The following is a 288,358-nucleotide window of genomic DNA, read 5'->3' on the forward strand; positions in this document are numbered from 1 at the left end:
ATTCCTTGGCAGTTAACTTCTTCAGGCTACAGGTGGGCCAGGTACCAGAGGCTGCTATTGGGAGGACAAGTGTGATGCCAGGGGAAGTGTAGATGACAAATTTGACACTCAGGCTGGAAGCCAAATTATGTTTGAAACTGTTTCTGGCCCCTTTACAAGCATTGGTGTGGATGGGACATGAATGAAAATAGAGACAACAGGAAAATCTAACATAGCATCCAGGAAAACTATGAATAACAGGAAAGAGAGTTAAAAGCGAAATGTGTTTGTGTTCTAAGAGAACTGCAGAAGTTTTATGGGCCAACATAGCTGCTAGGACCTGCCGGCTCTAATTAAATGTGGGTGCGTGACTGGGTATTGAAACTGTACTTCAGGTACTTCTGGAGAGTCAGGGAGTTTGAAGAGTTTGGCATTTGAGGATGATTTCTTTACCCAGGACATGAGGGCCAGAGGTGGTCACAAGAAGATGAGCTGAAGGTTTACTTCTAGCTGCCAGGTGCTTCTTCACAGACAGGCTAGTGGTTGGCAAAGGGCCCATAAAGAAGATGTTGGGGTAGACAAATGAAAACCGAAGACAGCGAGACCGCCAGGGAACTCCTGCTTTTGCTTCGGGACTCAGCTCATCCGACATCCGCCCCTCACCGCCTGTGCCCTCAGCCTGTGTCCCCCCACACCAATGTGTCCCCTGAGGGCAGGCGCTATGTCTTCCTTCTCAGCATCCCCAGCCATGTCACAGTAAACGCTTGGTTTTGTGTTTCTGGAAAGAGTACGAAGAGCAGGAGGAGGAGGAGGGGAAGGAAAAGGAAACTACAGAGGAGGAAAAAAAAAGGAGAGAGATCAAGAGAAGCGTAGGGAAGCCAATCTTTCATGGTTTCAAGAACATTTTCCAAAATCCTTCAAACCCAGGCCCTAGCAAATGGCTCTGCTTTCCAATTTAGCTTAATTGCACATGTGTGGTAAAACTAAATGACGTCCAAGTCTGACTAAACTTTAGCTCTCTCCAAGGCATCAGATGTGGCCATCTGAGCTGGACTACGGGGAGAAAGACCCGCCGTCTAGTGTCTAGCTTGGTGTTGATTCCCTTTGTGTTTACAGCCAGGTGAAAGACGAAGCAGGCAGGCTCCTGCCGGGGCAGATGTTGTCCGCCTCCCACAGAGCCAAGGGGGCCTGACTGCTCAGCTGGCCACCTCCACCCACAGGGCCTGGGGTGTAGCTGACGCTGCATTCCCCAAACCTACAACAAGGAGATTGTGTTATTTCAGCCATGCTTCACTGGACGGCAAATATGTGAGCTGCTTTATGAGGAGCTGGGACGTTGCAGAATCTTCACATTCACAGCGAGCTGCCCCCACGTGAGAGTTAATCACTCACAACAGGCACTGTTTGCGGAGCTGGCTGCGGAAGTGGTTCCCAATCCCCTGTCACGCCTAGGTTATGTGAGTGTGCTGAGACAAAAAAAATCTCAGCTAAGACTACATTTCCAAAAACCCTGCGGGCTACTTTTGCCCCAAACTTCTTGCTGCGGTGACAGTTATAAAACAGTTGCACTCGGGGTTTCCTCGTCAAGCCCGCCACCACTAGCAGTGGAGAGAGGGCGTCTCTGTTCTCACTTGTTTGTAGGACCAGAAAACTAGTTTTAAATGCCACCATGCCAAAGGGAATACAAGATGTGACTTTAGCCTGAATTGTAACTTTGGGCTGGCATTTCTCTTCTTATAAAACTAAACATTGCTTGCAGACCATTTCATGTACTAGATTCCTGCATGAGTCTGTAGAGTGCTTTAAAACACTTTTGAAAATACAGACTTTTTATGTGAGTGGTGGCTTTGTTAGATGTCAACTCAGCCTCATTGAAGCCAAGTCTCCCACATTTCCCTTGCCTCTATGGTTCCCCAAGTGGGATTCGGAAGGTGAAGATGAGGCAGCAGCCTTGTTTGTGCTCACAAGGTCAATACAGGTAGTACCAGGTATCTTGGCAGCTCGTGCATGTTGTCAGGCATCTACTGGCCTCCCTGGTTGGTGGGGGGCTCCCACTCCTGCCAGCCCCCCTCCTTCAGCTCCTCCAGGTGCCGGGCTGGATCTGAGTGCATCTCTGACAAAGGGCACCTGCTGCTCCTGCCAGTCACCCAGATCCTCAAGGCAGGAGACGGTGAGACAGATGGGGGTACCACTTGTCCCCAGTTGCTCCCTCACTGCACGATCAGTTCTTCCTACCAACCTACAGTGACTTCAGGCCCAACACCGGATGCAGAGGCAACCATCTTGCATAAACTTCACCATCATGTCCCACAGTTGCTTAAGGTCTGATCCACAGTTTTAAAAAAAATCTCTTGTTCTGCATCACACATAACGATTCTGCTTTTCTCATTGAACCTTGACACAATGTATAGAGCCAGCTCACTGTCCTGGACTTGGAAGGACAATGTGAACAAATGATAGCTAAAAATGTCCAATCCTAATTTTAGTCTTTAGTTTGTTGTCTGCTCTCTCAGTGGACAGCTTCATGAAGAGTGTCATTGACCACTTGACCAAACTGGCTGCTTTTAGTACACTATCCTTTTATTTCCTCTTTCCCTTTCCCCACAGTGGCTGTTTCACATAATTTCCACTGCCCTGACTCCACTCGCAGGAGATGACCCTGCTCCTCTGAGATCAAAGGCGAGCAGATGCAAAGTCCCACATCCCTGCATCTTCACCCATACTGTTTCTTTCACATATATGAGCAATACCTTTTTTTTTAGAGACAAGGTCTCATTCTGTCACTCAGGCTGAAATGCAGTGGCATCATCATAGCTCACTGCAGCCTCGAATTCCTGGGCTCAAGCCATCCTCCTGCCTCCACCTCCCGAGTAGCTGGGACTACAGGTGTGTGCCACCATGCCCGGCCATGAGCAGTAACCATTTCCCTTACCCATGCTGACCCCTCTCCCTAGGACACTGCCCAGCTCTTCACCCTCATTCCTGCTTTCTTCATTTTTCTTTCTCTCTTGCTTGATTCTCTTGCTTTCCACAGAATCCTTCCTTCTGCCTTCAAACATATTCAGGTCACCTATTTCATTTTTAAAAGCACCTTTCTTTTAACCCTGCTACTCCCTCAGTCTACCATCACATGTTTTGCCTTCCGTCACACTGCCTGAAAAGGAAGCTGCTGCCTTCACCTCCCCGGCACCCCTCTTCTTATTTGGCACCTTCAAAGCTGACTTGAATCCCCACCTTCTATACCAGAGGTCTCAGCCTCCGCATGTAGGAAGCCTTTGGGGCCCAGGATGCACCTCTAGGTGACTCCATTTAGTTGCTGGAGGGTGTGGCCTAGGCCAGGGGAACCTGCTCTCCCACATATTTGCAAATCTGCTGCTCTTGATGGGGGAAAAGGACCACTTGCTAAGTCTAAAGCAATTTAAAAAAGCTGAGAGGAAAACATGGACATGTTTGCCTACTTAAAAATTTTAAAGCTTCCAGGTAAATAAATTATTTTGCTATTAATTTAATGAACAAATTTTACATATTAATACCTAATGCTGGTGAGAACAAGCTTCTCATTCATTGCTAACAACTGGGTAAGGAGGTATAATTTCTTGGAAAAACAGGTTAGCAAACTATCTAGGGCCATAAAAATGTACATACTATTTAACCCAGTATTTCTACTTCTGGAAATCTATCCTAAGGAAGTAATTCAAATGCTGACATTAGCTAAAGTTCTCAAAATGTTCATTGCAGTATTATTTATAATGATGAAAAATTGGAGACAAACTAACTAAAAGGGGAATGACAAAGGTATTTATGGTTCATTTAGTTGATGGGATATAAAGATATAAATTGAAGGATAATTATGAAAAGTGTAACATGAAAAAATGCTTATGACATAATGATAAGTGGGAAAAAAATGGAATTTGTAGTTTAATGTAGGGGGAATGTTAGTAAAGACAATGTACACATCAAGCCTGGTTTAAACTAACATTGTGGCTTTTCAAATGTCATAATTTTACATTTAAATAATAAATTCTAAGTGTTAACTTGGAAATCTGGGCAAATAGGCTTAAACCATTAAAAAAAAAAAAGCTCTTCCAGTGCTTTATGGATTTTTAGTTTTGACTTTCCTGGACTTTTGTAAATATATTCAAAAACAAGATTAGCAAGCTGGTTTGTCCTGATAGCATTGTCCTCCCCTAAGCTTGAATCTTGTAAACACAGCTCAAGATGATAACACAATTCTCTTCAATCTCATCCCTTTTTAGGGAAGCTGCTCTCATTTTCCCAGCTGGAAGATTTATGGAGGACATTTGACTTTAGGATCTCATTTCAGTTTCATCAACAACATGATTTCTCCAGTGGATTGTTTTTTTTTCTTGTGGCAAAAGGAAGAAATAGTCAGGCTCTCTGTTAAATGCTGATTCTAGAGAGTGATCCTAATGGAGATTGTTCTCAGTGTTTCCTGAATTCCCTGGTACAGTAATTGGTGAAAATTGCGTTTTGGGGTCCCTATTTAGGCGTGGGGGTAGAAGACAGAAATTAAAATGAAGCTATGAAACTATCTTTGAATGATATAAATACATCACACAGTGAAACAAAACACACAAGTGACTGGGAATACAAAGAAGATGGCCTCTGAGAGTTTTTTAAAATCAAGAAAGGTGGAGGAAAGGCTTGTAGCACGATCTAGACTGGACACCTCCGATTTCTGAAAGGCACACGTGGCAGTATTTCTCCCATGTGGGTTTTGCCAGCTGTGGTCACTACTTGCCACCCTTTGCTGACTGCAAGTCTTCTGGGAGCACAGGCTGCTTCCAGGTTGGTGTCTCATTTAGAGAAAATGAGGCTGTAGAACTTCGAGAATAGGGGGCAGGTGCTGTCACGGTGAAATAACAGCCCTGGCTATGCTGCTCAGGGCTCCATTCAGATCGAGGCGAATATTGTATCCTGTCGGGACAACACTTTGTTCTCTGAGGGAAAATAAAGTGACCACCACCTTCTGAACTGGCTCCTAGCTTTCTAGCGAGGATGTTTGCGAGCCTGTCTCAGCAAACGGGTGTGAGCGTGCTTTTACTAATCTGACCGAAAATGTCTTACTAGTAGGTGCTCTTTTCACAGCACTAACAGATCTATATTTTCTGTTTATTTGTAAAAGTCCTGTCCTGTCTGCAGCTTGATTCCTTTCAAGCCTGCTGTACTTTTCTTTGGAAACTTGCGGTTGTGGTAAAAGGCATCGTTCATTCCCCCAGCCCAAAGTCCAACGACATCCTGTTTAAAAAGCTCAAAGTTTGTTTGCTTGTGTGATCTTGGGTTTTTCACCTGTTGTTGTTTTTCCCTCAGAAGACTCAAGGGGAGGGGTGTGAGATATGGACTAGCCTCACAGGACTATACGGCGTTAGGAAAAGAGCAGAACAGTAGAAACACACCTGTTTGTCATGGTACAGTTCAGAAGTCTTCTGTACAAAGGACAGCAACACATTTATGTTGTATTTGGGAATAGCAAAGATAAAATCTGAGATCAGTTAATTAAAGTGATATACAATGCACAATTTTCTACTTCAAGTTGCAGAAGCATTCACATGAAATCCATTGTACACCATAAATGCAGCCTCATGAGCATCCTTTCTGTGCGCAGTTCCTTCCTGTCAGGTGTGCGCCGGAGACAGAGAGCCGTGGTGTGGCCCACGGGGCAGCCCTCATAGCCTGAGCCGATGAGGACGAACTGCCAACACACTCACGAGTCTGAGAACAGTTTTCACGGCAAAGGAAGAGGTGCACTGGATATGTTAGAAGAGACGCAGTCAACATTGACTTCTCTAGTCAGTTTGTTTACCTTTCACATTTCCTAGGGAGGGTTTCTTTTGGGCCTCATACCACACTGGGCTAAAACTCAACTTTGATACTGTGTTTACATTTACAATACAGTGAAGGGACTGACAGGAAACCCACGGAGAAACATTAACAGTGCAAAGACTGGTATTGGAAAAGGAAACTGAGGCCGCGACGGTCTGACTCCGGACGTAAGCCAAGTCAGGTTTCCAAAGCTTGTCTGTGTTCCTTCTTTCAAGTCAACAGTTGCTTTTTAGGAGGTAAATGCAAACCTGGTCGTGTGGGTGGATGGCAGCAGGATCTAGTTTGAGCACAATTCTGAGAATGCAGGTGCAGTGAGGTCCTTCCTGGTTGTGCTAAAAACTCACTACATGAGTTTGGGAAAGTTGCCGTATTTCTCTGTGCCCTACTGTACACGCCAGGGAAAGGACAAATTAGAGCATCATCAAAAGCTTACGATAATAAAAGTTTTCCTTAACTTTTTAAAGAGATTGAATCAATAAAAATACATAATTAGAGGGAAGCAAAAACAGTGATTTAGGCTTCACTTGGAAAATATAGTCCATTTAAGAAAAAATTAGCCAGTATTTCCTTTATCTTCTCAAGAAGTTTATCCTCCACATGGCTGTGAAAGAGGTTTCTATTACAGCCATCACATCATTCTGCTTCCCTCACTGGCTGCCTGTTGCCTATATGACGTGACTCCGGTTCCTTGGTTCTGCAGCCAAGGTCCTCTGTGTGCTGCCCACCCCTCTGATGTCAGCTGTCACCCCCTTCCACGCACCCCCTCTCCAGGGACTCCCGACCTGAAGGCTGTTCTCAAGGGGTGGGAGGGGCCCTACTGCTGGGGTCACAGTGCAGATGGGTCAGAAGACAGAGGTGATGAAGGACTTCAACAGACTATCCACCAAGGCCACCTGCATAGAAAGCCGGAAGACAGTCCTTGGCCACCCTGTATGATATTTCTACCAAGAGTCAGGGTTTCTCCATTGATCTGCAGACGTTTGCTCTTTATCTCTCCTCCTCTTCCCTGTTCTTGACCCCTGGTTTGCTGAACGTACTCTGATTTTGCACATTATCTGTCAGCAAGGTTTGCTGCGAGCTCCTGTCCCAGCAGCAGCAAAGGGCACAGACTCATCTGTGCAGAGCCTGACACACACAGAAGCAGGTAACCAGCTACTGAGATGTACGGAGACCCACGCTGCAGGCAGACTGCGGACCGTGGAGGTTCTGGGGATCCGTGGCTTGGGGATGACCCAGCACCCGTCCTGTTCTGCCTCCCTGCCCTTGGGGCTCGAAGTTGCCACATTTTCTAGTGTTTACTTTCTGGAGTACGGGTCATTTTGGTCACCTTTCCTCAGGGCGCCTACCTTATTTTTCTCGTGGGTTCTGCCCTTTAAGTGTCAGGTTCACTCAGCTGCCACATTGCCCTCGCCCTCCAATTGCCCACAACTTCCATTTGCCCCGATAGGGACCAGGGCACCTTACCAAGTCAACCAAAGAGCAGTCATGTCTCCTTCACGGTTAGATCAGGTGGATGAACGAATCAAGAAACCAAATGATAGTTCATGGGGGGTTGCTAAAAAAAAAAAAAAGAAAGAAAGCAAATGATTACAGCAGTCTTACTCTGGGTAGGCATCTGGCCAGCCCTTTTTTTTTTTTTTTTTTTTGGAGACAGAGTCTCACTCTGTTGCCTGGGCTAGAGTGCCATGGTGTCAGCCTAGTTCACAGCAACCTCAAACTCCTGGGCTCAAGCAATCCTCCTGCCTCAGCCTCCTGAGTAGCTGGGACTACGGGCATGCGCCACCATGCCCAACTAATTTTTTCTATATATTTTTAGTTGTCCAGCTAATTTCTTTCTACTTTTAGTAGAGACGGGGTCTCACTCTTGCTCAGGCTGGTCTCGAACTCCTGAGCTCAAACGATCCACCCACCTCAGCCTCCCAGAGTGCTAGGATTACAGGCATGAGCCACCTGGCCTAGCCTGGGCCAGCCCTTTACAATCATTCTGTTTTAAGCCTCTCCTTACCCTGTGATGAGGGTGTTATCATTCCCTCTTTTCAGATGTGGAAGCTGAAACTTAGAGAGGCTCAGTAACTTGCCCAAGGTCATAGGTAGAAGGAGATGGAGCTGGGATTCCAACCCAGTCCAACCCCGGTCTGATTCCAAAGACTGCTCTCTTCTATTACGCTAATCATCACACTGTGCTGACTATAGGTTAGATACTGTTCTAAGCACTTTACAGATGCTCCTCAACTTACTATAGGGTTATGTTACAAACCCACCATGAGTCAAATGCATTTAACATACCTACCCTACTGAACATCACAGCTTAGTCTAGCCTACCTTAAACACACTCAGAACACTTACATTAGTTTACAGTTGGGCAAAATCATGTAACCCAAAGCCTATTTTATAATAATACAGATAAAAATGTTATAAAGATTAAAATACAAATAAAAGGTCAAAATTCAAAATACAGTTTCTGTTGAATGTGTATCACTTTCACACCATCAAGACTTATAATAACTCACTTAAACCTCACAACATCTTTAGGAGGGAGGGACTATTATCTCCATCTTACAAAGGAAAAACTAAGGCCCAGAAAGTTTAAGTGACTTGCTTAATGTCAGCAAGGTAAGTGGCAGAAATGGGACTCAGCCGGCACCCCGGATCCAGAGTCCGTGCTGTCACTCTATGGGGCACAGCCTCTCCAAACTCCAGCCTCCTAAGGCACAACCAGCACTCCTGGAGTGCCTGTCTTGGGCCAGCACAGGGCGAAGGCACTGCAAGTGGGAAGTAAAGGGAATACATGTCCTTGAACAAGGAGCTTGCAAAGTCCACCTAACAGGTTGGGGGTGGGGGTCGAGGGTGGGAGGGCAGGAAGCCTTTACAAAGGCATGCTGAGAGTCATGTCTACCCTGCATCTCCAGGTTTACTTCTAAAAACCATAACAGAGTTCCTTTCTGGAAATCTTTACAATGTACAGACCTCTATGCTGTCAAGAGAGTCTGAGAAATAGCAAAGGCCTGTCTTTGGCTTTATCTCATTAGATAGAGAAGAAATCCACAGTTACATGGGATCTAAGGAGAGCCAAGCCTTTGACACTGTCCAGCTCTGCTTGCAGAGAAAGGCAGTGGTCGGAGCAGAGGCTGACCATGGAAACTTGACCTAGGGCTGCTCAGCAGCAAACAAGGCAGCCAGGTGCCCCTGGGTGATGCCTGAGCCCTTCCACAGGCAGCTGGAAGGCTTGTCTAGGCATCTGTCAATCTCTTCAGTTCCCCTGGGAAAAATTAGGGCTGGGGAAAGGACTGGGAGCTCCTTGGGCCATGAATGCTGGTTTCTGCATCTGTTCTCCCTAGGGTTCTCTTGGGCAGCCTCTGGCTCAGAGTGTCAGCTGAGCTAAGGTTGCGAACTTTGGTGCCAGACAGCCTGGCTGGGAATCTAGCTGGGAGGCCTGGGGCAAGTTCCTGCATCCCCTGATGCCCATGGTTACCTGTTCATGCAATGCACTAAAAACAGTCCCTACCCCATAGGGCTATTGTGAAAGATAAGCCAATAATATAAAATACAGGGTCTGGCACATAGACAGTACTCCATAAATGTTAGCCATTATTTAAAATCTAAGACCCAAATCAACCGTTAAATCTTTTCTGAATCTTTCTTCCCCTTTCCTATAGCCTGGGCTTGTACAGTACTGTAGATATAGATAGATAGATAGAATAAAGATGATAGAGACAGAATTAGAGATAGCGATTGATGGATAGGTAGAAATAGGTAAAAAGGGATAGATGATAGAGATAAGTAGAGATGGATAAATCTAGATGGACAGATATCTCTGCTATGAACCTTATCATACTGAATGGTAATTATGTCTGTCTGTCCCTTCAACTAGGGACAGATGTAAACTTTGATCTGAGGCTGGGCCTTATCCATGTGTCCCCAGCGCAGTGTACAGAATTCTACCCTGTTCTGCCTAAGGACCTGCAGGCCTCCCCACACTATCATCCCGCAGGTGGTAACTGGAGGCCTGAACAGATGTGTCTCCTGTTCCAGGGAATGGCTTCCTCTATAGACCCTCTTGGTTATACCTGGGCCTTCATACAGCGGTAGGACCCAGGTAAGAGAACAGATGGAACTCAGACCCTGAGCCAGGTTTCCCGACCAGGCCAGCAGATGTGCAGATTCTTACTTCCTTGGCCTTCTGACGGTTTGACATTCCTGAGTTCTCCGTATGGCAACAGCTTCCTAATTAGTCTCTCACATTTTTTCCCTGTTCTCCAATTTTTTCTGAATGCCAGTGCTTCTCAAAGTTTAACATGCATACAGCTCCCTCGGAGATCTTGCTTAAATGAAGATTCTGATTAGGTTGGACCCAGAGGAGGACAAGGTGCTGCATCACTAACAAGCTCCTGGGAGATACAGGTGCTGTTAGTCCTCTTTCAACACGAGGCTGGGCCAGGATAATCTCCCAATGCATAACTATGATCACGTCACTTTAGTGGATTTGAACAGAGCCTTCAGAAAAAGAGATATAAGGATAGCAAATGAACACCTGAAAAGAAGCTCAACATCATTAGTCATTAAGGAAATGCAAGCTAAAACCACTATACACATATTAGAATAGCTAAAATTAAAACTACAATATAGGCATACCTCGGAGATAGTGTGGGTTTAGTTACTACTGTAATAAAGTAAATATCACAATAAGGCAAGTCACATAAATTTTTTGGTTTCCCAGTGCATATGAAAGTTATGTTTACACTATACTGTAGTCTACTAAGTGTACACTAGCATTATGTCTAAAATTAATGCACATACCTTCATTTAAAAATACTTTATTGCTAAAAAATGCTAACTATCACCTGAGCCTTCAGCAAGTTTAATCTTTTTGCTGGTGGAGGGTCTTATTTTGATGTTGACAGCTGCTGACTGATCAGCATGGTGGTTGCTGAAGGTGGGGGGAGCTGTGGCGATTTCTGAAAATAAGACAACAATGAAGTTTTGCATCTATTGACTCTTCCTTTCACGAAAGATTTCTCTGTATCATGTGATGCGGTTTGATAGCATTTTACCCACAACCTTTCAAAATTGGAGTCAATCCTCTCAAGCCCTGTTACTGTTTTATCAACTAAGTTTATGGAATATTCCAAATCCTTTGTTGCCATTTCAACAATGCTCACAGCATCTTCACCAGAAGCAGTTTCCATCTTAAGAAACTACTTTCTTTGCTCATCCATAAGAAGCAACTCCTCGTGCATTCAAGTTTTATCATGAGCTTGCAGCAACTCAGTCACATTTTCAGGTTCCACTTCTAGTTCTCTTGCAGTTTCTACCATGTCTGCAGTGACTTCCTCCACTGAAGTCTTGAACTCCTCAGTCATCCAGGAGGGTTGAAATCAACTTCTTTCAAACTGTTAATGATATTTTGACCTCCTCCAATGAATCACAGATGTGCTTGATGGCATCTAGAATGGTGAACTCTTTCAGAAGTTTTTCAATTTACTTTGCCCAGATCCATCAGAGGAATCACTATCTACAGCAACTATAGCCTTACAAAATGTATTTCTTAAATAGGACTTGAAAGTTGAAATTACTTCTTGATCTCTGGGCTGCAGAATGGATGTTGTGCTAGCAGGCAAGAAAACAACATTCATTTCCTGGTACCTCTCCATCAGAGCTCTGGGGTGACTAGGTGCATTGTCAATGAGCAGTAGTGTTTTGAAAGAAATCTCTTCTTCTGAGCAATAAATCTCAACAGTTGGCTTAAAATAAACCATGCTATAAACAGATGTGCTGTCATCCAGGCTTTGTAGTTCCATTTATAGAGCACAGGCGGGTAGATTTAGCATATACCAAAGGGCTCTAGGGTTTTTGGAATGGTACATGAGCATTGGCTTCAACTTAAAGTCACAAGCTACACTAGCCCTTCACGAGAGTCTGCCTATCCTTTGAGGCTTTGAAACCAGGAATTGACTTCTCTCCTCTAGCTATGAAAATCCTTCCAACAGAAGGCTGTTTCATCTACATTGAAAATCTGTTGTTTGGTGTAGCCACTTTCATAAATTATCTTACATACATAGATCTTTTGGATTCACTTGCTACAGCTTCTACATCAGCACTTGCTGCTTCACCTTGCACATTTGTGTTAAAGAGATAGCCTCTCTCCTTAAATCTCATAAATCAACCTCTGCTAGCTTCACACTTTTCTTCTGTAGCGTCCTCACCTCTCTAAGCCTTCATGGAATTGAAGTGAGTAGTCCCTTGCTCTGGATTAGGCTTTGGTTTAAGGGAATGTTGTGGCTGATTTGATCTTCTACTCAGACCACTACAACTTTGGCTTTCTTAACATTTGTGTGTTCATGGGTGGAAGGCTGTTTTGCTTTCTTATCATTCGTGTGTTCACTGGAGTAGTACTTTTAATTTCTTTCAAGAACTTTTTCTTTGCATTCACAACTTGGCTAAGAGGCCTAGAATTTAGCCTGTCTTGGTTTTCAACATGCCTTTCTCACTAAGCTTAACCATTTCTATTAATAGCTTTTGATTTAAAGTGAGAGTCTGTGACTCTTACTTTCAATTGAACACTTAAAGTCCATTATAGGGTTATTAACTGGCCTAATTTCAATACTGTTGTGTCTCAGGGAATAGGGAGGCCTGAAGCGAGGGAGAGAGATGGGAGGACGGCTGGTTGGTGGAGCAATCAGAACACACACATTAATTGATTAAGTTTGCTGTCTTATATGGGTGTGGTTCATGGCACCCCAAATTAATTACAATAGTAATGTCAAAGATTACAATTCAAAGATCACCATAACAGGTATAATAATAATGAAAAAGTTTGAAATATTGCAAGAATTGCTAAAATGTGACACAGAGACACAAAGTGAGCACAAGCTGTTGGAAAAATGGCGCCAATAGACTTGCTCGATGCAAGGTTGCCATAAACCTTCAATTTGTAAAAACACATCTGTGAAGCACAGTAAAATGAGGTATGCCTGTACCAAGAGCTGGTGAGGATGTGGAATAATTAGAACTTTCCTATACCACTGGTGGGAACACAAAATATTACAACTACTTTGGAAAATAATTTGGCAAGTTTCTTTTTTAAATAAAGCTAAACATACACTTATGCTTACTTGGCACAGTAATCTTACTTTTATTCACTTAGGTATCTATTCAAGTGAACTGAAAATGTATATTCACACAAAAACCTTTACACGAATGTTGATAGTAGGTTTATCTATAATTGCCAAAAAATGAAAATTACCCAAATGTTACTCAACTAGTGGACGGATAAACAATGGATAAATCCACACAATAGAATATTACTGAGCAAAAAAATGAATGAACTATTGATACACGCAAAAACAAGCATGAATCTCAATGTGTTATTCTAAGTGAAAGGAACCAGACTCAAGAAGCCACTTCGTATATAATTCCATTTATAGGAGATTCTGGAAAAGGCAAAACTATAGAGAGGGGAACAGATAAGTGGTTCTGAGAGGTTAGTGTGGGGGGAAAGGGTTGACTGCAGAGAGGCATAAACAAAGTTTGTGGCATGTTGGAAATGTTCTACAGCTTGATTGTTGTGGTGTTTACACAACTATATACATTTGCTGAAACTTATACAATGCTAAAAATAAGGAATTTTACTGCATGTAAATTATACCTCAAAAATAACAATGACAATAAAACAAGCAACAAAAAGCGTTAGTGGTTTCCATTCACCCAAGGAATTCAAGTCCAAACTCTTAGACCCTCTTTCTAACCATTTCTACTATTCATTTTCTCTAAACATCAGCCTAACTTTGCGGTCACCCAAACATGCCCTGGGTTTGTTCTCAGTCTGTGCTATCTCATCTCTTGGAATACTCTCTTCTCTAGCTCTGCCAGTCAAAATACTGTCATCTGCAAAAGCCCAGAGTGATTGCCACCTCCTCCCTCACCCCACTCCCCCAACCCACACAATCTAGAAGGGCTGACAGCTCCAGAGCTTTCAGCTTCCTCACCCTTCTCAAATCTCCTCCTAGTCTTGCACTTACCATGTTCATTGATACTTCCATATGTTAGCCTTTCCCCCTTCTAGGATAAACTAGACTAAATACCTGCTTTTTCCTCTTTGCCTCCTACACACACACACACACACACAGACACTTTTACCTCCTGGGGAACTCCTACACATCTTTTAGATACAGCTAGCATGTCACTTCCCATGACAACTCCTCTGAATCTGCCCAGAGTTAGGCACCATCTTTATTTTGTGTTCTCAGCTCTTTGTGGATGCCTGGATTACAGCCTGACCAGCTGTGTTGTATTTATTTGCTGATTCTATTATTATTCTGCTGCCCTCCCTATTAAGCTATCGGTTCCAAAGGACAGAAACTGTGTCTTATTCATCTTTGAATGTTTCACAAAATAGGTAGACACGATAGAAACACTGAATGGGCCCTTTTTGCTCTCTTGCCCGTCATCCTTCCACCACGTGAGGACACAGCAACAGGAGCCATCTTGGGAGCAGAGAGCAGCCCTCACCAGATGCCAGTGCTGGCACCTTGATCTTGGACTTCCCAGCCTCCAGAACTGCAGATATCTCATACTACACCAGTTGTTAGCATCCCTGACCTCTGGAGACTCTTCCGTGAAAGGCAAGGGAGACAATGGGGAGCCACATACACCTACCTGCATTTTATCTTATTTAGACCTTTGAGATCTACTTGTCAGCTGCTGAACCAACACATGCCATTCTCATCATGATACCTTTAAAGTAAGTTTGACTATTTAACATAAGAAGTAATAACCAAAAAAAAAAAAAAAAAAGAGAGAGAGAGGAAAAAAATCTTACTAAGCTGAAGAAAAAGAAAAAAAAGACAACATTATGGCAGACAAGACAGTCTAAAATGATTTCCTACTACAAAATAATGAGATGCTGCACAAAACCAAATACTAATTACTGGGCTTCTAGGAAGTAAGGTAAACCTCTGACAGTGGGGCAAAACCTCCAACTGAAACCAGAATAGAAAGGCTAAGATCCTTGAAAGGTCAGCTTGTCCTAAAGGCATATGCTGATATCAGCTTTGCTATGAAGAGCTCAACTTTAGGTCAGCGGAGGGAGAAGCTGAACTTGAGACTTCCTAATTAAAGAAAGGAGACTAAAGCAGCTCCTAGAAAAAGCTAATTCACTCACGGTTTTAGTATACAGATTTTCCACAGGGTAAGGTTAACCAAATCGGAATGAATTACTTTAGAAAGAGAGCCAGCAGAAATCACAAACAACACATTTAGACACCCAATGACTTTAGGTATTGTAGTTAGCAGGCACAAAATATTTTAATTATGTATAAGATGTTTGAAAGAAATAAATAGGAATCACAAAGCAATAAATTGTGGAAACACAAATATGAGGAATAAAGGATTATCCAAAATAACCAGAAGATGTTATTAATAGAAGACGCCAAAGGGAATTTTTAGATGTAAAGATTAGATACAACTTAAAACAGAATTAGCAAACTGTAAGATAGCAGTGAAAAAATTACCCAGAATACAGCCCTCCCACCCTTAAATGGGTACTATGAAACAAAAGTTAAGAGATGGATGACAGAATGAGAAGGTGTGGTACATATATAATTAAAATCCCAGAAGGAGAGAATGGATAAAACCATGAAGTGGCAATATTTGAAGACATAACGGCTGAGAATTTTCCAGAAGCAATGTATGATATTGATCTACAGATGCAGAAGCAAAATGTATACCAAGGTGGACAAATACAAAGAAATCTACACTTACACATACTGCTGTGAAATACAAAGCACACACACACAAAAAAAGTCACACAGAATGTAGCTATAATGGAATGACAATCAGAGTGACAACAGACTTTTCAGCATGTTAGAAGGCGGGATACAGTTGAATAATATCTTTAAAATGCTGAGAAAAAAATCTGACAACCTGAAATTACATACTCAGAAAAACTATCTCGTTTTAGGAACTACACTGTAAAGTGTTCAAGGGTAAAGTATTTAGGAGTACAGTAAATCTGTAACTTAATCGCAAATACTTAAGAAAAGATAAATACATAAATACAGTTTTTAAATACACTGAAAGAATGGATGGAGTTTCCTATTGTTAAGTAATATTCCTTGTCCCCCCCGTTGACCAAAAATGGTACCATGGAAAGATAAACCTGAAATCCTGCCCCTTTCTCAGCTCCGTCATTTGTAAGGCTTTTGTTTTAGTCCGGCTGGATCAATTCTTTGGACACAGGCAAATGAAAGCCCACGTGCGCTGAAGAGGCAGCGGTGAGCAGGCTGCAGCCTTGGAAAGGTCCCGCCTGGCGCGCATCCCACCCGCTCCTGACGCTTCCAGATCCCACTCCTGGCCGAGGTGGGGAGAGAGGCCAGCCCGCTGACAAGAGGAGCTGTGGCGGTGTCACCGCGGGCCGGCGGTGATTGATGCCCCTGTCCTCGCCGGCCTGTGGCAGAAGGGTTCCTCACATCCCCACCGCTGCCTTCCTCCGGGGGCGGCGCCCGCTGGCTCTTTCTCCGTAGCCCTGGCGCTGACGGAGGCCGGGAGGGAAAGGCACGGGACGGGTCCTGGCAGCTGATGCCCGTGGTTGCTCACGCTGAGAGTCTGGGGGTCCCCCCCACCCCCCCGAGAACGCCAAAGCTTTGAACAAGCCCCCACGGTGAACATAAGCCTTGAGGGAGACACACTCATGTACACAGACACACACGCAAAAACACATACACATACACACGCACACATACAGGGGAAGGTTATGTTCCCGAGTGGGTCCTCGGCCCAAGCTCTCCGGTTGTCTCCTGGTGAGCTGGGAGGAGGCAGGGGTCTTTACAGGCCATAGGCGGGCCTGGAGCTCAGTGAAAATCTGGCTGAGGGTGGGCAGCACCTTCATCTGAGCCCTCTAGACATTACCAACCTTGAGGAAAAGAATAAGAAAGAAAAGAAAAGACGAGGCTGTTTGCCCAGTCAGGCTCCCTCTGACAACACAGCCTTCCCGGATCCAGTGTCTCCTCCTCATGAAGGGAAGGTGGGGAGAGGCCCCAAGCTCTCATGGAAAACACTGAAAAACCTGTACATGTACATAAACTTCCTGCCAGAACCAGCTACACAATTTGTGGGCCCAGTGCAAAATGAAAATATGGAGCCCTTCATTCAAAAAGCAGGAAAAAAGTGTCTTTAAAAGTACTAAAATATAAAGCTTTTTTATTTTATACATTTTCATGGTCTATCTCTATTTGCCGTGTATTTTTTATTTGCTATGTAATGTTCTAAGTAAAGAAAAATTAACATTTTAAATTATTAGCGTGAATTTTATCATTCATCTCCATATTGCACAATACCTGGTTTAAATGCAAATATAAGAGCATTTAACTTATCTGTAGAATCACTGAAATTATATAGTTTGTATTTCATAGATTATGCAAGCCTACATATTTCTTTCTTACCAGAACACTGGAAACATTACACAAAATTAGTGCAATTGTTTTCATTGCACATCTCGCAGTGCACACATTCTACCTGCACACTCTACCTTCAGTTTACTGAATAAGGAAGGACTGAAAGGAAAAAGAACTCTGGTTTGGCCTATCTTTTCCTTTCCTTCCACGTCATTAGTTTTCAGTGGAAGTGGCGGCTAATACAGAGAAGTAAGAAAGGGTATGCTAGGGTTCCTTGGTCATTTTTGTTTCTTAGAATGCCATTGCCTTCTTTCTGCATTCTAAGCAAGTCCTAGTTTGAATGGAAAGCGTGGCCTCTTAGTGTTGGCAGGGACCCAGCTTGCTCAGTCATAGGTGAAACACCCTCATCTTGTATGGCTTTGAGTCTGGTTGAACTCCCACACACTGTGGGTACACCCGAATTCTTTGCTCAGTGAGGCATCACGAATGCTATATGCAAATGAGGCAGCAAGGAATGGCAGGCACGCATATGCATGTCTCCTCTACCCACAAGCGTGCTCCACTGTCCTGTCAGACTTCACTTACAACACACAAAGGCAAAGTTTAAATTATTAAGAATTTCAAGATGTCTTAAATTTCAGGAAAATAAACAACTTAGGCTAATCAGGAGAGCCCCAGTACACACACACACACACACACACACAGAAACAGGATAGCCTAACTTGAATCTTAACATCATTGACAGAGGGTTCCCTCTGACTCTACTGAGAATCATAGAGTAAGAGGGACCCCCATAATGCCCACAATGCTGTCTACTGATGGCAGGAACCAAGTACCCCTGCCCATCATGCTGATATATTTTCACTATAATGTGTACCACTATAATTTAGTATTCACTACTTGTCATCTCTCTCCCATTACCCCAGAATATCAGCTCCATGAGAACATGGTCCTTTTCTGTCGTGTCCCCTGCTATAGCCCCAGTGCACGTGGTAAGCATTAGGTGGACAGAGGAGTGATATGTAAGTGCTGAGTGTCTTTTGTTGCTTTTGCTACCGTTACTTAACACTTACTGTCCATGTGCCCTCTAGAGTCTAGACCCTCAAAAACCAAACCCCATACATCACCGTAAGGGACAAACATCTCAAAGACCAAGACAATTGGGGGGACTGGGCCTCATGTTTTGTCTCTTTGATAGGGCAAAAGAGTGGTTTTCTTACTATGGCCAGCATCTGGGCAGTGGATCAGAGGCTTTCAGCTGATGTGAGAAATGCCTGGGACCCCAGGATCATAGCCAGCAGGCACCCCATATGCCCACCACCAAGGCAAAGCAGGCAACTTGCCCTCCAGTCCTTTCCACACCTTTCAGGCCATCCTGTGACTCCTTTTACCCTTCCAGCCTGTCCTTGGGTTGAGTGTTAGGTGAAGATACCCAGGACCCTCTGCCTCTAAGGGAAGTAATGTGGGGCCCCAGTGGGTGCTGGAGCTCTATGACAGGTGCAGCAGGTGTCACACTGGTGGGCCTGCTCTATGCAAGATGAGCAGCCAAGCAGAGGCAGGAGGCCCTCGCAGGCCGGAACGCCCCACGATATGGCTTAGGAATGAGTTATGCTGCCCTCAGGAACATCATGTGCTATTTTCCTTTATCAGTTGATTTGGGGACTAATCAGCTGAGGGATATAAAGTGGAAGGTTACAGCCGTGGCCCTGGTAGTCCTTGGACTGTACTCCCTGGGCCCAGCCCACGTCACCAGCACTTGATTTCCGTGCACAGTTTGCGTATGTTGGTGGAAGGTTCAGGGTCTTAGCCTATGAGTTTCCAAAATATACAATTCGTAAGTGTTCTTTTTTTAAAAAAATACTATTTTTTAAATTAAAAATTAATATACAACCACTTCAAGAAAACATAGAAAACATAAAGAGAAAATATGAATATTAGTATTTATCAGTTCAGTATTTTTCAATATTTACATACACATACACACATAGGTTTTTGTTGTTGTTTTTTTTTTTTTTTGAGACAGAGTCTCGCTCTGTTGCCCAGGCTAGAATGCTGTGGCGTCAGCCTAGCTCACAGCAACCTCAAACTCCTGGGCTCAAGCTATCCTACTGCCTCAGTCTCCCGAGTAGCTGGGACTACAGGCATGCGCCACCATGCCCAGCTAATTTTTTCTATATATTTTTAGTTGTCCAGCTAATTTTCTTTCTATTTTTAGTAGAGACAGGGTCACACTCTTGCTCAGGCTGGTCTCGAACCCCTGAGCTCAAATGATCCACCCGCCTCAGCCTTCCAGAGTGCTAGGATTACAGGCGTGAGCCACCACACCTGGCTGGTTTTGTTGTTTATGTGAGGAGAAGAGTTCAAAATTTGGTTCACATTTTACATATAAAATTTTACAGCTTGCTTTTTTTACTTAGCAAAATATCTTAAGGACTTCTCCATAATATTAGCTTGATTTTTAATGGCTATAGATGGTGCACCATAATTTACGTAATCATTCCCCTGTAGACGGACATTTAGGTTACTTATGATTTATTAATATAATAAAAATACAGCAGTAAACATGTACTGTGAGTCAAAGGTAGGCACATATATATGAAAGATGAGCAGCTTCTTAAAAGCTATGTTTGTTTCCAAGGCCTTGTGCCCTGCCGTGTCCACAAGAGGACCCGCCGAATGTATACATAGTGACATTGGCAATCATCAAACTTCCAGGGCCCTGCTGGCACTCAGCATTTGCTCTTCCACATGAGAAAGTCCCTGTAGGGAATGTCTGCGTCAGTGTCCTCTGAACAGAGAGTCTTGCCTGTGTCTGAGTAACACTATTGTTCTCGGTACATACAGCCTGTTCTCAGAGAATCTGGAAGCTTGTCTTCCCAGATGCCTGTGGCTGAGTCAGTGAGTACACTTTTGACTCAGGGCTTCAGAAGATACCCTGGTGCTAAATCACCCCCGCGTGGCGGCAGTTTCACATTCAGGAGCTGTGTCACCTGAGTGGAACAGAACTCGGCTACTCAGCTTGAAGTTGCAGAGCTCAGCTGTATCAGAGCACAGGGGATTGCGACAAGGAGGGATCCATGGACAGAGGGTTAGCTGTATGTGTGCACCCACAGTGTGTGACTGAGAGCCAAGGCCACAACGTCCTGTAGGCTGGCCTCCAGGCTATGCAGACATCCCCGGCACCCCAAATCCCATAAACATCATCTCCTCTTCTTCCCTCTACTTTGGTTAATAAATCAAAAATTGGCTAAGGGGAGGGGGTGTCAAGGACACCATGACTCACTAAGCAGTCTTCACGGAACGTGGCAATGTCACTACATTCTGGCTGGAAATGGGGTAGCAGAATGCCAGCCCCCATAGCAAACCTCAGTGAAAGTGACAGCTGGGGTGGAAAGGCCTAGAACTTGCTTCCAGCCCACAGGTGACAGAACATCTGAATGTGAAACACCTGTCCCTCGGGGGGTGATTTAGAACTGAGTTATCTTCTGAAGCCCTGAGTCACTCAACTCTGGGAATTATGGGTGTGGAGCAGACTGGAAATTCACTGGATCTTTTTCAGTGTAACTTGGACCCACCCTAAGCATCTGGGGGACCTGGAAGACACCCATGTAGTCTGGTCTAGGCCCCAGTTCCAAGCAAATAGAAAAGCTTTACTTTCTGGGATCACTCAGATCCTGAGCCCACAAGAGAATCCCAGAGGCTTTAGACGCTTCAGTGCCACCTTGGATCTGCCCCACTTTCTGATTCTGCCAAAGAGCAAAAAAATCAGGATGAATGAATGAGTGCATGAACAAATGAATTGTAGGCTTTCTTCCTCTACAAAAGCAGAACCTTGGCAATAGCCATCTGCCAGGACGTGGATGGCCTGAGGGAATTAGGGGAAAGGCGAAGCTGTGCAGGGAGTCCCGAGGCTGCCACACAGCAGGGAGAGGACAGCCTTCCATCAGCATCACACCCAGGATTCAGGGGACCCCTCCGCTCTACCCACAGGACCATGGACAAGCCACACCTCTGTTCTTTAGTCTCCCCAGCTCTAACAGGGGAAGAGTAGCCACAGCCACTGTACTTCATTTGTGAGATAATACAGGCTCAAACATTTTCACTGAGAAGTTGTCATATATACCCAAACTCCGTCCCTCCCTATTGACTCTGGGCCTGGCAAGCAGCCTTTCCCAGTGTAATTATGGTTTCAGAACTTGATTTGATCCATGTAATAAGCAAAACCATATAATGAAAAAACATATGACGTTGAAATCTCATTTTAGTATTTTTGTGCCATAGCTTAGGAAGAACTCAAGGTGGGAAGTGTGAGAAGAGGGGTATGTTGATGACAAGGAGGGAGAGAGCGAGAGGTCTTGGAATAGAGAAAGGCCCACAAGATACTAGGAAGCTAATGGATCACTCGCTTTGGCCCACTGCTGTAGGAAGGGCAGGTATTTTAGATAAAACATGGAAAGGCTTCTTAACAGAAAAGGTCTGCTGCTGCCAGTTGACCATATTGTAAGTCTTTTATTAATTTATTCACTTACTCATAAGTATTTAATATGCAGACCCCAGTACTCTTGCTTGGGTGCTGGGAGAAGAGAAGTACAAAGCAGTAGTCTGGAGGCCTTGGCCTTGGCCTTGGCCTTAAAGGCATCACATTGGAGAGGATGGCCGGGTAGGTTAAGCAGCGCACCAAGGTGCCAACCGCCTGGGCCCAGATCTCCCATGTCTGAGCTCTGCAACACTGGGCAAGGTACTTACTCACTCTGGGCTTCAGGTTCTTCTTTTAGAAAATAGAGATAACAATAGTCATTCTTTCATTAGACTATTGTGGGGAATAAATGATTTAATACATGAAAAGTACTTAGAGCCTACCACATAGTAAGTGCCCAATAATATCGGCAATTATTATTCCCTCGAAAGGGGGTTTACAAGGAGGAGAGGTGGCATCATCAGCCAACATTAGCAGATTATCCCATGATCATGAAGTCATAGTTAGCATTTTGCTTTTTTCTAATATGTATAATGACCTTATTTGCTCCACTTCTAACATTTGTCATTTTCAGCCTCCAATTTTACCTGCCCAGACCCCAGCTCTCAGCACACTGGTTTTAAGATCTTCACAAGCAAACAAATCTTTCTGGAAAAAAAAACCGGCAAGACCAAAGAATCTGACACTGTAGCAATTTCCTACTAGGCTCCAAGTTTAAGCCGATTAGAGCAAGAAGCTTTACATTCCTGTCGTATTTGGTGAAGGTGTATGGCAGGGTGCGGCGCCTGCTGCAGGATTCCAGTAGGGCCTGCCTGGCTCCCCAGGGCTTTGCAAGGAAGCTGAAGAAGTCGCCTACCTCGCTGTCACTGCACATCGCAAGACCCCACCCCTACCCCGACCTCCATATCCAGGGCACCCACAGTCTCTCCAAGGAGTGCAGTCTCGTCGCCAGATCGTGGTAGCATCTGTCTTGGATCTAAAGAGACAAAACAGATGGGCTTGGTTTCAGAGTTCCGCCCACTCTCTCAGTGTGCTGTTGTAAGTGACCACAGAAGTAAGGGCTGATTAGAGAGGCTCAAAGGACAAAGCAACCCAGGAGCTCATCAGACGCAGGGAAACAGGGGTGTGGAACAGCCAGACCCCTCTGGAGCCCGACTGTTCCACAGTGTGCGTAAAAGGGTCCAAGCAGTGTTCCTCTGGCTTGACAGCACTGGTCAGTAGCAACTAAGATGTCCCAACCTTGTGGTCTGTGGTCAATGCAGCACATTATAGAGACACCTAGGTCTACTCTTCACAGAGCCAAACCCCATCTGGTGATGGCATCCCAGACCCAGTCTGGAAATGAAGGACAGGATTGAGTAACAGGGTGCTGAGTGCTTAACACAAGCCCTGCATTGTCTAACCAGGCTCACAACTGGAGCCGTCCGGCACCAGGACACCTCACAAGTAGGGCTCAACCCTGACAGGTGTGACCTCCTTTGGTGTGTCCCCACCTCAAGCAACCCAGCCTGGAGCAAAGTCACTGGGATCATCAAGTCAAGCTTCCCTGATTTGAAAAACTCACATGCAAATATTAAGACTTAGTCTGCTCACCCTCACGTTTTAGAATAATATTAGAGTAACAATAATAGCTACCACATATCGAGGGCTTACCACCTGTCAGACACTAGCCATTTTACATGTATCACCTCATTTAAGTCTTATGAAAATTCTGTGGGGTTTTTTTCACCCATTTTTCAGATGACAAAGTTGAGGATTTGAGAAACTAAGTAACTTGGCCAAATTTAAGTATCTAGTAAATGGCAGAGAGGGGATTTTAAACCAAGTCTGTTTGATTTCCAAACTCATGCTACCTCTCCCCCAACCCCTCACGTTCTGCCCAGTGGCTGTCACTACAGTTCAGACAAGGACTGAATTCTGGCGAAACAATAAAAAGTCCCTGGGTTCCTAAGCTCTAGAATCAATAAAGGGCAACTTGCCTCTAGTCCTCTTATGGAAAACTAAAGGCCCAAGACCTGAGTCTAAAATCTGTTCTTCCAAATCCTGGGAGCCCCTGGCTGATGAGAACAAAACCACAGGCTCACCTCAGACAAGTGCAATTTAAGCTCTTTAATCCGCAAAGACCAGTTTGGAGCCATTGCTGCTCTGGGCCTGTCCCCCAGTGTGTGACCACTGCTTAGAATGCGCCATTCCTCTGGGTGTAGCTTGTCCCCTCAAATCATGGCTTATACAATGACTGCTGAAAGAAAATGTAGCCATTGCCTCAGAGGGGATCCCAACTGTCACTCTCAGATATTAGCTTCCTCTGCCTTGGAGCTTTTGACTAAGTTGAGTGAAAAAAAATTGCAAATATTTTTATAGTACTTTACATAGGCTTACTTCGGAAATTGCTGTTTTTTATAAGTCAAAAAGCAGTCAATCTTCTGCAAAGCTTGTTGACTAAATCAACCAATCAATCAATCATCAATTAATTCAGCCAGCCAGTTAACTGGGAAGACAACACTAACTTATGAAGCAATCCTAGTACTAAATTATGTGGTGATTGATGGCGTTTTACAAAGCAGTATTTACAAGTGTTATTTTGCTGAATTCTTCACATCTGCCCCATTGTGGGGGTCTGTGTCATCTCCATATTACTGAGGTCACCAAGCTTCTAAGTAGCAGAGCCAGCTGAGTGGCAATGTCCTTCTGAAGACCTCAAATCCTCCAAAGTGGCCAAGGCTGGCCCCTGACAGTCCCTGTGGGACTTAGATGGGCAGAGAAGATGGGGAGGGGACCCTGGACAGGGAACGGTATGAGCATGGAGTTGGATGACACTCAACATTACCTAGGACACGGCAGAGAGGGGCAAGCTGGGGCAGGGCATGGGGGGGTGGGGTTTGGATGACCAGGTTCAAGAGAAAGGGTGGGGTCAAATTATTGAGGGTCCTAAGAAAGTAGGCAGAGGAGTTTGCATTTTTAAAATCATCATTCCTAGAGCTGGAAGAAAACAAAAGAGAGGATCTGTCTTAGCCAACAGATTTCAGACAGGAAAGATGCTACCTTCCTAATTTTACAAAATAAACAGTGGAAGCTCAGAGATTTGGTTAGAAGTAGAGGGTAAGCTAGAATTGTGATTTCTTGCTTTCTTGTCTGTTGCTTATTATACCTAATCACACTGAACTAGACTTACTTTTCAGATTAAAAAATTACTATTTTGCCTAGCAAGCTGTCTTATTTATAGGCTGTTACTATTTAAAACTATTTCACATTTCTAAAGTGGCAACAGGGAATTATAGGTTCTTAAGGAGAATTTCTTGGCAGTGACATAATAAAAGTGTTCTAGAAAGATTAGCCTGCTAAAAAGCATTCTAAATAGGTCAGAAAAGAGGCAGAGTGGAGTCAGGAGAAGAAACGAATCAGTGAGGCCTCAGGAATACATTGGATATGGGGCCTGTAGAAAAGGGACGAATTATAGATGATGCCAGATAGGGGGTAATCCACTGACAGACCTGGGGAGGACCAGAATGGAAACCACTTCGGATGGGGAAAGACATTGAGTTTGAAGGGAGGGAGGTTGATGTTTAGGAGCCAGTTGGAGGTTTAAGACTAGATGTCAAAATGAGGTCGATCTTGGAAATGAAGATTGAGGAGTCATTAATGCTGAAGTTAAGATGGAAATTACAAGAATGCATGAGCTCACCAAGGGCCATAGTCTCATGAGAAAACTCAAGGGCTATGGCAGAGATGGCTGATTTACTACAAAATCCATTTCTCTTACCATAGAATAGAATTTTTCCTGGGTAAAGGAAGGGGCTGCCCAGCCATGAACTATATTTTCCATCTCCCCTTGCATCTAGAAGTGACCATGTGACTAGTTCTCTCCTAAGGAGAATGAGCAGAAGTGACGTATGGCACTTCCAGGGCAGGGTCTTAAAGCAGATGTGGTTTCTCTATTCTTTTTCCCCTTTGACTGGCTGGATGCAGGTAACAACAAGGCCCTAGAGTCTAGGGGGGAAGGTGGATCCACAGAATGGAAGGCACCTGGGTTCTGCCTGGGTAGAGGAAATCCACCTGCCAATGGGAAAACCACTGTGGACTAATACATGAGAAATAGACTTCTCTTGTGATTGGGCCATTGTCATTTGGGGGCCTATTTGTTACTGAAGGTTGGCCCACAACAGGGACTGTTAAGGAATGCCAGGTTGAAGGTAAACATCATGGCAGGAGGGTGGAAAAGCAAGATATTCAGCTAAGGAAAGAGGAGAGGGTGATTAGAGAAATGGAAAAAGAACTGCAAAAACACACTGTCACAGAGGTCAAGGGAGGAGCAGCCTTGAGTAGCAAAGAAGTGGTCTAAAGCATTAAATGTTGAAAGATGGGGAAGAGGATCAATAAGGAGGAAAAAACATTAGACCTACCATTAACAAGATTGTTCACAACCTCCCAGAAACAAAAGACAGATATGGGCAGGCATTTCAAAGACCCGAGGCCATGTGACCAATATTGTCTTTCTTTCCACTTGTTTTGCTGTTGGGCTTTCCTCTCCTGGCTCTGAAGGAGTCTGAACTTCAAAACATCCCCAAGGGACGACACAGCACAGTCCAAAACCAATGGAAAAGTGACGTGAACCCTGCCATTATGTAATGCAGTACAAGAGCCCCTTAGTTGGGCTGCTTTGCAGGAACCAACTTCTGACACATCTGAGACTGCAGAGTCCAATAGGACAGAGAGAAGAGGCATTTTTGTTTGTAAAAGCAAAGGGAAAAAAAAAAAAAAAAGAGTTCCAGCCTTGAACCAGACTGACTGCAGCGTCCCCGCTGGGAAGCAGCAGGTGTTCCTCCTGCCTGTGTTGCAATAAGCGGCAACACCTGCAGATTGGGGATGGGGCCAGCAAAGGGGTTGGAGCCAGCTCAGAGCAGGAGCAAAGATGGGCCAGCCTCCAAGCCAGTTTTCTGTGTTTGGGGAAGTCTTCAGGAAAATAGGCTAAATCGTGCAGTCTGCTTTCTCCTGCCTTATTTAGTTATATTAGTTTAAATGAAGTACAAAAACAAAACAAAACAAATCCCCAGTAACATTTAAAGTCTTTCTGCTCACTGAGGTCAGACTGAGCTTTGGAATCAGAACAGGGTCTAACTCTTGACTCACCCATACAATGCCAAGGAGTAGTATAGAGGGGCTCTATCCCCATCTTTATCTGACCCCCAATCCACCCCAAATTCAAAATAAAAATTGCATTTTATGTCGACAACATAAAATGTGAATAAATGCATCTTTAAAAAATACTGTGCAAATGCAGCTTTGTGGTAAGTTTCCAGGTACTCACTCCAACCTAATTGGTGTCCCCAAGCTCCTCTTATATCAAAACTCTCGAGCCTCCACTGGCTCCATGAATGAATGTCTTCTTGTTCTTGGCAAATTGTCTAGCCACCGTTAGTCTCGGGTTCTTTGACTGGAAAGCAACCCTGCCAGGCTCTCGTGAGGACTACGATGACGTGACATATAAACCACCTGTTGGCTCCCACTGCCCATTTTGCCTGACAGAAGCTTGGTCATGGTCTACTCTAAAGTAGCCTTTGCTACTGTGCGAACTGGCAACTATAGAGCACCGGAGAAAGTGGAACTGTTTTGCCTGGGGCCTCGTTTGTCTGAGTGGAGCCCAAAATTTGGAGCAGCTGAGTTCTCACAGTTCCGTGCTTTCCTTGCAGGGAAAGCGGAGTCACTCATATGACCTAAAAGCAGAAACTTCAAGGGTAAAACTCCAAAACCAGGATCATTAAGATATGGATCACAGGATTACCCAGCTTCCCACCCCTTATCAGAATTTCTCCCACAGCCTCCTTGATGGTGATTAGCCAGGATCTTCATGACCCTTCTAGAGCCCACGGTTCACTGCCTTCTTCACAAGGTATCTACCCCACTGCCCATCAACTCAGTGTTAAGCCAAATCATCTTTCTGTAACTTCCTCCAAGTGGTCCTTGTTCTGCTCTCTGGAGCAAACCTTTTCCCCATGACCACCTTTTGACTGTTTTACCACAGTTAGCAGGTCTCCCCCATTCCCTGTCCACAACATCTCTTTTTCAAGGTTAGCTACCTCCACTGACTCAACATGAGAAGCAGGCTTTTAGTATCCTCTTTACCCACCATTGAACTTGCTCTTATTCATCAAAGAAGCTTTTGAAATTTGTATTAATCATAAGGTCATAGTGGACCCAAAGCTCCTTGTAACTGAATCCAATGGATACAATAAGGATACTGCACAACTTGATCTGTATATCCAGATAGCCCTTTTTTTTTTTTTTTTTTTTTTTAGCAGTGAAATATATTATTGACTCATGTTCTGTTTGGAACAACTAAAACTATTAGTTTTCATTTCTGATTTTAAATGGGACCAGGCTAACTGCCCTGATAGAAACTTGCCTAAATTTCTTCTAACGTACCTATGAAGCCATAGAAAGATATAAACCCCATCTATCACCATAAGCTAAGACCAACAGAAAACCACTTGGCAAAATTTTGAAGGAATTGATACTTAAAATGAGAAAAGACTGAGTGGAGAATCAGCCTGTCCTTTTCCTCAAGAAACAGAGGCTCTCTGACCATTGAAAAGAAGGGAGGAAGAGGTTTTGTTCTTCCTGTCTACTCTTCCTCCCTGCTTAGAGAGCTGTAATCTACACCACAAGAAGCCTGTAGCTGTCTCTTTACCATGATGATGTTACATTTTGAGTTGACATAAATATTTTTCACCATCTCCCTCTTTCAACCTTCATTTAGACACCAATTCTAGAAGGTGTATGAGACTTGGGGTGCTGGATGCATTGCATTCTGTTATGAATAATCACCAAAAATAAAATGCTATAGTTGGGGATACAAAGAGGGGGTATCCTGGTAGCAATACATAGCGAAATGGGTACCATAAAACCCTAGAACCAGGCAGCAAGGTGGGAATTCAGAACAGCAGAGCCATACTATAGGAATGCTAGCTAAATTCTCAGAATTGGGCAGGAACTCATTTTCATCAACCTGCTCCTCAGCTGTAGCACTCAGAAGATTCAATCATTACCTAAGTATCCAATCAATAGAACCAAATAAAATCTACACACTCTCTGGGTGAATCCAAGACTGGCTCTTTCTCTTCTCATGCAAAGATTAGTAATCAAGAAAAAAAAAATGGAATTGGGAAGACAAAAAACAATTACACAGAAGATGAGATGAAAAACATTCCTCTGAAAAATGACCTTTTGCAAAGGACCCAGAAAACATTTTTAGACAACTGTGTAATATCCTCAAAAGGATGCAAGAAGACATGGCTACTATGAAAGAGGTGCATATCATCACAAAGAGAGAAAAGAATGGGTTGCAAAGAAAATAGAGTAAGATGAACAGTACTGAGAGATAGGTGAGATAAATAAAAGGATAAATAAAATATTAACTAAAATAAATTTCCTATTAAATAATATAAAGTATACATTGGAATGAATGAAGAGTAGCACTGACCCTGTGGAAAAGTAAGTTAGTATTCTGGAGATCACACTGAAAATATTCTTCTATAACGTAGAGAAAAAGAATGAGGACATTAACATGGCAAGTGAGAAGATGGGAGACACAGAGAACAGATGCAAAATGACTCACATCTAGATGCATCCTGAGCACATTTTTAAATTGAAAGAAGAGAAAAATCCTTCAGGTACTCAGGTTACAAAAGTAATAGTAACTTACTTACTAAGGAGCAGAAGGTAGTCTCATCTCTGACTTCTCTGCAATGCTAACTGCCAGAGAATAATGCAGCCATATCTACAAACTTTTGATGGAAAATGTGAATCTGAATTTTCTGCCTAACCATGTTGTCATTGATTAACGAAAGCAATGGAAAAGACATGCTCAGATAGTCAAAGACTCAGAAAATAGATTGGTCTGTGGTCTCTTTTTGAAAACATTATTTGAAGATATACACTGACCAACTGATGCAATAATCGAAATTAACAACATGCACATACATACCCCTGCACACAAAGGAGCAGGAATTCCCTTACACAGTTTGGAGCCATGTTCTGGAATTCAGTAGATTGTGTGTGATGTCTAGGACACTTTGTAGCTCAGAGACCAAGCTTAGCCCTTGTGAGAGACATTGCTGGTTGCTGTCTAACATCTTTCCTCCTTCCTTCTTTCTAACACAACCCCAATTTTGTTTAGATTCATCTCCTCACATACCCATGAGCCTTAAACCCAGTATACACAGTATGGACCGTGATTGGCCCACCCCCAGCCTGTGATTGGTTTAGGTGTGGACATGTGACATAACCCTAGCCAATAAGACATGAAGGAAGTCTGTAGAGAAGACTTAGGGGAAAACTCTCCTCTTAAATAGAGACACATAGGATGTATAGTAGGAGACAGGTTTATCTTCTCTTGTCATTACTGTGTCTGGGAACTGCAATCCTCTCACAGCCGTGAAGGGCACTGTCCTGAGGACCACACCAACATATTTAGGATGGCAAAGCCAGAAGATGAAAAGAACCTAGGTCTTTGCTGACATTGTTGATTAGCTATCTTAATCAAACCTGGACCTGCAGTGAGATAACAGATGTATTTGTTACTTAATACAAATGAGTCCCAATTTTCTGTCACAGCCAAAAGCATCCTAAGTGATACAGCCCTGAAGTGTTAACATAGCTCTTCTGCTGCTGTTTCCATTCTCTCAATACCAAGAAACATTTCTTGAGCCATATCCTTTAAGCTACAGTTCATATGGAATCTCTTGCCTTGTTTGATGGTCACATATAACAATAACTGGTGCTGTTCTTGTCCAGATTTTTCTAACAATGGCTAAGTTTATTACATAGTGAAGACCTTGTGCCAAGAATATTACTAAACAAAAGGTCTTTTCTCTCCCTCTCCACAAAAGCAGTATTACATAGAATGATATAATGAATTGTTTCATTGCTAAAGAACTTGAGAAATGGCTTTTATGCATGTTTAAGTCTCATGTTAAATGAACTAACTCACTGGAATTTTCTTTTAAATGATGAAAGACAATAAATCACCCAGGCACAGACATCATGTATCACTAAACTCCTCTTCTTAAATTGTATGACCTCTAAATATTCCTAAATTAAATGGGACATAAAAATCAGCATTTTTAATCTCAACTACGTAAATGATGCATAGGGAAAAAAAAAACTAAGAAAATACACTAAACTGTTTATGGTGATTCTTTTTGCGTGGTGGGGCATGGTGATTATTATTTTCTTCTTTAAACTTACAGACACTTGTATTCACTTTGGTCTGTCTCTTCCTTATTTTGAGAGTACATGACCTTCCTTGACCCAGGAAGTACGTGGCACCACCTCACTTCCTAAAAGGAGCAAAGTGGGCCATTCCTCCTCTCAGCTCTTAAGGGCAAGTATATTTTCTTTTTCAATTCAGATTTCCCTGAATTAGATTTACAACTTCTATTTCTAGCAGGATCTCCCACACTGAGGCTGCAGAGTTGGCAGCCTCCCTTCGGTGTTCTTGTGCATTCAGATGGTACAGATTTATTCCGCAGGGCACTGTTCTACCATAGGCACCAAGTTCTACCTATTTCCCTCTGAACTAACTTCCTCTAACAGTTTCTTGATACTCTCCGCTGGAATCCTTTTCCTGGCTTCCTTCTTGGATTATTTCTTTCATCCTGTCTAGAAACCCTGTATTCTTTGTGGTCAATTGAAGGGCAAAAGGGTGGTCCTAAAGCCTTTCATCCCTATCTAAATGGGAGATTACCTTGCATCTGTGGCACTCCAAATGTAATACCCCTCAGGCGAGAAGATTGGCCTAGCACACAAAGCCTGTAGTTCAATTTGACAATTCAGTGACCATATTTATAATACTTCTTAGATCAACATGGTCCCCTGGAAACGACCCTGGCAAACTGCTCTGAGTTCTGGCTGTTCACTGTCAAGAACTCTTAGGAAAACTGCTTTTAATCCCTTCCTAGTGCATTTGTACCTGACGGGCAGATTGAATTGGCTCTGATCACCTGAAATTCTGGTTTCCTACCAGGGTTTCTCCTAATCCTCCTCCACAGGATGCTGAGCACCATTTGAGGCCAAGGCTAGGAGAGCCACTCCACTAGGACAGATCCCGACTGCCAGAGATACAAATAATCCTTTGTTTTAAGGATGCCTATTTTGATGTGGAGGAACAGAGGCTTGACTCGAGTTAGCTCAAGAAAAGGGAAAGGTAAACATGAGGCAAAAAGGGATTGGCCACGGCACAGGAATTCAGCAAGGACAGGAACCACAATATGGCTGGGCCCCATAGGAAAAGGAGCCAGAAACTGGAAACCTACAAAGAGCTGAGGCCACTGTCTCCGGCATCTACCTAGCTCTCTGAATGATGCTCCTTTCTCCTCCCTACACTGACCAACTTCCTCTGCTTCCCATACTTTCAAATTCCTCATCATCTCAGAATGCCTATGGCTTGTCATGGCCACCTGGAACCCCACCTATTGACAACTCTTAAAAATGATATTTGGCTTTTGTCTTCACTGTTCATTGGCTTAGTTTTATAATAGCTGCAAATAAAACAATAAATGTTTTCATTAACAGAATTTTCAGCATATAACACAGTTGATAGAATAATGAAACTCCATATACCCATCATCCAGCTTCCAGTTATCAACATTTCACTTCTAAACTTCTGTCTACCTCTCCTTTGTATGTGTGTGTGTTTTAAAACAAATCCCAGAAATAATTTCATTTCTAAATACTTCTATTGAATCCCCATATTTTAAAGTCATTAGATCCTTTCTATCAGCAAGGACTGGCCTGCTTCACCATTTGAAGCCCAGACATACAAATGGTCACCGGGCTGCCCCTGGATTGGATGACTGGTGGGTCAGGTGACCATCCAGTCCAATCAAGAGTGACTGTGGAAAACTGTGGCCATTAGCACAAAATAGCTGTGATGACACCATTTCTCCACAAGGCAAGGAGTAGAACAGTTTTCTGTGTAAGGGAGATCCATCGTGGTACACGCTGCAAACCCTGATGAAATCACTCTGGATCACACAGTCTCCCACCAGGGCTGGGTGAGGCAAAGGAGGCACTTGCTTCAGGCACAAGATTTAAGGGGAGCAAAAACACTCCGTAATCAAGATGAATATTTTAGAGCCATTCTTTAAAGATTCAAAATTACTTTAGAAAATCCAGAGTGAACAAAATATCAAAATGTTAAATAAGAACAGGATCTGCCCACAAGAGTAATAAACTCGCTACATTAAATGACTGTTTTAAATATTCAGGCACTTTACAGTCACTAGAGCACTTAACAATCCCATTAGAAAGGTATGAGTAAATAATCTTATTAAAATTCTTGATGTCGAATTGTATTTTCACGTTACTTAAAAAAAGATTTATTGGTAAAATCAAATGTAAGACATCAGAAACTCAGTCAAGACACATACAAAAAAGTAACCATAGTTTTCGTTTTGCAAATGTCTTCTTTAATTTTCCTTTTCCCGACATGCCCAGTTGAATGACCTAACTTGCTTAGGAAAACAAGCCCTTTCCAAGAGAAACAACATTTAAATCAAAAAAAATCCTTACAACAACAGTGTTTTAAAATGTGATTGTTTTAAGACTCTGATATTTCCGACAGGCTGAGTTTTTGGAATTTTGAATTGGGGTGCTTCATCACTCAGGGGACTAATACTTTAGGGGAGTTTTATAGCTGCATTCTAGAATTTTCTGGGAAAGGGTATTTTGCCTTTGAACTGTGATACCTCTTCAACAAAAAGGATGTTTCCATTATTATTATTTACACTGGAACCTAGTGACAGGCAGCTATAATAATCATTCACTTAACAACTATTTATTGGGGGCCTACATGGTTTAAAGCATATGTTTGGCACAACTAAGAAATAAGACAACTAAAGTCCCCACCTTCATATGACTAATATTTGACTTTTAGTGTTATGATAGGGCTTAGTATGGCATGTCTGATTTAGGACTGATTTTCCCATATTAAAAAGAAACAGATAATGTTAATTTGTGCAATTATAAAAAAATGGGAAATACATTCAGCCTCAACTAGTTATAGTCTGAATGTACTAGAATATCCTCAAATCAGTAACAATCCTTAGACCTATATTACCATTCTCCTAAATATTCTAGCTCATTCCCAAATAATGGCTTACTAATCCCCCAGGTAAACATTTAATATTTAACAAATTTGCTTGTGTCACAGGGTTTGTGTAAATTGTGTGCATAACAGGACTTTTAGTCCTATGATTTTTTCCCTTTCTTCTATGTTGTCTTTCTGAAAACAATTCAAGAAAGCAATAAGGAGTTAGTGAACTCTGATCTTTATGATTTTATCATAGAAATGAATGAGGGCAGTTAATTTCATAACACCTTTAGCCTCCTTTTCAAATTATTTCTGCCCAAAAAAATGTTTCCAGTTGGTATCAGATAACTGCCAGCTGTTCTATGTGCCAAGACATGCTTTTTCCAGTGATGTCATGAGACTCCAGTGGTGCAATCCCAATGCACAGAGATGCTCTCCCTGACTTTCCAGGTCTACAAGACTGTTCTTAGGAGTTGGGGCCAACACTGCTGGAACAAATTGTTGTTAAGATCCTGCTGGTTCCATAATTTACATTGTTCCGTTTGAAATCTTGTTAATGTCCCCAGATACTTGTTTCTTAAATAAAAGTGTCTCAAGGCTCCATAGTCACACACTATCTTTGTATTATAATGAAATTGCTGTTAAAATCAGGTATGAAAGAGGAACATCGCTACTGATTTTAGAGAAACAAAAAGGATTATAAGGGAAGACTATGAACAACTATATGTCAACAAATTAGACAACTTAGATGAAATGGACAAATTCCTAGAAAGACATAAACTACAGAAACTGTCTCAAAAAAAAGTAGAAAATCTAAATAGACCTGTAACAAGTAAAGAGATTAAATTAGTAATTTAAAAACTTCTAAAGAAATGTCCAGGCTCAGATGACTTTAAACTGGTAAATCCTACCAACCATTTAAAGAAGAATTAAAACTTGTCTGGTCAGGCATGGTGACTCACGCTTGTAATCCTAGCACTCTGGGAGACCGAGGTGGGAGGATTGCTTGAGGCCAGGAGTTTGAGACCAGCCTGAGCAAGAATGAGACTCACAGCTAATATCATCCTTTCAATGAAAGACTGAATGCCTTCCCCCAAAGATCAAGAACAAAACAAGGATGTCTGCTCTTGCCACTTTATTCAACATTCTACGAGAAGTTCTAGCCATTGCAATTAGGCAAGAAAAAAGTATAAAAGGAATCCACACTGAAAAAGAAGAAATAAAACTATCACTATTTGTAAATGAAGTGGTCTTGCACATAGAAAACTCTAAGAAATCTACTAAAAAAAAATTATGAGAACTAATAAATGAGTTCAACAAGGTTATAAGATTAACATACAAATATCAATTGTATTTTTATACACTAGCAATGAGCAATCCAAGAAAAAGCAATTTAATTTATAATAGCATCAAAAAGAACAAAAAACTTAGGCATAAATTTAATAAAAGAAGTACAAGACATATACATTGAAACCTTCAGAACATTTCTGAAAGAAATTAAATACCTAAATAAGCATAAAAGCATGGATTGGAAAGCTTAATACAGTTAAGATGACAATACTCTCCAAATTGATCTACAGATTCAACACAATCGCTATCAAAATCCTAGTTGCCTTTTTTGCAGAAATTGATAAGCTAATCTTAAAATTCATATAAAAATGCAAGGGACCCAAAGAATAGCCAAAAATATATTGAAAAAAGTAGAACAGCTGGGTGTGGTGCTGCATGCCTGTAGTCCCAGCTACTCGGGAGTCTAAGGCGAGACAACTGCTTGAGCCTATGAGTTCAAGTCCAGCCTGGGCAACATAGTGAGACCCTGTGTCTAAAAAAAAAAATTAAAAAATTTTTCCACTAACGATACTATCAAAAAAGTGGAAAAATAATCATAGAGTAGGAGAAATGTTTGCAAAATATAGGTATAATAGGGAACTTGAATCCAGAAGATACAAAGAACTCTTACAATTCAATAGCCCAATTATAAAATGGGGCAAAGGATCTGAATAGACATTTCTCCAAAGATATATGAATAACCAATAACCACATGAAAAGATACTTCACATCATTAGCCATTAGGGAAATGTAAATAAAAACCACAATGAGATATCACTTCATACCCACCAGGGTGGCTAAAATGAAAAAGACAGGTAATAACAAGGGTTGGTGAGACTATGAAGAGCTTAAAACCCTCATACACTGAGGGTAGAAATATAAACTGGTGCAACTGGTTTGGAAACCAGTCTGGATGTCTCTCAAAAGGCTAAACAGAGAGTTACCATATGACCCAACAATTCCACTTCTAGGTATGTACCCAACAGAAATGAAAACATACATCCATAAAAAAAAACCTTGCACATAAATGTTCATAGTAGCATTATTCATAATAGACAAAAAGTGGAAACAAATGTCTATAAACTGATGAATAGATAAACGTGATATAGCCATACAATGGAATATTATACAGCCATAAAAATAAATGAAGTATTAATACATACTATAACACTGATGAACCTTGAACATTATGCTAAGTGAAAAGACCCTCACAAAAGACCACATATTGCATGATTCCATTTATATGAAATGTCCAGAATAGGCAAACCTATTGAGACAGAAAGTAGTTTAGTAGTTGCCTAGGGCTGGGGATGGGGGTGGGAGAAGGATGGGCCCTGCTGATGGGTACAGGGTTTCTTTTGGGGGTGAAGAAAATGTTCTAAAATTAGATTGTGGTGATGGTTGTACATCTGCAAATATATTAAAAACCATTGAATTGTATACTTTAAATGGGTGAATTGTATGATATGTGAATTATATCTCAATAAAGCTGTTAAAAATGTATTTGCAGGGATCTGTGTTGGATATAAAATCAATTAAAATAATGTGGATAATTCTCAACCTCCTGAATCTTGGTTTATTAAACTGTAAAACCGGGATAACTCTTATTTCAAAAGGTTATTATAATGAAATTATTGAGTCCATTTATTTATTCAACAAAAATATTTACTGATTGCTTGCTACGTGTAAGCACTAGGTATTCTAGGTACAGAGGATAGAACAGAGACTATAACGGAAACAAATCCAACCCTTGTGAAGCTAACATTCCAGAGAGGGGAGACAATAAAAAAATATATATGTTAGATGAGAATTAGTGTTACAGAAAAATATATACACACAAAATAAAAGAGGAAAGGGGAGAAGGTGAATAGAGAGGTGGATGGATGTTCCATTTTAAGTTGATCAGGAAAGGCTTCCCTCAGAAGGTGACATTTTAGGGAGGTCCTGAGGGAGCAAGTTATGTGCCTAATGAGGAAGAGGGGCAGGGAAGCACTTCAGGTAGAAAAAACAGCCTGTGCAAAGGCCCTGAGGCAGGAGTGCACTTGGGGGCGTTCTAGGAGCTGTAAGAGAGCCAGTTCAGCTCAAACTGAGTGGTAGAGAGGGAAGAGAAAAGATGATGAGGTCAGAGGATGAGGCATGTTGGGTGGGGGTGGGTGGACAAGGGAAGAGTGCAGAAGAGCAAGTGGAGCCTGGTAGATTGTTCTAAAGAATTTGGCTTTTTTCTGAGCAGGAAGAGGAGCCATCAAAGTGTTCTGAGCACATTGGTAAATTGATCTGATTTACATTTAAACACCCCAGGCTGCTCTATTGAGAAGAGACTGCAGGGGTGCAGCAGGAGGAAGACCCATGGGAGGCTGTCTCGGTGGCCCAGGTGAGAGAGAAGGCAGCTTGGCTGGTAGTGCAGGAGGTGGTAAGGAATGAGCAGCATCTCTGTGTATTTTGAAGGAGGAACCAACAGGATTTGCTGACAGATTGATTGGGAAGTGTGAGAGAAAGAGAGATGCCAATAAAAAAGAAATAAGAGTTAATATATGTAAAATGCTTAGCATAGTGCCTGTAAACAGAAACCACTGAATAAATTTCAGCTGTTATTGTCGTTACTACTCCCTGTTATGAAAGTCATGGAAGGTAACATATGGAAACTGTAAGTGGTACCTAATATAAGTTCTTCTTATTAAACCCTGAGTAGATTAGCCTCAACAGGAATTTGTGGCCTCTCCCCAAGGCTGAGTGATGGGCAGGTGAAGAAGCTTCTCTCTGTACTCAGAATCTTAGTTATCGTCTGTCTTCTTCTCTTTCTCCTCCTCCTCCTGCTCCTCTTCTCCTCCTCCTCCTCCTCCTCCTTCTCCTTCTTCTCCTTCTTCTTCATTAGAGATAGGGTCTTGCTCTGTTTCCCAGGCTAGAGTACAGTGGCATGACCATAGCTCACCACAGCTTCAAACTCCTGGGCTCAAATGATTTTCCTGCCTCAGCCTCCTGGGTAGCTGGGACTACAGGTGTGTGCCACCACACCCAGCTAATACTTTTTATTTTTTGTAGAGATGGGGTCTTGCTATGTTACTCAAGTTGGTCTCAAGCTCCTGGCCTCAAGGAGTCCTCCTGCCTTGGCCTCCCAAAGCACTGGGATTACAGGCGTGAGCTACCACGCCTGGCCCTAATTGGCTTTTACTAGTGATTCATGAATCAGGTAGCATCCCTTGTACAAAACAGAAAAGCGTTCCACTGGGTGTGGCAGAACATGTGGTTTGTGTAAGTTAGCTTGAGCAGGAGCAAGGAAACAGCACAGTGCAAAAAGCAGAATGGTTAACAGGTTACTTCAGGTTACTTTCTTTATACGGTTAAAGCAGAGAGGGCCTCCTTATGCCGGCTCAGGTTAACAGGGCCCCTTTGGATTGATTGCTATATCTCCTGATTTTTGGAAAACTGGCCTGTTTCTATTATAAACTCAGCTTGATTATGCAGCTTCTAGCACGAGTGACTCCATTCTGGCTTGGTGTGGACTGTTGGGCCTAGTGCAGGAGCTCAGTCCAAACCAATGGCCTCCCATAAATTTTATGTAACAATATCTTTGCACTGCTTGGATTAATTTCCCAGGAGAGCTCTAAAAGTGGAGCTGCTGGGTCCAAAAATATTCACAATATTTTTGATGCATGTTGCTACCAACCTAATATTGATCCATCCAGGCCACCCATTTTTACAACAGAAGACTCAGATTCCCTGGGCTTCCGCCCAGAGGAACATGGTAGGACAGAATTATAAACTATGAGGTACTTTAAGTTCTGTCGTCCTTATATCCTATTTGAACATGTGAAATAACTTCACCTCTCTATTTTTCAGTGCCTCGATTTACCAAAGGAAGCTACAATACCTTCCTCAATGCAATGAAAAAGCCTCTTGAAAAGATTATGAATCCCCAAAACACATATTGTTTAAATCAAAATAGCCTTAAAGACCAGGCCCTGTCCTTAAAATCATCCTTTCTAGAGGAGGGGGAACAAATCTCCTTTGTCTTCTATGCCTTTTTCTCCCATTTTATTTTAAGTCACATCTAGAAATGTACTGAATTGAGACTTGGGACCAAGGAACCAAAGAACTCAATAACTAATCATTGGAAACAGCAAGTGCAAGTGGGAATTTCAGCCAGGATGGGTAGGATGAGGCAAGGTGTCTTCCCTCTCAGCTGCAAGAACTTGGCCTCATACTGAATGATGGATGGGTTGAACTTTGACACGGTAGCTGGGCTGAGCCTGCTGACCCAGGGAAGATACCCGCTACAGTCACCCCAGGCAGGGGAAGCTGCTGTTGGACTGCCTCCCAGAGGGGTGCTAGGAGACAGGAGTGGTAGCTACAAAGCATGAGCTTTGGTGATCTCAGTAACCATGGCAATACCCCTTCCACAGACCTCACTCCCCAGCCACCTTTGGGCCTTAGGCCTGAGTGAGTCGATACCATGAGGCATCTGACCTTTGTGCTCCTGGCTGATGGAGCGGTCCCAGAAGAGAAAGCCACATTTACTCATCTTGGTTTGACTGAAACCATTTACTTGGATGAAACAAAATTGGAGTCCAGCAATGGACTTTTTCTGTGTCCAGGTCTAAAGACTTCTAAAGACTTGCTGGTTAGCAGCACCTTCCCAATACACTGAGAATAACCCCAGGGCTCCTAAGCCATGAACTTCACAAAACCCTGAGCAGATTATCCAAGGCACGGCAAGAATACTTCCCAACCAAAACTCAGAACCCTCCAGGAAATCTCAGTGCCCTTGGTAAATTAATTTGGATTCTCCTAGAAAACGTCCAATCTCCCCCCAGGTACGTGGCTCACAGCACCCCAAAAGGACCCACAGTTGCCTTTTTCAAATGGAGGCCACGGAGGCATCCACTTGCATGAGGCCACCTCGCCCAAGGGCCATAGCAGGGTGGCTCCTCTGACTGCACACTTTCCATCCTTCCCTGAAAAGTACCTGCCGTCCTCCCTCACGTGTTCTCACAGTGACCTCGCTCTGGATGGCGTTCCTCAAAGCACAGCCAGTGGCCCTGCATGTGACCGAGATCCCGTGGAAACCACAGCAACTGCAGAGATCCGAGGAGCCACAGCCCCGTGTGTCATCATGATCTCAGAGGTTCGCCTCTCAGGCAGGCCGGCTGGATGTCATAAAAATTAATTAAATAAGTTCAATCGACTGTTTGGGTGTTTTCTCAGAGAGGCACTGACATCCTCAGGCTTCGCAGGCCAGTGAGTGCTAATCTGAGTCACTGTGTGATGGGTCCCAGTGGAGTCTGAGAGTAAACAGGGAGGCGCAGGTCTGGCTGCCCGCACTGGGCTGAGTCAGAGCCGCCTCGCCCCAGGAGGCAGCGCTGGGCCCCTAGACCCAGGCTGCCCCTTCTCTCCTGTTGGGGGCTCACTGCCCTCAGAAGCCCCCCGAAACACACTCTCTTTTCATCTTTATTGAGCTTAGAGTTGCTAACGTCCTGGGGCAATGGTGGTGAGTTTTGAGAAGCTGTGGTTGGAGTTAGTATGAGTAGGAGGGAGACAAGCTTTCAAATGTCTGATAACTACAGTAATGTTAGCGATTGTTGGTGGATGTGAGTGGTGTCAGCTACTTGGAGAGACAGCAGTACAGGGTATGGTCAAAAGTCTTTGAGGTCACACGGGCTTCAAAACCCAGCTCTGGCATTTACATACCGGGTGATCTCAGTGAGTTGTTCAACCTCTCTGAGGATCAATCGTCTTTGTCATTTATAACATAGGTGATCCTTAGGAGTGAATGAGCTGACACGAGTAAGCCACTTGATACAATATGGTAAGTATTCAATAAATGATAGCTATTACTCTGCAAGATAAGTTTTAAAAGCAATTCTGCTATTTTTATTCTTAAGGCTTACCACATGATAATTTATGCTTCTTTTAAAACTTTTTCTTATAAATAAGCTTACTAGGGTGGATTTTTTAAAGAATACCTTTGCTTTTTAATACAGAAAGATACTCTATTAAAAGCTGGTATATAAACCAACTATTAGATTAAGAACTTAAACCTCAATTTAGGTATCATTTAATAACTTAACTCAGTTGATGAAATTCTTCCTCTCATCATGGAAACCAATTAATTAATACATCAATTTTATCTGTAATTAAAAAAGGAAAAAAGTGTAGAAAGAGTGGAAACACTTTCCTTACCTAGGCCCTTATCACTAGCAATCCAAGCTGACTTAGACCCGAAGAGGAAAGGGTGGGAAGTGAAAGGTAGCTGACCTGAGGTGAAAGAAGGGTAGGAAGCTGGGGGAAGGGCTTCCGTCTTGGAAAAGATCAAAACAAGAGCTTCCACGCAAGTAAAGATTCACACAGTAAAGGCCTGGAAGCCTGAGAGCTAAGTGGGGGGCGCCCATGGTCCTAACCCCCCAATGGCGACTGATAACCCCCACTGTGTCCAGGCCTAGTGCTTCCGGCAGGAAACCCCAGCCCCTGTGCCAGGGATAAGACGGCCTGGGAGCAGGCGCTGCGGGGGCATCTCACTGCCACTTCTCGCTCTCGAGGAGGAAGGAGGGTCGGGTTCAGGCTCCCTTTCCCAGGACCTCAGAGGTCTGAGGGGTCAGGGCCGGTGTGGGCTGGTGTGGAATTGGGCCTCTTCTGTGTGGAGGTCAGTCCGTAAAGCCAGGCCTGGGCTGGGAGTGGGGTAGTGGCTGAGGGGAGGGGTGCGAGGAGGGTGAGGGATGAGGAGTGAGGGAGAAGAAGATAAGAGTTTGAAGGTTCATAGGGTGGCTTGTGGGGGACATAGTGAGTTCAAGGATCAGGGTAGAAGGTAATCTGAGAGTTGAGGTAGGAAGAATACTCTCGTCCCTATATTTTAATTTTTGTCTGATGTTTAAAGTTATATTTTGGCTAGTTTGGTTAATAGTTTGGCTAATCAGTGAGGACAAAATAAAAATGAGTTTTCACAAAATCTGTTTACTTCAAAGACGGTGATGTTGAGCCATGGGAGTCCAGCTGGGGTGCTTCCTGGGGGCCCCTTGGCATGTCCCGGACACGCATTTGGAGAAGGAGAGTCCCAAACACATGGGTGTTAAAATGTCTGACCTAGGTTTATCTCACCTGTGCACTTTTTAAAATGGGGTGAGAATTTATGAGAGTTTTTAATGATAATGAAAATAATAATTATGGCAATAATAACAAACTCATACAACACTTATTATGTCCCAGGCACTGTTCTAAATGCTTCAGAACATTTAATTCTTACAACTCTTTGGGGTAGGAAGTAATATTATCTCCATTTCACAGATGGAGAAACTGAATCACAGAAAAGTTAAGTAACTTAACCAAGGTCACACAGCTAGTAAATGGTAGAGCTGGGGTTTGAACACTGGCAGTCTGGCTCTACCATCCCTGTTCTTACCAGCTACATTGTTTTGTCTTTCATTAAGTTGTAACTTCATACCTTAATTTTAAAATGAGGACCAAATTCTAATCATAACTGCTTTTAAAAGTCACATTATTGATTTTTTATGATTATAAAATGTATACACAGTTATTGTAGAAAATTTGAAAAAAAATTTTTTAATCACAAAGAAGAAAATTAAAACCACCTATACTCTTACCGCACAGAAATAACTCTTAGCATGTTAATGTCTTTTCTTCCGGACCTTTTCTATGCATAAGTATATGTACATTATTGGGATAATGCTCTACATATTATTTCATAACCTGCCTTTTCCCCTGGACAATGTATTAAAAATGTGTTTTTATGTCATGTGGTATTTTTATACAAAGGATTTTTAATGGCTGTTGAGTATTCCATTGTATTTCGGTAATTTATTTAACCAACCCCTTTCATTGGACATTCAGTAATTACCTTTCCCCCTCTTAAGAATAACTGTGAACTGTGATAAACAAAATAATCACCACTTCTAAATACATATTTTTATCCTACAAAAACAAAGAAGGGGTATTAATGTGACGATTATCCAAAAAGTCCTAAATTTGAATGGAAAGTTCTAAGCAGTTTGAAAGGCTATGTTCATGTAGCTTTCAGGTCTCCCTGGGTTGCAGAGCACATAGCCATCTGTGTGATTCCGTCCAAGGCAGCATGGAGCATTTATTCATTCAGTCTGGCATTTTTTGAGCCACTACTACTTCAGGAGCAGAGGTTACAATCTCCAGTGCATTCATGGAACTTGTATATAAGAGGTTAAGAGCCCAGGATTCTGCAGTCAGATTGCTTGCTCTGGTTCCGAGAAATTTACCTTATGACTTTGGGCAAGTGACTTCACCACTGTGAATCTCAGTTTCTTCATCTGTGACGAGAGGATAATGGTACCTACCTTGTGGATTCTTGTGAAGATTAAATGAGATAGTACTTGTAAGGGTGTCATACAATGTCTGGTACATACTAGATCTACCTCTTATTATTAGCTCTAACGCTGCCCTCCTGCTGCCATTGTTGAAGATTTGTTCATCTGAAGCTCTGGAGCCATCTCTCAATAATTCTAAACCTCCGTTATCTACTCTTAAAATAATTCTACTCTCCTTTTGCAGCAGATTAATTGAAGCAACTGTCTGATCTATTATCACTTGAGTGGTGCACACTGTCAAGGGAAAAGGAAACACTAAGTTAACAGATATAAAGACAGAGTTCAGCAGTTAGCCTTCCAAATCGCAGGAGATACTTGATTGGTCTTGAAACGTAGAGTCAACAAAACACAACTGCTTAAGTTTACTCTGGACAAAGAGATTTCCTTGGCCAGGGAAAATCCTGCCCACTGCCTCATGTTCCTTCAAGCTCAGTTTACATTTTGAAACTCTAAACCCTCCAGTTACCCTACTACAAATTGCTTCTGCTGGGACCCACACAATCACTGTATCGTTGATGCTAACGGGAGTACCTCCAATCCCTTCTGTGGTCAGGAGCTCCGTGAGAATCGGGATTTCAAAGCAGAGAGGTGCTGGGGCCACCATGGACAGGATTGCTTCCCCCTTTCCAGGCATTTCTTCTGCAAAAACGTCAGCAGCTTGGTTACTGCATTTCATTCTCATTCCTTGACAAGGCTACAACACTAATCTTTTTTGACTGTAACTTGTATTATTTAAATGGTCAAATGCAGCAAATACTGTGCTGGTGGGAATGGAGATTGGCAAGGTATTAATGGGAGAATGCCGAAATTACAACGTGAAGTCACAAGGGGCCTCAAGTTAGCTGAAAATCCTCTCAGCTATTTATCCCGTCTTTAAATATGCTGCAAACTGTGGGAAAATAAAGGTAGCTCTCTGCAATTCCTGAATACAGCCATTGGGCAGGAAATGTGAGTTTGGGAGGACCAGATTTAGAAGTCATGAAGAGGCAGCACAATCTAACAGGTGGAGGATCAAACTGGATTTTCTGTCCCTTCATCCACTGGGCTGGTTTGACACTTCACGTCTTGCTGCTTTAGTTTTCTTTTTTGTCCAATGAGAGTCATGCTATTCGGTAATCTCTAAAGTCCTGTACCAGGTTCTGTGAAATATTTTCTAAAATGTGTTTTTGCACAATTGTTAGATGTACTGGGATACCTGATAAATGCATTTATTAATAAATTGGGATGGGCAAGGAGCACAGGCAGACAATTCATAAGAAAAAACACAAATAAGTAATGATCATTTTCAAAGAAGTTCAACTTTACAAATACACACAACATTCTGCTTACACAAATAATATATATATTTCTTACAAACAGTTGACACTAAAGAAGTGTCTAAAAGAGTCACTCGGGGAGTGCTGAGATAATCTCGTGTGCTTAGAAGGTCGTGGAGGTACAGATAACCTCCAAGTCCAGCAGGGTCTAAGCAGGGACCTGACGTTTCACAACCTGCTCCTGCCTTTTGTGGTGGACTCTGCGGTTTTGTCTGCCTCTTCTCCGGGCCCTTTTCCCTGCTGTCAACACTCTTTGGGCAGCCACTCATCCCTGACTCTCGGGTCATTTGTTTTTCGGATGCTGGCCAACCCCTGGTCAATCCAGTGAAATTCAATCCTGGGGCTTTTGTCAGGAAAGTGTCATTTCTTTCTGCTGGCACTGATATTGGATCATTAAATATTAAATGTCCAGTTGGCCTGTCTCTATTGACCAATCTCGACTGCTTAACTGCAAGCGTCCTCATCATTTCATTCAATTGCTTGCAGTAGACATCCGCTACAATAGATTGACCAGGTTTTTTGAAGCTATAGTGGATAATACCCGTGCTGGACCACCAGACAGACACCATTAGCTTTTTTTTGATGAATATTCAGTTTCGGCACTTCATCTTTATCCAATCATTGTGCCAAATGCTTGTGATCGTCATAAAGAATCCGTTTTTTATCACATGTAACAATACAGTGTAGATATGGTTCGCCTTTATATCATGACAGCAAAGAAAGGCAAGCTTCAAGATGATTTCTCTCCTGACGCTCATTTAATTCATGCAGTACCCATCTATCCAGCTTCTTTACCTTGCCCATTTGTTTCAAATGGTCCAATATTGTTGGAATAGTAACGTCAAACCTTGCTGCTAATTCACACATAGGTTGAGATGGATTCACTTCCACTACACCTTTCAACTCACCATTATCCACCTTGGTCTCAGGTTGCTCTCTTGCACTGGCCAGTGTTCCTAGAGAAGAATTCTCCCCTCCTGTGCCAGGCTCTCTAAGCCTCACTGCTAGAGCTCTGTGAGCTGAGCAGGGAAAGGGGTGGAGGTCTCACCATTCAGAACATGGAATTGCCCCTGTTTTTGGAAGACTGTCTCCTGCTCTTCTGTTTTCAGGTGCCTGTCCTGTACCCCTTTGCCTATCTGGTGTCCTTGGGTCTGGAACCACTCTAGTTAAAGTTTGCCCCACAGTAAACCTTCAGTCCTCTGCCTGGGTTGGGGAGACATGGGTACCTCTCAGACAATGTCCCTGTTTCCAGCCCCATGTCTCCCCTTGTCCTCAGAGGTTCCTGCATCCCTCATGTCTGAGCCTTTCCAGTGTTCTGTGGTGTGAATGGGCTTGCTTCTCCTTTGAATCCCCTACAGTGAGTGTCAGGGTACACTACCCAGATAACATCTTTTTGAACAAGGCTCATTTCCCAGCTGCTAGAAGTATTGGCTGATGAAGGCTTACAACTGGGTTCCTCCTAGGAATTGGCCCTGGATGATGAGAACTGCCTCACCCAAGGTTACCTTGAGGCCTGAGTCCCTTGCTTCAATATGGGACCACTCTGAAGAGCTTCCTGTGAGGTCGCTGAGACCCTGCTGTGACTCCGTCACAGAACCACCTCTCTCCGCCCAGTCCTGCTTCTCTCACTCCTCTGCGGGGATGGGTCCAGGAGCTCCACCCGATAAACTTCCAGCATCAGATGTTCACCTCTGGGTCAGTTTCACAGGGAACCCAATCTAAGACACCTTTCAGCTCTCTAGCTCTTTCATCTGATTTTCATATTCCAAAAATCTGTTGGTTTTTCTCATCTGCCATTGTCTCCTCTCCCATATTCACTGCCTGTATGAATTTAGATCTATTTTTCCCCTCTATTCCCAGTTTATTGACATTTCTGTAAGGCATCTGGCTTAAACATAGGTGTTCAATCTGTTGTGTTTAACCAGAAGTCTGGGAACATATTAATAACACCATGGACTATATAATGAATCCTTCCAGCTTAATATAGGTCACGTGAAAGTTATTAAATTAACTCCATTTTTGGACATTATTTGAGATGAAATATTAGGGAGTGTAAAGCCATAAGATAAACATGACCTATCCAGGTTATCAATGGATAAGCTAGAGAGTATCCCCCCTGCTCTCCTGGAATACCCCCACCCCACTCCCAGCCCATGCTCCCCTCTCTTTCTTGGAGGGGCCAGAGAATCTACATCAAGCTCTGAGCCTGATCTCTTACCTCTCCAGGCCTTTACACATTCTGCTCTGCCAGTCTGGAATGTCCTTTCCTCATTTCACCTGGCTGAATTCTTTAAATATGCCAGAACTCAGCACAGAATGCTATCAAGTCCTCACACCCAGCATCGGGTCAGGTACCTCCCTTGTGCATCTAAAGCACCCCACACCTGCCTTCATACCAGCACTTAATACACCAGGATTGTCATTGCCTGTGACTTTGAGCTCCTTGAGCACAGGAACTGAATATTTTTTTCTTTAGATCTAGTATTTCTTACAGTACTTGACAGATGCTCAATAGTGGTTTGGGAATACATGAATAAATAAATGGATCAATGAATAGATGGATGGATGCTACAAACAGGCTTTCCTTGGGTCAGTCACAGTGGAACAGGGCCTCAGGCTTGGGGAGAAATGAAGAGTCTAAGTCATGTGTGGGTTTCTCCTTTCCAGCTGTCACCCAAACTTTGGTGAACCAGGGTCCAGAGATATTAGAGCAAAGGAGTTAGTCCAGCCAATTGCTACTGATCTGGGTTGGCAGAAATGGAAAAAAAGATTGACAGAGTAGCTATTTGGAGTATTGACCCTGAAAAGGGAGGCCATACCTAAAAATACCAGCCTAAGTTGCAAAAAGTTACAAAAAGAACCTCCCTAAGAGCTTATAATACCAACAACAAGAAGCACTACTACTAAGACTAATATCTTAGGGACTTCTTAAAGATCTGTACATGTCTTACTGACTTTGTCTTCACAATAGTCTTATGAGATGGGTCCTTATTCATATTTTATAGATGAAAAAACTGAGTCACAGAAAACTTGCCAAGGCCATTCAGCTAGGAAGTGGCAGTGCCAGGGTGTGAATCCAGGCAGTCTGAATCTAGTGTTTGGACACATGCTCTTAAACACAAGACAAAAGCTCCCTCCCTTCCTACTTCTTGATTTCACCAACTCACCACCTACCTCAAGTTGCTAGAAAGAAATTTGCCCTCTTGGATAGAACTGCAATATTCCTGCCTTGGCGGGATTCCCAGCTATATGCAGTCCCAGAGCCCAGGGAGAACAGAAGTCAGGAGAGGAAGAGAGCTGGGAGGGAGAAGGGCCCAATGGCTGGGATGGTTCCTTTGTCTCCTCCCCTTCACAAACAATTTTGAGAAAGAATCTGTATAGAGGAAAGGAGGGAAAAAGAACACCTGGCAGGGCAGGGCGGACTGTGCCCTCCTGGACAGCACTCCCTCCAGCCTGGTCTTGGGGCCTTGGTGGGCTGCACTCAGATGACGGGCTTTGGTTTATGGGCCCAGGAAGAAGGGACCAATATGCATCCGGGATCAAGTCAGAGCCAGTGACTCACTCCACATGAGGCCAGAGGTTCAGGAACACATCACAAGATGCTGAGACACGTCTCAAACACTTGCCAGCTGAGTCCATCTGGAACATGAGTTCCGAGCATGAAAGAGTGGGGAGACACGGGGCGGAGCCCTAAATGTGCGGGTCAGTGAGAGCTGACTCAGAAATGACTCCGAAGGCCAACCTGGGACGATCTGGCTGAGTCTCGGACCAGTCCCAAAGTGCTACGAGAGGTCATGAGAGTGGCCAGGCTACACTTGGAGACCAGTTTCCCGAGCAAGTGGAGAGAGTGGGGCTCCCGGTGCCCAGCTTCTCCCGCCCCTCCCCCTCAGGCCTTAGGCCAGGGCTGTCTTCTCCGGGTGACCCACCCCTAAATGTGGGAGGCAGAACAAGAGGACGGGCAGTCTCGCTGCGGCTCCTCTGAATCGTTTCAAAGGAAAGGAGCTTGTAAGCTAGGCCGTGAAATTGTTCCCAGTTGAATAAGCAGAATTTTCACACTTGTGACTATTGAATTCGTGATGTGGAATTATTTGTCCCATGTCTGTCTTTCCTACTGGGCAGCAAATTTCACCAGGGTAGGGACCGGGTTAGTCTTGTTCACCAGTGCCTAGGAGAGTGCCTGGTAAACAGCTGGTGCTCAGTACACGCGTGTTTGGTGATATACTGTGCACGGACTCTGGTCTTACGCTCCCTCAGTTAGGAATTAGTAAGAGCAAAACCTCTCCCCACCCTTCTTTAAGGACCAGCCTGCAGTGCTCTCATCCCCTCTCCCGCCCACCAGCGCCTGCTTTTGCATTTGCAGGGCCAGCAATTAAAACTCCCCCAGGAAATTACTCAGCGCCAGAGCCCAGGCCATGTGGCCACAGCGTGGAGCCCTGGCCCGGGCCCAGTCACAGCTCAGGTGTCAGGGGCTGGGCTGGGGGTGGGGGCTGGACTGGGAGGGCAAGATCTCTAGGAATCATTTGGGAACTGAATTATTCAACGAAGAATTTGAGAAGTTGGGGAATAGGTTCAGCTTTTGAGAGGAAATGTCAGTAATGAGGGGGAAAAGCAACTGGGATGAAGGGCTGGCTCGGGAGGGAGTGCACTGGCTCCGAGTCAGACTGGCCCCCTTCCAGATTTTTATTTCTGGTGTTTGGTGGTTAAATAAAAAAAGCTTATAAACTTAACTCCAGTTAGAAAAAAAAATACAACCATTTCAAATATTGATCCCGGATAATCCCTTCAAACCTGTCAGGGAGACCACCCGGTGTGAAGGGTTGGGGGAGGCCCAACTGGGGAAGGGCTGTGAGGGGCTCTGGGGCCATGGGATTTGGAAAAGCACCTTCCCCACCCTGGACGCCTGTCCCACTGGTCACCTACCTGCCTCCCATAGGATTTTAAGGACCAGGAGACAAAAAGTCAATTTGCAGGCTTACAAATCACTCCAAGATGGTGATTCTCAACCTTTCTGGACTGCTCATGTGCTGACATTTGCATGTGGCATTTGGTGACTCCTCCTCTCTTGGCAGAAATAATGTATAAATATTTGTTTTTAAAGTGTAAACAAATGAAAAATAATTTTATTGGATCAAAGAAAACGTGACAAATACCAAATAGAGGAATTTACAGAGCATATGAACAGACAGTTCACTGCAGGAAAACAAATGCCCAGTAAACATCTGCAAAGATGTTCTTCCCCGGCAGTTGTCAAAGAAATGCACTTGAAACATTGAGGCACCATTTGTGTCTTCTGGATGAGAAAGGATTGAAAGAAATAATGTCATTTCCCAATTTTAACTATTGAATAACCAGAGAGTCAGCTGGAAGACTATAAGAACTGAGACCTCAGTTAAGTGACTGGTCACAATATTCTTATATAAAAAACATACAATGACATTTTTATATAGATATAGATATCACCCCAAACACCCACAATAAGCTAGAAAACACAATGGGGAAAAAAAATCCCATTCACTGTACCAACAAAAACAACAAAATTTAAAATGCTCAGGAATTAATATAATAAGAAATGAGGGACCTATGTGACAAAAGCATTCTGCTTTATTGAAAGACAATAAAAACAAAAGAGCCACATATCTAAAAATATCCAGATGAATTAAAGATTTAAATGTAAAATATGAAATCACAAAAATCCTAAAATAAAAGATAGGTAATCATGGAATTCTGAGATAGGGAAGACTCTTTATGGATGACCCCAAAAGCAGAAACCGTTTATGAAAAGTTAAATATGATATTAAAATTTTTTTCAATATGTCAATAAACACTATAAACCAAACTAAAAGATAAACAACAAATTAATAACTATAAAATTAAGTAATTTTCTCAATGTTAAAAGAAAACTTATTGCTGGCATTACTTTATGGAAGCAACAATCATTAACATCTATTTTAAAGGAGCATTTTGGGGGAAAGTGGCAATAAGATGTGGTTTAAGTTCTTATTTCTCAGCAACAGATAACTGTATGGGCTTTCTTTTGACTCCTCAAAAATTACCAAGATCTTTTGGTCCTGGAATTCTTCACACTTGCTGTTGTCTTTATGTAGAAAGTAAATATTTCCTTTCTCACCCCCATGGGCAGCCATGCCTCATTCTTCAGACTTGAACATAAATGATGCCTTTTAAGAGAGGCCTCCTTTAACCAGTTTAACTCAAGACATTCCTTACATTTTATTCCACCAACATGTGCCAGCATGTGCATTTCCTTTACAGCGGTTATCAAAAACACGCCTTGTAATTATAAACATATTTGTGACTGGGCCTCCTCCGAAAAAGAGTAAAATCACAAAGGCAGCTCAGGAAGATGCCTGCCTGGTTCACGGCACCTTGTTCAACGCTTGGCACAGTGGGTGGCATTGAGGGGTGAATGAATAAGCACTCATCCCGGTGTCAGAAATGTAGGAGATGGCCGGGCGAGGTGGCTCACGCCTGTAATCCTAGCACTCTGGGAGGCCGAGGTGGGCGGATCATTTGAGCTTAGGAGTTCGAGACCAGCCTGAGCAAGAGCGAGACCCCATCTCTAAAAATAGAAAGAAATTATATGGACAGCTAAAAATATATATAGAAAAAATTAGCCGGGCATGGTGGCACATGCCTGTAGTCCCAGCTACTCGGGAGGCTGAGACAGGAGGATCGCTTGAGCTCAGGAGTTTGAGGTTGCTGTGAGCTAGGCTGACGCCACGGCACTCACTCTAGCCTGGGCAACAGAGAGAGACTCTGTCTCAAAAAAAAAAAAAAGAAATGTAGGAGAAAATGAAGCAGAGCCCCTGCCCTCCTGACTGACCTTCTTGGGATTGATTGATTGAATGAACAAATGGGTAGATGAATAAATGAATAGAGTTGGATACGCCTCTCAGGATAGTATTCTATAAGGATTGCCTACCTGGGTTTTGTCTCTTCTAAAGAACAGAACCTTGATTTAAATCAAGTATCTTTATCTAACTTAAGCTTTTTCTAACTTAAAGAAAGTACAGACACTCCTGGACTTGCAATGGGGTTATGTTCCAATAAATCCATTGTAAGTTGAAGATATCATTAAGTTGAAGATGCATTTAATACACCTAACCTACCGAACATCATAGCTTAGACTGGCCTTCCTTAAACGTGCTCAGAACACTTACATTACCCTATAGTTCGGCAAAATCATCTAATACAAAGCCTATTTTATAATAAAGTTATTATAAAGAATTTTGAAGATGGGGGTGTGAGTAGAAGAACTATGATCTGGAAATTACTGGAATCTCTTTGGTGACTTGGGTTGGGGAGAATGGGGAGAGAAAAGGCATCTCACTGGCCCTCCTCAGTAAGGTGTCACCATTGCCAGCCTCTTCTCTGACCTCTCCCTTCATAGCTTGCGCTGTCTGAGCCGAGGCTGTCCCTGACACTCAGCTGCTCGTGGGGTGGTTAGTCCTGTCTGCAGCCCATACTACAGAGCATCACTTCTCATTATGTTATAAAACCTCCAGCTCTGAAGCTCATGATATCAGGTGATACCACTGACTAGCCCTCTTCGTTATGGCCTGGTCACTCCCCCTCATCCTTTTAGCTATCTCTCTCCTTTCGCTGCTCCTCTCTCTTTCTCTCTCTCATTTTTCCTGCGATAGACCCTAGTTTCCTCATCTCCTCAGTCTTTAAATGTTGGAATGGTCTGGGGCTCAGTTTCTCTGACCCCTTCTCTATCTGTGCTTACTCCCTAGGTGATGTCATCTATACATCCATAGGCCAATAACTCCCACATTTGTATCTCTTGCCTGGACCTCTGCCCTGAACTTCAGACTCATCTATCCAACCCCTATCACATTTCTATTGGAGTGTCTAATAGACATCTCACTCTCAACAACAGAACTCTTGATATCCCCCACAAACCTTCTTTCCTTGCAGTTCTCCCCTCTCATTAAAGGCACCTCCATTCTTCCAGTTGCTCTGCCCCAAAACCTTAGAGTCATCCTTGACTCCTCTCTTTCTCTTACATTTCACACGCAACCTGTCAGCAAATCTTGTCCAGAATCCATCCACTGCTCACCCCTTCCACCACTACTTCCCTCCTCTAAGCCACAGTTTTATTGTGCCTAGATTAGTGCCACAGCTTCGGGAGCAGATACTCAGCATCCCTCTTCTTGGGGTATTCAATATCACTTGGTAAACAGAGTGTCTTCCAGGCCCTCTTGAAGAACTGAACTGGGTTTTCCAGCCTTACGTAATATGGCCATGCCTACTACTCTGAGCCTTTTGGTCCCTACTTCCACCATCTGCCCCCGAAGTTTTCATATTTCTACTTCACTTAATTTGGACCACTGCCTTCTCTGAACAGCATGTTAGTACCATTTCCCAGAGTCCTGGCCAGGGTGTCAAATCCTGCATCATAGCAGAATGCTCCCATATCGATAAACTCCATGGTGAGAGAGTCTATGGTGTCCCCAGTGATCCCATCTCCTGGTATTCTCACTCTCCTGTAATCCTCCCAAGCAAGATCTAGATACATGTGATCACATGTATGTGATTATGTTACCTAAGATTCTAACATTTGTCTTGCTAGGAGACTCCCTTCCTTGCTGGCTTTGAAGAAGCAAGCCGCCATGTTATGAGTTGCCCTAAGGGCCATGTGGCAAGGTACTGAGGGTGGCCTCTGGCAGACAGCCAGCAAGAAACTGAGGCCTTCAGTTTGACAATCTGTGAGGCTCTGAATCCTGCCAACAACCATGTAAGCTTAGAAGTGGGTCCTTCCTTAGTCGCGCTTTCAGATACGATCTCAGCCCGGGCTGACCTCTTGGTCACAGCCTTGCAGAGAATGCAATAAAACTGTGCGGAACTCCTAACCACAGAAACCGTGAGAAAATAATGTGTGTTGTTTTAAGCCAAGTCTATGGTGGTACTGTGATACAGCAATAGATAACTAACACAACTAATATACTCTCTTATCCAACCTTATGTTCTGCCCATGCCCTTGCCCTTAATGGAGCACTCTTAGAATATAGTCCCATAAACACTCTTCTAGATTCTACCAGTTCATATTGGCCAGGGCCTGCTGCTCCCTTCTCTTAGTAGGCCCAGCACTTCTCTCCCTGGGATATATTGTGACTTGATCCTAGTTACTGGTTGTAGCATTTGACTGCTGCATTTTGCCAGAGAGTATGAGTACTTCACCTACCACCAGTGATGAGGTCTTCATAGCCAGCCTGCCAGTGAGTGATTCAGTTCACTTCCTAAGACCACATCCTGTACCAACTGTCATAGCTCAGGTACATTGAGAAACAGATTGCAAGACTGAGATTTGCATGTATGAGGTTTACTGGGGATGGTTCTTGGGACAGATATCTGGAGGAGTAAGAGAAGTAGAATTGAGCTAGGGGAGAAGTTGACCTGCAATGCGGTTACAGCAAAGGTTTCAGCTGCTCCTATAGGTTGCCATGGCACCCAGATGGCCCTTCAGAGTTGTTCTGTCTTGAGGCAAAGGGGCTGGGACTTTGTACCCCCTCATCATCTATTGAATGCAGGCTGCTCCCAGGGAGGGTGGGCCATGACCTTGAACAGGCAACTCTTGGCTGGGGAAATTCCTCAAGAGGAAGTCAGCTGACAGCAGTCAGTCAGCAACACTCCCGGCAGTGGCAGGACAGTTGCCTGGATCGTGAGCAAATCCCAGGACCCACTGCAATCTCCCTGGTGGTCCTCCTTAACCCATTTACACCCTGTCTCACACTTCTTCAGCTATCCCACACAGACACCAGCCTCTCTCACCTTCAGGACAGACGTGTTGTTGAACCTGTGAAATCAGGCTTGGGGTGTTCCCAGGAGCTGGCAAAACAACAGGCTTTGTGGGCCTTGGTCTAATCCTCACCATCTCAGAGCAGCTTCAGGAATGACCCCATGTGGCCCCTTGCTCAGTGTGGAAAACAAGAGATAAGCCTTTTCTCCTCACCCTCAGTGGGCTGTACACTGCTGAGTTAGTATGTTATCTCATTTAACCATCACAATAACCATGAACTGAATATTATTATCTCTGCTTTACAGATGAAGAGTCAGGGGACCAGAGATAATCAGTAACACGGGTGCCAGCCTGCGCAGTAACTGCTCTGTCTCAGTCTTCTTTGCTGCATCCTCCTCATCCTGGCCCTAAACACTGGAGTAACTCACTTACAAGGGAGTCTCATCCCATCCTATGGCTTTAAATACCATCTTATACCGATGATTCTAAATCTGTATCTTCAGCTCAGACTGGTCCCCAGAATGCCCAACCTGGATATTCACTCGCCTTCTCAGTATCTCCTCTTGGACATCTAAGAATGAACTTGATAGTTCAAAACAGAATTCTTGATTTCTCTCTGGCAAATATCACCACCTCCATTCCTACACCTCAGTTTCCATTCCTGCCCAGAATTCTTCCAGTCGCTCAGGCCAAAAACCTGGTGTTGTTCTTGAGTTTGCTTTTTCTCTCATACCTCACATTCAATCCATTAGCACATATCATCAGATTTTCCTTTGAAGCTGAGCCTTTCTTGCCAACTCGGCTGCCACCATCCTGGCCTAAACCACCGCTGTCTCTCATCAGCACTACTGCAACAGCCACTTCATTGGCCTTCACACCTCGGTTTCTTCTCTACGTAGCAGCCAGAGTGATCCTTTCAAAATGTAAGATCATGTCCTTCTGCAGTTCAGCACTTCCCAAAGGCTTCCTATTTTATCCAGAATAAAATCCAAAGTCCTTGCCAGGGCCTATGAGACAAGCTTATCTGGCACTCCCCCACGCCTCTGTACTCGTCACTTACTTTCATCTCTTGCGCTCATGTCTCACCCTTTCTTTATTTCACTCTAACCAGTAAGGCCTCTTGCCAGTCCTCAGTACCCCCAAAGTGCTGCTCCACCAGGGCCTTTGCATTCCTTATTTCCTCATATATATTTTCATGGCTCCCCCCGCCATACTTTCTTTTGGTCTGTGTTCCAATGTGCTCTGTTTGGGCGCCTCTCTCTACATCAAAAGGCATTCATTAACAGCCTAGCTTAAAACAGATGCCACCCCCACTCCATTGTTCTCTAATGCCCTTACCCTGCTTACTCTGTTTGATAGTGTCCCCCTAGAATGTAAGCTCCATGAAGGCAAGTTCACTGATGTGTCTCCAGCACCTGGAATGGTACCTTGCACACAGTGAGTGATCAATAAGTATTTGTTACAAGAATAAATAAATGAACTAGTGAACTGCCATGGCAGAAACATAGCCTGGCAGGTTTCTTATGAGGTTCTTGGAAAGTGTTCTCTGAAAACCCAGGCAGCAGCACAAACTGGTACATTGGCTGCCCCCTTTTCTCAGCTTAGGGATTTCCTGTCCTGTATTTGCTGTTGTCTTATCATTTCATTCAAAACACAATTCTAAAACCTCATGGCATCTACCCAGACCATCAGGGTTTATGCCATGGCACAACCAAACTCCTTCTTCCTCATCCATTTCACAAACACTCATCCACACCCACACTTAGCCTTAGCAAACAAATTCATCACAGAACACATTAAGCCAACCAAATATATAAAAATCTACGTTTATAAAAAGACTTTAGGAGATGTTTATTCATTTCACAAAAGGATCCTTTGCCTTGGAAAAGGATTCACCACAGGAATCCTTTCAATAACTAGTTCACCAAATCAACTTAAAATAGGACTTGCCTTCAAGCATCTCTCCTAGAAGAAAAGAGAGAAAGCTATATTTATCAAACATCCATATGTTCCCGTCACTGGGCCTGTACCACTGGCTACTACCTTATTTAATTCTGATACTCCATGACTTAGTGAGTTATACCAGGAATCTGTCTAGTTAATACATTAGTTTAGTTGGATCTTCTGAGTTTCTTTGAACTTCACAAACCATCATATTTTATCCAAGGAAAAATATAAAAATATATAGTTCTCTGAGGTCACTTATTAATAGTTTTGAAAAAATGATTTTATGCACCTCAAAAGCACACAAGGAGGCAATTTCCATTTCTAGCCATTATGGAATAACTGGTAACAGACTAGTGTTTTTGCTGTTGACAACTCTTCAACTATAAAAATGGAGGAAATAATTGTTTTCAGACTTTAGACAGCATTGTGATTCCTGAGAAAAGGGAAACAAATGTGATGGACTTGTCAATTGCCCTGGCTTTTTGCCAGGAAGGGTTTTACCCACTGTGGTTCGGGGAGGGTGCTCAGACAGAGAATGGCCCTCTTGCTGAGCCAAGATGACAGACGTCAGATGCAGGGCTAGCGGCTGGAATTGATAAGCAAGGCACTGGAGAGAAGGGAACTCTGCAGAGAAATAACTCCAGACATCTGCCTAGAGGTCTCCATGAGTCTTTAGCTGATTATTAAGCTGTACTCATATGGGGCAGGATTCTATGAGTCTGAGCAAAAAACAACTACCAGGAGGAAAACAGCCACTGAGGTGCTGTGAACTGAACAACCACTGAAACTCACACAGGGCTGGGAGACATTGAAGTTTTGACCAGCCAGATACAGAGATCTCACTGAACACTCCAAGCAGAGACCCCAGGAAGGCCACTTCTTGGGAGGGGGCTAATCTAGCCTTAGAGTCAAGGCTACTCTAGTAAAGACCACTCTAACAAGGCTTAAAAATAACTCTTGAAAAGACAAAGTTGATACACAAGTAAATTAACTGCCTGCTAGAACAAAATTCAACACTCAATTAAAGAAGTCAATGCAATCTAGAATTCAACAACGTAGCATTGTCAATGTCCAGCGTCCAATAAAAGATTAGTAGACATTTGAAGAAGCAGGAAAATATGACCCATATTGAGAAATATGAGCCAATAGAAAATGAGGCTCCCAGTGTTGTACTTGCAAGGTGGTACAATATTTGCTTCTAGGAATGAGAACACTGATTCAATAAGGTAATCGATGTTCCAGTTATTTTGTTTAAAAGGCAGAAAAGTATATGATACTTCTTAAAAGGATTTATGTACCAAATGGAATAAATAGGAACATATAGGAGTAAGTTTCACCTCTTTGAAAATAAATCTTGAATCATATGAACAATTTGCGACTTCATAGAATTATCACACTGTAAGTGGCCATGGAGATCACCTATTCCCTCACTTGGGAGATGAGAAAATCAAAGCCCAGTGACTTTCTGTGGTAAGTAGCAGGTGGGTAATCACTGAGCTATTAGCTCCCAAGCCTATGCTTTTTTTTTTTTTTTTTTTTTTGAGACAGAGTCTTACTCTGTTGCTCGGGCTAGAGTGCTGTGGCGTCAGCCTAGCTCACAGCAACCTTAAACTCCTAGGCTCAAGCAATCCTTCTGCCTCAGCCTCCCAAGTAGCTGGGACTACAGGCATGCGCCACCATGCCCAACTAATTTTTTCTATATATTTTTAGTTGTCCAGCTAATTTCTTTCTATTTCTTTAGTAGAGACGGGGTCTCACTCTTGCTCAGGCTGGTCTTGAACTCCTGAGCTCAAACGATATTCTGTCTCGGCCTCCCAGAGTGCTGGGATTACAGGCATGAGCCACCGTGCCCGGCTACCTATGCCTTTTTATACTGCTTCTAGAGCCATCTTGTTAGTTTTTAAATTCCACAGTATTTACTGAGGATCTCCTATGGAAAATACTATTCTAGGCATTGCACATGGAGCCATGAATAAGTTGGATAAGGCCTCTTTTTCATGGAGCTTACTTTCTAGTGGGAAAGTCATACAATAAGCAAAAAACCAAATGTCTAAGAGTTCTAAACTGGGAGAAGTACTCGGAAGAAAATAAAAGCAGAAAAATGTAATAGAGAGTGATTGGAAGTGAGAGAGAGGTACCTAATCTGGTTTGTGTGGTAAAAGAAGGCTTCTCTAAGGAGGTGACATCCACCCTGAGTCCTGAATGTTGACAAACAGCTGGCCACATGAAAACCTGAAGGGAAATAATTCCAGGAAGAGGGATAGCAAGTGCAAAGGCCCTGAGGTGGGAATGAGCTTGGCATGACCATGGTAACAAGGAGGGGAGAGGGGAATAGTGATGAAGAGTCAGGGATTGCAGATTTGCATCCTGGACCTACTGCTAATTCACTATATTGCTTAGTTAAATCTAGGTGACCACTAAGGCCTTGTTAGGCTCTGACATATTATGGTTCTCTGGTCTATTGCGTGTGTTCAGTGTGACAGTAACAAGTAGGTGCCATGCAGAGATTCAAGAAATAAAATAATATCCTAGGTAGGGTGTAAGAGAATGGGCTTTGAAACATTCTAAACTCCTCTGAATCCACATGTATAAACCACATGTACTTGGGTAACTTCCTTGGGGGCTTATTAGAGTCTCAGCATCTTTATCGATAAAAATGGCAATAATGCTAACTAGCTGAGTGACCAGAAAAATTGACTGAGATGTGAATAAAACCTAGCATGGTGTTTGGCACATATTGGCAGCTCAATAAAAGTGTTGTTTTTAATCTTCTTTGTGGGGAACATGACAAGTAGCACTCACTGTGAGTCCCCGGGAAACGCCCAAGGAGAGGAGGAAAGGGCTCATTAACCACACGATCTGTATGACATGCCTGCCATGCGCCAGACACTGTTCCATGTGCTGGGGATGGAGGGACGAGCAAGAGAGAGCCTGTTTCTTTTGGAGCTTACATTCTAGATAGGGAGAGACTGACAATAAACACACTATCCGATTTCGAATCCAAAGTGTAGTTATTATATCTCAAACAAGAAGTACAATTAATCAAAGTATGTGCCTAAACTATTGACACTGTTTTGCCATCTTAACAGTAGCTCGTTCATGCCAGCAGCGAAGAAGCCTTGAGAGTGAGTGGCAATGAAATCATGAAAGGTGTTTGCCACAGCTTGTTGAGAATTGAATATTTTTCCTTGCAAGAAGTGGTCCAAAGCCTGGAAGAAGTGGTAGCCAGTTGGTGCAAAGTCTGGTGAATACGATGGATGACAGAGAGTTTCCAAGTCCAGCTTCTGTAGTTTGAGCAGCATTGTTTGTGCAACATGAGGCTGAGCCTTGTCTTGCAAGAGGCTTGGCCTGTCTCTATTGACCAATCTCAGCTGCTTAATCACAAGCATCCTCATCGTTTCATCCAATTGGGTACAGTAGACATTCACTGTAATTGATTAACCAGGTTTTATGAAGCTGTAGTGAATAATACCAGCACTGCACCACCAAACAGACACTGTCAGCATTTTTGATGAATATTCGGTTTTGGATTGTGTTTCAGCACTTCATCTTTATCTAACCATTGTGGCAAAGCTCGCAATTATCAAAAAGAATCCATTTTTCATCACACATAACAACACGGTATAGAAATGGTTCGCCTTTATGTCATGACAAAAAGAAAGGCAAGCTTCAAGACAATTTCTCTTCTGATGCTTGTTTAATTCATGCAGTACCCATCTATCTGGTTTCTTTACCTTGCCCATTTGTTTCAAATGGTCCAATATTGTTGGAATAGTAACGTAAAATCTTATTGCTAATTCATGCATAGGTTGAGATGGATTTGCTTCCACTACAGCTTTCAGCTCATCATTATCCACCTTGGCCTCAGGTCACCCACGTGGCTCATTTTCAAGATTAAAATCACCAGAACAGAACTTCTCAAACCATCAACATACTGTGAGTTCATTAGCCACATCCTTCCCAAACACTTGGTTGATATTTCGAGCTGTCTGCACTGCATTCGTTCCACAACAGAATCCATATTCAAAAATAACATGAATTTTTGACTTATCCATGGTTTAACAAAAATTGCTCCAAAAAAAGTGAAAGATAATCACAAGCCAAAGCATGCATTTGAAAGAATGAGGTTGGACCCTCACAATAAAAATAAAACAAGTGTCAAAGTGAAATGTCAAAGATATCACCTGCCAAACTTAGTACTTAAGGCAATTGGACATGCCATACTTAATAACCTAATAAAACAAGTAAGAAAAATATTAGTGAGGAACAAGTGCTATGTAAAGAATTAAATCTGAATGATACAATGGAGTGAAACTGGCTTTCTACTCTGCACTGGGTGATCAGGGAAAGCTTTTCCCATGTGATGCTTAAGCTGATATCTGAATTGTAAGGAAGAGCCAGCTGTGTGATGATGTGGGGAACAGCATTCCAGGCACAGGAATAGCAAATGTGAAGGCCTTAAGGCAACGAAGACATCACAGAACCTCATGGCTGGAGCATAACAGGGGCAGGAGAGTTGTATGAGCTGAAGTAAAAAATGAAGAGGGATCCGATCTCTCGGGGCTTTGAGTACCAAGATAATCACAGAGGACTAATCTTCTTAATATACCAGGAATTCCTAGAAATTGAAAAGGTAAAGGACCACAACCCAATAGAAAAACAGGCAAAGGATAGAAGAGACGGTTCACAGCAAGAGAACAACAAATGATCCTTATACATATACAAAGATGCACAGCTTCATTCATCATAAGAAAATGCAAATTAAAATTGCTTTGAGATACCATTTTTTAATCCATCAGATTGGCAAAAATACTAAAGTTGGATAATGCACTCGGTTGGTACAGCTGTGGGAAAACAGGCATTGTTGACAGCAGTGTAAAATGGTGCAACTTCAGTGGGATACGATTTGGTAATCTCTATTAGAAATAAAAATGCACTTACTCTTTGGCCTGGCAATTCTACTTCTGGGAATTTTTCCTTGAGATATGCCTGCACACAAACCAGAGAACCTTCCTGTGAGGCTACTCATTGCCGCATTGTTTTTAATAGCAAGAGGCAGGAACAAGCCATATGTGCATTGAAAGGGACAGTTAAATAAACGATGGTATGTCCCCAAAGTAGAATCCTATATGGCTGTAAAAGGAATGAGATACTGCTTTATATTCTGATATGGATAAACAAAACATACTAGGTGAGAAAAGGAAAATACAGAACAATATGTATAGTGTGCTACCATTGTGTAATAAGGGGGAAAATTAAGAGGAGGTTCTTATTTGCTTGCACTTTAAGAAACATGACAAATTAGTGAAAGTGATTACCTAGTGGGGAACAGAGTGGGCAGACACAGGAGTGGGCGCAAGATTTAATAAAAAGTATACTTTTATGTCATTCAAATTTTTGAATCATGTGAGTTATATTTTTATTCAAAACTTTAAAAATAAAAACGTTAAAGACAGAAATGAATAAACAAGAAAACCTATGAATTGAGCTAAGAACAAATAAAGGCCTTGATAAAGAATTTGGAATTGATTTTAAGCATGATGGGAAGCCATTGTGGAGTTTTAAACGAGGGATTGACAAAATGTAACGTATTGTATCTAGGAGCCAAGAGGGGAGTAAACTGTAGTGAAACAAGGAGGACACATAGAGTCTGTGGATGTGTTGTTGGTTGGTGTTGGGGATGCCGGTGGTGGTCATGCAGGTAGAATGTCGCAAGTCAACAGAACTTGCAGATGGATTGGCTGTGAGAGGCTGTGAAGCTTTGTGTCTCGAGCCATGCGGTGGATGATGGTGCGCCCCGAGCCCAGAAAGTGTTAGAATAACTTATAGCTGGGGCAGTTCATAAAGTTTTGTGGAAAAGGTCACCTGTCAACAGAGACGTGAAGGACGTTAGGATCTGAGGAGGTGGAGAGAAGGCCTTGCAGATGGGGAGGAGGGGATGGAGCAGGCTGGAGCCAGGCTCTGCCCTGCGGACTGCTTGGGTATCTCTCCTAGCAGTTGCTTCAGTTCTCCATTGCGGCTCAGCTCAGACCCGCTGGCATGAAGTGACTCGAAACCAAATCCTCCATTTCCCATTACATGCTTCTTTTAAATGCTTCCTACACTTCCTGTGACTGTTTTCTTGCAGTAACTAAAGAGTTTCTATCACATGCATTGGCATTCTGAGAAATATATTAAAAGGGAAAAAAATCAACCAGTCAAAATAAGTACTGTCTGGCTGGGTTAAAGATTTGTCGCTTTTTCCTTTGCTGGTACAATAATTTAATTACTTTCTCTTGGATCACTCACTGTAACGGAACAGTGAAGAATGGTGGATTTCCCCAGAGTCCAGGCTGGATGCTCCTGCAGATGCTTCTGCTTGTAAGGCCAATCGGTGAGGTGAGAAGCTTTTGATTTTCACCTCTCCCCTCCCCTTAGGAGAAAGATTTGATTACTAGACTCCTCAATGGAAAGTCTCTTCTGACGATGCTGTACTTACCTCAAAAAAGCGGTGCCCCAGAAGTTTGTGCTTTTCATGAAGATTCTTGAAGCTCTGTTTTCTACTTTGGGAGTAGGTTATTATTATCTGTGTTGAGTTTAAATAACAAAAAAATTTTTTTCTCTCTTTCTGTACCACCCATCCACCAAACAGAATCCATGTGGTTTTCCCCTTTTAAAATTCAGCATTATTTCAACACTCTTGTCAAGTACACTGTGTTCTTTGCAGAAACTACGTCATAGGCAGTTTATGAACCGGGACGAGTAACAGACTGACAAAGCTGCTCCACCCAAATCGCTTATGAGGAATTCAAGCTTTGGATCTTTGATTGGTCAAGTGGAAGGAAACAAGTTGGGTTTTAAAGTTAAGAAATTCTTGTTCTCTTTGCCCCTTCCCTCTTTTCTTTTCCAGGTGGTATGCCATGCTCTGGCCCAGAACTGCTTGGTTCTGGGGCTTCTGAGCAGAATGAAAATATTGAGAACATGTTAATGAAAAAGAAAGAGGAAAATGGCTGAGGGGGTGTGTGTGTGTGTGCATGTGCGTGTGCATGTGTGTGTTATAGCTGGGGCAGTTCATAAACACACACACTCCCAACCCTCATTTAAGTCAAGATACGGTTCACTTCAATCATGTGGTTCCACCTTTAAAATTTTTTTCTTTTTAATAAATTCTCAGAGGCAGTAAATGGATTAAGTCATTAAAAATTAATTCAAGCTGTGACCTTCTGAGGAAAGAGAGGTGATGTCATAGGACCTGAAATCAAATATACTAAAGTACAATGTTCAGTTCCTCTGAAAAAAACGGAGATGGAAATTTAGACACAAAGGTAGAAAACATGCCAAAACTCAAACTTTAGGTTATCAATTACATCCATAAAAATTAACCCATCCATTTGTCCATTTTCAAACATGCTGCATTAGAGGAGAGCAATTCTATAGGTTTGGCTTTCTTTGAAACAAAAAAGATGCCTATATTTTCTTTGAAAATGGTGTTTGGTAATATTTCTTCACTTTACAGAATTATTATACCATTCACAAGTGGCTAGAAGAAGCTATACTTTATAAATGATGTTTGCTTAGCTAATATTAATTTTTCCATAAACATTTATGGGGAGGGAGGAAAAGGAGGAGCAGCAGCCAATTATCAAGAATACTATGTTGAACCATGAAAAGTTTGGGATAGACCTAACATTGATCCACTTTTTATTTACCAGACAACATTTTCTCTAATTTTTTTGGAATAATAGGGAAAAAAATCAGATCTGTTTTTTTACAATGAAAATTAGACAACCCGCAACTCTTTATAGGTCATGAAATTGTAACATTTTTTGGGTCATGGAATCTTTTAAGAATCTAATGAAAACTATGACTTGTTGTCATATGATAAGGTCCCAGTGAATTAGATTTATTTCTGGTTGCTCTACTTATCTGTTTGACTAATCTATTTAACTATTCCCATGCTAATGCTATACTATTTTTATTACATGATTTTATACTAAATTTTAATATCTGCTAAGGCCAGACCACCCTCACTATTATTTTTTTAAATCTTAATTCAATGGGAAACAGATGAACTTTTAAATATATGCTTCTAGTAGAATTATATAATCATCTAGAAGAAAATAAAAATAGACCTTTATCCTCATATCATACATGAAAGTATGGATTAAAGATCTAAATTTTAAAAATTTAAAGTATTAGCATATATCTAGAGTTAAAGAGACCCTAAGCATGACAGGAATCCCAGAGGTCAAAAGGAAAAGATAGGCATATTCAACTATATAAAAATAAAAAATTTTGGCCAACCACAGTGGCTCACGTCTGTAATCCTAGCACTCTGGGAGGCCGAGGCGGGAGGATCTTTTGAGCTCAGGAGTTCAAGAGACCAGGCTGAGCAAGACCGAGACCCCATCTCTACTAAAAACAGAAAAAACTTAGCGGGGCAACTAAAAATAGAAAGAGAAAATTAGCCGGGCGTAGTGGGCGTGGTGGCTGGTGCCTGTAGTCCCAGCTACTCAGGGGGCTGAGGCAAAAGGAGTATGAGGTTGCTGTGAGCTAGGCTGACGCTACGGCACACTAGCCTGGGTGATGGAGTAAGACTCTATCTCAAAAAAACAAAAAAATTAAAAAAAAGAAAAATTATTTAAAAAAGAGAAAAATTTTGTCTTGGCAATATCCATTATAAACAGGATGAAAAGACAATGATAAACTAGGAAAATATTTCTCATAATGGCATGTGACACATAATTTCACTAATGTGCAACTTATTAAGAAAGAAGACAACTCATTAGAAAAATACGCAAAGGAAATGGAAATGTACAGAAGAACCTGGAATGACCAATAATTACGTAACAATTTAAAACTATCTTTTAATGTAGATAATACAAATTTAAATAATGAAATACAATTTTTCAACCACCAGATTAGCAAAACTTAAAACATGTAATCCTGGTAATGATGATAGTAGAAGGTATTTATTAAGTGATTAGCATATGCTAAAAACTATGTGGATTATCTCATTTAATACTCACAACAATGCTAAGAAGTAGATTTTTTCAAAATAAGGAAATAGCTCAGCTAGCAAATGGTAGAGCCCAGATTCAAATCTACACAATCAGATGCCTGGAGCCCACGCTCTGTTTCAACATGTCAAATATTGATGAGGAAACCAGACAACAGGCATTCTCACATGTGGCCTGTGGCAGTGTGCTTTTCGAAAATCTTTAGAGAAAGTAATGTGGCAATAAATACCAATGTTGACATTAAAAACTCATTCCCTTTGACTTCTCATCCCAGAAATTAAAGAATCACTAGAATCTTGGCATTACCTATTCTTTGAACATGGTAACTCTAATTCTTTGAGCTAGCCAAGTAATGAATGCAAAGGAAAAATTCTTGAAGGAAATTAAAAGTGCTACTCCAGTGAACACACAAAAGATAAGAAAGTGAAATAGCCTTATTGCTGATATGGAGAGAGTTTGAGTGGTCTGGATAGAAGATCAAACCAGCCACAGCATTCCCTTAAACCAAAGCCTAATCCAAAGCAAGGCCCTAGCTCTCTTCAATACTATGAAGGCTGAGAGAGGCGAGGAAGCTGCAAAATAAAATTTGGAAGGTAGCAGAGGTTGGTTCATGAGGTTTATGGAAAGAAGCCATCTTCATAATGTAAAAGTGCAAGCTGGGTGTGTGGCTCACACCAGTGCTCCAAGCACTTTGGGAGGCCAAGGTGAGAGCATCACTTGAGCCCAGGAATTTGAGGTTACGGGGAGTTAGGATTGTGCCACTGCACTCTAGCCTGGGTGACAGAGGAGACCTCATCTCTTAAAAAAAAAAAGAAGAAAAAAAAAAGTTCAAGGTGAAGCAGCAAGTGCTGATGTAGTAGAAGCTGCAGCAAGTGATCCTGAAGATCTAGCTAAGCTCATTGATGCACGTGGCTACACTAAACGACAGATTTTCAATGTAGACAAAATAGCCTTCTACTGGAAGAAAGTGCTACTTAAGACTTTCATTGCTAAAGAGGACAAGTCAATGCCTGGTTTGAAAGCCTCTTAAGACAGGCTGACTCTTGTTAGATGCTAATTCAGCTTGTGACTTTCAGTTGAAGCCAATGCTCATTTACCACTCCAAAAATCCTATGGTCCTCAAGAATTATGCTAAACCTACCCTGTGTGTGCTATAAATGGAACAAGAAAACTTGGATGACAGCACATCTGTTTATAGCAGGGTTTACTGAAAATTTTAAACCCACTATTGAGACCTATTGCTCAGAAAAAAAGATTCCTTTCAAAACACTACTGCTCCTTGACAATGCAGCTAGTCACCCAAGAGCTCTGATGGAGATGTACAAGGAGATTAATGTTGTTTTTGTGCCTGCTAGCACAACATCCATTCTGTAGCCCTCAGATCAAGAACTAATTTCAACTTTAAAGACTTATTAAGAAATATATTTCATAAGGCTATAGCTGCCGTAGATAAAGTGATTCCTCTGACAGATCTGTGCAAAGTACATTGAAAACCTTCCAGAAAGGATTCATGCCATTACGAACATTTGTGATTCATAGGAGGAGGCCAGAATACCAACATTAACAGGAGTTTGGAAGAAGTTGCTTCCAACCATCATGGGTGACTTTGAGGGGTTCAAGACTTCAGTGGAGGAAGTCACTGCAGATTCGGTGGAAGTAGCAAGAGCACTAGAATTAGAAGTGGAGCCTGAAGATAAAACTGAATTGGTACAATCTCATGATAAAACTTTAATGGATGAGGAATTGCTTCTTATAAATGAGCAAAGAAAGTGGTTTTTTGAGACAGAATCTACTCATGGTGAAGATGCTGTGAACATGGTTGAAATGACAACAAAGGATTTAGAAAATTCCATAAACTTAGTTGATAAAGCAGCAGCAAGGCTTGAGAGGGTTAATTCCAATTTTGAAAGAAGTTCTGCTATGGGTACAATGCCATCAAAGAGCATTGCGTGCTACAGAGAAGGCTTTCTTGAGAGGAAGAGTTAACTGATGTGGCAAACTTCACTGTTGTTTTAATTTTAGAAAATGCCACAGCCACCCCAACCTTTAGCAACTACTAACCCTAAGCAATCAGCAGCCGTCAACATCGAAGCAAAACCCTTCACCAGAAAAAAGATTATGACTCACTGTAGGCTCAGATGATTATCAGCATTTTTTAGCAATAAAGCATTTCTAAATTAAGGTATGTGCATTGTTTTATAGACATAATGTACTTAATAGACAGTATAGTGTACAGTATAGTGTAAACATAATTTTTTTGAGACAGGATCTAACTCTGTTGCCCAGGCTGGAGTGCAGTGGTGCAATCATAGTTCACTGCAGCTTCGAACTCCTGGGCTCAAGCAATCCTCCTGCCTCAGCCTCCCAAGCAGCTGGGACTACAGGCATGCCACCATGCTTGCTCTTTTGTTTATTTTTTGTAGAGAAAGGGGTCTCGCTTTGTTACCCAGGCTGGCCTCGAATTCCCATCCTTAAGTGATCCTCATGCCTTGGCCTCCCACAGTGCTGGGATTACAGGCGTGAGCCACCACGCCCAGCCTGTAAACATAACTTTTTTATATTCCCCGGGAAACCAAAAAATTTGTATGACTCGCTTTATTGTGATATTTGTTTTATTGCAGTGGTCTGGAACCGAACTCCCATATCTCCGTGGTATGTCTGTATTAATTTCTCTCTGTTGAAATACCCAGTGTGGTTTCTGTTTTCCCACCAGAACTCCAACCGACCCTGACACATCATTCACATATTCTAAGTTTCCTAAGTTATTTGAATAAAGTTGTTTATGGTAATCTCTTATTAAAATGTCTGCAATATGTTGTATGTTTTTTCATTCCTAATGCATGAGTTTATTTTTACTTTTTGTCTATCTCCAGAAGTCTTTTTAAGTAATAGTTAACTTACTATATTGAATACTCTTTCATTTTCAACCATTTTTTCCAATATAAGCACTTTATAGCTCTAAGTTTCTCCTAGATAACTGTTTGCTACATGTTTGAGTGTAGTATTTTTATTCTTCTTCAAGTCTCATCTTCTAATTTCCTTTGAGTTCTTCTTTTATAAGTGTTTTTAAATTGTTGTTTTCATATTAATTCCTAAACTATTTGCATTGTGGTTAAATAACCTGATCAGTATGATTAAGTTTTCTTATATTTGCTGAGAATTCCGCTGTGGCTCTAGTAGTGGTGTGCACAAAATTCTCAAATCTGGGTGCACCAGGACACTATGTACACCCACTCGATCAAGCTTAATAGCATTGTTTAAATTTTCCATAACCAAATCTTTTTGATGTCAACTTCTGAGAATGATATGTTAAAATACCCTGCTATGATGATGCATTTGTCAGTTTTTCTTTATGATTCTGTCACTTTTTTTTGCTGTAAAACACTAGAATGCAAGGACATACATATAAGGATATTAACTGCAGCAGAGTATACTGGAAAAACCTAAAAATAACACCTTTAAATGTCATTAGTAATGAATTGGCTGAATTCATTGTATAACTTATGTAGCTATCAAAAAGCATGAACTTGTTTAGTATCTAGTAAACCACCAGAAGGTCCACATTAAGTGAAAAAGGCAAGTTGCAGAGTATGTATATTGCAATCCCATTTGTAGTCAACAAAAAAACCCCTCCTCTATTCACGAACATGTTTCAATACACTTGAGTTTGAAAAAGGCTAATATCAGTTCCTCCAGGGAAGAGACTAGGTGAGGGGGAAGGATAGCATAAACAAATATTTTTGTTTTATTTCACCTCCTACAATAACCACGTTTTACTTGGGCAATTTAAGGTAAGCCTAGTAAGAAAGTGATGATGATTAGCACTCATCTTAGGAGGCCTGATAGATAAGCCATGTGAAAAAGTCACAAATGGTATAAACCATTATTTTAGTGGCATGTACATATTGATATGAATATCAGGTAGCATCTGGGAACACATACACTAAAGCAGTATCCTTAGATCCAAGTGGGAGGATTATGAAGCTTTTTTACTGCTACATGTTTGTGTTGTTTGTATTCATTTTATACACATACTGTGTGAGCAAGAGAGAATTTTTTTTAAAGAATTGGAGGATGTAACTACAAAAAGGCTACGGATACTTTCACCAAAAACAACAAAAGCCCAGACTTACCTGCACAAAATGTTCCACACAATTCCAGGCAGTTGATAGACTCTCCCAAGCCCATTTATAGATCACCTAGGTTTCTGCTCCAGTAGCTACCAGGAGAGTTTAATGGTAGAAAAATTAGTTGACCTGCCAAATTCTCCTGCATATCCTGAGATTGGAGGGGGCAATCATGGCACTGAAGAATGGCTGGACTTTCATCTGTACTGAGGACTCCAACCTTGCCCAGGTGAGGTGCAACTTAAACTATTCCTGTTCTATGGGCATCTATACCTGTGTAAGACTCAAGGGGTAGACTGCTGGCCTTGATACCAAACCATTGAAGTCATTAACTCTCAGAAGGGGAGGAGGAGATAGGGGTTGGGAGTATGGCTTGTAAACACATACTCAACGTTATCTTGTAATCTTTGATGGTGAATGAGAACTGTTTTCATAATACAGATTTGCCTAGGGGTGGAAGGGTGTATGCCAAACAGAATTGAGCTCCAGAGAGGTGAGAGAAGTAGCTGGGAAGGCAGGCAGATTATTCTCCTTTGAGACATGCTTAGAAATTTCAACTTTAGCCCGAAGGCAAATGGAGAATTACTTAAAGGCTCAAGTTGGGAAGAAACATCATTTGAGTCTTTTTAAGGATCACTTTGGATGCATGGTGGAGAAGGGATTAAGCGGAATAAGATGGGAAGTTGGCATTTTAGTTAACAGGCTGTTGCAGAAACTCAGCTCAAGAGGTAATGGTTCTTGAGCAATGGGTAACAACAGTCGGAGGAGGAATAAGTTAGTGGTTTGGAGAAAGATATTCTAGAGATAGAATAACACTTGAACTCCACTCAGGGGTTGGGGAGCCAAAGACGCTCCAGTTAGATTCCCTGTTTCTGGCTTGGGCAACTGGAAGAGGTACCATATTGAAATATGGAATGCTGGAAGCTCACTGGGGAATGTGGAAGGGATGAAAATAGTCATCTTATATACGTACAATTTTTCTTTCCTTGACTCCTGGGGTTAGGGTTAGGGTTAGGGGAGGCCCAGGAATGGGTTCCAGGGCTGGACACCCACTTCCACGTCTCCTGCCCTGTCTTTCTGAGAAGAGGGACTGCTCCTGCTGTGCTCTCCCTCTGGCCTGTCCACGCTTCCCTCACCTTCCGTGAGCCTCTTAGCCTTCCCCTCCCTCTTCCTCATCAGCATGGCTGGAGCAGACAATACATGTAGGAGAAAGTCACAGTGAAAAAAGTTATATCAGCCTGAGGGTAGAATTTAATAATGACCAAACAAGACACATATTAATAATTGATATATATCTTTTTATTATGCACAGATTAAGGACTTAAAATTGTGATTATCAAAACTATACATCTAAGCATATTCACAAAACAGCTGACACACTGAACAGAGAAAAGAATACAACAGGGGTGTTCAAACTGGCCACAGGAATTTTAAGGGTACTCTTTTTACCCTCATTGACGATGAAAAACAGCAACAAAATCAGGCTCATTCAGGAAAAACCAGAAGAGAGAAGTATTGTATTTGGAAACTGATAATAGTCCTTTTTAGAAAAACATCTGTCAGTTTCATGAACAACCCCCAGATAAAACAAACAGGAAAAAATATCACATACAGGACTCGCCCAACAAAATGTGCTCTGTTAACAGAACCAGCAGTACGATCATCATTCAGACCATGAGGTAGTTACAGTACAAAAAGACTGGCACGCATGTGCGCGCCCCACACACACTCACAATCATGCCTGCTAAGAACACGTGCAGGAAATGGGTTTACAATCTTATTACGAGACAAGGAAAAGACCATTTTTTTTTTCTGTTTAGAAAATGCTATAGAAACAGTTTAGACAGAAGAAATCTCTGGCTTTTTAAAATACAGAGTAACAGCTGGTAAACACCACATGGTGAAAGGCTATAGCTTATTACACAGACAATCTGCCTTGGAGTTTAAAGCATTTCAAACACAGCTTTATCATCAAACAAATAAAACAAAATGGCCTCTGCAAGTTAAGGGTGTAGCCTGCAGAAATAACAAAAGACTATGCAGATAGATGAGTTCAACTGAAATATAACAATAGTTTTAAAGAAACTTGCAGAACATGTTATAAAAGTAGAGCTTGTACTTTGCATTAAAACTGTGAAGTATGAAGCAATCAGAAATGCAACAAGAAGCTAGGGAGAAAACACCCTATTTTTTAATATTCTGTTCTAAGAAATATTTTAGGAATACATTCACTCTTCAATAGGGGATCAGGTTTCATTAACTTGGATTTCTTGATCTGAATAATACTTCTGACAATGAGATCCAAACAAATAAAAGGTAATTTTTTTTCTCTCTTTTAAAAAAATCTTTTGGTTTGCATCTATAAATGTATAAATTTTAAATTATTTATAAAATCATTGGCAATGTAGCATCTCTCTTAAAAATATACACTTAAATATATTACAGAAGGTTTTAACTCTGCCCATCTAAGAAATGGATCTTTTAATACCTCCTAATAGCTAATTTTCTTTTTAACAAGATGGGAAGGGTTTTTAAAAAAGCAAAGGACTGATCAAAAGAATTCACAGTAGCTGAAATTAAACATTTCTTATGGAGTAACTTAAATTTATCTAAAACACTTAAATATATCTTTATACACAAATTTTTGTAGTAAAATATAGCTATAAGTGACTTAAAGACTCTAGTCTTCTTTGAAGACATCTTTAAACTTTTTTATACATAGAATATGCTAAAACAATACATTCTGCTGAAGGTTAGGCAAAGCGCATTATTTTTAAACACAGGTAGCGTAATCTATGTCCTCCACTCTGATACCCTTACATTAAAAAAAAAATTAAAGGAAAAAAACTTCTAACCTCAAGTCTTTATTCATATGTGGATATCTGAAAAATTTTCATTATATCAATGTGGATAGACTGAAAATCTCAGCCCTACAGTCATCTTTTTTGGTTATAATTGTCCCCATTAAATGTTTACATCTATCAAATCAATCAGATTGGGAAATAATGATTATCATTCTCCACCTACTTGTTTTCTGTGTAGACACTACCTTAAGGTTTATGAGTTTCATCAACATTTCCTACTTGAGGTTCCAGTCACAGAGAACCAGGCACAACTTCCTTATTTTAAGGGGAGTGAGATTTGGTTATGAATGTTTTGGAGTAGAATCTCATTTGTTCTACTTATGAAAGTCTAAGTAATTTGGGGGAAATTTTGGAAAAAGAAAACTACATAATTTACTATGAAGCTATCTTTAGCAATAAATGATCTGGCATGGAAGTTTCCCTCATTCTTTTTTAACACAGAGGTATCATTGAGCTTATTTTAGCTGCAAAGTGGCATCATATTATTCCATTTAATGAAATTCACCTCAAATCTTTTTTGAGTTTGGGATACATTTAAGGCAAGAGAACTAAAGTGATCCAAATGAGTGCCCTTTTCCATATCTCAGCACTGTCTTGGCAGAACTGGTGACTCTATTCAGATAACCAACGGGAATCCAACATAACCTGCCGTGCATTTGGCGCCTCACAAGAGTTTGGTTTTTACAAAAGCGCCTATTTTTAAAAATATTGACATGTTTTGAGTAGAAACATTCACCTTACCAAATATACTTAAGAATAAGTTGCAACTCTGAAAACACAGGACATTTTCAAAAGGGGAATGAATTTTCTCTTCTTCAACTGAGAAAATGAATGTGCCAGATGACATATTATATGTTTGTACTTACATACACATACAAATATATCACTGTGCAAATTCTTGACAATGGAATTTTGCCTCAATTTATACATGAATTTATCAGAACAAAATGTAAGAAATGGGCACAAATCCATGGTTCCAGATTTGGCCATTTTCAATTTCTATATGCCTATAAGAAATATAAAATTTGTATGAAGACATTTTTGCAGTGTGTGTGTGGGAGTATGGGAATAAACAGGAAGCTGATAAGGTAATCAGCACTGGTTTTGGCCCAGGGCACAAGGAAGGAATGTTGCCTTCAGGATGCAGTCCCCCAGGGCGGCACCCCTGGGGACGAGTCAGACCCCACGGGGTGTGGCAGCAAGGTCAGAAGTGTGCATCCCGTGAAGGTGCATGTTAGACGTGGAGGAACGCTTACAAAGCCTTGAAGCATTTCTTTTGTTTTACATCTTGGTTCAGATATAAAGGAATCTTTGGCCACATCTCCTCACTGGTTCTACTATCTGGCTATTATCCTTTTTACAAACTCCTTGAGTCTGGGTAAAACTCAGGGCCCCCAATTATGGATGTTCTCAACTGGACAAAGCAGCATTTTAAAAACTGGCACGTGTTTCACATTGAAAACCCCCAGGCCTGTGAGGGCTGGTGGAGAAGGCCACCCCCTTAGCTTTCTCACGTGGATTCTACATTAGCCCTGGGTGGGGTGGGGGGTGAATACAACGGGTGATCTTTATATTGCAATTCACTCTTTCTTTACAAGGGAACCGAAAGCCAGCCTTCCAAGCTGGAGGCTCAGCCGTCGGGCCGGCCCTGGCAGAGGCCGGCCGGGCTAGGCGGTGCTGCTGCTGGAGCAGGGCGTGCTCTGGGTGCTGCCGATGCTGTGCGCCGCGCTGCTGTTCTCTGAGGCCGGCGGGGACGTGGGGACTTGCTGCCTTCCTGCCGTCTCCCCTGTAGTTAAAAACGAAAAGCAGGGGCAAAGAAAGTCTCCTGTTACACATGTGCATTCCCCAAAAGAACATTTCTCCTGCCTTGGCCATTTTATCTGATGTTTTTCTCAACCACAGGCAGAAGCAGCTAGCTAGACCAGGTCTTGGATGGCTGGAAGACCTTATACTATAAGGTTTTTTCTTTTTAAAACATCCTTCACGGGAAAATGAGATCAGCTTTCCAGTTGACTGACAGGCAGTTGGAGTGGCTAAGACCTCTGACAGTTGAGGACAAAGTCCCTGGATTTCGGGGCCTCCCACATTTGAAGAAACCACCATCTGGACTGTGTGAGCCAACTGACCAGCACCTGTATTCAGGAAACACCGTCCATCTTCTCTCATGAAGATACTGTAGGGTTTGGAGGGTGAGACTTTTACAATGTAATAAGAGAACCGTGGCAGTTCAGGGGCCTTTTCTGAACACACTTGTTAAAAACTAGGATGAAGTCTAGATTTTGTCCTAGCTACAGCAGAGAGAGCCTTGTGTGCCAAGCGAATAACCGACATGAGAAATGGGGGTGGGAGGAGGCTACCATCAGAAAAACCTTTTGGGGAAGAAGTTTGCCTGTGTGCACACGGGGACTGCAGCTGCCAGCAAACAGCCCCACTTCCACGCCGAGGGTCACTGTGTGGTGCAGCGTGAGTATCTCCTAACACTGTAAGCATCCCACTTTTCATTACACACCCCACTGCATTTTACTAAACCCATCCTTCGTGCCAAATGCGCAGTGCTTTGGAGAGGGAGGAAACCTCGGGTCACACACATGGTTTGCATTTAGAAGTTCAAAAAGCCCTAGAGTTAGTCTTCTCTTCAGCAAAACTGGCCTCAGTGCAACCCTCAAAAAATGGCTCTAGGTAGGGAAAAGTGATCAGGGCTCTTCGATGCAAAACATTTCATTTTCTGCATTTTCTTTGAAAAGTCAGAGCATAAACTTCATAAACTTCTTGTAAGCAGTCTCCCCCTTCCAATGTGGGAAGCCCCAGAGGGCCGGGTCTGTTTATGAACGAGCCTCCTCTTTCCTGTCATGCTGAAATACACATCTATCAGCCTGAGATAAGCAACCTCCCGGCTGCTTCATTAAAACAAAACACTGGAGCAAAGGCTCTGCCTCCAAGTACAGGAACTCACCCCATTACTAACAGTCCCTTTCTGGGGCCCCTCAAAAGCCTCTGCCAAAGAAACAGTTCTGCAAAATGTAGAACTGGCTCATGCCCCCTGGTCTGGTTACGGCTCTCCCCGTCACCCATTTCATGAACCACACAGCTACACACACTTTGCATCAACCTTGGAACATTTATGTGCTTGTTGTACATTTGGCCCTTGTTGTATTTCCTCTAATTATCTTTTCTTCTGGGATTGGTGGGAAGGAACGGGGGCAGGGGTCAATATTCCTGAGAAGCGGAGAAATACTGTATTTTTTACTCTTTTTGGAAATCTATTATTTTGGACCCTCCTTTCATGTTATTGTTATTGTTATATGTTATTAAGAATAGAGAATTTGCCTCAATATCAGTAACTTTCTGACAAAAATGTGCTTTCCCTAGAGTGGGCACTTTATTTCCAGAAGGCAATCAAATCTCTCAACTATTCTGATGTAGGAAACAAACAAACAAAAAAACCCAAAGAAAACAAAAACACCTCCAGAGACCTGAACAACTCTAGAGGTACTGTAAGAATTCAGTCCCGCTACAACCCACGTTGATACGCATCCAGCTGGGTCCTTGTGCTGTCGAAGAGAAAGACTGATGCGGCTACACACAGTCGACAGTTAAGACATATCTTTTCCCATCTAAATAAAGGATGCATCAGAAAAGTAGGCGGTAACTCAATCCTCTCTCCCTTTCTTGGCTGACCTGGGCTTCATGTGCTCGGCCTGACAGCACCTAAAGCAAGATGGCCTTGTCTCATGTAGCGACAGTGAGCAAGTTTGTCTTCTCCAGAATCTGACACGTGCTTGACTGTTCACATTCAGGAAAACTGCCCAGTACTCTGCCCTGCCCAGGAAGTCTGAATATTTGCTTTCCGATGTCTATTTGCCAAATATAATTTGTTGCCATGTCAGTTTATTTCAATCAGTGCCCATTAAAAAGGACTTTCAACTTCCTGAGTTTTGGAAACTCTTGTCCTGGTAATATAAAACACTGTTCAAAATAAAACGCAACACAAAACAAAGCAAAGAAGCCCCCTAGCACTCTAGACTGCAGGATGCATTTCACCAAAGTGGACGAGTCAAGTTAACCTAATATTCTATTGACTTTGATTCAATAATGTGCCAAAGACAATCTACTGGGAAGTACTGAAAATCTCCTCTTTAGACTATCCCTTCTACCTCTGCGGATATTTTCACATGTAAGACACAAGATTTCTCAATATAATGAAATTTTTTAAAACTTTTACCTTTTGACAAAATTAAGAAAAAATTTTTTTGTTGTCAGATAGAAGTGACACTATTGAAAAATTCACCATGAGGAAGAAAGTTTAATGTGAAGTTGCTTCTGCTTAAAAGGCCAACAGTTCCCTGGGTTTTCTGAGATGGGTCCTTCAGCTTTCTGCTCTCTGTCACAGCGACCTCTGATTTCTTGGAGCACCAGCTTTCTCTAAAATATCCCTTGGGTGACAGATAGAACCAGGCTACTTCTGGAGGAGATGAGCAAGGAGGACCTCTTGGTTAAGCAGAGAAGACCCAGTTAACAAATGTAAGAAGTTCAAGGAAGGCTCCTTACTCATAACTATCAAACTTGGCCATCAGAGGAAATGAGTTCAGTCTTCATGCTCTGCTCCTAAAATCTCAAACCGCATTGAGTGAAGAGGGAGTTGGGGAGGAGGGAGAGTGAGGAGGGAAAGAGGGATTTGGTGCCTGGAGTACTCTGGAGCAGGAGGGTATGTGGAGGATAAGGACACCAAGGATAAATTTCATCCATCTCCTATATGAGCTGTAGCTGAGCCTAGATTTTGCCAGAAATGCTATAAGAAACAGAAAAACAAAACCAGATGGTTGCCTGTAGTCCTGGCTACTGGGGAGGCTAAGGCAGGAGGATCGCTTGAGCTCAGCAGCTTGAGGCTGCAGTGAGCTATTGTCACAACTGTGAATAGCCACTGCACTCCAGGATGGGCAACAAACATAGTGAGACCCTGCCTCGAAAAAAGAAAAAAAAAATAAACAGAAAAACATATTTCTTAAGGGAGAATCTCTTTTATTTCTTTAGGTTGGCATAGATTTGTCCAGATCTGATTTTCTGCCACCTCTTTGGCATCTACTTTACAACTGGATTCTTATCCCTAAGTCTTTCACCATGGCAGGTCCTGTCTAAGGCAGATGTGAATAACACGAAAAGGCTTTAAACAGAAGTATTTAAAGGAAAGGTGAGAGGAATCTTAATTATTTAGCCCAAAGGAGACTATTTGCAAACACTGTCCTTGAGGACTACTACAGAGAGGGGCAGACAGCTGTTCTCTATCTCCCTTGAGGGCAGAACATGAGGAAATGAGTTTAAATGGCAGGAATAGGGATTTTGGTCCCATAGAAAAGAACTTGCTGATTATGGGGACTGGTTAGTTACAGAGGGAATTTATGGAATTTCTTTCTCAGGAGATATTTAAGCATAGGATTGAAAACCATATGCCTGGGGGTGATTTAGATTTAACGATCTTTGATGCTGGAAAGAAAACAAAGATATTTTCCTCAGGCCCATGCGTTATTTGTACCAATCACTGTCTTGGTTAATTGTAATTAATTCACATACTCACTCCTTAAGGAGAATGAACTAGCCTACCTTTAGTTTAGAAAAGGCTTCGATTATTTTTTTCCAAAGTCATTCATCCCCACTTTCCAAGCTGAAGGATCTTCCTTTTGCAAGCGAAACTTTCTAGGATTAGATGTTGTTATAAGTTATGGGGAAAAGGAACAATGTTCCAAGGCAGGACTCTTTCAAAATATCCTACCTACTACTTTCTTTCTATATTCCCACAGTATGGCCAGCTGCACTTTGGTTTTTTGCAGATATCTTACTTGCTTTGTGGTCCCTGAACAGTATGCACTCAAAGTCTGATAATAACTAAGAAGGTGGGGGGGGAGGAGGGAGGAGGAGGAGGAGGGAAAGAGAAGACAGGCTGGGGGAGGAGAGCCATCGTCCACATATATCTTTACAACTCCTAGGTGTGGACTGTAGTCAGAAATTGGACTTGAAGCTCTAAGTTGTTCAACTACTAGTCTTGTTACCTGAGTAGGTATATTAACCATATTTCCTTCTAGTAAACAGATGACCCCTATTTCACAGGATTATTAGGGGTGAGAGTGCTTAAAATAAGAAATGTACAGGAAAAGCTTTTTGAACTCCAAAGTCCTACAAAAATGTAAGATATTTAAGGCTGCTCTGATGTGTTAAGGAGGACAAAAAAAAAAAATCTAAGAGTGGCAGGAACACTATGTTTCAGTGTTCCTGAAAATAAAATGTGTTCCTGTTCCAGCAAAATAAAATGCTGAGGTTTTGAATGAGGTGTGTCTGTCCCAATCCCTCGGGCTTCTAATTCAGCAATCCTCAGCTGAACACACCAGGTGTTCTCAAAGCAGAAGTCAAGCACATACCCAGAAGTCCACCTGAGTCAGGTAACAGTTTTGAATTAGGAGCATCTCTGGGGGCGCCAGTGTTTTTAGAGGTCTGAGGTTTCTCCACGTTCCCAAGCCTAGCCCAGGTGTTTTCACAGCAAGCAGATAGGCTAAGGTGTGGTAACATAGGAGACAAGACACAGAGTCCCAGGAATCAGAAAGACGCAGCTGGAACAGATGGGAACCCTGGTGTGACTCTAAAGAAGGCAGGATCCACTCTCTTCTCACTCAAATGCCTGTATCATTGTTTTATAAAATAGTTAAGTGCAGAGGGTTAAGATGAATGCCTTCACTTTCCTGGTGTCTGTCAGCATGTCTTTCTCGCTCAAGAAACAAAGCACCTTCCATAGCATCTGGCCATTCATATCCTTTCTTCCTCCTTCTCAACCTTTCCTCGGTTACCATGAGAGTTCTACAGAAAACTTAATTCTTCAAATAAGAAACAACGCTTCTTCCTTCTCCAGTGAGACTTATCTTGCCAGTTCTCCATTGTTCTGACACTGTTCACTCAGTTGTTGCTTTCCCAATGGTTGACTTGGCCTGTAGTTGGGTTTCTACCTAAACCGATCTGTTTATTGTCAGTCTGTCTGGTTACTCTCTTCCTCCTAATATATGTAAGCTCCATGAGAGCAAAGACTCTTGTGTTGTTCATGGCTAATTTACCAGTGCCTGGAACAGTTTTTGGCATATTATTGTTTAATAATAGCTCAAAAAAGTTCAAATGAGTGAAAGAATAAATGAGTGAACAAACCAAACAAAATCTGACACATACTAAACAGAAGCAAAAATAACCAAAATAGATGTTAATTAATAAGTTTACTATCTGATAAGCAAAAGGAAGATAAAAGTATTGCAGCGACATGCCCTTTGAATTTGTAATAACAGAATAGGAAGGGAAGAGTAAACTCGGAATCAAGAAAGCATAGTTTGAGTCCTGACCACTGTAACTATGCAACTTGGCTAGTCACATCAGTTCTCTGGGCCTCAGTTTCCCCATTTATAAAAAGGAGATGCTGAAACAGACCAGTAATTTTCAAAGGATCCCTCTTTAAGAAATGGATAAAAAAAAGCAAGGACAAGACTTTGCATAGAGATGGTGCATTTTAAGGCACTGAGTTGCAGTCCTTCCCTTAATCTCATCAGAGTGACAGTAAATGGATTTTTAAAAACGCACAAACCCACAAGAACAAAGATAACAAAAGTGAAGAAAACAGCAGTAAAATACTGGAAGCTGGTGAGGAAATGGGTGAATGGTAACTGACTTAACAGACTCAAGAGAGCCAAAACCCAAGCTAACAGTGGGAAAAGCTGAGAAACAACAAGTTTATGTCACAGAACCCTCAACAACTGAGGAAATAGTGGCATCAGGCACCTCTGGAAGAGGGTGAACATGGGGATATAAGCAGAGGGGCTGGCTGCACTTCTGTATAAGAAGCAGTAAGATTTCTCTAAATCTCCTGCCTCACTCCACCCTACTAGGACCCCGCCCTTCCTCATCCAGGAAGACGACAGGAAGTTTACTCTCTGAAGAGGGTGAAACGGAAGGTTCCAGGAATGACGAACACCAGGCACAGCTGAGGGCAAGAGAATCACATTCAAAAGGGGTAGTTCAGTGAACATGTTTTGGCTGACCTGGGCTTCAAGTGCTTGGCCTGACAGCACCTAAAGCAAGATGGCCTTGCCTCATCTAGCGACAGTGAACAAGTTTGTCTCATCCAGAATCTGACATGTGCTTCGTTATTCACATTCAGGGAAACTGCCCAGTACTAAGCCTTCCCAGGAAGTCTGAATATTTGCTTTCTGATATCCACTTGCCAAATACAATTTGTTGCCATGTCAGTTTATTTTAATCAATGCCCATTAAAAACGTCTTTCAGGCTGGGCACGGTGGCTCACACTTCGAATCCCAACACTTTGGGAGGCTAAGGCGGAAGGACTGCTTGAGGCCAGGAGTTCAACACCAGTGTGAGCAAGAGACCTCATCTCTACAAAAAATAGAAAAATTAGCCAGGCATGGTGGTGTGTGGCTGTAGTCCCAGCTATTCAGGAGGCTGAGGCAGAAGGATCACTTGAGCCCAGGAATTAGAGGTTGCAGTGAGCTATAATGACACCACTGTACCAGGGCAACAGAGTGAGACTCTGTCTTTAAAAAAAAAAAAAAGCTAATGAGGAAAGATAATTATTAATTCTAGGGAAAATTAAAAGTCATGCAGGAGAAATACCAACATTATACTACATGACTAAATCATGATTAGCATTTAGGTAGTGATAATGCAAACAGTAAATTCTGATATAACCAAAATTTCAGTATTCTATTAGGAGGATGGTGGGGGAAGGGGACAAGAAAGGAATCAATGTACAATTGGGGCACAGAGGTGAAAGAGAGCTAAATCCTCATTTTCTGTAGCAGAAGGTCAGCAGAAAAGGTCTAAAACTAAAAAGTCGAGAGCAGCAATCTGCTCATGTTATTTAGAGGTATGGATTAACATCCAAAAGAATTAGCTGAGAGTCTAAAATGGTGCTCTTGGGAGTGAAAAGATGGAGTATGTATGTGGGGGGCAGGGGCCTGATTTTTTCATAACAAGTCTTGTAAAATTACTTCAGCCTTTAAACTATATGCAGGTACTACTATGATAAAACTGAAAAGTTTTACTAAAAATTAAAAATAAAAGCTTTTGTCCTGAATGACAGTGTCTATAAACCTTTTAGCTTCCGAATCAGCATAGTTTATTTTGCTGGAAAGCATTACAGAAAGTAAGACACGATTTTGCATATGGCTTTAGGGACCTTTATGGACCCCTGGACTAGCCAGGCTCCCAGAAGCATGAAGATTCAATGGTTCCATTCCAGCATCATTTCCACTCCCAACCACCCCTCCTCTCTGCACCATCTTAGGAGAGAATGTAATTCTACAAATGGAGTTTTCCAAACAGGATTAATATATCCTTAAGGGAGTATCTCTTATTGTGCCCAGAGTTGTCACATGACAAAGTGGGAACCCAGACTTTTTAGACTAACACACATTCCAGGTATGTAAGTAGATATGCACAATCCAAATACATGGCCTGGGTTGTGCTCTGTCTTGCAGATGGAATGGAAAGATTAATCAAAGGGAAAGTCATCCAAAATAAGACTTGTTTTTGACACAAAGGCAGATGATGTCTGAACCCCCAAATATACCATATAAGGTCTGAGTTTCACAGCTTAGATTATTGTAAAACTAAATGGACCGAGTCAGGGTTTGTATGCCCCCCTCTCCTCACTGGTCACTGCATTACAATGTTTCCTATTAATCTAAACTTGCTGCTAGCTCAGCCAGGTACAAAACTGAGGGGTCTGGACAAGAAACTACCCTTTGGTCCTGAAGTAAGCCTTCTTCAAGTTTGTATGGCACTGGTTTTCCTTACGGGAAGTTTGTAAAGTGAACCAGAGGCTACCATTTTTAATGAAAAGTAATTTTGCAGCTATATTGTAAGTGATGCTAACAGATTTTAAGCCTGAATGACAGTGTCTATAAACCTTTTAGCCTCCGAATCAGCATAGTTTATTTTGCTGGAAAGCATCACAGGAAGGGTTTTTGGTTTCATTTTCCTTAAATCTACTTACAAACCTATTTCTTTTTTGTTGTTGTTGTTTTTTGAGACAGAGTCTCACTCTGTTGCCTGGGCTAGAGTGCCGTGGTGTCAGCCTAGCTCACAGCAACCTCAAACTCCTGGGCTCGAGCAATCCTCCTGCCTCAGCCTCCCGAGTAGCCGGGACTACATGCATGTGCCACCATGCCCGGCTAATTTTTTCTATATATATATTTTTAGCTGTCCATGTAATTTCTTTCTATTTTTAGTAGAGACGGGGTCTCGCTCTTGCTCAGGCTGGTCTCCAACTCCTGAGCTCAAACAATCCACCCGCCTCGGCCTCCCAGAGTGCTAGGATTACAGGCGTGAGCCACTGCGCCCGGCCTACAAACCTATTTCTTTATTAACAATACCTAAAAACCCCTCCTGAATTATCTGGCCTGGGGGAAAAGCCATCAGTAATAACACAACTCCAAATTCAGTGAGCAGCAATATATATAACTAAACTTTGCTTTTTGTCAGGTTTGTGCACATGGCTGTGGAGAAGAGTCTGGGAGTACTGAGGGGACTTCAGTGGGGTGTGTTCCAACAGTGAGTGCCATCTGGTTGCCCTATATTCTACCTGGAGCTGCCTTCCTGGCCCAAGATTAGCTTTGAGGGTGCAGCTCTGTGACCACAGCCAGTCAGTGCCTGAGCAGGCACACGTTAAGTGTCTGTGAGCTACACAGTCTTCTTGGCATACTTTCAAGTTTATTCCCAACAGGGAACATAGGGGTGCCAGCAGCCCTAGAACCTCTCAGCCATGCAGGAGGTTGGAAAAAGTTGCAAAGAACTACTGGTTTGAGATCTGAACGTTGTCAGTATCCCTCTGACAAAATGATTTACTCTAAAACACTGCTCTGCTAAACGCTGTCCTTCTGGTCCTTTTATAAACTGTTCATGAGGAAGAATGCTCCTACCTAAACTGATTCACAGATGCTTATGTGACGCTCAGAATCATTACACTGAAGACTCTGATTCTCTTTCTCTCTCTCTCACATAAACATAGTTCACTCAACATATGTTCATTAGGAACACGAATTTGAGGACTCAAAGTCCCATTATTAATGTCCCCTAAACATTTGCCAAGAGGTCAGCTTTGGATTAGGGGAACGAGCCATTCTAGGCACAAAAGAGTTCATTCCTCTCCTGCCCAAATCTAAAATACCTCAGTTGGGTGACGCAGTATTTGAAGTAAAAATTCAGATGATAAAGAGTCTGCAGTTTTAACTACCAGAGGATCACTGTGTCATGCTTTTATTCTCAACAGTTTGAGGTTTTGTCTAGTAATCAAGAGGGTTATGTTAAGATCCCTTCAGTACTTCTCTCCTCTTTACATCAATCATCCTTCCAGCTTGGCCAGTTGAATAGTCCAAGGTGAGGCCAAAGATCACAGGATTCATTGCCTCGATGGAGAATTAATGAAATTCTAAACAGAGAATTTCTGCCACTTTTCTGTGACCAAACTAGCACAGCTGACCTAGGTTCACAGTGTAAACTGCAAGTACCCAAGAAAGAACAAGACCAACTAGCTCTCTAGACACATCTCAGAAGGAATGCATTCACATTATTTGCAAGGAAACAAATAAACAAAAGCAATAGAAACGAGCAATCCACTTGTTCTTTCCGCCTGTACTACAGGCTCCCATTGCTGGGCCGCCAATCTACAATGGGGTCAGGATAGGTTCTCTGTTCAGACTAGCATGTTTCAACACTGGGATTGGTGGAAAGTGGCACATCGAAATTTTGGAAATTGAGGGATAATAGCTTGAAAATGAGTGCTTTGCTTCACTGGTTTTCTTTTGAATTCATGAAAATATATTTTGAAAACTTTATAGAAAGACATGAGAATTTTATGTTTACCAAAGAAAACATGAAATGGGTGAAAACAAGGCCAAGAAACTCTGGTTTAAGTCATTGATTAGGGACCTGGGGGACAGTGCTCAATACCTTGGCAGACGTAGTAATAGAACCTTGGCTTCCTTTGCTGCCCATGTATATGTCTATTCTTAAGTCTTTAGCTTTGGGGGAATGGTTTATATTTACAGATTATCTACATCAACTTTCTTAAACTAAACTCTAACAACAAACTAGCTTTATTAGAAACAAAACTTCTCCAACGTCACAACTGCAATTAATGTAAATAGTTTAACATTCCTGTTCTACCACAGCTAGAAGTACATTTTTTTTTTTTTTTGCAAAACCCAATTTATGCCACATATATAAAATGAAAATAACAGGAATGAACTTTCTCTCTTTCATTCATTATTTCATACATTCGATCATCAAATGAAACACTGGTATCTATTGTGTGGCAGTCACACAAGATGTGCACCATTCAACAGTCACACTAACCTGTGTGAGAATAGATGTACCACAAGGCCCCCGTCAGGAGTGCTCCAATCACAAATGCTGCAAACGCAATGCCCATCACGGTTAGGGTGTCCAGACCATGGAAAATTGCTATAAAGGAGGGAAACCAATACACATAACTTTTAAGTTAGTCTGCACCATACATCGCTGCTTTGTGTTTGTTTCACAAGCACTGTCATAAAAGCTGAGCACAATAAAATCTGAGAATGTAATGTAGATCACAATAAAACATACTATATTTTGTAAATTGCAAATTTTTTGTCAAAGGAAAAATGAAATTATCAGGTTTCCAAGATACTCTCAGTTTACTATTTATTTTGAGCAACAAACTAAAAAATCAGATTTGTAAACTCTAAAATGTTAAGTCTGTGGTCCCACTGTCTCAATCTGAGGACCTACTATTTAAATGGAGGGTGGCTTGAAAATTCACAGGTTAAGATGCTTTGCAAAACAAGGTGAACTTCCATTATCAAAATCTGACTCATTGCTCCTTAGTGATTAAACACCTCCAACAATGAAACACTACACAGAAATCACATATATTTTCATGACCATTTGAAAGTATGAAAGATAACAGGAAGAAAGAGTGAGAAGAAAACATAGAATAAGAATATACTATTCCTGTGGATACATTTCACTGATCTCCTCGTATTAAACTCTCAATCTTAACAACTATGTATTATGTCATTTAAAACAACCTACTTTTTAACACTTTTCCAATCGTGATCTTTCTATGAGGGGAACGGAAATACTTCCCAGTGGGGAGTGATGTCAGTTTTATCGTCAGCAAAACATATAAATAGAATCAATTGTTCCTCCATTTGGCAAATATTTTTATATTTGAAATTAATTCCAGGCCACAGAAATAGAACATTTCCTTTCATTTAAGAGAACTACCTTCCTTGAGTCACTTATAAAAAGTTAAAATTGGTTTCCAAGGGAGAGGGATTTTTGGTAGAATAAAATTTCTGAGGTCTGTGTTTTTTTAACATAAATGGAAGATATAGGATCTCCCCACTATTTCAATAGTACTTCTTTCTGCTCTAGTCAGAAGCAACTCCAGCTGGTCTCTTCTATAAGTTAAATCTCTTCACCTCTTTGCCTTTCAACTCCCTCCAGTGTAACAGACTGCTGTGCACATGGGACCCTCGAAGCCCCAGTGCCCCAGAGCGCTTGGGAAAAGTACATCCTGGTGGGAAAGAGTCTGGAAGGAGAAAAACTCTCAAGTTCTGGTCCCCACTCTTCCAGCCGTGTGCCCTTTGGTGGGTTCATTCAACCTCCCAAAAACGAAGATAACACCACTTCACCTGCTGAAGGAGGGTTGTAAACAAATGAGTTTGTAAAAGGGAGGAGGGTCCACTGGAAGGAGGAAGAACTGGGAAGAGCTCTCTGGAGGTTAAGATGAACCAGGCCATCAGCCTATTTAGTTTATTCTAGTCAGTAGGGCAGACAGATGCAAAAATGGAACACGATTACTAGTTTTTAGTGAAGATATTCTAAAATTCCAAAGGTGGAGATGTTGTTTATAAAAATCAGACTTGGTAAGTATGAGAGAATGTGTCCATATGTGTCTCTCTTCTTTCTTTCTTTGTGTGTCTCTGAGTTCATAATATTGTTCCATCATCTTTTAAAAATAATCCACTTAAGAGAATGGTTTATGCAGTGCTTTGTATAAAAGAACTCTCCAGACTGATGATTATATGTATATGATGGAGTCAGCCATGGAGACCAATGCTGGGAGTCTTAGGGAAGGAAAAAAGCACAGATTCTCCTCACAAGATATCATCACCTAGAAGAGCTCTGGGTGGCCAGCCAAGAAGCCCAGGAATCTTTCTGGGTCAGAGTTTTCTTCCATAGAAAACTGGCCTAGGCAATTTCCAACTCATCATTCTGTAGTAATTGGTGTTGCTGTCTCTTTTTTTCTCACATGTCCTCCATAGCCTCCCCACCCCTTGGACTAGTGATTATCCTGAAGGTATGCCAATGAGTTCCCTTAGCACTACTTCTCTGAGCAGGTAAATGTCGTCAATAAGACTTACAGCAAACCACTCCCACAGCTGTATGCTAAGGCTTTCAGATCACATCACATATAAGCATGCAAATAATTAACTTATCTCCCTAAAACTAAGTTAAGTTACTACTTTCCTATTCAGGCCATACACGCCCATGGGCCAACAAATTAATATTTTTAAATGGCAAAGGTGGGGAGGAAAAAAGAAAGAGGAGGACAAAAGAAGGACAGAGAAAAACAAAAAAATATCAGAAAAAGGAGGAGAGGGGAAGGGAGAATCAGAGCAGAACTCTCCTTATCAAAACTCAAAGTTTGGCAAACGTTCACTAACCAACTCATTCTTACAAAGCCCAGGAGGCTTTATTTCGAAATAGTTGCATAAAGACTTACGTGGAGGAATTGGACTTGGTTCCTTAATGCTTGGACCTTTTTCTGAAACAAAAACATAAATCACAATGCATGCCACAGAGAAAACAAGATTTAAGCAAAGGGTCATCAAAATCTCAGTAGAAGCTGACACTTTTCTATTTGTTAATAAATACTTTGTGAAAGCTCTGTCATTCTCTTTTTTTTTAATTTCAGCATATTACACGGGTACAAAAGTTTAGGTTACGTATATTGCCCTTGCTCCCCACTCCCCCCACCCCTGAATCAGAGCTTCAAGCATGTCCATCCCCTAGACGGTGCTCATAGCACTCATTATGTAAGTCATCCTCTTTAGATATCAAAACTGTAACATAGGTTACTCAGGAACTTTAAGCATTGTACTTCATCGATCAAGTGTATAGGCTCCCCAATTTGAAGAAAATTCGAAGGTAAACATCTAAACTTAGAGAATTTGAGTCTGAAAATTCATATACCTACGTGTGTGCACCTTTATATTTAATCACAAAAGGATTCAATACCTTTAAATACCCTGCTCTTCCAGTGTATTCAATTATTCCATTTTCAAAATATTCTTTAACGTATACATGTTGTCAAAGCATCCTTATTCTCCCATTATTGATAGCTCAACTCCTCTTCATCACCCACCTGTGCTATCAGAGTCCTGTCTCCAACACCACCTCCCCTACAAATATTCCCTCCTCCACATCCGTCCCCAGTGTGAATATTCCAGAGCCCAGAGCTGATCGTGTTATTACCCTGACTAAACACCTTAATTATTTCCCACTATACGATTTTCCCATACAGGGAAAAAAATCCAAACTCTTTAGCGTGGTGCACAAAGTTCTCCCTCCCTCTCTTCCCACCTCTCTCCAGCCTCCTTTTCCTGATGGGGTCCTTCCCCCATGCTGGGCTCCTCATACGTAGTTATTTAAGCTCCCCAAACACTCTATGCTGCTCCGTGTCATCATGCTTTACAAGCCGTCCTCTGAAACACCCTTCTCCCCTAGACCTGCTTGTTGGCATTTCCCCTGGGCGGCATCCCCGGACTCTCCCAGGCTCCATCTCCACCCCACAGGACTGGTCTCTCCCACCTTTGCTCATCCCATCCCTCGTCTGTTCCACTTGTGCCACACCGAGTTGTAATTTCCTATGTTTTTTTCCTGCCCTGAGGGCAAGGTCTAGTTCATATTATTCTGCATATCTTCAGGGCTCAGACTGGCACAGAACAGGCCTTCCAGAAATGTTTGGTGAAGGAGGATTAAAATGTTGATGCACTCTTTGAAAATGGAGACAACAGAGGACACCAGGAATAAGATTATTAAAATGCTCATATGCTTCGATATTTCTATAATGCTTTCACGTCCGTGAAGTGCTCCACAGGCAAGATCTCATTTTAAGTTCACACCAGTGCTACGAGGGAGGCAGAAAAAGAATTTTTATCACTATTTTAGACATGAGCAGCCTGAGACTCTGACACCACGTGACTAATGCAAGGTCACAGCCGGAAAGCATCAGGGCAGGGGTTGAACCAGAATTCCAGATTCCTAGCAGGACAAATGACTGGAGAGCATGACTCCGTCCTAGCGGGGGAGGCAGTGATGCAGTAACTCCTTGTGCACAGCTACTCGCTGTCCTCAACGGTGAGACCCGCAGAGACCAGGAGTCAGGATACTACAGTCCACTTATTTTTGTATGGCCCGTCCGCTAAGAATGGGCTCCATATTTTGAAATGGTTTTTTAAAAATCAAAAGAATAACATTTCATGACATGTGCAAATCATATGAAATTCAAATTTACTCCACAAATGAAGTTTTACGTGAACACAGTGATGTTCATTCATTTATATATTTTCTAGGGCTGCTTTCACGCTACAACAGCGGCATTGAGCAGTTGACACAGGGACTGTGTGGCTCACAAACACATATTCACTATCTGGTCCTTTAGAAAAAGTGTGCTGAGCCCTGGCACTGACTCTGCCCTTACCCTTCAGAGTTTAAAAGGTGATATGTGTTTGGCACCTCTCTTTTCATCTCCATTTTCATTCAATAAAGAAGGAACACAACACCTTGTATTTCGATCTACAGGAAAGCAAAAAGAACGTGTGAAAATTTGACCAAAACAAGTAGCAACTGAGTTGATGTTTATAAAAATAAAGAAGCTAGACAGGGTAAAAGACGACAGGATTGTGAATTCTCTGTATTAACCACCTCAGCTGGGTTGATCCACATTCTTGTGGCATGAGTTACCAGTGGCCCAGCTCTAGGGGAAGGAATGCCACTGGGTGAATCAGAGCCACCATAATTGAATGGTGTCCCCTGGAACTGTGCAACCTGGTGGCCACGGGACGAGGATATATGCAAAAGTTATACTTCAATAAAATTACTAAGAAAATTTAAATGATTTTAATGTTTTTAAGAAACTCTAATTCAGTATGCCGAACACACAGTGACTATAAAATTCACTCTCTTGAGAGTTTGGTCCCATCAGCCTTACTGGCAGCAATAACAACAGTGACGCCTTACATTTGTACATTTGTATAGTGTTTTACAATTGACAAAAAGCTTTCACTTATATTATCTCATTTTAAACACCAAAGAAGCCTATGAAGTAGGGGTATCTAACCACAAAATTCTCCTACTTTCAAGAAGTAATAGCTTGATTCACTGAACTCAACCCAAAGGCATTTAAAGGTCACTATAGTGTGCATAATGTGAGACATATACACACTTCTGGGAAGAGTTCCATCCAATCAACTGCCTGTGGTTAAACATTGTCACTCAGAATCCCCAAGTGGTTTAAAAATAAGGATTCTCTCCTAAGGAGACCTCACATGTAAAATGTAAGTTTTACAAAGTAAGGCCTGTGTGATATATGGCATTGTTTTAAAATTGTTAATGTACTTATGTTATGATCTAATCCTTACCCCCACCCCAAATAGGAACCTTCGCACAGAGCTAAACAGAAACAGTTGTTGCTCATTTCCCCGGGGGTGAAATTCCTTCATGGTTTCTGTGCACAAACAATAATAAGTACAGGCTGCAGAACTGAGGTTAAAGAATTCTGTCCTCTAACTTTTTTGTTCCCAAATCCCCAATAACCCCTGAGTATAACTAAAATAGTTTGATCTCCACCGGAACCCTATAATCGAGTTGGCATGCTAAGAGGAAAAGAGTGGACGTAACAATATTTACTTTTGGTTTAAGGATAAGATTGTAAGAAAGGAATCCTAGCTATTGCTGTAAAGAGAATTCTAACAATAAAGATTTCTTTACAGAAAGAACAAACTATAATCAACATTCTGAATTAAATCTTTTCATATACTCTGAGCAAATTTTGGTCTACCTCTAGAACCAAAATTTCCCTCCTCAGATTGTCAGGCATGGTTGTCAGGAACAGGATATTTCTGGGGTTATGCATGAGTAACTGACCACAGCGTTTGGCCTCCAGTTTTCAATCCAGTTTTCCTCAACACCATAGGACTGAGCAGGCCCACAGGGAAACAAAGCGTCAAATTGGTACCCACATCTACTGGTGTTTGGGAAAGAGGGAAGGATGGGGAGAAGAAGTCTCCTCCTAGAGACTCAGGAGGGCTTCATGCAGGCCCCACTTAAGACAGAGGTTTTTTTACTAACTTTACTTCGCTGTAACTGAATCTCTTCTCTGGGTTCTTTCAATATTTATGGCACTCATTGCAACTACCTGTTCACTTACCTGCATCCTGCCACTAGACCAGTGGTTCTCAGCTGGGGGTGACTTTTGACCCCAGGAGACATTTGGAAATGTCTAGCGACATGAGACATTTGGGATTGTCACAACTGGGGGCGGGTGAGTGTTACCACTGGTATCTAGTGGGTAGAGAACAGGAATGCTGCTAAACTTCCTACAATGCACTGGACGGTACCCCCACAACGAAGAGCTATCCAGCCCCAATTTTGTTTTTTGCTGAAACAGGGTCTTGCTCTGCCACCCAGGCTGGAGTGCAGTGGCATCATCACAGCTCACTGTAACCTCAAACTCCTGGGCTCCAGTGATCCTCCCGTCTCAGCCTCGCAAGTGGCTGGGCCAACAGGTGCATGCCACTGTACTCAACTAAATTTTTTTATTTTTTGTAGAGATGAAGTCTCACTATGTTGCCCAGAATGGTTTTGATCTCTTGGCCTCAAGTGATCCTCCTGCCTTAGCCTCCCAAAGCACTAGGATTATAGGTGGGAGCTACCACACCCAACCTCAGCCCAAAATGACGATAGTGCTGAGATTAAGAAACCCTGCACTAGACTGTTAAGGCCTTAGAGACAGGATAATTTCCCTCCCACATGCCTAGCATATAGCAGGTACTCAACGTTTTGGGGAATAAATAACTATAAATATCATGTATATCTTATTATTGGTACTTCCCCAGCAACTCAATCTTCATACTTCTTTCAGAGAAGTCTTCCCAAATTATCTAATCACTAGTTCCCCATTCAAGATCTTTTCATGGCTCTTAACTTTTAGAGGTGCACACTGGAATATTTATGGATGAAATTAAATGACCGGTTTTCTTTCAAAACAATCCAGCGGGTAACGGAAAGTGATAAAACAAGATTCACCATGAATTGTTAATTATTGAAACCTATTTTTACTTTTGTATATATTTGAAATTTCCCAAAACAAAAAGTTTTAAAAATGTGAAGCACATAGAGTTTTAAAAAATCCCTATGACATCCCTCTCCCTTATCGGGTAGAAACGGAATGCCTCAGTCGGTCACTTAAGCATGTCTGCCATCGTCCTACTCAGTCTCTCCTCTTCTCTACCGCAGCTGGAGGACAAAACCTGGCTGGTCCTTTAGAATATTTTCATTCTGGAAAGATCAAATGTCTTTCAAAAAAGTAATGTCTCTCTTGGATTAACTTCCAGTTGACGTTCATAACTTTCCCTTCCACTCCTCCCTACCCCCCAAAAAGCCTTCAGTTTGGCTGAGAAATTGAGAGGAAGGAGAGGAAATTAACATTTACTGAGTGTCCAAGATATGCAGGCGCTCTTATTTTTTTTAATTCACGGTAGAAATATGGAGAAAATTCAGTATTTCGAACATTTAACTTGCTACAAATTAAATAAATATATATGTATATAAATCATAGTAAATTTGGGAATGACAATTATTGCTCTCTCATGTCCACACTTTTCTTTGTACGTGCACTAAGTTTCCTCTTGAACTTTTATGTAAGTTACTCCTCCCTTTCACCATTTTGAAAAAGTCATCACTGTCGTGTTGTAACCATTTTTACTCTGTAAGCACAAGAGTTCTTAGATGCTGTAAAAAGTGGTCACAGAATCCAAAGCAAATAGCACTAACATGCCTATACTTCAAAATATTTCAAAAAATATGGTAAGATGGCACCATCCCAACTATTTTAATCGTTTTGCCATAAACTATAATATGCATAAACTATTCATGTTTTTTGGGCTATTTTGTGAGTTATAATCTAAAATCATAGAACAACTCCTGAACCTTAATACTCTCCCAAACAGTTTATGTATTTCCCAATGTCTTAACCCTCTAGAAGAACAGACTTTTTCCCTAAAATTCTTCATCTTCCTTTCAGTTCATAATCATTAGCATATCTGGGTGTTACCTTGAATACCAATGCGATATGGTACGAAGACAGGGAAGATGGGTGGGAAGAGGTGGATGTGAAGAGATAACTGCCTATGTTGCTTGTAGGGTTTATTAAAAACTGTAATCAACCTCCATCTGGGATAAAGCATAGTGTTTAAGAGCACAGGCTCTGGAATCAAAATACTCGGACTTGAATCCCAGATCTATCATTTATATGTGAAATTAAATATGACAATCTACATAAAGCATTTTGCACAGAGCCTTGCACAAAGTAAATGCTCAATAAATGTTAGATAATCATCCACATCTCCATCATCACCACCACCAGCATCATCATCTATTGTTGAGAGTTTAGGTAGTAAAAGAACACTAACCCAATGCTGGTTCCCAAGGGACTTAGAGATCAAAGGTGGCAAAGATGTGCTCATGAAGGATCCATTAAAAACAGTGGCCCAGCAGAGGAACCCAGAATTATTTATTTAGTCTCGATGGCCTACTTCCCCTGTCCGCAGAAGGAAGAAACACCACTGGAAGTTTGTCAGTGCTACTGGCAGCAGTGGCCACAGAGCAGCTCTCTGCCTGGCTGTGAAGTTGCCAACCAGAGCCATTATCTGCTGCCCCAGAAGACCCAACTGTTGAAAATAAGATGAATCAATGAGCTGGAGCTTGGGCATGGCCTTCAAAGAGCACCTGTGTAGTAAAAGGACAGTGAAACATCCCATTGGTTGGGAAATTTTTACCCAAAAAGTTAACCCCTTGGTAAGTGATCTGCCTGCTCCCACAGATACTACAATAAATGGACACAAAGCTGTCTGGCAGGAAAAACATTCATGACCCTGTTATTATTCGAATAAACCAATGCTATTTAGGCAAACAGTCACATTCCCTTTTCAAATGACTCTTCCAATTCACTGTGAGGCAGAGAGAAAGCACAGACTCCAATGCATTGAGGAGAAATTATTTCAGAGTCAAAGGAAAATAAATATAAAAGGTGAGAGGAATCACACAGAGAGCTGAAACCTGCCAGAAAACCTACCGGATTCGGTGCAAAGTTAGAAAGCAAATTTACATACAGCCCCCAGGAAGGGAAGCTGGCCTGCAGTTTAACCTCCTCAATTTGTTTAACAAACCTAAGTAATAAACTTTCTTCACCCACATGCTCCTCCACTAAAATCTAGTCTCAATTAGCAAATCTCATAAAATTGCTTTGATATTCGGTAAAATTTTCCTCTTGAACTTTTATGTAAGAAAACATTGAACTTCCAATATAATTACGCTAAGTTTAAATAAAAGTAATTACCTAATTTACAAGAGAAATTACTTAGAAAAATACCACCAGACTCAAAAGAAGAATGAATGAATTGCTGGAAGTTATACCACTGCAGTATTAATGCCTAATTATTGTCTGGCATGGGAAAAAGCAAACTGCTGCCTTCAATTACCAGCAGAACTACCTCTCTCAAAATAGGTAAGAGTAACAGATGGAGTCCGAGGAGCCGCTGCTATTGTTCAACGACTCACTCTCATGGTACAAAACAGAGCCAGCTGTTGCCCAATTGTGATTACTTTGCAACACAATTAATTTATTCTTGTTTCTTTCCCCTGAGCCCAATAAAAAGGAACTACTTAGGCAATCCCTTTAAACAAAGACGATTGCTGTTACGACTTTCAAATGGTTGAAAACCAACCAATTAAAACAACAACAAAAACGTTGCTGAGGAACCAATAAACATCTAACATGTACATTTCACACCAACTTTAGGATGGCCGGGAAATGAATTAAAGATTATTTTGCTTCTTCAAACAGCATAGTTTAGTATTACAGCTGAAAGGGCCTCTGGAAGTCATCTGGGCCAAACTTCTTCCCAGATAAAGAAAATGAGACTCAAAAGGTGGGGGGAGTTCTCCGAGGCCCCACAGCAAGCTAGCAGAGAAAGCTGAGAGTGCCTCTGGCTCCTAGCTCTCCCCCAGCACTCTCCTGCCCTTCAGAAGGGAGCATGTTCCTAGGACGGGGCAAATTCCACCACCAGATATGACAATTAGAATGGCATTGCTATTTTCATAAAGGTCACTCAACCAAATAAGAAACTGGACAGCATCCATAGGCCTCTGTTTTGGTAGCTCCTGCCTGCTCCAGGGCCACCCTTGCTGCCTGGTCTTGCCAAATCCCAATCCAACAGTACTCAGATCAGAAATGCCATCCCAAGGCCACCTCAAACCCTAAATCTGGTATCAGCACCACCCAGCAGGTCTCCCAGCTAATGCCCAGCAACTGGAGCCAGGCAGCCCACTGGCTGCTGTTAAGGCCCTTAGTGCCCAGGCTCCTCTCTGCCCCTCAGGGTGGTAGGAGGCAGCCGGCAGCTCAAGCCATAAAATACCTAACCCTGGAGGCTTGGAATCCACTTTCACTCTCCCAGCCTTCTCTCTCAGTTTGATACTCTTAGCAATGTTTCTAGACAGTTGACAACTGTAATTGCCTAGACAGTCCATGTGACATTTAGTTCCATCCTTTAGATGTTGACAGCTGCCCAGTGTGTTCTTGCTTGTTTATGTCCTTGGGGCTGGGATGTGGGTCCCTGGCAGATGCTCTCCACATGGTCCACGGGGCCCAGCTCTGCTTCCCTGCTGGTTTTGGCTGGCCTGAGCCATGCCAGACCTGGCTCTGCCCTGCCTGTCCTCTGGGGTACTGATGCCACACTTCTCAGGGCACATCCTTCTTTTTCTCCTGGAAGATGTGGCTTGTTGAATGTGTCTGCACATGTAGGAAGAGGCACCCTTGGCTTCAAGCAACAAATGTGATTGTGCAAAATCCTGAAAACTGAATTATAAAATGCATCCGGGCAGTGGTTCCCAATCTTCTTTCTGCTATGACACCTAAGATGAATAATGTGCACATACATAACACCCTCTCTCTCAAAGGCATGTGCAGTTTTGACAAAGCAATATAATAGCCTGTAGCCAGCACCATCATTACCAGTAGGTCACAGAAAGATGAGCTGTGGAGCATTTGCAATCCCCAGCATGCCGGGAGTAACTCTAGCCCTTTCTTGTAGACTCAGGGAAACATATTTGAATGCAAGGGAGGGTGACATCATGACAGGGACAACTTTTACCCTGATCTGATTTTTTACAGAGGACATCATGTGTAGATATCACAACTCAGCCACAATGGCAGAGAACCAGTGAAAGAAAAGACTCTTCAGGCAAAACAATCCTCTTCTAAAGTTACTAATTGGCCCTTAAGTCATCTTTTGAACAAAACTGGACTTTGATTCATGGTATTGGATCTCCTTAATGAGCAGCCCCTAGGCCTCTATTGTCTGAGCCTCCCAAAGCACACCTTTCGATTCTATTTCGTGGTGGATCACAGCCAGAGGCTTGGTGAACGTCTTCTTATTCTGCATCATGGCCCAGATCATCGAGGCGTCCAGCGAGGTGCAGGCTTCATCGGGTGGCACGCACTGCAGGGGGGAGAGCAAAGCAGGGTCTGGGGTCACTCACAGGAGCCTTCACCAGCTCAGCCTGCACAGCTGTCCTGTGGTTTTTTCTCAGACAGCTCACAGCTGTTTAACACAGGAAAACAGATTTGAGTGTTTTTCAAAGAACCCCAAATAATCTGGGAGATATTGTGGCAGGCCCAGTGTACTTTTCAGCTGCACTTGAAGATTTAAATATCACTGGATGACATATAGATATTGTCCTTCCCCCTTCTTTTTCCCAACAACTAGAGCTCTTAGTGTTATTTAGTTTAAAAATAGAAAAATTATACGACTAATGTAGGCCCTTCACCAAGCTGGCTTCGTATAAATGGTTCATGTTTGTGATTTGTGATTGTGGGAAACTTCACATAGAGGTGCTCCCCAACTTATAATGAGTTATGGCCTGATAAACCATTAAGTTCAAAATATCATAAGACGAAAATGCATTTCATACATCTGACCTACAGAAAATCGTAGCTTAGCCTAGCCTCCCATAAATGTGCTCACTTATAGTAGCCTACAGTTGGACAAAATCATCTAACACAAAGCCTATTTTATAATAAAGTGTTGCATGTCTCATGTAATTTATTGAATACTACAAGTGAAAAACAGAATGGTTGTATGGGTACTCAAAGCGTATAGTTTCTACTGAATGTGTATCACTTCTGCATGATTGTAAATTCAAAAAATCCTAAGTTGAGCCATACGTCAGGGACCGTCTGTATTGCATTATGAACGTGACAGATTTTATATGTACTGTCCAAAAAGATAATCATGTTGTTGAGTTTGTCTGATTTTTAATCCTGGCATAGGCTCATGCAAAATTAAACTTTCCAGTGTCATCTGCTTTTAATGTTCCAAAATGCAGGTCCTGGGGAGTTGTGCCATGTGTAGAGGCCATGAGATCAGCTGCTTCTAGCTATTTTAAGGCCTCAAACTTATTAACAAGCAACCCTGGGCCCACTGTATCTATTTTGAAAATATATGATTACACTCCAGTACCTTTTCCTTTAAAATAACTTTGGTTTTTTTGTCTATACTCATCAATAGGTGAAATTCTGATGTAAATGACACCCATTTGCTTTTGTTGTAAGAATAAATATATCAATCACTTAAAAAGATTATAGCGGGCATCCCCAAAACTATGTAAGTTCCACCCTTCTGATCACAAAACAGCAAAGCCTTTAGTCTTGTCATTGCTGCTCTGAGCAGCACACCAGTCAGGCACATAATATGAGAAGGCTCCTCCACCCTCTAAAGAAAAGCCTTTAAAATAGCTCTCTTGCAGAGGGAAACGATGAATTTTCTGTGGAGAGGAGTGATTATTGAAAAGATTTACATTTACTTTTCTATTTTGTTTTACTCTTACTTTCCTAATAGTTCTTCAGTTAAGTAAGAGTCTAGGATTCTATGTCTAACTCAGTGGGTTACCCTGGGTGAGAAACTTCACTCTTTGGGTCTCAGTTTCAGCAGCAAGGGGCAGGGTTGCACTCAACAATCTTTGAGGCCTCTCCCCAGAAAATGCTTTGGCTCCTTTATTGTCATAGAAAGCACTCGGAAGTGACTAGAAATATGGAAACACTACATGTAAGCAGCACACAGGAAGACAGTGGTAACAGCTCATCCTAAGCCTCTGCTGAAAAAAATGCAAAGTCGTTTTATCTACTGTCTCATTTGCTCCTCTACGCAGGCGGGAAGCCAGGTATTATTATTTCAGTTTTATAGATGAGGAAGTACAGGCTCGGAGGGGCCTGGGGACTGACGTAAAGCCGCATTAGGAAGCAGCAGGCCTTCCTTCTCAGTCCCAGGCTCTCCCCACTGTACCCTACCTTGGGGGTAAATGGCGACTTGGGGTTTAGGGTCATGCATATCCCATCATGTCATCCCCTGGGACTTAGAACTCTCCTTAAGAGTGTTCTGGAAGGAAATGTTAGGATTAATTTTCACAGAATACACCGTGAAGCTGGGCTGTTCCAAGCCAGGATTGGAGAGAGGTAACAGCCAAAGCCACCAGCAAAGATCCCTAGTAACTTCCAGGCCTCCCCTCCCAGGTTCCTCACTCCTAAAAGATATCCCCTTCTGCCTACAGGCAGCAGCTGGGTCCACAGCCAAGCATTAAGTTCTCTCTACCACTGTCCACTACACCCCAACCTTGATGGCCACTGGAAGGTGAATGTCCACAAGGCTAAGGCATCAGTGTTTCCAGAAATAAGCTAATGAACACAGTCTAAATCACCTCGTATGTGCTCCCTAATGACTGTGAACTGTATTTGCTGAATTTGCATATATAAACAAAACTCTATTTGGCCTTATCGGAGAAATGGATGCCCAGAGGAATATAATGGTGCAAGGGACACAGACCAACGTGTCCAATAATAGAGACACCTAAAACTAACAGCTGTATATTAAATGAGAGAATTCCATACACACATTATTAATTATATAGCTTGATTCTTAGCCTTTTAGGCATGGATTGAAATGTGACTACAAAAGGATGAGAAGTCAGTTTACATTGTGTGAGACAGCTACAGAATAAATGCACATGTGAAATTATACGTAATTTTGGCAGATCACAGGAACACAACTACAGCAGAAGATATCTTTCATACAGAAGGCCAGCCTATGCGGTGATCATAATTAACCTTGCAGATCTCCCCCATCGTAGCCACTTCTCCGGGGTCAAACGGTTCTGATTTTTGTTATGGCAACAGAATATGGGGAGAGACAGAAGGCAAACACAATGAATTGATATGAAGCTGAGAAAAACTAAAATATTTGTTAGTTTCCCTTAGAAGTCCTCCTGAGACAAGTCAACCTTATAATTCACAGAGAGAAAGTTAAAAAACAATTACAATACAAGTCTCAGCGGGACCTGGAAAAATTAATCCTCACACTGAACTTGTCCTTTCAGCTCGTTGTACTTTTGGCACCACACACTATCTGAAAAGCAAAGATAAAGCCAGACCTCCCCCTCAATGGAAAACAGTCTTGATTTATCACTTGTAAGGTATTACGCTAAGTAGCACGCATGGAAAAAAAAAATCATACTGTCAGGATTTATTCTCTAAGACTCCATAAAACTCACTGTTCCCTGCTAACACTGATTTTATTACTTCAATTGGGCAGTTCCAAAACCAAAAGCTTCAACCTGTACGACCTTGGAATTAAGCTTTTCCAGTAGATCACTGCCTTATCTGAAAATGCCAAATTAACAGTCCAAATGGAGGAAGGCCCACTAACCTTAGGCAACTTCTGGGGGTCCTTCTTCTTGGTACACAGTGTCAGCTCACACTGTAGAAAGAGGAGTGAGGTGTTGAAGACGGGCTTGAAGATGAAGCTGAATCGCTTCTTATCCATCTCGGCTTGTGGGATAGGAAAGCGCACTCTCTTGGGACTGTAGAATTTCACAGATTCATCTTTAGGACAAATGTTCTCAATGATGGTATAATCAGACATCCTATCGGGGTTTGAATACGGAGAGATAAAGCATGTTTGGATAGCGAACCCCAGTTCCTGGTCAGCCTTAGTAACAGATACCTACAAAAGAACAGAAAGATGAATTCAGAAATGAGTTATTAATAGCTTTATAATTAACTTTATGCACAAGGACAATATACCAACATAGCCCTTCAGATGAGACATTGCTTTATTTTCTTAACATATATATACCCTTCTTTCTAATTACAGAAGTAACATTCATTCTTTGAAGAAAGACTGTTTTCCATTTAAACCTGATATGGATGATGACAATTATTTAGTTCCAATATCCGTCTGGCAGATTCAAATACAAGATGAGTAAGTCTCTTCAGTCTCCCATAAGTTCTCTGAGAGACGAAAGCAAAAAGCACACCATGCACCTAAAGTGAATTTTCCAAAATAAATAAAACACCAATAGGCAAAGCCCCTAACGTCATAACAATGTAATACTGGAAAGTCAAGCTCTTTTTAAAAATGGCTCATAAAACAGAGTACAGAGGCAGAATCTATTTAACCTAGGCAGGAAGACTGAGCTTTTAAACTGCAACAAGTCAGAGTAAGCCTGGAACATGGCAGTAAAGCTACTGGTTCCTCTTAGTCCTGCTTCATCAGCAAGACGGCAGAGCTGGCCTCTGGTACTGATGTCAGGGACGGTGCAATTTGGTGGCCATCACAGGCCTGGCAAAGTGTCCCAGCTGCTCATAGGTCCAAACCAGCCTTGCCAAGTACTTTCCCTTCAGTCTTTAAGTCCAGGGGTAGTTTAAGGGAAATCTAATCTGGAAGTGTTTCCAACTCATTTACACGTCCCTCTTACAAAACATTTGTATGGGCTATGTCCAAATCTTGTTAAGGTCCTTTTCTTTAGAAACAAGAAGTAGTGTTCAGCCAAGTGTAAACAGAATTCAAACTTCAACTATCCTGAACTCAGCTAAAATCCCCGGACCAGCTTGGATTCTCCAATTGGTGACACAGGGATCACTGTGTGAACTGCCCCCCTGCCTCACTCCTTGACTAAACTTAGGATCAAAACAAACTTAAATACTTTAGAAATAAATTTAGTCTGATTACCCATAGGCCAACAGGCCCAGAATCATTTCAAAGGACACGGTGATAGAAACAGACTTTCCACATTGAGACACGCAGGGGAAAACCCTGACATCGCGTGGGGCTTAGGATCCACAGCACCACGGATTCAAAGCAGATCCCTCCATGGTTAACTACAGGACACTCAACAATGGAGACCACGAGACGCAGGAGGATGCGGAAGAAGAGGATTATGATAATGTCACCTTGTGGTCACCTTCTGTAAATACTGACACTTCATTATTTTTGCAATATTTTTGAAAAAGATATTCTACCTTGGAAAGATGGCAGATTACTTACATGCTATTACTAAAAAGTACCCTTTAACATGAATTCAGAACCCACATTACAAAAATGTGTAACAGAGTGACTTCAAATCTTTTCTCTAATCTCAAAGTATATAATGGCAAAATGTCTAGGGTATCCCAAAAAGTTGTATTGGAGGGGAGAAAATATCATCAGCAGTATCTTTAATCTAAAATAGACTGGAAATGAATAGTAGAAAGATCACAGGTTTTGGAGAGAGACAAGTCCAGTGAAATCAAATGCTTTGCCAGTCATGTGCTGTGCACTCTGAGACTCAGTTTCCTCACCTGCAGGACGAGGACACTAGTACTTATGAGACACAGTTGTGGTGAGAATTGGTAAAGGAAAAGTTCTATGCAAACAACACGGTTTCCAGACAGTCAACAAATGCCACCTATTATAGTAGTACTGTTCTAGATTTAAAATTTTTATGGTAATTAACAGTTGTTTATAGTTGTTATAGTTGTTTATATAAGTTTTACTTAACCTAAGTAAAAAATTTTCCTATCAGCAGTGGAGTCCAAACTGGGAAACAAAGATTAGGCATGGCTGCTATCCTAATTAGCAAAACATTTATAGATTCTATCTTGTATTTTTCGTAGTTTAAAACAACTTTAAAATAGAGTAATTTATAACATTTTCCCTCTCCCCAAAGTCTCCTTAATGTACTTGATATTTAAAGTGGTCCATTTCTTTTTAATCACTTGACAATGTCTTTTTCATAGTTACCAAATTTAACTACAAAAAACATAGATGAAATATGAAGATATAAACGGGAAAACATGAAAAAAAAAAAAAAACCCTACCAAAAACATATTTCAAGTAAGCCAGCACTGCAGGCATGGTGGGCGGTGGGGGCGGGGGTGAACTCAAACCATCCAGGGTAAGATACACAAGGAAGATTGGCCACTGATTAGCATAACCCAGCAAAGCCATGAATTAGCAAAGCCAGACACACATTTGGAGAAGAACAAACTGCACTTGAGCAGCACCCCTAAAATCCACAGCACAAGAGGGAGTCACTGACCAACTGCATATGCGGACTGTGCAGCCAAAAAGGCAAAGGAAAACAGCGGTCTTGGATTAGGAGAGATCTATGATTAGGAACAGCATATAGAGGCAATATACTTTTCACAATGGAGAAAAAAGTTGTACTCAAACAAACAGAAGAACTCTCAGAACACCGACTCAAAAAGAGGATGGGCAGAATCCATATGATCAAGGAAAACAATACCTAGAGCCAGCAAGCTCCATCCCAGAGTCAGCGCAAATGTGAGAGTTCCTTGTCTTTCCCAAATAGAAATATGTGCACTTTTAACATGTGGAAATATCCTATTTCGACCTTATAAGCTTCTCAGCCCTCCCGCTGTGAAGGAGAACACCAGCTTGCAGCTCAGCGCCAAACACCTGCTCATCAGATAATGTTCCCGTAAGGCCAGCAGACAATATGCCCAGCGGAAACACAAAACATTGTATCCAGGGCACAAGAAACAGCAGACATCCTGGTGCCATAAGATTCATCTCCTCTAGAATCCAATCTGTGAACCTGGATATCTGCATTGATAAGAGGTTATGTTTTCTCCCCTTTCAAATGGCACTTTGAGGATAAATGATAGTAGCATCCAGCGGAGTAATAGTGTGAGCTCTGCAGACGGAAGGCCTGAGTAAGAGCTCTGAATCTGAACTCCACTAGGCACTAGCTGTGTGACCTCAGACAAGTTAGTGCCTCAGTTTTCTCATTCATAAAATGGAGATATTAGTCCTGTCACATGAGATTTCCCTGGAGAGTTAATTAATTGCTACAATACTTATAACCGTGTTTGGCACATAAATCTGCAGTAAATGTTAGCTGTCATTTCATTATCACCACCACTACCTACAATTTTGTAGTCATTCCAGATTTATGCTATCCTTAAATTATTGTTACTATATATAAGAAATAGTTTTAATAAACTTATACAGATATTTAGATGATCTAGAAAAAAAATTTTTATGAGACAAGGTAGCACACAGCATTTCACTTAGAAGTGAGTACAATTTAAAAGACAACATACGAGGTGGTTTGCAATATTCCATGGTTAACCCTGACACTGCAACGACTGAAATATTAATACTATTTCACAAATGCTAAGGACAAGGCAAGGACGGGGCTTTATTAGTAGAATTTACAGTCTTGTTGATTTTTTTTAAACAAAATACACTCTCCATTTAGCATAATGCATTAAATCCTGAAATTTCCTGCTTTGATCGGAAATCAACCTGGAAATGTTTTCTGAGCCAAGCCCTCAGCACAGCTGATTGAGGTCTGTGAGGAGGAGCAGGAAGAGGTCTGCACGGAGTGCTTTAGCTACTGCCAGGGAGCTATAACTCAGCACTAACCTAAAAGCCAAGGTTCGGGTCTCACCTCAACATAAACCTGTCCATTCTCTGACACAGAGAAGACTCCCTGGGAGGGCACCAGAAAGAGGTCAGTGTTGTAGAGCTCCATGTTGAAGGTGATGTTTCCGTGAAGCTGGTCCTGGAAGCTACTGGGATTCCTCAACTGCCGCAGGCTGCAATTAAACTGGAAAAAAAAACCCAAATGAATGAAGATAAATCATAGTCACAAGAAGTATGAAGGCCCTGTAGCTTTATGAGCTTTGGCCTTTAACATCTGATTTCATTTTCTGATTGTCCTTACCTAAAGCCAACAAAATAGACAACAGTTCTCTACAAACTATCTATTGACAACAAACACTTACCACAATTTCAGGTCGGCTGAATAAGGAAATGTCTCCTTCATCTATATCTCCTGGAAATCCATTATCACCTGACTCCAAATCTTCATAACCATCTGGCCAACCACTACTGTCCCCAGGGGATGGAACTTGTATTACAACCTAAAAGGCAAAGAGAGCACAGCCAATGTTATAAAAACACCAAACCACAAGCATTTGGTTCTATCTCACATGAACACCCATGTAATAAATTCAGATGCAAATTGAAAATCTGACTTTAAAACAAAAAACAAAAAAACTCCAAGCCTTTTAGGATTTTACCCTCAAAGCAATAAAGAATAAGGAGAAGTTCAATGCAGGTTCAAGTTAAGGTCTGAACTAAAATTTGTATTTTCCATTATGAAAAATATTGATTTATTTGGTAACTATATTGAATAATTATAAATTATTTAAATGGTGGGAAAACACTAGACACTGAAATGGAGTTGAATGGACTTGTCAATAGGTTCACCTATACTGCAAGAAGTGAGTTCTCCTTAAGGGTCTTTATATTAAAAACTCTAAGAAATACTAAGAGTTGGCCATTGCCAGGAGCTTTTGTTATTTGTATCCCTTAAGGTTTGTAGAAAATTTGGTTAGAGGGTTAGGCATGGTGGCTCACAATTCTAATCCCAACACTTTAGCGGGCCAAAGCAGTAGGATCGCTTGAGCCCAGGAGTTGGGAAACCAGCCTGGGCAACATAGCCAGACCCCATCTCTACAAAAAAAAAAAAAAATTAGCCAGGTATGGTGGCCACACCTATAGTCTCAGCTACTTGGGGAGCTGAGGCAGGAGGATCACTTGAGCCCAGGAGTTCAAGGCTGCAGTGAGTTATGATGATACCATAACACTCTAGCCTAGGCAACACTGTCTCTAAAAATATTTTTAAAAAAAAAAGAAAGAAAGAAAAAGGAAAAAGAAATTTGGCTTGAGTTAGAAGCAAAGGACCTCATCGTTGCTCTTACACTCCTCTATCTTTTGCTCATTTCTTCCCCAATATCTTTCTGTATGGTGTATGGATGCAGGAAAGAACATTATGTTTTATTCCAGGACAATCTATCTTAACATTGGTTGAAATTATTGTTCCTTGATTAGTTCAAAATAAAATGGAAAAACTCACCCAAGGATGATGACCCCATAAACAAAACCCTAATTTCTTGAGAATGAAGAAAAACCACCTGTCTCTTCCTTATCAGGTCCTCAAAAGAAAGTATTGATACAAGAAATGTAGGGTCATAATAAATATATGAATGAATGAATGAAAGTACTGACGCAACTGAAGCAAGTATCTAGGATATTGCTAAGCCTGAACATCATAATAAAGAAAGAGCCGAACGGCACAAGCCTGTAGCCTCAGCTACTCGGGAGGCTGAGGCGGGAGGATCACTTAAGCCCAGGAGTTCGAGACCAGCCTGGGCAACGTAGCAAGACCTTGTCTCTTCAAAAAAAAAAAAAAAAAAAAAGAAGAAGAAGAAGAAGAAAAAGAAAAAAAGAAAACAAAAATATATGAGAAAAAAGGGACTTTCAGGGGTCATAATATGCCTTTCTCTCCTGAAGCAACCAACACGTTTTACTCAACAGGCATATTACCGTAGCCTCTTAGTATTAACTTACATACCAGTTTTAAAATGCCAAAATCAAGTTTATCAGTAATATATGACATTCATTATCTATGGAAAAACTGGATAAATGCAGGAAAATTAGTGTTGTAATTAGTAGGACATCATGGGTTCATGAATTAATTATTTGAGTAAAAAAAGGAGATTAGCTGGGCCAGTCTGGTGTCAGGGAAAGATGAGTGGATGAGAGGTCAGGAAGCTGGATTCAATCCTGGCTCTGCCATTAACTAGACCCTCACCTCAAATCTAAGCAAGTCTTTCAACTCCACGGAGTTCAATTTCCTCACCTGCGAAATGAGGAAGTTGAATGAGCTCATCTCAGGGTTCTTTCCAGCTCCAACATTCTAAGATTCTCCGAGGAACAATAAACTTGGGCTCACAGGAGAGCCCCTGCTCGCCAGCCTCTCTGCTCTGATTGCCAAGCATATCGGCTGATTGGCAGTAGGAAGAACTCGTAGCCACGGCCCACCCACCCAACCCAACGTCACAGCTGGAGTGAGCCCTAAGAACACACACACACCCACCTCGTGTCAAAAGTGGGCACAGGAATCTCTCAGCCTCTTTTTTTTTTTTTACCATCAAAAGGACAACCCAAACTTCAAAATTAACACCTTTAAAGTTCTTTTGAGATTTCATGTTTCAAGTTCTTTCAATATCCACTGCCTAGTTTCCATTTCTAAGAGAATGAGTTTAATCTGAAAAGATGCAGATGAACTGACAAGGAGGGTTTCTGGAAAGTGAAGGTTAGCTATTGCAATGGATTATCGTTGGGCGGACTCTGTGGAATCTTTCTCCAGGTAACTTCAAAAGTAGGAGATTTTCCTCAATTTAGGGTCTTTGTTAGAGGTGGAGGGAGAGACTTAATACTTTCTTAAAAACCCTTTTCAGATTTTAAATTCTCTTTTTGGATCTTTATTCATGAGGGAGAGAGAAGTCCTCCTACTTCTGGGCAAGACTCAAATAAGGCCAGAGAGACCACACATCTGGTTGGCTCGGTTGTGTAGAGGCGCTTACTCACACAGCTCAAGGCCTTGGCCCTTATCCCCATAAGGACCAGGGCAGTTTGGCTACAGAGAGAAGTCATAATCACCTTGCCAGTGAACCTTTTGCCATCAGGGGATGAAAGGAAGGGGTGGGTGAGATCACCCCAACTCCAGCTGAGAAAACAGGGCCTCCCAACTCCTTTCAAAGACTCACCAATAAAGCAAATAGAACAAAAGAGTTCCAGGTCAAAGTACACCCTATTTGTTCAGAAGTGACACTTGGCTTTGTTCAGGCCTGGGGTATATGCCCTTCCTCATTTTCATAGAAATGTTAAGACTAATTCTAAGGTAACATGCAGCAAGGCTCTGGCAAATGGCAAAGATTTGTTCTAGAGAACACTCACGGAGTTATAGTAAACCACACCATCGGGGGCTGACCGCCGGTGCCGAGTACCGCAGCCATTTAGGGGAGACTCCAAAACGAAGTGGGTGCCATTCATCCTGGCCTTGCAGGCAGGATCCAACAAGGTGAGCTCCATCCCTGGGTAGCCATTGGCCTGAAACAACAACCACGAAAGACATAAAGGAGGGCCCACAGGCAGGTCTCCTGCACACAGCGAACACGTGCTGCCTGGTCTCCCAAGTCAAGGCCACTAGAGGCCTGCAGCACACCCCTCCCCCACTCACCTCTTCCCAGCCGCCCACCTCTCAGCAGCCCAAGTACTACGTTTGTTAGCCTTGGAAATTCAACAGCAAAATATTGACACACACGGATCTGGAACCTCCCCTCACTGAAAACAACAGGAACTGGTGAGAATCGAAGCCAAAGGGAAGTAGAACCATCCAACTGAGAAAACAGTATTAAGTCTCTGGAGTTCAAAAGTGAAAGAGACAAGAGGAAATAATGGACACAGACTGGGGCGAGGCCGCAAAGGAGCCAGCCTCTCCTCTCTCCTGTAAGTGACTGCACTGACCTGAAAAGAATCTTTTTCTACAGCCACGATCATCTTCTCGTTGTCACATTTGACTGACAGGGCAACATCCATGCTTCCGTGCACCTCTTCTGGCTCTCTAGGGCCAGGAAACAGCTGTATGCTGGGGATGGCAGGGTCCCTCGGCCGGGGGATCCCATCTTCTCCCCCTTCCTTCCAGGCTCTCCTGGAGATATCAGGGAAAGGAAAGGGAAGGCCTCCACTTCGGCCTCCCCCGCCCCGGATGGGTGGGTTCTGCAGTGCAGGCAGGGTGCCAGGGTCCAGTAGGATCCTCAGCTCAGGTGGGATGGTATGGACTTCCTCATCTCTCATCTCCTCTGGTGGTGACAAAGAAGGCAAAACTTCATCAGTGTTTGATGCCAGGCCACAATCATCATCATTAAAGGCAGAACAGGAGGAATTAGCACACACTGGGCAGGTGTAAAATTACTTTCAACAAGCAATGTATAAAAGCGATTAGGAGTCTGGAAGGCTGAATTCTAGTCCTGATGTTCTAACTAGCTGAGTGGCTTTGGGCAAGAGGCTTACTTCTCTGTGCCACAGTTTCCCCATTTTTAAAACGAAGGGGCTGGAATTGATCAGTGGTTCTCAACCTTGGTTGTACATTAAAATCATTTGGTATACACAAAGGAATATTATATGGTCACAAAAAGGAATGAAATCCTGCCATTTGCAACAACATGGATGGAACTGGAGAACATCATGTTAAGTGAAATAAGAGCTAAGCACAGAAAGATAAATCTTGCATGTTCTCACTCATACGTGGGAGCTAAATATTAAAAACAACTGATCTTTGGCCAACTAAAATACATATATAGAAAAAATTAGCTGGGCATGGTGGCACATGCCTGTAGTCCCAGCTACTCGGGAGGCTGAGGCAGTAGGATCGCTTATGCCCAGGAGTTTGAGGTTGCTGTGAGCTAGGCTGACGCCACGGCACTCACTCTAGCCCGGGCAACAAAGCGAGACTCTGTCTCAAAAAAAAAAAAGACCTAATCTCATGGAGACAGAGAGTAGAATGACAATTACCAGAGGCTGCAAGGGGTATTGGGGAAGGGGAGACAAGGTGGGGATGGTCAATGGGTGCAAAAATATAGTTAGATAGAATGAACAATATTTGATAGCACAATGTGACTATAATCAACAATATGCTTTAAAATAACTGAAAGAGTGAAATTAGAATGTTCCTAACACAAAGGAATGATAAATGCCTGAGGGGATGGATACCCCAATTACCCTGAGTTGATTAATTCACACTGTATGCCTGTATCAAAACATCACACGTGGGCCGGGCGCGGTGGCTCACGCCTGTAATCCTAGCACTCTGGGAGGCCGAGGTGGGCGGATCGTTTGAGCTCAGGAGTTCGAGACCAGCCTGAGCAAGAGCGAGACCCCATCTCTACTAAAAATAGAAAGAAATTATATGGACAGCTAAAAAATATATATAGAAAAAATTAGCCGGGCATGGTGGCGCATGCCTGTAGTCCCAGCTACTCGGGAGGCTGAGACAGGAGGATCGCTCAAGCTCAGGAGTTTGAGGTTGCTGTGAGCTAGGCTGACGCCACGGCACTCACGCTAGCCTGGGCAACAGAGTGAGACTCTGTCTCAAAAAAAAAAAAAAAAAAAAAAAAAAAAAAATCACACGTACCCTATAAAGATACACACAATTATTATGTACTCATAATAATTAAAAACTTTAAAAAATCACTTTGGGAGCTTAAAAAATATCCCTATGCCTAGATTACACCCCAAGCCAATTAAAACTCAGACTTTCTGGGGTGGGACCCAATCTTTACTATGTTTTAAGCTCCCTGTATAATTGTAATGTGTAGCCAAGGTTGAAAACCATTGAGGTAGATGATTTCTAGGGCTCTACAAGCTATAAAAATCCGTGATTCCAGTAAGTTATATGGGACAATATTATTCTATTCAAATGTCACTGAAATACTTTCCTTGAATCTAGAGATTCTTTTAGTTTCTCTAAAGATGTTTTGAAACAACATTGGTGTTTTAGAATTATTATTTTGCCACCTCCTTTTTGACTGCTAAATTCTAACAGGTATCTGGGCAACCTGGCCTTTTAGAACCTAGTCCCTAAGGAGAAAAGAAAGAGCTATTTAGGCACACTTACTCCTTCAAAGGGAGAGACATTTCCATACAAGCAATACTCAGTACTTTGTCATATTTTCAATAATTTAAAAGAAATAATATTTCTGCAGTATTCTTTAAATCCACTATCTAAAGCCAACAGATGTATGCCTCAGGTCAAATCCATCTCAGTGCAAGCTGCAAGTGAAGGTGACAGGTGGACATTCTCTCTCTTTCAATATTACCCTTTTGAAAAAGATGCTACAAACGTATGGGTCCAAAAGAAGTCAGACCTCTGGAGGATTTTTAATTTGTATTTTAACAAAAACCTTCACAACAACCCTGTTAAGGTAGGTCCTATTATTTTTCCCCTATTACTAGAGAGGAATCTGAGGCTCAGTGGTTAAGTGACTCCTCCCCAAATAGTGAATAAACGGCAGAGCAAGGACGTTCTTGAACCTGTTACTCCCAATCTTCATTCTATTGGCATCACACTCAGTAGCGGCGCCATGGGGTGAGGACCAGGTCTGGAGATCAGAAAACTTGGAGTTTGAGTCTTACTAGCTGTAAGACTCTGGAAAACTTCAAGAACTTGTTGAGCCTCTGGTTTCTGCTCCATCAAACTGTGGTAGTAACTCCTGCCTACATTCTGGGAAGCCCAAGTATGAGTCCTCATGACTATTTTCCTGTAAGATTCAGCCTCTGACCATGGCCTTCTTTCTTGAGATCTTAACCCTCTGTATTCTCAGCCATAGTGGTTGTTGGGTGCCTCTGAGAGAAGAACCTAACGTAATCACGCTGGAGATGGTCTATAGCCAAGTTCTCTGATGTGCAACCAACTCTATGTTACTGAAAAACCTGTATTAAAGACAGTTTCCCTAAAATAATCTATCATCATTTTAGATAATTTTAAGCCTTCTGGTAAAATGTAGTCAAACAAATTATTAAAATGCACAACAAAGAAACAGCACCATATAAACTGAAATGAGAGTTTCCCACTAGAAAGCCTCATTTGGGGGATATTTTTTTATACAATTAAAAAAAAATGCATACTTACCATTGTTTTCAAGCCGAAGGTGAAATCTATTAGCCACAGGAGCCATTGTGTACGATGTTACTGGACTATAGCCATTGTCCAAAGCCCACTTCATCAGATTCCCTTGGGTTGAAGGAATGTCATCTCTTATTGATTTGGTCATTGTCATGGATCTTTCACTCTCTTTCCCAAAGCCAATACTGTTAGGAGCCTGAAGATAATAGCAAAATTTCATTCATGAGTCTAAAATTAAACTGTGTTTTAAATAACAATAAAAATTAATATCTGAAACAAAAATAGATTCTATACTGTATGTGGGGGAATTATTTATTCTTTTCATCCCTATTTTCCTTGGGCTAAGAAAACTGAGGTGAAAACCTTTAACAGCAGATTAAGAGACATCAATGCATGCTGTTTGAACATACCATTTGGATCTTATATTGATAAAAATAATCAAGTAACATGTAAGTAGCTATAGTCTAAGTATACCTAGTCTGTAACCCTATAGTCTAATGTTTAAATTATTAACAGATACACCAAATATGTATAACAAACTTTCCCTTAATTTTATTTAAAATTACATATAAAGTATAATATACAAATGTACATACTACATTGCTTAAAAATGCCCATGCTTCTACTTCCGGTACCCCTATATTTAAATGAAAGATGACACAATCTAGTTCCGGGTCATGTATCACTTAAGGACAGGGATATGTTCTGAGAAATGCGTCTTCACGTCATTTCATCATGTGAACACCATAGAGTGTCCTTCCACAAACCTGGATGGTATAGCCTGCCACACACCTAGGCTATACGGTACAGCCTATTGCTCCTAGGTTACAAACCTGTACAGCACGTCATTGTACCGAATACTGTTGGCAACTGTAACACAATGGTAAGTATTTGTGTAACCAGACATACCTAACCACAGAAAAGGTATAATAAAAATACAGTAGGATAATCTTTTGGGACCACAGTCATACATGTGGTTCATTGTCGACCGAAACATTGTTATGTGGCAAGTGACTGTACAACAGAGTGGAGATTATGCCATCTTTATAAACTATTAAATTCTACATCATGATGAAACAACCAATGTTTATATTTCATCTATAATTTATGATCAATTTAGCAATCTTGTAATTGTATTCATTTGCCAATTCTATAATTGAATATGCTTACATTCTATGTTATAAAAATTAATTTAGGTTACTGTTCCTCTAAATATCAGTATTTTATCCAGTAATACAAGTTGCTCATAAGATTAGCTTTCACTAGATAACTAGTTACAAAATCAAAATGATAGAAATATTTTTGGCAAAGTATATAAATAGACCCTGAGTAACCAGGACACGGAAGGTAAATTTCTACGCCACCTGCTGACTCCTGCAGCAGGGGTGATCCTGTCAGAGGGTGAGGGAGCTCAATGCTGCAGTGGGGACCCCAAAGGGAAGGCACCAAATTTTCAACAACTGTTCCAATGGGGTTGGAAAGCCCGTCCAGCACGCAGATTGTGCCATTTTCATGCTGTATGAAAATCACTTTAATTTCCATGCCCAGTGATTTTCTCCTGCATACATGCAGCATTTTTCCTAAATTCCTCATTTGTTTCCCATTCTCTTTGCCCCTAACATGACTAAATATTAATCCTTTCCCACTGTAAAACCATAAAGGATTCACAGGCTCTAAGTTCTCTCGGCCTGTTTGGTTGTGGGATATTGGCTGAGGACACATACTTCAATTCAAAGCTTAAAGGATCTCACCTCGTGCATTTTCCTATTACCCAAAGTGCTTATCTGTGGGAAAACTGCCAGACTCACCAGTCACAACAACTGCGCGCAAAGGAACCAGACAGAGCTTTAACCAGGTTCTGCAGCCATTTGTAAACTCAGCTCTACAGACTCAGAATATTTTAGTTCTAACTCCAATTCAAAGAAAACTCCTTGGGGGAAGGAAGGGTTAAAAGAAAGGAGGAAGTGAGGGAAGAAAGGAAAGTAAAATGAGGTAAGGAAGGATCCAATTTGTTCTTAGAACTTTTTTTTCCTCTTGAAGCTAAGAAAAACCTGGTTGAGAACTTTTTATTCATTTAGTCAACAGGAGTTTCTTAGGCACAGCTTCTTCCAGACTTTCAAAGCGGCGTGTCGTTTGCATTGGCTGGAATCACACCACTGGCCTAAACAATACGGCTTGGCCTCATCTGCCCTCGTTTTTCATGTTGCTGGACAGCTGAGAAAATATCTTATTTCCAGAATACTATCATCATAACTGCCACCTGTCCTTTTGTACCAATATGGAATGATCTGTTTATACCTTTCCACATTAAATCTAGGTGCTATGCATCCTATATTGATTTTGCCTCAGAAGTTAAAAGGCTAGACATCCATCTTCACATCTGTAAAGCAGCAATGCTTGGGACAGCAGCAAGCAGGTGGTTCCCAGCACTGTACAAACTTCACCCTGTATTTCTGGGAGTCTCTAGGCTTTTTCCAATTTTAGTGGAGCTACTCCAAATGAGGGTGTTCAAGGAGGTCTCCAAACACTACCACTATCTTTCCCAGCCATATCCTTCACGAAATATGATGAGCTAGGTAAAGAGTCCAAAAGCCTACACCCTCCCTCTCCAATATTTGCATCAGAATTGATGACATAGGGGAGGGGGTATTTGGGAAAGGGGTTGGCCAGAGGGTGCAGTGCCTGTTCCCACTAGGATTTTAAAAATGTTCTTTCCTGGCCGGGCGCGGTGGCTCACGCCTGCAATCCTAGCACTCTGGGAGGCCGAGGTGGGAGGATTGCTCGAGGTCAGGAGTTCGAGATCAGCCTGAGCAAGAGCAAGACCCCATCTCTACTAAAAATAGAAAGAAATGATCTGGACAGCTAAAAATATGGGGGGAGGGGAGAGAGGATGGGTGTATACCTACATGATGAGTGCGTTGCACACTGTCTGGGGAATGGACATGCTTAAAGTTCTGACTCGGGGGGATGAGTGGGACATGGGCAATATATATAACCTGAACTTTTGTACCCCCATAATAAGCTAAAATAAAAAAAAATATATATATATATATATATATATATATATATATAGAAAAAATCAGCCGGGCATGGTGGCACATGCCTGTAATCCCAGCTACTCGGGAGGCTGAGGCAGAAGGATCACTTCAGCCCAGGAGTTTGAGGTTGCTGTGAGCTAGGGTGACGCCACGGCACTCTAGCCCAGGCAACAGAGAGAGACTCTGTCTCAAAAATAAATAAATAAATAAATATGTTCTTTCCTAAGAACAAGCTGGCCAGCACCAACCTTGAAGTCCTAAGGCCACATGAAATAATGTAAGAGTAAACCTTTAACAAGTTTACTCCATCTATTCTGTTATGTTTTAGAGGTTCTTCCTACCATAAAAGTGATTATGCATGGTCCATAGCAGACCTGAGGGACGAGCCAGAGCCGGACATGGCGATGCGGACACTTCTACCCCTGACGCACATGCACAAGCCACCCATGTTTAACGGTGCTCATCTTCAAATTTATTCCATCAAGTTCCTTGCAATTCCTTTAGCAGACATTTTTCTTTGTTTTCACCTTGTTTAGAGAAGCACTCTATTGTTCTTACAGACACACTCTGAACGGGTTGCTTACAGAAGGCTGCCTATGCCCCCTTTTTACGCCAGGCGCTGTGCTAGCAGCTTTACATATATCATCTTATTTAATTCTCCTCCAGAATATAAGGAGAAAGACATTACTATTCCTTTTCTAGAGAAGGAGAAACTGAGACTCACAGAAGTTAAGCAGCACGTGGAACTGCGAACTCACCATGTGCAGGCCATGTGCCCAGTGTGTCCAGTGCTTTAGATGAAAAACCCCGTTAGGCCCTTAACAAATAAATAGTTGTCAAATAAATGAATGAATGAATGAGTGAACGAATTCAGCTAAACTTCACAATAACTCTCAAGGTGAGTTACTGTCTAAAGGTGAGTTAACCCAATGTCTACTGGGAGTAATGACAATTGGAGATGGGATTTAAACCTAGTCCTATCTGGCAGGAAGCCAAGATTCTTTCCAGTCCATCATGCCATCTCTAAGGCAATAACAGAAGCAAGGTCTCTATAAACCATTTCCCCCTTTCTAAGCACTAATTTATACCTTTGTAGTAGCAGGTACCTCTCCCTCACAGCACAGTCAGAACTCACATCTGAAACAGGGAGTTGAGAAATCACAAAGCGTAAAAAAGAACATCGTGAAACATTACCTAATTGTTAAGTAATGTTGTCATGCATTGTCCAAAATTGGGCTGGAACAGGAGTACAGCCAAGGAGAGGAATATAAACAGACCTTGCATTGGGATGAGCGATCTCATTTCTAGCCATTCTGATTCAGATGAGAGATGGGGACATTCAGAGCAAACGCCAGGACTGCCACAGACCAGGCACACACACTCAGGGAGGGAAAGAGCCACCGAAGGGTCAGAGCGAAAGAATATTTACACAAGAACTCCAGCAGGGAATTAAAACGCACCGTATGTTTTTGCCTTTCAAAGCATGATTCCCTTTCCTGTTTTTGTTATTCTGAAATTAAAAACATTTGGTCAGTGTGCCAGGCAGCAAAGGCAGCAGACATCCCAGGTCACCAACACGCCCCATGCCAGGCCAGGGAAGGCAATCAAAACAGCTCTGACTTTAGACAATCACGGCTGGGTTTGGGGCTTGACACAAAATTAATGTATCACTGTTACGCATGATGGCACATTGGGATCCTCTCAAAGTCTGAAGGAAAAAAACCCACAGGAACCAGAAATGATTACTTTAAAATTAAGATGTGTGTGCTCGTGGCTTTGCCTGCTGCCTCTGGTTGAGTGCTTTTACATGATGTTGCCTAGGAAACTGTTGGCTTTGCTCACTGTGGTATCACATGGAAGGTGCCCTGAATAAATGAATGAATAATACCAAAACCAAAGGCATCCCTGTCCCAAAATAGTGAAAACATAAAACCCACTCCGATTGATTCAATTCAGGTACTGAAAGAGAAATTGGCCATTTTTTTTTTTAAAAAAAGACAATACATAAAAATTTGAACCTACAAGAGATGCTAAATTATCTTCTTTAAAAATGGGGAGGAGGATTTTTTTTTTTTTTAACTTTCAACATAATTCATCCCACTATTCTGCCAAATAGTTATTCCCTAAACATATTTGAGATAAGATTTTACCAAATTTCAACATTCAACTTTTCAGGAAACCAGCTGCTGTTCACCTACCATGCCAACCAGCTAAGCCTCATTAGCACATTGCCTTCATTAAATAGAAGGCTTAAGGAATAGGCTGGACTATACTTTTCCACTATCATCTCACTAACCTTGCAGTCACTGTGGTTTCTCTATCAGTGTTTCACCTTTAGAAGTTAGAAGCAAGCAAAAAGATATGCCAATATCATATATTTAACTCAAAATGAAAAATCTATGATATGAGCTGGGGTCACCATAATTTCCCATACCTTCCCTAAGTACCTAAATCCTAAAGTAAGAGCTGATATTCAGGACCATGACACTGAGGCCTTAGTTTGCAAACTCCTCAACCACTCCTCAACTAAGACCCGGAAAGCACACTAATACATTTTAGGAATTTCACAGATGAGACAGCTGGGGTTCAGAGAGGTTAAGGGACTTGCAGTGGAAAAGCCTGGACTTAAACCTGGGTCTGTCCTAACCCCAGAGGCCATGTTTTAACCACCATACCTATTTTATAGGTGTGGCCTATACAGGAGCAGCCTATTTGGCAAAGTGAAACATCACTGAGAAAGCTTAGAAAGTCCAGAGAAGCAGAAAGTTCACAAACTAACACATATAAACATAGCTTATATGACTGCTAGTCATCAAAACAAAGAAATGCTTGACCAACTTACAATAACTTTCAGGTTTCCTTTAACATCAAAAGATTTGATCACCCAGTTGACAGATTTTTTGCACTTCAAGATCAGGATGAGATTTTTGACCACCTCAGGATCCTCTTGAGAAGGTCTTATATCAATTATTATATCCACCTGGAAAGCACTGCAAATGGAAAACAAAGGCAAAGTTAAGACCTAAATGCCAGAAAGTTGCAACTATCTCCCCTCTTCCAAGTCTTCATGTTTCCAGTGTCTGGCCAGTTGATTAAAAAGCTGGAGTTGATCCCAGGCCAATGACATGTGCAAAACAGATTGTTATTGCTCACATAACAAAATAGTTTTACATAACAATAGAAACATACGCCTGCTCATAATTAGCCACTAAAGTTTTTCTCTTCTTGGGGGGAAAAAAAGGTGGTTACTTCATGCAGCCACTGTTTGAGATGGACTTGAACAAACCAGAAGAGTTTACTTTTTGAAGGAGGATGGTTGCTTTTTCAACCTTCAACACCTCCGATGTGTAACTTCCCAACTTGGCTGTATATGCTCAAATTCCTTCAAAACAGAAGGGGGTGGCAGTTTGGGGAGTGGGGGATGGCAGGTAGAAGGGAGGCATGGTGGTTAAAAAAAAAAAGGAAACTTGAGAATAAAATAAGAGGCAAAAGGCTGAAGAATTTCTTGATTTATATAAGGTTTGCTTAAGCCATTAACAACTGCTACAGAATCATATCTGCATTTACTTTTCCAAACTTCTGGATATATAGTTATTAAAATAAAGAAAACAGATGGTCAACCAAGTGATTACTGGAAAATTGATGAACACAACCCAAACTTCTAAGAACTCAGTATAAAAGAGAATTTTTTACTAAACAATAACATCTCTGTCATTCTGAATTAAGGGAAAAGTCTTTATTTCCATCTTGGTTTTACACACTTGTAAAGCATAAAAGATGTGGTATACTCCAATGAGGCCTTAGGTTTAATATCTAAGCACATTTGTCACGTTGCTTCTATTCTTGTTCTCTTTTAACTTTCCACAAAATTCTTTGTGCAGACAGGACAGAATCTTACACCAAAACTGATCTGTAGTTTATTCATTTTTAAAATCAAAACTTGATTAGACTTTTTATTTTGAAATCCCTCTACAATATAAATTTAAATTAAGTCACCATTCTACCTGAAATGCAGGCTAAACTGGAAGAAGGACCTAACTTTTCCTTCTTTTTCTTCCTTTTTAAAAATTCTCTAATTATTCTTGACAGAGAGGGCCAAATTTCCATTCCAGGGCTAGGAAGAGAACAGGGAGAAGACCACACAAGGAAGAGGCAAGTTGCACCTAACAGCTATATGGTACGTCAGGAATAGGCTGGACTATAGTTTTCCACTATCATCTCACTAACCTCTCCCCCGAGGGCCTCTCCCCCGACACACACACAGCTTTAAAGTGAACAGTTCTGCGTACATAAGTGCTCTAAGGACACTATGAACAGAACTTTATTAAAAACAGAATGTTACTAAAATGATAATTATGTTAATAAGGCACATTTTGTACTTTTCTTATCAGGGATAACCTTTGTCAAAGGGGATAATGATGGAATGACTGTGTCCTTTAATTAATATCTAGAAGTTCAGAACAGGCTTCAGGAACTCATCTGGAACATATGGGATCTAGAGACAGATGTGGAATATCAAATGTACCACTGGTGCCTTTACTCTCTTCTTCAAGGCTTCTGTGAGCCACACTTGACATCGATGGCTCCCTTCCCTTTCCTGACCTCAAGTCAAGGAAGGTGTTTACTTCTATCTCTTCTCAGGTTAGAAGACATACACTCACATACGCTTACCTGTAGGGGTTGGAGTTGGGCGTGATTAACTCGATGATGTGTACTTCCTTATCCTGGGGCTGGCTGGACAGCACACACCCTTCTGCTGCTTTGGGTTGAAGGTACTCAGCAAGGTAATTGAGCGAGAGAAAATTCTTCCCTATGTTGCACGTGGGAGGGAACACTTGATCTGAAAGTAAAGCAGCACAGGGCAATCTTTCAAACCACGGAGCCATGTGATAACCAGATTCAGAGGAAAGAGGGTGATGGCGACACTGAGCAAGGACACAGGGAACCATAAGCCCAAGGGAAGGGCCTTAGTCTGCAAACCCCTCAACCACTGCCCTGAAATGCCTCCCATTATGGTCACCAGTAACCTCCTCTTGACCAATTCTAGTGGCCTCTGTTTGTCTAAATCCTCTCCGTTCTCATTCTCTGTGATACTTCCTGTCCTCATCCGTTTCCCCTGACCCATCTTTCACATCTCTTTCATTGTTCCTCCTCCTCTGAGCAGTCCTCAATCTTTGGTGCATGTCAGAATCCACCTGCTTGGACCCCAACTCAGAGAATCTGATTCAGAACATCCAGGCGGGGCCCAGGCAGCTTTCCTTTGTAAAAAGCTCCATAGTTGATCCCAATATAAACCAAGGCTAAGAACCTCAGCTCCTTCCTCAATCTTCTTTTTGTCTCACATTTTTCCTAGATGATCTCCATCACTCCCACGGCTTCAGCTTGTACCTAGATCATGACTCCTTTTCTGAGCTGTAGACGTGTACTGTCATCTGTCTGCCAAGCATCTCCCACCTAAAAACCCAACAGGTAGGTATTTCATTCAGCATACTCAACACTGGGTCCGCTATCTAGCCTACCCCCAAGGGCACTCTTCCTCGGATATTTGCTGTTTCAACTAATAGGAGAACCAGCCACCTCATTAATTCTCTGGCCCACCATGTAGAATTAGTCATTCCCTTATATTTACTCCTCACAGAACTTTATTCTCTGAAGATTAAAGGTAGGAGTTTGGGGGAAGCAAGGCAGGCAGACTTTCACTCTGTCTCACAATCTTGACACAGACAACCGCTGTTTATATGGCACTTGACGGTTTACAAGCTGCCTTCACAAACATTATCTCATTGTGCTGAGGCTGGCTCGCCACCTCCACCCGGAAAAGTGATGCAAGTACCAAGAGTCTGAGGACAATCCCCCGAAGGCACATGCCATTTACACAGCACTGTGGCTGATGGGATTTCCATACGGTGGTTTAAATGTTTAAACAGAACTTGAAAGAAACTGCTGGCAGGGTGACAGCTGGGACCAGTGTCAAGGAAGTTCTAGGTGTAGCAAGCTTTTTTCAGAAGGGGTAATTAATCAGAGGCCTGGCACTATAATAAAACAGACTTCTGCCTTTTTCGTTTTAGGGACAGGACGTCAGGGTTCAAATCCACATGAAAGTCTCGCTCAGGATTAAGGAATCCGCCCAGGAGGGCACAAGATGGGGTTGGCACCACCTTCCCTGACCCCAACTTGTGCAACCCCCCTTGTGCTGAAGTCTGCAGCATACACAGGGCATCACAGCTCTGGCCACCACAGCACCCCGACACTACCCCAGAACAGAGGAGACCAAAGCAGTTCACAGGGTTCCCGTTTGTCAGGCTCACTTCAAGAGAGTGTTGGCTCTGCACTCTGCAGTCTTCTCTAAAATCCCCCGGAGAGAAAAGCCCAGGGCTGCCGACTCGGGCTGCTCAGCAGCCTCCTTCCACATCTGCTGCGGGCTTTGCCAGATGAGCAGATGAGGTATGCGCACCGTGCAGCTGCAGCCTGCGGATGCCTCCCCCAGATCACAGGATGGAAAATGATACTGAATGGCAGGGCTGAAATTTAATTACGATGTGTGCATGGGCCGGGGACAGGCCAGTCTGGAACTCAAGAGACTAGGACCCTCTTGGGACGATGGTCTGCATATTCAGTTCGTAGGTGTGCCTGGTGTATATCTGGCATGTAGTAGGCACATGGTATATGTTTCCTCAATTAACAAACAATGATGTGAGATTTGAGACAAATAACAAAACATTCACCCATGTTAAACCACTAGGAAAGGTTTAATTGTTCAGAAGTTGCTATTACTAAGGGCTCCAGTCCCAGATGCTATTGTCACTAAGCTGGATAAGCCGATCCTTTTCTGTTGTGTGTGCAGTCCCCTCCTCGTGACTTTTCTCATGCCTGGCACCAAAACTTATACCAAGTGCCAAGTAGAAAGGAAACCACAAAGGGGAATCCCTGGGTAGAAACCTGGCAAGTTTTGGGGGAAAAAGTCACATGCTTATTTGTATTTCAGGAAAAGGTTGACAAATGACTTGAGACCTGGAATGATACACTCCGAGAGCAGGAATGAACCTGGGAAGCAATGCAGACACCTGCCATGGAAACCAAGACTCTGGTGGTAAATCAGTGTTGCTTGAAGCTTCGCAGTTAGTGAGGCCAGTTGCAATAAGAACAAAACTCTTCAATTCTTCTACTCTAGGTATATAGGTTAGAGCAGTTCTCAAATGTTAGTAAGCATGGAAACCACCTGGAAGGCTTAATAAACCACCGACTGCTGGATCCCACCCCAGAGATTCGGTTGGTCTGGCTTGGGTCTGAGAACAGGCATTTCTAACAAGTCCCCAGGTGATGCCGATGCTGCTGGGGTGGGAACCATACTGAGAACGACTGGGGTTTGAGCAAGAGGGGGCTTAGGGCCTGGGAACAAGGAGGATAGAGACAGGTCAGGTTCTACGAAGTGGCTGCTGAGACTTGCTCAGTGGAGTGTGACCTGTGGTGACAAACGACATCACCTTGTGGTCCAGTGACCCAAACAAGGAATCTTACTTTCCCTAATTGCTTTCTCCATGGTGTGGCCCAGAGACTTGTACCCAATTGGTGGCTACAGTTAAGTTTCGGGGGCTCTGAAGGTGTTAGCAAGGAGTTAACCAATTTTTACTGGACTGGACACCAGGTCCTATAAGTTCACTTCCAGTTAAGTGACAACCCCTTGCTCTCAGAGCAGGTGACTGCTGCACACAGAAGCTTATGCACTGTCAAGAGAACAGAGTCCAACATTCTAAATGTTATTATAACAAATTTTCTTATTCTAACAAATTCCAAGGGGTAATCAACATTCTTTCATGCTACTAGAAATCTGCTTCAAAAATGCAGCCCACTGGCCAGGGCTTAGAACCTTTATTAAAAAAGATTTTTCATTTTGTCTCAACGGGATTTGACCTCTATTATTAACCAGCTGACTACCACGAGTATTGTAACAAACTTGGACTTTTTGAGCCTACCTCTTGTACAAAACCCCTTCTCTCTATCCCAACTAAACAAGTCTTTTCATCTAGGCAGCCCACTTTCATTTTTAGGTTTTGCTTATTTGGCTAAGATTTAACTACAGCACCAGGCAAAAAGCATTAGACTCAAGAGTCAGGAAACCTGGGTTTGAGTTCTGGCTTCACCACTTGGTAGCAATGTGAACTCGAGCAAATTCATCTAGCCCTCCACTAAGCCCTCTGTAAAATGGTAGAAATGATGTCTTCCTCCTGGGATTACGGTGGGGTTACGTGGAAGAGCGTGAAGGCCTCTGATATGGTTTCTGCACATAGCACACTCTCTGACATCAGTATCCACCTTTGCTCTACCTGTCTCACACACCATTTTGTTTTTAATGTTTTCAGAAATGAAGTCTCACTCTGTCACCCAGGCTAGAGTGCAGTGGCACGATCATAGCTCACTGTGGCCTCAATCTCCTGAGTAGCTGGGACTACAGGCACACACCACGCCACCACACCCAGCTAATTCTTTAAAGTTTATTGTAGAGATGGGGCCTTGCTTTGTTGCCCAGTCTGATCTCAAACTTCTGGGCCCAAGTGATCCTCCCACCTCATCCTCCCAAAGTGCTGGGATTATACACATGAGCCACCATGCCTGGCCTGTCTCTCATACACCTTAAAAGAGCCCAGATCCAAACAAGAGTCAGGATCATGCATTCAATAACCCACCCTTCCCTGCTATGCTGTCTGTGGGGGAGGAAATCATAGCTGAAGACTGAAACAGAAAGCAGCTGGATGCTGAAGACCTGAGATGTAGTGCTCACGTGATCGCCTGACTAAAGCAAGGACCCATTCACAAGAGAAGCTATTTCCTACTAACTTTTGGGGGCGGGGTCCCAAATATGCTCAACTAAAGATAGTTATAAACTTTTCTTAAAAAATAGCTTTCAAAATTGAGTCATTGGATATTTATAACCCTCTGCAAGGAAAGGAAATTGAAATGGGCAATCCCTTATCAAGGCCATACAGTTCCTTTCTCCAATAATTTGTCCATATAATAGGCATTAGTAATAAAAATATATTTAAGCTGGATGCCGTGGCACGTGCCTATAGTTCCAGCTACTCAGGAGGATGAGGTGGGAGGATGACTTGAGGCCAGGAGTTCAAGGCTGCAGTGTGCTCTGATAGTGCCAATGAATAGCCACTGCACTCCAGCTTGGGCAACATAGGAAGACTCAGTCTCTATGTGAAAAATAAATAAATAAGTATATTTTAAAACACTTTTCCTCTGCTATTATTCAAAATGTAACTGATGTCTCAACCTCATAAACTGACGCTGGCTTCAAACATTTGCAAGATTCATTCCATCAGTTGTCCACGCCCTCACCTTCTCATCACCACTTGCTGCTTCTGACTTCTGTGTGTGGATGTCTCCTGAATCCTACACAGAAACCTCCTCCTCTCTCAACCATGCTACCCCCATTGCTCACTTGGCTATCACCAGGCCTGTTTGCTCAGAAAGAAAAAAGGAAGGAGGGAACATGGGGGAGAGTGGGCCCCAGGAATCCCTCAGGTCCCTGCCGGCTCCAGCATTCTGTAATTCCATGATTTCTTGCCCTAACCACCTGATCTCAGAGAAAAAAACAATGGACCATCATACATCAGTCATTAACTGAAGCCACATAGAATTTACCTTCCCCCACTTTAATATAAATGTTTCTTGCTATCTTGAGTTCCGTGAATGAAGTAACTGCTCCATACTCCTTTCGGGCCCAATTCAACAGATGTTCATTTCCATGGGGGAAGTTCCTTTCTTCTGTTTCTGCTGTCAAGGAGAAGTTTCCTGATGAAAACTGGACCACAGAACCCTCAGACACCTAGAGGAAATAGAATTGCACATTTAACACGGTGCAGTCACCCACAGCTGAATTATAACTAGAGAAAACGCTTCTCAGACAACAGATATCTGTCAATCAAACCTCTCCTCTTTGTTATATAGGCAGATCAGCTTTTTTCAAATGCTCATTCAAGAATTAATCCCAAGCCTAGTCCTCCTAGATAATGGCAAAACTACCAATGTAGGATGTCCCTCTGAACTTTGAAAGAACTTTGTGATGAATGATTGCATTGTGCATTGTCAGTAATCATAAAAATTATCACTGCTATTTTCCAGATATCTAAATCTTCAGCCAACCTTCCAAGTAATATATTTCAAGTCAAGGGGGAAGCCTTGGTGAGTATTCCCAGGAGCTTATAATGGGCTTCAGGGTCAGGACAAGCGACCTCAAAGTCCTGCTAGCAACTGAACGTGACTCCCAGGTCTTCCGGAGCTGCAGCATCTGCTGACGGACTCACCATAACAGGGGCTCAGTGAGCGTGTATGTTCTCCTGAGCTCTGAGATAAGAATAGCCAAAGGTTGCCGGTCTTCTACCACATTACTCCATTTCATGGCAGTGAGATTAATGTGTATAAGTTTATTTTGTAAGACCCCCAAATTCCCACAGATAATGAAGTCAAGAGGCTACTAAACTAATCCTAATAAAACTTTCAGGATGATTTATGCAAGCACCACATTTTTGCTGGATGTATTTAGACCATCACTGATCTAGCTTATCATGGGGGGGTGTGTGTGTGTGTGTGTGTGTGTGTGTGTGTATATATATATATATATATATATAATTAACACACACTAAGGAGGAAAATCATCTTGTTGCTGTACTATGATCAAATTTAGTTGCTGGTAAAACTATGCATGCCATCTTTATTGGCTAGCATTTACATAAAATAAGTGATTTTATCAATGTCAAGGTAAAAACTCAAAATGTGGGCAAAAAGGCCCACAAATTTCCAAGTCACAAAACCGTAAACATCTTGTATTAAATTTCACATTAACTATTTATTCTTAGCAAAAAGCGAGAAGTTTTTGAAGGGGTTATAAACAGCCAGACTAAGAAGTTGCCTACAGCAGCGTATTCAACGTTAACACACACACACAAACACACACACACACGAGAGTATTTATGCAGCTATTGTGCTAGGCATTGATATTTTCTATTCAATTACACACAATTTTTTAAATGCTGGCAAAGAAGTACTTAATTGATTTCATGATGTACCTATTGCTGCAATTCCATCTTGGCTAAGGACTAGAATCACCTGAAGAGCTTCTAAGTATCCTGATGTCCAGGCCATACTCCAGACCAATCAGAATCTCTGGGGTGGGGCCCAGGCATCGGAATTTTTTTAAGCTCCCTGGGTGATTCCAAAAGCCACATTTGAGAAATCCTGCCTTAATGGGCACCCAGTGATCCACAGGCTGAAGAGCACTGTTATAAGACAGGCCCAGTATGGACACCTTACAGCCTCCTCTACCCCAGGGGTTCTTAACCAGGGTGATCTTCTCCCCCAGGAGATACGCGGCAATGTCCAGAAGCATTTCTGATTATCACAGCTGGGAGGGAGGTGCTACTAGCATCTACTGAGTAGAGGCCAGGGATGCTGCTAAACAGCCTGCGGTGCACAGGACAGCCCACAACAGAGACTCACTCACAAGGTCAACCGTGCAGAAACCGAGAAATCCTGCTCCTCCCTTTAGACTGACTGAATGTTACCAGTACTCACACATCTACTGGATCCCCAGTTTGAATCCCCCAACTGACAGCCCTTTCTGTGCTAGAAATTGTGTTGTTTAGTACTTAGGAAAGGAGAGCGCCTTGCCTTTCTGGTTTGTATGGGCCGGGGAAGCCCTGAGCTAATCATTCACAAGCTGGGCAGACGCCACAGCCGCTCGCAAGAGGTACCGCTTACTGCATCAGGCACCGTGAGGTGCTATCCAGCCTGGTAATTTCCAAATGTCCTGATGCCAGTCATGGGCAAAACCAGTGTGGAACATTTAGCTTTGACCTCATTTTGAGGTCACTTGCATAAGAAAAAGGGCCTGGACTATTCTGCCAAATGATAACCATGCCCACCTGCGTGTAACTCCGCTGCGGCTTAGCCACTCACCAGCGCTGGACTTCAGTGTTCATCTGGCTTTCTGACTGGAGCACTGTACTAAAACCTTTTCATTGAAAAGCACTTATACTAAAAAGGCATTTTTATCAAGCCTGTCTCTCACACACACACACACACAAACCACAACAATCCACAGTAGTCCAGAGTCCTCTGTCCCACCGCCAGCACGGCCTGAACGTTTAGGCAAGTGTCCCTGGATATCTACTTCTCGGTCATGTTACAACTATAAACTATAATTGGGTTTTAAATATGTTATCCATAGAGCACATTTTTTTCAGAGTGGAAAGTGAGACATATCACACGGGTGCATTCCGGAGGCAAGAAAGCAAACAGTGTAAATAAGAGAAGCAATCAGGAGCAACGTCGGAATATATCTTGAAGTAATTAAAAAGCGATGCCGTGATGTAGCTGATTCTTCCAAAAGGAATGACTCCTGCTGATGCCTCCCCACACCGTCTGTCGTCGTCTTCCGAGCCAGCAGCAATAAGGTTCATACACTCAGGGCTGAGGAATTTGGCAACGGAGTTTGCTGCCACTCCTCAGGCTCATTCCAATAAGAAAGCAAGGCTGCCAGGGGCAGTGAGGCGTCCCTGACTGCAGGTCAGTGGAAATTTTCTGCTTCAGCAAGGGGTGAGCTAGCATCCTCTCCTGACCGCCAGCTCTCCTGGCTCTGACAAAGCTAGAGCTGACAGAGGCCTCCCCGGATCCCCAAGAGCTCTAGAAGGTACTGTTCAGATGTTACTTCCATCTAATCCTCAGGACCCTGACGTAGGCTACTACGATCTCCATAGGAGCAAGGCAGAAACCCCAGAGAGGATAATGGCCTACCCAAGGTCAGAGAATCAGCCCCAGGGCCAGACCAGAACATGAGACTTCTGACTCCTGGTCACAACTGGCCTCTACTTGAACCTTTCCAGAAAGAAGACCTCGCTAGCTCCCAAGACAAGATTTCAGTTCGTTCTTTCTATCTGTAAGATTCACCTTTTATTCACTAGTCTCAGCCATGCCTACCGGACCAAAGAATTCCTTCTTCTTTCTTCCCCAAGAGGAGACTTTGTTTAATGATGTAATCTGACCTTGATCACCTGTTCACTTCTTCAAGGCAACATTCCCAGCTTCTTCAACTCCTCCCCAAACACTATGGTTGTCAGAGCTTCTCCAAAACATGGTGCTGGGACAAGATTTGGGGTCTCCAGGTGTGGACTAAACAACTAAGTTTTATATGCATGCCCTCTACATTTTTATCTAAATCCCTAAGAAATTGAACAAGACGAGGCTGAAATCTGTGATTCACAGGTACACTCCCACGCTAACCTGAGCATATTAACAGTCTTTGCTGGGGTCCCAAGTTGTTCAGCCAACTACAGAGTGACCCCACAGAACTGTCCTCATCTTTGTAAGGGCATCATGCTAGAACCTGCCAAGAGCCCTGCTGAAAGAAAGACATGATATATCTATGTCTTTCCTCCATTCTACCAGTCAATGCTGCAGACCCTGCTTTAATCTTCATGATGTAGTATCCTTCTGAGAGTCTGGCTTGTGTTAAAGTTTACGTAAGAACATAAGATACAGAGAGAATAGCAAAACACATAAGAAATAAAGGAAAAATAATTTTCTAATATGAGAGTTGCAATAATTACTGCAAGGAAAATAACTATATGAATGTATAGGAGAAAAACAGCTTATTTTTCTCTATACTCACACCACTCTTACTAGTTCACTTCTGAGAACAGATGTGTGGTGTTTTTTCCACACCAAACAATTCCCCAACTCACTGGATACCAACTAGTGTCATTTATTTCAATTCAATTCTGACACTATCTACCTAGAGATAGCACCAGATCCCATTTAAGGGCTCAGTCCCCTAAGCCTGCCCCCACCAATTGAAAATACAAGTGCTTCTAATGATTGGCTATAAATCAAAAAACCTGAGGTTCAATTATTTGCTAGCATGGCTCACAGAATTCTGGGAAATACTTTATTTACATTTACCTTTTTTCGTTTGTTTGTTTGGTTTTAGAGACAGAGTCTCACTCTGTTGCCCAGGCTGGAGCACCATGCCATACACCATCATAGTTCACTGCAGCCTTGGTCCCCTGGGCTCAAGTGATCCTCCTGCCTCAGCCTCCCAAGTAACTGGGACTACAGGTGCCCACCACCACACCCAGCTAACTTTAAAAAAAAATTTTTTTTATAGAGATGGGGGTCTCCCTATGTTGCCCAGGCTAGTCTCAAACTCATGGGCTCCAGTGATCCTCCTCCCTCAGCCTCCCAAAATGCTGGGATTACAGGTGTGAACCAATGCACTCGGCCCATTTTCCCACTTATTATAAAGGATTCAACTCAGGAACAGCAGCCAGATGGAAGAGATGCACAGGGCACGGTATGACAGGAGTGGCAAGGAGCTTCCATGCCCTCTGCAGGAACACCACCCTCCCAGCACCTCCACTGTTCACCAACCCGGGCGCTCTCCAAACCCTGCCCCGTAGATCAGGGATTCTGACAGAGGCTCCATTTCACCAGGATGATTGATTAAATCAATCTCCAGCCCCTCTCCCCTCCCCGCCTCCAGGGGGGTGGGCTGAAAGTTCCAACCCTCTCATCACAAAGTTGCTTGCCCTGGCAACCAGCCCCCATCCAGAAGCCACCCAGGAGCCCCCAGCCACCAGTCATCATTAGCATACAAAAAGGCACTTAGCACTTCAGAGGTTACCTTACAAGGGTGTTAGGAGCTGTATGCCAGAAGAGGCAGAGACCAAACATATAGTTCTTAATTGTCACAATGAGTAAATGCGAAATTGTTAAATATATATAATCTATCTATTAAAAATATATATAGGGAGGGGAGGGACAGAGAGAGAGAACGTGAGCACACACATGCAAAGATTTTATATTTGGATAAAATAGCAGAAACTTTCCCATCCTTCACCTTATTCGTGGGTCCTTGCCACAATACTACCCCATTTCTGGTCCTTAAGTCTTCTCCCAAACAGAAACAGCCACCTCCTACCCTCCTGTTTCCTCTATCCCTCCTCCATACTGTCACCTGGGCAGTCTTTCTAAAAAGTAAACATACAGTGATGCAGAATAGCATTCAAGCATCTTAAATGTGTCACATGACCGGGGAGGGCCTCCCCTCTCCAGTCCACACTACTCCCCCATGCACCGAGAACTACTGGCAGCTGCAGAACGCACCGTGTCGCTGCACCCCTGCCTGAACCGCTCTGCCCCACCCAGCTCCCAAGGAGACCTGTCCCCTCTCTCACATGAACTGCTACTGTTTATCAGCATATCTGGCACCTTCACTTGACAACGAACACCACCTTGAGGGCCAATGGAACACCGTATTCATCCTGACTCTCTTGGGTCTAGCACAGTACTGGGCACAAGACAAGGGCTCAATAATTGCTGGTTATTGTCCAAGTTCAAAAGCAAGGTGGTGGAAAAAAAATAATAATTGCTGGTTGAACGAAAGCTCGAAGTTGTTACTTACAGGAAAAGATACACTATAATTTCTTCATTCCCGTTACCTAAACTCCTTGCTTCCCTCACTGCCCAGGAAATGAGCTTTTGGCCAGGCTGTAAAGCTAATGACTTGATTTTTCACCTAATAACTCCACCTAAAAACCAATTATTAAAGCACATTTGGTTATTGCATGTCTCCCCCCACAATCCACAGAACTTTCCTCCTGCTCGCTAATTAAAACCTAATCCTCTGACATTCACTGACATGACAAATGTCTTCCTGTGGGAATGAACAGAGAGCACTCAGCTCCAAGAACTCTGATTCTTAGCAAGGGTTTGTTGAAGGGGCAGCCGTGAAGCACTTTAGGGTCTACCAGATCCCGGGATGCCAAGACAGATGCACACTGGGTCATCTCTTCTCTCTACTTGAACCTTGCACAACATTTGTATTTTAAGTTCTGGTTATGCTACTAGACTTTTTTAAAGAGCAGAACATTACTCTATCTGCCAATGCTGGGAGTTTTATTACAAGAACTTACGGCTAGGCAACCAGAGCCAAGTTTATTATTTTTTCTGGATCAGATTCAACAACCTCATCCAAAAGTTCATGAAAAAAGCAAAAGAGGCAACCAGCCCTTTTGTTTCCACACCTGTGCTTAAGCTTTAACTCTTAAAGTCCTAGGCAGATCCACGGAAGCCTCAATGTTGATCTCCCCAGACTGAGTGAAGCGCATGAGTCCCGGCTAATGGGTACAGACATCATTTTCCTGGAACTGAGCTTCTTCGTTTTAGCACTTATCTCAGCACATCAGCTGACTCAGAGGCCTGGCGGGTTGCATCACAGGCTCTCTCCGGGCCTCCCCCAAGTCGGTTTCGTCTTCAGTGGGGAGGAACAGAGGAGCTTTGCTATGGATAGTGCCACCCTGTAAGGCCTCATCTAGTCCAATCTCTATCCTCCCACCTCAAAAAGAATGCTCCCAGATGAAAGGTCCTGAGGAAAATTCAGGCCACACTAGATCACAGGTGGCAATTAAGTTTCACCTGAAGCTTCACCGTACGTCCTCCAAGTCTACTCAAATCTTATCTTCTAAGTGAGGCCTATTTGAAATTACAACCCCACCACCCAAGCCCCCACTCTAGCAATCCTGGTTCCCCCAAACCTACTTCACATTTCTATTACACTTGTTACCTTCTAAAATAGCAATATAATAGGCTTATTTATTATGCTTCTTGCCCATGTCCTTCCACTAGAACGTAAGCTCCTTCAGAGGCTGGGATCTTAGTCTGCTTTGTCCATGGGTCTACCCAAAGCACCTAGAATGGTGTTGGGTACAAAAAAGACAATCACTGAGTATTTGTTTAATGAACAGAATGAATCTTGAAGTCCAGTTAATCAGCAGTGCCCACCTAAAGTTCTGTGCAAAGAAGGACTCTGAGGTCATATTCAGGAAGAATAGAGAAATGGGAATGAGTGCCACGATCATGTGTCTGCGGGGCCCAGGGAAAGCCATCCTTGCTCTACAGCCATGTGGTCCAACACAGTAGCCACTGGCCACGTGGTTTTTATTGATTGATTACATGTTTAAGTGATATTATTTTGTAAATAAATGGGAATTAAATAAGGTAAAAAGTTTCTGCATAGCAAAAGAAATAACCAACAGAGCAAACAGACAACCTACAGAATGGGAGAAAATACTGGCAACCAACAAAGGATCAGTAGAATCTACAGGGAACTCAAACAAATCAGCAAGGAAAAACCCAAACCACCCCATCAAAAAGTGGGCAAAAGACATGAATAGACATTTTTCAAAAGAAGATATACAAATGGCCAATAAACGTATGAAAAAATGCTCTACATCACTACTCATAAGGGAAATGCAAATTAAAACCACAATGAGATACCACCTTAGCCCTGAAAGAATGGCCATTATTACAAAGTCAAAAAACAACAGATGCTGGTACGGACGCATTCAAAAGGGAATGCTTATACTCTGTTAGTGGGAATGTAAATTAGTACAACCTCTATGGAAAACAGTATGGAGATTCCTCAAAGAACTAAAAGTAGACCTACCATTCGATCCAGCAATCCCACTGCTGGGTATCTACTCAAAGGAAAAGAGGTCATTATATCAAAAAGACACCTGCACTTGTATGTTTATCACAGCACAATTCACAATTGCAAAGATGTAGACTCAACCTATGTGCCCATCAACTGATGTGTGGACAAAGAAAATGTGATACACACATACACATACACACACACCCCCCCCCCACCCATGGACTATTAGTGATAAAAAAGAATGAAATAGTGTCTTTTGTAGCAACTTGGATGGAACTGGAAGCCATCCTCCTAAGTATTTCAGGAACATAAAAACAAATACCACATGTACTCATTTATAAGTGGGAGCTAAATGATGGGCATGCATGGTCACACAGAGTGGTATGATGAACTTTGGAGACTCAGAAGTGTGGAGGGTGGGAGAGGAGTCAGGGATCCAAAACTACCTATTGGGTGCAATTTGGACTATTTAGTTAATGGGTACACTAAGAGCCCTGCCTTCACCACTACATAATACATCCATGTACCAAAAAACCATTTGTACTCTCTAAATCTATTGAAATTAAAAAAAGGATATTTTTGTCACCTAAAAGAGTGATATTATTTTGGATCTATTGGGTTAAAAATGTCATTAAAATTAATTTCACTTATTTCTCTCACTTTCTGAAGTGCACTAATAGAAGACTTAAAATTACATTTGTGGTTTGCATTATATTTCTACTAGACAGGGCTGCTCTACACCCTTCCCCAATATGAGCCTAAGGAAGGAACATGTTCATGAACTGATAATGTCCATTCATCTATCTGCTTCTTGGTCTGGGCTCAACACAAATCAATGTCAAGAAAACATCTCTTCATCCCTGCAAGGTCTGAGAAGAAAAAAAAAAAAAAGAAAGAAAGAAAGAAAGAAAAGAAAATATCTCAAGCCAAGTGCTTCCTAAACTGGGATCCTCAGACCAGTGTGTCATAGACAGAAGGTATGTTAAAATGCAGATTCCAGGACAGTGGGGGGTGGGGAATGTAAGGTCTAGGAAACTACATGATAATCCTCTATCACCTGTGATCCAATGCATACTTGAGGAACACTGTTCTAGGCCACAGATATGATATTATTTAAACTTTAAATAATCTTCATAAAGCTTGAATGGGATTGCTTGAAGAATAAGCAAGATTTCCTCCCCTGCACTGGTGAGGAAAAGCCAAGAGGAAGAGAGTAAAGCCAAGTCATGGATGGAGTCATCTCCTTGCACATCGAAGAAGAAAAAAGGGGCCTTGTGAAACAGGAGAAGCCATAGCTCCCCAGTGATAAAGAAAAGCCTGTTGAGATCTCAGAGGAAAATCTGTTTCAGGAATCTCACACGCACGCACTCATGAGCATGTACATGTACACACACACACAGCTCAGCTGTGGTCCATTTGGAACTTGAGTTATCAGTTGGGTGAGTGCCTGCAGTTCAGGTTACAGGCCCTGAGGGCTACTCTAACTCGCACACCCAACTGCCCACATGTCCATGGCTTTGGCATTGGTGGAAGTTCAACACTTGCACAATCAGGAGCAACTCCTCCCCCTCTTCTATCTTGCCCTACACTCAACTTTTAGTTTTCATCTTCCCTTTTCCTGACTCCTGTACAAACAAATCTCTTTTTGGAGTTGTCCGCTTAGGCAAATAGAAAAAGGAAAACAAATAAAGCAAAGAAAACCTGAAGCAGAAACACCTGCCACACTAAGAATTTGCTAGCTCAATTCCAGGTGGGAAAAAAACATAGTAAAGAAGATAGGTATTTCTCTAGAATCTATGTTTAGGTGTAAGTAGGAAATACAGATTGGCCCGAGAACTCCTAACAGCCCCCACATAGAAAGGCATTATGGAGCTTATGCTTTCATATATTTTGTGCACACGAAGTCCAGCAAAAACAACCTTACTGGAACATTACTGAAATATTTACCTTCCAAATGAGAATTGAACCCTGCATCCTGAAAGAGGAAAATCACACGTTCTTTCTATCTAATTCCTAGGAGGACTGTACTTGCCTATTTCCTCTGAAGCCACATGACGTGAAATGTGATTCGAAACATGTTTTCTATTAACATATATCATGACTCAATGTTGTTTTTTTAAAAAGGTTTATTTCAAAGAAATAATAACTTCCATGCCCATGAACCTACATTTATAATTTGAAAAACTACATATTCATGAGCCATGTGATTATGGTATCTGACAATCATGCATTGAAGAAACACAAATCCATGCAACCATTTAAAAATTCTTGAGTGATTTTACTTTGTATGCCAAACCAGATTGCTTTCTTCCAATAAAATGACTTAAAACATATTCAACTATTAATTTTTCTCAAAACTTTCATGATCATCCTGTTTTTAATTTTTACTGAAATATAAAAAACTAAAGGATTGAAACAGCCCTGTCTTCTTAATGCCCTACATGTTTACACATGTCCAAAAGGAAAGCTTTGAGATGCTGCTCTCCAAATACAAACATGCACTAACTTGAACATGAGCTAATACAAAAGCAATACTCTAATCTCCCATGGAAACGTTACAAGAACAACAGTATATGTGAGTATATATACACACAAAGAGGAGCAAAAGATCTCACTCCATCTGAAAAATGAACTCAGTCCCCACAGGTTACCAAATTAATGAAGTGTGAGCTGCTTTATAATTCAATTTTCCAAAGTAGAGTCCCAGGCCACACAGGGATCCTCCTCAGCTTTACAAAATAATCTCCCCAGACTCCTAACTTTACCCTTCCTCATTTTCCAATGTTAGCATGATGTTAAGAGGAGCTTGCCCCAAAATTCAAAGTGCATTTTCATCTAAAGCGCATTTCCATCTAAAGTGCATTTCCATCTACAGGGTGTTTTTTAGGAAACAATAAAATGTTGGCATCACTGATATTACTTGCCACATTCCCTGATCTATTTTTGCCCTCCATACGTGCTCCCAGGGAACCCCTCATTAGGGAGGACTTTTTTTTTTTTTTTTTTTCTCTTTTAAGTTACAACCAATCTGCCAAGCAAGGTTCAAGGTCACAAAGTGAAGTATACAGACGCCTGGCTCCAAATAGGTTCCTAGAATTCTCTTTATAGATTCTTCTTCATAAAAGCTGATAATCTCGGTTCCATTTTACAGACAAGGAAACTGAGGCTCAAGGCACAGAGCTGGAAGATAGCAAGGTTGACAACAGAACCAGACCTGTGTCTCACTCTAGAGCTCCTTCTATTCCTGCATCAAGGAGTCAGCTACCAAACTCAGAAATCAGCAGTGTAGGGTAGACAGGAGCCTCCCTAGGCCCTGTACTAAAGAACACTGGCAGATGTTAATCATAAAACCTGCACACTCACTAAGTGCACGTTTGATAGATTCTGAATCCTCACATCTGACAACTGAAAAAAACTGGGGCTCTGAGCAATTAGGTAAAGCACAAGACAACGTAGTTTTACCATGGGATGAGTGCAGATTCAAACTGTTTGCTGGACTCCGAAACTATGCTTGTTCCACTATGGGAAGGTAGACACCGAATGTGCCTGGACAGGTCATCTCCCTTTGGTGAGGGAACCAACCAGCTCGCAGGTCCGAAAGGACCCGGGTAACCTAAGCCAAGCTTTCCACCCAGCCTGAGTAGGCAAATGTGAAGGAACAGGCCCCAGGCTCTGAAGAGAGTGAAAAGGCAAGGCGGTGAGACTGCCCCTCTCCGCCTCTTGCAGAGATTCTCCCTGGTGAGTTGTTCCTCTCTGTCCGCTTTGTCCCCTCTTCCCCAGCAGCCTGAGGAGCCGTGAAGGGGAAAGTGAACAGAAGGGCACACAGAACTAGGAATGACTGGTACGGAAACAAAACAATCACTTGGCTAGAAGGCAAGTTACAGTAAACAACAACAAATTGACCAAGGATCTTAAAATGGTTGAATAGAGACTACAGCGGACACAGCATGGCAAGAATATCAAGCTGATCAACTTAAGATGTAAATACTAGGCCGGGCGCGGTGGCTCACGCCTGTAATCCTAGCACTCTGGGAGGCCGAGGCGGGCAGATCCTTTGAGCTCAGGAGTTCGAGACCAGCCTGAGCAAGAGCGAGACCCCATCTCTACTAAAAATAGAAAGAAATTATATGGACAGCTAAAAATATATATAGGAAAAATTAGCCGGGCATGGTGGCGCATGCCTGTAGTCCCAGCTACTCGGGAGGCTGAGACAGGAGGATCGCTTGAGCTCAGGAGTTTGAGGTTGCTGTGAGCTAGGCTGAAGCCACGGCACTCACTCTAGCCTGGGCAACAGAGTGAGACTCTGTCTCAAAAAAAAAAAAAAAAGATGTAAATACTTCCGTGCTGGTCGGTTGCATATGTCAGCCTGGCTGGGCTGTCATCCCCAGTTATTCAATCAAACGCCCATCTACACGCTGCTGTGAGGGCATTCGTATATGTAATTAAAGCTCGTAATCAGGTGGCTCTAAGGAAGGGAGATTGTACTAGATAACTGGGTGGGCCTGATTCAATCAGTGGAGAGACCTTAAGAGCAAGAAGAAACTCCACCTGCAGACAGCAGCTTCCAATCACGTCCAAGGGTGCCAGCTGCCCTTCCTGAAGCCCTCCCTGTGGAATTCTGACTTGCTTTGGCTGTCCTCACATGGCATAAGCCAATTATGGTTCCCTGCAGTAAATCTCTTCATATATATATCCCCCCTACTGCTTCTGTTTCTCTGTAAAACCCTGACTGATACAGCTCCTGTGAATGGCTGATACAAGCCCCAAGAGACACAGAGCTACATATTCCAGCCCAGCAACCACAAACCTAACAACAGTTTGGAAAAAAAGAGGTTCTAAAGGACATTTCCTTGGGAGGCAAGAATGGAGGGTCGGGCCTCCAGCTCAAAACAACTGGTTGGACCCCCTGGAGTTTCCTAAAATTGGCTTTCACACAAAGGCAGAGCCCTCTTAACAGACCACAATCTTGTGCGCACCCCTATTTTCCAGTCTACATTTCAAAATCTCTGAAGACAACCCAGCTGGTCTCCTATGCCAAAGCTAAGAAGGCGGAACTGAACACATTTAGCGTCGATGAAGAAATGATCCCCAGAGGGCTAAGGACAGATGCAGAGATTAAGTAAGGCATCCTGGTGGAGCAGATCCAGAGATGGTTCAACCAGGAGCCCAGAGGGAAAACGTTCTTGGGAAACAGATCAAGAAATGGTTTTAAAATCCTTATCCAAGTGAAATATTGGCATGACCTAGATCCCAGTACTGAAACAAGTCATTCACAACACACTGTGGAAACAAGACCTTTGTTCACCTGACCTGATGCCCTGATTTGGCTATAAGGGTTCAATTCTGAAGCCTTGTACTTGAGACAGTCATTAGTGGCTCCGGACCAGAGTTTCATGCCCTCTAGTCAGCAGTGTGATTCCAATGAGATCCCCATTTTCTATTCTGGAAAGTATTATTGCTAATATTTATTGAGCACTTACTATGTGCTAGACATCATGCTAAGCACTTTGTATGGGTTATGGCCACCATTTACTAACTGTATGACCATGCATGTGTTAATTTAACCTCTGTCTCTCTTTCCTCATAAAGTGAAGATAACAATAGTACCTACTTCACAGGCTTACTGTGAAGATTAAATAAGGTCCTTTATGTAAGGGTTCAGAAGGGTGCCTAGCACATGGCACATCCTATACATGTTAGCTGAATACACACACACACGTCTACGTATCCTCACAACAGGCCATGAGGGCTGTCTCACAGATCTGGAGGTTAACAGGCTGTGATTCATTCCTCATGTGGCAGGACCACAGCCTTCTTGTGCAAACTGCTAGAAAAGGATATAAACACCCTGTTTTCAAGGGTTGGGGCAGTTTGGGCTCCAAACAGCAGCTCTAAACTCACCTTGCAGCCTGTATCACACCCAGAACTATAGAATCTCAAGAATAGGCTCTCCTTGATAAAGACGAAAGGGCTGGAGATCAAATGGGCAGTGACCTCTGTGGGCTTCTGCCAAGGGGACAGATGGAGAAGCTCCTGACTTCCAGGTACACCCTGGATCCTGGTATCACGCTTTGTCATTCACCACCCAAATGCAACAGGGCAGAGACAGACCAGCGGTGACTCCCTCTCACAGTGGCATTGAGAACCCACATTTGCAACAAAGACCCCAGGCCTTCTAAGGAGAGAGTGTTAGGAATCAAGGGCAAAAGCAGATCTTGGGATACAAATTCTACCCTGGACAGAGAAATAAGACAGGCTAAAGGGGCTCCTTCTTCCCCTGAAGAAATCAGAAGCAGCTTCCAAGCCAGTGAGTCAGATTATGGGGACCTGAGGTGCGAGAACCAGGCTGCCTCAAATAAACTCAACAATCTGTGCCCAGGAAAGAGTGGGGCCATCCTGCAGTCACTTTCTGAGATGGGGAGTGTGAGCCACCCGTGGAGAACCCTTACCATGGGCATCATTGTCTGCAGCTTCTGAGAGGACTAAGGCACAGCCAGGGCTTTCAAGTCAGCCTCCCAGAGTCTCCCAGTAGACAGATTTTTCCCCCCTGCCATTACATGAACATAAAATATTCTGCAACCTCCCTTTACAAAACACTTTTTCTATCAAATAGCTCTCTGGAGGTCGTCCACGTCAGCCAAGGGCACCAGGAGGTAACATTTGATACAATTGCCCAACACTTGGGAAGGGCAGATGCATCAGATTACCAGATAAGCCTGACAATAAAGCCTTAAAGGACGTCATGGGACTCTACATGAAGAAACACCAACCTTCCCTCCTTAGTGAAAGCAAGTTTATTTGACCTCAATTTGTTGAATGAAAGCAAAGCCTTCACAGGGCTGGGGCCCATGCCTGCACACAGACATGACACAAGTCCAGCTAGAGCCAGGAAAAGTCTACACTTGCGTGAACCCTCCCGGACAGGATGTCTTGCTCAGGAAAAATACACCCAGGCAAAGCTCACAAGGGCCACGGGCCACTCACTAACAACATTCACCAGCCTTAACCCAGTGAGTTAGAATAAATCCTAGGGAGTCTTTCAAAAGCCCTTTCTGGACCAGGTTTACCAGCTGAATTTGGCCTCTTTCCAATGTCCTAATTGCCGTAGTGATGTTTAGGAAGAGCTCTCTCACCACAAAGGGGCCAGAAACTCGTTCCTAGGAACTATGGTAGTTGATTGACCCCAGTTCATGAGAGGATCAAACCCCTTATAATTAAGGCTCTTAAGGACAAGCCACAAAACCAACAGATGAGCAGCCTCTGGAATAAAAATGCATGGTACACACCACTTGGAATATCCCGCAGGACACAATGAGTCATTCCACAAGAGGCATTTAAAAAAAGAACCACCACCACCAATCTTAAAACATTTAGTTATTTACTCTGCCTTCAAGACAGAATTTATTTGGGGAAAGACCTCACTGGAAAACTCAAAATGGTGCATCCAGACCCCTAGAATACAGCGGTGACACTTCTGGTTGAGCCAAAAGCTGTGTTTGTCTCTGCAACCCTGACCCCTCTGCCACATGCTGCTCCTCAGAGTCAACCTCATGGAGGAAGCTGCCTTAATTGCATTTGGAAGAAGAGAATTCTCATTTTCTCCGATTTCCAGATCCAATCGTGGTACTTATTACAGTAAACTGCAATTGTCAATGTTTTAACCAGCTCTCCCGCATAATGGGAGGCTCCCTGAGGGCAGGTAATTCACTCCACTTCCCCCTGAATCCTCCACTGCTAGCACTGTTCCCAGCATCCCACAGGCATGAAAAACTGAGTGTTGGATGAACGAACAAGTAGATAAATAAACCATTATACCAGGTATGCTAATGTCGTGGTTTTTCTAAACACGGTGAGGGGGAACTGCCTAAGAAGGGAAAGGAAGAAATTAGAAAAGAAAAGAATTATTTCCAGATTTTTAAATGTAACACAATAGCATACAGAAGTGTTTTTTTTTTTTTTTAGTTCCCTCCTCCACAAGCAAACGTGAACGTCTGAGTTATTAGGGCATTTTTGGACACTACAACCCTTAGTTACACTTTACTTGGCTTCCTGAAAGGTAGCAACTGGACATGCGCTGTAGTACGGGCTGTGCATGTCCCTTCCTAGAGCAGCACCAAGCACACATCTGGGGCTATTTAACAACTGATTGGAAATTTAGCCTTCTGATTTCCAGTTAAATACTAGGCACAGGAAAACAAATAGCACTTGTTTTTCACTGAGCCTTGTCCGTCATCCAAACTTCAGTGCAGACCAGAGAACTGCCTGTGGTTTGGTGGCAGAGGCCCAAATATTTTGACCTTTTCCTTTTTTTTGCCTCCAGTTTAAGTAAAAGGAATAAACCAGATTTTGGCAAGCCCAGCTTCTTCCCCCACCCCTTTCCCCTTCTTAGAAATGCAAAACTGGTTTTAAATATTAAGCATGTTCCTGGTATTAATTTACATTTTTCATTAGGATTAAGTTTTGATTTGTTTTTAATCCAAAGCCAATAGCATGGAGTTTGGCTTCTCTCATTTATTTCAGCTGCCCTGCCTTGATATTTACTTGGATTTGCTGAAGAGGCAATGCTCAGATTGCCATTATTCTGTTTCCAATTAAATTGGGATATAATATCTAGCAGTTGTATTATCAAAGAATCAGAGAGTTTAAAAGCTGGAAGGAACTTATAGCTAGCACAACCCCCCATTTTAGAGATGAGGAAACTAAGGCCTGAGGAGATAAGTGATTTTTGTCCAATGACGTGTAACCAGTCAGTGGTAGAAGGAAGACCTCCTGACACCCAGGTCAGGGTGTTAACTAGAAATAAAATCCTGAGTTACCTCCGAGTTGCCAGAGAAAATACAGGACACTCAGTTAAATCTGAATTTCAGATAAACAATGAACAATTTTTAGTATAATTATGTCCCAAATACTGCATGAGCATACTAAAGAATTATTTTTTGTGTTATCTGAAATTCTGGGCATCCTGTATTTTTGCATGCCAGCTCTGGCAACCGTATCTCAGAGACCAACATCCCCTCCCACTGCCCATCCCTCACTCAAACACACACATATTTCTTCTCTGATTTTTATGATAAATGGCTTGAAAAAATAAATCACAGCACAGTAATCCCAAGGGTGAATGAGGTTGGAAGAAGCTGTTTATTTCTTGAGACTTTCCTAATCTTAGATACCTTTTTTTCCCTAAACTAAGCCTGACATAAATAGTCTGGCCACGGCCTCTGGACTAGGCACTTTATGCTATTAGAAGCCAGGCATTAGGGTCTCATCTTGAAAACTCCTGCTTTTTCAGAGCTCCAAGTATATAGACCTTGCAGGAGAGAATGCTCAGATTTGGAATGCAAATAAAGCAAGATTTAAAAAAAAAAAAATCAGATAAGTCTGTGGAATAAAGTAAAAAGATACATTTTGAAACCTAATTCACTGATTTTTTTTTTTTATTTCAGCTTATTATGGGGGATACAAAAGTTCAGGTTACATACGTTGCCCATGTACCGCCTGTCCCCTCAAGTCAAAGCTCCAGGCGTGTCCATTCCCCAGACAGTGCGCATTGCACTCATCATGTAGGTATACACCCATCCCCTCCTCGCACCTCCCCCCTCCCCCGAGTCAGCACCTTCAAGCGTGACCGTTCTCCAGACGGTGCACAACGCACTCATCATGTAGGCATACACCCACCCCTCCCCCCACCCCCCACCTCAGTCTGATATCCGATTGGTATCATTCCCAGATGTGAATTTAGGTGATGATCAGGGAAACCACTTTTCTGGTGAGTACCTGTGATGCTTGTTTTTCCATTCTTGGGATACTTCACTTAATATAATGGGTTCCAACTCTCTCCAGGAGAACCACAGAGATGTCATATCTCCGTTATTTCTTATAGCTGAGTAATAACTCCATGATATACATATACCACAGTTTACTAATCCATTCATGAATTGATGGGCATTTGGGTTGTTTCCACATCTTTGCAATTGTGAATTGTGCTGCTATAAACATTCGGGTACATGTGTCTTAATTCACTGATTTTATACCATCACTTCTTTTTTTTTTTTGAGAAAGAGTCTCACTCTGTTGCCCGGGCTAGAGTGAGTACCGTGGCGTCAGTCTAGCTCACAGCAACCTCAAACTCCTGGACTTAAGCGATCCTACTGCCTCAGCCTCCCGAGTACCTGGGACTACAGGCATGCGCCACCATGCCCGGCTAATTTTTTGTATATATATATTTTAGTTGTCCATATAATTTCTTTCTATTTTTAGTAGAGATGGGGTCTCACTCTTGCTCAGGCTGGTCTCGAACTCCTGACCTCGAGCGATCCACCCGCCTCAGCCTCCCAGAGTGCTAGGATTACAGGCGTGAGCCACCACGCCCGGCCACCATCACTTTTTTTAAAGAGTTCTGCAGCAAGGTTTTTTCCTAACAGCTTTATGAAATATAATGCACATACCATAATATTCACCCTTTTAAACTACACAATTCATTATTTTTAGTATATTCACAAAGTATGGTATACTCACCACTATGTAATTCTAGAACATTTTTATCCCTCCACCCCAAAAGAAACCCCACACCGTTAGTAGTCATTTCCCATTCTCCTCTTCCACCAACCCCTGGAAATTACTAATCTTCTCTTATAGATTTGCCTGTTCTGGTCATTTCATATAAGTGGAATCATACAATATGTAGCCTTTACTGTCTGGCTTCTTTCACTTAGCATTATGTTTTCAAGGCTCATCTATGTTGTGCTATGTATCAGAACTTCATTCCTTTTTATGGCCAAATAATGTCCATTATATGGATATAATGCTTTTTTTGATCCAATCATTAGGTGATGAACATTTAGGTTATTTCCACATTTCAGCTATTATGAATAATGCTGCCTTGAACATTTGTGGACAAGTTTTTGTGGATGTGTTTTGCCCAATTATTTCCCAAAGAACTGTTTTACATTCTCATCAGCAATGTATTAGTGCTCTAATTTACTTGTTATCTACCTTTTATATTATGGCCATCCTAATGAGTGTGAAGTGGCATCTCACTGCAGTTTTGATTAGCAATTCTCTAATGACTAACAGTATTGAGCATCTTTTCATGTGCTTTTTGGCCATTTGTGTCTTTTCTCTGGAGAAGCGTCTATTCAAATTTAAAGACAATTTAATGTTGTGGCTCTTACCAATCGTTTTTAGCAAACTCAGGTAGAAAGTTCAGACATCTATTGCCCAGTTGAGTTACCCTACTTTTTTCTTTAGTGTAGAAATGATTTTATAAGTAAAATAGGCTTATATGAACCTTCTAAGAGATTTTTATTTATATTTTCAACACAATGCACTGAGAGGGTAGGATTATTACAATATTTTTATTTCTGATTGCATCGAGAGACAACTGTAACCTACTCAATATCATCTGGGCCATACATCCTGCCAAAGGCAAATGATAAGGCTATGGCAACCTCATCATGTGTGTGCCTCACACTCACAGATCCACTACTTGAAACCCAGCCGAAACAATCACTCTTCATCCCACTCCCATTTCCTAGGTAACCACCACCACCAGATAAAGGAACTGCACCTGCACAGAAAACTAAATCATCACGCTTTCTCCCTGCCTGGCATGCTCCCTCTTGCCTGTGCTATGGAATCATGAGAAGGACACTGAAATGATCTGACAGAAAAAGACAGATGCCTTTATGAGACAGTATTAAAGTATCGTGTCTTTTAATCACCCTTGTGGGTGGCTGAGAGATGTTCTGAGTAACACAAGGGTCTCCTAACTAATTGTGAAAGTTTTCCTTTTTTAATGTGGGGAGTTACAACAAAGCAGACATATCAATTTAAATTAAAAGGTCACCCTGACAAATGAGTAGACGCAATTAAGTAAATTTTTCTCATCACTCTACGTTTTCTAAAAAAATGAACTGTTCGAGTATTATGACTCTACCTAGAAAATAAAGACAGCTTTGAGACAGTCATGCAAATCCTTCGGCAGCGTATCAGGGAAGCAGTAAGGACACATGCACCTTGGACTGAAGAGTCAGGACACCCACTCTTTCTCCTCAGCTCCTCTAAGCTCTCTGGGCAACCTTGGAGAAGATAAGCTAAGCCTCAGCTTCCAGAGATTCCACTGAAGTGTTTGATGAAATACTTTACATAAAATAATTTAGTTATTTTACACTCCTCCCTGCCAACTTTCACTCCTAACAATAAGCAGATAAACAGAACACAGTACTGGTTTTCTATGCATCTCTGGTCCCTCTGTTGCAAAGGCCGTCAAGTGGACGAGCAAACGCCGAAATCCGTTTCAGGCCACAGAGATGAAGGGAAGCGCCTGCCTGGGGAGAGCTGCCCGGCTTGTGAGAGAACTTGCATCACTCGGTGTCTACTGATGTGCGAACCTGAATGAACAACAGATGTTCCACCATCTACTCCAGGCCATGAAGAAATGTGCAGAGGGGGGAAAACCATTTTCCCTAAAGGAGGCCTGCTGGACAGCAAAGCAGAGTTCAGGTGTCCTGGAATTTAAGTCCTTGACCTCTCCCAGTGCTGCCTCCCCTCTGCTGGCAGTTTTAGGTTCATCACTTGATCGGCAACCTCCTTTCACAGGATTAATCAAAATAGGGTCAATGTTAAATTGTTTACTAAAGCTATCTCCTTTTTTCATTGTTGGTGTGTCTTAAGCTGATGGACAAGAAGCAGTTCTTACAGATCTTAAACAAAATTAAAGCAAATAAATAATAACTAGGAATAAGATACCTTCCCTTAAAAGCCGTAGAATGGCAGATTGAAGAAGGGATTCAAAAAGTGGTAAGTACAACTGTGACATATGTGGCCCACATTTTTCATCTGGACCAGAGAAACAGGAATTCCTTTCAATCTGGGGCCAACCAAGCTAGATATTTTATAATTACTAATGTAAATTCGACATCCTTCCCAAGTGCTCTTTACTATGACTAATAACAGCAGCAATGGTAACATAGTGTCTAGGATTTTATCAGTGCCAGGCACTGAACAAAACATTTTATATATAATCTCATTTATTTTTTTGTTTGTTTTTGAGATAGGGGTCTTGCTCTGTTACCCAAGCTGGGATGTGGAGGCATGATCATAGCTCACTGCCCCATCAAATTCCTGGGCTCAAGCGATCCTCCCACCTCAGCCTCCTGAGTAGCTAAGACTACAGGCCCATGTCACGACACCTGGCTAATTTCAAGAGACAGATTCTCAATATGTTGCCCAGGCCAGCCTTGAACTCCTGGGCTCAAGCGATCCTCCCCCCTCAGCCTCCTGAGTAGCTGGGATTACAGGCATGAGCCACTGCACCTGGCTGCAATATAATTTAATCAAGATAACAACCCTTTGGTGTAGGGGCTATTAGTATTACCATATTATAAGTGAGAAAAATCAGGCTTAGAGAAATTGTATTTGCCCAAGGTTACTCCTTGGATTCAAACCAGGATAGGCAAAAGCCTTTGCTCATAAGCACTCCATAACTGGTCTGTTGTGATAATCACTGGCTCCATGTAGCTACTGAGCACCTGAAATGTGGCTCAGTGTGACTGAGAAACTGAATTTTAAATTTTGGTTAATTTAAATAGTCATGCATAGCTAGTTCTTATAGTATTAGACAGTACAGCTCTACAGCATGAGGGCTAAATGTGCATGTGACCTTATGATCTGAGCCATTCATCTTACTATCACAAATAACTTTAATTAGAGGAGACTGACAATGATTATGAGTATCAAGTGAGCCAGTTTAGTGTAACAGTTATAGAGTAAGTCCTACCTGGGTTTGAGTCTCAGCTCTGCCAGTAACTAGTCCTGTGATTTGGGCCACTACTTAACCTAAGTCTTAGTTCCATACCTATAAGGAGAGGTAAACACACCATTGTCTAGGGCTATTGTGAGAATTAAAGGAGATAAAATATTAGAGCGTTTAGTGCAATACCTGGAATGTACAAGGCTAAACAAACATGTTAGTAATAACAACAACTAAATAATTACCAATTTTTGGCCTTTTTAAGGTGGAGGTATAAGAGTTTCAATTCTCAGAAAAGGCTATAATCTATTAGTAACTCCCACCTTATAAAAATGTACCTTTTGAGTTTTTAAATGTTTTATTTTGAAATTATTTCAAGTGTGCAGCAAAGTTGGCAGTACAAAGGACTCCAGTATACCCTTTAACTAGACTCATCAGTTTTTAACATCTTACCACATTTGCTTTTATTCTCTCCATACATAGTATTTTTTCCTGATTTGACACTTAACACTTCAGTGTATTTACTGTATTTCCTAAGAAGAAGGATGTTCACTTAGATAACTACAGTATAATTATCAAAGTCAAGAAATATAACATTGGTACAACACTTTAATCTACAGGCTCAGTTCTACTTTCGTCCACTTTCCCCATAGCGCCCTTTGTAGCAGCTGCCCCACCCCCTACCAAACTGGCTGCAGCTCGGGATCCCGTGTGTCTCTCAGTCTCCTTTATGCCGGAACAGCTCCCCAGCCCCTCGATGTCTTCATCGCTGACATTTTTGAAGAGTACAGGCCAGTTATTTTACAGACTGTGGCTCCTTGGTTTTGTCCAGTGTTTCCTTAGGATTCGATTCAGGTGATGTGCATTTCTGGCCAGACGACTACGTAAGTGACACTGTTTCTCACTTACAGGCATGAAACGTTCATCTGCCCCGTATTGGTAACGTGAATTTTGACCACTTGGGTATTGTTGGGTATCTCTGCTCTATATAGTTACTATTTTTTTCTTTGCTAATTAATAAGCAATTTGTGAAAAAGCTGCCTTGAGAATATCTAAATATACTGTTCCTCAAATTCCCTCCACCTCTGCTAGATTTAGCATCTGTTGATATAATTCTTGCCTGATCAACTTTTACTATGACGGTTACAAAATGATTTTCTAACTCTATCATTCCTTCCCTATTATTAATTGACATTCTACTATAAAAAGGAGATTTCCCTTTTTTATTCATTTATTTATCTACTTATTAATTGTAATGACTATAGATTCTTACTTTATTCAATGGTTACAGTTGAGCTTTTAAAACCATTCTTCAAATACAGGTGACAAGAAACTACAGATCTGGATTAAGAGTCATTAATTAGGCAAAGTTTATTTATTAGGCAAGAGGAAAACTATTAACTGAGGACTCTACTTGTTTTGGATGCTGTGGGCAAGAGAGGTTTAAATGCCCCAGGCTCTGCAGTGAGGAGGACATTACTAGCATGTAGCTCTCGCAATAGACAATATGAGTTATCGCCACCAAGTTGCAGTGTTGCTCATCATCAGACATGATATCATACCAAAAATATTCCATCCAAACAACCCATCTATTTCTCCACAACTAGCAAACTTGAATGTTCTGGCAAACTCAAAAGGACATGATTTACAAATAGTAGGTAATATTTGGATCTTTCCACAAGAGCTGGGTTCCAGCTTTTTTTAAATAAAATACAAATGATTTCATTTTGGAGTTCACTGTGTCACTTTCTCAACAAACAGATCCTCATATCAGAAATTAGGACTATGTTATATACAAATAGAATGGATTTGTGCATATTTTATTTCGTGGTCAGAGACCACCCACCCAGTGGCTATTTACAATATTTACAGAGCTCCTGATGCCACAGTCTCAGAGTTGAAACCAAAGCTCCGGCCACACAGAGTATGACTACAGGCCCTGCCCTAACATGGAAGCTAGACCTGACTCTCCACCCACAGAGGAAGACACGTGGGTGGTGTTTGTTTTCTGTGAATGCTTATCTATGCCATCCAAATATCACTGTGTGCGTACTCCAAATGGGACACTCTGTGGACACTGCTATTATTTCAATGAAAGCAAGCCTTTCCTTGCAAAGTTTCAGGGCCACTATACCTTTATGCTGAGGATCAGTTTGGGAGGGTTTTAAACGCTTACCAAGAAAAGTCTAGAGACTCCAGTGGCAAGTCTTTCCGTCTTCAGATGCCAGACCAGGGGCTGCGGGGAGTTGAGAAGGAACACGACAGGCTTGTGGTGAATGTGGACCGAGGAGATGGGGTTCAGGTGCAGAGTGACCTGGGACACAACAAAAAGGGGAGAGAAATCTTAGCGCTGGCTTTCCATGAAAATCACTCAGAGAAGTATCTAGAGTACTTTTTCATAACTATTAACAGAAACAAGCCATAAGCTAGCTCAGATTCTATAAATAAGATACATTAGGTTCAACTAGATGATTTTGCCAATATGTGACCATTTTCTACAAAATGGCTATGGTTCAAACTACACTAATCTCAACCAGAATATGATTTAGCTCCCAGTAAAAGAACACAAATAAACAGAACATATTTTCCCCTCAAATTTGCAAGTGTGGCATAAAAGTTACCTTCCCCCAGGACTGCCTTTTCCTTTAAGCCAAATGACCAAGCTTAAAATTGGAGACCAGAACCCCCTGGGAGTGGGTCATCCCTCTGAATCTCTGGAGAAATAACTTTCTTCTCCTCCAGGTAAGCTCCAGCCTCTATAAAGTTAAGTGAGTTCTGCCAAAGAAAAGTGCTGAAAGCTAAGGGAAAGGGGCTGCCAAGGGGAGCTGCCAGTGCTTTCATCATCCCAGCTATTTGCTTGAAGGGCTTTTCCAAAGAAATGAAGAAATGCACAGAATAAAAACTGTCCAAAAAAAAAACAGGGAAGAAAACTATGAGCCAGATAGGAAAACTGTGGCCACTTTTGACAGCTGATCAAGGACTACTGCAGGTTATCACTGCCTTTATTAGCATCACTGAAAGGCACCTGTGAGCAGAGATGGAAAAAGTGGACTCAACAACGTCCACTTGGAACACCAAGCCAATGTCAGTCAACATGAACATAGAAAAGCAAAAGGACACACCAAGAAACCCTACCTAGATGCTTTCCTGTAAACCTGTCCCAAGCTGGCTTTCTGTACAGAGGGGTGAGGTAAGACCCAAGAGTCATACATTTAAACAGGGTGAACTTGCCAAAGATCACCATAAGGTAATAAGGGAGGGAAGAGACAAAAGGACTTAGGCTGGAAAGATACAGACCAAGTGACACATTGGGAATAATAGCACATCTCAGCCACAATCTTTATAAGGACCAAATGGTCTAGATCAGCGGTTGCCAACCTTTTTCTCACCAGAGACTGGTTTCATGGAAGACAATTTTTCCATGGACAGGGGTGGGGTGGGATTGGGAGGTCATTGGAGGGGAGGTGCGGAGCTCAGGCGGCGATGTGTGGCCCATTTCCTAACAGGCCATGGACCAGTACTAGGCCACGGCCCGGGGGTTGGGGACCACAGGCCCAGATCTATGATCTGAGCCTACACATTCATCAAGGGTATAGCTCTACAAGCTGGGTGACTTTACTTTTCCCAGCGGCTGGCTGGTCCACTTTGATCTCAACATATTCCTACCTTTGTAGAGAGATTGCTTATGACCAATGTCACTTATTACAGTATACTCTCAGCTCATTGATAAGTAAGGCACTAAACTTTAGTTATCTTTCAAAATCCATGCTTTAGCACATGGTAGGCATTCAGTAAGCGTCAACAGAATGTTTTAATTCTCTGCTTTCCTATGCCACAAAAGTACTTTATTCTATGAATGATTTGTACTGTAGTATATAATAGCATCTTGTTCATTGCCTATTGAGTGTGCATATCTTAATTGCCAAAATAGACTGTAGACAAAGGTATGTCTTACATTTAATACTATGCTTAACATTGCACACACAAATAAATACTGACTGATTTATCATAGGAAATTCATAAATTTATATGTTACCTAAAAGGTAAAATAGGCTGAAGATGTTAGTAGGTTCAAAGAGATTTAGCTAGCCAAGTAGCAGAAAAATAACAAAAACATGAGCAATATTCAACCTGTCATGAGCTATCTCTACAAAGAGCTAGGATCATTTTTATATTTGGCATCAGCACAGTGCTAAATCAAAGGACTAAATGAACAGTGATGTCAAATACAGCTACAGCAAAATAACGTGTTCCTTGGTTGTATCGACTGTACATCACAGCACCCTTTGGAGATGCTGCGTGCATCAAGACGTACACAGGTTGATAGCCACTGAAAACAAGAGTGGCTATAGAAAGAGCGCAGAGGCACAGAGTCAAACTGGACAGAGAGATGCACGCTACGGAGAGCACACGCTATGGAGAGTGAAGAAAGGAGGATGAAATCATGACTTGTTCAAGAGTACCTGAAAACTGCAAAGCAATGCTCTTTCACTAATAGCATGTGTCAGTAAAAGGCTTCCCTATTTATTCATTCCCAAACTGTTTACTGAGAACCATCAAAGCACAAAGAATAGCAACATGTACCTGAAGAGGGTACATCAACTCATTTTCTGATGATTTTCTTTGCAGCCCTCAGGCATGCAATTCTTCTTAGAGCTCATGGATATGCAAAAGTTTTGCATATCCAATAAGTATATATCTCAAATGAACAAGAAAATTTTTTTTAAAGCTTATGAAATAAGAAAAAGATGTACGAGACAGATACTGGTGCTCATGTCCAAAATTTTCCAGATGGTCAAAAGTGTCAAGGCCTGGCTCACACAATCAAGGAATGATTTCTAGGAGCCACAGCTCTGAGCTTTCCTGGAAACGGCTCCCTCCTCAATATGTGGCAGTGTCTGGCCAAGACGAATCTCTGACTCTGGCACACAGGGTCCAGGCAAAGCCCCAAAAGCTATTTGGCAAAAAAGAATTCACACTACGATTGGGAAATTAAAAGTACTCAATACTTTTTCAAAAAGATCATTTGGCAGGAACATAGAGTCCTCTGAGCACCCGCTCACCTAATCCCTCAGCAACCTTCCTCTTCTGTTCTTCCTCCACTTGAGCAAATCTTGCTGAAGGGAAGACAAAGAACCACCAAAGAATGAAGGTATAAAAGCTCCCAGAAATGTGAAGAGAACATACCCGAAATACCTCAACGAAATCCTGGCTAAGTTGCCTAATTTCTCCCAGGCTGAAAAAAAAGAAAAGAAAGAAAAATTCTCTGTAGGATCAATCATAGCTCAGTCTAGACTATAGTTATAAACCTAAGGACATCCTGCTGAAGTTTTTCATGACTGGACTATCCAGCAAACTTGGTCTAAAAATCAGAGCTGAGGCAGACTACAGCAAAGAAATATCCCATGGAGAAATAATACAAATGGTATCCAGCAATTTCCAGCTTGGAAACCCAAAGAATAGTTTAAAGAGTTGACCCTCCATCCTAAGTCAAATTTATGCATAAAAATACACATAATAGCTTGGTGTATGGGCTTCGTAAGGAAGAAGGAACTGAATGCAGGGACCATGTGAGCTGAGAAGGCTACTAGAGCTAACGCGGACGCATCCCAAAGGAAGGAACAATGATCAGTCTCTAAATCCAGTGGCTTCCTTGTACATCCTTGGACTCATAGAGCATTTCAGAACTTAATGTGTGTATGAACCATCTCCTCTCTGTCTGTCTGTCTCTCTCTCTCTCTCTCTCTCACTCACACACACACACACCCCATCTCACACAAAACTTTATACACAGTGTCAGGAAAATACATCCATTGCAGGGCCCATGAACTCCAGGGTAAGTAGCCATTAACCTGGGTTAAGGAACTCATCGTAAAAGAGCAAGAAGAAATGAAAACAAAAATGGCTCCATTCAATAGAACTAGAAATTATACTTTTGGTCTTAAGATGTCATCCTTTCAGGGGAGAACTTAATAGATGACAACCCAGACCTAAAACAACTTTCACCTGTAGTTTCTGGCATGTCAGTGACCTCTTGAAAACTATACTTTGACAATATGCTGGTCCACGAAGCCTAGTTTAAGAATTCCTAATCATGCTTGTCTCAAACTGTGCTGAATGTGCAGTCTTCCTGGAGTTGTGAGAAAATCTAAGTAAATCCAATTTGCTGCACTTCGCATGCATGTAGACACTGCCCCTCATACATCACAGAATTCCTCCCCTAAATGGACGTAAACTAACTGGTCTACTCTATACCACATCTATTCCTACTAGGTCTTCTGAGGTTATCTGTGAACTGCAACAAACATATTAGATATAACTTTATGAAGAAATTCAAAGCAGATCTTTTCTGAGTGCTTTTCTGGAGAATCTGAACACGATGTTGACCAAAGTCAAGGCCAACTCTAAGGATCAGAAATCCTCTGAGTGGATACACAACCTTGCTACCTCCCACTTAGGAGGTGTGTCCTTGGCCACATCACCACCAGAAAATAACAAGGACAGTTCTCCCTGGACCTTGTCGTGGTGAAGGCTTCTCCATTCTCTAAGGATTATCTTTGATAGGCAAAAACTGTATATTGTCTCAAACTCTGTAACTCACTTTATGAAATGGAAAACCCTATGCTATGGAAAGGTACCACGTGAAAATTGCTTTGGATTTCCCAGGATTCACAGCATAAACACAAGACATTTCTACCATAGAGATTTCCAAAGATTTATGAGTTACAAGTCTTACTCCTGGGGTTTGTTAAACAAAAAAGCAAGGCAAGCAAAACAACTGATATGGCAGTCTAACAATTGTCCAATTTTGCTAACATGTCAGTGAAGTTCCATTTCAACATTTCTGATTCTTAGAACCCCTGTGGACCCGTGAAGCAATGAAGTCATCCAAAACACTACCAGGGAGACTCTGATTATCTAAAACCAGACCAAATAATGCTCTGAAATGGATGAGTCAATAATCAGTTTACACTAAGATAGATAAGAACTCCAACAGAGTGTCTATGATCAAGACCCATAAAGTCACAGGCTGGTCTGTACATAGCCATCGTCTGTCCCCTCTTCAGAGGTAAGGACATGCACTTAGCAACAGCCTTGGCACTAACTGAAAACATCCTGAATCGGGGTCTCCCAGCACCCACACTTCACACAGATGGACAAAGAGGCACAAACCCATTCCAGGAAACTAGGGTTCCACAGCTGAACTTGAATTTCACTTATATTTGGGCAATATGACTTTTAGGGACTCAAATCTTGCCCCAGATGGACCTGAAATGAGCAAGTGATTGCTGAGGGTAGGAACAGTAGTTAGTTAGTTGCTGCTGCGAGTTTGAAGTGGATCCCAGCCTGAGGACCCCCTGCAGCTGACATTTGATTTGCCATTGCTTGTCTTTCACCATTTGAGAATTGGTATAAAGGGATTCCCTTAAAACATTCTTGGAAGGTTGGATTTGGAGCTCTTTAAAATTTCTTTATTTTTGTATTTCTCTGAATTTCTAGAGGGATATCAATTAGTTGGTATTGAATTCAAGAAATCTCGAGCCCTTAGTGTCCCCACCCTGATTCTGGGCAGTCAACTGAACATTCTCCTTGTTCAGGTCTAGAGAAGCATTGAGGTCAAAGACTTCACCCTGCTGTGGCACATGACATCAGGCTCTCTCCCAATGGTTTTGTCTTGAAACCACTTACTGTGCCAAGAGGGACACAGTCAGTCAATTTAAAAACAAATCCCCCTTCCCCCAACAAGGACATGATTGAGGATTCCCTGGGAGCCTCTGAAAATAATCTAATATAACCATAAAAGAGAAAAAAAGCAAAAACCTAAAATGAAAGTCTGAAATGTGATGCAGAAAAAAGTCTGCCCTCTCTGCTCCATATTTTGAATGCCCTGGAAAAATACTGGGAACTAAATTTGGGTTGGGGGTTGAGGGGCAAGAGCTCACATAAACAGAAGAATATTTATGAAACTACAGGTCACGACCCTCTAAAGGGGTCCTGGGAGCGCAGCAAGGGGATTCCAGAGACCCTGGCCCTCCCTTCCCAGAGCAGCCCACAGCCCGGCACTACGGGGAAGAGAGACAGGGAAAGCTCAGACCTGGATGTGGGCGCGTGCTGGTGTGGGAAGGCTGCTGGGGCCCCAGCAGGCCACGGCTGATGGCAAGTCCGAGGACACCAGCAGGCACTTTTCTATTGTCCAGGATGAAGCACAGGCCGTGTGAATAGCGTGCTGTATACATCACTAACAGCACAGCCTTTCAGGATTCCAGCCTGAAGCATGCTACAGCGCTCCCGACGGACACAGGCATCCAACCACGCTGGATCGCCAGTGGAATTTTTCCCCAGCCCCCAGCAGAGCCAGAGCTCAGCTCTGCTCCCACAGACAACACTTGTGTCTCTACCTCCCGTGTGGCACTGTAATAGTCCGCTTAGACGCCTGTCTCCTCTGTCACACATCCTTGAGGATTCTTCAAGGGCAGAAACTGAGTTACATTCATCTCGGTGCCCTTGGGCTTACCATAGAGCTGGACACCTAGTAACAGTCAACAAGTCTTCTGAAGGAATGAATAAAAGGAAGAATCAATAAAAGTTATAATGAAATGCCACTCAAAAAATGGTTAGAGTCAGGCTGTCCTGTTTTTCTGGCCAAAAGCTGGGTGGGTGGGCTGTGCATGTAGTAAAGAGAACATTAACTTCACTATCAAGTTCAATTTGAACTTTAAAACACAGTCAAAAAAAAAAAAAAAAAAAAAGGCAAGCAGATTCCAACCACCAGAACAAAAGAGAGGGGCTGCCTGGGGGGTGCTGGGGAGGATCCCCGGGCCACACTCAGGCTCAGTGGGCACCAACACCCTGATTATCGCCCCTGTAGGACAGAGTAGAACAGCCCTGATGCCAATCCCATGGGGACCAGACTAGGCAAAAAAAGAAAATGGAAATTTTTTGTTATCTGTAATAGTTATGCAAACAAAAATATGTAAAATGTGAAAAAAACCTTTGGCAAGTGTTTTCCTCCTCAGGGATAGATAACAAAGATAAAAAATTTTTGACCAAATGCACCACTGTCTTTTAGAGGCATAGAATTTTAAATGGTTTTCATTCAGGCAATGAAGTGTGTTAGAACAGTTCGAAATCAAAATTCTACGCAAATTGAAGGAACTCAATATTTGCATATTGATTAAAGCAGGGAAAAAAAGTTTGCTTTTATTTTTTATATTCCCTGTCATGTTCATAAACAGGCCCATTCCAATCACTTTATTTTAGTTTCCAACACTAATATATAACCATATATTATAAAGCCCCACGTAGCTATGTACTCGGTAAATTTATTTCCTCTCAACTTTTACTAATGAGTGGACTTGAAATTTGTTTTTGCTACTTACCCTGTTTAGTAAACCAGTATTTTGACATGCATGCGTCTTTACCAATAGGATGTCAGAATGGCCTATGTGTCACTACTGTGTTAAATTGAACTGCATAATAAAGGAATCGTTGGGGTGATTATTAGAAGCTGATTTACAAAACAGGCATAGCAAGAACCCAATTCCCCCATGATTTAGGTACTGGAATAATCATTTCCATCTGCCAATTGCAGTCATAGATCTCAATGATGATTTCTGTTTAAGTACCATCTTAAAGTTAGTAAATTTGTAATAGCAAAAAAAAAAAAAAAAAAAACACAAAATGCAGTGGTGTTCAGGCAGTGATTTAAGATTCTTCCAGCATCAGAGGATGGCATTTGGATTCCCCTGAAGCTGATAAGGAATCTGAATAGGGGGACTGTGTTGCCTTTTTAGCAGAAAACAGAAATCTGGAGAGGAGTAATTATTAAGATATGGACATTCAAAAATGCTACACTTGGATTACTAATAAAAATAGTGGTGGCAGCAGTAGTGATAACCATCATCATTGTCTTTTAAGGAAAGACAATAGGCAGATCCATGGCTCCTTCTACTGAGTTAAGACATACTGGTCTCATCAGAAGGAACTGCTTTGCATAGTTGTCTAATTATTCCCAGTTTAAAGATAGAAATTGGTGCTCTAGCCAAACTCATATGGCTAGAAAGTGGCAATGCTGGGAGAAGAATGACTGTCTCTGTCAGTCTGTCTCTTTCTCTCTCCCTCTACCTTCCCACCCCCATCTTTAATCTTGGGTGTCAGCCTTGGGTCCTAGAGGAGAATAGGAAGCTGCTCTGCAGGAGTGGAAGGCAGGCACTATTTTACTGCTGCAAGAGAAGGAAAGATAAGGAAGAAAGGAGGAGGACTGAGTTGTAAGCAAGATGCCCTTGGGAGCTAGCATAAGCTAAGAGGCCAGTGAACGGGTCCACAAGGATGCGTCAACAAATATTTTTATAAACAGTGATGCTTTACCTGGTCTACACACCAGGTAAAGCAGCTTGATTTGCTTTGATGTAAATTCTCCTCCATCTTCTCCACAAAAGCTTTAGTAATGCTCACTGTTGTCTTGAATGAATGTGCTATGGAACTCAAGACGTTGGTTGTGTTTCAAATCCAAGTGATTTGAGTACGTCTCAGACACATCACATGTAGAATTACAAGTCCAGGAAGCCGAGAGGGCTACAAGAACATGAGGCTCAGGCAATCAGCAGAAATAGACCCTCCTCTGGATTTCCACAAGCCATGGAATCAGCAGAGGTGCAAACTAATCCATTCCTTGAATGCCAGGGGCTCCCAGTTGATATGTGGATTAAACTAAATTATTCTCTAGGGAAACTAAATTCTAGTCAGGGTATGAAAACCTTGAGACCTCTGTGAAATCTGGTTTCATTTGAAAGCTGTAACAAAACAACTCCTGAAGTTCATCGTACCAGCCCCCTTAGAGTACTCTGGTCTCATCCACCAGGTTATGATTTTAAGGAAATGTTTTTAGAGGAACTTTAGTTTCAATGTTACATGGCCTCTCTTGAGCGAGAGAAGAGAAGTCAACCCAAAAGTCAAAGGTGGGAGGACATATTATCAGTCCATGTTTGGGGAGAATTTTTCCTGAAAAAGCATTATTTTCTTTGACCAAATGTCCCACTATCTTTTAGGGGCATAGAATTTTATATGCTTTTAATTCAGACAATAAACAGTGTCAGAACAGCCTAAGGTACAACAGAGCAAAGGCAGTTTGCAGTATTCACATTAGAATTCAGTCCCTTTGCCTGTTTTCCTCCACAGAATCAGTTTTCATCGAGCCCTGCAATGAGTTTTCAGGCTGAGACCTATGATCACAGAAAGCAGGGGGAAAGTTGCCAAAATACGCACACAGAATTTGGCATGTTGTAGTTGATAAGTGTCTAAGATGGGATACCATCTTCCTAAAGCCAGTATTAAAGGGTATAAGTTTCATTATTTTCTTGAGTCAGAATTAAAAGCAATTCAACACATTTGTTCTAACTGGAAACGGACAAAGCTACAATAAAGATTAGGATACTTGGCAACAAAATTTGTTATAGTTACTCTATGCCTTACAAATCCTTTAAGTACTTATTAATAACATGAAGGAAAAAAGAAAAAGTAAAAGAAAGAAATAAGCAAAAGATCTAAATTGTGGGAAGTCTGAACAGTGATCCTATGAACATTTATTTACAGATAAATCAAAACTGAAGGTCATGGTGGGAACTAGGAGTGGATTTTACCTCAGAATGAAATAAAGTGCAGGCTGGGCGTGGTGGCTCACGCCTGTAATCCTAGCACTCTGTGAGGCCGAGGCAGGAGGATTGCTTGAGCTCAGGAGTTTGAGACCAGCCTGAGCATAAGCAAGACCCTGTCTCTACTAAAAATGGAAAAAATTATCTGGGTGTGCTGATGCATGCCTATAGTCTCAGCTACTCAGGAGGCTGAGGCAGGAGGACTGCTTGAGCCCAAGAGTTTGAGGTTGCTGTGAGCTAGGCTGACACCACAGCATTCTAGCCTGGGCAACAGAGCGAGACTCTGTCTCAAAAAAAGAAAAAAAAGAAAAGAAAAGAAAAGAAAAGAAATAAAGTGCACTCTAAAATAAACCTTTTGACTCTCATATTATATAACTAATACTAGACCAGTCGTTCAGCAATGAAGATACTGTAATCTTGTGAAAGCTATATACATAGTCAGCAAATTTAAACCCTGGTATATCAAGTCATATTAAAGGTAATTTGTGAGTGTGATAGACAACAGAAAGAAGATATGAATTATCTTCCAAGGGAATAAGTAAAATTTTGGTTCCCATATTTGACATTGGAAAATACGAGGTTCTGCTTTAACATATGAAAATCCTGTGTTCTAACTCTAATAGTCTCACCTTTTATACTTAAAATGAGCGTCTAATATCTGAATTCTACTCAGTGCCTTGAACATAGAAGGCACTCAAATATTTCACTGAGCTGCTACATGAAAGCTGAACCACCTATGTCTAAAGAGTTTGAAGGTATCGGGAGGGCTTGGTTTCCCACACAAATGGAGAAGGTCCCAGCTACTCTTTCATAAAGAATCTCTAAAGAATTTTCTAATTCTATCCAGTCTGGAAGGTCCTAAAAGATACCAAAATCATACTGCATAAGCTCTATTTTACAATTCAGTCAAGTCCTAGATGCTTATTAAGTCACTAGTCACTAGTCTACTTCTCATTTCCAGCAAAACTAATATAGTCTACAATTCTCCCTCTGCCTCACGCTTTGAAAAGACCACTAACTATTAAATGGGAAAAGTAGAAGAGGGGTGGGGGCATTGCATTACAAAGTATTCAGGCTTTGATTATAAATTTAAATGCGTATTGCAAAGTTACCAGGATCTTACAGAAGTAATTAAAATTTTTGTTGTGTAGGCACAAAGAAAGAAATTTGACTCATGATATGAAAAATCTCTTTACAAAAATGTGCTATAAATAAACAAAACATAACATTATCCATTCATTGGAATATTATTTGGCCATAAAAAGAAATGAAATACTGATGCATGATACAACATGAATGAACCTTGAAAATATTATGTGAAGTGAAAAAAGCCAAATACAAATGGCCACATGTTGTATGATTACATTTATACAAAATATCCAGAACTAGCAAATCCATGGAGACAGAAAGCAGATTAGAAATTGCAGGGGCTGGGGGTAGAGAAGAATGAGGAGTTACTGCTAATTGGCATGGAGTTTCTTTTCCGGGTAATGAAATTATTCTGGAACTAGACAGTGGTGATGGTTGCACAACATTGTGAATACACAAATATTTTTGTCACTGATCTGCATGCCTTAAAATAGCTAGAATGGTTGTATTAGTCAGGGTTCTCCAGAGAAAACTATCTTATATATCGATACATAAAAGGGGATTTATCATGGGAATTGGCTGATGAGATTATGGAGGCTGAGAAGTCCCACAATAGGCCATCTGCAAGCTGGAGAACCTAGGAAGCTGGTGGCACAGCTCAGACTGATTTTGAAGGCCTGAGAATCAAAGGCATCAATGGTATAATTCTCAGTTCCAGGACAAGGCTGAAAGCCTGAGAACCAGGGAAGCCTCCTGGTACAAGTTTCCAGAGACTGAAGGCCCAAGAATCTGGAGTTTTGATGTTCAAGGGCAGAAGGTGGGTGTTCCAGCTCCAGAAGAGAAAGCAGATTCACCTTTCCTCTGCCTTTTGTTCTATCGTGCCCTCAATGGACTGGATGGTGCCCACCCACATTGGGTGAGGGTGAAATCTTCCTTACTTGGTCCACTGGTTCCAACTTTAATCTCCTCTAGACACACCCTCACAGACACGCCCAGAATTAATGCTTTACCAGCTATCTGGGTGTCCCTTAACCCAGTTGACACCTAAAATTAATCACAGTGGTAAATTTTATGTTGTGTTTTAACACACACACAAAAATGCGATTTGAATTTTCATATGGATGGACCAGACCAACTTTGGTGTTTAAAATCTCATCTGGAAAAAACCTTCATGTGTTACTATAAGGAATTCACTTTATCTTGAAAGGCTGAAAGGTCACATCAATCCTCAGAACTTCACACCCAAGGCAGCCAAAGCTAAGCCACACACTAAGCTAGCTTCAGACAATAAATTGTGTTTCCTATGCATTTTTTTCATTTATCCAAACAGCATTAGTTAGGTAGCTATTATTAATATATACCAGGCACCATGTCAATTACTGGCAACAGAAAGATAAGTGAGATGCAGCCTATCTTTTGCCAGTTTGCTCACACACCAGAGGGAGGACAGGTATGTGAAAAGATGATTCAACACCATGACTGAGACATATCCTGATAGATGTCAGGAATAGCGGGAGGCAATAGCGGTTTGGGCTGGGATGGGTCTTGCAGGCAGGAAAAACAGGACCCAAACTTCTGTTAGGAAACAGGCAAAAATCTGTCACCATGATAAATGTTCTTGTTTTTCCCACTCCTTCCCAATTTTCGGAACTGCTTAGATAGGCTGAATGACTACTTGTCAGTGATACTTTAGAAAAAAATTCCCAAACTAAGTATAAGCTGGACAGAATGACCACAAAGACCCCTTCTGACCCTAGAGTCTAGCGATTCCATGACTTCATTACTGAATACTTTTCTTAAGACTTCTCAGAATCTCTTTACCTACTTCCTATTTCTTCTCTGAAGAAATTCCCTAAATTTGTTTTCTAAAAATCCATATATACGGTAAGCACTATAGTAAAGTCCTTGAGAGTATTTCTCAACAACAATTATGTCAAAAGAAAATGGTAGGAATCTGTTAGCGAAGTGACGACAGTTCTTATTATTTCATAAAGAGTTCAAAATACTATCTTGGTAGGTTCAGGTCACATGTGTCCATGTCTGGGAACACGTGTGTCTGTGGGAGCTTGTGGTCTCTTGCTTGTAAGCCCAGCCCCAAAATTAAAACTAGCTTCAAACAAGCCATCATTTTTTATAAAATATTAAATCTCTCTGAACCTTAAAAACGACCAACTGCATAGAATTATTGAGGTTAAATAATTTAAATTTACTATAAATATAATTCTTTCTAAAGTCCACAGTATAAGGAAAATTTTACTATTCTCTCAAAAAAATGATAAAGAGTTACATTTTCCAATCCATTACAGATGAATAATATTCTAAAATACCCTTGTTTGGAAAGAGAGAGAAACCTGAGAAATTCAAAGTTACCTACACAATGTAGCCATCAGTTTACTCATCCTTAAGCAAACAAACTTTCTAACCAGAGTTAACAAGTAGTAAAACTATATGATTTTTGTTTCCTAGTCTATTAATTTTCCACTCACCCTGGAAGGTTGCTTTGTGTCATCAGTGCCCCCAGAAGGAAGCTCTTTCTTGCAGATGCTCCTGACCTATGTCCTGTTGACCCTTCTCTTAGAGCATCTAGCATCTGCTGCCTTGTATTAGGTTAACTTTGGACATATAAACTATCTCAGAGGAGGGGTTGGGACTTGTCTTTTTATCACCTTAGAACCTAGTCCAGTATCTGGCACTTAGAGAGAACTATGTAAGTATTTAATGATGAATGAATGACTGAATGAACGAACCCACACACACATTATAAAGCATAATTTAATCTCTTCCAAGATCTACATTTCCTTCCAAGTTGGCCAGCGTCTCCTGTAACCCAATCCTTTGGGTCACTCTGCCTTCCTTTCTAAATCACAGGCAGTTTGACCTGGTCGTTAAGAACAGTGACGCAGAGCCAGCCTCTGGGTTGGAATCTCAGCTCTCCACTGAGTAGCCTTGGGGACTTGAGTATGTTAAGACTCTATGGGCACAAGTTTCATCCAACGTAACATGAGTATCTTAGTTGTGCCTGTCCCACCAGATGTCGAAGCGTTAAATCTGCCATTTGTATAAAGCACTTAGAACAGTGACTGGCACAAAGTAAGTGCTCTCTAAGTGTTAGCTATTATTACTTCTACCACAGCTATTTTTCTCCATTTCCTTGGTTCCTATTGAAAGCAGCTCTTGTCTATACTATCCTCCACTGAGTTTTAAAGTCAAAACAGCTTTCCTGATAGTCCTCCAAATGCCAAACTGCTGGCATCCTTGGACTTGGCCCACATCCTCTTCCTAAAGCAACTTCTCTCTGGGCACACACAAGCCCTGTTAAGCTTCCCCTTTGCCACCACTCTCTTTCTTCCCCACCTGGCAACTCCATAAACTTCCTCTGTCCCTCGCCCAGAGCTCTTACTCATAGCATTATCATGACCAACAACATCTCCATGCTCACTTCACTCTGGCTTTAGCCAGACTTGGAGATACTTCAAAGGCCCCACATGATTGGGGGGAAGGATAAGGGAGCTGTTTATTTTTAAATGCAACATATCCTGAATAAGATGCCCTGTTCTCATGTACTTGCTAACCCTGACACAAACCCATCATTCTCGGGCTTGAACAAGCTCGGCGAAGACCTCCACCAGATATGATACCAAAAAGGTTGAGACAGCTGCAAAGGTTTCTGTTTCCCTGGAGATGAGAGTTTCATGGAAGGGTAAGAATCACCACAGCAACCAGACTACAAAAACAGTCCGTGGGCTTCAGCACCATAACTCTGGTAAAGCAATCTGTGCTCCGTGAAAAGGCTGGGGCACAGGAGTTGAAAAATGATCAAAGTAAACACTGCTCCTCAAGCACCATTTTGTTGTGCGGATTTCAAGGCATCAAGTCACAGCATCAAAGTTCTGTTACGAAAGATGCACGTCAAGTGCCAAGGATTTGCCAGGCTGAACTGTCTGCTCTGGTGCGAAGGTCTGAGGACAAATTCATAGCACATTTTCCAAAACAACCATTTCAAATTTGCTCTAAGAGCAGACCAGGGTAAAAATGTTTGCCATTATATCGAGTTACCCTGCCCCATGCTAGAACAGCTGTTGATCTCAACCCTGAATTAAAAAAGAAGAAAAAGGGGGGCAGTGATTTTTCTGATAAAACTCTAAATAGACTTTATTCATGCTCACTTTACATGGACTAATTCCTATAAATTTAAGAAAAGAATTCTCTAAACCTTATAAAACACTAAATTAGAAAATGTCTGTTCTAGAATCTCTGATCTGCTGCCCTAAATCTGCACTATAGTTTAAATAATAAATAAGAAAGTACAGTGTACTATTTCTGCACTATATAGAAGCAATAACTATAAAATATAGCAACTTACAAACAGAAATTTCAGGCCAGGCACAGTAGTTTATGCCTGTAATCCTAGTACTTTGGGAGGCCAAAGTGGGAGGATCTCTTGAGTCCAGGAGTTCCAGACCAGCCTAGGTAATAGAACAAGACCCTGTCAGTACAAAAAATTAAAAAAAAAAAAAAAAAAAGAAAATTAGCTGGGTGTGGTGGCACACACCTACAGTCCCAGCTCTTCAGGAAACTGAAGGAGGAAGATCACTTAAGCCCAGGAGTTTGACCCTGCAGTGAGCTATGATGATGCCACTGCACTCTAGTCCAGAAACAGAGTGAAAACTTGTCTCAAGAAAACAACAACAACAACAAAAAAACCTAGAAATTTCTTCATGGATTTATAAAAGCCCTTGATTTTTATTAGCGTAATTAATTTAATTATTAACTATGTTAACTATAGCTTGAATATACAGAACTTGTTTTTTCTTTCTTAAGGAACTCAAAGTGGTCCACCTTAGTAGCCTTACAACATCCTCAAAATTTAGGTAATAAAAATATACAATTCACATTAGCAAGAATTTACATAAAAATCCCCAGTCTTAGATTATATTGGCAGTACACAATGCATTCATAAAATACTTAGCTATAGTGAGAAATACGTGATGTAAACTACCCTCAACAAGAACATTTAGAAATTCGACTATATCTGTGATGTGTACACACGCTTACTATAGTCTTTTTCTCTGGGATGCATCCCATGTATAGTGCTGCTTCCTGAATCTCTTGTGGGGAGGGGATCCATTTGCACAATTTCTGGAGTTTCAGCAAGATGTTCAGTGAATCGGCAGGGAGTCTGCTACCCACCAAATTTATTGTTCCGTGGGCCCCACTAGCCCTGCTGTTAGCAATCTAAAAGGAAGTAATTAGTAACGTCTAACACCTAAATGCTTCACAGACGGGAATGAATGGGTTAGCTTAAAGCCTTGCTCAGTCTTTCTAGCTTCTCCTTATCTTCAGGTTAATAAAGCATGAAGTTACTAAGCTAACAGGGAAAAAAGATTCTTATTTTATATGTTTTGTGCATTTACTATTCATTCCTCAGATACTGAATGGTTACTATGTGTAAGGCTCAATCTTTCCAAAGTGTGAAAATACCTAAGAATTTTTAAAACTATAGTTTATATATATTTTTTACGGGTATTAAAAACATAATTTCATGTTTAGGATGTTCAGGATGAAGTTAGTTTTTTTTTCAGTGAGTAGATTTAAAGAAAGATATTAAATAATAATATAAATAGTATATGAATACCACACAAACCATAAAGACAGCACATATAAACTCATATTTGAGGAGCACCACTAGGTAACGAAAGGGCTTTGAATGTGAATAAGACACAAAAAGTTCACAGTTTGATGGGAAAAAAAGACATACAGGGAACACATATGCAGGGCAACTTGAATCTATGCTGCCAGTACAGTCCTTAAACTTGGCCCAAATAAACTCTCTACTTATATTAAAAAAAAAAAAAAAAAGACATACAGATACAAATGCATTTCAGGGCACTTTGGCTGGGCCCTGAAGGTGGACAGGGCAGGGACAGGCAAATCTAAGAGATGGAGCAAGGAGGAGGGCAGTGGAGGCAGCATGGGTAGGTCCGAGGGATATTTAATTCAGATAGCACTGAGGAAATATTAAGAAAGAATAAAGAGAAATAAAGTTCAAAGGGTGACTGGAGCCAGAACACAATGGGCCTTGAAAGCCAACTTAATTATTGATAATTAGTGAAGACAATAGTAAGAATAGCATATAATACAATTCACTATTCAGAGGTGTGGACCATGACTTGATTCCTGATAAATAATGGGCACATTAACCTATGGCATATTAAACGTCACTTAGTTACTCACATTAGCGCATTAATTCATTGAACACAGACATGTCAATCACCTGACTGACATGCCAAAAAGAATATATATCATTAATAGACCTAAAAACAACTTAAATCTCATGTTGTTTAAGGATCCCATTCCACATCTATAGTGTCCTCTTAGATTGTTACTGAATTACCCAGGACTATCTTGCAAGGTGAGAAAATTAAACTTGAGTCCTCAACCCCAAATTACCCAGACTTGAGGAGTTTGTTCTCTGGCTTTGTTCTCAAGTCACAGGCCCTCAATAAACACTTGTTGAGTTTGGGTACATTTTAACTGCAAACAATCAATGAATCAAGCACATGAGCTAGGAGCCCTAAGTAAGCAGTTTTACAAGTAACAACGCACCGGGCCTGGTAATTCTGGTCCTGGTTATATTATTTCATGCAAAAATCTGAAAGTCCTACCCATAGTTCTCTACTGTGTAAGCAATGAGCTAGATTAAGCCTCTTATCTATTATCTATCCCTCTAATTTATCATCCCTCAAGTAAAAACCAGTCACCATTCTCCACCCTACAATGTCTTCCTGAGATGCCCTCCTAAATCTCGACAAGACCTAATAATACATTAGCATTTCTAGTACGTATCGAAAACAATTTGGGGTCATTCTTTTCAAAAAAGAAAGTAAGTAAACTATTGGTAAGCAATTTTAGAATGAAGATAGGATTGTCTGATTTCTAGATAATAATCATTTGTTTGTCCTCAGGGAGAAAAAGTTAATTATCCTTGCCTGAGAAACAGAGGAAATTAACTTTCATGTAAACCACAAACACTGGTGCTTCCCCATCTTGTCTTCTTCTAGTGTAAGATACCTGACACATCACTCATTTAAAAAAAAAAAAAAAAAAGTTTTGCTAAAGTATGTTACTTTGGGCTTCAGTTTCCCAATGAATGAAAAAGCTAGACTAATCTCTGTGGCCACCTATAACTGTAAAGCCTGTGGTTCTTTGAATACCTGATGGGGTCAGTAACAATCTCCAAGACAGACCCCTACAAATAGATGTAGCTAACAAGAAAGAATGGGCTGATGTGACTGAATCATCGGTCATACTAAATTTGTGTACTCAATTAAAAGGAACAATTGATAAAAGATTAGTTTAACCTGCCAAAGTGAATACATGAGAACAAAACAGAAGTCCTTTCTTCTTTCAACAAGTGAAAAATTCCTGAAATAAATTTATCTAATTTTTTAAACCAGTGTGAACATGTTTTTGAGAGTTTCTTTTCTTTCGTTTAATTCTGGGTCAATGTTTGCCCTCTAGTCTTTAACGTTTGGCAGAGGCAAAACAAATAATGAAATACTCAAAGCTAATCCTAAGGGTAGATCATGATTTACAGTGTCTTTTAAAATAGGTAGTGCTGACAAGATAGTAGTCTTAAGATGAGTTAATTTATTAGTTTAACTAATTTCTTTAGCTATACTTTTCGATGAGAGTTGTTTGATTCATACTGAATTTCAGGAAGATTGGCAGGTTTTTCTATTTTATGCTGAATTATAGAGCTTCCAATAAATCAAAATACGGTTTAAAAAACAAAAGACTAAAAGCAAACATTATCACACTGTCAGAATTTAAAACACCATTTTGATGGAATAAATCCTCCTTAATAAGGACAGTGGCAGATCTTGGTTAAACCCTACATCATTAGCCTGAGAATAAGTCTCAGTCATCACAATCGACTGATTTGAGGATTTGGAATTCTTTGGGGACGACAGGCAATGCTAAATGGGCACTGTCAGGCAAACTGTGCAAAATTAAGAAGTTCTCTCATTTTCCCCTCATCATTTACTTCTTCCTGACATTTTTTTTCCCCAAGTACTTCATTGGCTGCTCCAGAAGCAAAGGAATCAGGAAAAAAATGAAATTAGAACTAATGGGTGAACTTGGTTTAAGAACACTGATAAAAGTTTGAAAGAAGAGGATAAAACCCAAAATAGTATTTGTATATAATGAAATCACCAACTTTTAATAATAGAGGAGATTTTAGAGACATTCTACTCCAAATGTTTGTTGTACATAAGGAAATTGAAGCCCAAAGAGGTGACTTGTCTAAGTTCCACAGCTAGTTGTAGCAACATTGGGACTGGAACCTAAATTTCCATTCCAATAAACTAGCTGCTACTTATCATGCTAGTGGAACTATTCGCATCTCTCCTTACATAACCAATTCTGTTTTTGGAGAAGAGGGATTCCCCAAGTCTTCAGAATTCAGGACCAGCTCTTTCAATCACTGGAAGAGAACAGAGAAATCTAAGAAATGCCAAGAAACAACTTCTCCTGCAGAGCCCCACACAATCCAACCCCAGCCTGACCAATCCCACTTTCCCCCATCCTCCTCCTCCTCGCTAAACCTCCACTCCAGCCACACTGGCCACCTCTCTCGCCTCCAGCAAGCTGCTTCCAAGCTTAGGACATTGGCCTTTTCTTCCCCCAATCTCTGCATGGCTCACTCCTTATCATCATTCAGGTCTCTATTCAAGTGCACCTACTCAAAGAAGCCCATCCTGGCCAGGTGCAGTGGCTCACACCTGTAATCCTAGCACTTTGGCAGGCTGAGCTGGGAGGATCGCTTGAGGTCAAGAGTTCCAGACCAGCCTGAGCATCAAAGAAAGACCCTGTAGTGCCTGTAGTCCTAGCTAACTTGGGAGGTTAAGGCGGGAGAAGATCACTTGAGCCTAGGAGTTTGAGGTTATAGTGTTGCAGTGAGCTAGCATCACGCCACCACCCTCATGCCTGGGCAATAAAGCAAGACCCTATCTCAGGGGAAAAAAAAAAAAAAATCCTAAGCACCCTAACAGCCAATTCTTCCTGTCACTTGAATGCCCAGGCACCCTGTTCAAAACTATATAGCACTGAAAGGAAGGGCTGAAACTTTGCCTTGCTTAGCATTGTATCTCCAATCCTAGAATAGTGCACACACATTTTTAGAATGATTAAATGAACGAATGTATGAAAGACAAAGGAAAGATAAGCCAGCATATGCAGTGGCTGGGAAATCCTTTCAGTTACATTTTTATAAAATTGAAAGGAAAAGAAGACAGCCTGTTGGCTTCTATCCAAAGCACATCTCCTGGACACTTCTTATAAAAAGGTCATTGCCAATAAAACAAAAATAACCAACTTTCAGCCTACTCAAGATACGCAAGAATTCAAGATCAAGTCAGAATATAACTTCAAAGTTCACCTGATTCTGCCAGCAGGATCCCTGCAGGGCTGAATTTTTGGGCATGTGAATGATGACATTGTTTTATTGAAACATTTTCCAAGAATCGAAATTCAACTCCATGGTCTTTTTTCACCAAAGGGCAAAACACTAACCTGTTTCCAAGCTATTTAGTAATATTTTGGCACAGATAATCCAGTAAAGTGAATTGTTTGTATAGAACAGAGCTAGTGTTAATATCAGGGCGCCCCAACCTGCCCTCTCTCTAAGCTCTTAACCTATAGATGATGACCCAGCTACTCACATTTAATACTTACCAGATGGTTGTTCTATTGCAGCTCAAAGACTTACCTCCAATATGATTAAGTCAACAAGCAACACTGGGAGCAATATTTAAGCCCACATTTAAGAAAAGAGGTTGAGATCATCTAAATGGGAACAGGAGTAACTCACTATCCACTGTATTTATATTACCGTTGGCACATTCTCAAGGTTAGTGGTGTCAGGACTGCCAGTGTCTGGCACTGTGCCTGACAATGTAACAAATGCTTAGTAAATAATGATTTAATGATTGAATGAATTTCCAAACCTTGGGAAAGCCCACCTTGCCCACAGCCACTCACGCTGCTTGTCAACTCCATCTACAGGAAGTGTGCTGGGAATTCAAGCTTGGCCTCTACCAATTACTTCCTAGCTTGTGACCTTGGGTAGAATATTCAACCTCTCTCAGCCTCAATTTCCACACCTGTAAAACAGCTAACAGTATCTCCCTTGCGGGGGTGTTGAGAAAACTAAATAAAACGCTGGATTTTGCAATTCTCTGGAAAGCAGCTTACCAGTGTGTGACTTTGACTCTGATCAGTGTGGTGCCATTACCTCCTGCCTACAGGTCCCTGGATTTTGAAACAGGATGACAAATTGATGACAGCTGCATGCATGGCCCTCAGACCACTTGGCTTCCTAATGATGACCTAATGGTTTTCCACAATTTGTCAGCCTTTCCTTCACCTTTGGGATTTGGAGCTCATTAAAGAACAGGCCTGAGAGATACAGCGTGGGCAGCACAAATATGATCATCTCTCCCGAGTCTGGCTTCACCTTCCCCCGTTATTCCCGTGCAGGCACTGCTAACCTGCACAGGCTGAGGTCTTGCTCTCCAAACTTCATTGCAATTTTGGGTACTTATGAGTCCAACAAAAAAAAGGTCCTGAGAATACCACACTCATTCCACACCTGACCCCAGCACTGTATCCGCTCTGAGGAGACCCCAGATCTCTGAACAGAAACTCAATCACCTGTGCTTGCTGGGGTATGCTTTTCAGAGAAATAGGAAATGCTAAAGCAATGAACTGCTTCCAGGGCAGCTGAAGTCACTGGATTGTGAGGTAAAGCTAGAGGTTTCTCCCAATCTGTAGCTGAGAAGTGTGGGGAGAAATGTTTATCTTTAAGAGGCCTACCTAAATTGCCCCTTCCAGCGTTAAAGATTTTAGTAATTCATCCGGCTTTGGAGACCTGCAGCGGTACAGCTGAACATCCATTCTCCCGGCATAAACACCAACAGGCAAAACCATCAGACACAAGCTTTCACAGCTGCCAAGGTACTTGCTGTCTTTAACATATTTCATACCCAACTGGGCTGTATTCTGTTTACCAGTCTCCTCCCCTGGTCTTGGAAAATTCTCCTTCCAGCCCTCTGCCAAACCACATCCCTATTTCAAACCTCTCCAAATTCTCACCTCCAAAAAGCAGTGCCAGGCTAGCACACCTGGCTCCAATTACTCCACAACGTGCCTCCCCCAGCCCCAGCCCCAGCCCCCCAGCCTCCAACATGCCTGATTACTTAGCACTTGCGTGTTCATTTCAGCCCAGCTGCAGCTGGTTAAGTCTATTTGGTTGGGTTTCTATCGTGTGTGCTTAGGGCAGTGAGATGTTTCTGTGTCTCTGTCCTTTCTGTTTACAGGTGTTGCTCTTTGTCCTTGGACGCACAGTGGGTTGTGAGGGCAGCTTCCTTCCTCGCTCCCACAATGCTTTGCGCTGGTGCCCAGGCCCTGATGGCTGCTGCCTGTCCAAATGCATGGTTCTAATTTATGTGGGGAGGGGCCTTTGCTCAGCAAACTGAAATGATTAGTTCCTCTAATCTTCTATATTTCAATAAATAAAAGAAAGAGGCAGAAAGATTCTTGTGTGTATTCTGTCCTGATGAAACAGTAGAGCTCTCTGGAAAATCATGAGCTGTGCAAGGCAGTAAGATCTAAGCAGTGAAACTCAGAAGCATTTCCCAAGAATTTAGAGGCCAGACTTGCCCCCAGATCTGTAAATCCTACTTAATCCAGGTTTTAAAAAAAACACGTAAGACGACATCAGATACCCATAGTTTACATTTCGGCTATTAGGAGGTTCCTTACCCACTGTATGCTTTGGGTTTCTTATGGATATTTTCTAGTTTAACAATTCCAGAAACACTTTCAATTTTTTTTTTTTTTTTTTTTTGAGACAGTGTCTCACTCTGTCACCCAGGCTGGAACGCAGTGTTGCAACCATAGCTCACTGCAGCCTCAAACTCAGGGGCTCAAGCCATCCTCCCACCTCAGCCAACAGAGTAGCCAGGATTCCTCTACAGGCACGCACCACCACGTCTGCCTGATTTTTTGTAGAGACGGGATCTCACCAAGTTGCCCATGCTGGTCTCAACCTCCTGGCCTCAAGCAATCCTCCCGCCTCAACCTCCCAAAGTGCTGGGATTACAGATGTGAGCCACCACGTCCAGCCTGTAACTTTCAATTGGTATTTATTACTAAATGCAAATTATGCTGTTTTTCATAATGTAGGCCTGGAATAACTGCACTAAAAATATATCCTTAATTTTCAGTGTAGCCTCAAAAAACAACAGCACTGAAAGAAATATTAGAGTTCAATCTCCCCAACCTGTTTATATTGACAAAAAAGAAATTAAGATCCACATGGGTCTATACACTTGCTCAAGTCTAAACAAAGAAGATCATGATAATCCTGTATTAAGTCCTGTATTAGGACTCACAATCCAGTGCTATCTTCTATACCTTGAAACCTTGGCTTAAGAAATGTTACTTTAGCCTGAACATACCAATATCAATAATTAGATCTTCCAAAAAAATATGAGAAATTTCCAAATACGAAATTTCTAGATTTAACCTACCTGCTAAAGCTCAACTGTTAGGCTAATATATTCATTTGTTCATTCAAACATTTATTTAATGAATATTTATTGAGTGCTTACTATGTGCTGGACACTAACTGCTGGAGATATCAGTGAACAAAATAAAACATCTATCCTCATGGATATTCTAGTGGAAGAGATCGATAATAAACATGCTTGAAAATAAATGAATATCAGATGATGATGTGAATTATTTTTTATAAGTAAAACAATGTCAGCAGACAGTGTGTGGGAGTTTATGGCTATTTCACATGGTCAATGCAGGCCTCTCTGCAGAGGTAAGAGCAGAGCAGGGACTGGTGGAAGGGAGGGAAGGTGCCACATGAATAACTGGGCGAAGGGCTCCAGGCAAAACCAAGAGCCCGTGCAAAGGATGGGAGGCAGGAAGTCAGGGCCAACTACTGCAGTGAACAATGGTGAGAGTGGTAAGAGTGGCGTGAAAAATCAGTTAGGGCTCTGGCAGGGACTGGGATTTTATTCTAAACGTAATGGGAAACCACTGTATGAAGCTGAGCCGGTGAACTTCGTGACTGGACTGAGGTTTTTAAAGGATCATGCTGGCTGCTATGTCGAGAATAAATCTTATTAGCTACTAAAGATAGTAGCTGATGTTCTTTGAGTGATTATATTTCACACACTGTTCTAAGCACCGTCACATTTTAATTGTTTAATGGTCACAGCTACCTTATGAAGTAGATGCCATTATACCCACATGAGGAAAATGAGGCACAGAGAAGTTAATTAACTTGCCCAAAGTCACACAGCTCATAAACAGTGGAGCTGGGCTTCCAACACAGGCACTCTACTCCAGATCCTGCGCTCCTAAGAGAGGTGGGCTTGGGGGCCACTGTATTTCAGGCAAAAGTGTGAGGGTGGCTCAGACCAAAAGGGATGGTCAAAGGTAGGCAGATTCAGAATATATTCTTAGGGTAGAACAAACAGGGTTGGATATGACATCTGAGCAAACATAGGAAGTCAGAGATAATGCCAAAGATTTTGGTCTCGGTAACTGGGTGGCAGCGTCCTCTACAGAGATGCAGAGGAAAGCGGTACACAAACTGGGCACAGGAGGGCTGCACGGAACTCTAATATGAGACAGAGTCTGTTTCCTGTGCCACTGTGAAAAATCACCAAAAACGGAGCGGCATAAAACAACAGAAATATATTCTCCCACAGTTCTGGAGGCCAAAAGTCTAAAATCAGTATTGCTGGGCCAAAATCAAAGGTGTCAGCAGAGCCACACTCCTTCCAGAGGCTCTGGGACAGAATCTGTTCGTGGCCTCTTCCAGCTGCTCGTGGCTGCTGGCATCCCTGGGTTTGCGGCCCCATCCCTCTCATCTCTTCCCCCACGGTCACACTGTTTTCTCCTTTTTTGTCTATGCCATACAATCTCCCTCTTATAACGATACATGCAATTGCACGTAGGGGCCACTAGATAACCCAGGATAATCTCCCCATCTCATGATTCTTATTTAATCACATGTGCAGAGGCTTTTTCTATGTAAGATGACATTCACTGGCTTTAGGATATGGACATGTCTTTCAGGGCCACTATTTAGCTTATCACAGCCAGGAAAACCACAAATAAGAATAATAAAATCCACAGATGTGGATAAAGAGTTAGCAAAACCTTTTCTCTTTTATATGAGAATTTGATCTTCTGTTAACTGTCTCACTTCTGTAACCCTGGTAATCTGGTAAGATAATATGTCAACTATAATACAAGACAAATTGCTTACTGGGACTGGAAAAATTTAAAAAATACCTGATAGGAAGTGCTATTTGGGGGCTTCCCTGAAAGCATGGACTCTTGTAAACCAGGCATGTTTACAAGGGTGGGCACCATGGAAATTATTCCCATAGAGCTGCAGTCCCCAACCCCCAGGCCGCAGCCCGGTACCAATCCATGGCCTGTTAGGAAACGGGCCACACATCACTGTCTGAGCTCCATACCACCATGTCCCCACCCCAGGTCTGTGGAAGAATTGTCTTCCATGAAACTGGCCCATGGTGCCAAAAAGGTTAAGGACCACTGCAAGTATAGAGCATAGTTCCTACACGGATGTGAGGCTTTTAAACTAAGGTATTACATACACACACACACCCCTCGCCTTCTGCCATTCAGCCACCAACAGGAGAGCACTGCTGGCTATATGAACTGATGTGTAGATGGCCACAAGGCACCCAACAAAGAGGGATGCCTTGCTGCTCTGCTGCCAGTTGTCGTTTTTGTCCCACATCCTTTTAGTAGAATGAAGCCACCCATGGCCTGTGATGGTCTCTTGGGTCTGAATGTTTATTTGAACCCAAGAATCGTCCCCCCCACCCCGCATGAGTTTGTTGCCACATGTAATACAAACATAGTTTCAGTTAGTTACTTCCATTGCTTCCTCCACCAAACCCTTTACTACAGTTACCAGCAGGGAAAAGGGGGGAAGTATTTGTTTCATCTGTTCACAGTCTTGTGGTCTCACTCACAACCAGCAAAATGGCAAAAAGGGGCCAAGGCAAACCTGGAAACAGAAATTAGTAAATTCACAAAAACTGGGTTGACTGTTCCCTCAGGGAGGAGGAGTAGTACCTATAGACAAATATGTCACGCTGCCTGCGCTACGCCTTCCAGAGGCCTCTCCTGCAGAATTAAATGCAAAATCCCCAACCCACAACCCTGCTGGAAATGTGCAAGTGGGCTCATTACTCAGAGTCAAGATAAAGGATAAATCTTTACGAGTACCGTAAGTATGAGTCATAAAAAATAGGAAACACATGTAGGACGTATACCCAGTAATAGCACCAAGCCAGGGAAAGTGTTTAGGAAATGTATATAGGAACACATGGCAAAACAGGACCAAAAATTGCCCTTGTACATTGCTCCCAAACACATTAAAAAAAAAAAGTCACAGCAAGTCAAGGTTCCATATCACTCTGGTCTCCAATAAACAGAGGTCATTTCCATATTTGGAAATAGGCTGGTTTTTAAAAAAAAAAAAAATGCAAATAGGAGGAGAACTGAATCAAGAAAAAGTAACTTGGAGTAGGCTTTGAAAGATTTTATGATTTGGGAAATTTGAACGGCTTCCAACTAAAATACTGGGAATTAGATCTTAACAGTATTAAAAATGAACAAGAAAGATTCTTTCAGAAAAACACTTGTTCACAATGGTAACATTACCATTTCGTTTAGATTCTCACTATCTTAACAACCAGTGGTGATGAAGGGGAAAAAAAGAGTGAAATCTTCAAACCTTATGGAAAGCAGGAAACAAAAATAAACAGCAACACATGCACTGACAACAAACCAGCAGCAATAAAAGGCCTGCATGAAAGCCCTGGGGAGGACGTGGGGCACAGCAAGAACTCACAGCCAAGAAGAGGCACAGCCCCCTGGTCACCTGCACCAGATGAAAATCTAGGGGGTGTTCAGAACATAAGGGAGGGTGATCAGGCCCCTAAAGTCCTCTAGGGCCAGATGACTTAGGCAAAACACATCGTGACTGGACATTAAGCTCTTCAGTTGTCACTGATTTTGAAAGGCTCCAAATTTAACACTGTGCATGGCAAGCAAAGGAGACAACCTGAATGCCTGTATGCTCACATTGAAGCACACGTGTCCCCATGGGCCTTTGGCTCCCCTGGACTTCAGCCTTCTCCTCTACCTCCAGAAACTGCTGCTTCCCAAGGAAAGCACTGCTTGCCTGCCTAGCTACTTGCGGTTGAAAGGAGTAGGAGAGGCATATGTAATGCACTGGGTTTTTTGTTTTTTTTTGAGACATAGTCTCACTCTGTCACTCAGGCTAGAGTGCCGTAGCGTCAGCCTAGCTCACAGCAACCTCAAACTCCTGGGCTCAAGCAATCCTCTTGCCTCAGCCTTCCTGGTAGCTGGGACTACAGGCATGCGCCACCATGCCCGGCTAATTTCTTTCTATTTTTAGTAGAGACGAGGGTCTCACTCTTGCTAGGGCTGGTCTTGAACTCCTGAGCTCAAAACAATCCTCCCACCTCGGCCTCCCAGAGTGCTAGGATTGTTTAATGTACTGTTTTTAAATTCACTAAGTCTTAAATTTACCTAAGACTCCAAAAAAGTCAATGCTCTTTAGGAACGATTCTGAGGCAGAAATCCCAAAATAACCCCCACCTCACAAAAAAAATCCAACTCTAGTCTATTAAAAGACCCCTGCAGCATGGCCAGAGCTGAGAAGTATGATAGCTCATTTTCCCTCTACCTTTCATCTCTCAGCCCTCTTGGCAGTCAATAGACCTCTTTGCTCCTTTCGCCCAAGGTACCTGGGTACGTGCTCACATCACTGGCAGTGAGGCCACACTTACGGGGGGCTCAGCTCTTAGGAAGACATCACTGCAGCTTCCATTTACGTCAGCCTACAGGTACTGAGTACCTACCCTGTGGCAAGCCCAGTGCTACACACAGAGAACCTACAGCCACATCACCAACTTGCTGTAGCAAATTCAAAAAGAATCAGATGCATGCACACGTGTGTCAACAAATAGAAATTAAGCTTTAATGTGCACGACGTGATGCCCAGACAAGGGTTAGGCTACAGCAGTGACACTGGATCCTGAAGCTGGCTCTGTCCCTGGCTCACAGGTAGAACCAATAACATCTAATCAGGTCTCCCTTCAAAAGGAGCCAAATCATGCCTGCAATTTGCAACTCTTCCCCCAGGAGAAATAAAAATTTTAGATTCAGCTGAAAGACTCTGTGGTTCAGGTAAAAAATGCCACAAATATACAGCATTATTGTAAGGTGTCCTGGACTAAAACCCTATCTATATAACACACTGGGCCTTGATATTTTAGCCTTTAGACAAAGCCAAGGAGCTCAGGGGAAAGGACTATTTCACTTAGCCAACAGCTAGCTGAGGTGCCCTGGCGGGCTGGAAAGGAAAGAAAGAGCACACAACTGCAATGAAGCCAAGGCGGCAGGTCTTCCAAACACAGATTCAGACTCCTGTGTCTTTAAGGCCAGACCCTCATAAATGACTGCTTCTGCTGGACACCACGCTCTAAATAAACAGACTCTTCTGGCCGACACACACTTCCTGTAGGGTTCTGGTGGGTAAAGCTTAAAGGCTGCCAAATCCAATGACCAGCAACTTTTGAGCTGACTTAGAAAACAAGCTACAAAGACTTGAGTCCAGAGTAAACAAAGGAAAAAGCCACATTAAACAGGGAACAAATTACTATACAGGCAGGGATATTTTAAGTACTCACTGAGCAAGAAAACAAAATCAAAAAAATTAAGTTATAAGGTATTTAATAATGCATGATAGAGTAAAATGCCCTCGTTCAATTGGAGGAATCAAAGTTAATTAATTCCAGCAATATTAAGAATTGGCTGGGAGCCGCCCCTCCGTCATGAGGACAGATCATTCTCAACAGCCCAGCTTCAAACCCAGCTCAGGTCAAATGCGCCACCCAAGGGAGCAGCATAGAGTCGAAAACCATTTATAGCCTTTTACCCAGCTGAGGGAAAGGACTAACCAGTTTACTAAAAGATGACTAAAACCCCTAAGAGTAAAGAAGAATGTAACAAAAATTTAGAAATTGGCTAGGGGAAAACTGAAACAGAGATCTGCAGAGTTTAAAGATTAATTAAAGGAGATTTAATTAGGAAAAAAATACATCAAAACACTAATGCAAAATGGAGGACATCTGCTTTGCTCTAGTGGTTAAGAGTGACCTGGGAACCAAACACCGAGTCCACTGACAGAATGCAAATCCAATAAAGATGCACTGCGGAAAAGGAGTCATTTAAGGGACTTACAGTGATGCTTTAAGTAACATGCACACCATTCAAGCACCCAATCTGCATAGTGCAAAAGAGGCCAGGACCTAGTTCCTGCCATTAATAAATCCACTCACCAGCTGGGTGTGCAGGATGAACACGTGAGATTCAGCAGCAAATAATACAAGAAAACATAAAACTCCATACTCTGGGAGGTGCAGGCTGTGGTGGGGAGAAGAAGAGGATTCAAAGCAATGTTTAGAAAAGAGGGAAATGGAGGAGGGTAAAGGAATCAGGAAAAGGTTTGCTGAAGAATTAAAACCTAAGCATGGGCTTCTAACATGGCAAGGATTGAGAGACTTAAGAAAGTCCAGGTAAAATTAAGAATAAAGGAGGAGGGCCACAAATCCAGCAGAGAAGCCAGGGCAGGCCCAGGAACCTGCACCCAGGGATTCAGATGCAGGGCGTCACATACCACGCCCACTTTGAGAAGCACTGATGGAAGGATCAAGTCCAAATCCTCCCGCGTGTGGCCTTTCAGGTCTCATCTTCCACTCCAGGCACCAGCCCACCCCCACCATCGTCCCCATCCGCTGTTACAGCGCTTGGCAAGCTCTTGCTGCAAAGGGCCAAACAGTAAATATTTAAGGCTTTGTGGGCCACGTGGGTCTCTGTGACAGTATTTCACTTTGCCGTTGTTGTGAGAAAGCAGCCATAGACGATATTTAAACAAACTTTATTTACAAAAGCAGGCATCAGACTGATGAATGGATAAACAAAACATGATAAAGCCATACAAGGGAATACTATTCAGGAATAAAAAGGAATGAAATAACTTTTACAAGCTACAACATGGAAGAACCTCAAATGCATTACACTAAGTGAAAGAAGCCAGACACAAAAGATCCACATATCGCATAATTGTGCTTATATGAACGTCCAGAATAGATAAATCTAGAAAGCAGATTAGTGCTTGCCTTGGGTTAGTGGGTCAGGGGTGTAGGTGGGGCACCCACAAAGAATGGGAGAGTGACTATTAATGGGTACAAGGCTTCTTTTTAGAGTGATGAAAATGTTCTAAAATTAGACTGTAGCACTGGTTGCACACCTCTATAAATATGCTAAAAATCATTGGCTTGTACATTTTAAAAAGGTAAACCTAACAGTATGTAAATTGTATCTCAATAAAGCTATACTTTAAAAAACAGGCAGTGACCAGGCACATCTATAATCCCAGCACTTTGGGAGACCAAGGCAGGAGGATTGCTTGGGACCAGAAGGTCAAGACCAGCCTGAGCAACACAGCCAGACCTTATTGCCACAAAAAAATAACAAAAATTAGCCAGGCCTGGTGGCACATGCCTGTAGTCCCAGAGCCAGGATGATCATTTAAGCCTGGGAGTTTGAGGTTACAGTGAGCTGTGATCATGCCACTGCCCTCCAGCCTGGGCGACAGAGTGACACAGAGCTGGCAAGGAGAAGAGACCCCGTCTCAAAAAAAAAAACAAAACAAAAAACAAAAAAAGAAACAAAAAAACCCCCCACAGGCAGCAGGCAGGATCTGGTCTGTATACCAGCCACACCAGGTACATGGAGAACTTTCCTCCACACTTGGTTTCTGCTCTTCCCATTCCGTGGTCCCACAACATCTACTTGACTTTTAAGCTCTTTCTTCTGGAAATCCTTCCCCCACTTCCAGGTAGAATGAACACTCCCTTCATTAGTCTTCTGCAAAATTTTGTTAATATGCTATTATATATTATTTGTTATATTTCATTAAATTTATTCTCCCTCAACCCCAATAGATGCTGAAGACACAAAGATGATTAAGAATCTAGTATATAGTGTCTACCTGGCACACAGTAGGTTCTTAATAAAGAATTTACAGAATGGGTCTGTGAATGAAGAAACAAATGAATTACTGAGGTATTATCTTGGGAAGACTGGTTTTATGAAGTGGTTCCCAAGCCAGACCAAAGAATCAGAGCCTAAAGCTGAAGGCACCAGTCCCAGGAGACTGGTTAAGGAGGCTGCAGGGTAAGGCAGAGAGGAAGAGAGGAATTCAAGGGAAATTGCAGAGGAAGTCAATAAAACATGGTGATTGGCCAAATATAGGGTTTAAAGGGGAAGGGTAAATCCAAGATGGCCCAAAAGTTCCAAGACAAATGGTATTGGTGACATTGATGGGACAGGGAAGATGGGCTGAAAAACCAGCACCAGAGTCAGGAGAACTGGCTCAGGAAGCTTCTTAAATTCAATTTTAGAGATAATAAAAATTATTGCTGGCTAGCATGTGACTGTCTACTGTGTGCCAGGCATACAGGCTGGCTCTAAGTGCCACAGAAATATCTCTCAATCGTCTGTGAACCCTCTAATGAAGTGCTATTACCATCTCCATTTCACAGATGAGGAAATGAAGCTTACAGAATTAAGTAACTCACCCTGGGTCACAAATCTGGGGACTGACAGAGCTGAGATTAACCCTGTATCTGCCACCAGAGAGAATACAGTCACAGCCACTCCTCCAGGCCACCACATCTCAGGCACCCAGCAGCTGAGATGGGACCCAAGAGGCAGAGCACTTTAAGACACGTGACTGGAGCGCCACTCGAGAAGTCTGGAAAGAGTTTTGGGAGTCACTGGCAAGGAGATGAGAACCAAAATCCTAAGAACAGACAAGCGACAAGCCACTTCAGGGAGAGTAGACAGAGAACAACACAGGGCAAGGACTGGGCCTTAGTCAAGAACACCTGAGAAGGAAGAAAGAGCACCTGGGAAAGGAACAGAAAAACAGATGGAAACGTAGAAGGAGAACCAGGAATTCAAGAGAGATGCCAGAGGGGGGTGGTCCTTGACAACACTGAAGGCAGCAAACGCTGAGGAGGAGAATGAGGGGGAAATGCGACACGGAGAAAGAGCTCTACAGTAGGTGCTGGAGTCCCTGGGTGCCCGCTCAGCCTGGCACCAAATTCTTGATTGACAGCAAACACAGCACCTCTGAAGGTGGCTGGGACCAGGTGGAGACTGGGGCAACTCTGGTCCCAGCAGCCCATGAATGGGTCACAGGGGCATCTTCAGTGACTCCCCAGAGATGAGCTCAGGCCACAGAGTGGGAAGAAGGGAAAGAAGGACTCATAGACATTCATTCATTCAAGCGGAGTAGGAAAGGAAAAGAGAAATAAGATGATCTGAGAGGTGATCAGAGCAGCTAAGTCATATGCGGCCTCTTCATCATGGAAGAAAGCAAAGCAAAATGAGTAGGGCTGGGCACAGTGGCTCATGCCTGTAATCCTACCACTTTGGGAGGCCAAGGCAGGAAGATTGCTTGAGGCCAGGAGTTCAAGACCAGCCTGAGCAAGAGCGAGACTCCATCACTACAAAAAATAAAGAATTAGCCAGGCGTGGTGGTGTGCGCCTACAGTCCCAGCAACTCAGGAGGCTGAGGCAGGAGGATCACTGAGCCCAGGAGTTGCAGGCTGCAGTGAGCTATGGTGACACCACTGTATGTTAGCCCAGGCGACAGAGCAAGACCCTGTCTCAAAAAAAAAAAAAAAAAAAGTAAAATAATTAAACATGTATCTAATTTATACAGGAATATTTGGAAAACACAATGGTGGGGAATGATTGAAGGTAATACAACAAGTACTTCTGCAGAATGTGGGTACTTAGAGAGATCAGCAGTAAATTTCCTTTTATTCTCAAACAAAATGTCAAGATAGCAGATAAGCTATGGAAACCAGAAGGTACAAACTGGATAGTTAGATAATCTGCACGCACACGAACTGGACATTTGCCCAGTGGGCACATCTGGGGCTCAAATCTGTAGACCTGCTCCTTTCTTGGTTCTATTGCTTTTTTTATACTTTCTGAAAACTTCTAAGAGCAAAAAGTCACATTTTCAACTGTGGAGGGTACTCTTGTGGAAACATTTTCTACAGCATTTTCAGGAAATTATATCATTTTTTCTTAAAAGTTAAGAGCAGTTACCATAGCAACAATGGTACAGGTCAGAGTTCTAACCCTAACCTCCATAAAGTCAAAGGCCCATTGGAAAATGCTAATGCTGGACAAATTTTAAAAGGGGTCAGGGCAATCTCTTCTCCACTGGGGGAGAAGTAATAAGAGAATTTTTTTCAATCTGCCCAGCCAGCATAGAACATAACCCCGCATTGCCTCTGGCTAAAATGGCAGGATACAACTGGGCTCAATCTCTCTGGTAGGGCAGACAGCTGTGCTTTTCTAGGGCAATTTTACAGCCTCTGGACATTACTGTGGTAAGTGACAGGGTTTAAGTGATGTGGCCAGCCAGAGTCTTGGGAGGAATGTTGTAACTTCTCAGCTTGTGTCCTGGTTTGTTTGCTAAACCCTGGTGTTTACTATTATCTCTCTGATTTTCTGCTTTCACTTTTCCTGAAACTCCAAGACTGGGTTCTTGGAGAGTCCTATACTTGAGAGTTAGCTGAAGTTTCAGACTGAACATCCTGTTCCATAGTGTTAGAAATCGTCCTTCACTAGTGAAGCCAGGTCCAACCCTGGCTGGACCCGCCCCAAGCCAGGCCAGCCAGCGGGTGTGCTGCCTTGCTGCCCCCGACCCTCCCCATCCAGGCCTGCACTGGCACCTTCATGCTGCCCCACCGGGTATCACCATTTAAACTGCACTGAGGGTCTTCAAATGAAGACACAATTCTTTTTAAATGATGTGCATGTCCTATTCATTTAGGCCTTCCAATCCTACATGAGAGAGAGAGAGATTCAACTGCCTTCAAAGGTAACGAAATAATTTATACAACAATACTCAAATGAATGGAGAAAGAGGGAGGAAATGAGAGAGAGAATGGGGGAGGAGGATGGACAGAACGGAGAGATTGAGAGAGAGAGAGAAAGAGGAAGGAGGGAGAGAGAGAGAAATGCATGTAACAAGTTCTGGCCAACAACGGACCACGTATATGATGGTGGTTCAATAAGATTATAATACTGTATTTTATTGTACCTTTTCTATGTTTAGATACATAAATACTTACCACTGTGTCACAATTACCCACAGTATTCAGTACAGTAACATGCTATACAGGTTTGTAATCTAGGGGCAATAGGCTGTCCCATCTAGCCTAGGTGTGCAGCAGGCTACCCCATTTAGGTTTGTGTTAAGTATACGCTATGATATTCATGCAACAACAAAATCACCTACGACACATTTCTAAGAATGTATCCCCATTGTTAAGTGACACATGACTGAATACCTGTTGCAGGTCTGTGACAAAATGGCCAATTCAAAGGTAATCTTACCCGTCAGGCTGAGGTGATTTCCAGAAAAACCTCCTTTTAAACAAACACTAGGCATTGTTAATATGTGGAAGATAACTTTGTTTAGAAACCAGATTTCACCAATACACAGTATCTGTGTGTGAGTTTACTTTGATACTTGCTTAGTACATACTACATATAAAATATCTCAAACATAAATAGCCCTGCGTTTTTTGTTTGTTTGTTTTTTTCCTGCATATGCACAGGACTAGTATTGGGAAGTCATTCATAAATAAGAGCAGGGGAAAAAATGCCCCAGAAGGAATGTAGCTAGTTTGCTGGTGTTTATTTGGTGGTTTTGCTCTCACATATGTACTCTCCAAAAAGCCAGCCCTGAACTTCTGTATCAGTTCTTTTAGTAATGATGGGTAAAAGCAACACACACACCCATCCCCCTACCCCCATCACTGTTGTGTCTGTATTTTGATAACTGGGTGGGGGGAGTTGTCCATCTATTAATATTGCAGAAACAGGGAAAGATTACATATAGATAGGTAGGTAGGTACTTACATAGAGATCTACAAAATGGTTAATCCCTAAACCACTGAATTCCGCAAAGTAAACAAAAAGATGTCAAATCAGATGGCAAAGTCTGAATACTGAAACTCTTGCATTTCATTCTTAGCAAGAAGAGTCTCTTAATGTGTTAGTTTTCTCTAATCACACAGTTAAATCAAGTTTGGATATAAGAAGTAGTGAATTATAAGCAGAGGACAGGTGAGCTACCTTTGTGAAGGCAGCTGAAAGCCTTGGGGGTGGGGGGTTGACTACGAAAACAGACAAGAACACAAAAGGTCTCTTGGCGGTGGCATTTAGCACGGGGATTAGCACAGCCACATAGAGTGCGATGGCTCCTGAGCTCAGCCCTGCATTTTATAATTACTGACATTTGGTGTGATAATCCTAAACCATGAAAGGAAAAGAGAGACACTACCACACACAGACCAACGTTAATATTGCCCCAAAGCCTCAAAGAAGGGAATAAAAAAAGGACTCCCAAAGACTGGAAAGCACTATCACAAGACTATACACAAAACCCAAACCCTCACTAAGAAACCTGCTGGCTCATCTAACAGGTTTTGTAGCCCAGAACAAAGTAAAAGCTACAAGGAAAAGGGAGGCGGTCTGGAAGTATGGAAAAAGCTTGCACTGTAGAATCCAACAGACACAGCTCAGAGGCTGGCTCCACAACTCGCCATCTGGTTGTATAACCTCCCCAAGCCCCAGCGTCCTTTTCTGTAAAAACAGTGACCATGAAGCCTCCCTTTTGAGGCCGTTAATGGGGAATGACAGAGCCAATGCCAGTGCCTGGCAGGTGGCTGGCCCCCAGGAGATAAGCCCTCTCCACCCCTATAGTTGCTGTTACTGTTATTTGGGAGATACGGGAGCTGTTAAGAGGCAAGCGGAACAGTGAGTAGTTTAGATATGTTTCCTTCCTTCTCTTTATCCCAACTGTGGTCTTTCTTGCCCTCAAAAAGAACCAAGAAAGGGACAATGTTATGCCACAGTCCTCAGAGAAGGTACAAAGTAAAAGAGTGTGGAGCCACATGTGTGATTAACCACACATCCCATCTGGCTGTGCCTGCCAAAAAGCCTGAAGCCAGATTTCAAACGCAATCCTACCAACCACATTAACCCATACGGCTCACAAACCACATTAACCCATATGGCTCACAAACCACACATTCTTCTTTTCACTTTGGTCCTTCTTTTGTATTTCTGCTTACATTGTTGGTATGTCTGTTGCTGGAAACCCATCCCAAATCCTCTTTTGGATGAGGCAGAGAAGGAAACACATAAAAGTATGGAGGGTTATGAACTTTCTGATGGGTGAAGTTATTAAACCCAGCCCCTCTCCCATGATAATGGAGCCTCCCAAACCTCACTCCACCCCTACAGCCAGGCACGGGCACGCCCAGAACAGTCGCTCCTTTACTGTCAAAACAAATACATAAATTTAAACGCCCATATCTTTTATATACATATGCAACAACTAACTAGGGACTTATCCTCAGCGGCCTTTCATCATAAGCAAGCAATTAGGCAAGTGGGAAACAGAGAAGATACACCACCACATAAAAGCAGGTCCACAAGTAAAAATTAGATGAGAGGAAACAAAATTGTTGCCATTCCAGCAACTAATGAAAGTATGTTACTGTAAACAATCCGCTGAGGCGCTGTAACTCTCTGCAGGAATCAGGAAACACCCTGAGGGATCAAACTCGGGAGTCTGACGGGAGGGGATGGGTGCCTCTTACTTCAAAGTCAAAGGTCACTAAGAGCTGCTTTGACAGAGATGAAAACAATGACACGGGTCCCCATTTATTCTGAAATAAATCTGATCTCTAGGGGCTGTTTACCATCTTCTGCTCTCCTGTGGCCAGAGAGTCTTTTTCCAGTTTCCTGTTCGCTTCTAAGTCCGTTGTTTCCAAAACCAAGGATTACAAATGAGAGGTGTGTACTCAGATACAAACCACAAGGACAGGTCTCCTCTGACCCCATGAGAAGCCAGCAGGAGGACCATCGGCAAAACAGCGCTTTGGTACAGAGGACTTTTTTTTTTTATGTTACTGTATCAAGTGTGTTTCTGATACAAACTCTGCGCTGGCCTATAAAATTGTTTATCCCACTTAAGCGTAACTGTTTCCCCAAATCTTGTCAGCCTGCTGTGGTTATTACTTCCAGGTGGTATGTAGGCTAGCACCTCCTCCACACAGGAAAATAAGCCACCTCTTCTCAGCTGAAGAACTTTAAGGCCCCTGGGAGGTAGAAATTTAGAAAATTTTAGAGAAGGGATGATTTATAATAGATCTTGATGCTGCTCCTGCACCAGGAACAAGTCAAGGGGAAATGGGGTTGATTTAGTGATTCCCTCACATTTAAGCATGACATTGTGAAAAACAACTATGGTGGTCCCATCATAGTCACAGTCGATTATGGCTTGGAGCCAGCATGGTAATTCTTTTGCTCATGTGTAACAGCCCTTATCATTTCATTTTCTCAAATATTAATATTTACCTTCAAAATTTGGTAGAGACTGCACACAGGTTGCCTCTGGCCCTCCTACTATTACCCCCAAACAGATCAGCTATTATTCTTAGCATAGACCATATCATAGCATATCTATAAAAATCAAGCTATCCATTGAGAGAAACAACAATTGTTGGCTGAATTTAAGTTGGAGAAGGAGGCAATCTTGGTTTAAAAAGGTGAACTGAACCAAGGTAAACTTTATAGGCTCATGAGAATGTCAACAGGTTGAATGATTTTTTAAAAAATAGCTTTATGGAGATACAATTCACATACCATGAATTGTAGTTTAAATTAACCCATTTAAACTACAACAATTTTTAGTATTTTCACAAGGTTGTGCAACCATCACCACAATTCGATTTTAGAACATTTTTGTCATTCTCCCCCATCCCCAAAAAACCCACGTAACCATTAGCAGTCAATCTCCATTTCCTCCTTTCACCCTAAGCAACGACTAAAGAAAGCTACTTTCTGTCTCTATAAATTTGTGTATTCTGGACATTTCGTATAGAGGGAATCATATAATACGTGGTCTTTGTCTTCTTTCACTTAGCACAATATTTTCAAGGTTCATCCACACTGTGGCACATATCCAGTAACATTCCATTGTATGGATATACCACATTTTATTTATCCATTCATCACATGATGAATATTTGAGTTGTTTCTACTTTTTGACTTATGAAAAATTCTTCCACGAACGTTCAGTTTTTGTGGGGACATATGCTTTTGTTTCCCTTAGGTATATACCTAGAAGTGGAATTGCCGTGTCATATGGTTCAAGTGGTTTGCACAGCTTCAGTAATGTATCTCCACGGTCATCTATGAAGACAGTGAGAGATATTTAATACTTCTTCCCCCACATCTTGCCATCCATAAACAAACTCTCTTTAAACCTCTCATTATCCTTGCCCTCGTGGTCTGACGTCTCCCTCTACACTCACTCTGTATATGTAAAATACCCCTAGGTCTGCTGTGTGACAGCAACCCAGAGCCAGATGGAATCTCCAAAGATCAGTTATCCGACATCGTGTTTTCAAACAGGGTTAAACTACAACCATCTAATTCTTAAAGGTCCCCAAAGAAGGAAATAGTGCAATTTCCTTCAGTTGCCTATTCTCAGAAATGCCTTCAAATCACTCGTCCAAGATGATACATGTATTATACAAATATTAGAGCAGAATAATCTTCAGATTTTTAAAGTTTGAAACTATCCTCTGAAGGCCCCGTTTCTTTTCTTCCTCACTACACATGCTATACCCCTGATGCCAGCTAATTTTGTGTATCCTCAGTACTGCTGTGTCCAAAAATGTATTCCATTTTGATCTAACACAGTAAATACAAACGTGGGGGAGTTCTGCTGTCACTCCTTGAGCTATTTTTCTTTTGCTTCAGTAGTCTTATTTGAATCTTTTTTCAGAGTCAACAACAGTACCGCACAATTTAACATCAAGAATTTTCTGCTGTTGCTGCTTCTGTAATAGCTTGGACTTTCTTTTCCTTCTCAGTTCCTCTGAGAGAAGGATATATAAAATGAGTAATTATTGCTGCTAAAGAATTGCTGGAGTCAGCAACGCTTCATAGGAACTGCATTTCCTCCTCTCCCTCCCACCACAAACTCTCCCCCATAAGTTAAGAATTAAAGACGCGTTACTGGGATAAGGAAATCTGACCTGAAATATGAGTTGCAGCAACAATGGCAAGCAACCAAGAGCATTAACAATAATTTCCAATGTAGCTGGAAAGGTTAGATGATCCGTCTTTGAAATGAGCCAACTCTGCACACTTTCACAAGATTAAAATCAGTTTGCTTTTCCTTCTGAATGCCTCGTGCCTCTCCTATTCCTACTACTCCAAAAAGATAAAGTGGTTGAGGCACACAAACAAGCGATTCTGGAAATTAACTTTCTTGACCAGAAGAAAGCTCAAAGATAAATTCCATTCTGCATTAGTTTTTCTATACTTCACTGTGGTCAGGCCTGATTGTGGTTTCTCTCTCTCTGGAGAGAGAATACCTGAGTGATAACATTTCTGACACACAGAAGCTTAAAAACAGAAAGAATGGTAACTGTGTGTTATCTTGTGGGGAAATCTACTCTCTTAAATGATGGCCATTCACTCATGATCCAGGCCATTTCTCTCTGAAGGTGATGACGTTCAGCAAATGAGTTCTCTCTGCACCTGTAGTTAGTGTCTGAGTGCTTCAAATGGTGCAGAGCACTCAGGAACTCACAGAACACTTAGGAACTGTGAGCCTGTGTCATCCTCATCATCCCCATCACCACCAGGACCATCGTCATCTTTGAGAAGCTGCCTGGATGGCGACAAGGCGCTGCCCTTAGGGCTTTTCAGGCAAGTTCAAAGCATTGTCCTTATCCCGGAGGGTTCCCTTTCCCCCGACTCATCCTGCAGGAGCAAAGAAGAAAGAGGGGCACGGGAGGAAATGGCAAAGACACGTTGCAATTACAGAGGAATGGCACCTTATTTTGTTTTCTCACAGTCATGTTGAAAAGGCGAAGTTCTTATCAACACTCTTCCCAATGTGGAGGGCCAGGAAAGGGGAGAGCCAAGCAATCTCCGGAGAGAGAAGCCCACGCTGCCTGGAGAGCAGTCCGTTATATTCAATCCCGCTCTCTCGTATTCATACGTGAGCATCCTTGTGGAACCCCAGAAAATAAGAAAATAACTCTCTGCTCAGAAAATCATCCTTGCAGACTCAGAGGAGTGGGGAGTTGAAAGCCAACAACACCTGCACCTACCTCTCTGTGCGGCTGGCCGGGCCCCTGGTCCGCGGTGCGGAGGTTGAGGACGTGAACCTCCTGCGGCAGCCCAGTCGTGCCTCTGCTGGCACAGCCTGACAGGACGGTGAAGCTCTCCATCAGGGCCTGCACAGGATGGGAGGCATTGACAGGTGACAGTTCACACTGGGCGCCGGGCTCTGGACCTGCCAAGGGAATTGCAAATATGAACCACTCAGAAACAGTCATTAATTCTGCCTCAGAGGGGGCATTTTGAATGATCAAGCCATTGCCAGTCCATCAGAGATGCCTTTCCAGGTAAGCTGTTTCCAGAACTAAATGCCAAAAAAGCTAGACTATTCTTCTAAGAATCCCAATCTCCTAAACTTCTTTTGAATGATTTTGATATGTATTTGATTTATTTATTTTTTATTTATTGTTTTTTTTTTTTGAGACAGAGTCTCACTCTGCTGCCCAGGCTAGAGTGCTGTGGCGTCAGCCTAGCTCACAGCAACCTCAAACTCCTGGGCTCAAGCGATCCTTCTGCCTCAGCCTCCCGAGTAGCTGGGACTACAGGCATGTGCCACCATGCCTGGCTAATTTTTTTCTATATGTATTTTTAGCTGTCCAGATCATTTCCTTCTATTTTTAGTAGAGACGGGGGTCTCGCTCTTGCTCAGGCTGGTCTCGAACTCCTGACTTCGAGTGATCTTCCGGCCTCGGCCTCCCAGAGTGCTAAGATTACAGGCGTGAGCCACCACGCCCGGCCATATTTGACTTTTTTAATTCTCTTTTGGATTCACAAGTCATGAATGTGTGCCTCTGGATAGAGAACACCTCCATTTGACATTTGTGTTTAATTCCTCCTTCCTCTCTTGGGAGAAAATCAGAGATAAATGGAATAAATTGCTTTAAGTCCCAATAATACTGTGCATAAATAAGATTAAATACCTAAAATTGCAATCCCCAAAAGTATAAGGTATTGCTCCTCCCTTTAAGAGCTTCCCTTTACTAGGGAAAGCAAAATAAACTTAAGAACAAGGCAAAGCAAGACGTAATGAGCAGAGGCAATCAGGGCCAGAGGTGTCCAGCAAAGTTTGAGCCAGAGGTCAGAAAATCCTCCGAAAAGAGGCAGGATATGAGCAGAGCCTCAAATAAAAAAGTAGAACCTGGTGATATTTGGTTCCTGCTTCCTCACTCTCCCTCTAATCAAGCAAGGCTTAAATTCTAAATCCAGCCATTCCTCTCCATCTCTACTTCCTTACTGTCCCTGGACAATTATAAATCTTCCTGAAAGGAGTTTCAGGTCGCAAGCTCTCCAAGCCACCTTCCATCCAAGAGAAGCCTAATCTAACCCAGAGGTGCTTAACTGTATGATTGTTCCAAACGCAAACACCTGCCCCCCCCCCAACCTCTGCAGAACTGCTGGCCTACTTAATACGGCACACATGAGGCCTTTCTTAACCTAGCCCCTTCCTATCTCTCAACCCTCCCCACTCCAGCAACACCGACTTGCTTACAGGTCTCCAGACATACCATAATGTTTCTCAACTTCATGTCTTTATTCAAGCCTATTTCCCTTACCTAAATTTCTCTTCCACTCTAAACATCCCGAGCTGCGGGAGGCACTCTTTCTCTGTCCTCCCATAATTTCTCTGCCAGTCTCCACTGTTGCGTTTACAGCACGACAACCACTATACACAACTGTCTTTGTCAGTCAAATGTGACCTCTCTGAGGGCCGTGGGTTACTCATCTTTGTATCTCAGCACCCAGCTGTAAGTGCCTGGCATATACGAGATGGTCAAAAAATATGTGTTAAACGAACAAGCAAATCATTGCACTTTTAAAAAAAAGTTGCCCCCTCTCTGATTGGTGAGCAGGACATCCTTCCTGGGACTTGGATTTGACTGTCAGGAATAGAGGAAATAGGTAGCTAGAGTGATGTGAGGTACTGCCCCTGTATGTGTCAGCCTCATTTCACACTGGCTGGATTGATGGAGAGAGATATCCAGGGGGGAGGAGGAACAGGATCCTTACTCCTCACACATTTCTCTGAGCTTGGTGCTACTGTCCCCATTTGATAACTCAGGAGACTGGGTTTAACACACAGCACCCACTAAGTTACAACCTTCCAAATGGAACCCAGATAAAAGGCCTGAATGTACTCTAATTAGTCCTTCCTTACTTCTAAATAAGAAAGGAACTCTCCAGGGTTGCAGCCCAGATCTGTATGCAAACGTAGTTCAGAACCAGCCAGTCCTACACCTCACTGCTCTATCATGAGCAGACACCCTCGCCCTGCCTGGTGGGCCAAGTCTATTTCAGGACTCACAGAAATTATCTAGGCTGATAATAGCTATCTGGTCTGTAATGAAGTATGTGCCTTCTCAAATAATCACTGCCACTCTCTGGACTGTATCGCTGGACCGTGCCCAGCTGCTTTCTGAGAAAGCATGAGGTGGTGAAAGAAGATGTCCCGGCAGCAGCAACAAGACGTCCTGAACACACATTCCCTGGAGCCCCCGGTGGGGCGCGGGGTGACAGTGTGGGCAGGTGCTCCCCTGCTGCCCTCCTCCTGCCCTCCCAGCCGCAGTGGTTTGTCTGGGGCATTTCACACCCCAGAGCTCCAAGAAAGTCTCCTACTCCTACTCAACTCTGGGGACACAGACTGAGAAATCCTTCTGAATTGGTTTCAGAGCCTTCTGCCATGAATTTGCAACTATCACAAACACTAAGCACAAACAAAATACTTTTCAGTTCTACTGTGGTATGTGTGCAAAGCTCTGACCGGGCTGTAGTTCTACCCAAAACACATCTGTAAAAAGGCCTGCAATCGGCCTGATTTGCTCTCCTCCTCATGATGCCACTGCCCTTCGGGATCTTCCTGAAATCACCAGGCTGCTCATTGCCACACTCAGCAGGAGCAAAAACTCAATGGAAACAATCAGAGGATAAGGTACTCCCCACAGAGGGACGGAACTAGGGCGGGAAGCCCTCAGTGCTCAGGACGAGCACTCCTTGCCCGAGTGTCTGTGTTCTCTGTCCTGCCAGAGTCCGGGACAGGGGAGAGCCCCTCTTTAAGGACTGTAGCTTCTGCCATGGGTTATACAAGTCAGTCTAAGCAGGGGTGGGGAACCCGCAGCCTCGGGGTCACACGTGGCCTTCTGATAGAATCTAATTTTTACAGAGCAAATCCTTGTAATAAAAGGATTCATTCTGTGAAATTTGGATTCCATCAAGGAGCCACACCTGGGAATCTGGAGGGCCCCACGTGGCCTTGAGGCCGCAGGTTCCCCACCTGGCCTGCCTCTGGGTCCCCTTCATGGTCAGGATCCTGAAGTGCAGGGTCAATACTCACTGCCTGGGACACTGTGCCCACATTTTCTGTGAGAATCAAAAAACAGACATAGATTTAGGGGTAAGACTTATGGTTTTGTAACCTACTTTGAAATGCATCCAAAAAAATAAGATGGATTGATGGAGAGATATTTGATAAAGCAACTATTGCAAAATGTTAATTGTGGAATCTAGATGTTCACTGTACAATGATTTCGACATCTCTGTATGTTGAAATTTTTCATTTAAAAAAAATGTTGTGGGAGAAGGGCAATGCGTATAGAAAATTGAGGTCAGAAATGCCTTAAGAAACCTTCCTCAAGAAATGTACCACACTCACACTGCTGATGAGAGCAAACTGATACAACTTTTCAATGATATCAAAAGACAAAAAAGAAGAAAAGTGTATCTCCTTTGACCCAGCAACTTTCCTCTACAAATTCATCTTGAAGACATAACTAGAAAAGTGTAAAGAGTGCAGAATGTACAAGTGAAAAAAATTAAAACTTAGAGAATAAAAAGAATTTCATGTGCAAATGGCCAGCTAAGGATATAGTAACTACACATATGATGTAGATTAGGCATCTCCTAAGAGAACAGATGCTGTGTAGGACTAAGGGAAGAGGGGCTTCCCTTGGAGAAAAAGAAGGACCCTTTTGCCAATGTAGGAAAGGGGCAATGTGATTTTATGAAATTTTCCTTCATGTATCTTTGAGAGACACTATTCTGCTGCAGCTGTTCCACCCACACCTTCCAGGTAAAATGTCCCCCATGCCTTCTTGAAGTGCTCTATCCTTTCTCCACAAATTTTCTCAAGCACTTCCATGGGTTCAACCTCCATCTCTTTGTAGAAACTCACACATTTACAGGTCCATCTCAGACTACTTTTTCTAAGCACCAGGCCCAAATATTCAAGCGCTTCTTCAACATCTCCATTTGTTTGTCTCATGGACACCCAACCTCAACATGCAGAGCTCAGCATCTTCATGCCTCAAACCTGTCATTCCTACTTCATTCCCTCCCTCAATAAATGGCACCAGCCTCCACCTACATACAGCTGGCGGAAATGTGGAAGCTGTCCCAGCATCACCCCTTCCCTCCCCTTATCTGATGGATTCTCTCTCTAGCCTTTCAACTCTGTCCCCTTCTCTCCACCTCCACTGGAACCATCACCTCTCTCACCCTGACTACTGCAAACAAAACCCCTAATGTTTAGTCCCACCAAAATGTCTTCTACAGAGTAGCCAAAGTGATTTCTTGAAAAACATAAATCTGATTATACTTCTCTTTGCTTAAAAAGATGTACTGATCTCCCCACTGCTCTACAAATGAAGCCCCAAAACCTCACCATGACTTACAAGGCCCTTCAAGATCTGGCCCTGCTTCCTACTGTGGCCCCATCTCCCATCACCTTGGCACTTTCTCACTGTTTTTTTTAGCCATTTTAATGAGGCACAGACCTGCTAGTTGTCTCCCTGTATCAATTGTTCTGCTCCTCTCTCCAAATGTTAACCAGGCACACAGCCACTCAGAATGAAAGCTACAATTCCCAATCCCACTTGCAGCTAGGTATGGTCATGTAACCAAATTCTGGCTAATGTGGTATGTACAACTTCCAGGGAATTTCCTTATGAAGAGAAGGAGATGTATATATAGATATATACACACATACATCTAACAGCTTCCTCCAGGAACATTTGCCCTACCATTCTGGTACTTCCCTCTGCCTTGGCAAGACGAACTCCTACTCATTCTTCTGATCTCTCAAAGAAGTTCCCTTACCTCTCTCACTGTTAGGCATATGTTTTTTCCTACTCTCATAGCACTATTTTCTTCACAGAACTTCCTGTGATTAGACGTATATAACTATTTTTGCAATTATTGATTTTAATGTCTGCATACTCCCAAACACTGCAAACACTGAAAAGAATAGAACCCAACCGTTCTGGTTTTTGTTGTACGCCTTTCCTCAGCACAGTACCTGGCACACAGTAGGCACTCAATAAGTACGGACAAGAGGGGGAAAGAACCATAAGGTAGTCCATGCTTGATGGATTTCATACCTGTAAGACACTACTCTATCCTAGAGTTCTTCCTTTCACACTTTAGCTAAGAGTAAAAGCTTCAATCTGTACTAAAGGGAGAAAAAAATCAACCATGAAATGAAGGAGGTAGCATTTCTGGTTGCTAAGAATCAAGTCCCAGGTGGGGCTTCCCCACCCTCAACTGTCACACAAGGCAGGAAACCCAAACTTGTTTTGGTCCTCTCTTCCCAATCACCCTTCTGGCAAGGCCCTTCTCTCCAGGTGGCACACCACGCCCCAACCTCATCCTGCCAGGCATAAGCCCTCCTGCCCCTCTCCCTCAGCCACAACCCGCCCATGAACTGGTCTCTCGTCCTTCCTTCTTGGCCTCATAGTGGCTCCTTCTACAACCTGCCCACATAATGCCAGACCCAGCTCCATGCAGAAAAGCTTCCACCTGGGGACAATATGATCCACCCCACAGGCTCTACCCCACATGCCTGAGGTCACAAAGTGTCTCCAATTCTCACTTGACCACCATGGGGCTCGAGTGTAGCACCTCCGGGCCACAAACACTCGGAAACCAGGAAAACATGCTCTGAGACCCCCTATGACTCATCCGCTCACTTTGTTGGTGGCCTGTGAGCTCTGGAGCTGCTAGCGTAGGACGTCACTGGCAGCCTCAGAAGGCTGGGAGTTGCTCTTGTGGTCACGGCTGAAAACCAACAGCCATTCTCTTCCCCGCAGTCAAGAGATGAGTGAGTGACGTGCTCCGGTGACAATCCTAATCAGCACAGCAAAAGGTACTTGTCCACAGTAAGGATCAGCCAGGCACGGATGATGAGGACAGAAACACTAGCTGAATGCAATGACATGCATAAACACACACGCCTGTTAACTCTGCACCATACCTTATAACTAAAAGGCATGTTACAGAAACTTTATCTGAAGCCTTCCAGAAACTCTCTAAAGTGGATAGAACAAATATTATTATTCCCACTATATGTAAATTGTTGTGAGCTGGGTGCATATGTCAGACAAGTGCTTCCTGGCAGTAATGCACATACAGATGCACTTCCAGAGATATTCCTCCCTGTTGGCTCCCAATCCAGACATTTCTGCTTATTCTGGTCGCCTGGTACTGCCCTGTCCAGGATTCTTTGGGAGTAATTCCCAAAGAAATCTCACTGTTCCTTGGTCTCAAAGTGTTAGCTGAGTTTATCCTTCTCCACTGGCGACTTGAGAAATCTGATCTCCTCAAACTCTTACTGGGTACTGTGTTTTATTTGAACTGTCCTCCTCCCTCCTGACCTGAAGTCAGGCTCTGTTCCCTGTTTGGTACACCCTCCTCAGCCACCAGGACAGAGACATGGCCCCTCTTCATCCACAAGATGCTACTTCCATTGACAAAAACATTTACTCACCTGATGACAGCACTGATTCAAGTAAACCCTGTGGTGAGAAACCTATCAGGTGGCCCAGACCAGGGACACACTGACAAGGCCACCACCAAATCAGCCTCCTTCACAAAGCAGGACCCCCACCACTCGGGTGTTCAGCAGCTGGGCCCCTGGGGCCACACTGTGAAGCATACAGTAGTACCCTAGGCTTGGCTGTGGTCCCCAACCCCAGGGTCACGGCCCAGTACCAGTCCGTGGCCTGTTAGGAACTGGGCTGTGAATCATCACCTGAGCTCCACCTCCCCCCCCCATTGCCCCTCCTTCCATGGAAAACTTGTCAGCTGCACAGCTTATCTGGACACATGGGAAACGTTCCTAAGATCCAGCTATAACATCAGTGTCTAAATTCCCAGTTCCACTTGAAGAAAAAAAAAATGCAAATGGACCCTTTCATTATGCCCTTTAACCGCAACACAGCATTCCGATCTCAGTTACAGAACCCCCACGTCCACGCTGGCCACGGGCCAGCTCCAAGACTTGATAGAATGCAGACAAAGTGTTTGGGAACAGATGCATTTGCTGCACACACTAAATTTAACCTATCCCAAAAGAAATTATTAATATCACACCTCATGCAACATGGAATAAAATATTATAGGAGGGGGTCATGTTTGGAGGAAGGTACAATAAGTAATTTTCACATTTAATAAACGTGATCCTCAAGCATTCTAAATACCAATGCATACCAAGTTGACACAAACATCTGGTACCTATTCCACATAATTTCCAGCACTCTGATTCCCCATATCACCCAGGGTACTAATGAGGAGCGTGTGTTCAGTTGTAATAAAAATGGTAAAGATGCAGAGGGAATTAAGGGGTAACATTATAGCCTGGGACCAAGACATCGCAGTGGAGAGATTTTATTCCAACAACACCATTGGCTAATAAGGGTTTCTGTTATTGTCCCACAGGGAATTCTGCAATGCTGTCAGCTGCATAGAGGGACAAACTCCCACAGATTGTAGGACTGGGCACTGCAGAATCTATTTTGCCCTCAAGCTGAAATCCCTTCTGCCCCCATGGGATGCAAGAATCTGTAAGAGAGCGCCCAGGATGATTTCTCACACAATAGCCCAGTCTGGCTTTAATTGAGCTTTATGAGAGAGAATGTTACAAACACCAGGATATGATGCAAAAACAAAGCTCCAAGAAAAAACACCTGGAAGGCCCTGAGCTCAAGAGCCTGGTGTGTACTTAACATGCTCAGTGTTTGTACCATCTCAAATTACAACTCATTGGATCTGCAGCCCTTTGGGGATGGAGCTGTGGAATGTACCACCATTAAACTCCAAAGGGGGCCCTTCTACCACAGCCCCCACCTGAGTTTTTCAGCCATAGACCTTGGCTTGAGGCTTAAATTTATGGTAAGCCTGGTAAGAAAAAAGGCAGAAGAGTCCTAAAAGCTATAATTTGGATTTCTCAGGGAGGAAAAAACCTAGATCTTTCTACAGCACAACTCTAGGCATATCTTATCATATAGTGTCTTTCATCCTCTAAGAGAATATCTAAATCCAAACCTTCCTCTCAACAAACCAACCCTCTTCCAAGAAGTCAACTGCCAACTGGTTGGGCTAAAAGCCAGTGCATATTTGTATACTGTTGTGTTGAAATCACGGTGCAACCACGTTGAAGAATTTCCTGTGTTCAATTGTGTTTCTGAATGTTCAAAAGGAAACAAAGGGCAGAGCTTCTTTAAAAATCTAAATTCTCAAAGTGTTGGGAAGCGCCAAGCTATAAAGGGCACTCACTCTCCCATCTAAGCAAGATGCCACTACACACCCTGGAGGTGTCAACAGAGGGGATTTCTGTGGCTCTGTAAGCAGGTGATGCTGTTTTGTTTTGTATTTTTTCTGACCTAGAGAAGTGGTAGCAGAGGGGACATGTCTCAGCAATCACCGCTAGACATAGCAACAGGAGTCCTTATATTAGAGAAGCCCCAAGTACTGGAACAGAAGATACGGGAGCTGGGTTTTACATCCACATCTGCTGCTTACCAGTTGTGTGACCTTGTTTTTAAGTCTCCCATAATCCCTCTCCTGTTCTACGACAGGCTTGACTTACAGATCAAATGAGACACTATACGTGAATATGTTTTACAAACTGCAAGTACTATTAGAGACATAAAGTCCCTTGGGGGGAGGAGAAATAAATGAATGAAAACATTTTCTCCAATTGAAAAATGTTTTCTTTGTGGGCTTTTAGAATGATTAATAAAATATCTAAGATAAGATGTTCTTATACTACTCCCTAGCCATTACTCCCCCAAAATTATTTCTAAGACTTGCACGGGAAGATTTAAAATAAAACTATGCTCAGTATTAGAGTAGATATTTCTGTTCTCTGAGCACATTCTGGAAGTACAACTCCCAAAGGTGAGACTAGTCCCTGTTTTCCCGCCCCCAGGGAATTCCAGCAATCTGGAAAGAGAGTAATTTGGCACCATCCCGGCCAATGTTCTTCTGGTTTGCTTTCAATCTGTAAGACAGTGTGTTCTTCTGACAAGAGCTAAAGGAAACTCAGATAGAAAGGAACACTGGCTATAACATTCATTTATGGGGAAACTCAAATGTAAGGGATGTTATTGCCTAAATGGCTCAGCACAGAGACCAAGAACAAATGTAAAGACTTGAAGGATGGAAGAAAAGAGAATCTTTTTTTCTCCTACCCTGTGAGTTTGGCAGACACAAAATAACCAAACAAAAAGACACGTCTTTATTAAAAGGAAAATTCTTAATTAACCTAAGAGATTTGAAATATTAAACTGAACTTAGCCACGTAATATAAAATTGTGACTTAATTCCTTCTAATGCAACATCAATGGCAAAGTGAGGCTTGCAGAGCTACAGAGCTGCTCCTCATGAACCCCGAGGGATGACATCACCAAATCTGCTCATATGTCAGACCTAGACTCATACCTAAGATAATCACTGAACTACTTTTCTCTTTTCTTCTTCCCTTTTTTTTTTTTAACCTCTAGCAAACTGGTATGCGGTAAGAAAGAGAAAGATGGGATAAACGGAGGTAAGAACGTGCACAGAAGCACACCCTGGGCGTGGTGAGATTCTGTGAGGGCTGGTGTGCAGGGTCCGGGGCAGAGAGAAAGTGGCAAGACCAGAAGCCGTGACAGCGCGATGGTCAGGAAAGACGAAGTGGGAAACCACAACCTCTGGGGGATTGAATGGTAGCCTGTAACCACTGGTCTTGATAACAGATAGGAGACAAGAGATTGGAAAATCTACAAAGGTTTGGTTTGGCCATGCAAAATATTACTAATTACAGCCATGTGTACAAACTGGGCCATGAACTGAAACACATTTAAGGAGTTTATGTATTATATATAATCAGGGCACTCAACAATTAGTTGTTAAAGGAATATGAAGGAAATCCTTAACATGAATGCCAAATTACCCAGCTTAATGTATATGTCAAATCCTATTACAAGGCTAAACTATATTTCTTCCTCTTCAGGCCAGCCAGCTCACTGCTCAGGCGCTTGTGTTAGGAGAGAGCTGGCGGTTTGCAGAGGAATCTGTGAGCACCTGGTCACTCGTGTGCCCTTGGCTCCTTTCACAGTGAAGCGAACAGGCTCTGGAGAAGGTATGGACCTGGTATTTCCAGAGTTTGTAGTGGTTATGGGCCAAACAGCACCATCGATAGAACTACTCGGTGTAAACTGGGGAATCCTGGGCCCTAGAAAGACAGGAGGATTGTGCCCGGCTAAGTAGCCCTGCCCCAGAACCACATTTTTCTACTGTACCTGATTAAATTCAGAGGCCGCCCCCCCACCTCGCTTAAACCTGTTACACCTATTATACTTTTCCTTTATAGCAAATATGAGCTTTTATAAACCTATTGTTTCATTTATTTGGGCATGTGTTCATGTGTCCTCTACTTAGCTGGAAACTCCATGAGGGAAAGGACCATGTTTCTTTTGTTTATCCTCTATCCTAGTGCTTGACACAGTGGCTGGCATGTGGCAGGTGTTCATAAATGCTTGCTGAATGATGAATACATTAGGCAAACAACTCGAACTCTCAAGCTGCTAATTCTCTATGGAGCCAGTCTCCCAGGTCTGTATCTCAGTCCTGCCACATTTTAGCTTTTTTTTTGTAACCTAGGGCAGTTACTTAACCATTCCATCTCTCTGTTTCCTCATCTATACAATGGAGATAATAACAGCATCTGCTCCATAGAACTGTTCATAGGATCAACTCATTTTTATTATATTGCTATAATTATTACCATCTCCCTAATTATGGGATGTGTTCTTGAAAAAAAAAATGCAAAAAAGATATCAAAGAATCTAGCTATACGAAACTACTTCATTTGAGTGCCAAACCTAGTTCTGAACTTTCTAACAGCCAAGATAAAGAGAAAATATGATTCTTATGTAGATCTCATAAAAAGTAAACAAATAAGCTCTTTGGACAAGAGAATACTTTTCCAAGGTCTCAATTTAAGAGGGTATGATAATGCAAGGATTGGCCAGTTCAAGAATCATTTTGCAGAAAGTATAGGCACATCACTCTGATTATATGATCTCATTAAAAATAGAAAGAATACTCTCTTACAGTAAATTTTATTCAGGGTTTCAGGCAAATCTATTTCATATGCACAAAACTCCTTTTCTACAATTGGGAGAATTTCAGTTTTTAACTTTTTAAGCCAATAATTTGCACTAACATAGGAACAAAGGCAAGAAGCAAACTGGCAGTTTGCTAAAAGCATTTGGGGGATTTTGTGATCTTGATTTTCAAAAATATGCCATGACACATCAAAAAGTTTGGATTTTGCTGTGTTGGGTCAACAGCTACTTCTAAAAGGATAAAAATCTGAACAGAGGTATCAGTTTAATAAAAGGCTAAGAGGGCGGGGTGTGAGTCAATCAAATGGTGTTTAATCTAAAGACAAACATAAGTTATTGTGTTGCTGTTTAATAAACTCTCCCCATTGCTTCTCAAACTTTTGGCTAAGATCAAGTGTGATAAACTCTCCCCCAAAATTTTAAACTGGGATAAATGAGATACCTATTCAGAAAAACATCTACCGTGCATGCTCATGACAAAACCTCACACATAGTAATGTACTGTAAAACACACATCTGTATCTGTCAAAGCAACCTTTCAAAACAGATGTGTTACACATTGATTTTTCAAAGCTGAATTTTTTTTTTAAGTTTGTCACATTCAGTCAAAACAGTTTCTGTTTTTTTGAAATCTGTGTGTGTTATTTTAGGGAAGACTTTTCTTCTGTGTTTTTCCACTCTGGATCAACTAGCTCCTCTCTTTTCCTCCCAAGTGAACCTTAGGAAACCACACTGCCAGAGGGACTCACCTCTTCCCACATGGAGACAAGCTCTCAGACTTTGAAATGGTCAATCTGAAAATAAAATCCTTGTATGCCATTTCCCACAAAAGGGCTTTGTTTCAAGATCTGCACAGAAAATATGCTAAAGCTACCTCCATTTTTTAAGATAATAATTGATTCCTTCTCTCAGTATTTCATATCATACTCCCACATTCCCACCTTACTTCATCTGGCCCTAAGAACCACCTTCCCACCACACAGTAAATGCCTCATTTATTCAACATTGACTGGCAATGAGATACTCCACATAAGCAAATTTTCCCAGTAACTAAGTCTTTATTCAAGAATGACTTTAGTCATTTTTAAGGGCAATCTACCTAATATGTATTGCATGCATAATTGCTTCCTGTCCATCTTAACTATTCTGAGCATCCTGAAACTCACTTATATTTTTTTCTTGGAGATGTAGGGTCATCATTATGAATACTAATCACAGTTTATTATGATTTGATAGGATATTTCAGTTTTTATCTCTACCAGATGGTCTCACATTTCTATGCTTTATAGTTTTCCCTATATTTTTTATACTTCTGTTTTTTTCCAACTCTGGCTGCAGGCCTGTGTCTCTGCTTCAAGTCCATCACTTACTGTCTTTTACACTTCATTTTACGTCAACCCAGCTCTGCACGGGGGCCAGAAGGTGGCTCCCCATGCCACCTCCACCGTAACCTATATGGACTTTTGACAGCTCTTTTTCTTGTAACTCACTAAAACGTTTTGGCTTGCTTCATGATGCACAAACCTGCTGTAAAACTGATACTATGTAATAATATTAGTGACAATACTAGGGACACTGCCCCAATGGCAAGCCATCAAACAAAGTGAAGCTGATGCACTAACGGTGAACTGTTAGGAATTTAGTTCACACCAAAACTGTGCTAAACGCCCCTCTCTCCTATTGCTTCTGGGGTTTCAAGCATTTTAACGATTCTAAGAAGAGAAAAAAAACACATATATAACTAGGTCTGATAAAGTTCTTACAGTTCCCCCTCTCATTTTCTCATGGTGGCCTCCTTTCCCCACCCCCCCAGGATGAAGAGATAGTCAACCTGTACATCCCAGATTAATTACAATTTTAGCATCATTTGCAAATTCTTCCACTGTAGTTCCTCAGTGGAAGTTGTATTCACCATTCTTTCCTGTCTTCACTCTCACGTCAATGTCAGCAGGCAGCAGTCACAGAGATCAGTTACTCCTGCCAGTGCTCCCTGGTGCAGGTCAGTACAAATGATCCAGCCTGTGCCATTCAGTCCAGGCTGGAAAGAGCCATTTCACAAAGAAAACACACGATGGGGCCACTCAAAGAGCCCCTCTATGATACCCAGCTTTCTAAAATCCAGTCTGAACATGGAATCTTCCCTGCCTTCTCGTGTTAGTTAGAAGTAGAGGTCAGGATGCACTTTTTGCAAGCCATTATTATGTAAGGAAAGGCATATATTCATATATATGTGTATATATGTATATCTCCATATAGACACACATACACACCAAGGGCTATTACAGTTTCACACACTCAAGAAGGTTCACTTTTTAAGGTCTTTTCTGAAATGAAAGAGTTTCTTTGCCCCTAAAGATAACTCATAATTTATCCTAGATTTCAACCTTTTTTACTGTAAAAAGTATAGGAAGTTGCATGGAAACAATGAATGGAAGTGTACTTTTTTATCAAACAAGAACAGGAAACTTTCAGTAGTTTATGGTAAAACTACATATTTGAGCCAAAGGAAAAAAATAAACTATGCTCTTTCAACTCCTAACTTTTTACCCTCCCCATCCAAAACATACAAGAACATGCACAACTGACAACCATGAAACAAATCTCAACACCAAGAAAAAATTAATATTTATAGGCTGCAAAAATATACTTCCCCAAATTACTTAATGAACCTCTTCAAACAGGCCTACACCTACTACTTCTATTATTGTATGGCCAAAATGAGTCATAATAAAACTTTGGAATATTAAAGACAATAAGTGAGGAAATTCCAAAAAACATAAAAACTATTTCATGGAGCCAAAACAGAACTATATTTATTTTCTTATCCAAATGCATAGGAATGAATAAACTGGCAAATAAAACAGGCACTCACAAAAGTAAACACATATCTGGCTGCAGTTCTGCAGCACAAAGCCTTCCAAATGGACCACCTCCTCCATACTAGAGAAATAATATCCCTGAACAAAGTTAACCTCCAGCACTCCCCAAACTGTAAGAACCTCTACTATACTGTGAGCAATTCAAAAACAGGTATTTTTCTGAACCCACAGCAACTGACACACAGTAGGAGCTCCACGTATGTTACAGAAAGGCAAAGCTCAAATTTAATTATTCACTTTAATCTTAGTACAACTCTATTTGGGGTATGGCTCCAATTCCACTAATAACTTAGCACTTTCCCTGAGCCTCAGTTCTCTCATCTTTGAAACAGGGATAATACCTGTCCTAGCTAACCCCCAGGGTCATTATGAAAACAAATGAGATCGTGCATTTGATAGGTTTTTAATTAAACCAGGAAGTTCTATAAAAATGTAAAGATGTTACCAATAAATATATGGAAAAAATCAATAGAAAGGAACCTCCTTTCTCCTCACCACTCCACCGTCATCCTCCAAAACCGGTGGCCACAGCATACAATGAGAATACACACACAGGGAGCACAGAGGAGAGAGGGCTGCACTCGGAGCTGGAAGGCCTGGGTTCCAGGCTCAGCCCTGCTAACAAGCTGCTGGACGTGGGGCACCTGTCTTAGTTTCCTCACCTGTGAACTGGGGCTAATGCGACCGACCTTGCCAAACTGAACAAAAGTAACAGATGGCAAAGAATTCTATAACCTTACAAGTGAGATATAAGAGACTAATGAACTAGATCTGCCAAACAAAAAGTTTGGGCTTCAGTGGTTTGTGTTATAAAATGGATAGACAAGGAAAGAAGCTGGCTATAATCAGAATCTTCTTAAACACCCCGAGGGAGACAGCTAACCAAAGACAGAGGAGTGGAGAAGCTTCCACAGTGGAACTCAGAAGAGCTCAGCTTGTGTATTAACTACCGAATGAGATGGGCGCTTTCAAAATGGGAATTTTGAGCACATAACTGTGGATTAGAACCCCTGTAAGTCTGCTTAAACTTGTGAATTGAAATACTAGGTCAGATTTTCTCCATTCCTGGTAAAGATAGAGGGACGTAAGTCCTAATTCTAAATCTGGATGGCCAACATTCCAGAATAAACAGCAGCTCATGGAGAAAGCAACAGAAGGATAGTAAGAGGAGAAAATAGATCAACAAACTACAACAGATTGGTCACTCAGTAATTAAAAAGAAAAAAAAGAAAAGAAAATAACCCATCTCAAAGTTCAACTCAAGGCTGAATTCCTATCAGAAAGCTACCAGAGGCCAAAGACTACAGCTGCATAATACTTTAAATCTGAGGCTGGCCTCTGAGAAAACATTTGATGAAGATTATCAAAACATCTATTTTTCTTTCTTTCTACTCATGTTTCCCTAACTCTTGCACTTCACTTACCACTCCTGCTTTCTCAACTGCAGTAAGCAAATACATACAAACTTGTAAAACATATTCTTTTATGTCTATTCTACCTTTTTTTTAGTTGGATACTTCCCTTTTGTAATTATGAGTGAACAGCAAACATGCATGCAACTATTAGTGTCAGAATGAGGCGTGATTCTGCCCGAGTGTGCCACCTGTTGCAGTTGTGGGATCTCTTCCATCTTTATGGGACTGTATTTGGAAAACCACTAGAGGCTGTGGTTCCCACATATTGGGCTCAACTGAAACTTTAGAATCGTACAATAGGTGCTAACAGTCAAGTATTATAGTGGGAGCACAATAAAAGTGAAATAAGGTATTAAGAAATTAAATTATACACATTCTTTTATATCCCTTTACATAAGCAGGATATGAATTACTTATTTTTCCCCTAAATTAATATAGGATTTTGACTACATTAAGATACAATTATTTTCAATTATTCCCATATAATGACATTCTTATTAAAGAAAACATCTTAATTGTCACCATATATGAATTCATCTCATCCCTAAGTACCTTGTCATTTATCATCTCTACAATTATACATTTGACAGAACCAAATTCTGGCCCTAAGTAGCAAGAATTACTGGACTTGCTAAGAATTCGAGAACTCAGCATACAGTCTCTAATTATGTATTTACTTTAAAATAAGAACAATAACTTTTAATTTTTACCTTAGGCTTTGGACTCACCTCCAGCCTGATCAAAAAAAAGCTACCATGAGGCCTAACTCCAGCTGTCATTAGTGAACATCCCTAGTCATCTAATAATATTTTTATAAGCAAAGCATCATAAAGAACATACGGTTCAAAAGACATGGACACTGTGTTTTCCAAGGTCCATATTTGACAATCTTTAGAAAAGGATTACAGATACTAGCACAGCATAATAAATAAGCTGTAATCCCCTCTTCACATATCAAGGTCAGTTGCAAAAGAACACTGTGACCTTGGCAAAGTTCTCAAAGATTCAGACAAATAGAACCTTCGAGAAATGTTTGTTTGTTTGTTTTCAAACACTGCCTATTTAAATTATCCCCCTGATTTTTAAGCCAGAAAGGATGCGAATGTCTGAATTACTATAGTTACCTTCCTCCCACTGCTTTTAACTGCTCTACAAAGCAATCCCTGGACACCAATCTTAAACTACCCTGGTCCTTGCCAGGACAAATGTTGGCCTGTGTATTCCAGTAAGGCCCTTCTGAAGGTCAAACAAAATACAGATTATTTCCAATCAGAAAGGAAGTCGGTGCTTTCTGGAACAAGGCCCCCTAGCTCAGCCTTGACTTGGTAAGCTATAGGCCAGTAAACCAAAAACTAGAAATGGCCTTCCTTTTTAATCTGTACTTTCTGAAGGATGCTACTAATAACAGGAGGAAAATGGGAATGCACTTGATATTCACATCTCCCTCTGTCTTGGCTATTTCTTTTGTAGATGCATATATAGATATTTAAACTAACAGTCACTAATAAAGCTTTAAACTTAGAGTACGTGAATTTGGATTCCTGTACCACTTATGAAAAGTCTTGACAGTCACTTAGGTTTTTCTTTTTTTCTATTTTACCAGACAAGTTTCCACAAGTCCTTCCAATGGCAAACAGTTGTCTCATGATAATGGAGCTAAAAAGGAAAAATAAGAAAGGAAAAAAGAGAAATCTGTTTGATGTCTACTTTTCATAAAAGGCTAAAAGCCTAATTGTTTTCAAGCACTAAGGAATCTGACTAGTGACAATCCGCATGCCTATATTCAAACATAATATTCTCTTTCTTTGGCACACTGAAACAAACAAAAATCTCAACTGTCTTTGTGTGTGTGTGTGTGTGTGTGGCTTAACCAACAAACATTTACTTCTCACCATTCTGAGGGCTGGGAAGTCTAAGATCAAGGTGCCAGCAGATTCAGTTCCTGGCTTGCAGATGGCATCCTTCTCGCTGATTCCTCACATAGTGGAGAGAGAGACTCAAGTGTCTTTTTTACAGATGAGGAAAGTGAGTCCCAGAGAAACTAGGAGACAGTGTACCTTGGCAGTCAGTAACTATTATACTGTTAAGGCCCCCTTCTCCTGGAGCCTGGCCATCAGAAAGCCCTTATGGTTCCCCAGCTCCATCTGTGGGTTTCTTGCAATCCCACCCAGCTTTTAAAGCCCTGCTCAGTGTTCTTCACCACCTCCCTGAAGCCTCTGTCAGCTCGATATAACCTTGCCCTTTCCTGCGAATTTCCAAACCAGGTTGGCTCCTCTCTGAAGAGCGCACACCACAGCGCTATCACTGTGAAGGTGAGCATTGTCTTAATGACTCCCCCGGCATCTAAGGGAAAGTGTTTTCTTATTAATCCTCCCCAATACCTAGTGCACAGGGCCTTGCACATAATTAGCATTCAGTAAATATTTGTTAAATGAAAGTATCTGATTAATGAATAAAGTGGCATTTCTAGGGTTCCACAGTAAGTGAGCAGCAGAAGCAAAAATAAAACTCATGCTTCACGATGACCACAGCAGCACATGAAAATCCAGGATTGTGTTTGTATTTACGTGTGGGTTAGTGAGGTGTTCTTTGTGCTTACGTGTGTGCACACATCCTCATGACCAAGCAACAAGCGAGCAGTGCGATTTCTCACCATCAACTCAGTTTTGGTTTCACACGCCCCCACAGCCCTGCTATTTGATACCTGCACTCTTTTACCATTAAACAATGTCTAAACTGCATCATTTCCCCTTTCCCCCTAGGTGGTGGTGGTGGTGGTGGTGGTGGTGGTGGTTGTTTTAAGGAACATTTAGGACAGCAGGAAAACTGCTGAGCTGTGACACAGAGAAAAGCTGACTCTGCACATGCTTCATTGTTTTCTATTTTCATTCCAGCACAGCTGTGGCTAGAAACCAGCGTTTAGGATTCCCGTGGACCTGCCGTCCCTGATCCCTGGTGTTTTAAAACATTATACTTCATACACTACTAAGAGAGGTGTGATTCAATTGAGTATATTCCCTATGGGTCTATGTGAGGCTAATATAGATCATGTTTCTTTGGGGAAGTAACCAAAATATGTGTTTGGGGAAAGGAAAAATATGGGATCCAGGGAATATTCAAAGACGTAATTACACATATACAAGTGGAACCTTTTGTGTGTGTGTTTTGGAGGTGGGAGGTTTAATGTAAACATTGACTATATTTGTACTTTTGACTTTTATATACATACTGCATCACCACACACTTGAGTACACATCTGGTAAAAATGTTGACATATTCACTATAAGAACATCATTTATCCTATTATGGGTCAGGGTGTTTTGTTGTTGTTGTTGTTGTTGGGGATTTCGTTTTTCTAGATTTTCTTAGTTTTCTTCCTCAAATACATTTGATGACATTTTTAAATTTGAGATTATTTTATCAACAAGATCCTCCTACAATCCATGAACACAGACTTTTTTTACTACGGAATAGAACAGATTCCGAAAGGGTGTTCACACCTACAAACATGGGGTCCAGGAAGAGTTCAGAAACTACGCTTAAATCCTAAGCATCATCCCACTTCCCTGCCCCTGTAAGAGAGGCCACTTCTCAAAGAGTTAAACCTTCTCACAGGCTAAAAATAACCCTTTGACCTACATAGAAATTAAAACTCAAAGGAAGCTGAGACAATTCATCTGCTGAGAGCCATTCTTCTCTCGGGAGAGGGCCTACAGGAGTCGGCAGCATCTAAACACACAGCCTTTCCTGGCGGTGATTTATTTCTTAGCATGATACTAAATCCACAGCGTACAATAGCAGGACGCTGCTGTCAGACACGAAGGTCTCTCGGTGTGGCCACCACCACGGCCTCCTGATGACAGGGCTGGAGGCTTGACCACCACCACCCCAGATCCAGAGAATGCCCACTCTTCCTTTCTCTGCTCATGCTATGATTCCATTATTTCAAAGACATTCTACCTTCTAAAATTTTTCTCCCTTAAGTTCTTAATAAACAAGCTTCAGAACAATGAGGAAAGAAACATTGAATTGATAATCAGAAGACAATGGTTGAAATCTTGAACTGGCTTCTTGGAAGTTGTATCGCTTCATGCAAGTCACAGTCTTTCTCAGTCTCAGCTTCAGATAAACAGAGGAGAGCACCACATTTTTCATGAGAATATTATACGATACAAATGAGGGAATACATAAGAAAATACCTAGCAAATATTAAATGCTTACTAACCTTTTACCTATAGAGCAATCTAAATGCTTAATTCATACTTTTCAGAGGGTGTGGTCATTCAATAATAAAGACCAGTAGGAACATTTTAAACCTTTTGCAATCTTCGGCCAGGTTTGGATAGCAATTGAACTGTCCAACCCCTCTGTAAACATATTACATCATAACCGCAATTACACTGTGTGGTAATTGGGATAATTGTAAATACACCAGCTGTATTATACCATAATTTTATAACATAACTGTGAAGGTATTACAGTATTACAGGCATAGGTGTTAACAGGCACAGTATTTATAATAGAGAAATACTAAAAATAACCTAAATGTTCACCAATAATGGTACACCTGTACCATGAAATATATATGCTGCATTTAAAACAGTGCTATTTGTGCTGACAGAAATATCTTAATAACATGTTAAGTTCTATTTTGTAACTGCAGAAGAGTATGTAAAGAATGATACAATTTATTAACCCTCTAAAATATGTATGTGTATACATATAAATGTATAGAAAAGAGATGGAATGGATAACTCTTAACTGTAAATATTATAGTTCTTACCTAAACTGGGTGATGCTAGAGAAGGGTTGGGAGATGAGAGGAACTCTGACTTTGCTCTCTGTCCTTCTAGACCATTTAACTCTTTTACTATGCAAATGTATTTGAGTATTACTTGCATAACTAAAAACTGAAACACATGCCCTACTTTACTATACAAATAATTCTGACCAAAGCCAATACTGGTTGATTGGTTTCTGCTCTGGATGTCTTATTTCAGGACAGCATCAGATGTGGTTCAAAATAATAGCCCCAGTGTCAATATCTCCCAGTGTCTGCTGTAGGCTGAGAACAGCAAAGCATTAAAATATAGATGAATCTTACTGTGACCTTCCCAAACACAGCCTTCACTTTCCAGCCTCACCAATCTTCTGGGACAGAAGATCAAGTTAAATCCTTTTAGAACCAATGAGTAACAATATCTCTGCACATCTCAATCTATCTTTTGGTGCTCAGTTGAAATCCCACCTCCTTCATCAGCCTTCCCAAATCCTCTCCACTAAAGGCCATCTCTCTTTCAACTCCCATTGACTTTGTTCTTCAACTCTATCAATTTCTACTTTCCATTACAGCTGTTTTCATGTCTAATTTTATCTCCTTTACAGGGCCATAAGCTCCCTCATAAAACTGAATAATGGCCAATTCAGTCACCCATTCACAAGCATTTATGGAGCAGCTACCTAGATGATAAGTACCATGCAAGGTCCTGGAGATACAGAAATAAGAATAGAGTCTCCATCTTCAAGGAGCTCACAGACTAATAGGAAAGATGGGCAAGTGAATAATCAATAACCAAGATGCTATGGAAGCACAGAAGAGGATCCTCCCTAATCCACCTCAATGGCAGTTTCTTATAAAGTTAAGCATACATTTACCATACAACCCAGCAATTACACTCCTAGGTATTTACTCAAGAAAACTAAGAACATATGTCCACAAAAAGACATGTTTGCAAATGTTCATAACTTCTTAACTGCATGATATTCAAAGAACAAACCCAAACAAATGTTCATCAACAGGTGAATGAATAAACAAATTGGGCTATATCTATACAATGGAATATATTCAGCACAGAAAGGGAACAAATTACTGATACATGCAACAACCTGGCTGTTGACTCTCAAAAACGTTTTGCTGAGCAAAAAGGAGCCAGACACAAGAGAGTATGTGAAATTCTAGAACAGGCAAAACTAATCCAGAAAAAGAAAGCAGATCAGTAATTGGCTAGGACTGGGAATGCTGACTACAAAGGGGCATAAGAGAACTGGAGGGAGGGATGGATGATTGAAAAAAATGCTTTATATTTTATTGCATTTGTGATTACACAGGCATATGCATTCATCAAAACTCATCAAAATGTATCTTTAAAATGTGCTTATCAATAAAGTTGATTTTAAAAAAGAAAAAAATACATAGCAGAGAACACAGACTTTGGAGCCAGATTGCCAAATCTATGATTTATTGACTGTTAAAGCATTAACCAATAATGCTCTTAGTATTAGCATCGCATTAGTATTCATACTACAGGATGATGAAAGAGCACAAGCAAAGATCTAGAGGTAAGAAACAACATGGTACTGTGGGGACTACAAACAATTTGGTGTTTTGGGAAAATAAATTAAGAGGAAAGATGTGAAAAGAGATGAGGCCAGAGAGGCAGAAAGGCCGAAGGTTGCTCATCTTTCTGCCTCCACACTCAGTGAATAGCTTCTGACATGCACTGGGTGTCCAATCAAATGTTTATTTTTTAAAAAAATTGATGAACACACAATGAGATACCACTTCACACCCACTAAAATGGCTATAGTCAAAAATGCAGACAATAACAAGGTTGGCAAGGATGTGAAGAGCCTAGAACTCTCCTACATTGTGCTGGGAATATAAAATAATGCAACCACTTTGGAAAATAATTTGGCAGTTCCTCAAAGGATTAAACACAGAGTTACCATGTGACTCAGCAAATTCTACTCCTAGATACCCAAGACAAACAAAAACATAAGCCCACACAAAACTTGTACATATAAGAATATCCACAGCAACATTATGCATAATAGCCTCAAAATGGAAAACAATGCAAATGTCCATCAACTGATAATGGATTTTTTAAAATATGGTATATACATACAATGGAATATTTGGCTACAAAAAGGAATGGGGGGCTGAATGATGGGAGGTTGCTCGGTGGGTACAATGTGTGTTGCTCCAGTGATAGATGCACTGAAGGCCCTGATTCCACCACAACAAAATCTATCAATGTAGCAAAATTGCACTTGTACCCCAGGAATATATAGAATACAAATAAAAACTAAATTAAAAGGAAAAAAAAAGGAATGAAGTACTGATACTGAATACATGCTACAACACGGATGAACCTTGAAAACATTATGCTAAGTGAAAGAAGCCAGACACAGAAGGCCACATATTGCTTGATTCCATTTATATGGAATGTCCTGAATAGGCAAATGCCCAGAAACAGAAAGTAGATTAGTGGCTGAGGGGCTGGGAGAAGGGGAGAACGGGGAGAGACTGCTAATGGATAAAGAGTTTCTTTTGGGGGTGATGAAATGTCCTACAATTGACTGGGGTAGCAGTTACACAACTCTGAGAACATACTAAAAACCACTGAACTGTACACTTTAAATTGGAGAACTGTATGGTGTGTGAATCATCTCTCGATAAAGCTGTTATAAAATATGCAATGAATAAGGATGTCAATAATCCACTTATTTGAAGCAATGTTTGATAAAAGTTAAACACAAAGGAATACGAAGCATCTCTTTTCATTCTATTTATTCAAACCCATATTAAGTCCCTACTATGTGTGAGCTAGAGTGGCCACAAATACTGACTGAGACAGAGTGCCTTGGCCTTAAGAAGCTATACCCTAGGAGTAGGGAGAGTGAGGCAGGTACAGAGTGAAGTACCACAGAAGGGCCCCACAAACAAGGGCCATGACCTCCTCTCCATTACTTTGTCCTGGACCTGTCACCCCTATATCATGGTACTACTACATGTTGATTTCTTCCATTTTAAGTCATGCTCATGGCTAGGAGTGGTGGCTTGCACCTGTAATCCCAGCATTTTGGGAGGCTATGGCAGGAGGATAACTTGATGCCAGGAGTTTGAAACCAGCCTGAGCAACATAGCGAGACCCCATTTCTAAAAAAAAAAAAAAAAAAAAATTTAAGAATTAGCCAGGTGTGGAGACACACACCTGGAGGCTCTGCTACTGGAGAGGCTGAGGCAGGAGGATTACCTGAAGCCCAGAAGTTCAAGCTTACATTGAGCTATGATCACACCACTGCACTCCAGCCTGGGTGACAGGGCAAGACACTATCTCTAAAAAAAAATAAAATAAAATAAGTCCTCTTCACATTTATTTTTGGTAGGAGGCCCCTGTGGTGAGCAGTGTGTGACTCTCCAGCTGAGAATCACTGTCTCCCTTACTCTATGCCAGTGACTGATTCAAGGGTGGCTAAGTCAGCTCAGTCAATGAATGCACAGGCATACTGGGTGTTCTGGGAAGCCAGCACTGCTCTTCCCGTTTGAACAAGCACACTGATAGCTCCCGACAGCCGTTCCTAACCACAAGCAAATCCACCTTCAGCTGAAGATGACCCTATGGCCAATAAAGCAAAAAGATAAAACTACCTAAGTGGTGAATGAAATTAGTCTGGTTTCAATTTTCTCCTGCCTACCATTAAGTTTAAAAAGCTCCTGACCACGCCACCTGGTGTTTTCTCTTCCCTCACTGGTCACGAAGCACCTACAAAGCAAGAACTAGGAGTTATATCTGTTTCATGTCTTCCTCTCAGAGCATAGTACTTAGTCAACTATTGCAAGTCACATATCTTGAAAGAACAGGAAAACAATGAACAGAGTTATTAATCTGTTCTTCTTACACTCAACCCAAAATATTTTAAGCAGCATAATTTAACAGAGAAAAAAATTTACCTAAATAAAAGCCTTCCTTATCAAAACAGATGAATTCTGCCCCCTTTATTGATTCAAGCGGAAAATATATTTTACTGAGGAAAGGTTTCTGTCTTTTTCCCTTCACCACTTCCTGTGGTGCCAATGTAGAAAAGGTCCTGGGCTCCTAGGGAAGGTAAAGTTTCTTGGGGTGGGGACCCTGTAGGTGTGATGTAAAGTGCCAGGCATACGGCTGGCATTTGATGTTAAGCATCATAGCAACAATCACAACAACAGAACCAGTGGGGCATACATGGGCTGGTGGTTACAACATGGACTGGTACTGGTTTCTATTCTCGGCACGTGTCACTGACTTACTGACAAGACAGTTAAACATAAAAAGTTCATTGTCAGTAGTAACTGGGATAGAGTCCCTGGGACAACAAACATAAGAAAAATCCAGCAGTAGTCCCCCAAACCTCCTATTTCTCAACAGTTTCAATTTCCTGCTCCAAACCTTTTCTAAATCCGCCATTATCAAAGTAAACTGATTTAAGTTGACTGCTACTTCCTTTCCCTGATGTGAGGGCACCAAAGAATGAGCAGGAAGAGACACAAAGGACCCAGTTTCCCTCCCTTTCTCAAGGCGTCTTTGCAAGCATGCCGCGTGAGATAATTCGTTAACTAAGTTACTGGTTATGGTAACAGTCCCTGGCACACAGTGGGCACCTGGTAAGTGTTTACTGAATGACCACAGGAAGCTAGGAGAAAACATGAGTGCTGGACAGAGGAACAGAAACTTGACTCTCCCAAGTGCACTGTTTTAGCCAACCTATTAACAACAATAATAGTGCATGTCATTAAAAAGCTGAAAAAGAGCTGGTTTGGGTAAGGCTGCTGTCACTCTCTGCCCACTGAATGAATAAACCTATTCAGTCTGTCTGACCCCCATCCAGAAAACAAGGTAGTTAAGGCCAATACAGACACGACTCCCAAATGACTTGTTAGTAACCTCACTGGCTAACTGTGACCAGGTACTGGAGGAACCAGTTCAGCTGCAGACTGTCCACAACATCATCTTGTTTAGCCTTCATCTTTCCAAGGTACCAGCTTTTCCGATCACCCTGAGGTCTGCTTTTCAAAGCCTGACAGCACCAGGGCAAGACACCCTCTAACAGACCTCTTCCTTGTCCCTTCCCCAGGAGAACCTGCATGTCATGATAGCTGTAGAATCAACCTGGAAAAGTTTACTTCTTTCTCTCATTACAATTACTCAGAGTGGAGCACTGGATTCACCTGCACCAATGTTCACACCCACGAAGGACTCTCAAATATAATCAATCACACCTCCTCTCCCCCCACAACCCCCAACACCCTCCGGCCCTCCGTGAATATTTTGGCTTCATTACCTAGCCAGAGGAAAAAGAGTTTGCCAAAAGGCAAACTCATATTTCACACAGGTATCTCAGCCAAGACAGGAAGGAAACATCAAATCCATAGCCTAGCATATAAACGCTCAGCACTGAAATGAATGAAAACCAACGGGACACTTGTGGTTACACTTTAACTCAAATCCTTAGTTAAAGGAAAACTAAAGCTGATGTAGTTCAGTTTATCAACAGGAGAGTTCATAAGGAATTACCATAGGCAAACTGGGGCAGCCACCCCACAGCTGTACTTGCCTTTGGTGGCAACAGAGGAGCAAATGAACTTAGCTTCACCCGTCCCCCCAGGGAAGGGGTCCCTCCAGATGGGTCACCCTCACAAGGGGCAGCAGCTGGTCCAGCCCCCTGCACCCTGCCGGAATGAGGAAGCAAAAGGCTGATGGGGCAGAGGCAGACCAAGTTCCCCTAGGAAGGAATTCTGGTTAAGCCCACGTTTTCGTCACTGCAGTCCCAGCCAACAGCACCCTCGCCCCAGGTCCCTCCCCTGCAACTCCTGGACATCTAGTCAGAGCAAGAGAGCAAGTGAGGGACCTCAAGGCCTCCTCAATGCAGTAAATGGTTATTTTAAACCTTAAAGCTAAGGCTGATTTACATGTATGTGAAGGAATCCCTCTTTCTCTGGCTCATGTTCCTGGGCCTCTGTTCTGCTGGCAAATCACCAGCGCCAGCACGCTGGCCTCCCCAACTCTCCCTCCACCACCGGGCCACCACCCAGGCACACACAGTGACGAGGCATGGTGTGGAGAAGGGAGCCATGGCACGGCATCAAAAGACCATGCGCTGGCTCTGGTCTGCCAAAGGGAAGCGTCCCAGTGTGCGTCTAAGTGAGGCCAAAGGGCAAACAAGCTGGAAGGGTCCAGGCCTGGAAGCATAAAACCTACGAATGTTAGAAGCACCCAGAACATAACCTTCCCCTCAAAGGAACCTCTGGGCTTCAAAGTGTGCTCAAAGATGTCTATGGCTTTTCCCATGGAGAGTTAAAACCACCAAGGGTGCTCTGGACACAAAAGACAATCACCGTGAGAGCAAGGATCCTAGAGGTCAAACTCCAAACTCAGCTGTTCCAGACAATGGTCCATTCTAAAGGTACAGACTAAAAGCTTTAAGAGTTTATATAAAGGCAGGACCTAAAATAAGATTTTCAAAAAGTCAGGTCCTTGGCCCTAAATACTGCTTCCATCTAAACCCAGAGCTAGAGGCCAGGCCGCACAGCGCAAGGTTGTGTTCTGCAAACTGCCCGTACTGGTACCATGGTCTTTGCCCCTGACTTTCTCTGACATACCCAAGATAAGCTCGCTCTAGGCAATCAGGCCATGGTATGTGTCCCCCCCACCACCCCCCAAGAGCAGAACACTTCCTGGCTACTTCTGTTTGGTATGCCTTTGTTTTGGTTTAGCCCTGGCAATCTGGCAGGCAGTCTATTTCCAGGAGGAGCTCTGTCCACAGTGTGGATGCCCCAGGCTTGAGGTCCTCATTCATTTTCATAAACAGAGCCAGTTGCCACAGTGACTGGTGCTGTGAGCAGCTGCGAAATAGCAGAGGTCACCCAGAGCTTTCTTTGGGTTCTACAGTCTGTTCCTAGGCATCTGTGAACAGTGGGCCAACGGGAGCCGCAGTCACGCGAGCTAGTGCTTCACGTGAGAGTCTGGGCCGGGGAGGAACTGCCAACCAAGCTGCAAACACAAATGTGGTTTCAGGCGGGACCAGACCCCACCTGACAGATCTCAGCCTGGGGACACAGGAAGACCGAAGGGCACAGGAGTGGCAACTTCCTCGCTGTGACTTCAGCAGTCCCCAGAGCAGTGAGTGGATACAGGGCCAGAGCAGTGCAAAGGGAAGGATCTCGGAAAAGTGAATGTGGAGTTGGACCAGCACCACTCCTGCATCACATGCTTCCTGCTCTCCCACCCCACAGCAAGAAGCACGTCTCACCTCCCACTCAGCACACACAGGTAAAAACTTCTGGACTGGAGTCCCCAAGGTCTTTTCAAGCCAGAATCCGCCACTATTGTGTTTCCACATTCCCAAGGCAAGACTGCCCAAAGGCCAGAGACCTGTAACACAGGCTGAGGCTCAGCCTGCACCCCTGCCCACCTGCCTTGGTGTCCCATTTGCTAAGATCAGTAATCGTGTGTCTTTTCTCTGCAAAGTGAGGCTTCTGTCCTCAAGGTGGATGCTTTCAGACAAAAACAACAATAAAAATGAGACTATACAAGTCCTAGTCACTCTTACAAAACCAAATCACCTTGCTGGGGCTCGAGGAAGCTATAGAACAGAATTAAACATAAACTTCACTTAGTCTTTCAGACTCATTCCCATGTTAACAGCATGGAAGTAATAAACATTCTTTGGCCCTAGTGCCAGTTCCAGAGACAAGTGATCATTTAAAACTTAAACAAAATTAGGTTTTACCATTCCCTGAAACATGCTTCTATCTTTATCAACCATGAGCCACTTAGACCACTACAAGGAGAGGAAAATAGAATTAAAGTTCCCTAATTCATCAGCACAACTCAAAGGTAAAGCATGTATGGATCAAACATGCTTTGCAAGCAGGACCCAAATGTCTTACATATAGAATTTTTTGTGTTATTTCCACCACTGTAGTTTATTACACAGGCCAGAGGAAACCTAAACAGTTTGTCCTTAGGCAAATAGTTCAATAATTTAGACTTCAAAGACTCTATATTAACCTCTGTTTACACAAAGTAATGTGTTTCCTTTGCCTGTGGAACATCAAAATACTTCACAATTAATTACCTCTACTTTTTAAAATCTTAAGTCTTGTTAAATATAATGGCCAATATATTTTAAGCAGGGGGGGAAGATATGTTCCAAATCTGCTCCATTCTCTGCAGAGACAAAAATGATAAGACGACATCCATGGACTTTATTAATGTAGAACGGTTATTTAAAAATAAAACCAAAAACTTTTCCTCAAATGTCATTTTTCTTCCTGTATTATCTGCTGTTCTTTCCCATTTTGCCCATGAACACTGTGAATCTAATAATGGATCGGCCTAGATTTTTAACCCTTTGCTTAGAAATTTAACAAAGTTAAAATTCCAAGTAAAGGTAAGGCTTAGAAAATTCAAAGTTATTTCATGTTGTAACTAGTCAGTACTTACACTTCTTTTCCTCAGAGCATTCCTAGTTCATGATTGATGGAGCACCCTAGAAATTAACTCCACAGCCTGTATAGGGAAGTGTAAACGGACACACAGCAAGTAGCCATAAACAAAAGAGAGCTTTGCAAATACCAAGATCACCTTTGATATACAGAGACAATCAATATTCCTTTGAATTTGGATAGGAATTTTAAATTTGCAAATTTATCTATTTTCCATTTTATCTATTTTCCATTTTACATTACCCTCAAAATAACCACATTTGACAGTAATAACATTATCAGCTATGGAGTGTTTACTATGTGCCAGGATCTCTTCTAGGCATTTGACATGTATTGATATGTCTATTCCTCACAACAACCTTGAGATATACCATTATTATCCTGATTTTACAGATGAAAAAACTGAGGTATAATGATAGTAAGTAACTCACTCAAAATCATAATGTTATTGAATCAAACGATTAAGCCAAGCCAGCCAGCAGGGTAATTTAAGGTTGGAACTTGGACTAGTAGGCAGCCCAACCATCTGGGTTCCAAAATCAATGGTGTTTCTTCATAGAGAAAACCCTGAATCAAGATATCCTGAGGAATATGTCAATGAGTTCTGACCTAAATATATGTCCTTATTCTATGGAAAACTTAGCTACTGGCATATTAAAGAGGGATACAAACACTAAAGAAAAAAGGAATCCAGAGTCCCTTAATTATATGCTCAAAATTCTCAGCTAATGCTATTCTAATTTTATACATATTTTCTACACTGTCAGATAGTCTTTGCAAATTACCTAAGAAATTGTTTAAAGCCTTCGGAAAGAGAAACTATTTGGACATTATATGTTGAAATTTTCACTACATTTTTCTCCTACATTGTAATGTTTTGATGGCTTTTTACAATTTGTGTTTTTGGCAAACTTGTTTCATTAGCACTCAACTAAAGCTAAGCTCATGTAACACACCACCCCAGCTGTAGTTTGAAACCACTATCCAGCTGGCTGATGTAAAAACTCAGTTCTGATAGCATGGTATACTCCTGCCTTTGATAAGATTAGAAACCTTTCCTCTCTAGAAAATCCTCACATGTCAAAAGAGAAAAGATACTTTTCTCTGAATGTATTTGAAAATTGCAAATGATAATAGATACTTCTCCCGAGATCTTATTTCCTATCCTCTGATAGGTTCCACTTCACTTCAGGCCCAAAGAATGGGCCATGACATACAAGTGAAGGTAATGTTTATTTTCCTGCAATAAAATGGAAATACATTTACATTTGAGAGTGCAGAGTCTATCTTTAATTCTGTCACTTAACTATTGAGCACCTATATGCCAAGTTGTCATGGCTGCTAGAGATACAGCGGTGAGCAATATCACAAGTTTCTCCTCCACTTTAGGTTCCACTCTAAGTAGAAGGAGAAACAGACAATGCACAAACATGCAAGATCAAGTTTTTAAAGCGCAAAGAAGCTCCACCTTCAGGAAAGGCCCAGTAAAACAGTGCATGGCGGTGTCCTGCGAGAGTGGGGCCCAGAGACCTAGGCACTGTCTGCCCCGTCTGGCTCACAGCCCCTTCACAAACTCACTGGGACAAATTTCTGCACCAAAAATGTTCCCAACTAGCTCAGGACAGCTCTAACTACAAATCAGAGCCTTACTTCTTTTACCAACAGGGAGCACCCTCAACTTTGACACACACCATCCGGCCACTTTTATATAAAACATAATTGTCCAGAATTTGCTTAGCTGTTACCATTCAGATGGGTTATTTATTAGCCAAAAATTCTCTGTAGCTCTGCCTAGCAGAACTAGGGGCTAGGAAAGGAGGTTACAGTCAGGTGAACTGTAGCACAACATAAGGAAGGATTTTTCAAGAGTCAGAAATGTTTTAAATTCAACCAAAGGTCTGGGCCTCAGTCAACAGGATATGAGAAAGGTGAAGTGTGTATCAGGCAGAGTTAGAACAGATAATCTCCAAGGATTCTTAAAATGCCAACATACCACTAGAACTCGACTATGCTATATGAATACCAAATCTTCCCAGATTTAACTTACCTTAAATATTACTTTATGATAATGTTATGAATGAGAAAAAAATCCAGATGTCGTGAAGAAATAACCTAAAAAATACCACTTGTTAACTAAGCAATAATTACAACAGCACACAAATACTGATAGCTATAGCTTAGCAGTGCTTTGTAAGTGCCAGGGAGGGTTTTGAGCACTTGAGGCATAGTATCTCATTAGATCTTCAAAACAACCCATTTTATAGATGAGGACACTGAAGCAAACACAGGTTACACAGCTACTCAGTGGCAGACCTAGGACTTGCACCCAGGCAGCTGGCTCTCAAGTCTGTGCTCTAAAGCAGTATGCTCTGTTAAGAAATCCTGTTGAGGGTGGGGAACATTTTCCTCTTCAACTGTATTACATAAATATCCTAAAATAGTAACTATTTAAAGGAACCTTTGAAATTTGATGAAACATTTTTATGATATAAGATAATCATAAATTTCTATTCTAGAAATAATATTTACTAAATTTACTTTACTATGATTTACCAAATTGTAGAAGGTCTCACAAAGTTCAGTTTCCAAATCTTATTTCCAAGTAGTAGCTTAAACATTGGGAGAATCTGGCTCAAAATCAGTTATAATATTTTCCTATGACAGTGTAACACAAACACACACTGCATTAGATATTTATATTTCTGCTAAATATCAGAGATGCCCAAATTGGTGATTATGACAGGGCTGGCCCTCAACTGTGGCAGTTTCCATTACAAAATCCACTTTACAAGAATGCAGGATCCTGTTTAAAAATTGATTTAGACTGATACTTAATATGACAATATACTATTGGCTTCCTCTTCTCTTTTGTTTTCCTCATTTTAAAAAGCTAAGCCATCAAGTCTCCTTCCACTTAAACTAAAAACAGAAAATGTTAGCTCCAAAGTTTGGGATTCTTAATAGATTCCAGTCGGTATTTTTTCAAGTTTATATTTGTAAATATTAATGATGTTTAAAGAGTCTTAATAACCAATTTTTTTAAAACCCAAAGTACCAAAATAACTAATTAACTTTATGAAGATTGTAAGTCTAGATGTAATGAATATAGAACCTGAGTCTGCTTCAATATAGACATCAGTGGTATGTTAAGAACCTATTAACAAATTTAAATGGTTTATGTAAATACTTATAAATATTCACATAAAATAAGTTTACATACATACAACATTATAGCAGAGAAATTCTTGGAATCATGCATTTTTTAATTAGTGATATACATAAACTGACAAAAACATTCAGTAATGATTAAAAATTCTCTTCTTTGCTCATTATAGTAAAATCCAATAATAATTAAAACTTCTATTTTTTAAGGGAACAGTGAAAGAAATAATTTATAAGCCCAAAAAGTCAGAACAAGGCCTTCGAGTCTCTGCCTCACAAATATTACTGTGTCGTATCCTTAGATATGATCTTCTTCATCTTTAACCTTTCGAATATCACACTCTAGAGATTGCTGTGTCTCTCCATAATGCCCAGGTGGCAAGATGGAATCTGTAACAGTGATTTGGAATCACAGAGTTTGGGGTTGAAAAAACTTGGCGATCCTATAGGCCAATCCCCTCTCATTTCCCAGTTGAGTAAACTGGTAAGTGAGTGACTTGTGACTTCCCCCAGGGCTAAGACTCTTTGGTAGAGCCCTTCACTGAATCTTTATTTGGTCCAGAAGAAAAGATTTTCCCCACTAAGATATCACTTCTGTATTATTCAGAAAGCAGCAATTCTGAAACTTTTTGGTCTGAGGATCCCTTTATGCTTTAAAATTACTGAGGACTCCAAAAACATTTTGTTTATACGAGTTATATCTACCAACATTTACCACAAAGAAATTAAAACTGAGAAATGTTTAAAATATGTATTAATTCATGCAAAACCAATAATAAATGCGTTGCATATTAATGTAAACAGTATCTTTCATGAAAAATAACTATTTTCTGAAACAAAACAATTTAGTGAGAAGAACAGCATCATTTTATATTTTTGTAAGTCTCTTTAATGTCTGGCTTAATAAAAGACAGTTGGATTTTCAGATCTACTTTTGCATTCAATTTTTTGTGATACATTGTTCTGGTTGAAGGATATGAAGAAATCTGGCCTCACACAGATACAGTATATGCATCTGTAAGTTGCAAATCTTAATAATCTTTTCATATACTTGTGGCTATTTCTTTTCTTAAGGTTGGTTGCAACGTAGAATCTGAATCACATAATGAATTTTTTATAATCTGTAACATTAAAATCAATTGCTTTCCCCAAAATACTTAGTAATTTCAAAGTGAAAAACAGTAACTTTACAGCAGAGAATTCTGGCAGACAACATCCTAACCAAGTGATAAAGGTTAACATCACCAGGTTAACAGCACCTGCCAACATAATGTACCCCGAGTCTGATGCCCTGAAAAGGGCAGATTACCTCTGTGGTATTCTTCCACATAATGCATAATCTTCATATAGTCATGAGAGAACATCAGACAAACCCAAACTGAGGGACATTCTCCAGTACTTTTCCAAACTGTCAAGGTCATTGGAAGACCGAGGAATCACCACAGATTGGAGGAGACTAAAGAGACGTGACAACTAAATGCCATGTGAGATCCTGGATTGGATCACGGAACAGAAAAGAACACTAGTAGAAAATCTGGTAAAATCCTAATGAATTCTATACTTAGTTAATGATATTGTGCCAAGATTAATTCCTTAGTTTTGATAATTGTGCCATGGTTATGTAAGATGCTATTATTATAAGGCAAAGTTGAATGGCAGGTGTAAAGAAATTTTCTGTACTACTCATGCAACTCTTCTGTACGTTTAAAATTATCTCAAAATAAAAAGTTTTTAAAAATCAATTCCTCTATATTATACTCTCAAGATGTAGGGTACTTCACCCATGCAAGATTTTATAATATCGTACATTGGTCATCTGGAAAATAACGGTTTACTGAGTTACGTAAATATGCCAAATGAGACATCTTTCATTATAAGCTATCCAAAGAAATCACATTTGGTCATATCTCCATTGATATTATCAGAGAAGTACTTAACTATTGAGAAACTGTCACAGTCATGGTGATGAATATAAGTTTTCCAAAATTTTAATTTTTGTTCAAAAAATAAAATTGTATCATTGCCAACAAATACTATCAGTTGTTTTCCATGAAGTAACAGCCTCATTTTGTTCCTTTTTTTAAATATCTGGCAAATATCGAAGTCGGGATGACCATCATTTGTCTGTCAGTCATTCTTTCAAGTAAAACGGTGTTCCACGAAAAACAAACAAGCTCAGCTCACAACTGCACGACTGCTTTTCCTCAAGACAACCATCATACTTTGGAAGGTACAAGTGCTACACACGTACTTCTTGTTTCATCATACAGAATATGACATGTATGTGAAGGTCTGTACTGCTTCATCAAGAAGGCTTTTCCCAGAGATACAGTCTTGCTCAGTCACCCATGCTGGAGTGCAATGGCACAATCTTAGCTCACTTCAGCCTTGAAGTCCTGGGCTCAAGTGATCCTCCTGCCTCAGCCTCCCAAGTAGCTGGGACTACAGGCCTGTGCCCTCCATACCTGGCTAATTTTTCTTATTTTTTTGTAGAGAAGAGTCTTGCTATGTTGCCTGGGCTGGTCTCAAACGCCTGACCTCATGTGATCCTCCTGCCTTGGCCTCCCAAAAGTGCTGGGATTACAGGTGTGAGCCACCATACCCAGCCAAGAACATTCTTAAATGAAACTGGCAGTTTTTTACTGCAAGTGTCTGACAGTGAAACACAGCCTTGATTCCTGCTAGGTCCCAGCAGTTTTATCTAATACTGCTTTTATACTATCCGTGCAATTTTAACACAGTGAAAAAGACAACATTATTATAAAAATAGTTTAGTAGTACTTTGGGAGGCCAAGGTGGGAGGATTGCTTGAGGGTAGGAGTTCTAAAAAGAGTACTATGCTAAGCTTTGTACTGTGCTAAATTTTATCATTTTAAAGAAAATCACTTTTTAACTCTTTAATTTGTTAGCTATGACATTATTCATAATATCTCGCAATTTAACTGGGATATACCAGCAGGTCTTGACATTGTGGTACAGCATTACTCTTCCAAAAATAAAAGCATAATGAGACTAAAAAAAGAAATATAGCAGCAAAGAGAAATCATAGTCATCTATCAGTTTGAAAGCTTTAAAAATATTTTTTTTTTTTTTTTTTTTTTTTGAGACAGAGTCTCGCTCTGTTGCCCGGGCTAGAGTGAGTGCCGTGGCGTCAGCCTAGCTCACAGCAACCTCAAACTCCTGGGCTTAAGCAATCCTACTGCCTCAGCCTCCCGAGTAGCTGGGACTACAGGCATGCACCACCATGCCCGGCTAATTTTTTGTATATATATATTTTAGTTGTCCATATAATTTCTTTCTATTTTTTAGTAGAGACGGGGTCTCGCTCTTGCTCAGGCTGGTAAAAATATTTTTTATAATCCTTTACAGCTCTGGGATCTGCATTTCTATCAACTCGATTAAGTTAGCAGGGGATCATGGGGCAGAAAGGGTTAAAAATTCAAAGTTGTTGCTCCAAGCCTGCTGGCTAGGAAGGCAGGTTGCCCAGGTCTCAGGACAGCCAGCCTCACACAGCAAACACAGAGGCCGCATGCAGGAGTAAATTCCTCAACCAGCACATACTCTCCTGAGGCATCCGTGTAAGCTTTTTCCAATAGATTCCAAGCTGAGTAATAAACAGAAATAATAGATTTTCTTGGGCCTTCCTTGAGTTCAGGAAGATCTGACAATATCACGAAATGGCTTAGCACAGTCCTCTGAAATTTTTCATTAGAATTCTTTTGTCCTGAATCATGTTAATAAAGTAAGATTTGCTCGGGGATTCGTACAAAATGACTTGCTCAAAGGCTGCTCAAGCCCAGAAGGACGAGAAAAAGACACTGAAGCCTGGCAAGAGGAGGCAGGGCCAGGCCCAGGCAGATTTTTGGATGGATATTTTCAAACAGAGCAATGCCCAGCTCTCTTATATAACGCTCGACGGGCTCTTAGAGCAATGTGAAATACTTTCATCTTCAACTGTCTACACTGCCCTCCACAGAAACAAGCACTTGGCTCAAAATGCCTCAAATCTCTCTCATCTTTAAGGGGCAGGGACTTCTATTATTTTTCTACAATTCAGTAGGCTGAGCTAATTCTAGGTAGTATTATTCTGTATGGCAAATGTAGCAAAATAATGCAAACCTATTTTTTCCCCTTCATGCATACAGTATGCCCTGAACTTAAATTGGCATGCACTTGATTTCAAATTGAGATTTTTTTAAACAACATTTTCCAACTGCAGTAGCCGTTGGAGCAGTTGGAAAATTCACATTTTGCGGATCTGGGCCACCTAAACAGAGGGCATAAGGAACCTGATTTGTTTTATTTTAAAAAGACAAAGGAAAAAAACTACTTAAATTCCTGACTCTGATTCCTCTGAACATTTAACACGTAAAACCTGAATTGTTTCACAGCAAACTAGGGCTCCTTTTCCTCTACCAAGAGGCCCTTGGGAAGGATTTATTTAGTTAATGAATGTTAAGTAATTGTGTTTCTCTCACAAAACAAAAATAAACAAAACCTCTGGAAGATGGATGCTGTTTGGGCTCTCTAGGTCCACATGAGCGCCCTCACAGAGAGCCTGGAGCAACAAACTTGCAATTTAGGGAACAATATGGCCACAAGCACTTCCCCAAAAAGAAAAGCAACTCCCCTCTTGGCCCAACTCCAAAAGGCAATTGAGCCGGGTAAGGTCCAGGCTAATCTCTGAACAGCCTCTCTGCCAACTTTCTCCTACAGGCATTAGGTTTTTCAGCAAGGGCTTTGCAAATAATCTAACAATTAATTAGTGCTTTTGAATTCACCCCATACCATTAATGGAATATTGCCAGACAGCCTTTGATAGTGTATTTCTAGGGCTAATTAAGCTTGGCAAAATAGAGGACACAGACTCCCTGGGCCCCCACAAGGGCCAGGCTGAGACCTAGCAGGTGACAGACAAGTTGTCCTCACAGACAATTCTAGGGTGACGAAGGTGGTAGGCTGCCTGGTTCAGGTCCTTAGGGTCCTTTATATTATGCCAGATCCTGCTCTCAAATTATATAATTATCAGGCTCTTGACGTTCAAGCTATTCTTTTACCCTAAATACATTTTTTTCTTCTGAGTAGAAACTCTTGATTTGGCACTTAATATTAATAGTTTGGTATTGTTTCTAGTCCACACTCCCAACACTCTACCCACAAAAAGATTATTTAAGAAGGGAAAAAAAGATGTAATGTATAGTCATTTTTAAAATATATACCTTAAAATAAATCTCATCTCAAAATTTCCTTTTTGCAATCAAAGAGGCCTTGCATAATCCAAGATTTCTCACTCCCATAACCTCAGTCATGTGGGAAATCTATTTTTTTCACTATCTAATGCCACACAGAATTCCAGACTGCTCCACATGCATGGCCAGCAAGATAAACACATTTTTTGGGAGGCTTAGAAAAAAGCTAGCAGGGGGCAAAAAGAAAAAATCTTGTTGCATTCCTCTGGACTTCTCTGGTGCAATTTCAAAAACAGAATGACCACCACCGGGGGCTTACAGCGATCTCCAGAGCTGTACCTAGGTTGTTCACTGCCCCTCTAATAGCGATCAGAAAACATTATCACCTACTCAGTGGCAAAACAAATAAACACAAGTTATTTTAAAACACAACTTTTCAGGCACAGAGGTTAAAATCTTCTTAGTGTCTTATCCCAATTTGTAATAAATATGGTGTCAAGGTGCTTAATAAATATCAACAACTTAGGGAATTTATTTCCGTTATAAAAAATGTTAATTTTTTAGATTTCTAGCCTGGATTCTGGTTATAGGAATAAAGTAAGAAGTCAGTGAGGAAACCCAAGTTAAAAACTAGAGCCCTTTCAGCAGAAATGAGGCTATGCCCCACTTTTAACTTTTAGTCCCTAACCCCCAGAGCCACCCTTGCAAACCCACCTTAACTCCTCAGTCAGCCTTGCCTAGAGTCTGTCATTACCTAGAGTCCTTCAGCCATGGCTGCCTGAACCAATGTCCCCACCCTCAGTGAGTCAACACAAGTCTCCTACCTTGGTGTAAGTCACAAGGCAAGAAATGGGAAAAGGCAAAAGAGGCACATAAAAGGAATAAATGGGGGACGGGGATTCCTTCTTTAACAACTGAGATGATTGTGTCAAGGTGTCGCCCCAGCTAATAAAGACGCACCTGGTTTCTGCAGGTGCACCACACTTACAACCAGAGAGTTAAAGGTGTCTGTGGGACTCACTCAAACCAATTTCCCCTCCAGCCATGGATCCCTCTGACCCAGACGAGTTTACTGAAAGGTGTTCAAGGTAGCTGTTTCAAAGGCATGCTAAAACCAAGCTCCCTTTTATGACACTGAGAAATTTTCTAGGTGTTTGCTTGTTCTATTACAATATGTACATTGAGAAAACAGATCTAAGCTGTCAAATGTGGTCCTCAGACCAGTGGCATCAGCATCATGTGGGCCTGTTAAAAATGTACAATTTTTGACCTATGAAGAAGACCTACTAAAACAGAATCTACATTTTAACAAGATCCCCAGGTAATTCTCATGCACATTAAAGTTTAGAAAGCACTGGTCTAATATCTATCTATAACTTCCAACTCCAAAAATAAAACTTCCTGTTCCACAAGCAAGATGACTATACCCCACCTCAGGAAAAAACAATATGAATGAATATCCATATTATAAAATACATATATATATATTTTTTGAGACAGGGTCTCACTCTGTCACCCGACTACAGTACAGTGGCATCATCATAGCTCACTGTAACCTCAAACTCCTGGCCTCAATCAATCCTCTTGCCTTGGCCACCCAAAGTGCTAGAATTACAGGTGTGAGCCACTGTGCTAGGCCAAACATATCTTAAAGTGATTATTTTCTTTACAGGAAAAAAAAAAAAAATTCTATTAGGTTATTAAGTATGAAATGTCCAAATTCCTTAAGTACTAAGTTTGACAGTTGATATCTCTGGCATTTCACTTTGACATTCTTATTTTATTTCTGCTCTGAAGGTCCATCTCAGTCTTTCAAATGCATGTTTTAGCTTGTGATTAACTTTCACTTTCACATTTTTTTTTTAGAGAAATTTTTGTGGAACCATGGATAAGTCAAAAATTTGTGTTATTTTCAAATATGAGTTCTGTCATGGAACCAATGCAGTGCAGACAGCTCAAAATATCAACAAAGTGTTTGGGAGGGATGTGGCTAATGAACGCACAGTACTTCGATGGTTTGAGAAGTTCTGTTCTGGTGATTTTAGTCTTGAAAATGAGCCCCGTGGGTGACCTGAGACCAAGGTGGATAATGATGGGCTGAAAGCTGAAGTGGAAGCGAAGCCATCTCAACCTAAGCATGAATTAGCTGCAAGGTTTGAAGTTACTATTCCAACAATTTTGGACCATTTGAAACAAATCAGCAAAGAAGCTGGATAGATGGGTCTTGCATGAACAAGTGTCAGAAGAGAAATCACCTCAAAGCTTGCCTTTCTTTGCTCTCATGACATAAAGGTGAACGATTTCTACACAGTAGTGTTATGTGTGATGAAAAATGGATTCTTCTTGACGATTGTAAGCATTCAGCACAATGACTAGATAAAGATGAAGTGCCAAAACACAGTCCAAAACCAAATACTCACCAAAAAAAAGCTAATGGTGTCTGTTTGGTGGTCCAGTGCTGGTATTATCCACTACAGCTTCATGAAACCTGGTTAATCGATTACAGCAGATGTCTGCTGCAACCAGTTGGATGAAATGATGAGGATGCTTGTGATTAAGCAGCTGAGATTGGTCAACAGAGACAGGCCAATCCTCTGGCAAGACAATGCTCAACCACATGTTGCACAAACAATGCTGCTCAAACTACAGAAGCTAGACTTGGAAAGTCTCTGTCATCCACCGTATTCATCAGACCTTGTACCAACTACCACTTCTTCGAGGCTTTGGACCACTTCTTGCAAGGAAAAGTACTCAATTCTCAACAAGGTGTGGAAAATGCCTTTCATGATTTCATTGCCATTTGCTCTCCAGGCCCCTTCTCTGCTGGCATAAGCAAGCTGCCTTAAGATAGCAACATTGTATCGATAAGTTAGGCACATACTTTGATTCACTCTACTGCTTCTTGTTCGAGATATGATAAACTACACTTTTGATTTGAAATCGGGCATATCCTATTTAATAACCTAAGTATCATGCTCCTTGCTCACAATTAATATGTAGTTTAACTTATAAAAATGGGTTTACACACAATTAAAAAATATTTATTTACTATATAAAGCTAGATGCAACAGTATTTCTCTGAAACACTAACTTAAAACACTATAAGAAACATTTCTACAAAACGTAGTAAGACCCTCAAAACTCATAATCTTGAAAAACAGACCACTTGAGGAAGGAAAAGAACAAGACTTGGAAAACAGAAGGGTTCTTCCCACTAGAGACATATTTCACGAGGATAAGGATTTTTGTCTGTTTTGTTTACTATTATATCTCCAACACCTGCAATAGTGTCTGAAATACAATAGGTGATTAATAAATGCCTATTGAATAAAACAATCAATCAACATCTTAGGAAATCTGTGTTAGAAAAAGATGGAAAAACTCATTCTTGGCACTACCTCCAAAGTCCCTCATTTCTGTGCATCAGCAGCCAACAAAGTCCCTGAGACCTGGTAGGTACTGAAAGTTTACTGACCACACTACAAGTTCTCATCTAAAATACAGCAGTTATTTGAAAGTTGAAAGCAAAGGCAAAATGATAAATGGTTCTTTCCTCTAAGTCAAAAGGAAAAGATGGGGCAGGTGGGAGCTATGCGGCATTTTGCTTCACCATGCAGTATACGTAACTATTAATACAACTTTCAGCAGTGAAACATAATTGTCATGCACAGATGCATCCCACCGGAAAAGCTCATCACAGGAAAACGCTGCGGCAGCCTGGTGGTGACAACGATGGAAACGACAGAGCAAGGGCCAACTCCAGAAGCTGATGCTCCCCTGTCCCCTGAGCAGTGTGCTACCTGAGCATGCATGGAAGGAGGGAGGCGTTACCCGCCCTGATGGCTCAGGTGGATCTTCTAGACTAGGACTAAGGCATTCAGGCATGTGAAAACAAAAGGAAGCAACACAAAGAATTTAAAGCGGTTTTATTGGATCTTTTTCCTCTTGCCATATATGGTTCCCCTCATTGCCAACACAGAATAACTTTAAAATAAAATTTCTTCTAAATCATTATTTTTCCTTGAAGGTAGTAAAATTTTCCACATTCCACTCTAGATTTTTTTTCTTTTTTTTAAGATTTCTAAGAGTTGGCAGAAGAAGCAGGAGAATAGCTGGGCTTCATCCCCAGAGCACCTGCTCCCTATTCCTTGGAAGGAACGTTCTGAAAGCAAGTGCCTTTTTAAGCCCTCTAGAATTCCACCTGATTTACACTGTCCTCTCAGAAAACAAAAATATGACTAGATTGGACTTCAGGATAAATGTTTTTAGACCACTTTGGCAGAGAATGTTTTAAAGAAAATGAAAGTCACGCAGGATGGGCCAATCACCGGAGAGCGGCAAGCGCCCCAGCGCCGTGTGCAGGGCCAGTCACGAAGGAAGGCCTCACGCTGGAACACGTCCCAGAACACTCCCTGCTCCCACATCACTTCCAAAATCAGCATGCTCAGGGCTCTACTGGGTGATTCAAGGTCCCCCCAGAGTATCAGGGATTGGTCATCAAAGCAAGAAAGCTAAAACTAATTTTCTATATACACAACTGGTAAAATTATAAGCTTTTATCAATTAAACAACTATGTAGGCATATACAGGTAACTCTGTCCTGATGGAAATGTTGATCACTATTTATAAAACAGACCATCATTGATGTCCTAAAATAATCCAAATAAATCAGAAATCCAGAAAGTAGGGTGGCAATTGCACAGTCTAGGGTAAGGATGCAAAGGAGAGAGAAAACTGGGTACTCTTGACTTGTCTGACATCAAACCTAGGGATAATGTTACTCACATACTTGAGAAACATCTTTCTTACACTATATACACCTCCAGTTACCCAACTAGCTATTGGTAAACTTGCTTTTGCAAATGAAAAAAAGAAAAAGGCCTTGTATTAGATATCATATCACATTCCACCCCACACCCGCCCACCTAGGTCCATGCAGGGCAAGGAAATCTTTGAGAAATGAACTCACCTTCTTCTCAACTACTACTAACTGTCCCAACTCTGTGTGTGTGTGTGTGTGTGTGTGTGTGTGTTGTTTCTGTGGAAAACCTACAGGAAAAGGCGGGGATGGTCGGGGGCGGGGCGGGGGGATCTCATCACACTTGTGTGTACCACAATATCCCCAAAGGGAATACAGTCTAAAATATAGGCCACTCTATCCACTGTTTGTTGTTGTGTTTTTTTTGTTGGTTTTTTTTTTTTTTTTTTTTTTTTTGAGACAGTCTCTCACCATGTAGCCCGGGCTAGAGTGCCGTGGCGTCAGCCTAGCTCACAGCAACCTCAAACTCCTGGGCTCAAGCTATCCTTCTGCCTCAGCCTCCCGAGTAGCTGGGACTACAAGCATCTGCCACCATGCCCGGCTAATTTTTTCTATATATTTTTAGTTGTTCAGCTAATTTCTTTCTATTTTTAGTAGCGATGGGGGGGGGGGGTGTCTCGCGCTTGCTCAGGCTGGTCTCGAACTCCTGACCTCAAGAGATCCGTCTGCCTCGGCCTCCCAGAGTGCTAGGATTACAGGCGTGAGCCACTGCGCCTGGCTGCTATCCACTGTTTTAATAACAGTTCTTTGCTCTTTAAAATACACAGAAAGTTGGGCCCCCTGGTGACAGCTGGTATCACAATTGACAACATCCTTTCCCTGTGTGTCCAAAAGCAGAATTAAACATAAAAGTGGTTATAATGACCACCTAAAGACAATAATCATCACAGACCAAATCAACTAGCTGTGGCCAAAGACCTGGGGGTTGGCAATAGATGGCCTTTTTTCAATCTGCTTTGAACCTTCAAGACTATCCATCCTCTATCCTCTACATCCCCTGGTGGCAGCCCGCACTGGCACCTTGCTCATTCGGTTAGCAGACAGGAGAAAACTATGGCAGAATCACCTCTGAGGTTCTCATGCCATTATTTCAAGTCCAAGATGGATAAAGAAAACATAGTATAGATACACAATAGAATACTATTCAGCCTTAAAAAAAAGGAAATTCTGTCATTTGAGATACCATGGATGAACCTGGGGGACATTATGCTAAGTGAAAAAAGCCAGGCACAGAAGGATAAACACAGAATGATCTCACTTATATTTGGAACCTAAAAAAGTCAAACTCATAGAAACAGAGAGTAAAATGGTAGTTACCAGAGGCTGTGGGGTGGGGAGATTAGGGAGATGTTGGTCAAAGGACACAAAATTTCAGTTAGACAAGAGAAATAAGTTCAAGAGATTTATTGTACATCGTGGTGATTACAGGTAATAACAATGTATTATAGGCATGGGGCGCATGCCTGTAGTCCCAGCTACCCAGGAGGCTGAGGGAGGAGGATCACTTGAGCCCAGGGATTCCAGGCTTCAATGAGCTATGATCGTGCCACTGTACTCCAGCCTGGCAACAGAGAGAGACCCTGTCTCTAAAAAAACTAAAAACAAACAAACAAAAAAAACAATTGTAGCAGCCACTGCCAGAGCTGAGACCTGCAGGGGTGACCCACCCCTCAAGGACTTGTGCCTTCCTCAAGAATGCCTGGGCCCACAGAGCCGGTCATAGCTGTGGCCTTCACCATTGGAGGCCTCACTGTACTTCTGCCCCCACTTGGCCCCTACACCAAGTACACCAACCTGACCAACCAGGCCACTCCCTACAACTACCCAGTGCCCACAGGATGACAGGAATATGCTAATCGTGCCCAGCCACCCCTAGGAGCCCAGGGCCAAGCCTGGAGTGGCTGAGGAAGCTATGAGCACCTCACTGGACAGGAGGAGGCCCCCTCCCCTGTGGGCCCCTATAAAAATGTGAAAACCAAACCAAAAACCCTCCAGAAAACCAACACAGTGTATACATGAAAATTGCTAAGAGAACAGATTTTAAGAGTTCTCACCACAAAAAATATGTGAGGTAATGCATATGTGAAATAGCTTGGTTTAGCCATTCCACAATGTATACATGTATCAAAACATCATGTTGTACACCATAATATATACAATTTTTACTTTTCAAGATGGGCTGAGGGGTGCACTGTAGCAAAAGGAACATAAGATATGTTGCTGCAGCTCGTCTGCAAAAGTGTGTTTGAGTTCCAATTCAACCAAGAGTGGAATCATCTTTGTAAGTCGCTTACTTGCTCTAAGCCCCATTATTCTTACTCTAGAAATGAAGAAATAATACCTGTCTGCCCCAGAGACTGCTGTGAGGATCCAATGAAATACTTGGTGTAAGAGCATTTGGAAGATTATAAATACAATACGATATTAATATTAGTTTAGACTCTCCCCAAGGCTGACAGCTTGTGCCATTCCAGACCAAGTATTAACCAGCTGGGATCTTGGCTTGCTGTCCCCTGGACACAAAGAGTTCAGAGCTTTCTTAGCAGAAAAATAGCTCAGACTAAAAATATCTCCATTTTCCTGTGGACTCTACCTGGAATTCCAGGTACACCTAGTAGAGATGAAATCACATATGTTTCTCAACAGAAATGTGCAGTGTTCAGGTTGCGGGCAAGCTTCCAAAAGGATGTGTCTGGGCACTGGATCGAGGCAGTGGAAAACAGAAACTAGCTGTCCCATCGATAGCCCTCTGGCATCGACGCCAGCAGCACCACTTTGACCTGGCACGAGGGGCCAACGGAGGGCAGACCAAGCCAGCTCTTCCAACCAAACTGCCTTCCCCGAATTCTCCGTGCGTGCCTCTTTTTCTCGTTAAGGCTTCTGGAAACACAGCCCTGCCTGATGCTGGCAAGCTTCAGAAGCAGCAGCAGCTAATATTTTTTAAAGATGTGTAGAACAGGGTTTTGTTTTGGGGTTTTTATTTTTACTTTTATACATTTTTTGTATCACAAAGAAAAGCATAATTACCACAAATTACAAAAGATGAAATAATGAATAATGAATGAACCACTTCAGCCTGGGAAGCAGATACTCTCAACAGTAATGTTATAATACAAGTATAGAATAGTTTTTAGAGTGAAAACTTAATGAGGCTTAAGCCTGCAATAGCAAGAGTTTATTTTTTAAACTTCCCACTTTCTTTACATTACATAGGTTATGGGATCTAAGAGAAGGTGCCAATAAATAACCTAAGGTAATTTCTAATCAGGAGGCACAAGGGTCCTACACAGCTCGTGTTCAGCAAGAGCATGCTCACCCTCCCCACAACTATACAACATACCAAGGAACAAGGGAAGGAGGAAAGTATGAGTTCTATCAAAGCAACCACTAACACTGGGACGTGGCTTGCTGCCCCTGCCTCCTTCACCCTCCGCCAAAGCAGAGAAGGAAAGAAAGGCTTTCACTGAAGGCCCCGCCAAACCCGTAGAGCTGGAACAAGCAGGCCCCTGCTATTCTAACGTGGGCTCATTTTATGCACTCCACTGTGCTCTGCCCCTCCCCTGGCCACGTATCTAAAGGAGGCCTCTTATAACTCTCACCCCTCTGCTACCAAGAACTCTACACCTTCCCTCCGATTTTAGAGAGTTAAGATTATTTCGGTGAAGTCAGAGTACACATGGAGAAGGCCCATTACTTGAAGGTTCTTCTGCTCTGATGACCTACGTCCACCTCTTCTGAGGCCAAAGGGGCTTAACTTGGTTTCAGGATGTCATGCTGGTGGCTACTCACCTGGTATTTAATCAATCAAGAAGAGGTTTACTCATTCCACACGAAGGGTCTCCTCCCGAGAGGAGGATTTAGTAAAGTGATTAAAGGGCTGGACTCTAAAGCCAAGCTGCCTGGGTTCAAGTCCCAGCTCTGCCACTTACTAGTTACGGGACTTTGTACAAATTATTAACAAAACTGAGTCTCAGTTTCCTTGTTTGTAAAATGGAAGTGATGAACTTAATAATAATACCTACCTCATAGGGTTATCTTATAAACACAAATAAGTTAGCTGGCGGAAAGAAAGCCCTTGATAAGCGCCAGCCTCAGTGCCAGGCCCTGCTGTGTCTGAAGCTAATGAGAGTATACTCTCAGCCTCACTGTTGGAGGCCACAGTTTGAATTCTAAGATTAAATAGTGCGTGCCTTTGGCTACAGGGGATGGAAGAGAGAATCCAAACCTCAGAATGAAATCCACAAGCCTTAGTATGATATTTAATGTCCTTCACAATCTACTCCCATCTTTCTTCCTATTTCCATACCAACTCTCCAGGTCATCCATTCATTAAAAAAAAAAAAATGTCAAGCACCTAAGTGCCACATCCTGTGCTGGGCACAGTTCCCCATCTGGTCAACCCAGTGCCCCTGCCCAGTCTTTAAGACAGAGCTGCAGACCTAGAGCTTCCACAAGGTCCTCCCTGGCTGCTCTAACCCACAGAGGTCTCCCTTTTGATCCTTCTGAGAGGTCTTTTGGGTTTTACTTGGTATTCACCATACATTGGTTATTTGGTTATAGGGTGATATTTTTTAAGCCTAACTAAAGTACAAGCAACTCAAAAGAAGGGATGAATCTTACATTTCTTTGTACATATATCCCTAAGTGACTAGTACTGTGCTTTGCACTTAGCAGGAACTCAGTGAATTAAGTGATTCACTTAATGTTTCAATAGGACACAGATGGCTTAAAGCAAATCCATTATCATTCTTTCAAAACAACCCCTTCCTCATTGAGCCCTTAAAGGCTCAATCTCTAGACCTAGAACAAGTAGGTTTATAGTTAAAGTTGCCATTAGCTGTGCAACCTTGAGGAAGTTACTTAACCTCTCTGTGCTTCAGGTTCCTCACTTATAAACAGGGGATAATCAAAATATCTATACTTCTTAGAGTAGTTATAAGATGCAGAGCACTCTGAATGGGACCTAGCATACGGTAATTATTAATACTCTAAATGTTCACTATTATTATTCCTATCTTCAAGTTCAACTCATCCAGAATGCCCCCAAAAGCATTTTGTAAAGTGTGCTGAGCCTATATAATAAAACTACTGCATATCATTACATACAAAACATTTTTCGTTCTTTCATTCATTTGGCCCATTAAGTTGTAAAATATGGAAACAACCAACAAACTTCTACATCAAAAAGGCATCCCTTCCTCTGTGCTACTTATCAGTTGCCTCAAGCTGTTATAAAATCTGTAATTTTAAACTGTCCTTTCCACCTCAGCAAAGCTTTGAGCATTTATACAACTAAAAAAATATATATTTTCCCAATAGCTTGAAAGAAGAAAGGAAGAGCTTAAAGCAAAACTCATTCACTACCAAATACATCAAGGCTGTCCAGAGCCCTCAAACTCAATGCTTTCCCAGGAAGCACCTTCTTTAGTTGTGGTTTTCAGTCTGACCCAGGCGTCAATGAAAGCCCTGCCCCAACCCCACCAGGTACGATTATACATCTTGTCATCAAAACAGCAAATTTTCCGTCAAGCCATTTCTCTTCCTCTTTTTTTTTTTTTTTTTGCTACTACTTTTCAATGACATTTTAATTGAGATCTGTCTTAATGTACAGGCTAAAAAGCGAACAACACTTCGATAATGAGACAAAATGAAACTGCTGACAGATAATAATACAGAAAGAATGGGCAGTTCAAATTCACACACTGGCATTCAAAAAAACAACAAAACCTCGCAACTTTCTTTCAAGATATTTGCTATGCGGAAGACATTCTGCTTTCCAGTCTCATAAACCAATTTTTCCCAGCTAGCTTTCACTCAGTTTGCATATGACCCCTGGCCTGAGTCTGTTGGAGTTTTAACGGCAATCTGGTTTCTTCAGTATAACAGAGGGGGGGTTAAGGATATAGATCTAGGCTGGACACGGTAGCTCACACCTGTAATCCTAGCACTCTTGGAGGCTGACGCTGGAGGATCGCTTGAGCTCAGGAGTTCCAGACCCCACCCGTGGCTACAAAAATAGAAAAATTAGCCGGGTGTGGTGGCATGTGCCTGTAGTCCCAGCTATTTGGGAGGCTAAGGCAAGAGGCTCGCTTAAGCCCAGGAGTGTGAGGCTGCAGTGAGCTATGATGACACCACTGCACTCTACCCAGGCAACAGAGCAAGACTCTATCTCAAAAAAAAACAAAAATATAGATGTAAAATCTGGCTCTCCCACTTCCCACCTACCTGACACCATGCAAGTTACCTAATGTCTCCATATCTCATTTCAACATCCATAAAATGGCAAAAATAATGAAATAGTTATACCTAACAGGGTTGTAATTAAGTGAGCTCATTAAATAAGAATACCTTTATTCATTTTTTTCCAGGATCTTACTTTCAAGTGATTTATTCATTTTTATATTCTATAATTGTTCAGCCCAGTACCTGGCTGTAGTGCACACTCAATAAATGGTAATTACTATCACTGTCATCTGTATGTGCAATTCAATGGCCAATGCCAAAGGGCTAATCACTTTTCAAGTCAATGCTTTTCTTGTTGAGACCTGCCAGTTTCCAGAACTGATCCAACAAATTAGTTTTATGTAGCTCATTACAGAACAGACACAAAGCAAATTATAACAAAATAGAGAAAATTAAGCTTCAAATGTATTAAGTAACACTGACAGCAAACACTAAGATACTGGTGTGGGGGTCTGATACTCTTACTTAAGCAACAACATTCTGACCAACTCATTTGCTTCTTCTCATCTCCAACCTCATACTTAGAAGGCCTCCAGGAAGTACAGTGTATTTCCCTACTTTTAAAAAAGTTACATATTAAAATATCTGAAATAGGCAAAATTAAATACTTCCCCAACAGCTTATGTCAGGAGAGTCATCTCTATCCAGAAGGTCTATTTATTTTGTAATAAAGAACAAAAAGGCTTTCTTGAAATTCTTATTTCGGAACAAGAATGTAAATATAATCCGTGCATGTAACAAAATTAAGTGGGATTAATCATTAGCATATTTGTTCTCTAACTGCCTGCACACAGGTCAGTTAGGTACCTGCGTCACTGACATTACAATGCCTAGCACCTGGTAAAATATAGCACAGGCAAACATTACGTATGTGTACAGTAGTCAAATATTTTATTTCCCTAAAGAACATAAATATTCAAGTTTTTCATGAACATCACATGGCCTAAATTCTTCTAAACTGAAGAGACTGAGGACAAAGATATCAAAACAATATAACAAACATGCAATTTATGTTACGCAACTTGCCTGCCATGGCTAAAGAGGAGCTCATCAGGGCCAACATGGTGACCACATAATGGGAAGTCATTTTTATTCTCCAACAGTGTGTCTCGTCCAGTCACCTCTGCCTGCTGTTCTTCAGAAAGCAGACGATCTTTGCAAATCAGAAGTGGTCTTAAAATTCCTCTTAGCAATTTTCAAATCACCTGTAAAAGTAAACAAACTTCAATAAGAAAACAGTGCAAAAACTTTTCATAAACACACATTAAAGTTAAACAGAATTTCTGAAAAGCATTAAGATAAGTAATTTATCTTAAAAGGTGCCAAGAAAAACTCAAGAGAACTAGGGTGAGGGTGGTAACTATCTAATAAAGAGGTTTATAGCAAATACTGTTGGAAATGCCATGCTTATTTTTTGTTTTGTTGTTTTTGTTTTGTTTTGTTTTGTTTTTTGAGATAGAATCTTGCTCTGCCACCCTGGCTAGAAAGCAGTGGCATCTTCACAGCTCACTGCAACCTCAAATTCCTAAGCTGGGCCTATCCTCTTGCCTCAGCCTCCCGAATAGCGGGAACTATAGGCACAGGCAACAATGCCAGGCTAATTTTTCTGTTTTTTGTAGAGATGGGATCTCGCTTTTGCTCAGATGGCTCTCGAACTCCTGAGCTCAAGCCATCCTCCCACCTCGGCCTCCCACAGTGCTAGAATTATAGGTGTGAGCCACCACGCCCAGCCTATTTTTGACATTTTAAATCTTTGGTTTTATACAGAATTTTCAGGAATGTAGAGGAAAATCGGGGTGCACCTGAAATGTACCATCACCAGTTATGTTGTGGTACTAAAGTAATCGATACTTGATACATGTACTCCCTAGTGCCAGCAAGAAAACACCAACAGCTCTGATTAGAGACTCAAACTAATGCTATAATGACAGGGTTATCACAAGGATCAAATTAAATTACACTGAGAATCAATCCGAAAAAATAAACATAAAAAGGCAAGGTTCTTATTTCAACTGTTTGCCAACATTTTAATGGGAGAAAGTCTTCCCTGTCTCTCAGCCCCATCAGAGACTATCTGGTTACTGGACTAGAGGATACAGAAGGTCCTTTCCAAGCTTTTCCTACCCAGAGTCTTGAATGAGAGTTTTATGGTAGTTTTCTTATCTTGAATATTCTTCCCAAGGCCCTGTTCCCTCACTTACACATTCGGATGTATATTTTCCAGCCCTCTATCCCTAAACCGGCCACAACCCACAAAGGTTGTTCAACAAACATTAATTGAGCACCTACTATGTTCCAAGCATTGTTCCTTCTCATTAGGAATAAAAGTTATCCAACACTGAATAAAAGTGCAAAGAACCTGCCTGATCCAAACACTAGGAAAGGCAGGATGGTGGAGTTTCCAGGAACCGTCTCCAATACCTGGGGTTGTTACCCACACCTAGGAAATATCATCCGCAGAACCTGCTCACTACCTCCAGAGACAAAGCCAGTTTGGTCATTTGCACATACAATATAAAAATATTAAAACAATAACAAAATGAGTTTCTAATTAAATGGTCTTAGTTCATTGCATCAAGTGTTAAGAGAAAGATATTTAAAATGTCTCTCTGCAGTTATAACACTAACTGCCTACATATGAGAAGGGGGGAAATAGCGTGATTAGGGGACAGGGGTGGGAGGGATCAGGAGCCTTTTCACTGAATTCCCTTCTGGGTTTGTACCATGTGCAAGTACTACCTATCCAAAATAGTAACAACAAGCTTCTAATTTCAAAAAGGATTTCTAAGATATGCCTTAAAACTAAATTATTGCATATGCAGAAGGGACTATGGCTCAATCTTGGTATATGATAGTGATTAAAAGCTTAGTATGAATAGAACATGGGTTGTGATGGCAGTTATAAATCTGCCTAGGTGTGAGCCCAGTCCACCTCTCAAATGGGTGATGTTAGGGAAATTACTCAAGAATGAACCTATCCCATGGTTGGATATGGTAAGCTGTTGTGAAGATTGAGTTGTTTTATATTTATATATATATATATATATATATACACACACACACACACACACACACACACACACAATGCTTTAGGGAAGTGCCTAACACATAATCAATAAATATTAGCCATTATAACTGTACTGTATCACTACTTGTCCATTCTCTTTGAGGAATTTATGCTGGAAAAGTAGAGAAATGGTGTGTAGCTATTTGTGTAATTCTTAGCTAGTGTAAAACCAGGTCAATCTTTTGTTTACTGCAAAATAAACATTACAATAGACCAAATAAAGGAGATAAGCCAATGAGTGGAATCACTAAAAGAACAAAATTGCCAGTCAAGTTGAGGCACAAGTCATTGGTGACACAGTAGTCTTCTCTCAAAAGCTGACTATATTATAGAGATAATTTGGAAGCCATTAAGATGACTTTAATCATCCATCGCAGTCCAACATTTCTGTCACCATAATTCCACATCACCTCAGATCACATGGTAATCTTCTCTGGTAACTTAAAAATTCAACAACAGCAAAGAGAATTTGTCCCTCTTTTTTCCCTTCAAAAAATTAAATGTCCTGAATGGATTGACAACGAAAAACCTCTCTAAAAGAATGCACTATCTCAGCAAATGCTAAAGATAATTTTTGTAAAGCAAAACTCTGTAAGGAGGCCGGGTGCGGTGTCTCACACCTGTAATCCTAGCACTCTGGGAGGCCGAGGCAGGTGGATCGCTCGAGGTCAGGAGTTCGAGACCAGCCTGAGCAAGAGCGAGACCCCCGTCTCTACTAAAATAGAAAGAAATTATCTGGCCAACTAAAATATATATAGAAAAAATTAGCCGGGCATGGTGGCGCATGCCTGTAGTCCCAGCTACTCGGGAGGCTGAGGCAGAAGGATTGCTTAAGCCCAGGAGTTTGAGGTTGCTGTGAGCTAGGCTGACGCCCCGGCACTCACTCTAGCCCGGGCAACAGAGTGAGAGACTGTCTAAAAAAAAAAAAAAAAACCCTGTAAGGAGATCTCAGAAGATGGCTTCCGAGAGGATTTGTATGGGGCACATAAACAGTAAGCAGCACGAGGCTTACGGGAATATTTAAGCAGCTTGCGACGCCCCCTGCCCACAGCTGCAGAGGGTCTGAGGGATTGTGCTGCGTGGATCCAGGGGCTTAAACTAGGTCTGAATGAACCTGTGGAAAAGAAAGGCAAATGGTTCTATTAAAAATATAAACTGCAAATTGCTGACAAGAATATTGGGCAATTATTAAAATGCAGCAATTACAGATATAATAGAGCCAAGCTAAACAGTTTGATGCCCAAAGGCAAACCACAGCAAGTTTACACCGGATCTTAAAACATCTCCGAGGAAGTCCAAGACAAGTTGAAACTACATACTGCTATTTGTAACAAAGAGGGAGCTTTTCTTCTTTTAGCTTAAAAGTCCCTCTATAATGTAACTTGTTTGAAAAGAAAATAAACTGCAGAGAGTTTTTGTCTAATCTCCCGAGTGTGGTGACAGGCTCCTAAGGCAGAGGAGAACAAAAAGGGAAGCGTCTCATTCCCATTCAGTTGAACTCCAGTTTGGGCCACAACTCGTACATATCAGCGCCTTAACACACAACTTAGGGATTGGTTCTCTAATCAGAAGAATGCAGGATGACTGAAGACTTCTGAAAAGTTGTAGCTTTGAAATAAAATTAGGGAAATACAAACTCTTTCTTCTGTGAGGTTCTACCACACTGACTTTGCAAAGACCAGGGTTTCCTGATCCTAGCTTTTTTATGTCACTGAATCTCTGGACTTTATGAACTAAATGCTTCCTTTAGAAATATCAACAGAGTACTCTGAGATCGGGAAAGAACAATTTGGGGTGTACTGTGCAATAGTCATTTTGCCCGTATTTCAAAGCAATGTGTTCCATTCAAAGGGTACGAGAGTGCTTCGTATGCACAAATTAACAGAAGAAAATTCTGAGAGTTTCATGGGTTAAAAAAGAAAAGATGAATGTACTATTAATTCTGCTAATTTCAGAGTTCCCCTGTGTTTATTTCTGAGGACATTAAGCATGGAACCCCACCTTCCCTAGTGATCCAACAGAGTGCACAGGTACAGACCAGGATTAGCTGGAAAGCCTACCTAAAAGAATCCTTAAAACCATCACAGATTAAACCAATGTTCAAAAGGAACTAGTTGGGAACATCAGTCCCTCAGGTGAGAATTTTTTTAAAGAGCAAATGTCTTAGAGGAAATCCATGTCAAAATGGATTTCTGGCAATAGGACAAGAGCAAGTAAGAAAAAAGTACTAACTTCCCCTTAGATGGCCCACATGCCTGGCTAGATCCATGAAATGATTCAAAATCAGCACTGAATTAACTTGTAGCTGATCAATTTTTCGGTTAAAAAAAATAGCATGCTAAAGATATTGAATGATTTTTAAGGTTGGAAGATATCAACATGATTTTATTGACGAAGAAAAAACCCAAACCCCAAGACCAACACTTGCCTAAAACAACTTAGCAGAGTCAAGGCCAGAAACCGGGTCTCTCTCCATCAGCACCAACCTCTCAGCTTCAAGTCTGTCACCACAAACTGGGAACCATTTCTCCCCCTCAATATTCAATCTCTGAAAACAGAACCTTTATTTCCAAGAGAGGGGGAAGCCTACCTAGGCTGCCAACACACACTGGTGTTTCCATCTTGACATGCGCTCTGCACAAATCTTAACTGATCACAGCTGTGACTTAACTTGAGGCCTGTGGGTACCAGCTGTAATAAATAAACAATCCTTGGTAATGCCAACCTCAAAGTTCTCTGAAAAATGCAAACAGCAAGGTGAAGCACAAACCTGTGCCTCATCATATCCTAATGCTGATGTTGTTTTGCCCTCAATCAGAAGAAGAAAAGAAAATCAGGAAAATATTCAATAAATGTGAAGATATATTGAGTGGAATTTAAAAATTACCATTGCCTAAACTCAAATAATAAATAATACCTGAGTTTCTAGTACTTACACATGAAATGGTTTTCTTTTTTTTTTTTTTTTTTTTGAGACAGAGTGTCACTTTGTTGCCCTGGCTAGAGTGAGTGCCGTGGCATCAGCCTCGCTCACAGCAACCTCAAACTCCTGGGCTTAAGCGATCCTACTGCCTCAGCCTCCCGAGTAGCTGGGACTACAGGCATGCGCCACCATGCCCGGCTAATTTTTTATATTTTTTTTTTAGTTGGCCAGATAATTTCTTTCTATTTTTAGTAGAGACGGGGTCTCGCTCTTGCTCAGGCTGGTCTCGAACTCCTGACCTTGAGCGATCCACCCGCCTCGGCCTCCCAGAGTGCTAGGATTACAGGCGTGAGCCACCGCGCCCGGCCGAATGAAATGGTTTTCTAACAGACCATTAAAATGTTTCTAGTCTGCCATATAAGTAAATTTTTTGGAGAAATACACAGCTAAGTCCACAAATGTTTAAACAACAGCTGGTAGAAGAATTGTTCTGGTGGCTATTAACATGCTGATCAGGGCATTTGGAAAAGAGGTAGATAGATGACAGCCATATCTAGCTTGGTAGCCTATAAGAAAGGGGTGTACAGGATGTAGGACAGATACTGTTTGTCTGATGACATTTGGATGCCCTTTAAGAACCTGTACACAGAGGAAGCAAAGCCACCTTCCTGAGTCACAACAGAAACTCAGATTTCTCTACTCTACAGGGAAGTCGGGTAATTCCAAATCCCCATTTTCAGATACGTTTGGCACAAAGAGAGAAAAGTCCTGTATATGGATAAGAAATCTTTGGAATCACACCCAAGCACAAATGATATTCAACAAATATTTACTACTATGTGCCTGGCACCATTCAAGATGCGAAGGGTACAGCAATGACAAAAGGAGCCAAAAATCCTTCCCTCATGGAGTTTATATTCTAGCTCATATCATTTACTGCTTTAGGCAAGATGTTTAATTTCCTGAGCTTCATTTCTTCTTTCAACAAATCTTTCTTTGTTGCTTACTCTGCCAGGCAATGGGGATATTATGGCCAAAGAGACATGTTCTTTGCCTTCATGGGCTTAAAGTCTGGTGAGACAAACAGACAAATAATCACAAATTTGCAATTACACAGTATGATAAGAGCTCTAAAGGAAAAGTATCCACAACCTGAGGATAAGCAGAGGTTTAAAAGGTCAGGTGAGGAATGACACTACAGGTAGAGGGAGCACCTCGGGCCCCTGACGCTGGAAGGAACAGGCTGCTGAGCCGAAAGGAAAAGAGAAGAGGAATAAGGTTTAAGAAAGGCTTTAAGCAGGGAATGGTGTGATCAGATCAAGTTTTTAAAGACTTCCCTCGACACTGTGCGGAGAACAGACTGAAAGGAGGCCAGAGTGCATGGAAGATCAGTTCAGATTTTTACAGCAGATCAGACAAGAAAGGACAAAGGCTTAGATCAGAATGGAGCCTCAGTTTCTGCCTTTGTAAGGAGTTAAAATACCATGAATGAGAGACTAAAGAATAAATAAATAAGAAATAAAGGAGTTAGCAAACTAAACTTACCTACATCACAGGATTATTGTAAGAATCAAATGAGACGGTACATGCACAGTATTAAAAGCTATTAATATCATTATCTATCATTAGCAGGCTGTTTCTACCAAAGAGGTTTATCATCTTGAGGTCTAAGGTTAATTAAGTTCCCAACACACTGTGGCTGCCAGTGGCAGGAAAAGAAAGGAGGAAGAACACTCTAACTGGCTGTACTAGTAGGCATGGGGGAGGCGGAAGGCACAAAGGACACGAGATAAGCAGAGACACTGGACTCCACTCTCCCTGCTCCACACTGGATGCCTTCAGAGGCTGGGTGTGCTGCCCCTCCTGGGCCTGGACACCCTCACTCCAACCTAAGATCAACACACGGGCCCCAGCATTCTTGATATCCTTGGGGCTGAACTTCACTCGGTCCTTAAAAGCATAACAGACCTCACTCCCAAGCAAAATACAGCAAAAAAAAAGGAGGGGGTGGCATGGATACATTTCAGAAGGTTGTACAAGACCATGTTTTGTTCAAATCCACAAACTAGGTAGGATTTCCCACCCACCCTCACAATACTCTAAGAATTACCTTTTCACATATAAGATTTTTGTATCCTCGGGCTAGTCTGATGGTAGTGGGTTAACAAAACTTATTAACATTAATGTCACTAAAGTTGGTATACAACACCCCCACACTGCTAAATTTGACTGGCTTAAAAAAGAACAAAAATTACATTAAAAAATTAACATGTCATAATATAATAATGTCATAATATCAATAAATAAATCCTGTTCACCAAGTATCAAAAAAAGGATTTTTGCATCCAAAGATTTCTGTTGCTTATCATTTATAAGGGCATCTGCTTTTAAGATAGAAATAATAGAGAACTATACTTGGAGGTTTAAAACCTAGCTTACCCAGCTGTGTTGCATTGGACAAGTCATTTAGCCTCCACCACTCCCTCATCTATAAATGGTAGTAATTTTTTTTTTCTCAGAGACAGGATCTCACTCTATCTCCCAGGCAAGTGCAGTGATGAAATCACAGCTCACTACAGCCTCAAATTCCTGGGCTCAAGTGATCCTCCCATTTCAGCCTCCTGAGTAGCTGGGACTACAGGCACGTGCCACCACACCCAGCTAATTTTTTTTTTTTTTTTTTTTTTTTTTTGGTAGAGACTGGGTCTTGCTATGTTGCTCAGGCTGGTCTTGACCTCTTGGCCTCAAGGGAACCTCCCAAAATGCCTCAGCCTTCCAAAGTGCTAGGATTACAGGTGTGAGACACCACATCCAGCCAGTAACAATATTTTGATTGTAATATATGAGATAGAATATGGGCATGGTACCTAAAACAATACCTGGACTACACAGATCATTTTAAATAAATAATACTCATTAGTGTTTTTATGGTTAAAATATACCTAGACTTTCAAAAAAAATAAGCAAACTACTTGTAGCAAGATAAATAGCAGTTTATTGCAAGTTTTAGAATAATTTTGAGATTTGAATTCTAGACTTTATCTAGAATTTCAACAATTCCCTCCATCACCAAAAATAATGATTCCAAATGCAATACAAGATATGAGTTCTAAAGATTCATAATGTTGCAAAGCTGTTCAAAAGGATGGTGAAGCCACTGCCTCAATATTTCTGGTATAAATTAAAAGGATCTGTCTCCATGACTCTCCACAATTCTATTTTATGATTCCCTAATTAGCTGCAGGGGTTTAGCTAGGGGCTGCAGAGCCTAGCCTGGCACTGCCATCAAACCAACCAAGCTACCTAAAACGAGAAATCAGATGTCGGTATAAGGTTTGAAATCATGAAGCTGTAATTACTCTAGCAAAATTCAACACACCTGAATATGCTCAGGACAACTGTCATCATACCTCTGGCCCTAGCAAGCACCTGGCCATTGAAAAAATGCTCTTGAAAAAAGCTTTTGGAAAGCTACAGCTCTTAAACTTCTAGTAGACATTCGATGCAATACATTGTAATTTACTGAAACGTTTGATTCATATGTTTATTTATATTTGCAGGACTCTGCAAATATATGAATTCAGAATAAACACTCTAGCAATAGATATGGTACTAATTACAATGAAGCATTTTTTTTCTTCTCACTTCCAGTATAAAATTATTCCTCTGGCGTGAGGGCAGTCCCTCAATAGATACATTTCAATTATTTAACTCATATAATTTGGTAAGGAAAGGGTTCAGCAGCCCAGGCATGTGAAACATTAAGAATTAAAACCTTTCATGGGTTGCCCACTGCTGTCAGGATAAAGACGAAAACTCTTCACCTGCCCTACTTACTCCAAGCTCATCCTCTGGGCACTCCAGCCACACTAATGTCAGTCCCACAAAAAGGCCACATCCTCGCCTTCCAGAAGCAATGTTCACTGTGCTGGAACTCAATATCCTTCCACAGTTCCCCTAAGACGGCCACTTTCTAACATCTCTAGGTCTCAGCATAAGCCTTACTTCTTTAAAGAAACCTCCTCTGATTCCCTCTGATGAAGTTAAATTTGGACACCTGGAATGCAGTGCAATCCAACTCTGCAGGTTAATCTATATGCAATTATTTCCCTCCAGGTATGCCTTTCCCACTGTCTGTTAACGCCAGCAAGACGAATCATAGTCTATCTAGACCTGGCTTGTAGTGGGCATCCAATGAAGGTGCCATAATGGATAGCAAGTATGAAATAGTATTGTGCACATTATAATAAAAATAGTATGGTAACATGATAAATTATTAGAACATTTCTCAATATCAAATGACAAACCAACAAATAAAAAACTGCAGGCATACCCAAAGGAACAGGAGGTGGGAGTTCTACCATCAACATGTTTTACAAGCTCAGACATTCTTGGTCTTAGTTTCTTAATCTGTAATACGAAGTGATTAAACAAGAACATCTTTTATTCTATATCTTCTGGGTCTTTGCAGTCAGAAAAAAAATCTTTTATACTATACCTTACTTATAATTGTCATTATATGGACTAACAATCCTGAATCCCTCCTAGAAAATGAGACTTCAGGCACACTTGTGGAAATTCGAAAAGTATGATCATTGGCAAGTAGGAATAACTTGACAAAAGTGGGAAGCATTACCCAAGAAAATCATTAAACTTGATAACAAAAGAATAAATAAAATATGAATACTACATTAGCTATTTTAATATATAACTTATATAAACAAAAAAAATTAAATGCAGTATCTTTCCAGCAATATAAGCATACACAAAACCTGAATTTTGTCAGAGCTGCCCATTTTGTTAAAACCTGCCATTTTTATGCTATTCCTTAAAGTCCAGGAACTCTACTCTCCTCACTTCATTCCAGAAGCCACTTCTGATTAATCCCATCCCACTGTAAACACTGTCTCCTTAGTATTTTGTGTATAATTTGTTCCATGTTATCTTCTACTCAGAGCCAACTCAGAATGTTAGAAATAGATAGTATCTACTCCAACTCTTTAATTTTACAGATTAGCAAACCAACAAGTAGCAAGGCTCAATGACTAGCCCACTGTTACACAGCTATTATAGTTAGCAGCAAAGCCAAGACTTGTCTACGTGCTGCTTTGTAATTATTCTGTGGTGCTCAAGTGTTTACACCTCATTCCCCTTCCTTCTAGAGACTAACACCTTGTTTCTTTTGACCCCACATAAATGTCTTACCTACTGTCTATTGAGCACCTACTGTGTGCTTCACAATTTCTCATTTAATCCTCTCAAAAACCCAAGGAGATAGATGCCCTTTTTTTCACTTCATTTTATAGTGAAAAAAGTGAGACTTCAAGATGCTAAGCAACCCCAGGGCACTAGGTGATAAGTCCTGGCACCAGGATTTGAGCCCAGGTCTGTGTAATTCCACAGCCCATGCTCTTAACCACTACAAACAGGGGCTCCTCCAGAAACAGCTGACCTCCAAAAAAAAAAAGGCAGGGACTGTGCCTGATTGCTAAACTACTGTGGACATCAACCAGGCCCTGCATGGACAGCCACCTTCTGGTGGTGGGCAGTCTGACAAGCTCTGACACAAGGACAAGTTACTTTGTTCTGAAACCAGAGTGGCAAGTCTCAATTAGTTTACTTCATTCATTCACTCAACAATGTATTAGCACCTACCATATGTTGGGTCCTGTTCAGGGAGCCGGGCACACAGCAATGTACTAAAGGCATCCCTGTTTTCATGGAGTTGACCCTCTAATGGAAGGGACAGACAACAAACATATAATATGCATCACAGGCAGTGGGGACAGCAAGTGCAAGGGCACTGAGGTGACAATGCTTGGTATTGTCCAGGAGCAGAGTACAGTATCATGTAGTGGAAAATGTGAGGTCCCACGTGCATTCAAATACCTGTCCTGCCTCTTTCAAGCAATATAATTGGGTGCAACTTACTTGAACCTCCACATCTGATCTGTAAAGACAATGATTCTATCTCCTTCCTGGGGTTGTTATGAGGATTAAGTAATAACATATAAGGCACTTAATACCTAGTGTGTTGTTAGGCTTCAGGAAATGGTAGCTATGATTATTTTTAACTAGTTATTGATAACTCAGCTCCATTCAAGACAATTTATTTTCAATTTGATAGCTTTGAATCCCAGGGTTAAATTACACTGTCAGATTTGTATATGGCCAATAACTTCCTCCTAAGCCTTTGGCTTCCTTGGCTGGGCTTCCTGTCCTGACGAGGAGGGCCCTGAAGGAAGCACACAGATGTTATCTCAGTAAGAGCGGGAGACAAATTACTCTAGCTCTACTGTTGCATTAATAGAAATCATGCTCTTCATTTCACATATCCCTACCCCCAAGAATCTAACGCTGCTTCAGTACTGAATGTATTGCCCCTTGGATACAAGTATTGGTTTTACAAGACCAGGTCCCACCAGTCTTGACTCCTCACTTGCACCACGGACAGGAGCGAGTAGTAATTTCAATATAATCCTCTCTATGTTGAGAAGGGTTAAACTTCATTCCAAAATTAAGACAGTAATTTAATTTTTAAAAGTCCTTTCTCCAATGTCCTTTTTGCCTGAAATTAACATTTTTCAAAGAAATTAGAATATCAAAGCAAAACTCAAGAGTCATCTGGCGTGGCAGCCCCGAGACTGTTCCTTAGGGCACAGCCCCCAAGCAAGGCAACTATAGAAGGTACCTTGAGCAACCAAGCAGATGGGCTCAGAACCAAGGAAGATGTCACAGCCCCCAAGGACATTCTGCCCCTCTTCCCCATACCCTAGCTCATTTCCTTAATGCTGTGTTTATTTTTCATCTTTGTAGACTGATGGGTTAGAGGGCAAACCACAAGCAAGAGAAGCCACAGTAAGCCCATGCCTGCTAGAGGTAAAACGGGAATCATCCCAAACCACTTTAATGCTGGGGAGAGCCCACAGTAGCTGCTTCAAGTCAGACAATGAAAAAGAGGTCAGTGTTCAAGTCTTAAATAGGCTTTTTAAAAATCAGATTCTCCTCCTTCCAGACAGAGCTAATGTTCTCCCCACCCCCTTTTTCTTTTAGAGACAGGGTCTTGCTCTGTTGCACAGGCTGAAGTGCAATGGTGCAATCCTCAAACTCCTGGGCCCAAGAAATCCTCCCACCTTAGCCTCCCAAAGTTCTGGGATCATAGGCATGAGCCACTGCACCTGGCCTGATTTTCTCTTTTTAATGCCCTGAGTGCACATATAACTGGAGCTATAGGAAATCCATGAAATCTTTCTTCATCTCTTTCATTTATTCATTCAATAAATATTTATGCAGTGTCTGCTCCATGCCAAGACTGTTCCAGGTATGAGGATTCAACAGGAAACAAAACATGAAAATCTCTGCCCTGATGGAGCTTACATTCTAGTCAGGGGAGACAAACTATAAACAAGATATGTAATTGCATAATATATCAGACAAAGAGAAATGCTAAGAAAACAAAACAGAGAAGAGGGAAAGGAAGTATGTGTGTGGGTCTCTGGTTTGTTTCTGTTTTGAATAAGGACCTACAGGAAGTGAACTCTGTAGGTATTTGGGAGAAAAACACTCCAAGGGAAAGAAAGAGCACATGCAAAGGCCCTGAAACAGCGTGTCTGGCGTGCTCAGGGACAGAAAGCAGGCCAGGCAGCTGGAGCAGAGTGAGCAGACCAGAGAGCACAGGAGGGAGGTCAAAGGGGTAATGGGCAAGGGAGTGGTGGGCTGCTTGTCCAGGGCTTTACAGATCACTCTAAGAATTTTGGCTTTTACTCTGAGAAAGACAAGAATAAGAGAGTGTTATAAGCAAAGGAATAATGGGATCTGACTTAGGTTTTAGAAGAATAATCATTCCAGCTATGTGGCGGAGCCTAAATTGCAGAGGGGCAAGGAGGAAAACATGCTCCCTAGCTGTGTGATCTTGAGGAGGCCACCTAACCTCCCTGGTTGTTCTCATCTTTAGAGGGACTTAAAGACAATTATTCTAAGCCCCACTCTAAACCTAAACTTAATGATTCTGAGTTAATTTGCTGAGTCTTTCCTATAGCTATAATTTATATAGACTGTAAGCCTGATCTTTCGTCAAAGCTTTAACTGAAGTGGAACTGAGTTGAAGAAGTCAGTTTGACGAACACATACTACCAACCAGGCCCATGCCACAACCCAGCATACAAAGACCATACGACTTGCTCCTGCTCTGGGAAAGTCCACAGTCTTCCAGAGGAAGAAAGCACGTTCTCATGAGCTAGCAAGAGAAGCACCTGCCAGGAGGAGCATGTGAAGCTGTCACCAAAGGAGCTGACAACAGAGAGAGCCTGGAAAAACAATCGGGGACCACCACAGAGAAGGGAAAGGAGGGACGTGGGAAGTAAAGGTGGTGGCACGTGCACTACAAAAGTAGTATGTTGGGTTTTGGACTCAATTTTAAAAGAAAGACCTACAGAACAACCAGGTGGCACCATCCATTAGGCTGCTAGGAATATGGGTATGAAATATAAAACTGGGAGTTACTGCCATGAAGCACAGAAATATGAGCAACGAGGAGAGGGGAGGGGAGGGGAGGAGAGGGGAGGGGAGGGGAGGGGAGGGGAGGATAGGGGAGGGAGGGGAGGATGGGGAGGGGAGAATAGGGGAGGGGAGGGGAGGGAAAATGGAACCCTGGAGAATACCAACACGAAGGGATTGAGCATGGAAAAAGAAGAATGAAGAGAGATCAGGAACGTAAGGGGAAAACCTGGAGAACTAGTTCCAGGGAATCCAAGAAAATAAAATGTGGGGAAAAGAGGAAAGTATAGCAGCAAATGCATGAGGGAGAGGACAATGAAGATGCTGACCGAAAGCAAGCAGGGAACTTTGCACTTAGCACCTCGCTGCCTGTGTCATGGAGAGGTGGGCGTGGGAGCCGGCCTGCAGCAGGCCACGGAGTAAATGGGAGGTGAGAAGAAAAGAAGCAAGGGCTAAAACTAGCCCTGACAAGGCTACATGTTATCAAAGCTTCTGTGCCATCAGGAAAGTCTTATTCAACACTCTGTGGAGGTGTAAGGTGTGAGAAACAGGAACTAAGACCTGCTGGGGGTGATCTTCTGGTGGTGGAAAGGAGATTTCTTAGTTAACACCTAGGTCTCACGGGACCACTAATCCTGAAACTAACAGCAGGCACTCAGAAAGGCTAGTAGCTTCTGACAAGTGCTGAGGACAATATATTCACCCACACATCGTCCAACTACTTAGGCTTCTCACCTCCATACCCTTCTCACACTAGCATCCCTAGTTTTTCTCCCCTAGCAGAATAATGCTACAGCAGGGACTACATTTCAGTTCAAAGCATGGTAAAAGGTGTAACAAAAAACCATAGCACGTACTACCAAATATGATGCTGTGAGCCCATAACCTGGCACCATTCAGACAGAACAAGGCATCACCAAAAACACAAGCCGGGTCCCAGAACACTGGGCCCAAACCCCTTAGTGTCAGCACATGCTGCCTAAATGCTCTTCCGTTTGCTCTCTGAGAAACAAAAAAGAGCCAAAGGAGGAGAAAGTTTTTAATCCTAAAATTATTCTTATTTTCCAATACACAGTGCTTAAGAAAAATCTGAAAGTCAACAGAAAAAATAGCAGATTCTTTAAAATGTGTGTCTACAGTTCTTTCTCCTTTACCCTCTGCAAAAGAGCAACCCAACTCCCAAATGATCATTTTTCTTGGCTTAATTTCACTATTTTTTTGTGATACATAATTGGAAACAGACTGCTTTTTCCTGGCTTTAAAGAACAGGATCTTCGGGGTTATAAGAGTTGCCAACTACAGAACCTCAACCTTAGCAAAATTTCTTTTGCAAACTTCTTACCTATACACCTAGTTAAAATATATATTAATTCCAAATAAAACATCTAAATTCCTTGTTATTATGCAAAAGTGGATTTTCTCCTAACAAATTAGATATTCCTCTCCCTTTCTTTGCCTCCCTAACCATTTAAACAAAGTGGAATCCTGCTTTGTGTTCAGCTATCTCCCATTCAAACATTACCAAAAGCCCTACCCAGCATGGTATCTACATGGGATACTTTCTGGAGGCATTTTCAAGAATTTAGTAGAACTGGTTCCACAGGAAACCTCCCTATTTAGCCCACACACTGAACGAAATTAAAACCTTGAACATCTTAGAAAGCAACCACTCTAAAAATGAAATAAAGATGCCACAAACTGAAAAAGGCATAAATACGGAAAAACGTGAAATGTAACAAGATCATCCTTCCCCTGGCTCCTGTGTTAAAAACATGATACAACCAATGGCTGTGCAGCAACTGTAATGAATAATGAGTATGATAGATTAAAAACAAAAAGACAGGTGGCTTTACAAAATGGGTTGTTAGCCTAAGTATTTTTTCATGATTCATATGGTATATTACAAATATAAGACAACGATCTCTCTAAATCTCAAATATAAGAAAACTAATAGGAATTGTCTGCTCAGAAAGTCTTTGGCAAAAAGAGAGAGACCAGCAATAGTAAACAAGCCCATTTAGAATATCAGAAACTTCTCCCACACACATAGGGAAGACCTTACACTGCAATGATGCAAAATGTACGTAATGAGTCAATGGTGCTTTCCCTTAAGGTTGAATTTAATTTGCCAGCCAACTGCACAAAGTCTAATGCAACAAAATGAGACATTGATTCTTTATGGACACTCAAGAGTTTTGTCTTTGAGTATATTTTGTTTTAAAGAAAAAAACCATAAAAGAGGGAACTCAACAGTGAGTGAGAATCACACAAAAGCACTTAGGGTGCCACGTGAACAAAGGGCTTTGTGATTAGAATGTAAGTATTTCACCTCAAATAACCTTCTAAGTATGAAGAAAAAAGCCACATTCTACACCAGCAATTATCATACAGTTAGCTAATTATAAAATGAAATTTGCAAATAGCCACCAGTGTATTTTTGCATCCAGAGACCAATAGCATACTGTCAAAACACATAAATCACTAAAAATGCTAACAAAATGATACTCCCAAAAGGGACTCTTTTCACTCACTAAATGGAATTAAGTATTCATCAAGTTTCCATTAACAAAATAGTGTGATAAAAATTAAAAAAGAAATTCAAAGTTCTGCTAGACCCTGCACCTGGCCTATTTGGCATTCTCACCCACCAGTGGTGGTTAGTCATCGAGCCTCCGAAACTGCAGACCTGCTCCCAAGGCAATCAGATAAACAGGGAAGCTCAGGGACTACTATCTGTAAAGACTGTTTTTTAAAGGTCATTTTTTCAGGGACTAATCAACCTAGATGTGTTTTTACAAATGATCCATCAGCCATTTTACACAAAAAAACTGACCTTCAGCATATGCCAGAGACATGAATTATGTGCTTGGAAGGACAGAAAAGCAGGTGTTTCAGCCTCCTGCAAACAGCACCCAACTCCAAAGGCCCCTTTCACTCGTAGTCCAGTGTCCAAGAGGTAGGAAGAGTATATGCTTCTTGTATAATCCTTTTTCTTAAAGTGGAGATAGAGCTAACATTTCAGACTTAATTCTACATTATTATCCTGGCAATTATTTAATATTAAATTCTAAAAATGAACTTTACCAGGCTCTACATATCACCGAGTCCTCTTCCCAGCCTGAAAGAAGCTTTCAGCATAAAGGAATCACCAGCACTAACAGCAGACGTTAACCCTCCCTCCACCCCCATAATTATCTTGAGCAGAATGTATCAGGATAGCCTGAAGGAATGGTTCTGGGGCTATAGTTCCAGACCTTCCCTTTTAAATATGGTCTCCACCCCTCATAAGTAGTTGTCAGCCTATTAAACCTTGATCTTTGGCCTGGAAAATTGAAGAATAAAAAAATGAAGAATAAGGTCCAAATGACACTAGTTTCACGCAGAATTTATATTAATGTTGCCTCAAACACACATCTTGGTTGAGAACAAGAGATCAAAATCATTACTCTCCAAGGTGGGGAATAAGAATGCTTAGAAATCTGCTAAATCTTAAGTAAGAACTTTGCAAGCAGAGAAAAAAAAAAACTCAATGTCAGCAAACAAATGTGCTATTTCAAAAGATATAAAACAAGAAATCTAGAAATGGACAGAGCCCAGGAAATGGACCTAGATCCTTTTTGTAAGGCCCTTCCAAGCTGTGTTGATTTATTTCAGCTTGACTAGAAATCGAACAAATTAGCAACAGCTTGTATTTTATGAAATGGTACAAAAGAAACAATGCTATCATTCCAAGTGTTACTCTGAAGATGTGGAACCAGAGAAATTACTGCTATTGATGTTGGTGCACTTAATTTTCTTCCATGACACAAACACCTTCATTCAGTATGTTAAAGGCTCACTGTTATTTGTTAAACTCTAGCTTTTCATATAACCTAGAGTCACTCTTACATTCCAAATTGTCTATATTCCCCATCCCAATGCAAGATTGCTTTTAAGTTAAAGACCCCTACAAACATTTATCTTACTCAGGTTATGCAAATTTCAAAAAGTAGTTAGCATTTTTTAAATTTAAAAAAAGTTTTAAATAAGCTTGAAAATTTAAGAAAAATGTTCCAAAGAACTGACTGAAACAGCAATAACATCACTTTAAAAAAAACTGTTAACAGTAAAAAATAAGACTGTCCTGTAGTAAGTAGTAAGTCTGACAATTATAATTTTTCATCCAATATCAATGAAAAAACAGAAAAAAAATATATTTCAAAATGAATTATCAAGAACAGGATAATACCAAATGACCACAGAGCAGAATTACCCAGGAAAAATATTAAAGCAATGTTACTACTTACACTGCTGTTCTCTAAATTCTAACTGTTTCGCCTGTTAAGCCTAAAATGTAAAGTCGAAACCTTTCACAGATTTATGATCCCAGGAAACTGGTCATCATTTATATGCTAAAGAAGTCAGTAGTGATCACCTTAGAACTCAAAAGACAGCTGAGTTCCCTGGGCTCTTAGGCTCAGATTCTGCTCTCAGAAAAACAAGTAGTCACCTGACTTTTACAAGTTACAACCAAGCCTGCATGCAAAAGAGAAAGAGTAATTCCTTTGAGTCTTAAAAAGAATGGGACAATAGTTTCCTTCTAGTGAACCAATGTTGTCAATCTTTAAAGGCTTTCCAAGAGAAAACCCTAGGCTACTTTAAGCCTCCTCCCTATCAGAGGACTGAATGAGGACAGCTAATTTGCTGAACTTTAAGACCAGGAACCATAAACCTATTAGGGAGGAGGGCATTGATAAATGTTTGCTGAATCAGTAAACTAGATCAGAGCATGGAAGAGTAAATGAGATCCTAAAACACTACTTTGTAGTGTGAGTGAAATGCTAAGATTTAGGAAGAAGTGGCTGGGTACAGTGGCTCACGCCTATAATCCTAGCACTCTGGGAAGCTGAAGAGGGAGGATGGCTTGAGCTCAGGAGTTGGAGACCAGCCTGAACAAGAGCAAGACCCCGTCTCTGCTGAAAATAGAAAAAATTAACTGGATGTCGTGGCACACGCCTGTAGTCCCAGCTACTCTGGAGGCTGAGGCAGGAGGATTGCTTGAGCCCAGGAGTTTGAGGTTGCTATGAGCTAGGCCGATGCTACGGCACTCTAGCTCGGGCGACGGAGTGAGACTCTGTCTCAAAAAAAAAAAAAAAAAAAAAATTATTAAAAATAAATAGAAAGAAGCGACTAAGTTTGAAAGTTATTTCAAAATAGGATCCACTGGACCCTGACTTGGTAAATGAAATAAAGTTAATCAATACTACATCATACACAAGAAACAAGAAAGGAAACTAGCCTACAAAACTGAAGACAAAAATTGAAAACCTTTTTTAAAGTCAGTTTGATTGATTTTTCCAAGCATGTTACTTCTTAAATATTGTTTATATTTGTAGGTATGAGTGTCCACAGACACTTGTATCCTAGTATCAAATATGATACTTCTGAACTATTACTATACTAAAATATAAGCCTCTGAGGAAGGCACAGTAATAGAACTGCTATTATTTAGGATTAACAATCCCTTATTGTCTTAGACTTGGAAGATGTTAATGAAAGATGAAAATGACAGGATTGTGAACACACCAACCTCCCTGAGAACAAAGTCATTATATCCAGTTTTCTACAAAACACGAATGAAGATCATTACAAAAGGATTCACAATGGATTTCTCTGGGTCACCAGTTCTCCTACGTAACTTGAAATATTATTCAAACTACATTAAATTATTTTACATACATACCTCTTAAGGAAAACAAATTGAAAAAACGACGTGTGTGTATTAAATATCTGTCCAGCCACCATAGAGTTCTTGACATATATCCAAACTTTAAGCCCTGTCCTCGAGGTCATTCTTATTTTAATCAGTTGAAATTAAATCAAGTTCCCCATTGCAAACTCAGAAAACAACCTGGTTATTTTTCTAGATAAAGCCACAGCATTTTCCACTTCCAAAATGTATGTTTAATACTCTAAAAACTGGTTTATGTGCCTTACAGATATCACTAGTGTGTTGTGCGCCCCCTATTGACTAATATTCAAAATAACGACGAATTCCCCAAGGATTGCCTTTGAAGTACTGGGGTTCAAAAGTATATTGGTGATTTCTGTACTTAAAAACATGAGCTGAATCAACAGTTGTTAGGCAAAGCTGTCATGTAATGGTCAGATTCCATCAAAACAGGAAAAATTAAAGTTGACAAAGACAAACTGAAGGGCAAAAAAAAAAAAAAAAGTATGCTGAACCCTTGAAACACTAAACAATGCAGAATTAAAGCCAAAAGCAGAGAACACCAAGAAACATAGCAACATCCTTTGACACAATGGCATGAAATCAATTCCATATTAATAGCTCTTAAGGGGGTAAGAATTATTTCCCTGCCTCCTTTGCCAACCCCAAGCTGTTTCCTAAGGAAGCCAAGTAAGGGTGATCAACAATGTCTGGAAAATTAATAAAAGAAATTAAGAATAAAGATCCATATTAACACAAGTCCGAGTTCTATTTATAATTATTTGGGGCCAGTTTCAAAGGAGCTGTAATTTGGCACCTTCATAAGTACATATAATCACCTAAATTAGTCACAGATATTTGCGTTTCAAGAGATAGTGCTCCACTCAAATAGAAAGCTAAAGGATGGGAGAAGACGCATGGACCGACTGAACACAACTCTATGTGCACACAGATCTGACTGCACTTGCTGCTCTCTGCTGGCGTCAGAACTAACAAAATTGTGTGAGATCTTGGACAAGCAACTTAACCTCTAGTGTTTTATCTGTAAAATGGGGCTATTAATGGTGTTTTTACCGTAGAGTTGGTATGAAGATTAAGTGTGCAAACTACAGACTTAACAAGCGTTACTTATTATTGTTACCCAAAAGGAACAACTGCACACGAAAGTAATTGCAGGGTGAGTACCAATTCAGGAAGATTAAAAGGTCTTGACAAGTGTTTTTATTGCGTGTGGAGGCTTGTCCCCTCCCCAAACGCTCATTTCGTGGAAGGCAGGTGGAACTCAGAAATGCCTGGTGCCAAGTCTCAATCTGTCACTCCTACTACCCCTACCCTCGTCGCTCTTCTCCGGCCACCGCAGGGCTGGGGGCAAGCAGCGCTAACACCCGTGCAGTACTGACTCGGCGCCAGGCACTGTTCTAGCACCTCACACATATTAAATCATTCAATCCTCACAGCAACTTTATGAGGCCAGTACTCTTATCCCCATTTCACAGCTAGGGAAATGAGGCGAATTTCTTCTCCCAGCTTTTTTGCGTGGACACCACATCCATTAAGTTCTGCTCTGCCAAGGTAATTCACGCTTGACACGCTGGCTCCGTGCACTATGCGATTCTGGAAAGTGGGGCAAATGCCCTAATAAGAACAAGTCTGCAAGCAGATTCTTCTAGCAACAGTCCAAGATTTCTAAATTTGTCTTAATCAAATTAACACACTAAGAGAGCCTTCAAAATAAAGGGGGTGCGTTCTCCGCGGGGTCTCCGGGATGCAGTGTGCGGCGCCGCCCGCAAAGCACCCCGAGGGCGCGGCCAGTGGCGAGCGCGGCTGGAGTCGGTGCGCAAGTCCCGTAGCCGCAGCCTCGGCCACAGCAATTGAGCGCAAACCCACAACAAATCTTTCCCACCGACGCTGTCACGCGCCCGGAGGGAAGTGGCCGGCGCGCCCCGCAGGGGTCAGAAGGAACCGCGGAGAGGAAGAGTAAGGGCGGGCGTGGAGAGTTCCTCCCCGACACAGAGCATCGCCCAGAGCACTGCCCATCCGCGGCGGCCGCTCCTCTTGCACCTCCTGCCGCAGGTCCCCGCTCCTCGGTGCGTAAACACCGCCCGATCAGCGCCGCCCTCCCAAGCCCGGAGGTCCCGGCGGCCGGAGCGGTCCTGGCCGGGAAGCAGGCACGGACAGCCCGCGCAGCACGATGGGCACCGCGAAGCCTGCAAGAGCCCCGCGGCCCGAGCGGGTGCTGAGCGGGCGGAGCGGCCAGGGGCGTCCCGGCGCGGGCTGCAGCGCTGCGGGGCCGGGCCAGCACGTACCTCGGAGGCGGTGTGTCAAGCGGAGATCCACTCTCGGCAAGTTGGAGGAAAGCAGAGCAAAGTTTCCCCGCCCAGCGCTCGGCGGCCGCGAGCTTCAGCAGCTGCTGCGCCGCGGCGCAACTACGCCATCCGGACCCGCCGGGGACTTTCACCTCCTGCAGGGAGCTCAGGGAATCGCGCAGAGAAAGTGGCCGGGCGCGAGAGCCGCCGACTTCCCTCCCTCACTCACTGGGAAGAGGAAAGTGCCGCTCGGCGTCCCCGAAACCCTCGATTACCCCCATCGGGCCGACCCAGCGCACTGGCTCTAGCTCACACACACGCGGGCGGGGACGGGCAGGACGCCACAGCAATCAGCGCGCGGGGGGAAGGGCGCTCTCCTCGGTCGTCCCCACCGGGGGGCTCTCGCCGCTCAGAAACTCCTCCTCCCGCTCCCGCCTCCTCTCTCCTCCCCTTTGCCTCCCCCGCTGATGGATGAGCCCCGAACGCTGCTCGAGCCTGCGTTTCCCTTCGGGCCGAGGAAGCAAGGGGATAAGGGGCTCGGGGTGCGGTCGGGCTCAGCGCGCCCAGGTTGGGGTAGCGGATGGGGGCCCCTGTCCAAGGGGAAGCGCAAGCTGCAGGGACTCTCTCCTTCAAACTAGGTCCTTCAAACTTTCCAGGGCTCTCTGGAAGAGTTGGGTTTATATTTGGGTCCTCTGTCTTGATATAAAAATTCTGACACCTCAAATAATCTGATCGCACCCTCTCGCCCACTCCCCAGCACAGCCCCCCGCGTGCACTTTCATCCTGTCCCTGTTTGTTTTTTTCCCAGCCTCCAATCCCGCTTGTTATCACGCTCTGATGGTGGGCGCCACCGGCGGAGTCTTGCCTCTTCCTTTCTAACAGCTGAGAGTGCATTACCCAGGCGTTTCCCTGCTCACTAAATAAATTAACACAAATAATGGAGCTAGGTCAGCATTACTGGCGTTACCCTGAGGTTGGCGCGGTATAATGACAGTGTTGGCAGTGCAACGTCCTGCCTACACGTGCCTGCGAACTGCCCGCTGCAAGAGTTGAATGCGGAAATCAGACGACTTTGATACTCCTCTTTACATCCCGTTTTTCTATTAAAAGATATACTTAAATAGTAGGACACTGTCATACATGCAGGCAGGTGAAATGACGGTGAACTGACTGGGGTTTCAGACACCAGCCTTCCAGTCCAAACTTCTTAAACTATTCAAGGCTCAGTTTTCTCTTTAAAATGAAGGGGTTGGCCTTCCAGTTCTAAAGGTCTGGGCCTTTAATATGTTGGAGAGTGAGATGGGGAGAATTCTCATAGTATGCCTGACATTATTATTTGGGAAGTTATTAGCGTTCCCTACTTTGAGAGAACAGGGAATATTTCTCATCCTTTCTCTTATACCTATGCATAAAGAATCCACCCAATGGGAGATTTGTTCACAAAGGTCAAATGTCATTGATCACTTGAATTACTGCAAAAACCTCCTAATGAATCATTCCTTTTTTCCCCAATATTTATTGAGCACCAACTGAATGAGAGACTTGAGCTAGGGATTCAGAATACAAATAGGCATAATGCTTTGAAGGAATAAAAAGTCCGGTGAAGTCAGCCTCAACACTCATACAGTGTCTCTAAGTTTAGGACCTTAAGGTTTCTCCTAGACTCAAATTGCATAGTATTCATGCCTCAAGTTATCAAGTTTTAGTTTCAAGTGCAGATATGAACACTTGAACTGGGTGTGAATATTTATTCCCACATTTAAATGTATTAATCATATGGAAGTTTTCTAAATAAAATGGCATGGTAGAAAAAAAGAGAGGAACCAAATCCTAGATAATTTAGGAGTGTCTTTTTTTTTTTTTTTTTTTTTTGAGACGAGGTCTTGCTATGTTGTCCAAACTGGCCTCAAACTCCTGGGCTCGAAGGACCCCCTCCACCTCAGCCTCTGGAGTAGCTGGAACTACGGGCACACACCACCGTGCCCAGTTTGACAGTATCTTGTCTTTAAAGAGTGATGAAAGGGGCCGGGCGCGGTGGCTCACGCCTGTAATCCTAGCACTCTGGGAGGCCGAGGCGGGTGGATCGCTCAAGGTCAGGAGTTCGAGACCAGCCTGAGCAAGAGCAAGACCCCGTCTCTACTAAAAATAGAAAGAAATTATATGGACAACTAAAATATATATAGAAAAAATTAGCCAGGCATGGTGGTGCATGCCTGTAGTCCCAGGTACTCGGGAGGCTGAGGCAGTAGGATCGCTTAAGCCCAGGAGTTTGAGGTTGCTGTGAGCTAGGCTGACGCCACGGCACTCACTCTAGCCAGGGCAACAAAGCAAGACTCTGTCTCAAAAAAAAAAAAAAAAAAAAAAAAAGAGTGATGAAAGGCTGGGTGTGGTGGCTCACGCCTATAATCCTAGCACTTTGGGAGGCCAAGGCAGGAGGATCACTTGAGGCCAGGAGTTCAAGATCAGCCTGAGCAAGAGTGAGACCCCCATCTCTACAAAAAAATAGAAAAATTAGCTAGGCATGTTGGCACTGACCTGTAATCCCAGCTACCTAGAGGCTGAGGCAGGAGGATCGCTTGAGCCCAGGAGTTTGAGGTTGCAATGAGCTAAGATGATTACTCTAGCCCAGGCGACAGAGAGAGACTCTGTCTCAAAAAAAAAAAACAAAAAAGAATGATGAAGCAACTGTCCTCCATGGAGCCAGATTCACAGTAGTTCATCAACATCTGTTGGACAATTTCTCCATGCCAGGCAGGGTACTAAACACTCTATACATATGAGCACTTCTCATAACCCTCTGAGGCCATATACAAATGAGGCCTGTATACAAACCCATTCACAAATTGAGGCCTTATAACTTGCCAAGCTAGTATAGCTAATAAGTAAGAAGGCCAGGATTCAAACCTTTCCACCTAGCTTGAAGCCCAAGTCCAGGCTCTACTATCTGTCACCAAAAGCTTTAGGCAAGATTAAAAGGTGTTTGGTTTTTGGTTTTTGGTTTTTTAATTTAGAGCTATTTAGTTTTGGTAGTTGATTTGGAAAAACACAAGAAATTTTACCAGTTTTTACAAAACTAACAATGTCCATGGAGATATCTCCTCTTTAAATGCCTTTTTTTTTTTTTTTTAAAGATAAGGTCTCATTCTGTTGCTCAGACTGGAGCACAGTGGTGTGATCATAGCTCATTGCAACCTCCAACTCCTTGGCTCAAGCCATCCTCCTGACTCAGCGTCTCAAATAACTGGGACTACAGACAAATGCCACCGTGCCCAGCTAATTTTTTTCATTTTTTTTAGTGACAGGCACAGGGTCTCACTATGTTGCCCTGGCTGATCTCCAACTCCAGGCCTCAAGTGATCCTCCTGCCTCAGCTCCCCAAGTTGCTGAGATTATAGACATGAGCCACCGCACCCAGCTCTCTTCTTTAAATCTTCATGCTATTGTTCAATGTCGTAGTATTAGCAGAAGCCCAGATACCTGAAGCCCAGAGCAAGGATTTAAAATAAACTTAAATTTTTGGTTCCCAAGCAAAGCTCTAAAACAGGGTTCCCCTGCCTTTCATTGATGGCAATATTAACTGATCTCTAAGGGGATAGATCCTCTCCTTTCATTGGTTTCTTATGATCTAGGACTGCTTTCAATTTACATACAGTATTTGTTACCATAAGAGTCCAGCTTTCTTTTGATGGTGTCTTAGACATTTCTGAATTTTTTCAAAATGAATTGTAAGCAGGAAGGTGAAATAAAGAGTTGCACTTTATCTCACTTGAATAAAAAATGATTGACAGCAGTCCGGGCAAGGTGGCTCATGCCTGTAATCCCAGCACTTTGGGAGGCTGAGGCAGGAGCATCACTTAAGCCAAAGAGTTCGAGGCTGCAGTGAGTTATGATCCCACCACTGCACTCCAGCCTGGGTGACAGAGCAAGACCTTGTCTCAAAAAAAAAAAAAGTCTTTGACAGCAGAGAGTCTCAGTGATTTACTGAGGCTGTGTTTCCCAAAAGGAACCGTCCTCCTATAGGTGTGGACCCACATGTTTACAATGACTCATATTTAGTGGCACATCTCCAGATTCTGCTGATTAACAGAAGATTGAACAAATTCATAATAACTCATTTATGTCACTAATGCCGTATAGTGACTCTCCCCAGGTTCCTTATAGAACCAAACACCTCAATTTTCTGAAAGACCACATCATTGCAAAACTCATCTTGTTGTTTCTCTTTTTAAACAAATCCTAATAAAGTACTTAGCACATGCTTCACACTTTATAAATGTTAACTCATTAAATCCTTAGAACAGCTCTATTATCCTCATTTTACAGATTGGAAAATGATGCACAGAGAGGGTAGGTAACTTGCCCAACATCACACCACCAGCAAGTCACAGAGCCAGGAAGCAGAACCTGGCTGGGAGACTGTGCTCTGAATCTCCACTTTGTGCTGCAGGTCAAAGTGAGCCCCCTTCCGCTCAGAGAAAGTCGCATATTTTTAAAACTGAATTCTTTAAAACTTTCAAAAGACAAAAAAGTTTGTTTAGAAAAAATATTACCCCATCACCAACCACTGCCACAACCCAGTAAAGGACACTGACTTCAAGTTTGTCTAATACAGCCAACAGCTTGGAGGCAATTGCACAACTACTCTTAAGAATGTGTGACAGAACATGAACCAAATGTTGTTCCAAAATTGTTGTGACAGGACACTGGTCTACAAACTACAGCATGTGCTCTTATTTTCTGGTTGGTTAACTTATTATTACAGACAGATTTACTACTTCATTTCTAAAATTCACTCATAAAGATTCTGATTCATACTTGTTGGTATTTTATATGTCATCATAATCTAAGGCCATAATTTAAAGCCACATTTTCTGTATCTATATCCAAGATTAGAATTGAGTTTTCACTGATAAAATTTGCAGCTGGCAAATTTCAAATTAATGAGGAAAAAATACTAACAGATAAACCTGTATGCAGAGCAGAGTCCAAAACAGACACCTGCTTTAGACCTGGTGAAGTCTACAGAGAATTCAGAAATAAAAGTCCAAAGCAAATTTCCTTAAAGTAACCACAGAGTTACTGCAAACTTGCCATTTCCTCTGACCATGCAGGGCCTCCAATGGAGGTTTCCACAATACACCTTCAATTTCCCCCTCAGCTGGGATTCTGACAAAGCAAGAAACTTCACACCATTTCAAAGTGACAGCAAAGCCCCTTGAGATTGCTGTGGTCATAGCTCCATAGGGGACATGGCAGAGCCTTGCTCTCTCAGCAGCAGGAGCTGAGATTCCAGAGGGAGAACTCTGTCCCCAGCCCCACCTCCATAGCACCCTGCAGAGAACTAGCCCCACCCCTTTTGTTTTCTGTTTTTTGTCTATTGGGCTTTGGCCTGGCGAAGAAAAAAAAGAATCATGAATTATGAAATGTTATTTTGTGCTCAGGGGACCTAAAAAGACAAGGGGCACCTAGGACATATATTAATATATATAAATGTTACAAATTTCAGCCATAACTCAAGTGTGCCAGAAACATAAGTTTCTTTATTTTCTAGGGCCCCTTAGTCAACGGAGGATCCCCATGCACCCTGTCTGTTCCGGGTTATGCTTAAATCCAGGAAGGTTCACATAGAGCAGATGTGAGTGAGGGGACCACCTCGTCCTCAGGATTATCATTTTATCGTAATGAACATGTATCATTTTTACCAAAAGTCATGAGATGGTTATTCCTTTGATTTCAGTAATAACTTCAAAGTAATGCCAGTTCTTTATAACTGAAAGAACTATAAATGTGTATTTCTATTCATGTTGAGTTGCATCTGTGTGGTATCTTTCTTTTTTTTTTGAGACAGAGTCTCACTCTGTTGCCCAGGCTAGAGTGCCATGGCGTCAGCCTAGTTCACAGCAACCTCAAACTCCTGGACTCAGGGGATCCTCCTGCCTCAGCCTCCTGGGTAGCTGGGACTACAGGCATGTGCCACCATGCCTGGCTAAGTTTTTCTATTTTTAGTTGTTTGGCTAATTTCTTTCTATTTATAGTAGAGGCAGGGTCTCGCTCTTGCTCAGGCTGGTCTCGAACTCCTGAGCTCAACCAATCCTCCTGCCTTGGTCTCCCAGTGTGGTATCTTTCATTCAAATGGTTTACAATACTTGCAAGTGTAAAGCAAGGCAGCTTCAGGGAAATGCTTTATTCCAAAAGCCAATTAATCGATCCTTTCCTTCCTTACAATCTTGGTACTCAGTTAACCCCCTAAAGAAAACAACCTCATTGCCTTCATTTGAACAAGTCCAAGAAATGCTAAAACTCTACTTCTAAAAATATCCAAATTTTAAAATTATTATTGGCCCTCTGTTATTACCATCATTATTATTATTACTATTAATACTATTACCCTTTCATTAAGCATTTACTCTGTGCAAGGCTCTGTGGTAAGTTTGGCTTTATAAAATTTATTTCCTAACATATTTTGAAAATGATCATTTCCATGTATTTGTTATACAATTACCTGCTATAACATTTCTTTAGGTCACCTGCTGTTCTTCTAACACATCATCTGAGAAGAAGGGAAGTTTCTTAGCTTGTAACATATTCTTTAAGATTCAGGAATGTGCTAAACAAGAAATTTGTTTTCATTTTGTATTTTTGTGTTTTTTTTTTTTTTCTATGTAAAGGTTTAGCTTGAGATGTATTTTTCTTTTACTGATAATCTTAAAAAGCAATCATTTACCCTGGGTTGGTTTTTTTTTTTTTTTTTTTTGACAAGAATAATTATTATAGAACCAACAAACTTTCTTTCTCATAATAAAAGATATCATTTGCTTAAAGTCAATGTTTTTTAAAGTTAGGAAATGTTTTCCTAGGGGTCCCTAAGAATTTTTCTCTTAAAAAAGAATTCATACATTGTTAGCATTTGAGGAAAATGTTATAAATTTTTTAATTAAAATTTCCCCAGTTTACTCACATAATTTATGCTGCTTTCTGGAAGATATTGGCTTATTCCATGTTCCAAATACCAATCAGTATGCATTGAAATTTGCTAAGCCATGTTAAGAGGTGAAAGATACATATGGGGGTAAGCAGGATATAAAATAAAAACATAACTAAGGAATAGAAAAATATTAACTATTAACCACCAAATGAGACTATAAGTGCTAGAGGAATCGAGATGATCCTTGGTTTGAAATTATCAGAGCAAGATAAGAAATCAGCTGAAGATTCAGTAGACATGGACAATGAAAAGAATATTCTGAACAATCCCAAAAGGGTGTTATGGCTATAAAGCAGGAGTGCCTGAGAGACTAGTCCCAGGAGGGAAGCTAGAATAGATGGATCATTCACCTCTCCCTAAGAGACCAGGAGGACCTCACAAGCCAGAAAGCCAAGCCTTGCTGGGCAAGATAGCTGATGTCTATAATCCTAGCACTCCGGGAGGCCAATGAGGGAGAATCGCTTGAGGTTAGGAGTTAGAGACCAGCCTGAGAAAGAATGAGACCCCATTTCTACTAAAAATAGAAAACATTAGCTGGGCATGGTGGGGCTTGCCTATAGTCTCAGCTACTTGGGAGGCTGAGGCAGGAGGATCGCTAGAGGTTTCAATGAGCTATGATGGTGCCACTGCACTCTAGCCCAGGCAACAGAGCAAGACTCTGCCAAGAAAGAAAGAAAATAAGGAAGGAACAAAGGAAGGAAGGAAGGAAGGAAGGAAGGAAGGAAGGAAGGAAGGAAGGAAGGAAGGAAGTCAGTCAGGCAGGCAGGCGAAAGCCAAGCCTACCAAGTCATCCCTCATCACTTGGATTCTTATCACCACATGGCTCCAAACATCCCCTAACTTGATGCAATCTTCCTCCCCTCCATACCTGTCCAGTTTGCCCTCTGGAATTTATGGCAAATCAGTGGTAAAATCCCTTTATCTTCCACCTCTGGAAAACTAGCCTCTCAGTTCCTTGACCTTCTCACTTCCAGTGCCCTATTTGTCACCCTGTTTCAGCCGCCTAGTACCACAACCATGTCTAGATCACTTTCATTAGTAGTAACTGCTTCACCTCCCTAATCTCAATTTCAAGCATTCCTCTCTGACCACTGATCTCTGTATTTCCAACTCATTGCCTCTAGTGTCTTGGTTCCAACAATAGCTTGACTCACCAGGGTCTCCAATCCATTGATCCTACCACTTTTTCACCATCCACAACCATGACTAATCTCCCTTTAAATTTATGACCACAATCCTCAAGGGGCCCTAGTGCTGCTCAGCAATTCTACTATATTTTCCTTATTCCCTCACTCCAATGAGTTTTGATAGGTTTATTTTATAATACTTCTCCTCAAATCTTCAATACCTTTTCCGCCTCTTCAAACTCAGCTGATGACCTTGCTTCGTATTTTACTGAGAATAGTGAAGCCCTCAGATGAAAATATCCTCCTCTTCCCACCATTACATCTCACAGTTTATCTGTGTCTCTTCTTTGCTCTCTGTCTTGTTACCCAGGATGAACTGGTCCTCCTGCCTCCATCTGTGCACTGGATCCCATTCCTTTATCTACTCAAGGACTTTCACCCTGTACTAATTCTCTCCTTCAACTGTATCTTCTGATTTCTCTCTTCCTTGGATCATTTTCATCAACTTACAAACATACTGTAAGATTTCTCATTTTTAAAAATCTTACTTGAGTGCTTGCTTCGGCAGCACATACACTAAAATTGAAACGATACAGAGAAGATTAGCATGGCCCCTGTGCAAGGATGACACGAAAAAAAAAAAAATCTTACTTGACCCCACCTACCCATCTAGTCCCCATTTCTCTACTCTCTTTGTAGTAAAACTGCCCAAAAGAGATGTTATGTTTCTTGCCCATGCTTCTTTACCCACCATTTCCTCCTCAACCAGATCCAATCAGACCACATTTGTCAAGGTCACCTTGTGACCAGACCAGTGACCGAGTTTCAGTTTTCATCTTACTTAACTGCTCAATAGCTTATGACCCAGGAGATCATGCCCTCTTCCTTGACACATTGCATTTGGCTTCAGGGATAAGAAGCACCAATGGTTTCCCTCCTACCTCACTGGCTGTTCACCTATGCTGGCTCTTGTTCCTGCTTCCAGGATCTAAACGTTGGCTTGTTCGAGGACAGTGTCCTTGGTCCTCTTCTCTGCTGAGATTTTCTTTTCTCTCAAGGTGTTATCATCCAGACCCATCTCTTTAAACGGAACACACATTGATTATTCTCAAAATTTTATCTCTGTCCTGGACCTCTCCTTCAAACTTCAAAGTCATGTATTTAGTTTCTTTCTCAATATCTCCACTTGGTTTGTTCAATAGGAAAATCAAATGTAACAATGGAAAAACTGAACTCCTGATTCCTGCACATACACATCCCCTCTTTCCTCATCTCAGTAAATAGCCCTACTGTCCACCCAGTGGCTCAGGTCAAAAATATATAGGTCATCATTGATTCATCTGTCTCTCACACCCACAGCCAGTTCATCAGTTAGTCCTCTTTGGTCTACCTTTGTGCTACCTCTCACCATTTCCACTGCTGCTACCACCCGGTCAAAATGCCATCATGTCCAACCTAAACAAGTTTGGTAGTGCTGCTCTCCTTGCTTTCAGCCTTGCTTTCCACCCACCAAAACACACTCTTCTTCAGTACCTTCTGTGTACAGGTCATGTTAGTGAAGAAAACCTGGTCCCTGCTTGGAGCAGGTCTCCTGTGTAAGCTCCACGTTGTGCCATAAGCACCGGGAAGGCAGAGGTGTGGCTGTCTTAATCACCACTATATTCCCAGCCCCTAGCAGAATGTCAGCATCTAACAGGTATCCAGTAAACTTTATCAAATTAAGGGATAGCTTCATTCTAGAGATAGGTCCACACAGTTGAGAGATTGAGGAGATTAGTGAGGTTTTGCAGCAATTGTGAAGAGAAACATACTTCCAAGGGCTCACAAGAGACTGATGCAAGGGCCTTGGGTGTTATGCAGGCCAGGATTTGGGAGGCAGCAGAATACATCTGACATGAAGGAATTGAGACCAAATTGTCCAGGCAGGAAGCAAGTGTGTGGTATAAACAGCTTGAATAAAGCTTGACCTGGAAGCCAGAGGTTCTATCATGAGAAAGGGGCTTCCCAACCATGGTCAAACCTGTTAATATAGAATAGATAAACCAAGCCCCAGGCTGGAGCAAATAAGCCTGCCGACTAAAGTTAGTTGAAACGAGAGAAAGGGTCAGGTACCACTAAGAGTGGAAATAATGAGTAGTGACTTACCATATCGCTCGTATTTTATCTTATAATACTATATTGGTAGAGATTAAAAAATCATATTCATACTGCTATTATCATTACTGGAACATGCCGGGTATCTCCTTCTAGAGAAGGAGAAAGCAGTCGGTCTACAGGGTATTTGGCTACTCCCCAACTGAGAGAAAGGAAAGAAGCATCATTAGCTTACACATCCCCTTCCTTCCCACTCACTTCTTCCCGTTGACCAGGACAGCGTCCTTCCTTTGCCTCTGATGGCCTCCCCTTCACTGCTAGCCCTGTTAGCACTGCCTGCCTTAAGTTTCATCTACAGAGTGTTAAAACACCTTTAACTCTGTTTTAAAACATCAAGCAAACTAACTGTTCAGGCCCTGTGTTAAAAATAAAAAAGTTTTTTCAAAAGCTTCATAGGGTGTTATGCATTGTGTATGGCTTTTTGTTCCTTAAGCTTTTTTTCTTCTCTTTTCTCTTACCAAATTTCTCTTGTGTCTTAGTTTGGGCTACTGTAACAAAAATACCATAGACTGGGTGGCTCAAACAGCAAAACATTTATTTCTCACAGTTCTAGAGGCGGAGAAGTCTAAGATCAAGATGCCAGATTTGTTGAGGACCTGCTTCCTAATTCATAGATGGCCGTCTTCTCATTGTGTCCTCACGTGGCAGAAGGGGTGGGAGAGCTCTCTGGGGCCTCTTTCAGAGGGACACAAATCCTGTTCATGAGGGCTGCACCCTCATGACCTAAAGTATCTCCCAAAGGCCCCGCCTCCTAATATCATCACATTAAGATTAGGATTTCAACATATGAATGTTAGGGGAACACAAAAATTCAGTCCATAACAACTTGCTTTTCTTTAAATGTAAGTTTGTTAAATTTAAATGTGTAAGTGGAGCATATATATTTGTAGAGCTCATGCGCATTTGTAAAAATGAACATGAAGTATTTAATACCACTGAACTGTACACTTAAAATTAGCTAAGATGGTAAATTTTATATGTAATTTATCACAGTAAAAAATTGGAAAAAAATCCAGAGAAATCCTATGTATTTTTACTCATTTTCCCCGAATGATAACGTTTTGCAAAACTACAGTACAATATAACAACCAGGATATTGACGTTGATACAATCTGTCAATCTAATCTTATTCAGGTTTCTCCAGTTTTACTTGTACTAATTAATTTGCCCACTCGAGTGCGCGCACGTGCGTGTGTGTGTGTGTGTGTGTGTCTGTTTAGTTATGTACAATTTTACCACATTTGTAAATTTCTGTGTTCGCCACTGCAGTCAAGATACCGAAAGTTCTTTGTCAGCGCACTCCTCCATGTGCCATTTCTAACTGTATACTCTTCCCTCCTGCCCTCACTCCCATTCCTAACCCTAGGAAAGCACTAATTTGTTTGCTATTTCTAAATTTTGTTAATTTCAAAAATGTTATATAAATTAAGTACCCTGTTGGCATTGCTTTTTTCATTCAGCATAATTCCCTGGATATTTTTCAAGATACCGTATATAATATGTCAACTGTCCACTCCTTTTTATTGCTAAGTGGTGTTGCGTGCTATAAATGTACTAGGTTTGGCATTTTATCTGTTGAGGGACATCTGTGCTGATTGCAGCTTTGGGCTATTGTTTTCCCTCCTATGAATTATTAATATTTTCCAGTCTTTCATTGTACCAAATATCTTGAAAACTTCACTGGGTATTCTTTCAACTTTTCTCTAGGCCTGACATTTTTCAAAATCCAAAGTTTGGGGTGGGATAAAACTTCACTGGAAATGCTGAACTTTGCATTTGACCTGGGATAGTCTCAAATTTCTTTCTGTTGGTCCCTTCAAACTTTGTTTTTTCGGGGAGTGAAGTGTATGTATCTTTAAAAAAATGTTTTTAATAAAAAAAGACAGACAGGCCGAGGCTCCCAAACTGGTTCTTCAGACATTTGACTTTTCTTAAATAACTCCAGGTTCAGTTCAGCTGGAATTTTGAGTGCTTCTTGAGTGCACTTATAAGAAAGAAAAAAGCAACTAGGCAAGTTGCTTTTTTCTTTCTTATATTTTTTAGTAACTGGTCTTCCAGCTCATGAGACTCTCTTTCAGAGGAGGATGTAATGGTTTGTTTTGTTTTGTTTTGCAAGTGTGAAATGAAGTTTATTGAGGAAAGACAAAGTAGTTTTACAGAGCAAGAGCAAGATGTAGGTTTACAGAGTGAGGGCAAGATATGTTCGCCACAGACAACAAACACACCCCTCTGTCGCAACAAAAAGGGCCAAGGGTCTTTTCATGGAACTCTGCAGCTCCACTGCTTTTGTAGGTGTTGTGCAGTCAACCTGTAGCCTGCTGTGGTATCACGCAGCTTTTGGGTATTTATTAATATGTGGCAGAGGTACGGAATCAACACATTTGGGGAATGCCAACTTGACTTGGGGAAGAGGTATATTAGTTGGAAGGGATGATAGCCCTGAAAAGCATACTTTGTTCAAAGGTTGTGTTTCTTTAGAAAATCTCATGAAGAAACACTGGAAAAGTTTCATATCCCAAGGGCTGTGATGTGGCACAATTTGGCGGCCGCATATTTTCCTTGTAAACATCGGTTCACTAAGAGCAAACCAGCCCCATAGTCACATACGATTGTGACAAGATTAACTGAATGGACAATCCAAGTGGCCTGAAGGTCAATCGAAGAGCTCTCTGTTCAATAATACTTTTACTCTTCAGTTATTTTTAGACGGGCTTGGTGGGAATGTGGCAGGCAGCGTGCAGAGGAATACTCATGTTTTGTTCCAAGACTCATTTATTACTACTGCAAGGACTGAAAAGTGCATGACTTCCCAATCATAGGCAGAAAGCAGAATGTTGATCTTCAAAAGACAAAACAGATCTTACCCACAAAAAAATCTTCAAAATATAGAGAAATGCGAAGAACGTTAACAAACACCCATTGACATGGGTCAATACCCAGAATTGATCATTATTAACAGTTTGACAAATTCTTTGTCCTTTTTTTTTTTCTTTTGAGACAGATATCACTCTGGTGCTCAGGTTAGAGTGCAGTGGCATCATCATTGCTCACTGCTACCTCAAACTCCTGGGCTCAAGTGATCCTCCTGTCTCAGCCTCCAGGTAGCTGGGACTACAGACATGTGCCACCATGCTGGCTAATTTTTCTACTTTTTTTAGAAACAGTGTCTTACTATGTTGCTCAGGCTGGTCTGGAACTCCTGGCCTCAAGTGATCCTCCTGCCTCGGCCTCCCAAGGTGCTGGGATTACAGGCATGAACCATTGTGCCTGGCCTATCATTTAAAAAAATATATACTTATATTTTTAGAGACAGGGTCTCACTCTGTTGCCCAGACTGGAATGCAGTGGTGCCATCATAGTTCACTACAAACTTGAACTCCTGGGCTCAAGCAATCCTCCTGTCTCAGCCTCCCCAGTAGCTAAGACTGCAGGTGCCATCACGCCTAGCTAATTTTTTTATTTTTATTTTTGTAGAGATGGGGTCTGGCTATGTTGCCCAGGCTAGTCTCAAAAAACTCCTGGCCTCAAGCAATCCTCCCACCTGGGCTTCCCAAATGCTGTTATTACAGGCATCAGTCACTGCACCCAGCCTTATCATTTTGATAATGGTAATATTGAAAATCTCTAAGCCAGGCACAGTGGCTCATGCCTGTAATCCTAGCACTCTGGGAGGCCATGATAGAAGGATCACTTGAGGTCAGGAGTTTGAGACCCGTCTGAGCAAGAACGAGACCCCATCTCTACTAAAAATAGAAAAATCAGCTGAGTGTCATGGCATGTGCCTGTAGTCCCAGCTACTCAGAAGGCTGAGGCAGGAGAATCACTAGAGCCCAGGAGTTTGAGATTGCAATGAGCTATGATCACACCACTGCACTCTGGCCCGGGGCAACAGAGTGGAGACTCTGTCTCAAAAAAAAAAAAAGAAAAAAAAAGCCTCTATTAATGAGAATCTAAAATATGCAAACTATAATTTCCTAATGCCATAGCTAGTTTTTTTTTTGTTTTTTTGGTTTTTTTTTTAATAAAACAACACAGAAAAGTATCACATACATGAAACTCCACACCGTGACCATTTCTACTTTTCTATATGTATTCTTGGCTCACTCGCTTCTGTTAGTGCCAAAGGCAGCATTATCCAAAAGGTGGTCTAACATTAATGCTCTCTGTTTGGAAAATAGTTGAGGTGACAGCAAAGCTGAATCATCATATAGCTTTACAGTGTCTCATAACAACAAATGCCAAAACTGCTACTGCCCCACTCTAGATATTTTCCCAGTGGTGCCCATGGTGAAAGAGCAAACTCAGGAGAAAGAAAGCAAGTTACTGTCTTAAGGAAAGCATCAAACAAAGATATCATGCCTCTTATGATATAAGGCACCATTCTCAAACTGGTGTTTGGAGACTGGTTCCTTGGTCAAATGGAATTAGGAAAAAATATATAGACTATATGTATCAAATGTATTAATATGAATATTAAAACATTAACATTAATATCAACATATTGAACATTAACTGTTAATATTAAATATGAATGCCCAATGCTTAATATCAGCCTACTATAACATTTATAACATTAATATTGACCTGACCATAGTAAAGCCTTTGAGAAATTCTGGAGTAAAGAATCCCATTTAACTCTTTAACCCTACATTTCCCAAAGTTTTTGAGCCCGGAACACTTTTTAAAATGAACTAATGTTCTATAGAACACAGTTTAGGTAACTCTGATAAAAGATAACAAACATGATTTATTATTTGATTTAAACAATGCATTAGTTCATTTCATCGACAAATATTTCCTTTACTGGTTGGTGACTGACACCTACTAAAACAAAGTTACAGAATGCTGCCCCTGGCTCATAGATTTCAGGAAAACAATTATGCAGCAAAATTCAGGCCCTATCCTCCCGTATTTGTCCCCTGCCTCTTACAAACAACCTTGGATTTAGTCCTTAAAACTGATAAGGAGCTCTCTGACCTGAGACCTCACCCCACGCATCCAAACATTGATTCAAGCACTGGGTTTGCAGGAAACTGTATTTGTCTCTTGTAATCTAAGTCAAATATTCGAATGGCTTCTCCTGAGCTCCAGTGCAAAGATGAATTACCACCAAGCTTTAAAAGATAACAAAGGAGCTTTCAGGATCATCACCAAAAAAAATTAAAATGTGTTTACACATAGTTTTTTTTTTAACTGTGGTAAAAAAAATAACAAACCACACATAACATAAAATTAACCACCATAACACTACTGAGCTATATACTTTAAAAGAGTTAAGTGTATTCACACTGTTGTGCAACAGATCTCCAGAACTTTTTCATCTTACAAAACTGAAACTCTACACCCATTAAACAACTCCCTATTTCCCCCCATCTCTAATCCCTAGGAACCACCATTCCAATTTCTGTTTCTATGAGTTTAACTACTTTAGCTACCTTGTATAAATGAAATCATGCAGTTATTTGCCTTTTTGAGATTGACTTATTTCAATTAGCATAATTTCCTCAGGTGCATCTACATTGCAGCATGTGATAGGATTTCCTTCTTTTTAAAGAATGAATACTATTCTAGTGTATATATATATATATATATATATATACTTTTGATTATTCATTTATCCATTGATGGACATGTGAGTCACTTCTACCTCTTTGCTATAGTGAATAATGCTGCAGTGAACAAGGGTATGCAAATATCTCTTCAAGATCCTGCTTTCAATTCTTTTGAATATATACCCAGAAGTGGGATTGCTGTATCATATGGTAATTCTATTTTTAGTTTTTTGAGGAACCTGTATGCTGTTTGCCATAGCAGTTGCACCATTTTACATTCCCACCAACAGTACACAAGGGTTCCAATTTCTCCACATGCTTGCTAACACTTATTTTCTATGTTTTTTTAATAGTCATATACAGTTTTTATTAGGTATATTTTTATTGCTTCTCAGTCACTGATAAATATATAGCAATTCTTCATTAATTCAAATATTTGATTACCTGGAACACATACAAGCAATGTCCAAAGAAAAATAAGTAGGTTCTCCAACATAGAAGGAAAGCACAATAAGAACTAACATCTGTAAATATAGAAGTAAGGGAAACTGAGTTGTTTTACAACTCAGAGTGAAACAAGGCAATCTTTTTGCAATTATCTGATTACTTAATGTGCTATAAATAACAAGGATTTATATCTGTTTTTACTCAGCTATTTGTTTAAATAATAGCTTTGTACATTTGAATACTACAAATGTTGTGTACTACATTATAACATGTTTAAAGATATTAAGCTGACTTTTTCAAATATTTCTTGAAATTTTATATAAATAAAGAGAATGAATGGTGTATTCACTGACACTCAAGGAATTTTTAAAGGATCTTCCTACCAATATTAGTAGGCTCTAGCCATTCATAATAATAACTTTATATGAAGATAGACAAAGGAGGGTAAAAACAAAATAAAAAAAATAAATAAAAAAAAATAATAACTTTAGTCCTTTAAAACTTACAAAGTACTAGCATGCACATCATTTTATTTAATTTTCTGTATGAGTTAAGTATTATTTTTGTAAAGATGAAGTGCAAACAATCTGCCCAAAGGCATATAATATATTTAATAAGTGGTTAGCTGAAATTCAAAGCTAGGTGTTCTCTCTGCAAATCACTGCCACTTTTCACTCCTCCATTAGAGAACATAGTCGTATTTGGATTAATGCAGTTTTCAAAATTTTTTTTCGCATCTTTTTAGGGTCTTTAAACACACAGAACACATCTTTTTCAAATATGGGTTCAATTAATTACATTCTGGACTTGGTCCCTGTGTGAGAGATTAGAACAAACATGCAGTACCAATACAGCTCCCAGCTGTGAAGAGTCAACATGAAAACAAGGCATTGTCACAGGCGCAGATGGTGGGAGTCAGGACTCCAGCTCCACACTAGAGACTTGGCATAGAAAGGAGAAGGTTGTGGATGGGGCCAGTGCCAGGCTCTGCACCCCTTCTTCCTGCCCGCCATGCTGAGGCCCTCATTAGATGGGCAGAGATGCCCTCCAAGTCTTACAAAACCACTGAGAGTTTGTGCATTTTTAGAAAAAGCAGCAACCCCAGGTCCTGCTTGTAATCTGCTAGCACCTTTTTTTTTTTTTTTTTTTTTTTTAATGCCAGCCTGGGCCTCTTTTTCTCGTAAGAGAAAGTTTTGTAATTCAGACAATAAATTTTTGATGGCTAATTCTGATTTATCCATAAGAGTTTTGGGGTTCTTTTGTTTGTTTGTTTGGTTGGTTGGTTGTTTTTGCTTAAGATATTTAAGTGCTTAACCATAAGAGTTTTGAAATAAGATCTCCATGTGAATTAGAAATTCTTATACCTGGCTTATAGTAGGTATAGTATATGCATATATGAGGGCTGTCTGGAAACTATCCAGCCATAATTTTCATAATTTTCCATATTACATGGATACTTTCTGGACAGCCCTTTTAAATATATATTCAGCAAAATATGTTGAAAAACTTGATACTTGAATGAATTCTTACAATCTGATAGTTATAGATGGTTGGCAAATTTAAAGAATCAAATATTAAAACTATGGTAAAGCCCTAACTCAGAAACACACTATGGAGATTTACGGAGAGCACAGTGGTTAAAAGCATGGGCTTTGAAATTAGAAAGACTTGGGTTTAGATTTTGGTTCTACTAATTGTCAGCTGTGTGTGTCTTTCTCATTTCAAAGGCCATGTTTGAGCACATTGCTGAACCTCTCTAAGATTCTGTAAAAGGAGAATGATACCCATCTTTTAGGATTTCTGTGAGAATTAAATATAAAATAATGACAGGCTTAGCACATTTCTTGGCACAGAGAATATGCCAATATGTTATAGCTGTTATTAGTATAGAGCTTTGGGATCACATTTCTCTTGGCATCAATTCATAAAGAATAATCCCATTAATGTAGGAAATGTAGGTGATTAAGTTGAATCTACACTGACACTCTGACATAACCTGGAATTACATCCCTGAATAATCTTTGGCATCAGTTTGTTTATTTAACACGTGTCTGTAGGGTACAGAGAAATGTTAGTTATTTGAGCTTTCTGAATTTAGGATTCCAAACCAATTAAAACTTATTGCTTATTCAAAAGAGATCCCAATAAGATTTTTTATTACTCACTAGAACTGTTGATCATTTACTTTTGTTTGTACGAATTTGATCATTCTTACTTCTAGATGGAAAGCAATATCAAAGCTCTTTTGGTTGCAAGTGATAGAAATCCAACCTAAATTAGCTTAAGGAAAAGGGAATAGTAACTGGCTCCAGTAATGGGGAACATTAACAGTTGATGTAGCTTCAGAAGGAACTGAATGTTGCCAGAGCTCTGATCTCCTCTATGTGTTGGCCATTCTGCAGATAGCTTCTTCCGTGAAGCCTGGTGTTAGCACTATGGGCAACTTTAGGCTCATGCCATGCTTTCAGCTTGAGGGCACAAAGGAAAAGAGCTCCTTTCATTCCAAGTAGCTAGAAATCTTAGAGAAATAGATCTCAAAGAAGATTCTTATTATTTCAGAGTAGGTGGGACACTGTGATCATCTCACTAGAACCCCATGCCTAGAGGAGGGGTGAGTCCTCAAAAATAAATCAAGATCTGATTACAGACAAAGAGGAATGGTAGAGTAAGCAGATAAAATCAATACTTGCCCACAGCAGATAGTTTGGGTTGGACTGCCTGAAAACAAAGATCTCAGCATGGCCATCATGACATCTATTAAAATATACAACTATTTGATGAAACCACATAAAAATGTTTCAAAGGGGCATTGGGGTGGACCATTCTTGACTCATGCTTATTCTCCATGCTAACTAAGCTCCACATGTGGTGAACATCTGCCAAAATAGAAAGTTATCCTCATATGTTCTGCATCCTAAGCAGTATAGTATAGGTGTACATAATTATATGAAAAAAGGGAAACTTATCTTTCCACATAGAAAAATCACTAGGCTGTTAATAAATAATGATCATGTACAAATACATAAAAAAGTAACAGAGGAAAAATTCTCTCCATATTAAAAAAGCAAATCAGGCAATTAATAAATAATAGTCTAAGAGTTCTTCATAAAATTTTACCAATATCAAAATAAGAACAAAAGAGTTGACATTCTAGAACCAATTTCCATAATACTAAAAAAAGGAAAGTAAAAGGGAAGGCATTAGTATTAATTGCATTATCAAATACCTATTGTTGGTTCAATTTTTGTAAGTGAAACAGAATCGTATTTGCAAGAAAAATAAGTTATTTTGAATGTTAAAGAAACATAAAAAGGAAAACCCTATCCCCTTTGTTTAGTCCCAATACTGAAAATTACTTTTAAACTCTTGGTTTCATTGTTCAGCATTTTGGCATGTGAGTGCATAGAATACTGATGCCTCACAAATTAGAAGTTTCTTGCTGAGACCTCACTGTGCTCTGCAAACATGATCTCATCTTTCAGCTTGGTTATGTTCCAAATCCAGGAGTGAGGGATAGTGTATGATCAGGGAGGAAAAAAGGAAAATATTTACATAAGCTCCACAATACAACTTTTTTTAAAACCAAAAAAAAAGTCCGGGTGCAGTGGCTCATGCCTATAATCCCAGCACTTTGGGAGGTCAAGGCAGATGGATCGTTTGAGGGACAGAATTCAAGACCAGCCTGAGCAACATAGCCAGACCTCATCTCTACAAAAAAAAAAAAAAAAAAAAGTTAGGCAAGCCTGGTGTCATGAGCCTGTAGTCCCAGCTACTTGGGAAGCTGAGGCAGGAGGATCACTTTAGCCCAGGAGTTTGAGGTTGCAGTGAGGTATGATGATGCCACTGCACTGTAGCCAGGGTGACAAGTGACAATGAGACCCTTCTCAAAAAAGAAACAAACAAATAAAAAGAGAAATCTGTGATGAAAAGAATACGTGTGTGTGTGTGTGTATGTGTGTGTGTCCTACACACTCTATGGGGGTACACAATCCAGATAAGGCATAGTCACAGAATATGGGGAATATGGGGAAGAAGTTAGAAAAAAGTAAAGTCACCCTTTGCAAAGGAAACACACACAAAAAAGAGATGAACTATCTTAAGATATCTTCCCAAGAGTGACACACCCAAAATTTGAAAACTTATTGCTAACAAACACTAGGATGTCTTCCTAAATCACCAGGATATTGCATAAACATCTCATCTGGAAGGCATCAAATTCAAATATTAACTAATCAATTAATATATAATAAATTGACATTCCTACAAATGAAATATTGCAAGGATGCAAGGTTTTGCAAATAGTGAGTTAAACATCTTCTGGTGTATTTCCAGAGTCCTTTTGAAGGAGAATGGACTTTGTATGCCTACTATACATGATAATTAAGTAGAATCACTTTACAAGAATCTAGTTTTTCTCTAATATTCTCAAAATATTTACTAAATTCTATTATAAGAACTTCAGGATCTTACCCATACTATCCCAATTTAACTAAATAAAGTATAAGGGGCTGTGCACTGTGGCTCATGCCTGTAATCATAGCACTTTAGGAGGCCAAGGTAGGAGGATTGCTTGAGACCAGGAATTCAAGATCAGCTGGAGCAAGGGTGAGACCCTATCTCTACAAAAATTTTTTTAAAAAATTAACCAGACGTGGTGGTGTGAGCCTCTAGTCCCAGCTACTTGGAAGACTGAGGCAGGAAGATTGCTTGAGCACAGGAGTTTGAGGTGCAGTGAGCTGTGATGATGCCACTGCACTTTAGCCTGGGCAACAGAGCTAGACCCTGTCTCAAAACATAATAATAATAATAAAAATAAAATATAAATGTATCATCCCATTTATAAGGTGTCTTTTATGGATCATATCTATGCAAGCAAAGATGAAAGGCAGACCAGGAAATTTAGCCAGTCAATATAATTAAGATAGCTATTTATTCTATCTAGACAATTGAATGTCAGATCTGTGCTTGATCAAGTTTTTTCCTAAACATTCTAATTTCATTGTAAACTCATTCTTCCACTTTTGTTGTTTAGATTTGGATTAAGATTCAATATGTTTCAACCTTCTCTTTTCACTTCCAATTTCCTGCAAAGTATGCCTTCATGTCCCCAACTTTGCCTAGCATAGCCATCATACACTAAGGTGTTAGCCGGGTGCGGTAGCTCATGCCTGTAATCCTAGTACTCTGGGAGGCCAAGGCAGGAGGATTGCTTGAACTCAGGAGTTCAAGACCAGCCTGGGCAAAAGTGAGACCCCATATCTACAAAAAATAGAAAAAAACTAGCCAGGCATGGTGGTGTTTGCCTGTAGTCCCAGCTACTTGGGAGGCTGAGGCAGGAGGATTGCTGGAGCCCAGGGGTTGAGGTTGCAGTGAGCTATGATGATGCCATGGCACTCTACCCGGCACGACAGAGTAAGACTCTGTCTCAGAACACACACACACACATACACACACACACACACACACACACACAAACACTAGGTGTTTACAAAGTGTTTCTTAAATAATACTAAAAGTCTTGAAAGGTTACAAAGAAAAGGTACAATTTTTAGTTAGCATTTATACTGCTGCCAATCCCCATTTTGCTGTGGGAATGTAGGGAAACCATTTTTTGTTCTTTCACTGGAACATTTAGGAAATGCTCATGATACAAGCAGAGAACTACTCCTTTCTGTCACCTTCAATGTAAACCCAATGTAGATCCTCACCCTACCCTTCTCAATTGACAACAGCAAGTCTCCAGTTGAAGTTTCTTTCCTTCGGTACCTGTGAATCACATCAGTAAATCCAAGGGTTGTAAGGAGATGAACAGCATCCTGCTGGAGCCCATTGCAGGTGTCAGGATGTCCTAGGGAAGAGGTTACAGCATTAGTGATTATGTCCCACAGGTAGCAGTCTCCCTGCAGTTGGCTCTTCTCACTCTTTCCTCCTGGTGAAATTTCTTGAAGAAATGGGTTAGAAATCTGGGATCTAGCATGCAACAATCTCAAGTATGAATTCTGATTCTAATAACAGACTGTGCAACCAAGGGCCACTTAAGCTGTCTAAACCTCAGTTTCCTCATTCATAAAGTAGGGTTTAATAATTGTCGTGAAGATAAAGTGATAAAATCCATATAAAGCACCTGGCACAGTAAGTGTTCATTAAATGTTAGTTATGCTTCTGGTTCCACATGGGGGTTATTTAAAAAAATAAACTAAAATAAATGTTAGCTATCATTAGAGTCTGTTGGATATTCATTTAAATCTTGATTATTAGATAATAATCTACTACTCAGGATTCAGAAGGCAATCTAAATTTAAATAGACTGTTTTCACTTAGCTGTGGCTTGGCACAGGAGAAAGCTGAAGATCAAGATCTGAACTTCAGCCCTGTCACCTATGATCTATTTGCATTTGGAAAAGTCTCCTTAAGCGTGAATTTGGTCTGATCATACCTGGCTGTCCACATATGTCAAGTACCTGGCTCATAACAGGTTTTTAATAAATGTCAGTTTCTTCGCTTCTATTCAGAACAGACCACTGTAACAAGGTTCTGCCTTTGTATGAAGTGCATTCTTACAATGCCCGTGCTGCTACTCAATGAAATTTAAAATAAAGTGACTAATAAGATCAAAGTGTAGATTACCAGTTCTGCCACTAAGTAGTGGGGTATCCTTAAACTCCTTGGATCTCCTTTGTAAAATATAAAGAAACACATATTTTCTAAGGAGATTTATTCAAATTTAATCATAAAGTATACACGTGATAAACATTAAATGAGCTTTCACACCTTCTGAAATTCAGAAAAAGAATGCATTGTGGTATAATGTTTATTCCATAGGTGCTCTTGAATTCAATCTATGATGCAGATCTAGAGACTTTTTTTTTCCAAGACAGGTTGCCCAGGGTAGACTTGTATCCCACCTCACCCTCCAGAGTAGGTCAACTATAGGCACGGGCCACCATATCTGGCTATAAGGTCTAGGGAGTATATGATTCACCCTTAGAATTAGAAAAGATGTGATTAAATGTTAAGCACTGCACTTCCACCTTCCAGAACAGAAGCTCCCTGAGACAGAGATTTTGATCTCTAGTTTACTTATGTGTTCTCAACAGTGCCTGGTACGTGGCAGGCACTTAAATACATGTTCAATTACTGAATAAAAGCATGATGGAAGAGCCTGGCATGGTGGTCCATGCTTTTGGGAAGATGCAGGTAGGAGGATCGCTTGAAGCCAGGAGTTCAAGACCAGCCTGGGCAACATAGTAAGACTCATTAGCTACTCAGGAGGCTGAGGAGGGAAGATTGCTAGAGCCCAGGAGTTTGAGGCTGCAGTGAGCTATGATTGCACCATTGCACTTCAGTCTGGGCAACAGAGCAAGACCCTGCCTCTAAAAAAGAAAAAAGAAAAGACTGATAGTAACAGTTCGTTATGACGTGCCATCAGGGCTCTTATTTCAGATCCCCTAATGTTGTTGCTCAGATCCCCTACAAGTTGTTGGTTAACTCTCCGTTTCTAGGCATTCTCTTCAATCCCTAAACGTCTGTTAGGCTAGAGAGTCTACACCTCGGTAGAACCTGGTAAACACAATTGAGATCTGTTCAAGTACTGGTTTTTGTTTTATAAACTTATTTATGTACAACTTACCATACACTTTTAACAATAAAAAGAAACAAGGATCTGAAGATTGGACTCTACAAGGTCAAAATAACTAATTAAAAAATAAACTTTTAGTTAAAAAATGGTATTACCGATTTCAATCGATTGTTTTGATCTTTATTGTTACTGAAGTACCTTCCCATTTGCGCATTACATGAAAATTATCTTAATTATATCTAGTTTGAGACTGTTAAGAATTCTATCTTATTTGAGATGTACCTTTCTTATATATTCATCTGGCGCACAAGACATGTTTTTTTGTTCGGGTCAGACAACTACTAAATAGCCACTTATGTATGACCCATACACTTTAAATAGACCCCAAACAATGAGATCTGTGAAACTGGAATGAAGCCTTGAAAAAAATATGAATAACAAAGACAATTATAATAGATTAGCTGTAGTGAGCATTCAATGCTTTCTCATGCACATTTTTATTTTTAAAAGTACTCTGATTACTAAAAAAACTTCTTGTTTTAAGTTTCAACTGCTGACACAAAATAGCAATTGATACAAAAAAGTAAGCACTTTGATTTATTTATGTTTCTACATTCAAAATACATAGAAAATACATTATCCATGCACAGAATTTCTTTAGAGGAAAGAAATGTGTTCACAGTGGAATGTCTCTGATGTTTACATTAAAATCAGTGTAGATAAGTATCTCTCACAAGGTCTCAAGACTTCCTTTCTGTCCCAGAGAAAGAAGAATCCTCTGATTTAACTCTTAGTTTGTTCATTAATCATCATTACACTGCATTAAAAAAAAAAAAGCCCAATATATTTTGTGAAATAAAAACTGCTGACTCTTTGTTTACTTAAAATATGATAGAATCAAGCATGAACAAATCACAGAACATAAATGTGGGTGATCAAAATACGAAAGATTAAAAACATACTCTGTCTATGTTAATAAAAACTTTCAAAGGGATTGCAACCAATTCTGTGAAAGCCTCAGAAGTTCCTGCTTTGGCAGTTAAAAGAGAAGAACATGAAACATTTTGTGATTTTTTTTTTCTTTGTGGATAATTAAACACAAGCCATGAAAAAACAAATGTGCAGACATACACCATATTTTCATCACTCTGAGGACTAGAGCCATGTATCAGAGATTTAATATTTGAAAGAAACATTTGAACTACATTTGAAGCATATCACTGACTTTTTTCCTAAATTAATGTTTTTGGACAAGTTTCCCGAGCTTAGCCCCTCAGTCTTCCTTTTTATTTAAAGTGATTGAGCTTAGTTATCATCTTCTTTCTTCTTCCAGGGAGGCTAACACATTTTCAAATAACCAGTGCATATTGTTAAGGTGTGTAGGTGGTGGGGGAGGGGAGCTATCTCTGTTGGGGTGGACATCATCCTTCCTTGACTCTTCTCTTCCTTCATAAGCCACAGTCAGAGAAATTCTTCCCGGTTGCTATCACAGAAGAGACACCGCTCTTCCTGGGGCCTGCAAGAATTTTTCTTCCTTTACTTGGGGTTGAAATCTCCCCAGAAGGGGGAGAATCAGACTCCATATTATTACTAATCACTTTCTAATCCTAAAAATCCATACAGAAATGACCCATCCTGAGAATTCTTAGAATTCATCTGGCAACTCAATAATTAGTGGCAATATATGTTCATTTAGTTCATCCAATGAGACCCTGTAACATTCCAAAGGCAGCTGGATGCTAAGGATGCCACCATGAACCAGATACCTGCCCTTCTGAAGATTAAAATCTGATAGGGGAGAAACATTAATCAAATAATCCCACTAAAAAACATATATGTATACACACAACTCTCATAAGAACCAAGCAGAAAAGTTATACAGTATCATAAAGCGGAAACTAGGGGAATTTGACGTAGCAGGGAGGGAAAGAGGTCAGGGCAGCTCTCTAAAAAAGGGGGAGCACATTCCAGACAAGAGAGGGCTCCTGGAGCTGGAGAGACTGAACGAACATCAGTGCAGCTGGATCTCAGACAGCAAAGTGTAAAGGGAGGACGGGATGAGATGAAGCCAGAAATACGAGGCAACAGTTAGATCAAACAAAGCTTTATAATTCCTCCAGCCCCCAGGAGCAACAGGGGGATGCGGAAGGGTGAGAAGCGCCGCGTTTGCATTTTGAAACCCTCCCTCTGACAGCAGAGCTCTGGAAAGGTTGGGGGCAGGTGCAGGGGAGGCAGGGGTCTGGCTAGGTGTGGGGTCTGCTGCAGTAGCTCAGCAGAGTCACAGGGGGCTGGTGCTAGGCTGATGATGTCAGTGATGCAGTCCAGAGGAGGGAACAGGGACAGGCCAGTGAAAGTAACCATCACCTCGGAGAATGCAAAAACTTCAGAAGAGCCCTTAACAAAACACTGTAAGTCCTTGCAAAAGATTTCCTCTCATAAAATCGTAGAGCCATCTGTGTGTGTCACCAGTGTTTCTTTCACTTTTCTTCTCGTTCCGGAGAAGGGTGTGTCAGCTGAGATTCCATCCGTGGTACACCAGCGGGGAGGGAAGGAAGTTTGATAAGTGAGTTTCAGGCTATGGCAGAGTGGTGAGGAATCCTTCTCCTGGGCACTTCTTCCCTCCATGCAAAGCCGTAAAGCAGAGACGGGCCCTTTTCCACTCGGCCTGCCCAACTCACCTCCCAAGTTCATGCTTGTATTCTCTCACACGCCTATCACCCACTGCATCATAACCTGCTCTAAGCAGAGTATCTGATAAACAAATTCTCACTAAGATGTAAAGGAAAAGGGTATGAATGACTTCTCCCAAAGAATAATTACGCTTTAATATCTAAAGGAATGAGTCTCTAATTATGGAAGGGTAGGCATCTATTTGGGAAGGCAGAATGGCATTGTTTTGCCTTGAAATGACACTGCCTTCCCTGTTGGGCATGTTCTTCCTATAATTTTGGTGTCTTACAACACGCAGGCAGCAGAGGTGAGAAAGTTAAAAAAAAAAAAAAAAAAAAGGAAGAAGATTGACCAGTTTCTCACGGATGGACGGAAATAGTGCATGTCGCTGTTCACAAAACTTGTGTGGTTCTTCATTCTCTTTCAAGGAGAGCGCGCCAATTTCTGTGGTTTGACTGTAAGCTGTGTGCTGACAACGCCCAGTTTATATCTTCCTGCCTGATGCCTCCTCTGAACTCCAGACTCCTCCTTCCAGCTATCAACTGACCTCTGTTCAAACATCTCACAAGCTTTCAAACTTGATACATCCAAACTAGAACTCCTGACCCCCTCACCAAGAAACCCAGACTTCCCTAACTGCCCACACCAAACACCCAGAAACCTAGGGGGTCATGCTGGACACCTCCCTATCTGTACTAGCTTCCTGTGGCTGCCTTTACAAATTGCTACAAGCTCGGTGGCTTAAAACTACAGAAATTTCTTCTCTCACAGTCCTGGAGGCCAGAAGTCTGAAAACAAGATGTGGGCAGGGTGGCGCTTCCTCTGGAGGCTCTGGAGAAGAACCTTCCCTGTCTCTTCCAGCCTTCTGGTTGCTCCAAGTGATCCTTGTGGCTGCATCACTCAATTTCTGCCTCCATCTTCACACGGCCTTCTCCATTTTTGTCTAGGTCTCTCCTCTGTGTGGCTCGTAAAATGACACTTGTCACCTATAATCCTAGCACTCTGGGCAGGAGGATCACTTGAGGCCAGGAGTTCAAGACCAGCCTGAGCAACAGTGAGATCTTGTTTCTACAAAAAATTAGAAAAAATGAGCTGAGAGTGGTGGTGAATGCCTGTAGTCCCAGCTACTCAGGACAGTGAGCTGTGATGAGGCCACTGCACTCTAGCTTGGGTGACAGAGAGAGACTCTGTCTCAAAAAAAAAAAAAAAGACACTTGTCATTGGATTTAAGGCCTACGTGTATAATTCAGGAAGATCTAATTTAGGGAATCTTAATTACATCTACAAAGGCCCTTTTTCCAAATAAGGTCACATTTATAGGCTCCAGGGACTAGGACATGGACATATCTTTTGGGGGGCTACCATTCAACCCTCCACACTCTCTGTTGCTCCTCACAAACTGTTCATCCATAAGTCATGGGGAACTTACCTTCAAATTGTATCATCCATCAAGTCCACCTATCTTCATTGCTATGGAAAGGCGATGGCTCCTTTCTTCATCACTATGACCCAAGCAAAGGGACCTCAGTCTCTCTTGAGAATTTCTGCCATGGCCCCCTAGCAACAATGATCTCCCTACTACCACTCTTGCAATTCATTCTCTATACAGCACCCAAAAGTGGCTTTTTAAAATTCATACACACACACACACACACACACACACACACATGAGACCATATCACTTCTCTGATTAGAAACCTCAAGTGCATTTAGAACTCCCTTTGACTTCAAACAAAATCCAGCAGTATCCACCCCGGCTCACTTCCCCAGCCTTCTCTCTAGCCTCCCATGTTGGCAATACTCTAGCCACATGGGCTTCCTACCAATTGCGTAGAGAGGGTGTCCCTGGATGCCCTGTGTAAAAAGGTGTTCTCTGCTACTTTTCAACACAGCACCCTGTCCATGACCTCCATAGCACTTCTCAATATGTAATTTACCAGCTTATTCAGTTTATCATCCATCTTCCCATGCTGGACTGAGCCCCCTCAGCCACGCCCGAGTGAAGGAACCAAACTTCTTTTGCTCAGCACTATAATGTCAGTGCCCAGCTGAGCACAGCACATGGCAGCTGTCCACTAAGCAGTTGTCAAGCAATGATTGAGTTAATTCATTGATGGCTCCCATTGATTATAGAATGAAGAACAAATCTTTCCTGGCACTCAGGGTGCCCAGCCTCTCTCCCCAGCCTACCACCCATCCTGCCTCATTGGCCACTTCTTAATGTGAAGCTGGAGGGCCTGCACATCTTATTGCTTTTCTGCAGCCACTTCAAATCCCTCCTCCTCCGTAAAGCTGTCGGTCATCGTTTCTTCCTCTCTATTCTCCTCAGCTGCTGTGTACTGCAAATTCACTGATTAGGTGATTCTCACTTATCCCTCCAACTGGTTAAAAGGCCTAAGAGTAACTCTCTGTTTTACATTCTTTGAACTGATCAGCACAGGAACTGAGACAATGACACGTCCTGGAAACAGGCCACTGGCTATTTAGAGTCTCAGGTCTGCCCACAACTAGCCATGAGATCTCAAGCACTTTCTCCTCACCTCTCAAGTTTATTTTCTTCATGTGTAAAATAAATGGGTGTTAGAGCATATCATTTTAAGGCTCCTCTAGCTCTCAAATGCCAAGATTTTAATGATCAATTGTTGAAATTGATTAATTTCAACAAATCCACTTCAGAAATAGGTGTAGAGATTAAGTTAATTATCATATAAGGGACTTAGAAAAGTGGCACTTAGAAAGCACTCAATAAATGACTTGCCAATTCTTCATTGTTCCTCCGCCTGCCCCCAACCCTCTGAAGCAAACTGGGCTTCAGTGTCAACAGCCAGTAATGACAAAGCGTGGTCCTCCAGCTTAAAAACTCCGTGCTTTCCCCTGGCTGTGTGCTAATAGCAATTACCACACAGGGATTTACGTTTCTAAGCCTCTATCGTAATCATTATCTCATTGCATCTTCATACCAACTCGATGAAGTCGGAATTATTATTCTCATTCACACATGAGGAAAGTGAGGCTCAGAGGGGTTGAATCACTTACTGAAGGTCACACAACCAGTAAGCAGCTAAAGTAGGACCGCACCCAAGAATTCAGCCTCTGAAGCCTGCATTTTTTCTCATATGCCGCATGGTCCTCTGGCAAAGTACAATTCATGAAGTGAACTTTGTTAAATCACATTTCTGCCAACAGAAACCTATGCTAAAAAGACTATCAGCCAGTTGTTTATGGTAAACTTAGGAAACCTAACAGCAATACTTTATGGATTTAAGTAATAGTTTCACACGTAGGTGATTCTCTGCTATTCCACCCTGGTGTTGCTCCAGACCCACACAGGGCGCAGTGCACGTGCAGTTCTCGTTAATGCTCGTGTGAATTACATGCCCTAGCTCTTCACGGAAAACAACCCAAAAGCACTCAAACACCTCAGAGGCAGAAACTTCCAGGAACTTCCAGGTACGTGCTGCCACATGACTAGGTGTCCTGCTACTCACTGGAACTGTCTGCTGACATAGATCATAAATTCTGAGCCTGTTCCCTGTTTAAAAAAGTAAACAGATAAAAACACTGTCTTTCCTACTTCACAGGGGCATCATGGGATATTGTTCTTGAAAATATTTTGTCTACAATGAAGGACTCTTCAAACACAAGGAATTAGTATTACTGCTCCCAAAAGGTGAAAGTGAGGGGAACGGCTCCGCTGGTGAAGTATGTGTGCATATTCTGTCACCTAGTGGCCACAGGAAAAATCATTTTTAACATTTATGCTCCTGGTATCAAGGTAAAATCAATGAA

At 41.7% G+C, this 288,358-nt stretch overlaps 1 protein-coding gene and 2 pseudogenes across 1 annotated transcript; 2 read left to right on the forward strand and 1 right to left on the reverse strand.

Moving 5' to 3' along the window:
* Positions 1-73,802: 73,802 nt before the first annotated feature.
* TGFBR3 (transforming growth factor beta receptor 3) lies at positions 73,803-192,552 on the reverse strand. Its single transcript, XM_069479190.1, has 17 exons — positions 192,489-192,552; positions 190,421-190,555; positions 187,192-187,376; positions 147,172-147,309; positions 123,400-123,583; positions 118,423-118,591; positions 116,594-116,741; positions 110,720-110,909; positions 107,557-107,891; positions 106,987-107,139; positions 103,959-104,102; positions 103,628-103,786; positions 99,598-99,894; positions 96,219-96,339; positions 87,282-87,323; positions 84,863-84,970; positions 73,803-74,251 (listed from the first exon to the last, which is right to left on the reverse strand). The coding sequence occupies exons 1-17, from the start codon at positions 192,550-192,552 to the stop codon at positions 74,133-74,135; spliced, it is 2,691 nt and encodes an 896-aa protein (XP_069335291.1). The 3' UTR covers positions 73,803-74,132.
* A 35,311-nt stretch (positions 192,553-227,863) lies between these two features.
* LOC138390307 (NADH dehydrogenase [ubiquinone] 1 alpha subcomplex subunit 3 pseudogene) lies at positions 227,864-231,226 on the forward strand (annotated as a pseudogene).
* A 35,493-nt stretch (positions 231,227-266,719) lies between these two features.
* Positions 266,720-266,820, forward strand: LOC138391048 (U6 spliceosomal RNA; annotated as a pseudogene).
* The last annotated feature ends 21,538 nt before the right edge of the window (positions 266,821-288,358 follow it).

This window comes from Eulemur rufifrons, chromosome 8 (genome assembly GCF_041146395.1).
Source record: "Eulemur rufifrons isolate Redbay chromosome 8, OSU_ERuf_1, whole genome shotgun sequence".
NCBI classification, from domain to species: domain Eukaryota; kingdom Metazoa; phylum Chordata; class Mammalia; order Primates; family Lemuridae; genus Eulemur; species Eulemur rufifrons.

Bases quoted from the DNA above. Each gene is read 5' to 3' on its own strand.
- TGFBR3 (XM_069479190.1), bottom strand. From the start codon at position 192,552: ATGGACTACCTTATGGTTCTTTCCCCCTCTTGTCCGTACTTATTGAGT. The intron at 118,592-123,399 runs GTAAATTCTATG...CTTTACTTTCAG, and splicing joins TTATATTAAAGTGGGGGAAG to ATCAAGTGTTCCCTCCCACG. The intron at 87,324-96,218 runs GTGTGCTTTGGG...TTTTTGTTTCAG, and splicing joins CCACGAAATAGAATCGAAAG to AAAAAGGTCCAAGCATTAAG.